The sequence below is a fragment of the Perna viridis genome, chromosome 2, assembly GCF_037379345.1.
Source record: "Perna viridis isolate PV_CMFRI_1.1 ecotype Kerala chromosome 2, ASM3737934v1, whole genome shotgun sequence".
In the NCBI taxonomy this organism is placed as follows: domain Eukaryota; kingdom Metazoa; phylum Mollusca; class Bivalvia; order Mytilida; family Mytilidae; genus Perna; species Perna viridis.
In genome coordinates this window covers 57,302,207-57,512,217 of record NC_142446.1, presented here as the reverse complement: position 1 = coordinate 57,512,217, position 210,011 = coordinate 57,302,207, and the positions used below count along the sequence as shown (strand labels likewise).

Sequence of the window (210,011 nt, the reverse complement as noted above, 5' to 3'; positions counted from 1 at the left end):
GGGCTACGATAAGGTATATTTCAAGTAATCGAATGAGGAGGGAAAGTAATACAATGTAAAAATGATGATAAAAATTTCTATTGGATTTTTTGGTACTATATTTGAGCTCCAAGATAGGCCTTCTTGAGCGGTCTTTTATTTTATTTATTTTATTTTTCGTATTTTACTGGTACGTAAAGTTTTTCATGAGTATATTTTTAATATCACTTGAGTTCAAATACATGTATTGTCATAGTACATTCGCATTTTCAGAGACAGCGTGTTGAAATGTGGTATGAAACGAAGAGATATAATAAAAAAACACGTTTTCATTCTTAAGGGAATACGATACAGAAAAAAAAAGGATTTTTTCCCTGCAAATTCGCGGTGAATGCAATTACAACATGCTCAACAGAAATACCTCCATGACTAAGTTTTCGAGATATTCATGTCCAAATATTGGACAATTTCCGAAAAATGTATGACAAAACAGTAGCATTAACTGGAAAGTACCATTATTTCAAAACGGCGAATGGTTTAATATGGATTATTTGAGTGGTTTTTTTTATGCGATTTAATAGACATATATAAAAAAAAATCTCTAAATACATAGTCAATATATTCTTACCATCCTTTCATTGAAATTTCAACATAATATAAGGGGCTTCATGTGTTTGCTTCATGGCTACAGATAAAAAAACAATTCTTGACATAGTCGATTCTTGCGCCAAATTACCACACAAAGTATTTTAAGTCTTTGCCGCCGTTTTCCACGAAACAAAAATAATGGAAATAATCGAATAAATAATTTTTATATTGTCCCAAAATATTTTATTAGAAAGTGCTAAGGGAGAGACCATCTGATTTTTAATGTGGAATGAAGGGATTAACATTCTGCCTGATCTATCCCGCCTCTTTATTTCAAGAAAAAAAATATTTGTGCCTTTTTTGTTGAATGCAAAGGGCTGCTTTTGTTATACAAATATAACCTCCTGCTATTTCTTAAAAGTTAAAAAAGACATTTCCGAAATGTACTACACATGAATTAATAGACAATTAATAACTGAACATGAACAGTACACAACAGTACTAGCTAACAAGTTAGAAAACTCATACGTATAATGCAAAAACTTTTCAGTGTCGGAATAGTTAAGCGGTTGGTATGTATATTTGGTTCTTTGTGTGGCGCGATACATATCGGGTTATGTCAATGAAACAACCTAGTTCTAAATGTTTAACGCGATTATATAAAACAAATATTATTGGAATTTCTTTCATAAAAAAATATGTCCCATAGTTCTGTTTGATCAATAATAATGACTTGTCGACGAAATATTGCTTAACTGTTAATAAGTCCCGGGTCTAGTCTCAGTCCTCTTCAGAAAATCAACGGTCCATTACCGGATTTTGTACTAAATAATGCTAAGTCAAATATCAAAGATAAACGACATGTCTGTTTAAGCAAGAGAAGAAAAATCAAGAGAAAAATTGCCTAGACCATCTGTGTCAGTCATGACTGTGTCAGACATGACTGTGTCAGACATGACTGTGTTAAGTTAATCGTTTAATTGACCGTTCATATTTATCATTTTCTTATATTCAATCTGTACATTTTGACTTTCATAAAACAGATATCCAAACAAGGATATTAAATAACCTAAATGAAATCAGATTTAGTTATGATCAGTTCTGATCTCTCCACTTCTACTGCATCCCTGGTGGCTATGGACATGTTAAGGGTTAGAATTGTCATGGTCAGAAATAAGTTTGACGCATAATTATCATTTAAAAGCTTCATTAGAAACTTCGTCGCGTTGAATTCTATTATCAATACCGATCAGCCAATAAAGTGTTACGCATATCATCAAATGCCTATCAATAACAGGTTAAATGTTACCAAACATTCTTAACACTCGAAAAACATAGAAATTCCCGGGTACATGTGTCAGAAGAAATTGTTTTGATCTAGACTTTACCCATTATTTTCAGAAATCTTTTTTTTCTGACCAAGAATTCGTACAATAATCATTTTCTTATAGAACACTCAGGCATCTTTCTGGGTAATAACATAAGTTGTCATATATTGGGGTAGCAAGATAATTCTAGATTTGTCAAATTAAATATTTTCCAAAATATTTAAAGACTTTTTAGAAGAGTTCTTTGTTGTACGTTTTAATTACTTCATGACTTTCTTACGTTTAGTATGAAGACACCATACAGATAACATTTGATGTGAACAAATTAGTTTTTGTTTATCAAACGACTAAATTTGCACATGCAGTGAAAGAATTACACTAATCCCAAATCAAGAAATTATTGAACACGATTCCCCTTTGATTAAAAATGTAAGATGTCACTTACCAATGACTGTTGAAGCGCTATTTAAGGGGAAGGCAGATATTAACCATCAAGAGGAACAACTGTACACACCATTACATGTATGGTGTGAGAATACAAGACAATCTCATTGTTGTAAGCATATTGTCATTTAAGTAATGAAGTTCTTAAGACTTTGTTTCAACGAACATTAGGAATATTTTTTTTTTACTTTCAGTATAGAGACTAGTCCTCTGAAAGGCAAGAAATCAGATCAAATCATAGTTTTAACTTGAAAAATCGTTAACGAAAGTTTTTTTTTATCATATAATTTTCTCTTGTCTGATCTCTAGACATTTTACTTCGTTTGGAATATTGCGCTGACACTTGAAATGTCTGTCAAATAATGTTTTGTATTGTTTAAAATTCCCTAATAGCATATTAAACTCAATTGGAAAGAACGAAGATCCTGTCATAGTTTTTGGAATATTGAACCTCAGCCAAGATGAGATCAGTCTGTTGAAGATGTTTAAATTGCTTTTGAAATACTTTAATCATTATGTGAAAGTCAAGTGCCTTGTAAATATTTTCTTATGGATAAAGGAATTAGTTCTAAGTATGATAGTGCTGTCAAAGGTATGTAAAAGGGAACAAATTTCTGTTTAAGTTTTTTTCGTCAATCAAGGTCCCACATTATAAACAATATCGGAAAAATCGCTGTTACAAAATTTTACTACGAGTAATGTTTCTTATATATTTTTCCCAAGTTAATCTTTATTGAATGTTTTCTCTTTACATAACAATACGCCAGTTTAGGGGGATATAAAATCATACCATTATATGTCAAAGAATGTAATCCAGGGACAGACACCAAACAGGAAAAGCAGACACACACAACAAAGCACCTAATATAACCAAAACTATACGTACAAAGCAAAACAAAATAAATGAATAACTAGAACTCCACTAAAAACTGGGAGCGTTGACCAGTTGCACCGGTAGGGTAAGCGTCATCTGCCCTTGTAGAAACACTAAATGAGTTGCAAAAGAAGTCAAATCCGGGGTAGACTAACGATGAAAGGAAAACTATGATACGTTGAATGGTGCAGATGGATACACCGTACCGATCCACGAGTTCATTATGACAACATAAAAAACTTCTGTAGTGATAATTTCAATTGTAGCAACATAGCCCTGTTCCAGAAGCCTAATTATTTGACGTTTTGCTTGGTACAAAAAGTCTGTGTAGTTACGGCAAGCTCTGAAATAACGTATGACTTGTGATTCCCGAAACTAGCATTGATAAACGATACTACCTCATCTTTATAGCAGAAACTGAAACCAAAGTATCTGGTTAAACGAAAATCCTTCCTTTGGATCAGATCAGCTATGAAGTAATCCTCATAAGAATGAGGGAATAGCCCGACAAGAAGAGGAGCACAATTTGTTCTTATTGGAATGCCGACCGTTTGTTGAAATACTGGTCCACCACACTGGTCATATTTGATATCGATTACAAAAATCCCAGCATTTTGAAAACGTTTTCTTTGGTATATTTGGATGATGATTTAGAAGTTTTTTTTCAAGTATGGGGAATCCTTACAAAGAACTACATATCAGTATAGGGCTTGTAAGTCTCGTTCTAGTTTCATTTTTCTTCCCGGAATTTCCAATGTAGAACGTTTGGAAATCCGACGACCGATCTGCATCTTATCTTACTTCCGGGTTCTCAAAACGCTGCATTACAATGCAAAATCTTCTATTTTATGATTTTCTTAACATTGTAATAATGTAAAACTGGATATTGTGTAGTTTTTTATCTGTATTTTTACACAAAAGGATTTTTTTATTATAAGTCAACGCTCTATGGATGGCCAATCTCCATGTATTTGAATGACTACGACCCAATCTCGTAAAACAACGGAGTCACATGACGAGACTTGTATACCCTATTAAGGTGTACTGTGTTTTTCGGAGAAACAACGATGTATAATGTTTTTTGAGTTGAGATTTTAGCTCAGTATGGGACATTCAAGTATAATGAGTTAAAGACTAATATATTTTAATGCTATGGTATTCTGATAACAATCTTGAATTAAGGGTTTCTTGACAATCAATCAAATATTTCAGGATCCACGTTGAATTAATAATACTACGGGGGGAGTAATAAATGTCGTGGTGGGACTAGAGACTTTCTTTGACAGCTGTGAGTATAGAAGTTAAAAGTTGTGAAATAGGTTTGGTGGTACATTTTGAAGATCCAGCTATGTAGCGTTGTTTCTACGGATTCTGGTCGAGTTATGAAATCCAGTACATAGAAGGTAGATCATAATTTATCATAATTATCGTTTTAGATAGAGAGACCAAAAGAGAATAAGATTTATGGTTTTCCACTATATCTTCTTTGGAAAGTGTGGTACAGTCTTCTTAATGTTATTATTTCATACGTCTAAAATCTAATAATAAACATGTAATGCGTTTTGCTGACAAAAACAACAACCCTTCGGCTTTGTCTGCTTGTACGACGACATTTTTGCCATAAATAGTAGACAATGATTTTGCTACATTGGGTCTTTGAAAACTAAAGTAGCATTGACATTCACTTACGTCATATTTTTGTAGCTGGACTTTGCGACATGGACAACGAAATACTTCTTAAAACGTGCCATTTTGAGGAAAACTATGCCTTACGGTTAGACATGAATTTTAATTTTTAAAAAAAAACGAACATCTGATCAAATCTACTGTGCAGATAGTGTTATTTGTACATCTGCGTAAAAAAGGGGGTCATTTAAGGAAAGATGCTTCCATTTACGGTTAAAGAAACCACTCGGGATATTCGATAAAAGACTAAAATCAACGTTTTGAACAGATCTTACACTGTTTACTCCTAAATATTAAAAAGGAAAATATTAAATGCATTTACATCGGACAAAACCCAAGTGACGAAACAAAAGAGATAAATGTTTTAATAGTTTGATCTAACAAAATAATATATTTTTACTGTAATTATTAAAGAGAGATTTTAAGTTGAAATAACTCTTGTCCACTTCCTTTGTTATTTATGCAATAAAATATGTTCATTTAAAAAAAAAACAACTTGAGCAATGAGTTTAAGCAAACTTGATTAATAGGTTAACCGTGAGAACCGATTTGTTCAATGTGTCATAATTTTTTCTTTCCTCCTAGAGTCTTCCCGTGACATTACATATAATGATAAACTCAGCAAGTGTTTCTAGAAAGCTGAAAACGCTTATTTTACCGATGCACTGGTTCATTCTCCCAGTTGTCACTATAATCCAATCCATTATCAAGAAAAGTCAAAAGTAACTTTGGCAAAATAGATATTACATCACTAGAGTAGCTGGTCCTGACTTGGTATAGCATTTCAGACGCAAATGGTACAAGTTTATGCTTCTAATTTAAGACTTTTCAAACTAATACTGGACAGTTTTGTACATGTTAGAGAATATTAATTTTTCAACCAGTGTTAATACAAGCATGTTTATTTTTTTTCGTTTCCTGTCTTAACAGAATGTTGCTTCCATTGGTGTATAACTTTTTGGAACGAAATGGTGTTTTATACAAAGTAACTAAAATCATACATACAAAGTAACAAAAGCAAATGAGCAACTCGGGCTCCACTTAAAACTGGGAGCATGGACCAGGTGCACCGGTAGTGTAAGCGTCCTCTGCCTTTCTAGAAACACCTGCCGAGTTGCTCATAAAAAGTCAAGTCCGGGGTAGACAAACGAGGAAAGGAAAACTATGACCCGTTGAATAAATCAGTTTTCATGGTGCAGATGGATACAGCGTAACGATCCACGAGTTCATGATGACGACCATAAAACTTCTATAGTGATGACTTCAATCTTGTAGCAACATAACCCTGTTCCAGAAGCCTATGTGTTAGAGTTCTAACGCGATACAAAAAGTCTGCGTAGGTTCGGCAAGCTCTGGCATAACGTATGAGTTATGATATGAACACTCCATACACAGGTGAAGGGAAGTTGCCAGAGATGAAAGGAAAGTTGGCAATTCTGAATAAAAAGTCATCACTTTTGTCGTAAAGTTTGGTCAATAGTTTTCCTTTACCACCGATTTCTAAGTGTAGGTCAAGATATGAGGCTGGCTTCACAGTGTCTGTAGTATCTTTTATCTCAAGATCTTTTGGGTAGATGCGATGTATCAAATCCCCAAAATTAGGATTGTTTAAAGATAATACGTCATCTACATAGCGGAAACTGAGATTGAAGGATCTAACCAAACTCAGGTTGACTTGAACAGTTCTGAAAATTATCAGCAAAGTCTTCATGTAAATGTCATAATTAAAAAAGACTCATTTTAGAATAAATACTTATTTACACTTGTTAATATGTCAAAATCTTACAAGAGAATACTATTCTCAAGGAGATAATAGTCGCAGATAGATTTACCTCACTTTGCACACTAGTAACTTAAAAAAAAAATTAAAAAAAGAATTCCTTTTACAATATTTTGTTTATTTGATTTTTTGCGTTCCTTCTTTCTTTGCAAAATAACAACTTTAATATTGCGCTATGCGTTTAAGGTAGTAATGTTCGATCTGTATTTAAAAGATCGAACTACATTGTTTACAATGAGAATAAAGTAAGTACATGCTCAAAGTCAGTGCAAATTATTGATTAGATAATTGCTCATGTGCCCTGTTGTTAACCTGCATTGTCGCTATGAATGTGACATTTTCTGATCCATAGTTATCTATTAGGCAGTTGACAGTATTATTTCGTTTAGAATAAAGAATTCCTAAAAAGAAAAATTTTAATAAGTTATAAGTCAGCTCAGAATTTGAATACAGTTGTCAAATATGATTAATTTTACGGCCATACAAAATATGACATGCACTGGAATGCTGCTTGACCGCTGTAAAAATTAGCTTAACTTTTTTTCCACATGACAATTTAAACGAACTTTGAAGCTTTCTCCTGAATACTAGGTTGTACGCCATTTCATGCAGTCCATGCCAATACTCGTTCAAGAAGTTGATATTATAGAGCAACCAAATTTGTTTACAACATAAACCCTATCATTATGAAGCCACATACCGAATTTGAAATCAAGCCACCCGATGCGAGCCGAGATAATTGGTTGTACAAATGGACGGTGTGATTCCAATATACCAACCACTCGTTGAGTAGGGGTACTATAACATAATAAGGTTACTTAGCAATAGCAAATGCCATTCTGTTTATAACTCATCATCATTTTCAAGAATGTTTAAATATGCACTGGCTGGATGAAAATTAGATTCGATTTGTCTCCGAAATGTACTATAGACGTCATGCCCTTCAACTGTCATTGTAAACAAATTTATTTAGAAATGTTTTATTTCCTTTAGGATTATATCAACCTGTTAAAAAGAAGTAAGAAGTAATGAATTATTGATAATAACTGACATTACATTCAAAAATCTTTCAATGCCAGAGTTAAATATTACTGTCCGTCTACTTCCTCAATACTGGAGCGCTAACAAGAATGTTGTTTTATTACTGTTTATATATTATTTCTATAACTGAAAGTGTAAATATCCGTGAAGCACAATATTTTTGCAAATACACCACAACAAATCTAAGGTTTTTTTTATGTAGCAAACAATGCATAATATATGAAAGGGAACGTCTTACACAATCAATGCAACCACCTACAAAAATAATTCGGCCTCGGACATCCTATAAGTTTTTTATAATGCAGGAAAACATTAACTTGTATATCTTAGGCACAGTCATCCCTTTTATCTGTACCCAGGTTTTGATTGACAATATACAATATAAATCTAATAAACTTATGCATTTAGAAAAAATTGTGTTTGTGTTCATGTGTCATGTTTCTGCTTTTAAACTTTTAAAATCATATTGAAAACAAATTCATATTTCTTGCTTGTCCCATTTTTCTTCAGACACGCAATAAAAAAAACAAGATATCAAATTGGTGCGACCAAAAGTATTGTTTTGTTATGCTCTTCTTGACATAGCTTGCACATATATATATATATATATAACTATTCATAAAGTTCATGATTACATTCATTCCACTTAACCTGAAGTGATAGCTTAACAGATTTATTTGACGAATAAACTTTGAAAAGAACAAAGACTGCAATTTTGAAAATACTATAACTACTTTATGTGGCACTGTCACTTTCGAAACAGCAATTACAACATCCGTCTCATCGTAAACGGCTACTGGGGCCTTGGTCAGTTCCATGTAATAATATAATCCAACGTAGCAGTCTCTTTCAGCTCAAACACTGTTGCCGAAATGGTAATGTTGCAATCTAAATGAAATAACAATATATATCAGTTAATAATTCAGGATTTATCCTTGCCAACGGTTTATATGTATCAAATCCCCGAAATTAGGATTGTTTAAAAATAATACGTCATCTGTATAGCGGAAACTGAGACCGAAGGATCTAGCCAAACGATATTCTTTCTTTCTTATCAGATCAGCAATAAAGTCAGCCTCATAAGAGTGAAGGAATAGGTCAGCAAGTAAAGGAGCACAATTTGTTCCCATTGGAATGCCGACCGTTTGTTGAAAAACACGTCCACCACACTGAACAAATATGTTGTCAATTAAAAATTCCAGCATTTTGTAAACATCTTCCTCTGTATATTTGAAAGATGATTTGGAATTATTTCTTACAAAGTATGAGGAATCTCTACCAAGAACTATATATTTGTATCTATGTGTACCATCTTTTTTGGAAAAACAACGATGTATAATGTTTTTAAGTCGGGATTTTAACTGAGTATGGGGAATAGAAGTATACAGTGTTGAAAAATCATAGGTTTTAATGCTATTATATTCAGATAATAGTCTTGAACTGATTGTCTCCAAAAGATCTTTCGAATTTTTCAGGATCCACATTGAATTAATACCACTACGAGTATCGTTGAGTTCTTTTTTTTTTGAAACGTTGTTGAGAGAAGATAAGAAATATAGGGTTCAAGTCCATAATCACCTTAACTACAAGATTTTCTCAAAAGGTTCAACTTAATAGAATATTACTTACTGTCTGGATGATGTAGTTGTATCTGATTTTTAGAAATTCCTTTTATTTCAATAACAAAGACATCAACATAATTTTTTACAGGGATATTGTTTGTTTGTTTGTTTGTTGGGGTTTAACCTCCGAGCAGCAATATTTCAGCTATATTCAGACGATGAACATGAAATTGATGATAAAATGAACATGAAATGATGATGAAATGAAAAAGGGATGGGACACAAGAACAAAGGGGTCGACAAATTTTGATTGCCACTGCAAATAGGGAGAGGTGGGTAGAGCGCTCTAGCCCCCGGCTAGGGTTCTGAGCACTATTTAGTCGCCTTTTACGACAAGCTTAGCGCTGCTGCAGGCCTATTCTTTTAACACCCGGACCTGCACGGGGCCACCACAAAGATTTTGTTTCAAAGATACTGGTTAATTTTGACTTGTATTTATCAGTCATGATGACCGTCTATTTTTATTATTCAATGGATATATTCATAAATAATGAATTCTCCAGAACAATTGTTTACTTTTGTCTACAAATAGCTGGGCAGACACCGAAATACCAACACCTCTACATTGGTTGTTTAAGTGAAAGTGAGGGGATAATGTAAACTCCGTAGCCTCTTTATTGATTCCACCAACAGCTGGGATGCCACGAGATTTGTCTAGTCGACCGCCATGACTACATTTCCTTATTCCTGTCATCAACCATTCATTCCCTGAAATAGGTGCATAAATGTTTCAAGCCAAAATTCAAAACAAACTTTAATATAAAAGAACCTGAAAACGGTGAATGTGTCAAAGAAACGACGACCCTATTAGAATATGTAAAACAAAAACGGTTATATGAATTAAGTAATGCATTCATTCACATTTGTTTAAGCTTTACAACAGCATTTGTAACCAAAGTGGCAAAATGTCAATTTTGAGTAATGTTTTCAGTCTATAATCAACTATCATGTTAGAGATCGGCAAAAACGACAAATTTTATAGAAATGTTACATTGATAGCATACAGAAACAGGAAGAGACAGCTATGTGCATGTATACTAATTAATGATTTACATATTTTACACCATACATTGCAAAAGTGACTTTTGTGTTTTTGTGTGGCATTGTTCATAGTCAAAGAGGACTTTCTGGAAAATTGCCGAATTTAGATACATGTAACGCCCATAAACACAGATTTAAAAAGTTTTAAATATCCTTATGTGAATTATGAATACAATAACAGTTTACGGGCATTTGTCACAAAAAGTGGATTAGTATATATTTTATATTACGAGTGTTTCACAATCTGCCCACTGACTAATCAACCCAAGTCTGCTAGGAATAGGACAATATCGGACTTATGGTAAGTAACATATCGAAAAGGTCTCTCTAGCTCATAAATTCGTATTACTACAGATTAAACCTGTCTCATAATTAAGATATACCTTGAGGTTTGATTGCGCCTGTTCCCTCAAAATTTAAAAGCCACTCGTCAATCTATTAGTGATTAAATTGTCAAAACAATCTCCTTTCCTAAAAAAGAAAGGGTACATAAATTCATCTTATATATGGCTATTGTGAATAAGATTTTTTTTGTAATTTTGCCAAAAACGGTAAAAAAAAACTTCAAACAACGTACCATAACCATATGATGGAATCCAAACAAACTTAACTTTATAGTGAATTGTTTTTTAATATGTATGAATCAGGCAATGGGTGGCACATCATCAGTTTTGTCTTTGTTGCTTTAAATATATTCAATGCATGTAGAAAACAACTGAAAAAAATATTTAAATTTATCCTGAAGCATCTTTGACGTAGAGATTTATTGACTGCTTTTTCCTGCCATTTTTCCAAAGTGCATTTTAACTAAATTTGACCTATCAATATCTTACAAAGCCAAATTTAACAAACACTTGATGGTTATTTCTGGAGGTTATGAGGTATAAATACTTGGATGAGCAATAAAATATGTGTTTTTATCTTCATGTGCCACACCTCACACACGTTTTGCCAGATTTTTTCTTTTCATCTGTTGCTACAAAATTGAAGTCATCACTACAGAAGTTTTATGGTCGTCATCATGAACCCGTGGATCGCTACAGTGTATCCATATGCGCCATGATAACCGATTTGTTCAATGTGTCATAGTTTTCCTTTCTTCTTTTGTCTACCCCGAACTTAACTTTTTTATGCAGCACGGCGAGTGTTTCTAGAAAGGCAGAGGAAGCACGTGGTCCATGCTCCCAGTTTTTAGTGGAGTTGCTTATTTGCTTTTGTTACTTTGTATGTATGATATTAGTTACTTTATGTTCTTTGCTGTGTATGTCTATTTTCATGTCTGGTCTTTGTCCCTGTATTACATTCTTTGATTACCGCTATAACATTGGTTCCTTTGATTACTCTAGCACAGAGAAATACTTAATTGCAAGTCCATATAAAATTCAGACACTGCCAATGGTAAAGTGATTCATGATGTAGAAAAACCTACCAAACAAACAATGATTTTTAGTGTACATATGCTATATTTTCTCATAACAATAGCCCTTTCTGTATTCAGATCTGAATTTTGAAAAAATCGAAAAAATCATACATTCATCCACCACTTAGAAAATATACCACCAAACCTCTTTCAAAACTTTTACCTTCTATACTCACAACTGTCAAAGAGGGTCTACAGTCCTACCACAATACTTGTTACTCCCGTAAAGGTATTAATTCAATGTGGATCCTGGAAAAACTTGAAAGATCTTTTGGAAACAATCAGCTCAAGACTATTATCTGAATATAATAGCATTAAAACCTATGATTTTTCAACACTGTACACGTCTATTCCCCATACTCATTTATCGTTGTTTTTCCAAAAAACGATGGTACACCTAGATACAAATATATAGTTCTTGGTAGAGATTCCTCATACTTTGTAAGAAATAATTCTAAATCATCTTCCAAATATACAGAAGAAGATGTTTATAAAATGCTGGAATTTTTCATCGACAACATATTTGTCCAGTGTGGTGGACGTGATTTTCAACAAACGGTCGGTATTCCAATGGGAACAAATTGTGCTCCTTTACTTGCTGACCTTTTCCTTCACTCTTATGAGGCTGACTTTACTGCTGATCTGATCCGAAAGAAAAATTATCTTTTAGCTAGATCTTTAAATCTCAGATTCCGCTATATAGATGACGTATTATCTTTAAACAGTTCTAATTTCGAGGATTCATACATTGCATTTACCCTAAAGAACTTGAGATAAAGGATACTACAGACACTGTGAAGTCAGCCTCATATCTTGACCTACACTTAGAAATCGATGATAAAGTAAAATTATTGACCAAACTTTACGACAAACGTGATGACGTTTCATTCAGAATTGTCAACTTTCCTTTCATCTGTGGCAACATCCCTTCAGCACCTGCGTATGGAGTGTTCATATAACAACTCATACATTATGAAAGAGCTTGCCGAACCTACGCAGACTTTTTGTATCGCGCTAGAACTCTAACAAATAGGCTTCTATTCGCTACACTGCTCCACGCTATACGAAAGATATATAAACGTATAGAAAGGTCTGAAAAATTCCCAACGATGTTAAACTGTCAAATTTGCGATGCAAATTTTTGGTCGTTCTCTCCGCGGGACTCGAACTCGTACTGCTGTGACATCTATGGCAACACCGCCTGCACAAAGTCCAGCGCCCTAGACCACTTGGCCAGCTAGGCTATATAAAAAAAATTTGTCAGTTTAACATCGTTGGGAATTTTTCAGACCTTTCTATACGTTTATATATCTTTCCTGTATCAATTTGATCCGATGGAGCAGTGTAGCAAATAGAGTCGTCACATTGTGAGACATGTGTGTGTGTGTGTTTTGTAGAAATACAGGGGTTTTAATAATATGCAAGGGTTTGTTGCATACACACTAAACATCTTCATAGCCCTTTTTCGGATGAATACCCTTTATTGCGGCCGTTTATTTCATAGATAAACCTTTACTTCCTTTTGTGAAAGTCTTATTTTAGTGGCAGGATTTATAGCACATTTTTTAAAAGTAAAAGGTAAATGACAAGGTAAAGAGTAATCAAGGGAAACAAGATTCTAGCGGAAAGTCCAGGGACAAAGACCAGACATGGAAAGGATACACAGCTAAGAACATAAAATACTAAAATAATACATACAAAGTAACAAAAGTTAATGAGCAACTCGGACTACACTAAAACTTGGAGCATGGACCAGGTGCACCGGTAGTGTAAGTGTCCTCTGCTATTATAGAAACACCCGCCGAGTTGCTCATAAAAGTTCATGTCTGGGGTAGACGAAAGAGGAAAGGAAAACTATAACACTTTGAACAAATCAGTTTTCATGGTACAGATGGATACACCGTAACGATCGATTCACGAGTTCATGATGATGACCATAAAACTTCTGTAGTGTTGTTTTCAATCTTGTGGCAACATAGGTCTGTTCCAGAAGCCTAAGTGTAAAAAGTCTAGCACTATACAAAAAGTCTGCGTAATTTCGGCAAGCGCTTGCATAACGTATGAGCTGTGATATGAAAACTCTGTACGCAGGTGCTGAAAGGGTGTTGCCATAGGCAAGTTTACAATTCTGAATGAAAAGTCATCAGGTTTGTCGTAAAGTTTGGTCAATAGTTTTCCTGTAGCATCGATCTCTAAGTGTAGGTCAAGATGTGAGGTTGACATTACAGTGTCCGAAGTATCTTTTATCTCAATATCTTAGGGGTAGATGCGATGTATCAAATCCCCAAAACTAGGATTGCTTTGGGAATTCCGCTATATAGATGACGATAATACGGAAACTGAGATTAAAGGATCTAGCTAAACGATGTTCTTTCTTTTGGATCAGATCAGCTATAAAGCTAAAGATCTCCATTACATGACACAGCACCAACGATCAATATCTCTTGGTGAAGCAAGTTGTACAGATTTCGGAATTTTTTCTCTATTTTATACAAAATAATGAAACAGATATAATACTGCTAAATCAGTATCCCTCTTACCTAACAGAGAACATGACTGATTATATCCTACAACTAGTTTGTATTGCAATAAAACATTTGTAATTTCAGCAGATATTGATCAACCAGTTGTTTTATATACTTTGCATCTGGTTTTTCCTTTGATGAAAAATTTATTATATTTCTTCTTAAATTTATTCAATATGAGTTCCCTGTGATAGAATAGAAATTCATTATATTTTTTATCTCTTAATTGCTCTTGCGATTCATTTAAAAATTTCCAATATTTTAAAAAGGATAAAATTATTTGTCATCACTTGTGTACAACTACAGACAACATATTTGAATTTAAACAAAATGTGCTAAAACGTATGCCTTAGGTGTAAACAAGAAAACACATATTAATGCCAATGAATGAAACCGATTTCCATTTTTTTTTTTGTGGATAAGTTTTCAAAATTTTGGGAAAAAGAATAGATGTTTCATTTTGCTACTTGTTATTGCGTCAGCGTCAAAGAGGGAAAAGTTTTTCAATTGGTTCTTACAGTGTGTACAATAGTTGTTTACCTTCTGGAATATATTCATTAGTCATTGTTTTCGTCGGATTCTTGTAAATAGTTCGGTAATGGTTGATCATACTTGACATGATGTCATTTAAGGCTTTGTTGTAGACTTCCTTTTCTTCTTTATCTTGAAAAAAGATTTCAAACATTTGAATAAAAACCGAAAGTGGTCTTTATTCTACAGTTATCAATTAATCAACAGTTATGATATTGGTTACTAGGAATTATTTTACCGATAACGGTGATTACTCGAATAATCTTCTGGTTCAAATTCTGATAACTAACTTTTGATTTTTCACTCTCGCAAATTGTCGCAAAAAGTAACAATGCTTGCCCCGGTGACATATGTTATTATTCACTGATGATTGTTGGGATTCTTATAGGCCATCAAAATTTTGGTTGATGAGTACGGAAACACACCCAGGGAAAAAGAAAATTTGGAATATGAAGAATAAGTCAATTAAGGGATAAATAGTATTTGAGGGAAATATCCAAAAACCGTAGAAAAATCTTACTCGGGCGGGCAATATCCGTTTTCTACGACACTTGTTATCATAGTTTGGTCATTCACTTTTCAATAGTATGATCCCATCTTTATTGCTACAGCTTGTGCTATGTGATTTGTGTCATTTGCTCTGACTAGTTCGATCTTCTGCGTCACATCAAAGGTAAAATAGTGATTATTGGAAAGTTTGCACTTCCCTTGATCATTGGAATTTTTTGAATTTTCACTTTATCTAAATAAAGACAATTCATCATTCATTTACGGAGGTAGACCTAGGGAAAGGACACAACATATTTGAATTTAAGCAAAATGTGATAAAACGTATGCCTTAGATGTAAACAAGAACACAAATATAAATGCCAATGAATGAAATCGATTTTCATTTTTTTGGTGGATAAGTTTTCAGAATTTGGGAAAAAAGAGTAGATGTTTTATTTTGCTACTTTTATTGCGTCAGCTTCAAACAGGAAAAAGTTTTACAAATCATTAGAATGATTGTAGTCAACATTTTACATCAACCTCATGTAAGCAACAAAGTAACTTGGATTTATTTAATTATGTCAAAAATGAAAGCTTGAAAGGCTTTGGTGAAATCGAATTTGATACAAGCACATTACTGATTTTTAGAGTTATATCCCTATCCTTGGCCTGCCTCCTTATTTGTTTCTACTTTTAAAGATTGAACTTTAAAAGAAATCTGTATTTACTATTATAACTTGATCGTAACTGTATTACTCAAGTAAACGTATGCCACTTTCTAACGATTAAGCTCAAGACTTTCTATTTTTAGTTGATGATTATACCAAAACAAGGTATAAAACAAAAATTGGTTTTAAGTGTATTTAAATCAATTCTACGAAAACTGCATTGAGTCAATAAAATCGGTGATTGTCAACACTTAAAACTTGAATGATCTAAATCTGCCTTCTCCAAATATTTCATCTAGTGCACGGACAGCATTCACGTTAGAAGATGGACCATCTCCAGTAATAAATATCATCACCGCTTGTGCGACTGCCTCCTTTGTTATGGTGAAATGGATATGATATTATGGAAATGCATACTCTATGAATAAAAACGCTATCGTTAAAAGAATAAATCCGAATACTGAGAAACAGACTTGATGTTTGAAAAACATCATTATCAAATGTTTAAAAAAAAAACACTTTGTGTTAGAAATATATCGAATTTTATCTTTTCTGTTTCTGTTGTATTTTTATTATGAAAGTACGTGTACATAAATCAAATTCTTGGTAATCCTTTATCTTATCGTTTCTCATTACATAATATTAGCATTTTACAAAAGCATCCATTCGTTCAAATACGTATATAACTTTAAATTGATCATTCTAAGTCCCTTTAAAATGTTTTATGTTTTAGCAGGTCAATCGTAAATGATAATAAAAATTTAATAATTGATATCAATGCTGCATTATCTCAATCTAAAACTATATTCAGAATGTATATGTTCGAACTTTATTCAAAATTATTGAATTGTAAAAATCATGTTAACACTATATCGTAAAAGCATGGGGTTCCTGAATTATTATTTTTTTTTTTTTTTTGTATAAAATACCTGCAAGTTTCTTTTACATTGAAGTCATATCAGGCTGTTCGATTGGCTGACACATTATTTGTGTACATGTTTATTGTCTGGTTGTGAACGTCGGGGATTTCGTAGGGACTTTCGGGCATTTCATATTGTCGTGACAAGAGACTTCCTGGTTCTTTTTTTTTTGTTATCTATTGTGATTTATCTTATAGAAGTCCTATTAAATAAAAACAAAGATAAAGAAATTTCAAAACTGATATCCGTTTGATACATGATTACAGTATCAATTAGCCATAATATTTTGTGATGGAATAGAATATTTTAATATGATTTTCACTCACATTTTTCATCTAGGAATTATTTGGACTGCATTTGTTTTGGCACATTTAAATGCATTCATTTTCAGGGAGTACGCCTACCCATCGTATCATACACATTATACTATAACCCGGGAGGCGATTGCACACTCTGTTTTGAGTTACATCTTAGCAGAAGGTCTGCCTGATAATAAGACAGCTGTTGAAACTTTAGAAGAAAAGTTCAGTGAAGGTATGTAAAAAATATTGAACCTGAAATATACATGATATTCAGATACAAAATATTTTTAAATAAGATAAATATATGAAATCTACAAATGGTCAGATTTATATAGCGTACGAAAACATCTTTTATTTAAATACACATTGCAGCAAATTACTTAAATGTTATAATGAAACTTCGTTGTTAATTACTTTAGTTATTTCAGAAGACGATTCTTTCTATTCATTTAAAACATTCAATATATTCAAGGTTCATTTGTACATTTCTACTTTCAGACAAAGAAGGGAAAGCACGTTATGAGCAGGCATTGAATGAAATAATACATAGTATGAGTATGAAATACAGAACGATATACACTAATCCAATACACTTAATGGCAAACGAGCTAATTGAAGAAGGTAAGTATGAATTCCAAGTAAATGAGACCGATGTCCGAATTGAATTTTCTTGGCGTAGCAAGATGCAAACCCTTATTGGAAAACCTCCCTTTTTGTAGAATAAGTAAAAAAAAATCCGATAAGCAATAGGCGATTGTTTTCTTTTTAATTGCCCCGTGCAGGTCCGGGTGTTAAAAGAATAGGCCTGCAGCAGCGCTAAGCTTGTCGTATAAGGCGACTAAATAGTGCTCAGAAACCTAGCCGGGGCTAGGCGCTTTTCCCACAGAGCAACTGGGATGTGTGCCCAAGGTGGTGGAATGGGGTACCCCTGGCGTGTTACATGCTGGGGTTGTCAGGCTATAATACGAAAAACCTGACCGCAAACCATAGTGCAACGTGTTGGGAAAGATGCCACGTTTCTCGCACGTTAAAGAACCCTGCTGTGGTATTCGATAGGAGTAGGAACCTTTGCGCTCCGCCACATGAGGCTAAAGTGCCCGATCTTACCCATCCCCCCTTTTTCCAGTGGCAATCAAAATTTGTCGACCCTATTATCCTAGTGACCCATACTTTTTTTTCATTTCATGTTCATTTTATCATCCATTTCATGTTCATTGTCTGAATATAGCTGAAATATTGCTGCTCGGACGTTAAACCAAACTCGTTTTAATTAATTATGATGTAAAAAACGGTTTGTGCACATTTGCAATCGTGCTGAATGGGTTGTCTCAATTAAATTACATTCGTTCTGTCATGTACAATTTTCTAATGAACATTCTGTTTTTTTAAAGCTAATAATGTATAATTGTTTGAAAAGCTACACTTTTGAATCCGGAAATCTAGTTAGATTTTTGTTATGGCAGGTTTAAATTTATAGAATAAATACAGAATATGAAATGAAATCGCATGTTAAGCAAAGATACGAAGCAAACGATTCTTTAACATTTTAATATATAGCCTTTTGCAAACGCCTATCTCAAGAAATGTCTGCATTAATGTTTGACAAAATGCCACATTTAATCCAATTTATCTCATTTTGCTTTTGTAAACAGTGAGATCTTTAAATTTCCAAGGAAAAAAGTCTTTTTTTTTTATTTTCATATTTTTATTTGATTGTTGGGTTTTTTTTTTTTTTTTTTTTTTTTTTTTTGGTTTTTTTTTATCTTGGCCTTTTCGTCTATCAATCTATCAATGTAAGAGTAATCAAGGGAACCAAGGTTACGGCGGTAATCAAAAGAATGTAATCCAGGGACAAAGACCAGACATGGAAAACAGACATACATAACAAAGAACATAAAGTAACTAAAATCATACATACAAAGTAACAAAAGCAAATGAGCAATTCGGACTCCACTAAAAACTGGGAGCATGGACCAGATGCACTGGTATGGTAAGCGTCCTCTGTTTTTTTAGAAACACCCCGCCGAGTTGCTCATAAAAAGTCAAGTCCGGGGAGGACAAACGAGGAAAGGAAAACTATGACCCGTTGAATAAATCAATTTTCATGGTGCAGATGGATACACCATAATGATCCACGAGTTCATGATGACGACCATAAAACATGATAATGTGACATGATAACGGTGATACAGGAGTACCAATCTCTTATCTGTCATTCACAATATGAATGGAATTTTATGACGCTATCACAGAATATCTATTAAATATGTCTATTTTTACGAATTCCCGTTGTGCCCCTCCTACCTTAGATTGTATAATAAATCGATTTGGTGGTCAAAAAAGGCGATGTAGATTAATCAAGTGCGGATTGTTCATATAATGTATTTTTTAATTGTTTTATAAGTTTTTATATCCATGCGTTATTTGTGTTTCTAATACATATTTTTTTGGTTGTTCTTATATTGAGGAAACGTTGATTTTAAACTAACCCATTATCATGTGTTTTCTTTTCTTATTTTGGTATGATATAATGAAATGAAAAATTCTTCATAACGTTGCCATTTTGTAGTTCACTAGTTTTTCATCTAACAATATAAAATTCAACATATTTCATAATCTTCGGGACAAGAATTTTTCTTAGTATAAATAAAGATAAAACTTCTAGATAAGTATACGTCACTTTTTTCATTAAATACACTGAATCACACTGTAGTTATTCATTATAAAAGAGACAAGGTCCTCATACCTGCAATCTATGACTTTGAAATTTAACCTTGAGTCTGACTTAGGTCTGTCAGAACGTAGACAAAGTAAAGTCTCCTTTGCATGAGCAGAAAATTAGCTATTTTGTTATCTTGGCAATGAGACTAAAAGTAGTATTTATGTTTGGCAGTGATCCCATCACCCTATCGAAAATTACCTAACACAAACAATGAAAAAATATTAAAGGATTGATGAAAAACACAATTTACGTCTTAGATGACATTTACAGCTATTTTCGAAAATTCTTTGATAAGAGGTTTAAACTTTGAGTCATTCAAGTTTTCTCCCACAAAGAAATAAAAATATAAACTTTGATCTTCCTAATTATATTGACTGAATTATTCAGCAAGTGTTCATGTATGTTTGCTGAACCTTTAAAACATGATTAAGCAGAAAATCCTTCGTCCTAGTTTCATGATCAAACTTAAAGCTAGATAAGTACGTAATCTATCCTCACATAAAATGCGGTATGTAATGTTTCAAAACAAACGAAAGACACTTTTTTTTCATCATTGTAATGATGTTCTCTTTTTTTTAACGTTATTATTGTTTTCACGCGCGCGCGCGCATGTGTGTGTGAGAAGTTTGTTCGTATTAACTGTATTTAATTCATCATCTTATCAGTAAAAAAACAATATATCATATTGACTTATGCCCAGACAAGTGATAATAATACAGATTAATAATAGAATAATCTAAGGACTCGTTACAATGAAACAATATATATTAAAAAAGAACTATCATGTGTAAGATCAAACGAAACTCTATCATTAACGGCCCTTCAGGCCAGGAAAAACAAACCAACCACTACTACCAAGTTGTGAAAAGAAAATGTTGAAAGCCTGTGTCCAAAACCCAATGCTCGGAAGACTGTATCAAGAGAAATACTTTGGACAGTATTTTCTAAAATTACAAAAAGGAAAATAAATGTAAAAATATAGAACATAAAACATATTGACACTTGACACTACGACTGTCAGGGAGAATGTAACTAAATCAGTCACATGACAAATCAGATGTACCTTAAATACAAGTATTTCCCGCTATTCGATGAAACGCAGGAAAATTTCTTTTCATCAATTACGTTGCTTAAAAAATAAAAGATTCTACCAAAATGTCAAATCAAAATGTGCATGTAACCCCAAAAGAAAAATATGCTTACATAGGAATTTAAGAATTTCACTCTCGTCATAGTTTAAACAATTTTCAAAATACTTTGTACTAAGTGCAAATAATACCGACATGGTGATAGAAGGTGATATCAGACAAAGACAATAGTTGATAGGAATGACTGTGAAAACTCGCGAGGTACTAATAAAATAATTTTTAAAAAATCGATCTCTTTTTTTTCTGCTGTACGTTATTGTCTTAATTTTCAGGTTTTAATATTAAAATTTCAGGGAATGCATTTCTAATAAAAACGAGGAAAGATATTATAGAACTCTCATCCAAGACTAAACCAAACACAAATTATATTCGGCAACTGATTGGGGAATTTCTGTTGACACAGCAAATGTTTTATAGCAATACAAACTGGCTTGAACTAAAGAATAACCAGCTATGTACTACATTAGGTAAGGTAAGACTATATGCTGCATCAGTTAGCCGATGATCTAGGTTTTTATATATAATGACTTCATATCACATAATAACTACCTGTTCTTATTAGTTAAGTGTAGATCTGCCTATAAACCAGGCAATGACTTATAATGGTTGATTCGTGCATTCTTAATACCAAATATTTTTATTGCAAATCCCTCGATAGCCCCATAGAAACTGTAATAGGGAGAATAAGTGCAGATAAAAATAGCCTACAGAATATTTTATCACTTAAAATTATGTTATGTTTTACTACAAAAAAAAGTACTAGAGCACTTCCAGCCAGACTTTTTACACAATAACCAGTGAAAACTATTTCCCGATCAGTAGCAGAACATAAGAAAAGTTGTTTGTACGACTTTACAAATATATTTATACAGTTTCATTGATTATCTTAAGATATGATGATGCACCCCTACCTGGTTTTTAGACAGACGCATACTTTGAAAAGCTTTGTCCCGTGGTATTCATTATTGGGATGAAAGGTCATCATGACACGATAATACCGTCGTCAGATACTTTAATGAAATAAATAAGAGTTTGCTTATCAATAATCAGTAATCCAATCGACGGCAATTGAGTTTAATGTACGTTAATTCAGAAATGGGGTTCCGTAATACGCCGGAAGAGGGGGCCAAAAGTGCCAACCTTTTCTATTCTTTTTCAACGTGTGTAGCTCGTTAATTTGCTTTTTTTCCTTCGTTTGTTTGTTTGTTGGTTTTTTTATTTTTTCTTGTTGTTTCTGAACGTACTTTATTCGTATTTTTATTTATTTTGAATGTAAGCGCCTTAATTGATAAGTTACGATAGTTGATCTCTCACTTGTTGTAAACGCAGGCGTGCATGATAAATTTGATGTTCCTTTGGCGGAAGCTGATCAGCAGACGTGTAAAAACTGCAACGATCAAGTGTAAGTCAAAAATAACTTATTGCTATATTCCTAAGAATAAAAAAAATTTACACGAATTAATGTTGCTAAACCATTTGAGATTTGGTTTTGCCAAGTGTTTATGAAACTCACGATCGGATGTAAAATTACTAGACCATCAAAGCAAACAAAGCATTATAACTAACTATAAGAAATTACACAGAAACTAAAGAACAAATGAAAAATTCAGACATCGCTTGAAATTTTGACTGAGTAAATGAAGAAAAATGTCTTTCACAATAGTTTGGTATGTCAAGGAAAATTTCCTTGAAGTGAATGATCAATTTTTGATACGGACTTGAGCAGGATCACTGTTGGCCGTTTTTCTACACATGTATTTATGTATTTGTACTTTTGTTTAGTACTTTTGTGTTGCAAAATTTTGATTTTATTTAGTTGTCCTTATGGAAATTCCAGTGTTTTGTCAAAGGAGTTATCTTCGGTTTCTTTAAGCATTTCTTCTTTTAAGAATTATTGAAAACAATGATGTTTTAGGGAAGGAGACTGTATTAATAATCTTATCGGAGATGTTTTGACAAGTGGATACATTGACCTTGATGGATCCGGCGGTGTAAAGCCACTAAGTAAGCATTTCTAATTTACTGTAATTTGGAATAACATTTACACTTCTAGTTTTCCTACCTGTAAATATTCTAAATAATTTTGTGTATTGACGTTATTCTCATTACACAATCTTGGATATCCAATAATACTAAATGATTATTTAAATACTAAATCGAGCACATGTCTCTACCTGTACAACAATCCTAAATGTGTTTAATTTATCAAATATGTTGTCATTCTCTTATCAGACAGAGTGATAGTACCGAAGCGTATCGATGTGTCAGTATTAACTAGTCGGGATTTTGCCTTTGTTTCGTTTCATTTATTTGTTTTGTTTTGTTTTATAATTTTTATTATTTTAGTTAATAATTTTTGGATAGAATAAAAAAATAACAGTCTTATACTTACGTCTATAAACGAGAGCAGAGTTTCTCGGTTTCTGCATTACATCAAGGCAATCGAGTTAATGGAGAAAAACAACTATGACACGTTGTAACATGAATTGAGATTTTGCCTTTGTTCTTTTCCCAAGTGATATGAAAAAAAAAGATGAAGTATGTTCTACCCAGAAATCTTGTATGAGATTGCATGAAAAGTCACATGTTCTCATATAACTGGAAAACAGTCAGGCAATATCCAACCTCATTACCATAAAAATGCGAATTGACAACCCCACCTTTGACGAAAATGACTCCGCCTTTAAAGTATAATTATTTCCAATTTGAAAGAAAAAAATAAAATATCTCAATCCATGGTACAGTTATAAATTAAAGTTTGTTTTATTTCCCAAAAATAAACTACGGTCTTCCTCCTGTAACCTAATATCTCATGAAAAATAATTATTTTAACAACCATAACTCCATCCAAAGTCAACAGATTAACAATATCCGGGAAAATGCAAAACTACATAAAATGTTCTTGCTGTTGTATACAAAAATTTCATGAAAACAATTTGATCAGTAGTATCATAGTGAAGAATCAAGAGGGGGATACAGAGGTAGGCACCCCCTCTTTTCATAGACAAAAATTGTCATTTTCATTTGTAAAATTGAAAAAAAATGGCAAATAATGTCCTAGCACCCCTTTTTTCTGAAACACCTCGACTGGCACCCCTCCTTTTAAAGTGTCTGGATCCGGTCCTGGTTTCAGGGAATTGCGGTCACTAAATAAGTGACTGACAAATGGGAACATAACAATCTCATTTGGGTCACGAGCGGTATTATCTTGTAAAGACATCTCTATATTTCCATACTTCCATATTTTTCATACTTCAACTAACGATTAATGGGTCTGGTCGATTTATGTCAAAAATCATTTATGGCACCGCCTTCTTCATGATCCAAATAGACTTCCCGCCCTAACTTACCCTGCTCCTCTTTTGATATTAAGAATGATATTAATACATTTTTAACGTAAATAAACTGCAATTTTATATTGAGTATTAGAAGCTGCGATGACATTTTTGTTAACTGCAAAATCCAAGCAATCTTCAATGGAATCAGCACATTTTCTCAACCATTCTTTTTTTATACATAAAGACTCGACTTTTTCTCTTCAACTTAATTTAATAAATGATATTTTTAAAGAAGCTGGATGGCAAGAAAATGGGGTTGGAAAGTGTAGTCATGGTGGCCGACTTGATCACTCGCGTAATATTCCTGCACTTGGTGGCATAAATAAGGAGACAACTGAATACCTGTTGTCACCACATAACAGCATACACGATCAAAGTGGGACGGTTTCTACACAAGCTGCCTCTCAGTTTCTTGTTGATAAAGGTGTGTTACTTGTTGAGATAGAACCAATTTTCTGATTCAAAACAAATATACATAATATACTCTTTAGTTTTTAAACAATCATCATAAGAATATTGTTCGTATCTACATTTATACTACACTATGCAATCGGAAGCTTCAAAACTAAATTCCTTACTGAAAATGTACGAAAATACATCTTGTATATATTCTGTGTCCTGTCTGCAGAATTTGTAAACTATCATCTCCGTTGTAGGAACATTCAAGCGACTCTACCGTAGGGAGTGTGTTTACCTCCGCTCAGTGCTAAACAACTTATGCAAAAACTACATCTACGGTCGTTGCGCTGGATGTTTGACCAATATGGTGTGCACATCTCCAATATGTCTATGATATATAACATATTACCCTCATCTCTCAAAATAATTCTTCCTCTTTCGTTTGATTTGGCCTTTACTGACTGGCACGGTTGGTGTTTTCCATCTTCTCAAAACATCGGAATTGTACCCTTATATTGTAATGGAATCTGTTTTTCTTTTATCTTTGTGATTGTTTTTTTATTTCCTTTGTGTTATGATATCTTGATGTTGTCCTTATTGTATTAACGGCATTGTCTGGTTTAAGGATTTCACCTCTCTATCCCTTTTTTTTAGACTTTATAAGTATACTCAACACCTACGTAATTAAAATGCATCTTGTGTAGATTTACCTGTTCAGATTAAATCTCCATCTCCATTAAAAATGCCTATACCAAATCAATACCATTGTGATGGTTTTCAAGTTCCTGGTTTGGTTTGGTCATTTGTTATACTGACTTTTAATTTTGATTATTTCTTTTGACGTTTACATAGGGTTTATCGATTATTATCCTTCACTGATTTTTTAACTTAATTGGTTAGGTCTGGTCCATACTAAATCAAAACAATATTTAAAGAAGGTAGATACTAGGTAAATCATACTCTACACGTGACGAAAGTTTCAGTCGAGCGTTATTTAATCTCAATCAAGACATGTTTGTTAATAATGTTTAGTTTTTTTAAGTCATGTTGTTATAATTCTACAGTATAGCGATACAAGGGATCTTTTTTGACGTTACTGGAAATTGTTAATTTTTCAAAAAGTCGTAATTTGCAAATTTATTTCTTAAAGGTATTATTTAAAAACTAGACGTTTGTTACCAAAGAAAAAAAAGGTTTGAAATAATATTTTTTACTTTATAGGATGACATATTTACAGGTATATATTGTCAATTATTATTTTAATTGTTTCGTAACAAGAAAATGGAATATTACATCTTATGGGAGGAAATGCTCTGCAAGCCATATTCAACGTAGAATACACGAAACCTGTATCAACGACCTTCAGCAGTACGACTAATACTTTAGGAGTAAACGGTTCTGCAACTCCACCAGGAATAAAAGGAGCGTTTCCCAATCCAACTACTCCAAGTATTAAGAAACCGACTATGCCAATAATGTCAATTGCTGAACCTTACTGCTACAACTGCTATCAGGCTTCTTTCTCCCTTGTTTTTGTAATTGATGACACGGGTTCAATGGGAGATGACATTCGACAAGTTCTCACTCAAGCAGTTGATATTGTCAACAAAGGAGACTTTTCCAATCCATTAGCAAACTACATTCTTGTTACGTTTAATGATCCAGGTAATAAGATTTAAAACTGTAAATAAATCATTGGTTAAGTTCAGTATGTAAATTTTTAAATGTAGCTCTGCACAACTTCGTCATTATCTGTAAGCGTTCGATCTGAAAGTTGTCAAAAATTATTTAATCTCGGTTTTCCTTAGCTTATAGTTTTACACAATGTCGTAATAGAACATTTCCAATCATGTTTTTCAAAATGCATTTGGTCAGTTATAAAGAGCATATTGTAAAATTCCTAATACGAATGTATGAGGTTTAATAGTGGATTTATTTACATGATGATGATCACTTAGGTTTCGTAATATACATATACATCAAAGAATCCGGAAGCTTCACTATCCTTAACGTAATCGTGCTATTGGTTTTAGTTAATGGAATATTTAATTTCAAAAAGAAAAACATAAAAATTCAATCACAAAATGATCAATCATGTGTTATGTCGCCTTTTCATTAAAACATGATTTTCTTCTTTTTTGGGTTAAGCAACTACATACTTTGAAACAAAGAATTCTACCAAAATGATATCGCAGCTTAGAAAGATAAATGTGCATGGTGGTGATGATTGTCCTGAGTATGCTTTTTCTGGACTCCTAAGGGGTTTGTGATTCTTTTTTCTTTTAAAACTATTTGTGCTAGAAAATTATCTGTAGTTTCATGACTTCGAAACATATTTTAAGAACCTGCTTTTCAATACTATCCTGAATGTTTAGACATTCTGTGCTCTATAATGGTTTTTTTGTCTTCTTTTGAAAAAAAAAGAGTAAGATTTGCTATAAATTTTGCCTTGTCTATTATGAAGTGTGAACGTAAGGTTTTTTTTTTTAATTGATGTCTGTTGTCCGTAAACATAATTTTTCACCAAAAGATTTTTTACTGATACACAGAAACTTCTATATGAATGCATTATTTCTTATTTTAGCTATCGAACATGCCGAAAAAGGTTCGTGTGTCTTTTTGTTCACCGATGCCGATCCAAAAGATGAAAATTTATGTCAAAATGTTTCTGACCTGGTAAATAAGAAGGATATTCATCTGGTCTCTTTTTTAACCGGACGTTGTTCAGGTACACTTGAAGAGGGCATGACAAGTAGTTGCATTACAACCAAACAGAAACCTTTTCAATGCAATGGTACCTATTTATAATTATACGTCTTACAGTTAGGGTTATTGTAAATAATAAATATTTGTATATATGATTTGGTTGATCTTAATTAAACAAGGCATTTCGAAATAATTATAGAGACGAACATTAGTGGCGTCCTATATACTTAGACGCTTTGAAACAATATCGTTTGTCGAACATTATTTTATCGTACAATGACGTATGTATTTAGAAAGTGTTTGTTGAAACTTTTCACGCAGACTCATGGCATTTGTTCTAGCAGCAGTCTCGCATATTCCCGTTGGTCGAGACCTGCCATACCAAAGTAGGTATTTGAATATAAATATCTCTGCCTCTTACGGACAAAGCGTTAAATCATATTAATATATTGCGTGATTACAGAAATAAGTTTTTCCTCAACAGCAAATGTATGGTTATTATCAAGGTAAAAGGATTTGGCATTAAGGAATGAACAATAACTATTCAGAGAACCACAGCGCCTCAATTTGGAAATATAGTTTCAAAACCATAATGGATGCTGTTGAAGTTTATGCCAGATCAAAGAGAGAAAAGGACCAAGAATAAGAAGGCGAGTCATTGTCACATTGGATACGTACCATTCGATTGTTAGTAAGGAATCGTATTGAAAATCTCAAGAAGTGTGTCAGTAAACGACCCACGTGTGTAATCAACGATCATTAGGAACATGGATGGTTTTCCTCACTGCATGACTAATATTTTAACGTCCCTGTGGACAAGGCTTCGAACAACATTGCATTTGTTTTTTAAAGCCCATTACCTAAATTGCCTTACCAAGGAATTAGGCACTGATAGTACATTTGTAACACACCAGATAATGCCACATACAAATTTGCTACTTTTGATATAGATGAAATCCCAAACAACAGAGTCATTGATAAATGAGTCCTTAATGTCCTCTCCCAACTTAGAAGCAACATGTGAGGACGCCTTACTTGTAGTGGATTTCCAAACTTCATAAGAATACATACAAGGGAAGATATATACCTGGTTCTTCGTCTTGCTACACGAAAGAGATATCAATTCACCTAACAAAGATATTGTCCGCAGGGAAGATGAACAATAAGCTAGTTGCAATATCACTTACTCTCGTAGTGGCATCAATCATGTGTCGATATTTAAAAATTTTAAAGATTTACTTGAAAACCTAAAATCCTGCAATTTTTTTCGAAAATTAGTTGTCTTTTGACTTTCCAACACTTTAAACTACGTTGCCTCATGATAAATTGCAATCTCATTTAAAGGAAATTATCAGTTAATCTTTTGCTGATTCGAGAATTATGTTGTTCTATGTAACAAATTCACATTTGTTTTTTTTTTTAAACATTTCATAAGGGTAAAGTGTGCTACACAGAAAAGTAGGTTTGTAGCATGCTTGATCGTCTCATTGATAACATTTTTGTAACAATTTGAGGAGCTATTTCAGCAACAAGTTGGCATTCTAATGGACACTAGTTGTGCTCCGCTCCTAGCAGACTTGTTTTTGTATTCATACGAGTTACTTCAGAATCTCGTAAAGAATACAAATATAAAAGAAGCGAAATCTTTTAATTTCACATACAGATATATTGATGATGTATTGTCCATTAACAACCCCTCTTTTGGTAAATGGTTACCTTCAATATATCCACCAGAGGTTGAGATAAAAAAAAAAATGTTACAGTAACATCTTGTTCAGGTTCAGCATCTTTTTTGGACAAACATCTCGAGTTCGACAACAGTGGTCATATCAGTACAAAGATTTATGAAAAAAGAGACGACTTTAGTTTAAAAAATATAAATTTTCCTTTCGTTATAGACTCCTGAATCGGAGGTATGAGGAAACGCGTCTCAAAAGGTCTCTTACCAAATTTTTTTAGATATCAGTCCTTGGTTGACCAATAACAGTGTATTTTTTTCTAAAAAAAATGAGTAATGATTTCTTTTTTATAAATTATTCTTTGTCTGATATTACCACTGATTTACCGATGTATTGCATGCAAATACTATTTAATCATTACCAGTATATTCATGCCGCGATGAAATAAAAATTTTATAACTAATTTATTTTTTACGTCATTTCAAAAAACAGCAAGAAAAAGGAGGTCAACTAGAGGTGGATTTTCCAGTTTTGGAGGCACAGTTGTTTCAGCACCTAACAGGGAGATTACTGCTCAACTGAAGAAAATTTTCGAGAAAAACTTAAATATCAAATACGTAGCTGTAGCAACAATTTCAAGTATGAAAGCGAATATGACATTCCCTGTCGATAGCTACATTGATACATTAATTGTGGAAATAAGGCACGAACACTCAAAGTCAAATATACAACTTTATCGGCCTGACAGTAAGTATACTGGGTATCAAATTATAATCACGATTGCCGTTGTTGCAAGGAAAAGATTTACAAAAAAAACAAAACACACGAATAGGTTCTTGTGTGAGACTTAATTGATGATATTCTATTTCTTCTATGAATGTAAAGAACAGAAATCTTATTTAGTCATTTATGAACTGTTGCAAAACTGAAAAAAAGAGAATATTAATAGGCAAGCAGTAATAGAAATCTTATTTAAAACTAGTGAATTAAATTTGATGTCTTTGGTAAGCCATTTTGATTTTATATTTCCCATGTATTACACTTGCCCTTTACCCTGTCAACACATGGTTTCATCTACAAAAATATTTTCTTAGGCAAAAATCTTACATTACACAGGAAAAATTGCAACATAAATATATGTTTTGGACTGAAATCAAAATATATTGTTTTAACGTGAGGAAAAAACGTTTGTAGCACTTTTTCCTGTGTATACAAGTTAAAACACGTGTACATGTTTGTAAAAGAAAACATTATATAATGACTGTTATAACAAAGGTTAACGTTATTTAATTGCATGTCCCTTTTTACCTGTTAAGTCTGGCAATTACTGTATTGCAACTAAAACAACAATGTGTGACTAGATAAAGTACTTTATACCAAAAGAGATCATTCTCATTTCACGAGAATGGGCAAAAATGACCACATTCCCAGAAATTTAAGTGCGAGGAAAATCTTATGGCAAAAGAGTAATCAAGGGAACCAAGGTTATAGCAGTAATCAAAGAGTAATCAAGGGAACCAAGGTTATAGCAGTAATCAAAGAGTAATCATGGGAACCAAGGTTATAGCGGTAATCAAAAGAATGTAATCCAGGGAAAAAGATCAGAAAAGGAAAACAGACATACATAACAAAGAACATAAAGTAACTAAAATCATACATACAAAGTAACAAAAGAAAATGAGCAACTCGGACTAAAAACTGGGAGCATGGATCAGGTGCACCAGTAGGGTAAGAGTCCTAATATACAAAAAGCAGCAACAAAAATATTTTGTCAAGAATTCTAATGAAGCATCTTTGCAACATTTACAATGTAATTTCTTTTACATTTGCCTATTTAAGGCAAATAAACATCGTCTAAAACTGCAAGATGGTTGGTAAAGAACTTTTAGGTAAAAATGAAGCTTTCAGGTTAAGAAAAGAAACAAAGAAAGAGTAAACATTATTAAGACAACAATCACATGTGTTCGTAGCCAAACTGATTTGATAATCGTGCCCTGCATCATTGATAAAGAAAAAGTTCGAGTCTTGTCACAGCGATTTTTTACCGTTTGTGTTTTTGGTTAAATTATTTTTATTATACTGTCATTTCTTTAGTTGTCAGTATGATTAACTTTCAAGGTAGATTATACTTAACATTTCTAGTAGATATATTTTATGCTTATTCTCAAAAATACTTTGAATGAACCTAGTCCACAATTTTAATGTAAAATACAGGTCATCGAACTTGATTTGGAGAAAATTAAGCCTGAATAAAGGAAATCTAGAATTTTGGTTCCATTCATTACTTTTTACAACATTTTTTAATGGATCCTGTAGGAATTTTTCACTATTCCGCGTACTATTAGAAAACCAGTAGAAAAGGTTTTCTATAAATTTATATAAGACACCGAACTCTTTTCCTCGTAATATTAGTACAATTAAAAATAAATACAACTCCTGTTACATTTTTATAGAACTTTTTCCCGCCTATTGTCTCACATTTGAAAGAACTTCCCCGCCAATTTTCTTCCTTTGAAAATGACTTTTTTACAGTTCATACTTGTAATTTTACCATACAAATTTTATTAGAAGAAATCTTTAAAAAAAAATTTAAATTATTTTTAGATCATTAAACATTGTGTAGCTAGTAGTTTATTGAAAATATATACGCCCGTTTGATTTTGCAAGATGACCGACAAAAGAATGATCTGTATAATATGAATTATCTACCTTAAAACGGAAATGAAGCAAGTTCATATAATTTATCATATCTTATCAGAAGGTTCTTTACTATGACTAGATTAAAGATAGAAGGTGTAGTTGTGTGTATCTTGCATCACCTTCTACAAAAAGTTAACTTTATCAGCAAATCTTGAATACCAAACCGACGCAGTCAGAAAATGTCAACGATACACAATTCACTGACTAAAACAAGGAACTTTCTTTGTAAGAGATCGTGCTAGGATTAAGTTTGAAATAAATAGTAGTTTCCCTTTAAAAGCAGCCATATGTTACATTAAGCTCACAACATAGAACTTATGATGCAGAATATGGGAAATGGAAATTAATCCTATCTTTTCTGCCATTCAATTGTTATTTTTTTCCTTGCAGATAAAATTCAATTATTTTCGGGTAGTGATACTATAGAATGTGTCTCAGGTGGTATCCAGAAGTGTGTACTAAGCATAAAGGTAAATAATGAAATGATTGGATCTTAAATTGGTTTTATATAATCTTCTCTATTTAACTATGGTTTTGCCTAAAAACAGGCATTGGTGATTCATCATATATCAAGATAATCAACGAAACTGTATAAATACATTTGTTAGGTCCTCAAAACTACTTTTCCTATATTCATGTCCTTAGATCTGCTACTTATCGTTAAATATATCTATTAACTGATTATACTGGAGGGAAGTTTTCCTGTACTGTTTTGTAGTAGAACATAGCCAAAATCTACGTGTTAGTATCTCCAGTGGGCAACTTTTATTTGCACTTTCATATTTGAATACAGATTTTATGAGGCATACTGAAGGATTTCCAATGAAAAAATATTTGAGATCTCCTTTATATCTTAAAAAAAATTTCGACTGCTTATAGTGTAAACATTGTGGCAGGAAGAAAAATTTCCCGTACTTTTTCTGTAATAGAACCGAACAAAATTTCTTAGTTCGAATATCTCCAGAAGGACTACTTTTATTTGCGATTATATATCCCAATACAGTTTCTATTGGGCCTGCTGAAGAATCTGCAATAAAAACACATTTATTTGGGATTAAGAAATGCATAAATCACTCGTTATAAGTCTCTGTCTGGTTTTAGGCATTTCTGTACTTAATTACTTTGATTTTTTTTTAAAGTTTAAGGTCTTCCTTATTTTTTACAAGGGACATTAAGAAACTGATAAAAGAAATTCTCTTCTTTTTTTAACTTAAAGTATAGTCTAACATGATATATTTATATATATTCTGATATTAAAAGCCATAGATGTGTCTACTCAACTTAATTACAGCCTGATAATTGCATCAACTGCAAATGAGACGAAATAGTATTTTTTTTTTTATTTAGCGTCCAATCGCGGGTATGTGGACACTATCTAACCATGGAAATCACAACTGGAGTGTTGATATCAAAGGTCAGGGAGGTATAGAAGTAAAAGCTAATTTGATGGAACGGAAATTTGGATCATTGCTCGACATTGTTGGTAGACCTATATCAGGTAATAAGAACTTTTGTATTGTAAATAAATCAACATATCTACCCGTCCATATGCATGTAACTTGAAAGTGCAGTCTCGGACTTTTTGTACTGTGTTTAACTTCTTACATACAGGTTTCAGAAACATGGTTATGTTTCTAAGAGACTCAAGTCATCTCTAACAAAACGTTTTGTGATCGTCATCATGACCTTTTGGATCGTTATGGATATTCGCTTGCTTCATGTTAATCTATGATTTTTCCTTTCCTCTTTCGTCTACCAAGGTCGTGGCGTTTCGGTAGATGTATCCAGACAAGCAGAGGTGGCTTACCGTACCGGTGCACCTGGTCCACGTTCACAGTTTTATAGCGGAGCCTGGATTGCTCATTTACTTTCGTTTCTTTGTATGTGCTATGTTTTTTTATTGTTTGTTATATTTGATTATTTCCCCTGTCTAGTCGATATCCTTCTTATTATATTATTTTATTTTGATAACCGTACGTGCACAAATCCTGGTTTCCTTGATTTGTCTATAGAGCCAAATGTGCCAAATATTATAAGCATATGATTCTTGATTAATATTATAATGATATAGTGCTGGATTCATGTTATAATCTATGTTGCAACCTATATTATTCTAATGTGATGCAAGTTTAGGTGAGTATACTACCGTTCAATGAATTTTCATGGGGATTCAATAGTTTGAAACGTAATGTGCGCATAAAGCAAAATGATGCGTTCATGTTTTACAAATATAAACATGTCCCTAGTCTGGAGTTTAATCCGTGGCTATCCATTGAATTAATTTGCTATTATGTGTCCTCTGTTTGTATTGCCATTTGCTAATTGGTTTTGTACAATTTTGGAAACTGGTTTTGTTGTGGTCGGTATTTCACTGTTTGATTTAATGCAACATATGTGCAGTGCTATTCTATTTGATATTTATAGGTCACAATATCAGTGTAGTTGCAGCTGTAGCCGGGCTAAACAAAACAGCAAAACTTGAGTACATTGTTTTGTACAGTGATAACTACATCGAGCTGACAAGGGCTCCTGTAGCTGTTTTTCCTGATTCCAGTGTTTTCATTGCTGTTGCTGAAGTAATTGTTCCACAACAGGTACCAATTATGTTATTATATCCATGCATTACTAGTTACAGTTCAACATGCTAAAATACTAGAAAATCTTATATTTCAAATCAACTGATGATAAACCTAATGAACAAAGATTTTACTACTATTTTTAACATGTTAAGGTTCCGGTAAAGGAAAATAGACCAAAAATTGAAAGTTCAATATTTAATTATGGTATGCCATAATAACATCATGTCATATATCAAATTTTCCCTCTCGTTTAGCACCAGCTTTCTAAGCCATTTTAAAACATTTTCAAGTAACTGTAATCCTTGAATCTGGCATGTAAAGGTGCCAGACTGCCATTAAATACACATCTTTTGTAAGTCCATATTTACCTATAACAGTAAACAAAATTATTTAATAAACATGTATCTAGTGCAAGTTACTCTTTGTTATAGATTCTAAATCTTAAAATTATACTTAATTGTAACAATTTAAATGCTCAAAATGAATTTAAATGAAAGCCATTTATACTGGGACTACTTTCAATTATATTTATAGCTACTTTCACTTTCTCTTTATTGAGAAATATATGGAAGGTGTGAAGATTAAATACTAGAAATTAAATTAACCCAATAAGGCAACAACTATAATGTTTCAAAAAATATGATAGAGCTTTGCAATTTAAAAAACTGCTTGCCGAAATGATATATACATGTAGATGTACATGTATATTTGAAAAAACAAACACATTACCATAAATAAATTTCGTTTTGCAACACATAAGATAAGAACAATGTTGTTGATTTGATGTGCAGATTTCCAGGGTAAATAAGGATTTGAGGCTTAAGGTTAATATTGTAAGATTTTTTATTCAATATGGCAGAATAAATAAGTTAAGTTCAAAATTTTGAAACAAACTGCTAAATTATACACAATTGGCCCCTGAGAGATGGTTGGATCAAACAACCATGGTGAGCATGCTAACATTACCACATAAGCACACATTTTCACGCTTTAGAAAAATTCAATTCCAATACCCAAAACAAAATTAACCGTCCTTTTAGGCTCAACTGGAGAATCAATTTTATTCAAGTTGTATTGCTACTAGCTATTTAACAAATTTGAAAGTAAACTCAAATGAAATGCTTTGCAGATTACAGCTTGTTATGACTGCAGAGGTTGAACCTTGAACATATAGGGCAAGTAAGGACACACTATTAAAACTTGACACAGCTATAAAATTTTATTATGATTACATATTTGACACAGGATAAAAAAAAAGTTCTAGGAAACTTTATTATACTATCTAAGATAATTGATACTTACCTGTCATTAAAGTTTTAAAACAATTAGTCAGAAATGGAGGTGCTACCACAGTAATTTTTGACACCGCCAGATTTTCTAAGCTGATTGCTGTAATGATGCAGTTCTCCAGATAAATATTGAGTCCCTACAAAATTAATAATTAACATAAACACCCCCAAAGAACCGCACAAAAGTAAAATAAAATAAATAAGGTATAATTCAAAATAACTATCACACCTTGAAAAAAGTCTATATAAAATTAGTAAAAATCAATGAGGTAAGGGACTTACTTCCATCTATAAAATGTCACCTGATTATCATCAATTAATTATGTAATGAGTATTATCGGACACTTCCATTTTATTTACTCAAAAAGTAATTCCCATATACATAACATGTCATTTTAACTTACACTCAGTAACTATAAGATCTATAATATCTTAAATAAGGTCTACATCTTAATCTCTCTTCATCTACGTGTCTTGGTTCTATATTATGGACCTTAATTTTTTTTATTTTTCCATAAAACAACCTGAAAAATAAAAGTAAACATTTTTTTTTTTTTTTCAAAACTGACTATGTACATATACTTGTCTAAAAGGTCTTTTAACGCAGGGACAGCTGGACAAACATTACATTTGTCAAATGTTGCAGGCCCAGAGAGTTTGAAAAGAGAGGATTACCGCGGCATTAAAAAGGGGAATTTCTAGACTGTTATTTACTAATTTTAGGAATTTATGATTTTCTATTTAAAGTGGGAATATTAATTTTATTTGAAGTATATTTTTTGAAGGAAGTATACTTTTTATCTTCATATTTAAAAAGTTGTGAGCCTTCAAATATTGAATTTTACTTGGGTCTGTAACTTATAAAAGGATGTAAAAGTGACAACTCGCACAGTTAAATAAGACAACAAGCATATTGGGACAATCAAAAAAACACATCCGGAAGGATGCAGAATGTATTTCAAATGCAAATAAAGAGCTTCACAAAGCACAGCATGATATGACCCTGAACAGTTTAGGCAAGTATGGACACACTAAAAGTTTTTGACACACTTACAAATGTAAGAATTGTTGAGACTTACAATTCATTATGGACACAAGATAGAACAAAATTTGAAATTTAATTGAAAATGTTCAAAATGGGATGAAAAAATAATAGTTGATTGTTTGGGGTGTCGCCATTTTGAACCCTTAATTATACATGTAACAGGAAAACTGAAAGAGATATCTGAAATCTGACTGGAAAACGCAGGCATGGATTTTCATAAGGAATCCAGTAACAATTTCTTAGAAATCATATCTGACCAAAATTAAAAAAAAAATAACTTTTTTGGACGTAGTCAAATTTTGAAACAGAATTGCAAAAGGAACAGATTGACATCTGAATCATAAAAACCAACAATAAGCTTTTCCTATCAATTCTAATTATCACACCCATTTTCCCACTATAAGAGCCTTATTTCTCAAAGGTGTGGGGCTATAACCTTTAAAAATTAGAGCCCTTCACCATTTTCCCACGAAAAATGTGTGGAAATATCAAAAAGATCAGACAAGGTTTAGTCATGTTATCGTAAATAAACTAAAGTTATTGGACATTGTGTGACAACAACAGGATGAGACCAAAAATATTTCTTTTTATTTTTTATTAAAAGGCATCAATGTTTGTTAGGCCTGAAAATAATGGGTTTTATATATGTTTAGGATAATCTTATCTATCTAAAATTTTACGCCTACCCTAACAGTTTATATCATTTCAAAAGTATATTGTACATGTATAGAAGTCAAAGATGACATCCCATTAACTTATTGTAAAAATATAAATTTATAAAAAAAAAATCTACCTACCCTACCTTATTTTTTTCGAATGTTACCCTCAAGACACATTTTGTACACAGAACGAAAAGCAATAGAATGATTCAGTGTAAGTGGGTAATGACCAACAACTACAAGTACCACGGTATATTCATTATACTTTAAAATTTTATATCATGGTTTGCACTGACAAGAATTTAGTTTCAAATATCACTTATTTATTCATAACATTTACTCCATTATCAATGTGTTTGAGTCGCTATTACCGTTTTTTATGGATGGGCCTAGTTGGCCTTTTGAAAATTCTTTTAACTACAATGTATAATTCTTTTATATCATATTTCTTCTAAAAATAAAAGGAAAATAAATATATACTTCCTTCCTTTGCAAAAGTTAAAATTAGTGAGCGACCATTTGATTTCTACTGTTTTTGTTTTCAGAAAATTTAGGTTTACATGTAGGTCCTGTCTTTTTTTCTTGGGCGCTGCACCAAAACATTTTTTTAGAAATATTTTAGCAACAACAGATCCTGCCCTTTTATCTTTTTTTCAAAGCCTGTCCTGGCTTGACATTTTTAATTTGATCCGAGCACTCCCCCCCCCCCCCCCAAATAAAAAAATCAGATTGTAGTTCTCTGACTGGCCTTAGAACTTATATTTCATATTTTGAAATTTTTGATATTTTATAATGGATAAAAAACACTATTTGAGGGATCCCCAAAACAGGAGTTTAAGCGTACATGTAATTTGTGGTGTTTTGTATATAATATATGACAACATGTAAGAAAATGCCCTCCGTACATTTTGTGTCATCGGACAAATATCACAGAGAATCATAAACATACTTTTTATTCGTTTATTAGTAAAATGATATATATATTTACGACTGAAACCTTAACAAATCAGTTTTGAAAATTGTTTAAATGAAGAAAATTGGTTGCCCCAAACAGCGCGGTAAATATGGCCGATGATGGGGCATGAAACTATTTGAACATTTAAATGGTCGAGAATTGTTGACTTTTCACAACTGGTTGCGTTGACAACCTGACGAAAACTATATATAGAAGTCAATTGTAAATAAAAACTAGATGAATACCCGCATATACTCACCGATTTTAAATAATCAAACATTTCGTCTCTGTGTTGACATCCTTGGCTTCACCGAATAACAGCTCACACGTAACTGGATGTTATACGTCGTTAAATAAATCAACAGCGAAACGTTGAACAATATAGTACAAATACACGTAGCAATTAGTAAGATAATTATATTTTTCATATAAGAGCATATTCAAATTTTAGAAGGAAAGTCTTAACTTCAATGCCAAAAATCTGTAACTGGAAAAAAAGACATTAAATCTTGTTCCTGAATTATACCATACATTTATCATGTTTTTCAACTGAAGTTTTTTTTTTATTACAAGAGAAGGTTGAAATCTTTTTTTAAAAAACGAATTTCGGTGTACTTTCTCCAATTATCAAAGCATGATGTATTTTTGTAGATGTTTACAGTCTCGATTGAAGGACGCAACGTACATAACGAGCTCGATATATTCCAGAGAAAAAATCAAGATACCATTATTCCATCCATTGCTAGTTTGGACATCCTTGAAAATGAAGGTACGAAAACGTTTAACTTAGGATGGTTGTGGTATTATCATTCTGAGATTCAAAATATGTAAATATGCACTGAAGATTGCAATGTACGATTCCAGTTCCGGCGATTTCGCTGTGTGTGTAATTATAATAAAATAGACAAACACAATAAAACTGAAAAAAACGAACAATGTCCCAACTGTTTATAAAAAACAAACTTTTCTGGAAGGACTAGACTTTACAAATATAGGATGCACATTAGAAAGATCAACAGGTAGAACCTCAACAGGGATTTGCCAATCTAAATCGAACTCCAGCACAACTGAACCTAAGGGCCTATGAGCTTATACAAAGACCTTCTAGGTTCATGTGACAAAAATGAGGTAAGGAACCCATAAATGGTTTATTTTTTTATCATAATGATCAAATGATACAGTTCTCTGATTCCTTTTTTCAATGCGAGCGAATTACGCTCTTTGTAGCCTCTAGTTTATTACTTTAATCTCCAACTTAAATGTTTGCTGCAGGTGAACTTTATCGGAACAGAAAAAAAGATCTCAAGTATCTAATTACAAATTATGGTGCAGAAGATACTAATTTTACCATAAGAGCTTCAAAGGATGGCAAAGTTCTTGAAAAGCGATCAGTTTCCGTTGATGGAGATGACTACATAGAAGGAAATTTTTCAATTTTAGCAGACAGCAAAGAACAAATGATGTAATATTACCAACGTGTTCTTTACCTATTAACTTAAGCTAATAATTAAGAGAAACATTCAAGTGGTCAGTTCTTTTGTGGTTTTAAAATTATCCTCCCTTGCTTTTAACAATATTTAACAGCTGTTCGTTTGAAGGTTCAACATCAATTAAAGACGAAAGAAATTTTCAATATATTTATGTAAACTATCATTTATGCCAGTTAATATATCTGCATTTAATTATTAATAATATGGATGTAGCATCTTTTACACGTCGATGGATACGATTTTGTATTTATGTATTAATTTAATAATAATTTGTAAATTATTGGCTATGTATAAATGTATTTGGCTTTTCCAGGAGAAACTCTCACACACATTCTCCTAACCGAATGCGACTTCGCTCATAGCAACATTGCAATGCATCGTAAACAAGATTTGATGGCCGTCCATATCGTCCGTTTTAACGAAAAGTTGAGGGCGCATATTGAGCTCCGTCCATCATAAGCATAGCCTAAAATCATATTATAACCAACACCATGCTAGATATACATTAAATATATAATTTATGTACATAGATGGCAGGTTTAAATAGTAATTTGTTTAACAGTTTGGTTGTTTATGCTAACAAGATATGTCTTATTGTTATATAGGACTATAAACATTGCTGTCCATTCATCATCATCAGGAGAAATGATTCAAAACGAAGACGTTACATGGACGGTAAATATGCATTCATTCTGGAAAGGAAACGTTTTCTCGATGGCTCGCTTTTACTGTGTAAATGAATAATTATCAAAGTTGTAAGATTTAGTTTTATAATGAGTATCAAACTGATACATATTAAATTATTCACTCTCTTGTTTTAATAGATCATAAACTGATCAATCAGATATAATATAAAATGAAACAATTCAATGATTACTTGCATATTTCCTTTAACAAATGCTTATTCATAAAAAGCCTGAAGGAATCGCGAAAGGTTAAAGGTGAACACTATATTGCAGATAGAAGATACAACTCCACCTATTATAACAAAGGAAGAAACTACCATGAGTTGCTTGCCAGAATCTCTTAACTTTATCAACTGTTCCTATCAATTTATTGAAGCCAACATTACGATTGAAACAAATTCTGAGATAGAAATTGCATATACAAAACCCAAAGTTTCGGATACATTTCTACAGAGAATCACAAATGAAACATACAAATTCCGTGTTTGGTAAGTTTCGAATTGTCCGTAAGGTAATCTTAGGTTATAAAAATAATATTAAAAAGCGATCAGTGGCACATGACCAACAATATTTTACTAAGTTAGCATTTTACTTTATAAGTGAAACGCTCTGTCAGCAATATTTTAGACAATTTTTTGGGAAATAAATGGATGAATTTTTGTTTGCTAACGTACTTAGTTATTTCTTCATTCTCAATTATAAGTAATTTTTATTGCTTTTTTTCAGGAGTGACTGTTGTGTTCCAAAGTTTCGAGTATTCGTGAAGGACACGAACAGTAATTTGATACAAAAACCTTTCGATTTCGTTGCTGCGAACACGTTTTCTAACAACTTGCCTCTAATTAAAAAGGAAGGTCCAACCATAGCTAATGAAAAGGTAACTACTCCAGTAATTTTGATTACCAATGCCTTCAATACTTAGTACATTTAAAAGCGAAAATAGCATTAACATTACTTAAGAAAAAACCTCAACTAATACCTATTTGAGTAAATAGTAAGTTTTTTTGTAAAATAGAAATTTCGATGGTTATTTAATTTGTAATGACACCGACCGCCTGACATGAGTACCTTATGTCAAGTATACTAAGTATGGAGGTTACAAAAACAAACCTATTAAGTACATCCATAGGGATAGAACGTTAATGTTAGAAATTATAAACAGATTTAATACAAAGTAATCAAATCTGCCCACAAAAGCGCATTGGTTTGCAACCGTTTCTGAAATACAAAAAATACCAGTTTTTCATATTATAAATTTCGATATGCTGTACACGTGTTTCAAGGAGTAACCTCTCCTCAACATCATTAAAATCAAATATGTTGGAATATCATAATCAAAATATTAGTTGTATACAAAAACAAAAACCCAAAATTAACGAAGAAGGAATCAAAATCACTAATCGAGAGGTTCTACCATATGCAGTTCAAGGAATGAAGCCTCAGTGTTTTATGTAGTTTTTAAATTTGGAATACTGCAAGATTTAATAAATAGAGTAGATAAAATATGATAAAATTCGGGGTCAGACAAGTCTGACTACTGGGTTGGTGAGTACCCTCGTGGACCTCAGGTTCACCAGTATTGAAATAGAAATAAGTGTGAATTTAATGTTATTTGTCGACATGCATGAATTAACTCCAGTGTGATTTTCATAAAGACTGATACTTGAACATTTAGTATAAGTTTCAAAAACATGATTTACTACGTTGATGAATTTTTTTTTCAAATTCATTTGCAGCCAACTTCGACAGTGATGAGAAAAATAGTTGTATACAGCTCAATCGGAATTTGTATCACATTCTTAATCGTTATCATTGGAGTAATATTCAATGTTCTGTATCGAAGGGAAACCAGACGACATGCATAAAAATACATTTTTATTTCAAAGAATATTCTCATTTTTTTTTCGATATATATTTATGATACAGTGAAACCTGTCTATTCGGTCAACACAGGTTTAAGATACATTCAAATTGATAAAATGGTTTTTTCCAGCTAGATTTTGAGAGATTTCATTGTTAAAGTTCTATGCGTACAGATGTAGTTATTAATTACCTTGGGAAATCAAATATAATTGTTAGTATATTTAAATATCAATTAGTGTCAAATGTGGTAGACCTGCAGTCATAAATTGAAAACTTTATACATGGATTTTCTAGTACCAAAGTTATCAAAAATAACAAAGTTTGAAAAACTTTCTCCATTCTACGCGAAATCAACCTATTGTCAAACCAAAGGAAAATTTAAAGTCCTGTTTGCTATCATTTGAAGAAAAGATAACGAACGACTTTGCTTTGTGGAGTTTTTTTAGCCAAGAGGCCCTGGTTTTGAATTTATGATACGTACATCATGCGATACAGATTTTGTTTTTTTTTTCTCTGTAAAAACATTACATGTCAATCTTTTTTATCACATTTTAAGTACCAGCGAAGAAATTCAAACTTTTATCGCTCCCTGTGGCTTGTTTGTTTATATAATCTGATTTAGACGCATGCGACAGATGTCATGTAACGCTCTCTCTCTCTCTCTCTCTCTCTCTCTCTCTCTCTCTCTCTCTCTCTCTCTCTCTCTCTCTAGATGTGTGTGTGTGTGTGTGTGTGTGTGTGTGTGTGTGTGTGTTTATTGTTGTCTTCTACTTTTGCATTTGTTTAATTAAATGTGCACTAAAAGATAGATAAAAGTAAATTGGAAAACTTCGATTTCAATATCTTATTCATTGTTACCAATGCAATTCTATATTATCTGAAACTAAAACAGATCTTCGGTATAAACCATACAAACAATAATGCAGTTATACACAGTAAGCTACGATGTAATGTATATAAACAGAAATCATAAAGGCGTAAACGCCGTATTTTTTTGGTATGGAGCTTTGCTACTGCTTTATATTTAACGTGTATTGCACAGAGCGGTGCGTTCCTGTTCCCTGTTCTCACACAGGATGGGTTCGTCGTATCGTGTTTTATCGAGTTTGTCAAAGCCGTTTATAATTAACCAATCTGAGTTTCTGCACCATGAAAACTGATTTATTCAACGGGTCATAATTTTCCTTTCCTCGTTTGTCTACCCCGGACTTGACTTTTTATGAGTAACTCGGCGGGTGTTTCTAGAAAAGCAGAGGACGCTTACCCTACCGCTGCACCTGGTCCATGCTCCCAGCTTTTAGTGGAGTCCGAGTTGCTCATTTTCTTTTGTTACTTTGTATGTATGATTTTAGTTACTTTATGTTCTTTGTTGTGTATGTCTGTTTTCCATGTCTGGTCTTTGTCCCTGGATTACATTCTTTTGATTACCGCTATAACCTTGGTTCCCTTGATTACTCTTTCGTAGACCTATTTTAACTATTTGACACAAGTATGGTTTACCAGCAATACACATTTTATGTGTGATATGTGGTGCCAATAGTATGTCTCTTGACAGGATAACGACCACGTTGCGTATTCGTACACCATCGAACCACCTATCAGCGTGTCAAACTATTGTCAACCGGCTATTAACCAACTGTCAGCCTTTTAACCGGTTATTAAACGGCAATCGAGCTGTTTTAAGATACAAGTGAAATGCTTATCATCACAGTATGCCATCTATAGTAAGTAGGGGTTCCTATCATAATTAAAACATGTCTAGTTATATTATTTAGATATATTTCAAACAACAGATTGTCAACACAATTATCAAATACATTTATGTACGCAATACTATAATTTTAATTGTCTTGAAATTACAGGGCAGATAACTCTGTCAAATCTGATCTGTGATTGCAATGAAATCATAGCTATATAATCGCTGAGTGTAGAAATAAACATGAAAAAGATAAATCATAGTTTTCTTTGTTTGTTCCAATGCATACATCCATTTTCGTTAAAAAAAAAAGAGCTTTTTTATTTTCTAATATTGAGGTCTGCTTTTCAAACTTTGATTAAGGGTCACTTGTGTCTTAAACAAAATATTGGTCAATGTTTGTTTAAGTCACAGAATGTGTCCGGAAGATGTTTCATGTATATTTTGTTACTGTTTCTTACTGAGTTATAAATATGACTTAATCGGTTACAACATTTGATTAATTGAATGATTGATTATTTTTATTCTCCATCAACATAAGGCGTATATACTTGTCACATCCAGATGTATACAAACTCAACTTATTTCAAAAACTTCAAAGCGTTTATTTTTATGTTCTTATTGAGTTTCAAATAAATTTGATATCAAAATCACGCTGTATGTTTTGCTTTAAATAATCCATACATAAGTTCGAAATGTACATGCATTTGAGCCAGTGCTCACTATTTTTACCCTACAATATACTTAAATATGATGACAATATCATAATTATAGTACTATGTATCGTAATTTCATCTGTGGCAACATTTCTTAAGCACCTGTGTATGGAGTTTTCATATCACAACTCTGCCAAAGCTTGCCGTAACTACATGGACTTTGTGTATCGCACTAGACTTCTTACAATTTGGCTTCTGGAGCAGGGTTATGTTCTTACAAGGTTGAACTCATCCCTACAAAAAATATGGTCGTTATCATGAACTCGTGGATGGTTACGGTGTATCCATCTACACCAGGAAAAACTTATACTTGTTCAACGTGTCATAGTTTCCTTTCCTCTTTCGTCTGCATGGACTTGACTTTTTATGAGCAACTCGGTGGGAAATAATAAGACTCCGTAAAATAATGACGATAAAAACCTCACACCACTTCGAGGCTGCAGTTGGCCCCAAAGCAACATTATTCACAGTTACAGCAAAACTGTTGACCCATTATACTCCAGCAACATGAAAGTAAACTGAATGTAAAAACAATACAGTACATACAGAGGCCAGAAGTTCCTGACTTGGGGCAGACGGAAACAATGCGGGGTTAAAGTACCTTGGCATGATCACAAACCTCCCCTTTTAAAATCTGGCAAGTGTGAAAAAATATTACGCAATTACACAATTAATATTACACATACCTAAGATTAAGTTCAAAAAGGTCTTAGTCCTTTGTTAACTAAGAAACTGATTATACATTACCCAAATACACAAATAAAGGACTACTAGTAGTTAACTAAAATGCCAGCTCAAGACCAGAAACAAATTTATATCCTCACCGTATTTAAAATAAATCCCAATTTTTCTCGTGCGGGGTTAAGTACTACGATTCATCATAAGTTATAGAAAAAAAAACACAACTTATATCATGCCGAAAACTGCATTTAAATATAGTGTTAGTTTAAACTTATCAAAACTAATAAGAAAAAATATTATATTTAACGAATAATTGTATACAACGATTTGGTCAATTTATTAAATGAGTTTTCAACTTTCTGTGTTTTATGAAGATTATTGCCACACAATATTGGAAGTTAAATCGATTAGGTGTCAAAGACTAACAGAATGATAAAATGATTGGCGGGGAGCAGCTTTATACGACGCAGAGTTTGTTCCATTGATCTGTTGGGACAAATATACACAATATTCAAATTTGAGATAGCTCTTAATCCATATTATGATGCTTGGCAATTTTTTTTCCACAACTAAAGAAGTTACAGAACTTTAAAATTGCAGTAAGATATTTAAAATAAATTATATTATATTCTTATTCAAAACCACATTTTGGTCCTTATTTTTTATACTTTACAGGACATAACTCTTTTAACACATCAAAATATTGCTTATGTGGTGTGGAACCTTTTAATAAAATTTCACATTAAATCATATTGAAATGAAGATATTGCCTAGAAACCATGTATTAGTTACAGCTTATTCCTTCATGGATGTCGTACCAACCTTCAAAATGTAACCTAGCCTGACTCTGGTGGTATGTAATCTTGTGATACAAATTCAAGATCCGTTAGCATATATAGCTACATAGTTGAGTTTTAAAATATATATATTTGTTCATTCTATCTAGATAGGATTAACACCTCAATAATCAACCTACTTTTTGTGGTATGGACACGTTTTGTATAATATCGTTTAGAATCATACACTTTAATGCTAAATAGTTTGGAAAAAAGTAAAATTCTCTTTATTCTTACGGCTGCTAAAAGGGTTTGTCATAACCCCCAACATCAATCCAAGTCTTAATATTTGTGGTACCAAATTATTTTTTCTACAATAACAGAGTTCAGCATGCTTATACTTGAGTTATGAAGTTAATTTCCTTTTGACCTCTTTTGCCATTTTCGGCCCATATATTGAAATGGTTAAGGCAATAACCCAAAAAATCTTCCAATTTTTGTTTGAAACCTTGCTGTGATTTTTTTTCTTCCAACTAATATTCAAATTATAGCACGACAACTATGTGCCAAAGAATTATGCGGTCCTGTAAAAAAGAATACAAATAAGGCGTTTAACTTTGCAGGTAACCAATTTCCGCTTTTAAGCATCACATCCACTAAAGTTGGTAGTAAGCTAAACTTCTATTCACACATCGTAATGAATAATCTGAACTTGTTACAATCAACTCTAAATAACTACATACGCCAAAAAATAGAGAAATCTGAAGTCAAATAGTAATTAAAGGAACCAAAATTCTAACGACAAACAAACGAATGTAATCTAGACAATCACAACAAGGAACATAAAGTTACTAAGATAATGCAGACAAAGTAACAAAAGTAAATGAGCATCTTGAACCACTAAAAAATGAGAATGTACCAGATGCACCGTTTCTAGGAACGCCACGTTGGGTCCGTTGTCAAAGGTAAGACCCGCAGCAGCGCTAGGCTTGTCGTAAGAGGCAACTAAATAGTGCTCAGAACCCTGGCCACGGGCTAGGGCGCTAGCAATTGGGTAATGTGCCCCTGGAGGTCGTCAGCCTATAATATGGAAAACCTTTCCTCGCACGTAAAAGAATCCTGCTGTGGTATTCGATAGAGTAGGAACCTTTGCGCTCCGCCACAGTAGGCTAAATTGCCCGACCCTACCCATCCCTTCCCATTTCTAGTGGCATTCAAAATTTGTTGACTCTATTATCCTTGTTTCTCATCCCAGTTTTCCTTTCATCACCATTTCATGTCTACATTATCATCCATTTCACCAACAAAAAAGTTTATGATGACGACCATAAAACTTCTGTAGTGATGACTTCAATCTTGTAGCAACATACCCCTGTTCCAGAAGTCTAATTGTAAGAAGTCTAGCGCGATAAAAAAAGTCTGCTTAGTTACGGGAAGCTCTGGCATAACGTATGATATGAAAACTCCATACGCAGTTGCTGAAGTGATGTTGCCACAAAAGAAAGGAAGGTTGACAATTTTGAATGAAAAGTCATCACGTTTTGCGTAAAGTTTGAATAAAGTTTTCCTTTACCATAGATCTCCAAGTATAGATAAAGATGACTGACTTTACAGTGTCTATAGTATCATTTATCTATGTTCTTTGCGTAAGATGCGATGTATCAAATCCCGAAATTAAGTTTGCTTGAAGATAATACAGAATTTATGTAGCGGAAACTGAGATTTAAGGATCTAGCTAAACGATATTCTTTTTTTTTATCGGATCAGCTATAAAGTCAGCCTCATAGGAATGAAAGAGTAGGTCAGCAAGTAGAGGAGCACAATTTGTTCGACCGTTTGCTGCAAAACGCGCGCGCCACACTGCCAAAATGCCAGCATTTTGAAAACATCTGTATTTTTGGAAGAAGATTTGGAATTTTTTTTAACAATGTGGAATCTCTACCAAGAACTATATATTTGTATCAAGGTGTTCCATCATTTTTGAGAAACAACGATGTAAAATCTTTTTAAGCCGGGAGTATGGGGAATAAAAAGTATACAACGTTAAAAAAATCATACGTTTTAATGCTATTATATTCTGATAGTATTCTTGAATTGAAGGTCTTCAGAAGATCTTTCGATTTGTTTCAGGATCCTCATTGAATTAATATCACTTCGAGAGTAACAAGTGTTGTGGCAGGACTGTAGACCCTGTTTGACAGCTGTGAGTATAGACGTTAAAAGATTTCAAAAAGGTCTGTTGGTACACCGGTCTGTTGATCCAGCTATGTATCCAGCTATGTAACTTTATTTGTATGGATTCTTGTAGACTTTAGGAAGTCAGTCTATAAACGGTTAATCACAATCATCCTCTTTTAGTAAAGAGGCCAAATAGGATAGCATAAGTTAATGGTTTTCCACTATCTCTTCTTTGGAGAGTGTAGTGGCAGTATAGGTCTTATCACTGCTATTATTTTCTACGTCTACATCTGATAATAAATATTGGATGTGATACGTTTGCAGACAAAACAATGTTGTTCTGGGCTTTGTCTGCTGGTACGACAACATATTTGTTATCTATATTAGACAACGTTTTTGCTATATCGGGGTCTTTGAAAACGTCATCGATTGACTCACTCGTTAGTCTTATTTGGAATAAAACGGAACATAAACTTTCAATCGGTTTTTACTTCCCACGATTGCAAAATTAATATCATAGAAAAAGACATTCATCTCGTTAGTCTAAGGTGAAAAATAATACCACTTATATGAGAATTACTACTTTTATTGATCATTTTGCATTGCCCATTTTCTATGTATATCTAAATTATTATAAAAATAAAAAAGAGACATATATTAAATGTAAATATTAGAATTGAATGTTTCATTTTTTTATGTTTCACAGGCGTGTTAAACATCGACCGGTCGCACATTTTAGACATAATGCATTCAATCCTTAAAAGAAATCCAACATTTGCTGACCAAATTGTAAAACTGAGACTAAAAGGTATTAAAAAATCTTAATAAATTTACCCTTTGCTTAAACAATTAAAAGAAAAATAAACTAAAACATTGATAATTAAAAGAAAATAAATACTGAAAGAAGTGTATAAATCAGAACCCTTCTTTCGATCTGATTTTTACAATGTAACTTGTGCAACTAAAGCAGTTACATTATTTTAAGATATTTATTTCGAAGTTTAAATCACCATTTAAGTCATAATGTATTTTGTTCGTATACAACCTTGCCCAACATAAATGAAACAAAAATATGAAAGCACTATCTTAAAAAGGTAATATTCAGCTTCCATACAACACATCAATATCATAAATTAGATTTGAAACATTTATACCATATGTTAAGACATTTTTGATAAACACAGCATCCAAGTGAAGCATTTAATAGTAAATCATTGTTTAGTAATATTCATTCGCGTAGTTAATTTTTTTTTAAATGACAAAATCTAATTTGACATTTTTCAAACTGGAATATTTTTGCTAATTATGTTGACACATCCGTGCTTAATTCACATTTAACATTAGGTATTAAATAATTTTAATATTACTAGAGATGTTTTTGAATACTAAGCTTTCTTTTAAATGAAAATATCATTGTGACAACGGTTACCTTAAATACTTAATTTGAGAACATAACAATCAGAATGTCATTTAATTACTAGAACAATAAGGATGAACGTCAACTTGTTCGTGTTGCTCTGAGTCGTCTCTTGGGGGAAGAACTGTGAGTGTCCCTTTCTTGGATGATTTCAAGTCTACAAAAGCAAACCAAACATATTTTAAATATGATTTATACCACTCTTACATGTAATCGTTTCGAATTTAACGAAAGTGTAAGTAATTTTGGGACCTTTTTGTAAATCACTAGTATATTAGAACCTCTCTCTCTCTCTCTCTCTCTCTCTCTCTCTCTCTCTCTCTGTGTGTGTGTGTGTATGTGAAAATATCAAAGTTTACGTACTGATAACATCTAGGCAGTAGTCAAAAGAAAAGTCCGTATCACAAACAGCAATATCAGGGTAAAAACCAGAGAATTATAGACCATCGTAATATAAAAGCATTTCAAAATAAAGAATGAGTTATAGCAGGTGCCATAGTACTAACCCTTCCTCTTTATTTACGGTTAACTTTTCACTTACTTGCGGAAGCAGATTTAATATTCTTTCACATTGAAAACATATATAGACTTAGTCCTGACTTATTGGCTGTGATTGTGGTGTTATTTGTGAACATACCTGACATATCATTAAATTGTTTGCGTTCATCATCACGATTGATAAAAATTACAGAATTTCCTTTGCCGTTTTTGGCATCTGCATCAACTGCAAGATAGAGTAGTAAAATTTAATAATAGTGTATCACCGCTGTAATCATTGATAACAACATTGTGTTGCCTTACCATACCGGTGCACCTGGTCCATGTTCCCAGTTTCTAGTGGAGTCCGAGTTGCTCATTTACATTTGTTACTTTGTGTGTATTATTTAAGCTACTTTATGTTTCTTTGTTGTGTATGTCTGTTTTCCATGTCTGACCTTTGTCCCTGGATAACATTCTTTTGATTTTTGCTAGAATCTTAGTTCTCTAGGTCACTTTTTGCAATTCAGTTATCAGTGCGTAAAGTTACGTGCCATAGCGTTTAAGTATCATTTCATATCAAAATCCTAGTAACATTATTAAAAAAAGACAAAAGGTGTTCCAATTAACATATTTTCAAGTTTAAGTATACAAGTAATGTCAGTATACTTTTTCAGTCGTAAATGTACTATAAATAAGGTATTCTACTTATTTTAGGGGTACCTGCAATTTTCTTTTCAGGAGCATTTGAAAATTCTTGCTCTTTACTTGGAACTATAATATATCAAATAAACACATACAAAAAAAATAAAACAAAGAACAAAACGATATAATATATTTTTAATACGTTACTATATTACTAATTTTGAAACATGTTTTGTTAATGAGAGTGCCATAGTAAGAAAACCCCTGATACTAAATAGATAGATTGTAATGAGAGTGTTTTAATTGGTGTAACTCATCGACCTAAGTAAGATACACAAAAGATACTTAGATATGACTTTACAGACGAATCATAACAAATCGTTCCTCGATTAACCGATTTTCGTATTTCTACCTGACAGAGACACCATCTGCCACGTGTAAACTTCCTTTTTCTTCTATTATAATTTGATTTTGTTTCCAAAGTTTCAATCAAGTCAACAGGAACGATCTTTTTTTTCGTATTTCTCTGTTAACGTAAAACATACCTCTCCTATACTTTCTGTAAAGATCTACAAAAAGATACATTGTTCATTTTGTAAATGCCTCATTTCCATGTGTTCGAAAACTAAGTTGTATTTATAGTAGTGCACCACCGGTGCACCTGGTCCATGCTCCCAGTTTTTGTAGTGGAGTCCGAGCTACTTATTTGCATTTGTTACTTTGTATGTATGATTTTAGTTACTTCATGTTCTTTGTTGTATATGTATGTTTTTCATGTCTGGTCTTTGTCCCTGGATTACATTCTTTGAATTTCCGCTATAACCTTGGTTGCCTTGATTATTCATTCATAAAATTGATAATATCAAGTCAAGATCGTCGAATTAAATCGTTTGTTCTACATTACTGATTAGTTCTTGAAGAACCTTTTGACATAATTTGACAAAAAATAGGGGTTATACTTATACTAAATGACATTTTAATTGTAATCAAATTTACCTCTAAATAATGTCCAAAACTGTTTCCTTTCCAAAATAGTTCCTGTTCCTAAATTGAACAAGTTGATATTTCTATGAAACGATTCATAGACACAATATAAAGGAAATAAAACTGGTTGTAGTATCGGCTTTGTCTATTTCCATTTTATTTTTCATTCGATAAACGGTATTTACTTCAATTAATCAAAAGTTGAAAATCAATGCATTATTTACACTGATCTTGATTTTAATCTAGTTATTCATATTTAGTTTTAAATTTAATTGTTTCAGTCCGAAAACGCAAAGGTAAAACAAAATAGGCGATTTAAAGTAAAAATGTAAAGTGTAACGGCCTTCAAAAGGAAAATAAATTATTAAAACAAATGTAGCACATATGTAAACGTGCAATTTAATATAGGTTTGCAAATCATTTTCATGAAGTAAAGGTATTTAAGCGATAAATAAAAATTAAAATCATATTTGATTCATTCCTTAATGTTTACCTAATCCTAAGCAAAATACAGCAACGACCACAACGACAAATACCACAACATCAACGGTGTCTTTGTTATCTCCTAAAAAATCTAAAAACATTGTAAATGAGTTCGCTTATAATACGACAATTTTATTACAGAATCATGAAAGAAATACTCAAAAAACACATTATAATTCTATTTTTATGATAAAAAGAGATACGTAGAGGCATGATAAGTTCATGGTCCGAGGTTTACCTAAATGAAATGTTTTGCGCGGCGCAGCTTGATTTGACAGCAAATTTTGAACCTTGGACAGTTGCAACAAAATCTGGACAGCTTTGAATTCGGATTGAGGTTACAGTGTTTGAAATAGTGTAAGATTCTGACCAAAATGAAAGGGTAATAAAAAGTCCGAGTTGCTCATTTGCTTTTGTTACTTTGTGTGTATGATTTTAGTTACTTTTTGTTCTTTATTGTGTATGTCTGTTTCCCGTGTCTGGATTACATTTTGATTACCGCAATAGCCTTGGTTCCCTTGACTATTCTTTGAATGTACAAATTTGATATCTTGCTAAAATCTTACATTTGAATCAGTCTTATGAAGAAGGAACATTTAAAGTTTTAATAGATTTACCCTAGAGAAATTGTATCTTTTATCCGCCAAATCGATTCAAAAACAGAGAAAAATGATGTCAGAAATTTATTGATAAAAAGTAAAATGTCGCTTAAATTTGTTTTGGTGTAAAAAGATTTATTTATCGAAAAACATATAAAACTTAATTCAAGACTCATTGATTTCTCCCCATATATTTTTACATGTTAACCACATGATATGTCTGAAATACAAACTAAAAGTAATCTTAAATCTGTCGAGTTGCGTAACAACAATAAGTATCTCTATATTTGTCAATATTTGAGAAACAGACAAAATGCAGGTTCTAAATAGTGTTGGTGGTGTCACAATAAGACTGTTTCTATCATTCCAGATGAAGTTTTGCGCTTCAACCAAATTTTTTTCTTTGCAATATTGTTAACTTTTTTTGTGGTGAATTGAGTCGGCTGCTGAATCTCTACTGCACTGTTTAAAATATTATATATTAAGAAATTAATTATAATAAGTCTAAAAACAATGTAACTGTTGATGTCAAGATGTCAAGATGTCAAATTGAGCAAAAATGCTGATTTACTCCATGAAGTTAAATGATCAGAAGTAAAACATTTTGTGCAAATATTTATTAATAACTTCGTCTGCCATTTTACTCTTATTACTTTTATGGTTTTTTTATTATTATTATTTAAATTAGATAAAGTTGGAAATTATATTTTGAGAAGGTAATGCAATTAGCATGACATATAGTGTATACGTACGCTTTTTGGTTGATGTAATAACGAATAAATATGATCTAATAAATAGATTGTATTAAGGATTAAGATAGACATTGACACATATTCTATTAACTATATTTCAAGCCTAATATTGGCGGAAAAATATTCTAATAAAAATGTATTGAGAATTTTGGGGTTTTTTTTAATATTACAAGAAAAAAGTTCGGCCACCTCTTAAAATATGAAATAATTTCAGATAAGTAATCAAATTTTTCAGAAGGTTTTTTAATAGTAAGCAAAACTACGGAAATTCCCAGTAAAATCTGTATTAAATGTGATATGAAATTGCCTATATTTAGACTGAATTCACAATTTACAGTATTTTTGTTCAAGGCCATGTTTGAGAAACAATAGGAAAACATATCGACCAAAAGAATAAGGGTGATATGTCGGATCACAAGATATACATAGAACGAACCAAATTAAACCAAAAAAATTATTTGCAAGAATGGTTCATAAAGTAATGCTACAACTAAAATTTCTCACAATGTATTTTGCTCTGTGCAATTATATTTTATTCGTATAACTAAAGAAATATTTATAACTTATGATTTTTATGCAAACCAGTTAAGTTTGACTTTCCATTTTCTCCCTTTTGATTTTCTGCCGTGTCAATATTGCTGGTTGTCATTTCCCTGTTGAAAAAATTAAAGGTGAAAATGTTAGCTGTCTCGTTTATTTTTCTATTTGTATGATAATTTTTGAACAAAAAAGCATATTATACACTGTAAGAATAATCAAGTGAACCAAATTTCTAGCAAAACTCAAATGAATATCATCCAGGGACAAAGACCAGACATGGAAAACAGACAAACACATGATGGAATATGTTTCCACTCATATTACGTAATAGATTTAATGTAAATATATATATAGAAAAATCATATTTACCTTGGGAGAGTAAACTTTAATGTCCATCATTTATCCAATTTTATTTTATACAAATTAATACAATTTATTATTTAAAAAGGTGCATGAGATATTTAATAGGAATTCATACAAAAATATCATTTCAAATGGACAGAAAAATTGGGATGCATGTTAGAGTTAAACTTCAAAAACTTTTAAAAATTTCAACTTTAAAATATGAAAGGAAAAAGGCCATCTATGGAGACATCATTCATCTTATGTGATGTAAAATTGTGATGGTCATGACTCCTTATCCGTCTTGGATTTTTTAAAATAAATTCATTACATATATGTTATTGTCATATTGGCTTGAAAGGTTTCCTATACTTTTGATGGTGTCATTGCACCCGTAAAATATTGCAATACCTAATCTGCGTGTCCATAATTCCTCTCGTTCCCTACGATAGCTTTTCCTTAGGACAGGATCGTTTGTTGGTTGTTATTTTTTTCGAGGAAAGAACTTTCATTTAAAGGACTGAATGATCCTATTGATTAAATTCCTTATAAAAAAAACTTTCGGGAATTTAATAGTATTTATTCCCAAACGATGACCATTCATTCGTTTCTTGTGTTTCAACGACATATACTAGACTGCATAAGTTGCATTATTATCCGTAGATTAAGTTCGCCGATTTGCAACTTAAGTAATCATGACTTCTTGTGTGAAAGGTTTTGTGTGTGTAATTGTATAGGCATGTAATCTAAGTGTAATTGAAAAGTAATTGAAAAGTAATTTAGTATTACATGCTTAATTAAAGTAATTAATTCAACTACCATTACATTTAATTTTTTTTAAAAATGCTCAGTTACAAATTACATTCAATTAGTGCATTACACTCAATTACAACTATGTCTTCAATTATCGCATCCCTGCACGCAATTCACGACGATTATCATTGGAAATTTGTTCAAAAGCATGATCCCCCGCATGATCGTAAAATTTCCAATGATTCAATTCTAGAAGTACACTGACAATATAAAATTATTTTATTCCAGAAAATTACCGCGCCGATGATTTTGATTTTAGATGTGCTTACTTTATTTTGTCCACAATGGAGTCACACTTATAAGTACTTTTGCTCAAATCCATAACATCTACACACTTGTATTCTACAATTAATAAAGGTAACCAAATATTTATTTGTTTTATCTATTAATTTATTTATTTTTATTGTATTTTTTTTTAATTTATTTGTAAGAAAGAGTAATCAAGGGAACCAATGTTTAATCGGTAATTAAAAGAATATCATCCAGGAACAAAGACCAGGCATAGATATATACAACAAAGAACATAAAATATTTAAATTATACATACAAAGTAACAAAAGCAAATGAGCAACCCGGACTCCACTAAAAACTGGAAGCATGGACCAGGTGCATCGGTAGGGTAAGAGTCCTCTGCTTTCCTAGAAACACCCGCCGAGTTGCTTATAAAAAGTCAAGTCCGGGATAGGCGAAAGAGCCTTAATTAAAAATAATGCTATGTAAAATTGTTTTGAAAAAGAAGGACAACAAGTGAAAGAGTAATCAAGGGAACCAAGGTTATAGTGGTAATCAAAAGAATGTAATCCAGGGACAAAGACCAGACATAGAAAACAGACATACACAACAAAGAACATAAAGTAACTAAAATCATACATACAAAGTAACAAAAGAAATGAGCAACTCGGACTCCATTAAAAGCTGGGAGCATGGACCAGGTGCACCGGTAGGGTAAGCGTCCTATAAAAATAATATGTTTTTTCTCTAAGTTGATTCTTTATACTTGATTTGTTTACTGGTATTATAACAAGTATGTGGGTTAACTTAAGAGAATAGAGTTAGTCTTCCTTTGATTATATAACCATTACCTAATGAATATCACTGACTGGAAAATTGACAAGAAGATGAAAGCATTCTCTCATTCCAAGGGTATTAAGAACTGCGTCTGATAGAATAAATTTAAGATTTTCTGGTCAATTGTCCAGTTGCCGTAAGTACGCAACGCCGACTTTTTGTACCGCGCCAGATTTCGTACCATTAGGCTTCTGGAACAGGGTTATGTTGCAACAAGACGTGAACTCGTGGATCGTTACGGTGTATCCATCTACACCATTTGATTTGTTCACCATGTCATGATTTTCATTTCCACTTTCTTTACCCTGAACTTGACTTTTTATGAGTAACACGGTGGGAGTTTCTTGAAAAGCAGAGGACGCTACCCTACCGGTGCACCTTGTTCATGATCCCAGTCCGATTTGCCCATTTACTTTTGTTACTTTGTATGTATTATTTCGGTTTTTTAAGTTCTTTGTTGTGTGTCTCTTTACCTGGCGAAAGTTGTTGACCAGTTCGACACTGCACCAATACGCAATGGCAGTTTTCTTCACTCGGCAAACATTTGCATATATCATTTGGAGGCTCTTCATATATATATCCCTCTTTATAGTTACATCGACATGTTCGATCCTGTAAATCCGATCCATTGTGTACAACAATTTGACCTGTTCCATTACACTGTGATTTTGTACGACACCAACATTTGGTCCCAGGTGGCTCATTAGTTGGTTGAAAGCTTTCAACGGGACACGGCTCGGCGTTCAGGTTGCCGGAATTTCCGTCATTTGTTGTAAAATAACCTATTGAAAGAAATGCAGGTCATTAAGTATTTTGATGCGTGATGGTTAATGGTTTCGTACACAAAGAGAGTGATGCGTACTTTATATGTGGTCTACTTCTTTTACAGATTTTACAATAGGAATTCGTGCTACATTTCACAAACTACTGACTTATTTGTCATTTGTTTCACTAAAATATGATATGGGGAAAAGGTTCTGGGTATTGTTAAGTGACAACTAATTTTTGCATTGATTAAAATGTACATCTATGACATTGTCTGATTTTATTTATGCGCTAAATTTGTAAACATGCACAATTGAGTTACCATTATTAATACATTTCGTTGCATAACAGAAGCCTGTTTAACGAAGCTACCTTTGTACTTAGACGCAACGCCTAATGCGTGTCTTTGACTTAAGTATTTATGTGGAAATCATATTAGTTTATCCCCTAATTTTCATCGGTTTCGAATGGACATGGTAGCTAATATCACAATACCATCTCATACTCCGTTCCATATTTTGGACAGCGTTTCTGACTCCCTTTAGGATTTTGCGTATATAATTAGACATGCAACTAAGTTATCCATCTTAAACACCGATTGACCAACCTGAAATCATTCATTTAAGGATTTTTCTTAATATATAACCCGTTTGACAGTCAAACAAAGTGAATCATGATGTAAAAATGGCTAATACGTAAGGTTATCATCTGTTGTTTAATGCCATATATTCATTTCGAATATTTAATCAATTAAACATGTGAGGATAGTCTTAAGACCACCTGAACAAAATAAATACCAAACTCATGATCAACAATCGTAGAGGGATATATTTAACATAAACTGGAAAAAAACCAGAGTTATTAAGGAAAATGAAACTATCAAATATGTTCCTGACTTCGTAGAAGAGCTTTAAGGTGAAACTGGGGGTTAAACTAGTTCTTTATGGCAAGCAAAACCTACTGCTTCCATAGTGGTCGATAAAAAATAGCTTTGTTGTGTTGTCACTGACATGTTCTAAGTTGGTCATGGTTTTTTATCCTAAGAAATTACTTCAGACATTTCATTAAACAGGCCCCTGTGGTGATTAAATTATGTTTTCCTTGTAACATTGGTAAAATTATCTCACAGACCTCTTGGTATTCTTTGGCGATCAAAACAGGATCCTGTGCATATACGTGAAGACGCATTTACCACACAGTAACTGACCGTGCCCTCTGGACACTTAGGTTTTACACAGTCCTTGGAACCATTGCATGTTAAGGTGAAAAACAATAAGCTCCACTAAAATCAAAAATTTTCGTGACGTAACTCTATGTTTTCTGTTATCCCCCTTTCCAGAAAAATGAAATACAAAGATAAATCAAAGATTACACAAAATAAAACACTGTAAACCATGTACACGTCTTAATTTTCATGTAATTTTAAATTTTCGTTGATGTTGTTGTTGCTGTTGTTTAACGGGTAATATATTTATAGAACTTATAAAAACAGTATTTTTGTTCTATTATACATGTCTATATTGTGTACATGGAACGCCTCCATTTCCTTTTTTTCTTTTTTTTTTTTTTTTTCTTTTTTTTTTTTGGGGGGGGGTGTTTGTTATGTTATGTTTGGTCTTTTCACTTTATTCAATTTAATGATGAATGCTCCTATGGTTTCATTCTCTTGTACATGTAGTACCGCTTTCTTACCGAGGCAATCATTATTTTTGTCATTTCTGCCTGGACAGTCATTGGTAGTAATTCAACAGCACATTTCATCATCTGAAAACATTGTGAGGCAAAATGTATGATAAAAAAATGCACTTGCACTATAGTTTATTGATATGGTGTTGTAAAGAACTTACTATTCGATTTTGTTATTTTTATGCTGCATTAAATCTATTTTATAATTTCAGTTATATAACTTATTGGCAGTTTTGCAAAGATATGATTAATTATAAATAAATATCAATAGATTTTATCGTGTTTTCTAAATAAGTTTTGTCATTGGAAACAGGGAATACTAACGGAAACGTTAGTATTCCCTGTTTCCAATGACAAAACGGTTAAGTCTTCGTATGTTTTATAACTTCTGTGCTACGAAAGCTTTAAGCGCATAATAAGATGTACTACTGAAACATTTAAATTTGATAAATATAAGCTTACTAATTTCCAAAGAAAGAGTAATCAAGGGGAGCAAGATTCTAGAGGAAATCAAAAGATAAAGGGACAAAGACCATACATAAAAAAACAGACAAACACAACAAAGAACATGAAGTAATTAAAATAATACATACAAAGTAACAAAAGTAAATGAGCAACTCGTACTCCATTAAAAACTGGGATCATGGACCAGGTGCAAAAGCTCATGAATGCAACCGGGGCACAATATTCACACAATAGTTAAATACGAACTGCCTAAGGGTCAAGATTTGGACTGAGAAAACTTATATTGCCCGAAATGTAGTCGAGGCACAATATCAGCTTTCAGGTCCACATCGCAAGTCAAAGGCTGTAAACATGTTCACAAAAAATGACTAAAACTTGATATGAATGTCATGTAGAGTTAAACAGCTGTGTAATACTTAATACTTAATATTTATTTTATTTTGTTTTATTTGTTTCGGAGATCTAAAATTATCACGCACTCCCGAGTATGGAGCCAAAGTTCACTGTTGATAATGGGGCCCTAAATACTATAATTTGTTACCTGGATTTTGACCTGTTCGATTGTTTTTTTTTTTTTTTTTTTTTTTTTATTTGCATTCTTAATTGCATTAATCTACATTTGTTGTTGAAACTCTCGTGGAAATTTCAAATAGGTAAGATTAATGTCAATTGACAGATATTTCAAAATCAATGATTTTGGAAAAATCGGAATCGAGAATCGAGAATTTTATCTATTTGTGTGAAAAACGTATGTATATATTCACTCGCCTGTTTACTTCATATTTCTTTAATACGACAGAATTATCTAGTTCATCTTTGTTCCACACGGATTCTAACTCTTAACTTGTATTTGGGTCATCAAAAGGTTCGAAATATATCTTGCCTCCTGAATGACATTTTACTAAATTTGAATGTGTTAGCAGAAATACATCTTAACAAAAAGACAGGAAACATGGGAACAGTAGATATGTCAAAGAGACAACAATCTTATGAAATCGTGAAAACATGAAGCCATTAAAGAATTGTGAGTGTTTTCTTTCCACTGGCCTCTCAAACGACGAGTACATTACACTATAAAAAACAAAGCAAAAGTTCATAGTTACACAATATTAAAAAATAAGGCAAGTTGCAAACTAAAAACAAAGAATACACCATTTTGCAGACAATGTAGCTCAAGACCTCAATAGAAATTATCAAAGATGCACCATAAAGCATTTCAAAAAATCTCAAGTCTAATCAAAGGGTTTCGTATAATAATATCATTATTATTAAGAAAAGCCTAACCTGTGCAATGCCAGTGATTGGGTTTCAAATATTGTACAAATCAGTGTTTCAGTATTCGAGTTTTTTTTTGTTTTTTTTTTTTGGTTTTTTTTTTTTACTCTTGTAAGGTCGTATTATAGAATTACAAATAGATAATGATTATCTTTTGATAAGGTGTTAAAGACATAAATATCTTATATATGACTTTTATGGAGACCTCGTGGGCAACTGTTAATATAATGACAATAACGTTACAAGTTTATTTTTTTTTTTTTCAATTTTTAAAATCTTGGGAATGCTGGAGTCTGCCTTATTCAAAAACAAGCAGTTAGATATAATTGTATTCGAAATTATAGTTTACTACAATAGATACAAATACATAATTAAGAAAAGTAAATCATTTCGGCTAAATTCAATTAAGAGACTGTAAGTAAATATACTAGTTTTAAAGTGATTAAAAACCAAAGCGCTGCACAATATCTTTCTATTTACACCAATTATCAAAATATGAAGATCTTGGTAGAAAGACTGCTTAATTGTATTTATTCGTTTGATAAAAAAAAACCTGTTGTACATTCACGTTATCAATGTAGTGTTCTCCTTTTTATCGCGTATAGAGAAATTAATTTAGCAATGCATTTTTGAAAGTATTTGTTCTGGAAATATTCATAGTTGACAACGCTGTGTGGACAGCTTAGAAATATTATCGGTAGTCTATGTTGTATCAACCTTGATTAAAGTATAATATAGTGACAACGTTGTGTCAACGCCGGTTTAATTGCTGGGGACGGTTGTCGGGTTTTATCTGTAAATAAAATTGAAAGTCCTCTTTGACCACAAACTTTCAACTTTTTGTAATGGAAATTGTACAAACTTGAAACATGACGGAACTTATTTTACTTCATACGATAGCAGAAACAAATGTTTATGCTATTGCTATTTCACTTCCTTGTATATTTTATTTACAAATTATATAAAGTACATTGAGTAGCCCAAAAACAAAAGTAACTCTAAACTCATACAAACATCTAGACATGGTTTTCGATATTGTCAGAGACAGATCAATATTATCAATTTTCTAATATTCATAATAACGATATCAATTATAAATAACGATTTAACTTATACTTGCCAATATTAGGGTTTCCACCAGCAAGTGAAAATAGACTCAACGCAATCAATACGGGGCGCCGAATGGGACTTGATCTTTTTGTGATCGAAATCAATTTTGTGTACACAAAATTGAATTCCGTCATAAAAAAATCATTTTTGTCATACAAAATTATGCTGTACTGACTAGTTTTATGATCACTTTAATTTTGTGTCACAAAATTTAATTTCGTATGCAAATTGGGTTACAGATTCGTTTGGATATGCAAATGAATTCTATCTCATTACGATTTCTGTAAGACAGCCTCTCATTGGATGTAGTAACCGCGGGTATCGAAGATTTTCGATTACTTCGAGCAAGTTAATATCATATGGTTTGATGCGCTATTCTGCAAAAGTAAGGTGTTACTTACTTTTTGCAGAAGCCCATATGATATGTTCTTGCCCGAAGTAATTGGAAATCAGCGTCTGCTAGACCAGTGGTTAATATATCCAATGAGAAACCTTACAAAATCGTGATGAGAGAATTCATGAGCATATCCAAAGGATAATGTAAACTAATTTGCATACAAAATTGACATTTGTGACACAAAATTGTATTTAGTTTGATTTGGTCCCATGTATTTCTAAAAAGAATTTGGAGCATGTATATGTTTAAAAAAACGTTTTCCAAATATACTTTCAGGTTTTTTTCATATTTCACAGTAACGTTTCATTTTCCGATCTGGGTAAATTCGAATGAAGCTGATAATTCCCATAAAAATTTACCTAACATTGGCTTGTTCTTTGCTATCAGAAACAGGAAAAAGAGTATACTAGAAAAGTTAAACTTTTGATATATATCTGACAATGCCATAAATGTTGTTTTACATATTGAACCTTATCAAGATTAATCATATGTTTTTAGTCTCTGAGGAGACATATTTCAAAATAAATCTGCTTCGGAAATGATCGATTAGCTCAGTAAAAATAACATAACAGTAGACGGTGGGGGAGATTGTCCTGAGTACACATTTTCTGGACTTGTAACAGATGTGTAAACCATCATGATAAGAGTACCTATATACATTATCTTTAAAAAGAAAAACCGGGATTCGAACGGTATTTTTTTAGTATTAGAAAATAGCATTAACCAGGATTAACGACTCGACAAAGAAAACAGACGCTCATATAAAAAAAAATATGAGTAACCAAAATATTACACATAATGCAACAAAAGTAATTGAGCAACTCGGACTCGGCTTAAAATGAGAGCATGGATCAGATAGGTTCAGCGTCCACTGCTTTTTCTAGAAACACCGCCGAGCTGGTCTTAAAATGTCACGAGGGCCATGCACATTGGTTTTTGTGAATCTATAATGATGGTGTTTAAGAAAGTCATTATGAGCCTGTCCAAAAAGCCATAACAAGTTATAATAGAACAGTGACCCATATATTAGACTTCTTTTTTAAACGCAGCGGTTGTAATATAAATCAGCTTCATATTTTGAATATATTTGATACTATAATAAGTGATAACAATGTTGTTATATTATAGCATTAGATAGATATTTACCATTAATCGTTTCAAAGTTAATCAAATGGAACTCTAACTCAAGAAATGTGCATACTACCCTATTACAAAGAGTGTTTGCCATTATTTGTACGCTACGTGATTTGAATACAACTTTGAAAATAAGTCAATACAATAAGAAACCAAAAATATGTATTGCAACACTATTGATATTGATATTACTATAGTTATAATAAATATGTTTTTTTTTCCATAATGGACCAGTTATATGTCCAAGGTCTGTAACAATGGTCAAAGGGAGGGTGTAATTGTTTAAGGCAACGCCGAGGACTATTACAGTCTTCCAAGGGCCATTACTAATGATCGAGGACATATGAATGGTCTATAATGAAGACAAACACATTTGTTAATACATTTATCAACCAGTTTTGAAAATTCTGATTGCATATACATGGAATTTTAGTAACAATACATTTTCTAAATACATGACTCAGTTCAAAATTAAAATGACAAAATGATTTTATTCAGTTTATTTCTGTATCATGTGAACAGGAAAATTATATCTATAAACTGAAATTGACATCCCTACATAAGTACACTTGTACTATTTTATTTACCTAATGATGTAATATTGCCTATCTTTAGAAAGGTATACTGAACCGGCCCGAAAAGCAATTTTAAGTCATAATGACCTGTCCGAGAAGCCATAATAATTTATAATAACCAGTTAAATTTATACTGGACTGGCAACGAAAATAAAGCACAGTATGTTGTTGTAATAACCAGGCAAATATATCCAAAATACAATCAACTGGTTAATAAAAGTTTGAAATGAACTCCCAGGAATGGTAGAGCGCGAAATAGCAAAGCTTTATAGATATTAATATTACCATTGATAAATATATTTATGTTATACTGCTATGTTGTAGGCATACAAAGTGCGGAGTATGGATCATGTGTGTTTATTTACTGACGCCAACCCAACAGATGACTACTTGTGTAAAAATATCTTAAGTCTTGTGGAATAGAAAAATATACATCTGGTTACATTTTTGACGGGTACTTGTACGGGTGTTCTTGATAAGGACATGTAAAGTAGCTGCATAAGAACGAGACAGGAACCTTTTATATGCAATGGTATTAAAGAACTCTGATAAATGGCATGTTATATTTGGTATAAGTTATAAAAAGGCGGAACTAGAAAATTTGAATGAAAATCAAGGGAACCAGGATTGAAAGATAATTAAAAATAATATAATCCAAAAATAAAACAGAACAGATTTTTTTATTTATAGTCGGATGCAAAATACAAAAAAAACATAAGCTCTGTAAAGCTTTAATACCGACTCAGGAATAAATAGTAGACAAAACAAATAGAGAAACACAACAGAGAATATGAAATAACCGGAATAATACGCACATTTAAACAAAAGTAAATGATTAACTCGGAATCCACTAAAGTGTGAGTATGGTCCAGATACCCCGTTAGAGTAAGCGTCCTCTGCTTTTCTGGACACCCGCTGAATTTTAGTAATTTCATGATTTTATCAATGAGTTAATAATTATACAATAATAATTTAAGTGTAAAAAATCAATAAAATTATTGAAAATGATTATGTCAAAAAACACTTTTATGATTATATAAGATAGAAAAGTGATACATTCAGTAGATATATATAAACTATATACACCGTATCAAATTTCCTGTTTGTTCAGAATATTTATGTGTTCTTCAGAAAACACAATTTATATAGGCTACCAATTATGAACAAAACAAAACAAACAAATTGATATGCGCTTAAAAATTCCACGAATTTTATAGACCTTTTTTTCATATTTTACAGAAAGAACAAAACGATCTACAGACGATGGAAACAAATATGACGCCTTTTCTAGGTTCGGGGGTACAATAATTGCAGTACCAGATAAAGAAATAACTGCTCCACTAAAAACTATTTCAGAAAAAAAGTCTGGATATAAATTATGTGTACATAGCAGACGCATATAATTTAGTCGTGGAAGAAATAAGATTTCCTGTTGATGGTTATATTGATGTTCTCGTCGTAGAAATAAGGTGTTCAGAGTCTACTTGAACTTATTAGACCTGATAGTAAGTAACGTAATAGGATAGATTGGTTGGCTTGTTTCGGTCAAATGTTCTATTATTGATTGTTTTCTTTCGTTTTTTTTTTTTTTTTTTTTTTTTTTTGTTTCGACGGTTGTTGCGTATGATCGTATGACGCGATAAAAGAGTCCTTTTATTGTAATGGAATGACCCACTTCAAAGTTAAAAATGTTGTTCATATTGTTAAATTGTAGGGAATAAAAAAGGTGGGGGGTTTGCGGAATTCTTAGGCGAATTGCAACCGAACCGCCAACTTGCTTCAACAACTTAGCATGACGGTCAATGATCAATGATGAACTCTTCTAAAGAAGTTTACAAACGACCCCATATGACTGTAATTCTTGGTATTCATTTTTTTTCAGATGCAACGCAAATATTTTCTGGACATGATACCTTTGAGTGTGTTGGAAGTGGAACATGCATTACTAACGTTGTAGTACGTAATCTTAAATTGTTCTAACAAATCATACAGATTGAATATACAAAAATTGTTTTATATTTGAATTTATTTTATGGCAAAAAAAATTGACAGCAGACAGAAAAAGTATAACAAAACATTTCCTTTCTACTGTATTAGAAGTATAAGTGGATTAACAAAAAGTCATTACGAGTTAAAAAAAAAAGCTCTTATTTCTTTAAATTATATTGTAAAACTTGTCTATTCTGATACCCTTTTGGATCTGGTACGGTATAGACAGGTGATCAGTTTGCTCAGATACAAAATACATTTAAAGTGATATGACAAAATTTGAAATTAGTCTGGTTTAGAAGGTTACCGGTTAATGCAGGATTCGGTTAAGGTTGGTTTCACTTTATTTACTAATTAAGATAGTCATAATTATTCAGCATCCACTGTTAGGTCCTTAAAAACTCTTAAACTTTAACAAAAAACAATGTCATCTGACTATAAAAGGACAAGGAACTGTAGAGATCAAAGTTCAGTTGATGGAGCGACAATACAGGTCATTACTGAATGTCGTCGGAAGACCTATTAAAGTAAAACAGAACAATATCAAAATTAAAGAAGTACAATGTATTAATTTAATTATGGTAACAAACGGATATGATGAAACGAAACACATGCGTCAGCGGCGTTTAATTTATTTCCAAAGCAATTAATTTCTTCTGAGGTCACCATAAGGTCCTCAACAACTCTGCACACATCTTTAAGCAAGCTCCTAAAGGCCGGACAACAAGAGTTATAAATCCACGTTGAAAGAATTATTACAATTCATCATAATCAAACTCAAAGGAAGTAATAAGCACACATTTATGGTTACATTACCCGACTGTGAACATGTGCATGAAACCTGTGTTAAACTATTTTTATAAGGCCTTATAACAAAATTCCCTCAATAATACATTCAATTCTCTCTCTACGGAGTATCTCAACATACAACACATAGAACGAACTATACAGTTAAAGAATTCTCACAGTTACCAAAAGCTAGCTAAAAAATTAGAGAGTGACGAAACCATCAAAACTACAGGTATTACAAATGATCGGTCACTACGATTCTAAAAGAATGGGTTTAGTGGAGCAATGTCAAGCATTAAATAGGCAATAAATGTTGTAGTATTATGCCACAATAACAAAAGTTATACAACTATATAGTATTACAAAGATTTTTTTACAAAAATGTTAATAAAGTGTTGTAATACTCTTAGTTTCGTTGCATTGGTTAGAAGTGTTTCATATGCACTATATCCAGCCATTTACTACGACATGTCATACTAAGATTATTTCTATCAATGTTACATACAATTAGTATTTATCAAAAGACAAAATCAAGAAAAATACCAGAGCAACTCATAGAAAGCATAAGAAAACACATAGAACACTAGTTCACTTCAAAGTGCTTGCCTATCAAGGGAAAAAGACCGGAATTGCCATATGATTTTGGTAAATTGGGTTATAATTTCATTGAAATAGACGCAAAATGAGCATTTCGGGGGTAGATAACTCTTCAAAATATCTCACTTTCTGACATTCTTTTAAAACATGTTTAAGCAAATCCAGTGATGCAGAGATCAAATAATGGCCTTTTCATAAGAGAAATCATCCTTGAGTGAAATTATATTGTCAGATCGGTGGGTTTTCCACATGTATGTTTCTGATATTTCCTAGTTTGCCTGATCTTACAAAACCTTACTCTTAATCTAAATGTCTCGTTTATTTAGGACACAACATCACATTAGTAGCGAAATTGAAGGGGCTTAACGATACAGCTCTAGCGGATAGTTTTGTTCTGCATAGTGATAATTACACACAACTAGCAAGAGGTCCTGTGTCTGTTTACTTTGAATCAGATGTTTTTATTGTTGTATCTGAAATCATAGTCCCTGAACAGGTAATCTCCGTCAATGACCTTTTTACCGCTTTCTGATATAAAAAACGTATCACTCCGCTAGTTTATTAGCTCTGTTATTCAGGTGATAAAAAAAACTATTAAGGGAACCAGTCGCCTCCACATACGAAGAAATACTAGTAGTCCGTGAAAACGAAAGTAGTTCTTACTGCATGATACACTTTTTTATCATTCGACCCGTAAATGCAAACTTGGTAACATTTTTATACTCACCATACAAGACAAACACTGAACACCAAAGATTTTAAGTAAGATGTAGAGACTGAAATTACTAAAACTTAAGCCCCTTGAAATTTCTAATTATCAAAACAAAAGTAGAATCATGTCTAATACCTATCTACATTCACTTCTCCGTTCTGTCTCAGAAACCATTAAATGCATGCTGATATTTTGTAAAAAGTGTCTCTTCTATAAGAAAACTTGTGAAAGTTAACATTTTTTAACTTTCTGGAAAAATTATTGAACTTTAAATGTGCAGAATACAACAGAAACCAATGGGGTTTTTGGTATTATACCAGGATGTGGAAATTTTTACCAGGCAATCGACACAGGTTTCATTCAAATAATGTATCTTATTGGCTTTATTTTTTAGAATTTTGCAATAGCCATTAAGCGACACGACGGTGTGGGAAGATTTCAAAGAAAATATCAACACACTGCTAAACCAACAATTGCTGAAATGAATATTCTTGCAAACGATGGTAAGCGAAGCTGTTCCATTAAGTTTTACATTTGTAGCAAGAGAAAATTTTAAAACCCTTACATGCTACTTCTTAAGTCAATATCAATAGTTTATAACCAATAATATTGTCCTTGATCAAACACATGATCCGTATGTATTTACTTTATAACAAAATGTCCCGGAAACATAATACAAAGCTGAGTAGGTTTTCAAATAATGTCTTGGAACTTTTCAACTTCCGACAAATACGATTGGGCCAAGGCGAAATATGCTACCTTCAAACATCTTTACTAACAATATACGTACTAGTACTTGCTTCCTTTTGCATTAAGGAACATTATATCCTGGTAGAAATACAAGTATCAGGTGCTTGATAAACAATTTTGGGCCTGAAAATACAACTTTTACAACTTTTTCTGTAACTGCCAGAGTGAAAGGAAAGTTTCCATTGGTTCAAAATGTTAACAGCAAATACTCTGCTGAAGCACACTTTCCTATTATGGGAGACGACAAGGACAATATAACGTAAGTTTTATGTATCAAAGTTTAAGATATAATCCATTTGTATTCTTTTCGACGTTAAATTGTCAGCAATAAATAAAATGCTTGAAAACGGTAATGTTTGTGAAAAAAGAGCTTTCCGTTGTTTATATACAGTTATTTACTGGAACACCCTTAAAAATTCGTTCCTAATTTATTGTCTGTCTGTTTCTATTCAGTATTATCCGTAACATAACCTAAAATAGCAATTTTAGAACACCTATTTTATCGGGTAAACTTTCCGCTCTTTCCACTTTTGCCGAATGGCCACATGATTCAAAATAAGGGAAGTAAAATTGATGGTGAGATCATAGTCTTGCAAATGTTCTTGCTTTGTTTTGAGTTTGGAAAACAAACTAATGTCTAAGTGTATTTTCCATTATCAATATTCAAAGCATATCTAAGTATCTGAGATTTAGCATTGCGTTTAATACATAAAGCAAATGATTGCGTTTGAATCGTTTTAAATACAAAGTCAACCATTCAAACAATACTAAGCTTCAGATTTTCTTCGTAACTGTCGACTTTTGAACTTACATCTGTGATACATATGTTTATTATATATATTTGCTGTTACATTAACCTTCAAAGATACATTTCTGTACCTTCCCTGTATCAAGTTGATCCGATGGAGCAGTGTAGCGAATAGAGTCGTCACATTCTGAGACGTTTGTGTAATATTGATTTGTTGTGACATGCATCATTAATTTGATCCTCTATCCTACATAATAACACCTAGATGATCTGTCCCGTACTACCATACATCGTGTACCAAGTTAGAGCTCTAGATTAAACCTACTAGGAGGAATGACCCGGCCAGCGAAAGCTATATTTTATATAACCTAGCTGGCCTAGTGATCTAGGGCGCTGGACTTTGTTACATATATACAGGAAGAAGTGTTTGTTGGGGTTTAACGTCCGGGCAGCAACATTTCAGCTATATTCAGACGATGAACATGAAATTGATGATAAAATGAACATGAAATGATGATGAAATGAAAAATGGGATGGGACACAAGGACAATGGGGTCGACAAATTTTGATTGCCACTGGAAATAGGGAGAGATGGGTAGGGTCGGGCAATTTAGCCTCCTGTGGCGGAGCCCTATGGTTCCTACTCCGAGAATACCATAGTAGGGTTCTTTAACGTGCGAGGAACGTGGTATCCTTCCCAACACGGTGCACCACTATGGTTTGCGGTCAGGTTTTCCGTATTATAGCCTGACAACCCCAGCATGTAACACGCCAGGGGTACCCCATTCCACCACCTGGGGCACACATCCCAGTTGCTCTGTGGGCAGAGCGCCCTAGCCCCCAGCTAGGGTTCTGAGCACTACTTAGTCGCCTTTTACGACAAGCTTAGCGCTGCTGCAGGCCTATTCTTTTAACACCCGGACCTGCACGGGGCGGAAGAAGTGTTGTTGACAAATTATTTTATAATCACACAATTCATTTATTCATCGCTTTTAGGAGTAACTGTTGCGTTCCAAAGTTTCGAGTATTTCTAAAAGAAATGAACAAGAATTTGATTTTGTTCCTGGCATTTGTTCTCCCGCATATTACCACGAATGGATGAAAACAATGTAAAGGTAATTCGGTAGTAGATATCGAGCATTTGCTTCGCATTTTCTTGATTGCATGTTATATTTATAGCACGGTCTTACGAGTTATTCAAATAGACTTGGAGCCCGCACGGCGAGAAGTCTATTTGGATAAATAGCAAAGGATGTGCTTTAAATGATTTGTGACATGAATTGACCACACCCGTAAATTGATAATTGACCAAAGAGAGATATACAGGCACGGATAAATTGTGCTCTTGTTCTGAGCGGAGTCATTTTCGTTAGAGGTGGAGATGTCCAAGTGCTGTATTTATTCTAATGAGATTGGATATTGCATGGATGTTTCCAATTGAGTTCTATGGTAACAGGTGACCTTTCATGCAATATCATACAAGATTTCTTGATAGAGCACCTTGTCTGATTCTCATATTGATTTTGGGAAAAAGAACAATGGAAAAATCTCAATTCATGTTACAAGATTTGATAAAAAAGCAATACGACAATAAATAACACTCAAGTCTAATTCATTTTTACATTCGAGAATGAACGATCTAGTGCTCTACATTTTAAAAGATCAATAATAAAATACAGTATTAAAAATTAAATGATTTGAAACTCAAGAATTACAACTCTATAATATTTCACTTTTTATAATGCAACAAGCGAAATATTACAGAGTCGTAATTCTCGAGTTTCAAATGTATCGCCTCAATATAGCTGAAATATTGCTGCTCGGGCGTTAAACCACAATAATCAATCAATATGTTATAATATAAAAAGTAAAAGGGATAATTATTAATAATCTATAATAACTTAACACCAGGAAGCTTCTTTCTACAAAAAAACGATTCTTGTAAAATGTTTTTAAATACAAAAATACCAGTTTTATATATTGTAAATTTCGATATGCTGTACACGTGTTTCAAGGAGTAACCTCTCATCAGCAGCATTAAAATCAAATATGTAGGAAGATCATAATCAAAATATTAGTTGTATACAAAAGGTACTCATAACCAAATCTATCGAAAGAGGGAGCCAAATCCATCACCAAGAGGTTCCACCATATACAATGCAAGGAATGAAGCATCGGTGTTTTAAAAACATAAAGTACACTCAAAACTGTTACACTATGTCATTGAAACGTGTCATATGTCGATGTATTGATAATGTTCGCAGTCACATGTGTTAGTTGCATATGTTTTGGTTCTTTTTCTTTTCAAGCCTACCAATACCGGTGTGAGTAAAATAATTATATATGGTTCAATTGGTGTGGGCACTGCATTTCTTATCATCATCATCGGAGTAATACTGAAATTTGCATATCAAAGGAAAAAGCCAACTGACATAAAAAGATGACAGTAAAAGATATTTCATTTTATATTATTTTGTTTTAGTACAATTTATGAACACATTGTAATGGTCATGAAATGGTGAATTTATGAGCATAATGAATTTCCTATGTAGAAGAGATTGTTAAGCTGTGTTTTGGTTGAAATCGTAAGATGTTGTTCTTTTACACGATGCTCCAGTACGCCTTTATAAAAGATTACCAGTCCCTGGAACAAAACACATAAATCATAGTTTAGTAGGGTTACTAATACCAGGTGCGAAATTACATGTACAATTATGGGACAATTATACATTCTGAATAATCTGCACGGTATGTTTCGTAAAGTTAAGACAGGTAAACAACCTTCACGCTATGGTATAGCGCTGAATGGTGTAGTTATTCCTTCTGTTTATTTCTACTTGGTCATATTTATTCTCACTGATGTTGTGTTTAAGGAGGTAGACATAGCGGAAGGTACATAACTCTTGAAATCAGTGATATGTTTGTATCATTTTCAATTTCACCAAAAGTTTATCAAGCTTTTATTTGAAACAGAATGATATCAATCCAAGTTACTTTGATGCTTGATGTGAAATGCTGAAAATAAACTTTCCATTGATTTGTAAGAGTTGTGTTCCTTACTCTAGGTCTACCTCCTTAAATCATTGATTGTAAAGATAGATATACATTTATTTTTGAACGGTTTGTTTTGCATTGCTTCGTTTGTTATTGTTTTATGGAATAAAACTATGATATTGGCGTTTGTGTAACTTTCTCTTTCTCGGGTTTGCTTGTCCCGACAAGTTTAATGATGTTTTTGTATTTAGTAGAACCTTTCGTGTAACTAGTACCCTGGATATTCCGTGACTTTGTTTTGCTGCCCTATCAAATGCATGTTTCAAATTGTAAATTGTACTATAGATATCTTGTGAGAAATGAGAATATATATATACAAATGTAGTATATATCTTACTCACCATAAACTCAAATACGACGTTGATATCGTCAACATTGTGAATGAAAATATCGTACAGCATAGAATTATCGAAATTTGAAGGCACAAATTTTTGCTTGGTTTTTCAGCTGAAATCAATTAGACAAATTACAATGATGCAATCATTTAATTTGTCTAACAAAACATGACAACATCAAAACTAAGTTCAGTTTTTATTTTATACGATATAGCAGAATGAAGACCAAGTTCATCGATATGAAACGAAGTTAATTTTTACATTAGTACGCGTTTATCTCTCCTTAATTTTCTACATTGTACCACTGAACATGTGTGAACAACTCGGTTGGTGCTTCTATCTCCTTATGATCTTTTCGATATGTACATTATTTCTGGTTTCATAGCTGGTTGCTCATATGCTTCATTAAACGCTTTGCAACATATGTCCATGTTTCATTCATGGTCTTTTCCCTGGAACATGTATGCTTCATATTGCATGATACTATTGAATGAGCATGCTTTCGATTTCACTGTTTTCACTGTTGGTGGATAAATGTCTACACATTAACTGTTGACATTTACTTACATGTTGTGTTACGAGCGATGTAATCGGACTCGTTGAAATGTTCTGTGGTTCCAATTGGCTGTGTACCTGTATGAAAAATAAGTGATTGATTGATTGATTGATTGATTGATTGATTGATTGATTGATGGGGTTTAACGCCTGAGCAGCAGTATTTCAGCTACATTATTATATATGAACATGAAATAGATGATAAAATGAACATGAAATGATGATAAAATGAAAAATAGGATGAGACACAAGGATAATGCGGTGGATGATTTTTTTATTGCCACTGGAAAAAGGGAGACTTGGGTAGGGTCGGGCAATTTAGCCTTCTGTGGCGGAGCCCTATGGTTCCTACTCCGAGAGAATAACACAGGAGGGTTCTTTAACGTGCGAGGAACGTGACATCTTTCCCAACACGTTGCACCACTATGGTTTGCGGTCAGGTTTTCCGTATTATGGCCTGACGTCCCCAGCATGTAACATGCTAGGGTTACCCCATTCCACCACCTGGGGCACACAATCCAGTTGCTCTGCGGGCAGAGCGCCCTAGCCCCCGGCCAGGGTTCTGAGCACTATTTAGTTGCCTTTTACGATAAGATTAGCACTGCTGTGGGCCTATTTTTTTTTTACACCCGGATAAGCACGGAGCAAAAAATAAGTGAATATATGCTTCTCCGTGGTAAAATCTAGGGAACAGAAACAATTGAAATGATGCAGAAATACAAATAAAAACTTTTTTAAACCTTAAAATAAATGAGTAGAATAGTTGCCACAAAAACCATAAAGCAAAGTGCAAGTGCATTGGAGGAGTCAGTGTCTACTGAAATACTGAAAGACTTATGCCCAGTGGTGTACATAAAATCATTATCGATAGACACATCATAGTGGCTGAAAGATCGTCGATATTTGCATGATGCGATGACTGTCAGTTTAAGGTTATATGACCAAAGGATAACAGTGGCGGATCCAGAGGGGTGTGCAAGGAGTTGGCACCTCCTTTTTATTGAAAAATTTGTCATTTCCATAATATGTAAAATTGAATGGGAAAAATGGTAATGTTCTAGCACCACCACCCGAATGGCACCCCTCCTTTTCAAAGTGTCTGGATCTAACGAATTGCCGAACTGATCAAATCTATGCAGTTCATAAAGCAAATGGCAATATCGCAGTGAAAACCGGAAAATTGGAAACCAACGCAATGACTTCAAAAAGGGAACCTTTTTAAAAGAATGTATTTCAAATATATTTTATGAGATACCATTGTTGATATCGATTCAACATGTAGATTTTCAACAAGTTTGAATGGGAAATCAAGGGAACCAGGATTCGAAGGTAAATTAAAAAGAACAAAATCCAGGGCAAGAAAATAGACACACACATCAAAGAATATGTAATAACAATATAACACGCATATAGAAACAAAATTTAGTGACATAAAAAAACGATTCTATCACGACATACAAAGTCTTTCAAGAGTACATGCTTAGTAAATAAGTGATTCACCTGTTGGTTGCCCGGATTTCAACCGTTATCAACTGACGTAATTCCAATGAAAATTGAGCCATTGTATCATTTCATTCCGGTGCCGTAATGAAACTTGATATTTCATGGAAAGACACAGTTTAATGTTGTTTTACTCGTCTTTTTATGTGGATTAATGAAATTTAATTTTTAACAAATTTGCATTACACAATGAAAATGCAACATGTGTGGTATCGATTGTAGTTAATATGGCCTATATTTAAGCCAAACCTATAATTGCAGTATGTACTGAGCAAGCGGTGGTCTGGATTTCCAATATGTAACCTTAATAAATTTCAACCTCCCTCAAAAGAGGGAGCAAAGGTGGACTCGAAAACTTAACTTAGAGGGGTGGATACCTTTATGTTTTAACAATGTTAAGTTTTAATCTATTATTACTCCGCCGGATGACTTCCAGCACTTGAGGCAACAATAATTGACAGCCCCTGGAAAAACAAAGAAACTAGACCATTTTTTAGTGACACTGAACAAGACAGAGCAACAAAAGATCACAGTGGGGATTCTCCTACAAGAGACTACGATTTTTTGTGCATTTGATGTCCCCATATTTAGCTGTAGAAAACTATCATTTATCAATGTTGTCTGTTTACTGTTTACTGTTTATTAGAAAAAAACTCAGCCGCAGAGTACTGCGTAACAGGAGTATATAAATGTATATATAAATATAAAGTACATACATATAAACACAAAATATCACACATAAAGTTATCAAGACAATATTTTCACAATATTATTGCATACAAATAACATATCTAATTAAACATCTTTTGCAGTTTTTGCATGAATATCGACACATTTATTAATACCTTTATATTGCAAAATTTTATCATGCCATACATTTTTCTCTACTTGGATACCTCGTATAATATGATGGTATAAATTTTCTTCTTAAGTCTAAAACTACATTATTATTACACTCACAAAAATAATGATATTCGTCCCCAAGACCAGATCCACAAGTTCTACATATTCTATCTTCCCTTAGGATATTCCTCCACCTTCCCGTTTCAATGGGAAACTTTATATTACATACCCTTGATCTACAAACATTTATCCGGTAACTCAACTTTAATTTTAAAAGATAAGGCTCCAATTGAAATTCATGTTTAAAATTAGAATAATATTCACCTCTAGACGAGTCGTTCATATCAGTAAACCATTTTTGAATAAACTGGTCTTGAAGACGCTGCTTAACGTTAATTTTCATAAGATTACCATCAACATTCTCTTGGATATTCCATATTTCACTGAGTCCACAGTTATCAAATATAGATTTTAAATAGTTAATCCACTTAAAATTATATTCACCATGTTCACACATGTAGAATAATAATTTGTATAATTTGCCAGACAGTTTATTATCACTAGAAGCTACTTTATGCCAAAATCCAACCATTTTCAGTTTGATCTGCAGTTCAAGTGGAAATCTCCCAAGTTCCCCATAAACCATAAAGTTTGGTGTAGATGATCTAACACCCAGTATACGTTTGCAGAACTGAAGATGTAATTTTTCAACATTAGCCTTATTTTCAAACCCCCAAATTTCCGAAGAGTATGTCAAAATAGGAACAACCAATACATCAAACAATTTTAATTGCAGATCAATCGGAATGGAAATATTTTGAATCTTTTTATATAGTGCATAAAGAGCTTTCTGAGCTTGATCAACCAATTTTTCCGTGCTTGGACAAAATTTCCATTGTAATTAAATAAAAGACCCAAGTAAACATAGGAGTCTTTTATTTCTATATTTTGATTAAACAATTTAAAAAAAACATGTTGTTGTGATTTCCTTTTAGAGAAGATAACAACCTTAGTATTTGCTACATTTACACTCAATTTCCAATCAGTACAATATTTTTCAAAGACAGAAAGTGCCTTTTGTAACTCTGGTGCCGACATTTTTAAACCATCCACAGAGTTTTCTGACAAATATTCTTCCAAGTCATTAAGGTATAAGACAAAGAGAAAGGGAGATAACTTTTCTCCCTGCCTTACACCAATTTCACAAGGAAAGAATTCAGTTATTAATTCCCCACTCTTAACACAAGACTTAATATCAGTGTACATATTCAATATGACATTAAACATTTTCCCACCAATATTATTTTTTACAAGTTTTCGCAAAAGTCCCACCCTCCACACAGTGTCAAATGCCTTTCTAAAATCTACGAAGGCACAAAATAATTTTTTACCCGAATTCAAATATAATGAAATTAAAGCATGCATGAAGAACATACTATCCTAAACAGAATAACCCTTTCGAAATCCACCCTGGGCATCAATAATAATCCCAATCTCATCTGACAATTTATTAAGTCTCGAATTAAGAATAGAGGTAAACACGTTATGTCCGAGTGATTTGTAGAATAGTAATTGCGAGTTTAATAAATTTCTAAAATAGAATACACACTAAGCATAAAAAATGATGGAAACTAACAATCAGAATCGAATAAGAAAATGCACAATAAATAAACCTCCGAAAAATGTGGAGATCTTCTGAATCAATCAACAGTAGTTTTAAATTTTACTCACAATTCTGAAAACACGTGCATCCTACGGCTTTGTCACATCTGTGAAAAAATGGATATTGCAAGATCGTTGTTATAATATCCTTATAATTAAGGATCGTATCGTAGGCTTTTGAATGCTATATTTACCCCCCCCCTTTTCCATACAGTGGCAGGGGTGTCCGTCCGTCCGTCCCCGCTTCATTCCGTCTGTACTTCCTTAAAGAGAACGGTAACCTTCTCTGTCTACCACTCTTCCTACACCATTAATAGAATTTGATGAAACTGTTATCACTTTTTGTTGACTATAGGGTCCGTAAGTCTCGTCTGATGCATTTTGGGTATGTACCCAGAAACGAATATTCTCGTTAAATCCCGCGTGTCACGTGACGCGACTTACGGACCCTATTTTGATACAAATGTTTCGCATTGATATAAACTAAACTGAGTTGCACACGTATCCAGTCTCGATTCTAATAGTTATCTATAAAGAATTATTTATTCGAACTTTGTGCAACTGATAATGGGTCAAGGGGACAAGATGTTTTAGTATACATATACGTGCGTTGCATCTATAAAATGGTATTTTAATATTTGTAATCACAAAATGAGTCTAATCACAATTTGGTTGAACTAGGAGAAATCATGTGCAGCCTGTCGAATTGTTTTAAATCAAGTGGATTATATTTTGTATCAATACTATGGTCTCCTATATAATAAGGACAAATCCATATAAAAATCAGACACTGCCAATGGTAGTGGTGATGCACGGAGCAGAAAAAAAATATCGAACAAATAATGCTTTTTCGATCCACATACGGCCGGCCCTGTGTAAGCAACAATATTCCTTACTACGTTCAGATTTGTATTTTGGAGGGGAAAAATGTATTCATCTTCCATTGCAAACAACTCAATCAAGAACCATAACTCTTCGTGGTACATTTTAAAAGGGCAACAACTGAATGACAAACAAAAACTGGTCATGTAGTCTATTATTATTATAACTGTTTTTTGCATTAGAAAATAAAGTGAATTTATTTTGTTGCCTTTTTTTTTTGGTATATGCAAATTACCTAATGTCAGATATTTATAAAGACTGATACTTTATAAATATCCTATTTAAGTACATGTACATACCGGATTTAAACACAAATTTCAATTCCGCACTATTTTAACAACAGGAAATATTGTGTAACATACCAGTATATCAATGCCATAGAAATAACGTGTTCGTGCAATGTGATTTTATAGCACTTATTAGAAACTCATTCTGAGTAATAAAAGACATTTTTAGAAATTATTTTACACAAAGGTAATGTCATGTAAACTATAGCTACAAAAACAAAAAAAAATGTTTTGTTTTGTTTCGTTTTGTTTCGATTATGTTTTTTGTTCTTGTTTTTTATTGTTTTAGGAGGTGTTTGTTATTTCTTAGAGTGATAATTTCTTATCTTATGCATATTCATTCTGACTTATTACTCAAAGTGGTACACTTTGATCAATCTTAGTCGTGGCTTTCACTGTTACCGAATAGTTGTGGGTAAATCCCATTTCTACTGTCGACAGTTGTTTATTTCTACTGTTCTCAGACGTTAATTTTAGAAAACTTAGTATTTTAATGGAAATAAAAAATCGAGATCAAAATACATACATCTTTAACTTGAAATGTAAACGGAAAGAAAATCAGTAATAAATTTTTTACCCAAAGTCGTAAAAGGAAAATTGTTAGATTTCTCGGAAAAAAAACAGTCAGTATGGCGAGCAGTAACTTACATTTTTTTTTTATACACGACATTGGAACAAAGATCGATTCTTGACTTGGCACAACACTGTGTCATTCATTCTGTGTAATTTTTTTTTTTTTGGGGGGGGGGGAATATGAATATGATACTAAAGTTTGACAAGTTGTAACCTTTTTACATAAATATTTGTTTTCTTTTTTTTTATTACATTTGCTAAATGTAAAAATTAACAACTGTAGACAGTATAAATTTAAACAATATCTCCCTATAAAATTTGTCCGCTACTACATACCTCTCATTTTTCATACATTCACAGGTTTTTGCACAAAATCGCCCATAATGCCCGTCCGGGCAATACTGGTCGCACTTTCCTCCAGATCCAAATGTACCCAAAGGGCATTCTAAAAGACAGATACTCATGCCTTTGGGGAAATGACAATGGTAAAATAACGTAGGGTAGGGTATCCCCACCCTACTTTCATGTTTAAAATTCAAAGACAAATGCATTCCAAAAGTCCTTTAATCAAGACATGTATTCCGCCCAATTTTCATAGAATTTCTTAAATTATAGATTTTTCGATTACCGTAAGGCATATGCCCCCTGTATGTCAATCGAATGACGGAAGTATGAAAAATTAAAATGATTTAACTTTTCTGCAAGCCTTTATTTTTCCCCTTCTAGAATACGGTTATTTAGCATGTTTTGCATTTATTTATTTGTGTGTTTATTTTCTGTTGTTTCCGTATTGGCATATTTTAGGGTATATATGTATTCATGTGTTAAAGTTAAGTTGTAGTTTTGTTTTACAATGCCTTTGCAGTCGCACGTGTAACGCTATAACGTAGCGTACGGTGTTGGTGTCATATTTGGTAACGTCGAAAACGGCAAAATTTCGACGTCTTTTTTGTATTGCCACCTACATGGTACTATAGTTGTAACGTGTAAAAAGAAGTGTGCATATTTAATTTTTTACATAAAATAAAACACATTTTTTTTTAATAATTATAGGATTCGATATTATTTTTTCCTACGTTTTCGTCAATTGAAATGATCAGATTACATCCTGATATGGTAAATGATTTAAAGGAAATTTTATCCTATGAGAAAAATGTTAGGAATTATAAAAACATATTTCGTGATGCGCTAAAAAAAAGTAAAACACCCTCACTAAATCAGAAAGCCAACAAACCTACAAGCAAAAAAAGTCAGAACCTCCCCCCCCCCCCGGAAATCAAATTGTGGAAGCGTATAAAGTGAGTTTATCTCTTTCCTGTTTGGTTTTATATCTCTTATGTAGATGTATGTTAATATTTCCGGATACATGTACTCGTTTCGGAATTTTAGGGTCTGTTGCTAAACATAAAACATTGCTAAACATTTCGAGAAAACAAAACCTTGGCAAAGCTCCCTCTTTGAGAAAATTTGAGAGCGAAATCTCCCGTTTTAATTATACGACGAAAAAAACTTGCGGTCGTATAATGTTATGGCGCAGTCGTCGTGGTCGGCGGCGACGTCGTCTTCCGCGTCGTCGTCGTCGTCGTCTGGGGACACTTCGTTTTCGTGCGATAACTTAAGTTGTGGTTGACGAATTGTTCTGAAATGTTGATTTGATTTAAGATTCCTATTTAATTTGGACTTTGTTGCCCTTGCCGCTTTAGAAAAAGGGGCCAAAAAGGGTAAAAATACGTGTTTTATTAAAACGTAGATTTTTTTTTCGATGTTAATTATTCTATTTTAAATGTGTTCTTTATTTAATTCGGGTAAACAAATGTACAGCAGATTTTATGTTATTTAGACCGTTTTCAAGTTATAGGGGGTCAAAGTTGGGCAACATTTTCATATTTCTTTTTCCTGTTTTCTTTTCAACATTTCTTTCATTATTTTATTAGATTCGCTAAAATCGTTCATTACATCCACAGTCGTATTAATTCAATCTAGTATCGTAACTTTTCAATTCTTTTAATTGTTTTCAAAATTGACGTTAACAGAGTTTTTACGTCGCAAAACAGAACATTACTTTGGAAACGTCAAAAATGCGCTTTGTGACATTTTTTGTTAGACACGGTTTTACATTATATATATATATAACCCATTTGTTAAGCCAAAGAAAAAATGAAATCATAAAATCATAGAGGAGGATGAATACATTATTAAGTATATGAAGAAATCGACTCAACACCATTTGCCTTTTTGAACAATTCGTTCGAATTTCGCATGGTGTACGCGTGAATAAATAAAATATACAATTTTTAGATGTTGTGACATTTTGGTTAGACACAGACAAAATGCTGCGCTAAGATACATAATCAACCAAGTACCACTCTTTTTAGAATATACTATCTACAGCATATATAAATGTAAAACTCAAAATTTCATAGTTGTTAGTTCACTCAAAGCTAACGAAAAAAGCTTTTGATAAAGACCGGGTAGCACGCAACGTGTAGAAAACGTCGGGAAAAGGCAGCGTGACATCACAACAAACGTGCGTATTTATCTACTAATAGACAATAAAACTCATTATTTTTTTAGAATAAACATGATATTCTGAATATTTATACAGTCCTTCAAGCGTGAATATACTTTGGTAAAAATACTATTCGTTGTTATTTTTTACAACGGTAAGCAAGAAAGTAGCCAATGACCAACGTCGAAAAAATAAGATTTGTGACATAATTGAAATACGGACAAAAAGGCTTTCAACAAAAAGACTGATTGAACATTTTATATATATTTTCATTGGGGTTATGTAATATATTGTCAATATAGTTGAAAAAAGTCCCGATTAAAAAAAGCTGTTCGCATAACTTTAAAAAAAAATGTCAAACATTTTGTCTTCAAATCGATTTCTTTCCATTTTTACAATGTCCACATCAAAAGGGACGGATATTTGTGATATTGTAATACGCTTTGATCTTATCATTACGTCATGAAAAATATGACATCGTCTGCAGCACAAACTGCTCTTCCCAAAAAAGTTTGTTTTATCAAAATACGCCAAGAAACAACTTAGATATATTGATGAAATGGGAAGCAAGCATTTTATAATGTTACCCGTCCACATATGAAAATGGACGTTCTTGTGATCGAATAGTGCATTCCCGGCTCCTTAATTGATGGCATCTTTCAAAGATTTATGGTTATAATCCTAAAACAACAACCATTTTCGAACATTTTAATATCTATATTGCCTTTGATAACTCCACATTCTAATAGCAATATTTAAGTTTTCGTAACCAGCCCCGGTTCAGTCGAATGTGACACCAACAACGTACGCAACGTCTATAGATAAGATGGTTTGTAAGTGCTCAAATGAAGATGATTTATAAGATACTGTTTCGACATGTTTCATATTCATAAAAATCAACAATTAACTAAGAAAAATTAAAATATCAATAAAGAAAATACCTTCACAAATTCCATTTACAAACTGATAATTCAAACAGCATTTATAAACAAGCTTGTATTTGGTTGTGCCATCTTTTTCACTGAAAAAAAATCAGTTCATTTAAAATTCAGACACTGCCTATGGAAAAGAGGTGATTCATGGCGTAAAAACACAGATTAAATTATGCCTTTTCGGTCCACAAATGCAACGATATTGGAAAATTTGTCATTTTCATGCGTAAAATAGATTTAATAGATGGTAAATAGTGTCCTAGCACCCCCTCCCCCGCCTTTTTTCTAAGGAACCCCGGCTGGCATCCCTCCTTTTCAAACTGTCCGCCCCTGATTATGTGCTAAATTCGGAGTAATATGGACTAATGATGGGGTGAACAGGGGATACGGATACGGATGTTAAGGGGGCAAGGAACGGAGGTTGAAGGGATGGGAAACGGGGAATGATAAATACGGAAACCGGTGATTATGGTTGGAAACAATAAACGGGAGTAAAATGAAAGGGTCCAGAAGTGCTGATAGTAGGTAGAGAGGCAGTGGTACGGGGGAATGTAGTGGGAATGAAGTATCCCCTGTACACCCTCTCAATCATAGCTTGGAATCCCAATTTAAAAATATATAGATCGGACCCCATCGCTTTTTTATAAATACTTTATTGGAAACACCCATACTCAGACTGAGAATACTTACATTGTTATAGATTTGGACGTACAAGCATTCTCTGTAAAGTTCCTCACAATGTTTTCTCCTCTGAAGTGTTGAATAGTTAAAATTAATATGATAAGTACAGTGAACGCTAAGTTTTTAAAACAACCCATTATATATTTCACAAGTACAATGAAGTATAAGGAAAGTAAAAGTTTTGATAAATGAGGAAGAAAAAAACTTATATATAAAAATACCAAGTTCACCAATTCAATTCAACAATAAATAAGTGCATATGCATCGATTAGTAAGTGTTTTTTTTTTCTCGATTTTTTATTAAAATTATTAGATAAAACAATTAAAATAGATCAATGGTCTTCCAATAAAGTCAATATTCCGTTTAGAAAAAAAAGATGACTTCTATATGAACTGTTTCGTTAAATGGAGAAATGTGTAAGCGTTGTATATGCATATTTATTAAGTCTTCACTTCTTTTCCACAAGACAGATTCTCAAATAGCTTTCAGAGGAAAAACTGACAGCACAGTTTATCCGTGTGTAGTCAGCTACCAACTATAACAACAGCGCAACGATTTAAGCAATTTAAAATATTGCTAATTAATAATAAAGAATCAAATTGGACAACTACAATTTAATTTCTTCATCAAAACCTCATCTCTAACTATCAAATTCATCAATGCATGTTGGAATCGTAAGTCAATTTAATTTAACAAAAATTATATTAATATATAACATCAAAGTTTTAACTATAGATTAATCTATTTTGATCAGATTACACCAATGTCAAACCACGGTCATAAATTTAGTTTATATGTAATGTATATTCCATTGTACTGTTTTTGTTCATGCCATAACCATTTACTGTAAATGTGTTTGTGCAAAATAAATAATTTAAATTGTCTATGTGAGAATTGCAGGGGTGGGTCCAGAGATTTTGAAAAAAAAGAGGTGTCTAAAGGGTTTTCCACACTATAATTTCTCATTTATGCTCAAATTTTGCACGAATTTAACTTTTTAAAAGGAGTTCCAGTCCCCGGATCTTAACCCCTCCCCCATTTCTGACACTATTAATCACTGCTCTTAATAAAATTATGAATGGTATCGATAAAACATACTTCTTAGAACCATTCTGTCAAAAGAGCAAGTAATAATCGGACGGGACCCTGGCGGTTTTGTAAATTATCCATGTGTGGTCTGGGAGTAGGCCGAAGCGTCAACAGAGCAGCCCAGCCGCTAGTAGGACATACTCTGAGTTCTTCGGTCAGGTATCCCGAAGGCTGGGCTTCGCTACCTCCAATTACGAACAGACATCTACTAACACAATCGATATTTCCGCAAAGGGCGGTCGTGCGAGATCTGCAAGGATAGTCAAGACCGTACAAACCACCAATCGGAATGGTTTATCGCATCTTCTATATATAGCCATTCAGGTGCGTAGCACACCGCCTCTACGCTGTAAGACTGTTACAGTCTGCACGTTCTTTGCTTCAATTCATCTACGGTTATCTACGGTTATGCCGTTTTTTTTTCACGCAGACTTTTTGTATCGCTGTAGAACTCTAACAGATAAGCTTCTGGAACAGGATTATATTGCTACAAGATTGAAGTCATCACTACAGAAGTTTTATAGTCATAATCATGAACTCGTGGATCGTTATGGTGTACCCATCTGCAACCATGAAAACTGATTTATTCAACGGGTCATAGTTTTCCTTTCCTCGTTTGTCTACCCCGGACTTTTTATGAGCAACTCGGCAGGTGTTTCTAGAAAAGCAGAGGACGCTTACCCTACCGGTGCACCTGGTCCATGCTCCCAGTTTTTAGTGGAGTCCGAGTTGCTCATTTGCTTTTGTTACTTTGTATGTATGAATTTAGTTACTTTATGTTCTTTGTTGTGTATGTCTGTTTTTCTTGTCTGGTCTTTGTCCCTGGATTACATTCTTTTGATTACTGCTATAACCTTGGTTCCCTTGATTACTCTTTCACAGGAATATAACATTCCGAGAGAATGCTTTTGTTTAGATTTATTCTGACCTTTCGACTTCATTATACGCCAAATCATTACGAAATTATTTATATTTCTGGTTTTCTATCGAGCTATAAATATGGCACGGTAACAAACGTTTAGGGGGTTAGGTTAATAAAAGCCAGTCACTTCCAGTTGCATTGCCATACCGGTGAAATTTGAAGTTATTAAGCGTTATGCATTTATAAGCGATATGCACTATCAAACTTTAAGGCTATGTACTCTAAGAGTTTTCATTTATACAGTGTTAAAGTTAAAAAGCGCAGTGCACGAACGAACTAAACAACAGGGTGTCTTAATAAGGTTATTTAGTCTGATAATAAGTAGTTGATATAGACACGTAAAATCTATAAAAGTGAATACATCAGTGAATTTTCGAACATTTTCCATCATTTATTAAAAGAATAACACACTACTTATATGGTTAGATTGATATCGCTGTTTTATTAGTCTGATTTCAAATGTTAACTGGCCATTATCACTGAGAAATTTCAACTTACAGAATACTCCCGTTACACATGATTAATTTTGCGCTCCCTATTATTCTGACTATACCCACCTCTACAGTCCTTTCATTGTAACTTTTCACCCGTAATTAATTCATCGGTGACACTTGTGACAAATGTAATGTAAATTTGACACTTCTTTTCGTTTTCCTATTAACTTATAGTCTTGTGTCGTCTGTTATTCTTTCCACCTGTGCACAAGGTGGCGCTTCCTTATATCAATAATGTACAAGTTCATTGTCACATTTTCACCGTGGTTTTGACTATTGTTTTGGCTGGGATGTGACGTTCACGATCAACGCGATCCTACTCAAAGGTACAGTTTATTTTTTATAACGTTTACATTACCATACGATGTACAGGTAAAGATCAAGGTGAGATCGAAAAATTAATAAATTTAAACCACGTGAGTCACACGAATAACAACATGGCCCACAGCCATGTGTATATTGTATTGATTGGTTTCAGTCATTTTGCTCGTCACGTAAAATTAATTCTTAAATACATGCATATAAATTTCGATTAAATAAACCTTGATATCAGAAAGACCGATATTCGTACCACATGTATGAACAGAATAGAATATTTTATTTTTCCAAGTTATAGGGCCCATAAAGAGCATTTTTAAAAATGTATTCATTAAATTAATTTAAAGCGACCTTGCGCGGGACCCGGGTATTGTAAAGAATTGGCGCGATGCAGTGCTCAGATATGGCCCAAAGCCATATATGTTTAAACTTTTAAAATGTAATGATGTTTTGTTATGCTCTTTTTCAAGCTATTCCATGAATTTGAATATTTTATTGGGACGAAACTAATTTATAAATTTCGACTAAACTTACTATTTACAAGACCTGGTATTGGAAATACAAATTTGACTGAGGACAAAATCGTAGATGTTCATTGAATTATGACTTTGGTTCGGAAATATATGAGACACGCATGAAGTGATTTTCAAGCGTACTTGTAAATGCGTTTAAAATTAAAACTAGCTTTCAACTCTGCTTATGGGTATGCAGAAGTATGTAGTGTCGTAATGAAAAAAGTACACCAAGATCAAAGGATAGCTTTCTGTTTAAATCTTATATTCTATCTAAATATATTGATTTATACATGTAAATTTATCTTATGTGTTGTGAAAAATATGGCATGTGCAGTGGTGGATTCAGGGCGAGGGCAACGTGGCCCATGGTGGGTTGGAACCCCTTTTTGTAATGAGATGTAAAAAGCCTGAAGCCTACCCTTTCCCCTTTTCCAAATTCTCTGGATCCATGCCTGAGTAAGTGCATGTTGTTACCTTTGGGGAAAAAATACATCTACAAAGCGTCAAAGTCGGTTAAATGCAAATATGTGTGGCCTGTTATGGGAAATGGTGATAATTGCATGAATGCATTTCGACGAGCTTACATCTTTCAAGTGTCTGTCTAGCTCTGTAAGAATCAGGCAGTGGGTGGAACATGGTATGATAAAACCCACCATTTTGAAAGAGGAAAAATGTCAAGATTTTCCATATTATTTTGGTAAATTGGGTAATAGTTTCATTGAAATGCATTGAAACTTTTCAAGAACGGCTAACTGCAAAAAAAAATCTCATTTTTCAAACATTCTATTGAAAAATTCCTGAGCAAATCTAGTGATGCAGAGATCAAATAATGGTCTTTTCAAATAGAAAAAGCATCGTTATGTGAAATTACAGTGTTTTTGACATGAATGTTTCTGATTTTTCCCATTTTGCCTGATTCTTACAAAACTTACACTTAACAGCTGCTGTCTAATTGTGGAGGATATTAAAGAGACTGTCATATTTGTATTACATAATATACATTCGGAATTCGTTGTGGTATTTATGGTTTTAAATGCTTGTGATAAAAATATTATATAACATACATTAAATTTAGCTGTCTATATTTATTAGGGGACAGATAAAGAACAAAAGTTAAGCTTTACCTACGCTTAATTTAGTAAAAATGAATCAGGCCCAGTATCTAATACATGTATGAAAAATGTACTAAATACCAGCAGCAACTTACCGTAGGCAGAGCATTGCACATATAACTTGACTATATACTTGTATGCTATAATAATTAAGAATTATAAATTAATTTGAAAAAATATGTTTATTTTTAATTATGAGAAAAGTAACTCTGAATGTAACTGAATAAGGGCATGTTAATATGTTTTTTATCCATTGAGATATAACAAAATTATTTTAACCAATCAGATTACAGTATTTATCTCAAACTGATTTATTTATAACTGTTCAGTTTTGCCACGTCCAAGACCCGTTCAGATCCGGGTGTCAAAAGATTAGAGCTGCAGCAGCTCTAAGCTTGTCCTAAAAGGCGACTAAATAGTGCTCAGAACTCTAGCCGGGGGCTAGGGCGCTCTGCCCACAGAGCAACTGGGATGTGTGCCCCAGGTGGTGGAATGGGGTACCCCTGGCGTGTTACATGCTGGGGTTGTCAGGCTATAATACGGAAAACCTGACCGCAAACCATAGTGGTGCACCGTGTTGGGAAAGATGCCACGTTCCTCGCACGCTAAAGAACCCTACTGTGGTATTCTCCCGGAGTAGGAACCATAGGGCTCCGCCACAGGAGGCTAAATTACCCGACCCTACCCCCCTCTCCCTATTTCCAGTGACAATCAAAATTAGTCGACCCCATTGTCTTTGTGTCCCATCCCTTATTCATTTCATCATCATTTCATGTTCATTTTATCATCAATTTTATGTTCATCGTCTGAATATAGCTGAAATATTGCTGCTCGGACGTTAAACCCCAACAAACAAACAAACAAACAAAGCCACGTCCAAGTGGAAAAAAGTTTCAGTAGACTTAGTAATCATTTCTATTGGCAAAATTATGCACCACTACCGATCGTTTCCTCCTCTCAAATGAGACTGACCATCAGAAACGTAATGCAGAAAAGTAAATCAAGTTGACAGAGCCTTATGATTTTTGTTTCGGCAATTAAGATGGCAATTGCATTGACATTATAGAAAAATACCAAAGTCCGACTTTTTACCTTGCCAGAGAAGGTACTAGTGAAAAGTTCGACGTGTATAAACAATTTTGGTATTTTGGTAGTTAAAACAACTTTACAATTCCTCAAGCGTCTGGTTTTTTTTTTCACCTTGCAGCATATACTTGCAAGGAAAAAACGACAAAAGCAACCTGGACACGGGGCTATGTTGCCCATTAGTTGAACTCGGCAGGTGTTTCTAGAAAAGCTGAGGACGCTTACCCTACCAGTGCACATGGTCCATGTTCTCAGTTTTAGTGGAGTCCGGGTTGTTAATTTGCTTTTGTTGCTTGGTATGTATTATTTTGGTTATTTTATGTTCTTTGTTGTGTATGTCTGTTTTTCATGTCTGGTCTTGGTCCCTGGATTACATTCTTTTGGTTTCCGTTAGAATCTTGGTTCCCTTAATTACCCTTGCATTCGTTCCTTTGAAAAGTCTGCGGTCGCCAATATGACCTGATTGAGAGATGCTTAAAAATGAACGACATCCATCTGTCCTAGATCTCCTTCTTTCACAGGACATAACCTTGGAAGTAGCAGGTGTTGCACACCCTCAGCACCTGCTGCATGTGTTCACCTGCAGAGTGGTCCTTTCCCTACTTTTCTGTTCGTACTTTTATGTGCTACTTATTTTTCGTAAATTGTCGTTTTTTTATGTTCCCGAATGTCTCCTCATTCATAGCTGTACCATATTTGAGATTTCGATATGCACAAACATGTGTGTGTGTGTGTGTGTGTGTGTAACTACTGAACAATATTTAATATCCACGCTTGTTGCATAACTACCCCTGATAATATTTATATGTTATATTAAATATATGTTAGCGTCTTGCAAATATTTGCGTTATGTATGCATTATATATGAAAGTTGAAATAATGTGTTTTGTCACTGTAAATACATGTTGAATTCTAAATTATATAAAGTAAATTTTCTTTTAAAATTTCTATAAATGTTTGGTAAAAAATGTGTTACAGCAATAGTCAACATAAGGTCACATATTTGGCTATTCATAGGCCTTTATTTCACACTACTGTTGCGTGCTACATCACCGTCATGCGTACAAAACAAAACTACTGTCATAAATTAAAGATTAATATAAACATTATTCTACTTGTACACGTAGTCTACAATATAAAAAATTCAGGAGTATAGTCAAACCGCGGTTGGTTATTTATTGATTGCCGATTATGTATCCGCATTACTTGACATACAACTTTTATTTGGACTCTTGAGTGCGACTTCATAGAGGTATGACCTAGCGTAGCCCCCTCCCCTTGAAATTGGGCAAAATGCATTAAAAATTCTCCTACCTCGCTAAAACAAAAATCTTGCCTCGCTTAATTTGGCTTTTGATGTTATTTACGCATCCGCAACCTGAAACTCCTGGGACTTCCCAAAACGTTTGATAATGGTCGTCGGAGGGTGGAAAATTACGAAACAGATTTACCTAACCGTAAGACTATTTGAACGTTTCGCGCAAAGTGACTACAATATCCCCTGTTTATTTCATTTTTCTTAAGCACATCCAGAGCCACATCCAGATATTTTGAAAAAGAGGGAGTTCCGTACGGTAACTGTCCAGAAAAAAAAGTTCCAGGCTGTACCATTTGCTTAAATTTTGCACGAATTCAACAAATTAACAACTTTTTGATACAAAAGGGAGGATCTAACTCTCGAACTACCGGTTTTACACTTCACGTACAGGATTGAATATTTTGCTGTTTTAAACGAGGCCCGTGCCATTAGTCAATGTTGGCCAATTCAGTTGCCTCTAACAATCGATTTTGTATTATTTTTGTTGTTTTTGATTTGTTTTAATTTATACAAAAGTGGTTTAGTGACATAAATAATTCTTCAAGAGGACAAATTTATGGTTCATTTAAATTAGATTTTTCACTTGAAAAATATCTTATAAGACTTCCAGAAACTAGTAGAACTTGGATAACTAAATTACGTACGTCAAATCTACAACCCCCCCCTCCCCGACAGAAACTGAAAGATGGTTTAATGTGCTAGGACAAGAAAGGTTGTGTTCTTCGTGTAAAGATGGAATAGGGGACGAATATCATGTTTTATTTATATGCAATAATAGTGTAGTAACAGAATTCATGAGCAAACTTATGCAGTATCTAAGAATGGATAAATTTACCAAATTACTTACCTACGGTCATATTGATGTCTACAAAAAACTAGCTCTTTTTATAAGAAAAATCAATTCATTTAATATGTGTATTGGCATTGTTTGTCTGTTCTTTCTGTATGATTTGTATATATGTTTGACCTCATGTTACACATGTTATGTGCCTGAGCGTTACCAATGAAGTTTACAAGTTCACAAGTTTTTTTGTTTTATTATTCTTGTTTTTTGTTGTGAAATGTTTTTGTGTTTATTATTTATTGTTAATGCCCTAGTATACTTAAACTATAATTACTCTCTGTATTGCAGATAAATCAGTGCTTTGAATTAGGTGGTGGAAGTAAAGCTTACGTTCAAAAGATTCTAGTATATGTAGTTTTCATTCAACGTGAGTACTGTCTTTTATACATATAATGCGTGTAAGTTCTTATAAATGGAAATCATTAGTTTCGAAAGAACACACAGGATTTACTCAGTCAGCCAAGTCCAATCCCTAACAAGAACAAATGTTCTATGACATTTTGAATAGTTACTTGGCATTTTAGCCACTCCCCCAAAGTACGGAACTACTTCAATTAGTACTACATACATGCTGTTAATTGATGACGTTGACAGGAATGATAAAAATGATGGTTTTATGTTAGAATTTTTTTATTGTTTTCTGCAGATTTTGATTTAAAATATAAAAATAGTTTTCACTGTTGGTTAGAACATAGGGTATAAACGATTTTGGGTCGGTTTATGCTGCAACATAAACTGTTTTACGGTTATTTGGCGTAAATCGACCGAAAACGTTCAAATAACATTTCTACAGTACCTTGCTCCAACTATCACATATGCAACCCGACTAGTACATTCGTCTTGTATACTATTCGGGCTGAATATTTGATAGTGGGGCAGGTCTGTGACCTACATTAATTAATCGGAAATTCGGTCAAAACAAGAACATAATTTCGATAAATAGAATTTCGAACAGAACAATACTGAATCTTTCTCCTGACTTCCAAAAATACATGTATGTGTTATCAGACTTGATATTTCTTAACGACTGTGTGTGAATTTTGGTAATTTTAAATATATATTTGTCGACTATGATGACGTTTCCATTTCAGGTTGACCATATGGCACGGACTTGCAGCCAAGGTACTGCTGTCGCCTGTACAGTTGCGGTCTCAATCATGGTTTTCGTTACCGCCGTTGCCAGTAATGTTGATAACTGCGGAAAATGCAAATGCGTTATGAAAAATGGAATGATGTCAGTAAACTGTTCTAATTTAAATCTGAGTGAAATTCCTGATTTTGAATCATCGAATCAATTAGTAGAGAATCTTTACTTTTCCAGAAACAACATCATAGTCATTAAAAAGGATAGCCTTTCTCATTTAACAAACTTAAGTTTGTTGCAATTAGATTTTAACAAAATCTCAACTATAGAGCCAGCTGCATTTCTTTCTTTGAAAAAACTTGCCGATCTTGAATTAAATGAAAATTTGCTGACAGTTATAAAGTCTGAAATATTTCAGGATCTTCCGTCTTTGTCGACATTGCGATTAGGATATAACAGAATTGCCACACTTGAGAAGAATGCGTTCTTAAATCTTCCAAAGCTTACTATGATAGATTTTACGAATAACTCGCTTACATTTATGCACGGGGAATCGTTGAATAACTTACCAGCTCTGACCACACTTTTTCTGCGAGGAAACCAGTTCTCTTTGGTGCCAAAAGAGGTATGTGAAAAGCTGCCTGCATTGAAGCGATTGTATCTAAAGACTAACAACATATCTGCTATACACAAACTCGACTTTGCACAGTGTTTTAATTTGACATATCTCCAGCTGGCTGAAAACCAGATTGAGGCTATGCATGAGTATGGATTTATCTCCAAAATGTCTGATGTAGTAATCAAACCGTTGCCATTAGAAACCATAGATCTGACTCAAAATAAACTAAGCTCATTCCCTACGCCACCTTTGCGACATGTTCCTACATTGAAGCATCTTGGCTTAGGTAAAAATATGTTTCGAATAATTCCAGCGGGAGCTTTCGAACGTCTTCCTTATCTCACGATCGTTCATTTATCCAACAGCGTAAATTTAGAAACCATAGAGCCGGGAGCTTTCCGAGGCCTTTTTAATCTTGCACAGTTATATATGAAAAATAACAAAAAACTACGCAATATTCCTGATTATGCATTCCAGGATTCAAAGCGTCTAGGAAGTGTACTTATAGAAAATAATTCATTAGAAACATTACATAAAAATATGCTCCACGATTGGACGAGGTTACAATTATTGAATATTCAGTCAAATAAATTCAAATGTTCTTGTGATTTGGTATGGATGAAAAAGAGTAAAATGCTTCAAAATGCAGTAATTTTTGACATGGTGCGAGATATTAAATGTACAACAAATGGAACAACCAAAAAAGTCCTTGATCTCGATCCAGTAAAACTGGAATGTACCAAACATGGCACCAAGTCTCGTGTTGTCACGGGACTTATCGCTGCCGGCGTAACTGCGTGTATCATGCTCGCATTTCTTGCTGCTGTATCCTTCCGTCGTAGAATATACAGTAAATATATTCATCTGAAGTATCATCGTCAAAAAGACGATCTTTTGTTCACAGTAGAAGATACCAAAGCAAAACGTAAAATATTTTCCAAACTGGAATTCAGAGATCAAGCTCGGGATGAGACTTTGATGTAATCATTTCTCAAAGTGTGCATACGAAAAATATTTCCACCATCCGTGGAGAACTGTAATAGTTCCGGTATCTGCACAGATTGAAACTGAAATAGATGTTGCTAGAGATGCCCTTAGGGGATAAAAAATGTTAAGTTAATGACCATTTTGAAAGCGAGGGGAAAAGGGGGTATGGGGTTGGATTTTTTTTTTTGGGGAGGGGATGTTCAAGTTACTCATTTATTGAAAAAAAACTCCCCCATTAGTTAACAAGACAGATTTTCAAATAGAAATATTGATTTTGCTTGATGCTTAAATATGAATAAAAATATTGCATTTGCGAAGCAAAAATTTTCATCGGGGTCGACACCCCTCTTTGTTATGTCATATATTATTTTTACGAGTCTCGCACAGACGGTACATGTATGGTAAAGCTCGCGGTGCTCGCTGATTTAGGCAATGCCTACACCATATTAATGCTTTTCATGTACTTATACATTTCTTTATTTCATACTTACGTTATAAGTGATATATTTTGAAATATTGTACTTTCTATGGATTGCTATCATACATGTACTGTCTGTTAATGTTTTTATTATTATTATTATTATTATTATTATTATTATAAGCTTTAATTTTCTGTGTTCTGATTTAGCTAAGAATCCTATTTTATCTTTGTTGTCAGTCGAATAATCTTATGATGTATTTTTATGGTTTTAGCTCAGCTGTGACGATTTTTATATAGATTTACTCTAATGAACTGTAAGCTAAGTGCAATTAGAGTTATACCCCTTTCTCCACTAAGTTCTTTTGATAATCCTGTCGCGGATCGGGGATTATGAGGGCTTGGTATCCCCTTTTGTTAGAAAAGTTCGTTCATTTGGTTTTTTGCAATGATCAAACGATAACTGGAAATACCTATTATATAAATTTCTTAGTCCGCCCCCTGAAACGGTCAGAGTTTACATGTAATGTTTAGATTTTTTAATTTCATTTTTATACCAGACGTTTTTTTTTAAGATGCAAGGGACATGGGTCAGAGGAGACGACTGTAAAATATATGCTTGTCATAAATTGTAAAGATGATACCTAAGTCAATTGTCAAAACGTTTATCATACAAACTGAAGCGTTGGCGGATTCATATATTTACAAAAGGAAGGGGGCTATTCGGTGCCTAACTTTTGAGAAAAAATATTAACCGTATTCATTTGTTTCGATTATACAGTGCTAAAACAGACTTGCTTGATCATGTTACGAACTGTATTGCTTTCCGAATGTTTTGCAATGTTGTAACATTGAAGTAATAACATTTTAAAATCGAATTAAAAATAGGTATCCGGGCCACGCTAGCCCCCCTTTGATCCACCCATGTAGAGTGACGCATTTCATACTGGATATGTAAGCCATATGTAGTTTGTATCATATTATTAAATATGCCAGTCTTCTTGAATTTAACCGTTATCAATACGTAGTATCCGAACTTACTTCCTTTTAAGGACATTTTGTACAATTTCTAATTTCTAAATCTTAATCGGCGGTAGGGTCCAACCCAATCTAATTAAAAGCCGATCTCGCATCGCTTCCTGTTTTCTATTTAATTAGATTGACAAATCCTGTGGTTAACCCAAGCTAATTAGATTGACAAATCCTGTGGTTAACGCAAGCTGCTGTTGCGTCAGAGGTGAGTTTTGAACGTCTTCAATGAAATACTACCCTGCAACTGTTTCTTTTTTTTTCTAACTCGAATAATTTGTTTATATCGGTCAGCTTTTAGTATGCATGCTTGATGTGTTTTGTTATTTTGCAAGTATTACTGTTCAAACTGATCTTCCAATAAAATATTTTGTAAATATTTATCTTTTTTTTTTCACAACAATTACGCAATATCGAGTACTGTATTATGTATTTGGAATGTCGGCATAACATCATAACAGCTTTTATTTAAGTTCTTAATTCTCGACTATGTACTTTTCTTGACTGGTAGACAGATTTATTGATTCTTTTATAGGATACCATTTCGTCAACAGTTTTGTCTTCAATCATTTATCAATTTATTTGTTGAAGGTTGAGTAGGTAGGTAGATTTTTATATTGCTCACACTAAGAGCTGATAGTAATGCCGCATTTCGTGAGAAAAAAAAATAAAATGTGCCAGGGTAGGTAGAGTAACCATAAACGGGCATTTTTTTCTCTAGCCATGAGAAAATTCCAGCATTGTAGCCTGATTTAAAAAAAAAATAAAGTAAAAATTCAGGTATATTTTGAATTTATTGCAATTACTTTATGTCCGTCGTCGTCGTCGTTAACAATTTTTTAATACCTTCTCTTCTGACACTACTTTACTGATTAGAACCAAACGTGATATGAGTGTTCCTTATGGTGTTTTGCATAGAATTAATGTGGGAATTTATGATCGGTTGAAAAAAACATGGCCCCCATGACAAAAAAAGAACATTGAGATCAATCTGAAGTTTCCCGCATGTATCTCCAAAACTGCTAGTAATAGGTTTTCGCTAGAACCTTCGTTCCCTTGAACTCTTAGCCAATTAAAAATGTTCAGCATGGTTAGACATCCCTGCGGTCAAGTTTTCGAGTGAATCTGTGAAGCCATGTTGGAGTACTTTTACTTTTACTTTTTTTTTTTTTGACAAATAGCCAAAACAAAAAACAATTTTCTATTTTTTTTATGACAAATAGCCAAAACAAAAAACAATTTTCTATTTTTTTTTATGACAAATAGCCAAAACAAAAAACAATTTTCTATTTTTTTTCAGTTTCCAGGAAAACATATCTATCATATATGAACCTACTTCTTCAGTAGGAACCTTAAAACCTAACAGAACCACTAAATCATCGCATGGTTTACTTAATATCAAAACTGAAACATATTTTAATGTGTCATACATGTAATATTTTGAGCAAAAGTATTAGGTAAAGTTAGAGAAGGCAATGCTTGGCTACTACTATATATTACATAATTAAATGAGACCACATAAAAACAACTGCCAATTTTCTTCAATCTGGTCTTGTGGTTTAAGGTCAGCTTTAGCTACAATAATATATCTTCTTTATACTCTGTACTAGCATAGCTACAAAGAGGGCCCCATTAAAAGCAAAGGTTCAATTCCAGTTGTGCTTCATACCTGGGTGATTTAAGATAATTTACCCTGTAATAATTCTTCATGATATGATTAATTTTTAAATGGGGGGATATCATTTGAAATAGACAATTTTGATTTTGAAGATCAGAAATCACTTTGAAAACAAAATATATGCATATGTTTATCATCGATTGCTTAATTTATGATTTTGAACTTGACGACACATTTTTCATTTATTTAAAAATAAATACCTTTTTATGAATTTTGAAGTTATTCTAGTATATCTTAGTCTTGTTTTACAGTATGATGTGATGAGTTTATGTTTGCTCAGTATTAAGTCAAAGAACCTTCCTGCAAATAAACTAAGTACTCAGTAAACAGGAAGTTGTCAAATTTTTCTGAAAATTATCCCACCATAACTACAGGAAGAATGTGTTAAAATTACAAGCTGGTGTAATGAGTAGTTGTCGACAGAAAAGGATGGTAAAACACGACAGGGTGCAATATCTTGTATTTCTATTCTATGGTAAAAAAAATAGTTTAGGTGTAGCCAAATGACCCTTGAATGAAGGGAAGTAAGTGTATAGCTTAGCTTTCCGCTTATACTTGCTTCATTCACAGACCAACAAAACATGTTCTCCTTCAATATATGTTTGCTTCATTTTGGTATGATCTAAAACATACATGTATAGGCCCTTCACAGGTCATATGCCTTTGAATGTTTTATGGAAAATAGTTTATTTTAACTGGATTACAATTTTGAGATATACATATCAGACCGAAACACTACTTGGTGCTTTTTATTGAAAACTAATCTTTTTTTCAAACAAATAAACTAAACGATATTTCCAAATGCATGACTAAAACAGCCGTCGGGTATTTGAATATAATTGTGGTCGGAACGCAACAGTACGAAACTTACACAACGATTGTTCAGAATAAGTATAGTTCCTTTTAATTATCTTGAAAAGTGGCCAGAACTGACACATCGGATTTTAAAATAAATACAGCCCCGTTTAATTTTTATGAACACTTGCCAGAACACAACAGAATATATATTAAACCGACACGATTGCTCAGAATAAACACAGCTTCATTTGGTCATGAACAGTGTCCCAGAACGGAACAGTACGAAACTAGACATAACGAATGTTCAAATTAAGAATCGCGCCGTTTAATTTTCATGCACATTTGGAATTTGTTATTCACTAAATTTGGAGAGATTGGAACAGGTCTAAACCGACAAACGCGACCCAGAAAAATATTTTGTTTTAGACACGTTTATCAAATATAAATGAATGAAAGGAAAATGGCTTCAAATATGATATTCTTTTAGAAACAAATGAGATGGCTCAATTTTCAAGATGTAGACCTCCAGCAGTTTTGCCATTTGTAACTTAGAATGAATACTATTTATAGAATGTTCTATTTGGGTACAAAGAGTTATGTTTCTTTGTACTCCCCCAAAAGTGGACTCGAAACCCTGAATTGAAATGATGACGATTATCACACGTGTCCATTTTGGTTGTGTAGCGTCCTCTGCTTTTTCTACAAACACCTGCACTAAAGTTGATATTGATGTTTTTAGGGAACCCATGATTATAACGATACATGTGTCCTTTTTAAACTCAAGCGTCCTTGGAGACGTCAGTGGTTTAAATACAGTCATATCAAAAACAGGAAAAGGAGTAATCAAGGGAACCAAGGTTCTAGCGGTAATCAAAAGAATGCAATCCAGGGACAAAGACCAGACATGGAAAACAGACATACACAACAAAGAACATAAAGTAATTAAAATAATACATACAAAGTAACAAAAGCAAATGAGCAACCCGGACTCCACTAAAAACTGGGAGCATGGACCAGGTACACCGGTAGGGTAAGCGTCCTCTGCTTTTCTAGAAACACCCGCCGAGTTACTTTTAAAAAGTCAAGTCTGGGGTAGACGACAGAGGAAAGGAAAACTATAACCCGTTGAACGAATCAATTTTCATGGCGCAGATGGATACACCGTAACAATCCACGAGTTCATGATGACGAGCATAAAACTTCTGTAGTGATGACTGCAATCTTGTAATAACATAACCATGTCCCAGAAGCTTACTTGTTAGAAATTTAGCGCGATACAAAATATCTGCGTGGTTCCCCCACCCCTGGCATAAAAAATTAACAATTTGATTGTCTTATTATCCTTTAGGTATAAGTTGTACATTATGTTCTTTTTTTTTCTTTTTTCTTTTTAATGATAAATTTATTGACCATATTTTCGTCCAGACACGTTTTATGACACCAACGATTTGCAGCACACAAATACGTTGAAATAAGGATAATTATTTTAAAAAAATGGAATGGTTTTTGATCAGCCAAGTATCTCTCACTGTAAAAATAATTGCGTGTGTGTGGATGTGTGTGTGTTTTGTTTATTTTTAATATTCGAATGTATGGTGAAGACGAAAGCTCAGCAGCAGTAAGTCCCAGAACCAAAAGCGAAGTAGCTACTCTCGTCTTGAGCATAAGGCCAAATAAAGAAGTTAAGATGTGAGTTGCCTTTTACCCTACCCATCCTATTTTCAGCTAAAATTACAAACCTTAAGTTTTTTGTTACGATTTTTCAATCAACTCTGTTCTATAAGTCCCATAGACTCGATGTAAAAAAGTAAAATAAAAAAAAACAATCCCTATCTACCTACTCTATTTTTCAAAGATGTAATAGGAAACACAATATTATTATGGAGGCTTTATTGTCTTTATATACTTGTCCTAATGCGGCAGTTCCATGGACCAAACGAAAAAATGTTTGACCTGTGCATTTTAATAAATATGTTTGAGAGTTTATTTTGACATATGAGTCCTTACCGCCTATAAGGCCGAAAAATGAAGCTTACTGTCCGTTGATATACAGGCTTTGATTGAATAAAATCTGTGTATCGTAAATCTAACTAAATGAAAGAAAATGCCATTTCCCGAATAGTGTTTTGGAAATTTGACTTTATCATTAGGAAGCGACCATTTGATTTTTAGAGGGGGCTAGGATCAAATTTGAAATAAAAGGCAGGGCGATGATTTAAAAATCCAAGATAAATAACTGAGAAATAAAAAGGCAGGATACAAGTGGTAGACAAAAATCAGGATCTGCTTTGGAAAACATCCAGAACAGGCTAGAGAAAAAAAAAAAACAAAAAGTTAGGTCAGATATAATATTGAAAAAAAATCATAACCCCTTCCCTTATAGAAATCAACTGGTTGCTCCCTGAAACCTCCTAAAAGCAGTCGCACTGTTTGAAATAACCAATTCAATTCTCACCACTTATTGTCCAACAACAACAAAAAATAACGACCTTACAAATCTCAACATAAAATCGCAAAAGGAAATGCATGTACATGTATCATATATAACTGACATATTTAACTTCAAAATACGAAGTGTCGTAATGCATTACATTGTTATCAAGTCTTTTCTTCGCCAAGATTCCCATACAAATTTATACTGATATGTTAATTTGTGCGTCCTAGATAACAACTGTTGCATTTTGCAGTAACGTTTTATTGGGTCTTTGAGATACTGCAGGGTGGAATGTGTCGCAAACTGCAAGTTTTTAACAAAGGACAGTAAATTTGTTTTCAGTAATGTTTCAATTACTTCAAACTCACACCCTTCACAATTTATCGTTAAGAGATCTAACTGTTTTGTACAACTTAACCTAAACTCTTGAAAAATTTCCGCTACACTACGGATTTGGATTTCCGTCAAATTGGTCTTGTTATTAGATTTCTTAAAAACTGACGTAGCGTCACCATTCGTGCCTGCTATAGAGACGTTTAGTTTCATTTTTTTCTCTCCTGCTCCATATTTGAAAACTAAAACACTACTCTCGTTAATAAACATTTTAACTAAATGATCGTAAAATTTGTTCACTGGCTCCAGGATAAGATATTGTTTTGGATGAAATCGTGAAATAATGTTCTTTGCATCTATCCCCGTATTGCCGCCAATATCCATTACGAGACTATTCATGTTTAGATAAGTGTGGTGAAGCCATCGTATTGCCGCTCTACCGTTTCTCCAAATGCTGTTTCCTTGACTATAGCCAGATGAATAGTTACTAGAGCAATTTAAAGCATCTCTTTCCTCTGATTTGCTTAATATTAATCCAGTAGGATTTCGCCACGATTTTTCGCAACTTTCTCTGACAATTTTGGTGTCTACAGTTGACATATGTTGCGTGACAGTCTTTTGATAAGTTGATAATGTACCAACAGATTTCAGTTCAGGCATATGGGGTGCTGTCATAGGACTGTTCGCTATCCTTAACATGTGTACGGTTGAAGAAATTGTTCTTGAAACACTTACACGTGAATTTGTTTGGATATATTTATCTCGAACATTGTTCTGTAGAGGTTTGTTTTCCTCATTCAAAATATGTGAGTTTCTGCTTGTAGCATTAAATTGAAATTTGTTAGAAGCTCCTATCCATGTTATAGAGTCTTTGTTAACGGGTGAAAGAAACGCAAAAAGCAAAATAAATAGTGTAAAAGAAACAATAACAAATGCTTTAACACACTTCATAATTCATTGTTTTAGTTTACCTTTAGGCACAAACGTAATCCTTGGAGATTTCCGTCGCCTGCAGAAACCCCGGCGGCAGTAATCCAAACAGAATGTTCATATTACGAAATGACGATGTCAATATTGCCTGAATTTTAAACCGTTACTTCCAGAAAAAGCCTTCAAAAGGAAGTTCCTGTTGACTCCTTTACTAAATAGTTTTTCGGCCACAGATTTCAATTTGAAGTAAATGTACGTGTTTTCCGCTCCTATATGTTATCACAAACATGTCACACATTCATATGACAAATACTGGAGCAGTTGATTGGCTAGAGGCTAAATGTTACAGTACACACAAAATGAATAATAGATGTAAACAGCTTAAGTAGAAGCGTTTCTACGAATCATGCGGAAAAAATGCAGTGATTACATTTTAAGTATATCAAAGGTTTCAGGTGCGTTTTGTGATCAGTTAACTTCTTTTCGAGTTCTTGACGTTATTTAAAAAAAAAATGATACATACCAGTAGTAGGCTTATTCAATGTAATAAAATTGACTCATTTAGGTTTATCTATTTCATAGCATTAATATTTTTTGCCCAGTGACCACCACTTTTCTTTTATAATTTCATTAGAATGTTTTTTTTTTTGTTTTTTTTGGGGGGGGATGGGAGGGGTTGTGAAATCCTTGTTATTTGTCGAGGGTTTTAATAGATAGAATCTACTAAGACAAAACATAATATGGACAACAACACCCTGCAAAATTTCAATTTTTATATCTCAAGAAGTAGCTTACTGACCCATCAATTATTTCTTCTTCTATTATTCTGGCATGACAGATCTTATAAGATATCACACAACCTATGAAATCCTTGTTATTCTTAAAGTGAGTATCATGTGTGTGTGTTTTTTTTTTTTTTTTTTTTTGTTTCAGCTCAAAACTCACCAAAGGCGCTAATGGTTTGAAGTGGGAAAACCAAATTTTTGAGAAAAAAATATGTTACCAGCTTTTAGACTATACTTTTCAAAGTTTACAGACCAAGTAAGTATAAAAAATCGACCCATTTCCATGAATATGTTGTTCATTCTCTCGAATTACATCAAACTGAAAAAAAAATTGAAAGTGTTTAGCATATTCTTAAATCCACACTCAGCTTTAAAATGCCTCGCTGTATTGCACATTTCTAATTTTTCGTCTGATTTTTTACATATAGAATCAATTTGTTTTATTATGATTTATCTCAAGCGCGCCCCAACGAATAGGGATAGGGATGAACAAATGCATTTTCTTTGCGGAAATGTATATTCTGCATGCCCCACTCATGCTTATCGACTATCCCAGTTAGCACAATAGGGTCTATTAGCATTTAAAATAATAATTGATTGAATTGATAAACTCTGAGGTGTCAAAATGACAGAACAGGGATCAGTGTGCTTATATATTGTATCTGGTTTTAATTGTCAAAGCCTAACATATGGAAGCTATTGACCAAATCCCCGACCACTAGACAAGAACGTTTAGCTCAGTTACTAAGAAATGTAAACATCATATTGAAGCAATTGACCAGTTCCATGACCACTAGGCAAAAATGTTTAGTTCAGTTACTAAGAAATATAAACATCATACGAAGCACTATAACAGTGCTGCACATGATGTTTATATTTATAATTATTATAAATGTCCTTTTTATGTACGGTAATATACCAGCATATCAGATTTATTCAGCGATTTTTTAAATAAAAATCAGTCAGGAGGTTATTCATGCATGTCAAAAACCCTCCAAATTCAATTTTATTTCTTGTTCAGAAACAGCTATAGACCACATAACCAGTATTAGTTTTTCATTTGGGTGTTGCGCTTTTGAGATAAAATTTGTATAAATTGTACATGATGAAATTAGCATTTTGCAAGAGTTATTGTTCTTGAATTAATATGATTTGGTTGATTTAAGTGGGAGATTGAAATGTAGTTTCTCAAAAATACAGATCTGAATACAGAACTATGTGACTATTGTCACATAAAAATATAACAAATGTAGCCCAAAAAGCATCGTTTGATCCGTGGGTTTTTCTAGGCCATAAATCACTTTACCATAGGCAGTGTCTGAATTTTGTATGGACTGGTACTTAATTATAATTTATCCGAAGTGTGCCCCAACGAATTACATCGGTATACACGGGGAATCAAGGCTTCATTTTAGACATTTTTATGGGTGTGACCTGAAAATACAAGCAAAAGTGTTCGTGTACAAATATACAACACAGCTGAATTCTACACCTTGCATGTGTATGATAATTAATATTAGCACTGAAGAAAGAGAACGTCACTTACAATTACTACAAGTTGTCCCTGTATAACTTTATTTGTTATAAACAATTTATCTTGATAACTTAAGGAGGTAGACCTAGGGTAAGGGGCATAACTCTAGAAATCAGTGATATGTTTGAATCATATTCAATTACACAGAAACCTATAAAGCTTTCATCTGAAACAGAATGAAGTCAGTCCAAGTTACTTTGATGTTTACAGGAGATTGATGTAAAATGGTGAATACAAATATTCACTTGATTTATAAGACTTGTGTCCCTTACCCTAGGTTTACCTCCTTAAGAATCATGCAAATTCTGTAATATGTGATACACCCTAAAATTAAAGGCTACACATTTTTATGTATATATTTATTTATTTATTGTTAATAAGTTGTTTTATGGGTATATTTAATTATATGAATCAATCTGATAAAAATCAGCTGTCATGATACGCTACATTGCCTTACGAGGGAGCGTAAGGAAATGTAGCGTATCATAACATCTGATTTAAGTCAGCTTGGATATAAATAATCATTCATTCCCTTCCATTTGTAGTTTTACAGTACATTCTATATACTTTTTTCATCTTCTCAGAACAAGGTTTATATGGAAAGTACATGTTACCTTCTATTTAGTTAATCATTTTGAACAAAATATCAAAAATAAAGATATGTAGGTTTTCCAACCATAAATCGCATTTTGCATGATTCGTATCTGGAGTACTACTTAAATATGTAGTTTTATATGCTACATCTAGATTTGTATAACTCCTAAAACAAAGAGTGGAGAAATATAATGGATAACACTCTTTGTCCATGGGCCTTCCGTCTGTTAGTTTGTTAAGTAGCACTCCAGCTAAGAATCATGCAAAATATAAAGCATTGTTGGGAAGGCTACATATTTTTTTTATATTTTTGATATATTTTGTTTACCAGTAAACAAAATCAACATATGGATTTTCATATATACCACGGTCATATGAGATATTAGTATATAGTATGTATTGTAGAATTCAAAATTAAGAGAGAATATTCTGTAAATATGACACTGAAATGCAGTAGAAACTATTGGATTTTGAATATGAATTTTCTCCTTATACTAGACAGATTGAAATAAAATCATAGACCCATAAACAACTAAATTACGAAAAATAAATGTGTAGCTTTTTTGGGATGTATCACGTAATACAGAATTTACACGATTCTTACAGAGTATTACTTAAAACCTTGTAAATTCACAATAGATGTCAATAAAATGTCATAGGAACAATACTCGGTATATATGTGCATGAATGGGGATACTAGTACTTAATGTCAGGTAACTGCAAGCGGTCAGTAGCGGATACAGGGATCCAGGGGTTGGAACACCCCTTTTTGGAAATATCATTGCATAGGGAGATTATCAAAATTAAGGGTTTAATTAAGTAATGATTGTTATATTTTTTTCGGTCTATTTGAAATAACCTCAATCACGTGATGTGCAACGGGCATTGAGGTTATTTCAATTAGACCGAAAAAATATAACAGTCATTCCTTATAATTTAATCTAAGTACCAAAATTCAAAGAGTAAATCATTTAAAAAGTTTGTTTTTAAGACACATTCATTATAAATATTTGATCTACGAAATGATAAACGAAATTTTGTATCCAATCAGAAACAGTATTACTTCTGAAATTAAATTATCATGATTTAAGTCCACTTAATTCTTTTAATGAGCTTGTTTGTGATGTTTCTAGTATTAATATGACTGGGGTGTATATTGGGAGTTCACCCCATTTTGTTATATAAATTTGAAACATTAGTTACTTGTTTTATTTCATTCATTTGATTATAAACATAATTTTTTATACAAGATGAACTCGTAGGTCCAAAGGGCCGGGTGTCTAAACACACATATTTTATGTAACATAAGTATCGCATATATGTTAACACAGGTCACTATAATAATACTTTATCACTTTTTATACAAGGGAGGATCAAGATACTTTGAAAAGGGGGTGCCAGCCGGGGTTCCCCAGAATAGGGGTGGTTGCTAGGACATAATTTGCCATTTTTTTTCATTTTTACACAAATTTTTCAATAAAATGTGGGGTGCCAAACCCCTACACCCCTCTGGATCCGCCACAATGTGGTTGTTGAGGGAAAAAAATGTGAAACGACAAAGAACGACAACGACAAGGCATTGTATATATCACCATACAGAACTAAGACCATACAGAACTAAGACCATACAGAACTAAGATCTGCGTCAACTAAAACCATACTTTGTTAAGCATGTAGATCTGAAATTTCGAATTATTCCAAGATACCTCAGAGCAAAAAAGATCGCTGTCCTGCATCTGTGCAACTGGACATGATTACTAGTTCAAAATCGTTACATATACATCTTAATTCGAGTGTATCAATGATGTAGAAATCAAATACGCAAGCGGATACTTGAGAAATACGAAAGCGGTTATAGGCATGAGGAAGAAAAACAATTACTTCCAGATAATTTCTAACTTCATGCCAGATACAATTCTTATTCAAGATGAACATGTTTTTAATTTGAATGTATATTGTCCCAACGCACCATGTCTGCTTCTTACGTTGAATAGAAGTTAATCTTCGAATAAGCGATTGCAGCTGTTACATTAAGTTTAAGGTTTCATGAAAAGGTTCAAACGTTCAAATATTTATTTGCCAATTACTCTTTAAGGAAGTCATCTAGTCATACTCTTATAAACGACCTTCAAACATACATGTGATAGGCCACTCTAAAGTAATTTTCTGCTTTAATGAAAATGCTATATTTTATGATATTGACATATTTTATGGTATTTTTTTTTCTAGTAACATGATAACAAAACTGATTTTTTTATGTGCAGTAAACATGGATACGAAGTGGGATAGCCGTTTCATACATGCATTTTTCATTATTTTACCGGATTCATAATTCCTTGTAAAGATTAGTTTTGATTGTGTTTTATGGGCCCAGAATACGTGGTTCATTTAGTGTGTTATAATATACATTTTTACGGTGTACTACAAATTTAGAACATGAAAATACATCTTGTTTACAATGTAGTTAAAATTAGGGACTTCAATGATGTCTCGTTGATAGAAAATTAATCAAGCTCTAACTGGTAATGACATTTTTAATTAATCATACAGAACTTCATCTTGTAATATTTAGAATTGCGTATGCCTCTAGTAAAAACGAAATGTGGATTCGATTCCAGGCAAGTACTGGAACAAGGATTCGATCCCACAGTCATTAAGGAGGTAGACCTAGGGTAAGGGACACAACTCTTAAAAATGGACTGTTTGTATTCAACATTTTAGATCAATGTCATGTAAGCATCAAAGTAACTTGGACTGATTTTATTCCGTTTTAATTGAAAGCTTGATAGACTGGTGATATTGAATATGATACAAGCCTATCACTGATTTCAAGAGTTATGTCCCTTACCATAGGTCTACCTCCTTGAACACTACTATAAGAACTTTGAAAGTAGAAATTATTCTGTAAGTTGAAGTCTCATTTCTCCTATTTTACCAAACATGCAAACATTCAATTGTTTCTTAAGGAGGTAAACCTATGGTAAGGGATACAAATAAATCATTTGAATGTTTGTATTCACCATTATAAATAAATCTCATGTAAACATCGAAGTAACTTGGACTGACTTCATTCTGTTTCAGATGAAAGCTTGATAGGCTTCGGTGTAATTGAATACGATACAAACATATCATGATTTCCAGAGTTATGTCCCTTAACCTAGGTCTACCTCCTTAAACAATGTATGAACTTGACAAATATTCATACAACTTTTCCAGACGAGAACAAGTCAGTCGAAGTTCATCTATGTAACACCTCTTAAATTCAACGTCAACTAAAGTTTTGTTTATCTTGAAAACACAGCACTTCACTGCATGGTAATCATATTTTGTACGGACAATAGTTTTGAAGGATGCCATGTTATGTAACATTATCTTGAACTTGATAATCTGCATTACTAGTAACATACAAATGCCAACTGGCAAGACATACGTTCTAATACTGTCACGATTTTACGGAAGCCCATTAGCGCCAGGTGTTCACTTATTTTTAAGTCGTTATAGCAACTTAGTATCTCGTTATAACGACTTAGTATCTCGTTTAAACGACTTAGCTAACTCGTTTAAACGAGCGGAGCGAAGCGAAAAATTGTTTAGGTTAAATTTTTGAAATATACTCCTAAGAGTGGTTGCAATGTAGATATCTTTTGTGGTAAAATTAGCGAGAAATTAAAGTTTCAACCTAAAACCGCCTAAATCTACCCCTGACAACCCATGCTTTGCAAATTCTAGGGGGGGGCGCACGCTCGCCACGCCCCCGCCTGAATCCGCCCCTGATGTCGGGGGACTATGTAAAAGCTTTGATGCTTTACACCGTCCGTGAGGGACCATAAATGATAGCCAATGACTTAAAAAACCCATTACTATATATGCCTAAATGATAGTCAATGACTTAAAAAAACCATTACTGTATATGTATAATATATATATAGTTTAGACTTGATTATACATATGTATGCATCCTTGTATCAACATACTGTGTTGATCCTCGCCGTGCATGCTATGTGTCTACAAAGTAATGTACTAGCAAGTAAAATGATAGAGCTGCCTCTCCCCATTAGACTTCTTAGATGTTAGAACTGTCAAATTTGCGATGCAAATTTTTGTCGTTCCCTCCGCGGGACTCGAACATGAGACTTAAGGATACTTAACAAGAAAGCAAAGCAATCCCTCATAATATACAGTAACGATCCCTAGACATACGTTAGGAAAACAGGTCTGATTCAGATTAGAAACAAACAGTGCTACTTTTAAAAGAATAATTAAGTGGCAATCCGGCTATGAATCATACAAAATATGATCATGGTTGGAAAGCCTACATATTTTTATTTTTCATATGTTGTTTAACATGTTATAGTAAACAGAAATTAACATGTGGCTTTTCGTGTAACTCTTGTTCTTGGGAGATAAAAAAAATAGTATACAGAATGTACTGTAAAATTTAAAATTAAGGGGAATAACTCTGTTAACAACAATAAAATACAATAGAAACTGTTGAATTTTCAAAGTGGATTATCACATAAGAGAAGACAGATTGAAATGAACAATTTTACATTTCATCATATAGTCCTAAAAAGCAAATTAATGACAAAAATTAAAATGTATAGCATTTTTTGGGATGTATCACATATTAAAAAATTTGCGTGATTCTTACAAAGACTGCTCCTTAAACACAACTTGAAAGGGGATTGAGAGACAAATAAAATCTGCTTGAATGTTACTTTAACTAGAAATAGAGAAGTAGACCATGGGTGAGTCAAGGTTGTGGCGATTGTTACAGAAAAAAATAGTTGAAATATTCCCTCTGGTGTAGGGTATATTACATGTAACACCTAATGGTCCAAATGTTACATTCTTGGTGTTTCAATATCTATGACACATATTAAAACTTGTTAATGTTCAAGAAGAAAAAACACGAAATATCAAACGAATTAAACCCAAAGTATAACAAAAATAGTATATACCACTCAGCTGAAAAACCCAAGTTCCTGGAGGACCTAGCTCCTGGGACAACTCGTCGACCCCTACCCCTGAACCTCAACACCTGTTTCAATAATTAAACTACGATTTTTTTTTTTTAATTTTATTTTCGTCAAGATTGAGCATTCTGTTTTAGTAAAAAACGATATTTGTTTTATTTTTTTTTTATTTTTTGGTCACACCAAAATCAGTCTGATATTGTAAAAATGTAAAAATGATTGATAATTGGATCTAAGTAGTGCTAGGACACAGCAAATTGTACAGGTACGTAACAGAATTTTATAACGGCAATCTAAAACTTATGTAAACATGCAAATCAAAAAAGTGCAGGCATTTCAGTTCGTCAAGATTCTGTTGCATCTAAAGACGAACCGATAGGTGTTCCTTATAAATTTTATTTATATTGTGGTAATCAATTAAGACAAATGTACTTTGTCCCGGTGTATTATAAAATTTCCAAGGGTGTAATGTTATGAAGTACTTCTTTTGGTACATGCTTTGTGATATTAATGTTACGTAACGCAAAGTTAGGCCAAATCATATTAATTAGTTAACTCCCATCCCATCACACCCCTTAAAATGGACATCGTCCTTTTGTGCCAATTGGATAAAAAATCGTAGTTAAATTGCACCAAAAAAATTCCTTGTAGAGTCTTGGCCTTCCTAAAGAGTACAGGAATTACGGTGGTGAAATCAATAAATGGCTTATATTTTTTTTTATAACTATACTTGCCAAAGAGATGAACAACCACCTATATACAAACTTTTTTTAGTCGACAAAAAAAATAGTACATAATCTAATGAATATTTTGTCAAAAACAAAGGTTACTGTTTTTAGAAATAGAGGTGTGGAAAAGCTGGCGAAATGTAGTTTGTAAATAATCCAGTTGAAACGTGGGATGAGTTTATTTACCTTGGTATATTGTTTATAATACTCGTCAATTTGTTATTAATTCGTCATTTCACTGAGGATTTATATACTTGTGTAAATTCTGTAAAACTGTATTGTATATGAGCTACATTTGCTTACGAAAAAAGTCATATACCTAGGATATTTCTAACATTTTTCCAAGTGGGCGTCTGCCAAGGCGTAAGTCTTGTATTTTATTTTCTCTCTAACGCAGGACTCATTAAAGAGTCATAAATTTTTAAAATTCCATATTTTGCATTTTGTTTTGTCTGTAATTTAAGGAGGTAGACCAAGAGTAAGTAACACAACTCTTATAATTCATACGAACGTTTGTATTCAGCGTTTTACATCAATCTCATGTAAGCATCAAAGTAACTTGGACTGATTTCATTCTGTTTCTAATGCAGGCTTGATAGGCTTTGATGAAATTGAAAATGATATCACCGATTTCAAGGGTTGTGTCCCTTACCCTAGGTCTACCTCCTTAATTCACTTGATCATATTTTTTTCTTCGATGTGATTTACGTTCACCGACGGTGTGAATGTCCTTTCATGTTACTTGTATTTGTTTCACTACTAAAAGCCAGAATGATTTTGTTCGTTTTGATTGTTACACAAGACATACAGCAATTTGTTCGTGCATCACTGTCATTTATTTATCAGCGCATACATATCTTTAAACGAGAATAGGTATGGTGAATATGTCAAAAAGACAACAACTCCACCTAGATGAAAATGTCGGCCCAAGGCCACTCATTGATTATCAATGAACGACGAGGAAAGTATTTAACCGATGGCAAGAACTTGTAAAGTGTTCGCAAGAACTAACTAAGGGGGTTTTTAACGTCCTTGACTACCCTGTCGGGTCTCGCACGGACGAATTCGCAAGAACCGTTTGGTTTTCATTTTATATGATTGTTTTTACGATTCATTTACGAATGATTGCGAATAGTTTACGGCAGTTTTTCGATGACTTTACGAATTCAAGCGAGCACTTTGAGAATAGGACAAAGAATATTAGGTTGTCGTGTCAGTGGGTGATGAAGTCGAAAGAATTTTTGTTACGATACTGACTTATCTCTCTCGTAAAAATGTCAAATTTTCATTTGAAGAATTTTTATATGAGGTTGTATGGCTTAAATTTATATGATTATATATGAGTAAATGCAACCCCATTGAAAAACTATTGCCATTCGTAAAACAGTCCTAACTATAAACGCCAAATATTTGTAAAAACCGGTTAAGTTATTGTAAACCATAATAGTTAATCGCCCGTAAAAATTTGGACCAAATCGTAACATTACGCACTGTACTCGCAACTAGTCTTAACCATAATGACATATGCATTCGTAAATCGCTCGTATTTAACCGCAAGGAATCGTGAACTGTTATCGTAAATGCCTCGCATTCATTGATTCTTAGTATATCCTCAAGTGATCTTTCATACTCGTGATCAATCAATCGTAAAGCACTCGCAAATACTCGTTTAAGTGGCTTATTCGCAAAGATTCGTGTTAGTTTTACGAATCTTGTAAATTTGGGAGATTCTAAGCGATTTGTAAGAAAGATCCGTGTATGTGAAGAGGGTATTAGGGTTATTTCTGTGTAAAAAGTAGGTCTTGGTTTTTGGGTTTTTTTTTTTTCTTGGGGGTAGGGGTAAAAACAGTTCACTAAAGTGATGTAATATGATTCGTATAGTTTTTGTTGTTACATGTTTCCAGGATATTTTAACATATCAATTAGTATCCATAATATTTTTAGATATATATTAGTATTCAGGCCATTTTTTGAATTAGGAATCAGGATGCTATTACTGGTTGCTTTACAAGTTATTTTTTTTATGCAAGATATTATTTATTATTCATAAAATATGGTCAAATGTTATCCTAGAACAAATACACCTACACGTACATGTTTGATGTTAATTTTGTACTTCCGGTGCATCTTGTCCATGCTCCCAGTTTTTAGTGGAGTCGGAGTTGCTCATTCATGCTTTTGTTACTTTGTATGTATGATTTTGGTTACTTCATTTCTTCGTTGTGTATGTCTGTTTTCCATGTCTGGTCTTTGTCCCTGGATTACATTACTTTGATTGCCTTGGTTCCCTTGATTATTTTCAAACATGATAAAAACGCACAATGCTACCTGTGGCGTCTTGTTAGTCGGAAAGAAGGTTACTTTTGTGTGGCTTTTACTGTTAATCTAGTGTCATTAACAAAGTGATAGTACGTTATTAATACATTTCACAAAATCACAGTGTGAATATGGAGTTGAACTATTTAAAGTAAAACAAATTGAAACCGTGTTTCAACGTGGCTTAATTTGTTCAAAGTCGTTCAAATTGTTTTCAGTGAATAGTGGTAAAGATTTGCTTGCATTAATGTTGAAGACATTTCTTAGAACATAAATAAGAATACGTGGATTTTATTTATCCATATCATTTTACTTTATTACATTTTATAAACGGTAAAACTACAATAAAACAATTTTAAGATATCCTCAGTCCATTTGGTATCCTATGGTATTTGTCTGTTGATAACTATTCGGACTATCATCAGCATGGAACAAAATATCCAACTGCTTCGGATAACTGAAAGTAAAAACACTAAGATGTAATTTACATCTCGCGAGCAAGAATGCTTAATTTTTTTTCTTATGTTTTTTTTGTTTCGATTTCTTCTTTGTTTTTTTTTGTTGTTTTTTTTTTGTTTTGTTTTTGTTTTTGTTGTTTTTGTTAATCTTTGTGTCTGAATACGGTTGTATTCCTGTTGATAAATAATAATAATGACATCATAGACTCATCAGAAGCGACCGGCTCATGAGAAAATATACGATGCTAGATGAGGAAGTTGTTTTCCTTCGATCCAGTATAGTTACTGTATATCTGAAATCATTCAACACCACAAGTTGATATATTCACGTTCAATGAAGACAAAGCACCTAAAAAGAAGAATGCTAGGAAGACGAAACACATACTTAGAAAAGAAAAAAAAATACAGATGCAAAACACACGGAAAGAAGGAAAGATGAAGTACATATAAACATTTAAGATAGCCAACGCATTATTTTTTTCTTTCTTTTACTTATGATTTTCTACATTTCATTCAGGAAATATAACACCTGGCACGCAATTTTCGAAACAATTTTTTTTTCGAACGCCTTTTATTATCAGTATTTAGCCAGTCGGGAAACAGAATTGCAATCAGATGACTTGCGTTTCCATGGAAGAGCGCCTTTAAGGTCAAAGGGTGAAAAGCAAAACTATAACGACAGAGTCGGAAAAATAGAGGTGACAGGGCCCAACAAAAGAAGAAAGTCACAAACTATCAAAAGACAGTGCAAAATCTGTTTCTGAACAGCGCTAGGCAAAGAATATACTCACTTTCTGCTGAAGCGCAGGTCATTGTAGGACAAGATGCATAAGCTGTTGTCTCGTCTGAACCATCTGAACAATGGCTTGTACAGTCGCATTTCATCGTCTCGTTAATGCATCCTACTGATCCAGATTCACAGGTGAAGAATCCTGTTGGACACAACTGTAGTACAAAGAATTTGCAGATTACATATTATTGGCTTGGGCCGGTATCAAAAGTTTAGGTAAATCACTTGAAATAATTCGAGCGGAATTTACGTGAGCAAAACCTTTAACAGGGCTCTAAAATGAAAGTGCTTATATGAGGATCGATATGGAAAGTGGTGACGTGTTTTTAGATGTAATTAAGATAGACCTTGACCTTTAAGTCACCAATTGCAACCCTCCAAATACGTATTTAACAAGATTTCAAAGTTTCTTTTTTCAATTTAAATTATGACTTTTTACAAAATAATGAAACGGAAAATGTGACGTGCACGGATAACGATCAGTATAGGGGTGCCTTCGCTCTGAGACTTTATATGTTCGTTTTGTATCGCCCCGCCTAGCTATTGTCCAGCTGGTGCAACAAGCGAAATTTATACTGACTTGTTTACAGTTGGGATGAGAGGCTCTTAACTAAAATATGTATTTCGGACTGGACGCCCTTACGCTCAACAACATATTTTCTAATTTCTATGGCCAATATATGAAAATTTTCGTAGCGCGTCTAAATGTTATAAAAAATGGAAGATATAAACTCTTATGGTAGCATGATCTAAAACCTGTAACCATTGATATACAAGTAATACCTGATAATAGGTTCCTGCTGAATTTGGTGTACATGGAGTAGTATTGCAATCTCCGATGTCATAGACGTCACCAGCACAAGTATCACCACCGTTAGATGGCGCTGGGTTATCACAACTTCGTCGTCGTGCCCTCTTACCACCGCCGCAGGTATGGGTACAGTCACCATATGACCCCCAACTGCCCCATACACCATTTACTGCAACATAAATTATACTAGTTTGTTTAAATATTTGTATCAGTCTGATAAGGTTTTTACGTGCACCATGGTGTTTTTTTTTTATGAATTTCCATATTAAAAATTATGTGATGCTCAAATCTTAATTTCATATATTATTTTTTTTTCTCGAAAAACCGATAACCGTAACATTTGACATGTATTTACTATCCAGTTATATGCTAGGAATCTGTCAGATCAAAATTGTCATGTTTGTTTGTTTGGTTGGATGGTTGATTGGTTGGTTGGTTGGTTGGTTTTCAATCTGTTACCAAGTGAGAAATTGAAGGATATAATCATTTAGTGCAAAAAAAACATTATCATTTTAGCACAATACGAATTTCGTTTTGATTCACTTAATAGTTTAAAGATGTTGTTTTGTTTGTTTGTTTGTGTTTTCTTTTTTTGGGGAGGGGGGGAGTGGTTGTTCGATGAAAAAATACTACTGGATATATATTTCTCAAATGTGGAAAAGTTTTAAATACTAGGCAAGAAGATTGTACTTTTGAAAGAGAAATGTGCATTGGATCTTTTACTTGTATGTCAGTGACTTAGACTTCGACACATAGTAAAAGCAACAACAAAGTAATGAATTCAGTGGATTCAAAATTTGCTAAAAATATTGCTAACTGGTTAAAACAACAATGCATTGTTTTTGACATTTGGTAAGAAATTTGTTTTCACAACAATATTTTCTTGCTTCTTTGACTAGGAATCGAATTATACATGGGAAAATAATACAGTTAAACACTGGAAGCATTCCTTCTATTGGAAATTTCAGTTTATTGCATAATTTTCTATGACAAAGTCTAATTTGCTTTGTTTTTAAACGACTTTTACCTGCACAAGGTCCTACACAGTTGTCAGTTGTAGTTTGCAGATTTGAACTTGAACACTGACTCCCTCCGTATGCTGGTGCAGGGTTGGTACAGTCTCGTGTCCTTTGTTTAGTCCCTGATCCACAAGGGTTGCTACAATCTCCCCAGTCTCCCCAGTCAGACCATCCCCCGTTTACTGAAAGAATAAAAATTAATGGAAGCGGGAGGTATACCGCGCTATAAAACTCGGTTTAACTCACCATTTCCACCCGTGGACTCGTTGACGTACTCCCAAATAGGTAGAGTGGGGAAACGCTCTCGGACCCACGTGGGGTCTGGGAGTAGGCCAGAGGGTCAACACAACAGACCAGCCGCTACTAGGACATACTCGGAGTTCTTCGGTCAGGTATCCCGAAGGCTGGGCTCCGCTACCGTTTACTACTAATTGGCATTACTAACAGAATCCCGTAAGGGGCGGTCGTGCGAGATTCATAAGGATAGTCAAGACCGTAAAACCCCAAATCATCATCACCATTTCCACCGGAAATGCCTATACCATTACGGTGGTTTCCAACCTTTTCGGTTTTCCCTTGAAATTGCCATTTGTTATACAGACTTTTTTTGTATACTTTTTCTTCCAACTTTTACCTAAAGTTTATCAGTCCGGTAATTTTGTTATTACCTTCAGACATACATTTTTGTACGTCTTGTAATGTATTGTCATATTATACATATTTTGACATGTGTTGGCATAGTAGTAGTTTTAAGAAAACTTACCTGGGGGACAAGTGTTTGTGTTGCACACCTGGTTTTCTTGTGACGAACCCACACAATCTGCTCCATTAAATGAAGGGAAAGGATTGGAACATGATCTTGACCTGTATCTTGTACCTGACCCGCAAGTCTGTGAACATCCTCCCCATGATCCCCAACTTGACCAATTACCATCAACTAAAAAAACACACGTGTATATGTAAACTATGTGACTTAGTACGTATGCCTATGTGGCCCAGATTTGAGAAAACGATTTGGTCCATTGAAATGCATTCACATGAGTCTTCAGAAATAAATGTCGCGGGTACAAGTTAATTCGCCAGTAACCATGGCAAAGCTCAAGAAAGACGAAGGCTCCATAAATCAAAATTAATGAAAAGTTTTTTGATTGAAAAAAAATACAATCAGAAAGAGCAACATGAACTCACAACAAAACATTAAAAGAATGGACCAAATGCACTGGTATGGAAGGCATCGTCTTCTTTACTAAAACACATTCCTATCGAATTGTTCTATGTCCGGATAACCATAAATACACACCATTTGATTTTTATGGGGCTAGAATGAAATTGGAAAAAGGTGGGATAGAATTTTCGATGAATAAAAAGGTAGGACATGTTATAAGAAGAAATGAAAAAAGCAGGAATTAATATTGTCCTTATATATTTTTTCCTTATATTTGAAAATAATTTTGGCTCTCTGCACCAAAGAAAAGTGGCAGGCCTATATTTTCTCAAAGTATAGGAAGTTTCATTCTAGACCTCATGAAATGCAAATGGTTGCTCCTTTATGGGCTCAGGAAAATATTCAACTGGGGGCCTGATTTTAGTCTGACAGAAAGTTAATCTGTAATACTGAATAGGGATCTCTACTATTTACTACTTGAACAAAAACAAAATGTTAATCACATCTTAAAGTTTTATAAATTTATGAAGAAAAATACATCTTAGTTGATGCAAGAATGTAGGAACATCAATATAGTCAACTTCGTCCTCTTACAGGTTACACCTGCCTCATACGAAAGTTCTTGAACCAAAAAAATGTCTTTCTCTTGACTCGCCGTCCGTACATTTTTAGGTATTATAGTATACCTGCTAATGTTCCAGTGAACAGACACAGAAAGACTGTCAGCTTCAGGAATAAGCTGTTCATTTTAAACGGTTAGTCGTCACCCTATGGAAAATGAAATTATGATTTTTAGGAAGAAAACAAAACAAAAACAAAAAATGGTGACCGTCGAACATTTTATCATTTAGTTTTTATTTTTAGCTCACCTGGCCGAAGGCCATGTGAGCTATTGCCATCACTTGTCGTCCGTGGAAAAAAAAAGTTTCAAAACTCTTCTCCTCTGACACTACTTGACCAATATGAACAAAATCTGGTATGAATATTCTTTAGGGTATCCTGCATAGAACTTATGTGGGAAATTTTGATCCGTCGAAAAACATAGTCGTTACTGAAAATAGAACATATGGGTCAGACAGTAGTTTTTCGCATATATCGCCAAAACCGTTAGGTTTAGTCAAATTCTGATATGGGTAAAAGTGTTCAGCATGACGAGATCTATCTGCGATCAGATTTTCGTTTTAATCCTTTAAGCCATGTTTGAGTTTTTGACCTTTTTGGTTAGGTTGAGCCAAATTCTTTCAATAGCTGAAATGATTCTGATTATTAGGTTTACAAAAGTTTTCAGGAATAAAAGTTGTCAGAAGACTCCTTGTAAGAGTTATTGACCGCGAAAGGGGAAAAATGAGGTTTTTTTTTTTACAATTTTCAGCCAATATCTTGAAAACTATTATAGATAGAAAGAAAATTTCAATTGCTGAAATGATCCTTATGATAAGTCCTACCAAAGTCTTCTGGAGTCAAAATTGTTGAACAACTTCCTGTTAAATTTATTGCCTTTAAAAAGCAAAATTTAACCAGGTGGCGATTCAGGCTCCTTGGAGCCTCTTGTGTATTTTCTTTCGACTTTTCTTTCACTGTTCTTTTTTTTTTTCACTGTTATTTTTGTTCCGCATAGGAAGTGTCGAATTGTACCAGTTGTTTTTGTTTTTGTTTGTATGTTTTAACATATGGCTCGGTTTTATTGAGATACGTTAAAATTGCAGTCAATGCAGCATAAGTATAAATCTCTAATTGAACCTTTTCCAGTAACGCAATTCAAGCTTTTGTAAGTATAAAAGCATTTAGATGTTTACGTGTACTTGTTCTTTAACTTATATGTTAGTCAACATTTCAGAAATGTACACTCTTTTAAGTTCGAAGTTTAATTTCAAACGTGCTTAGGTTAAAGTGGCATTGCAAGGGCGAATTCAGGCGGGGGCGTGGTTGGCGTGCGCCTCCCCCTAAAGTTTGCAAAGTATGGATTGTCAGGGGTAGATTTAGGCGGTTTTCGAAACTTTCTAGCTAATTTTACCACAAAAAATATCTACATTGCACCCACTCTAGAGGAATATTTCAAAAATTTAACCTAAACAAATTTTAACTGTGCGCCCCCCCCCCCCAATCTAAAATCCTGGTACTATCCTATTTTCATCCTGTTTTCAACTCTCATACATTGATTGAGGTGCTTTGGGTAAGTGTATAGAGTCGGCATGACGAGAATAAGTCCTACAACAAAACTACATGTATTTTAAATATGCCTACTTAAAACAAGTTCATTGTTCCATGCATTGTCAAGTGAAATTTCCTCTCTTATTTCAAGGGTCTTTGTATGTCATCTTATATGGAAAAGAGACACTAGAAATTATATGGCATCGTGCCATCATAGATACGTACATGCAGAGAATTTTTTTTTTATTCAACCGGATGAATTTGCGGTCGTAAAATATGGTATGACGCCGTCGTCGCCCACGTCGTCGTCCGTAGACATGTAGGTTACTTTCCGAAATACAGTTCGTTCCATTTGAACCACAGGTTCATGTCCCATTATTGTTCATACCCAGTGCTTCATTTCAGACGACGAACCAGACGGAGATAGGGGCCAGAAACATACAATATTCCGCATGTTCGATAGATAAGCTCTGCTGCAAGTACAAGTATTTTAAGTCTTCAGTATGTAGCGAATACAATGGGAACCCTTTGCAGCCTGCACTCGGGTTGATTCTCATGTCTCTACCATTAAACCACCATAAAGGTTGGGAAGAGTTCGGTATAGAAGAAGAAACCTATTCAATTATTTTGGAATTTTAAGTATACTGTCTGTATAGGGATTGAGATAAATATGTATAATTGGTTTTAAGGACTCGGTACTTTATGTATTTTTAAAATTAATTGTCCTAATTCTAAAGCACGTAGTTCTTGTGTTCAGTGTTCATCCGACTGAGATATAAATAAGTCTAGAAAAGATACACGTACAATGTACATTTGAACAGGTAGGTTCCAAAATGTAAAATGAGAGAAAAAGGAAATTTGAAAAAACTAACTTACGACACAATTGTAATACTAGTATTCCGGTCAAAATATAATTCAGTTTTGTTATTATTTAATATTAATCTGCAAATATAGTTATATACCGCATTAAGAACTTTAAATGTTTAACTCTTTCTTTGTATTAATGGTTAAATTATTTAATCCCGATCGAAATAAGAAGTAATTGTGTCAAATCAAAAATCGAGAAATTTAGAACACCCGTCATGCTGCACACTATAAGTGGAACGCTTAAAATAACACACCACTGAAGCTATTGGAACAATAAAAAAAAAGTTTAATGGTGAATTTGAAACAAACAAATCGATATAAAAACATTTATTAGCACTGTTCAGAGCAGATATTTACAGTTCAAATGAAATGATAAAGAATTATATTGTGAGTGTATCTCGACCTCGAATCCTTCCGTAATATTATAGCATGGATAGGCGCGGATAAAAGGAACGGTGTGCCGGGCATGCGCCTCTAAAAATCGGAAACATATCTTTTTTTGCATGAAACCTTGATTCTTCGCAAATTCTACATCTAAAAATTGTATCGCCTCGGTTCGCTCGGTGTTTTATTCTATTAACGCCCTTCACCTCAAATCTGGTTCCGCCCATGATTGCTAGGTAGTGGCTGACCAATCTACGGATGTTCCAGGAGGGTTGGAACTCGAAATTCCCTTTTGTTAAATAAATGTCTATTTAGTAAGTTTTGGGACAAACTTGTACAAATAAAAGCCTGGAGACCGTATTTCCGGACCCCCTCCATCAGTCCATTCAAAATCACTGAATCCGTCCTTGCAATTAATTTACTAATTTAATCCTTTTCTTTATACATTTGATCAATCGATTCAGACCTCAGGCACTTGAGGTCATAAGTTAGATCCATGGGAAACAGTGTACTTGAAATCATTTTGTGACTGAAATGCTGCTCGAACGATTTTTTTTACCATTCTACTATGCATGGCCATACACTAAAACCACGGACAGTAAAATGTAACAAATCGATAAAACAGCATATTATTATATTTTTCCACTCAAGACCTGAAGTCCTGTGTTTTAGATGGATTCCAAGTAACGTTGGGATTTTTTCGGGGTTTTTTTCCGGAATTTTTACCGACAATAGTGTCGAAGTTTAGTTTTGAAGTTTCCAGTTTGCTGTACAAAATCATCCCCTGACAAAAGATGGATAGAAGAGAACAGACTTTATATTCAGGCAAAAAACAATTATTAGAATCTTCCATTCGTTGTAATAATTGAAGCATACTGCGAGCTTTTCCTTATTTCTGAAACTGTCCCACAACTATGTCGTGTTTTGATTGTTTTTTTTTGTTTGTTTTCAAACGAGGGCATTCTGCACTGGCTTCAGATGCTGAGCACCAGATGAAATATATTAACGTAGCTCCTTGAACACGAGGGGCAGATCCAGAATTTCAGGTTGATAGGGGTGGTGGTGTTAATAGAGTTGTAAGATGTAGTTTGGAGGTAGAATTTGTAAAACATTCAAGATTCTGTTGAAAAAAACCTGTATGTCCAAATTTTAGGGTGGGAAGAAGTCTCAAAGTGACTTTGAAGGGTCTTTGTTTTCTTTCAAATATTAAATTCAATTATAAGGTTATTGAAATGCTCTTAGGAACAAATTATGTTTACTCTGTTATTAATTATAAGTCATGGGATCTCTTTATACATGTATATTATGTATACCAAAGAAATAGCTCTGCTTGAGCAGAATATATCACTTGGGCATTATTATTGAACATTGTAGCTATGGACTACAAAGACTGTAGAGAAAAAAATTGCCAAATGGAGCAGAGTTGTAAAACTCTGTAACTAATGAAATTACACAAAAAAAGTTTTCAGTATTCAGTACTCTTCAACACTTGCCAGTGATTGCAGGAATAGCCAAAGGCTAAAAAATGGAAGTCTAGTAGACATTGACAATCTGTTTATTTACATGTATACAATGTCTCTTTGTACATTTCACCACAGTAAACTTTTATATAAACAATATAAGTGTGTATATGCTAAAACTACACTTTTTCATTATATTTGAAAAAAGGTCTGTAAACTTAAAACTATTGTGATATGACAAGGGACAACTATTTGGTTCATAAGGAGACAACTGGCATTTGGTTAAGTCTTTGCTGTTTAAATTTCATACAAGAAGCCCCTACCCTTAATCTGCAAAGAATTTTATTTAGGATACAGATTTAGAAGACAAGAAAGTGAATAAATGATCTGACCTATATGTACAACTATATTGTTTGTATAAAGTGATAAGTCAAACTTTCAAATAAATTACATATATTTTGTGTAACAATTTACTGAAAATAGACCTATTTAAAAAAAAAAACAAACTACATAATCATTTATAAATAGACCTATTTAAAAAAAAAAAAACAAACTACATAATCATTTATAGACAATTTATATACTGAATTGGTAAATGCAGTTCAAATGATTTACATTTATCCAGGGTTCAAAATTGTCTTTAAGAGTGGAAGGTCCTAGACTTTTCTAGGTCAAAGTTCTACCTCAGGAAACCAAAGGTGTCAATGAAAAGGGTACATTGAAGTCCCTGGACCTAGGTAAATGAAATTTTAATGATCCTAAGTCAAAAATTAAGGGCTCAGACCTCATACAACCACTAATATGATGAATTTTAAAATGTTGTTCGTATATTTTTCACACATTAGAAGCTGCAGTTTGGTAAGAATATGTTCATACTTCAGTTATTTGTTTAAATTATTACAAAAGTTTTATATAATTTTTTTTGTTGCAACTGTTTAAATTGCTGTTGACGTACATGTACATGTAGCTATGTATATCATTACCTTGTTCTGCATGCATTGACATGTACATGTACATTGTACTTTGATATATTTGAAACAATGATTTAAGTACGAATCCGTATAACATTCAGACATGACTAATCGGAGATAGGGATACCACAACATTTAAGGATAAGAGGCTGAATCAGAAAAGTAGGAGGCTTCATACAAAGTTGACAGTACAGATACAGGGACCCAGTTTGCTTTAAGGAGGTAGACCTAGGGTAAGGGGCACAACTCTTGCAAATCATTGCAAACGTTTCTTTTCAGCATTTTACATCAATTTCATGTAAGCATCAAAGTAACTTTTACTAATTTCATTCTGTTTCAATGAAAGCTTGATAGACTTTGATGAAATTGAATGTGATAAAAACATCTTATTTCAAGACTTCTGTCCCTTACCCTAGGTCTACCTTCTTAAATAACCGCAGAAAGAAGGCTTTATCCCCAGATGAAAAAATAATCTCGAATAAGATTTAACTACATAATGTATTTTCCAATGGGTAGTTCAATTGTAAAAATATGACACATATTTTCACAATAAAAAGGGTAGTTTTGAAAAAGGCTGACTATCACAGAGCCCTCTGCCATGTCATGCTCATTTTGCAGAAAAAACTGTCTAATATTTATAAAGACTTATTCTTAAAAGAAACCACTTAACTATTATGTAATACAAAGTGCCATCAAATTGTAAAAAGAAACTGAGACACACCTTAGGGTTAAAGTTATTTATATCAACTTTTTTTTCAATTACATGTACGTGTACGAGAAATACAAATAAATTACACTTGCCTCCTCCATGTATGACTAAGATGTCTACAAAAGCTTTTATTTGGATCAATGTTGTTAGTTAAAGTTGGTATGGCCCTTCATGCCTTTGGAGACATAATTTTACATTTGTTTGCTGTTTTTGACTATTATTTGATAACAGTAGAAGATGCAAATGTTTAAAAGGGGGGTTTATTCCCTTTAAAGGTCAAACAAAGTACATTTTGTACTTTGAAATCAGTAAATACAATAAAAATATTGTCTGTGCCATTAGCTACTAGCCCAGAGGACCTGTACCCTAACGGTGCACCTGGTCCATGCTCCCAGTTTTTAGTGGAGTCCAAGTTGCTCATTTACTTTTGTTGCTTTGTATGTAATAGTTTGGTTATTTTATGTTCTTTGTTGTGTATGTCTGTTTTCCATGTTAGGTCTTGTCCCTGGATTCCCACTCAAAATTCATTTGATTTCGGCTGGAATCTTGGTTCCATTGATTACTTTAGACTTGTAAAAGTTGATGAGGGCTGCTGGAAATTGGGAAGAAGTTTGTTCGATTTTATATATAGTAAATCATTGAAATTGAGGGTCTTGGTTAGTACCTAAAACAGCTTTGAGAATTAACTGCGAGATAGGTTATTTGTGATCAGGTTTTGGGCATGCACTGGATAATGCCACCAATGGTGTCCCATCATCTTGGTAACATGACCTGTTTGAAATCTTTCTTTTACTTTATTTTCTACATTTAAGACGAAAGTCATTACGTTACCCAAAATGTTGCAAACAGACAATTACAGGAGGATAAAATTAACTTAATTGATCATATGATCCAGGATGGTAGTTTTACAAAGTGCATTTGTGAAGGAACTTGTGAATCATAAAAGTAATTGACCTTCAAAAACCAAATTTGACACTGCTACATTTGTTATTTGGCTTTAGTAACTGTATATCAAATCCTCTTCAATGTATTTTAAAGGCTGGGTTAACATGAAGTTGTGGTAGCATGCACCCTCCCTAAAATGAACAAAGTATTGGTTGAACCAGTACAAGAAACTGGAAAAGCAATACACAGATTAATTTTAGTAATATGTTACCTTCTAGGTTTGCCAAACATGAATAAACATTTGTACTTTCATTTATTAGGGTAAATTATGCCATACAGATTTGTTCTCAGAACAGTTTATTCTTTGCGTAGCAATCAGAACATCATGTAAATTCAAAGCCTATTCTTCCTTGCTTAGCCATCTGCACTATTCAAACTTGAAAGCCTGCTCTTATTTGCGTGGCAACCTGGACCCATTCTATAAGTAATGTAGATATAATGTAGGGAGATGTCAACAAAACAGACATTCTACATGGAGCCTCTTGTTAGTCTTTATCATTGTTAGGACATTTGACATTGACCCCTTTGACATAAGTTAGGATGTTACATGGTTACACAATGTAAAGTGTCATTGATTGTTCAATTGATGTATAGTCTTTTATCTTTTATTTACACAAAAAATGCTATTTACCTTTTAAAAATTACTAATTTTTGTAAGAACCAGACAAAGTGGGAAGAATTTTTAAACATGCATGTCAAAAAGCCAGCAATCTGACAATAAATTTTCACTCAAGGAAGTCTTCTCTATTTGATTTGACCTCTACATGTATTTGATCCCTGCATCCCTGAAGACATTTGAATTTATTCATTAGAATGTTAGAAATGGACCCTTTAGTGTTAACTGCAGGACAGTCAATAAGCATGTGGGAGATGTAGCTTGGGGTAGAACAAAAGAATTTTCATTGCTGATGTATGTTGGGCATGCTCACTAACTTCTAGGAGAGTAGCAGGGTACTGTAAACCATGAAATTTCAGAGTAATTTTATTTTTAAGATTTCCAATGTAAGAACTGCACTGCAAAAATGAAATAATTGTGAATATTTTTTAGAAAAACATTTTTATACAATTTGAGGAATGATTGTGTATTTAAAACTGTGCGAAAGTAGATTGACTACAGAAATTGTGAAAGAAAAAAAGATGGCACAAAAATGTTCTGGTTTACAGTATTGGTTTTTGTCAGACTTCCTTAATAGTCTGGCAAACAACTTTATTATAATATTGTTGGATTGAACAAATGAAACCTCATCAGATCATCAATGTTGCCATTATCCATTGTGGTCTAAGAGGGGGAGGAGGCAATGAAAATCAAGTCAAGGGCCAAACATTCAAATTTCTTTAAAAAAATTATTGCTTTATTGCATTTATTTTTTGTAAAAAAATTCAAGCTTTTATATCAAAGTTTACTTACATGTAATATGTTTAAAAATGATTTGATTTCTATATAAGGAAATGATCAAGTAGAGTTTAAAAAGTTTGACTTTTTATTCATATTAAATGTTTATGTAGTCTTGTCATTTTTTCAAGTTGAATTTTACTTCCTCTCTCCTAAAATCATTAACACTATATATTTTAAAGTCCTTCTTGAATCTACAAGGTACAATCTTATATTTATGGAATAAAACATCACATTTTAAAGCTGGACTTAGTGACTTACTGAATAACAATAGTGAATTCTTAGTTGTACAAAATGTACCTATAAATACATCATGTTTAACAATTAGGAAAACAAATGGTAAATATAATTGACAATTGAGAAATATAACTAATGGCGGAAAATAAATTGGGTTTTCCCAAAATATTTATCATTTTCTTGTTTTGTTTGTTATATGTTTTGAAAATTTTAATCGTTTCTCTGCAAAAAATGATTTACTTCAATTTTTGTGTGTGTGAAAGACGTAATGTTCTTTGGCATCAATTTCCTCCCTAAAGGATCGCCCAACATCAAAATCTGGGATGCACACATATTGTCATGACAATCTTGGTGTCATTGGGTAAAATATTTAAAGTGTTTGTGCAGGGATTACATGTCCTTGACTGAGAATAACATAGAAGTATCAAAATATTATCTATTTATGCAATATTATTATCAATCCATCATTGGGAGGATCTCAACATGAATTGTCTAGAGAGTTTACATGTTTATTACCATGAAACATGCAATTGCCTTGTCTATGCATTTTTTGGAAAAAAATTTCAAATTACTTGAAGGAATGCACTCCATGTAATGTTTTCAGATGAAAAGAAATATACTGAAAAAGAATTTATACAAGTGTTTATAGAAGGCATCAGTCCATTAAATTCATTAAAAGAATGAACATAGTGACAATTTTATTTGTACAAGCATCTCTTAGATTTTGACTTGGGAAGAACCTTAACCTAATTACATCTTAATGGGGTCTGTTCAGGCGCGTAGCTGCCATTAGGCAAAAAAGCTTTTGCCTGCACTTAATTTTGCCAATTTTTTTTTTTTCTTTTGAGATAAAATACATCCCGGAGATCCTTTTATGATGCTCTAAAACGCTATCTCCGTGGAGCTTCAGGGGGGGGGGGTTGGCCCCCTGGACCCCCTACCAGGGCTCTGCCAGACCCCCTGCCGTAATTTTGCCTACACTTCAATTTGGCCTCAGCTACGCGCCTGCTGTTTTTCTTTACTTCCTGGGTTTGACCAAATTAGAGACTGAATTCATATGTCAATTTAATATTTCTACATATATTTGATTTATATGGATTGTCAAAGCCTTACAAATGAACAAAATTGATATTTTAAGAACAGTAAGTCTTGTACAGAATTTTATTTGCTAAAATGTTCTCTACAGTTTTATATTTTTAAAAGCTATTAAATAACTTAACCTGCAATCTTTAAAATACATTTTACTTGAATATTTACTTTTATTGTGTGTCAGTTATACAGTTGTAGATCCAGGTAGCTATGGTTCTGGGGATTCGAACCTCCCCCTTTTTTTTTATAGAAAATTTCAATTTTAATGTAAGTGCAAAATTTTGGTAAAATAGAGCAAATGATAGCCAGGAACTGAACCCCCTCCCCTTATTTAAATTTGAGGATCTTCCACTGGTCTAGTGAAATGTTGTATTTGTTTATAACGTGTGGTCAAAAGAGTACATTTCTCCGCTTTGCAAAGAAAAAAAATGACTAAAGCCTTACAGTGATTAGTATGTTTCCTAAATAATTTCATAACAAGTTGTGTCCAGCTTGCTACTTTTATGGTCGTCGTCAAGAACTTGAGGATTGTTACGGTGTATCCATCTGCACCATTAAAACTGATTTATTCAACATGTCATAGTTTTCCTTTCCTCTTTTGTCTACCTTGGACTTGACTTTTTATGAGCAACTCGGCAGGTGTTTCTAGAAAAGTACAGGATACTTACCCTACCGGTGCACCTGTTCCATGCTCCCAGTTTTTAGTGGAGTCTGAGTTGCTCATTTACTTTTGTTACTTTGTATGTACAGTTGTATTATTTTAGTTACTTTATGTTCTTTGTTGTGTTTGTCTGTTTTTTGTCTGGTCTTTGTCCCTTGATTACATTCTTTTGATTTCCACTAGAATCTTGGTTCCCCTGATTACTCTTTGTAAACCACCTGATGTGTCATATATTGATAAATTGTTTTTGTTATATTCAGTTTGTACATGTAAATGTATATTTCATTCTGTTCGTTACATTATATATGTAAAATGTCTAGTTTCTCTTTTCACATTCAGGCCATGAGTTCGGATTTTGATGTCTCAGAATTGTCCCATTTTTAATGCGCTTAATTAATGATCTTGAACTTTGACACTCAGGGTGAAATTAGTATGCTGCTTTTTTCCAGTAATTGATCTTATATGTTTTACAATGAAACCTGTCAAAACCCCTTTCTGAAGTCCCTTTATATTAATTTAAAGGTATTTTGAATCTAGGTAAACCAAACACTTGTCTAAACTGATTCAATTTTAAAGTTCAGATGTTTTTTAAACCTTGGTAAACCCCTTGTCTAAACTGATCCAAATTTAAAGTTCAGATGTATTTTGAACCTTGGTAAGCCACTTGTCTAAACTGATAAAATTTTATAGTTCAGACATATTTTGAACCTTGTTAAACCACTTGATTTCAAAGTTCAGATTTGGTTTCATTCAAACACTGTAGTAATGTGTCATGTGGCTTAGAACTGTAGGAAGAGACAGATCATTTTTACAGGTTCACACTAAATTTCCTCTGCTCAAAAATGAATTTTTAAGGTAAAAATCATATCTTTGTTAAATTTAACATTTGATACATCTGAAATCTTTAAACTTTAATATTCATTAGCATACATGTTACGCTGTGGAACAGCTCATGTTAGGGATTGTCACTGTCTAATGTGGGAGATTTTTACCTCTCAACTTTATTTTGACTACTTTTGATCAGAATACACACAAATAATGCACTTACAATGCATAGATCTAGGTTAAATGTGTTTTAGTACTACTTAAGAGGGTAGCCATTTGACCTGGAAATGAGACCATATTGAGAAAATATTTATCTTTATTTTTAGCCTAGAGGCAGTATTGTCAGAAGGGCACAAGGCATCAAATGTTGATATATATTTGATGTGGTCAAACATTGAAAGGTGTCGTCAGATAATACAACAGTTACGTGGTACAGAAAAAGATACATTTTATTCTGTGAGTATCTATATTTATCTTAGATGATTTTTTATCACATGTATTTTTATGGTTTTATGCTAATAAAGTGCTGCATGTGGATGAATTATTTTTCATTGGGTACTGATTTTCACGGTTTTTGTGGTTTGGTCCATCAGCAAATTCAAATCACCAACATAATATGAAATTTCCATTGAAAACTAAATACTGGAAATGTATTAATTTTCGCAGTGTACTAGTTTTCACTATTTTCGTGGTTGCTTCAAGAACGCGTAAATTAATACCCACGAAAATATATTTACATTTCCAAGACTTTTGACTGTTTTAATCATGGTTTCCACAATTTTGAATTGAAACTTTGTTTTTTGTAAGGGTCGTATCATTAAATGCAATGAAGTATGAATTTATACTATGTCTATTATAAAAACGTATATATTTATGGTAAAAGGGTGTTGGTTATATTTCTAAATTCATGATTTTGTTTACATAATGATTTGTATCAATGGCAACAAAGTACCTGTCACATCAAAGAATATATATCAATACTTTACAAACATTCTATTCACAAAAAGGATCAAATGTACGTGTCAAACATACACTAGAGGCCATCACTGATAAAAGATTACTGTTATATACAGTCACTGAGAACTGTCGATAAAAAGTTAAACATGTTAAGCCCATAAACCCATAAACATGTAATTGTCCCCATCCGTCAGTCCTCTTTTTCTCATTGCAAGTACTTTTTGCAGTTCTTAGCCTGACATATTTCATATGACATTTAATGAAGTAAAATTGAAATCTTACATTTAGTCTTTTATAATTATAATAAAAATATATTTCATAGGTGAAAACAACAAATGTAAAATTTAAAAAATATAGCCATATTATCATCATTAAATTTTAATCTTTGATGATAATATTTGTATATTTTATATTTGTATATTTTATATTTTTATATTTTATATTTTTTTTGTTGTCATCTATGAGATATAGATGTGTAGAATTTGACATAAATTCACAAAAAATACAGGTAACTTTAATTGTATGCCCCTTTTTCTCATTGCAAGTACTTTTTGCAGTTCTTAGCCTGACATACCTATTATTTACTGAAATAACCTTTCTGAATCTGCAAATCATGTCTTCATACTAAAATAAACACATTCTTAATTGCAAATCTAGTGAGCGGGGCATCATTAGTGTCTTACAGACACATTTGATTTACTAAAAAAAAATCACTACTTACAAATGACGTTTGTGCTTCTGTGACAAACAGGGCTTCTAGTTTTGTAAAGCTTTTACCAACTGATTTTATGATTTAACATTTTGTATGTAGTCTGACTATGAAAAGTTACAGATTAAGCTCGACTATAGTTGTGGTTGAATGATTTTTACAGAAGTTACGGCCCTTGGACTTAGAAAATTTCAGTGAATTTAAAGTTTTCCACAATTCTTTTTTTCGCAGGGGAAAGTGGAACACTGTTCTTTATTAAAGTGTAAAAAGTTAATCCCTACAATTAACTATGGCTTGGGCAATTAAGTGAGTTCTTTTTAGTTGTAAATAATAATACACTGTTAGATTAAAATGACCAGAGGAAACTATGTATGTGGACCTGTCATTTTGTTAATGTCGTATCAATGGTTGGCATTAATATATTGTAATGTTAATGGTAAAATAACTGATCCAAAGAGGAATTACACACTGCTGAGACTATTGAAAAAATTTATTTCTTCAACCTTGGAAACCGCAAAAATTAATACCTGCAAACATGTTGACTTTTCAGAAATTAGCTGCCACAAAAATTAATACGTTTACAGTAGATTCTCTTTTAAAACCCTTAAATTCCCCAAAAAATTGGTAACTTTTGCAATTTTGAAAAGTTGACCACAGAAATAGATTATAAAAATAGGTGGTGTTTGTACTCTGACTGGCAAATAGTGTTATCGAGTTTCACATTAAATATTTGTTTATCTCCTGCTTCATAGGGTTAGGGATACTGTTTCGACTTTGTAGTTCTAAGCTCTGTCTGTAACAAAGTTTCCTATCTTCCTTATTTTTGCTACAATGTGTCACTTATCACTGCAGTTTGGTAATGTATAAAAGTAGAAGTAAGAAATCATGGTCAGCCAAAACTGAACTGAAGTCGATTTGCCCTTATGACATATTGAATAGAGAAAAAAACATCCAAAATTAGGTTACCAAGCGGGCAAACTTTATTTGACTTGAATTACCCATCATGAAATTTACTTGCTGTGGCCAGTGAGAGAGTGCTTATTTTGCCTCCTGCTTTCAATAGAGCTTTCTATAAATCATGAAGTACATTTTTAGACCCAAGCAACATCAATTTCTGGTTTTGCAAAAGGGGCATATTGTTTATCATGCCTTTATTATTGTCTTGTATGGAAAGAAAGTTAAGTAATGAATACGAATTAAAGCCTCTATTGCAGGTGTACATGTAAGTTGTTGTACATGTAGATACAATATGAAAAAAATATAAATCTTGATTATAATGACAATTGAATGCAAGTATAAGATTGGAATAATAGTACTCTGAAATAGGAACATTTGCATGCTGAAGGAAGTTTAAGAGTAATCAAGGGAACCAAGGTTATAGCAGTAATCAAAAGAATGTAATCCAGGGACAAAGACCAGACATGGAAAACAGACATACACAACAAAGAACATAAAGTAACTAAAATCATACATACAAAGTAACAAAAGCAAATGAGCAACTCAGACTCCACTAAAAACTGGGAGCATGGACCAGGTGCACCGGTAGGGTAAGCGTCCTCTGCTTTTCTAGAAACACCTGCCGAGTTGCTCATAAAAAGTCAAGTCCAGGGTAGACAAACGGGGAAAGGAAAACTATGACATGTTAAATAAATCAGTTTTCATGGTGCAGATGGATATATCATTAAAAAAATGATTGAAAGTTATTACAGAACATTGGTTGAATTGTAATATCAAAACTTACAACAGTGAAACCTGTCTAAACCAAACCCTGTGTCACCTAAAACCATGTCTAAATTAGATACTATTAAGTGTAAGTGTTCGTAAGAGTCAGGCAAAATTTCAGAAAATCAGAAACGTGCATGTCAAAACCTGACTGCTCTGGCAATATGATTTCATTTAAGGATGCTTTCTCTATTTGAATAGACTATTATTTCATCTCTGCATCACTGGATTCACTCAGAAATTTTTCAACAGAATGTTAGAAAAATGAGGTTTTTGACAGAATTATCTGTCCTTGAAATGTTCATTTTCTGTTCATTTCAATAAAATTGTAACTCAATAGTCCAGCATGATATGGAAAATCTTGTCTGTTTTCCTTGATTCTGATGGTGCAAATAGTCAAATTACACTATCAAAATGATGGGTTTTTTCATACCATGTTTCACTGACTACCTGATTCTTACAAGAACTGACACTTAAATATATAAAATCAGAATATAAATATTTAAATGTATTTTGAACCTTGGTAAACCAAACACCTGTCGGAACAGACTAAATTGAATCTTCAAAAGAGGCTCGTTTTTATTAGGTTCACTGTATAGATTTTACGCTTAAGGCGGTAAACCTAGGGTAAGGGACACAACTCTTACAAACTATTGAGACATTTGTATTTAACATTTTACATCAAACTCATGTAAATATCAAAGTAACTTGAATTGATTTCATGCTGTTTCAAATGAAGGCTTGGTAGAGACTTTGGTAAAATTAAATATGATAAAAACATATCACTGATTTCAAGAGTTATGTACTTTAACTTAGGTCTACCACCTTAAGCAATTGTGAAACTGACTACAGTAACAACTTAGTAAAGGGAAATAACTCAGTAAACTCATGATTTTATTGTTTCAATTTCCAGGGCATTTTAGATACCATTGAGGAGAGTTTGAACAGCCATACTGATATTTTGCAAGCTAAAATAAAACAGCTTAATGGCAATGACACATGCTTAGGAGCTACTGCATCAGGGGATGGAGCTAAGAAGAGAAAGAAGTCTACATGCAATGAACAGGGTATATACTCAATACTATTACAGTAATACATATTTGTATAAGTTAATTTTGTTTTGTTTTGTTTTTTTTTTTTTTTGTTTGTTTGTTTGTTTGTTTTTTTTTTTGTATATTTTGTCATTGTAAACAGACTTATGTGTATTTATTTCTGTCTCCATGTGTATTTCATGAGGGCCTCAGTGAAGGTTAGTCCTTGTAAGCTAACAGTGTAACCATCTCAAAATAAAGTCTATTATTTCATATGCAGAAACTAAAGTGATTTCTTGTTAATATATATGCAATTAACAGAAAAAAATGTATAGATAATGTTTGGACTTGACCTAGATAAACAAAATGTCAATGGTCCTGCATCAGAAATTGAGGTTCATGTTTGTCCTACTGTCTGTTCATCTGTCTGTGTGTTTGTCACAATGTTGATATTCAAAGGAATGCTCATTCAAATCTTATCCAGTTTAAACACAGCAATGTGCACCATAAAATACAGGTTGGGTTTTGAGTATTCAAAAGTGATGGCTCTTTAAAAAAGAATAACACACCTTGTTATCTGTGATCACTTAATGAAAGAATTCTGCAATCATTGAAAACTGGGTTTTTCAGATACAGAAAAGTCAAAGAGGAGAAGTGCCATTGAAGAGACCATTGTTGGAAAAGGTGGACTGAAGTTTGATGATATTGCTGGACTAAAGGATGCCAAGCAAGCCCTTAGGGAGGCTATCATTATGCCAGTTCACTATCCTCATCTCTTTACAGGTAAGGGACTGTGATTTAAGATGTTTTTTAGAGTTCAAGTGAATTAGGCTTTTATGTCCTGAATATGTCTCTTCTTTGAAAGGACCTTATTGTTCACAGTGCCCTGGGTCTCTGTCCTTTGGTTAGTATACAGCTGTTTTAAAGTGGGTTTAGTTTTAAAGGTGGACCTTTACCTTTTAATATGAAGTTACGTCTTCTGTTTGTCATTGATACATGCAATTTTGTTTCATAAAGAGAATCAGTTGTACGATTGTATAAATGCTAATTGTCCAGTTTTAGAACTATAAATCATGTTGGTTTGTGTGCTACATTTAAATTCAGTTCTAGTTTCCATTTGGGTTTCTTATATTTTACCCCAAAAGTTTTATTATTGCCTTGTTAAGAAAGTTGCAAATAGAATGCTACTGTCTTAGTGTCTTTCTGTGAAATCCATGTCAGCACTCCACAATCAACAGCCATCAAACTTTTTACGTAATTACTGTACAGAAAGAGACATACCATGACTGATCATCGACATATTGGTACACCACTTTGAGAGTGGTACCCAATAACATGTTTATTTCTTAAGATTCCTTACCATTCTTTTTGTAACCTATCATTCAAAATTAAAAAAAGTGATTGGCCATGGCATGTCTCTTTCTGTACTGTAGACTTTTAAAAAATTTTTAAAAGTCAATTGATATTCATGGTGATATTTTGTAGGCCAAGTTTACAATGGGACTAATGGTTGTGAACTCTGGAATTTACATTCTTCAATGACTTTTGTCCTAATTTGATGCATATTTTGTCCTAAGGAAAATTTTGGATCCCATCAATTTTTTTAGGTCATAGGTTAAAAAGTCAAGGTCTGAAGAGTCAAACATTTTAATGGGAAGTGGTGGCATGTGTAGCTTTGTATTTGAACCAACTTTACAATCTGTAGTAAAATTTTAATGTAATGCTGAAAATAATATTGTAACTTATCTTTTTGGTGCCTTTGAAGCTATCACTTCTTGTTGAATGTAGGAGGAATAAAACCATGGAAGAGGATTTTGCTCTATGGGCCACCAGGTACTGGTAAATCAAGACTGGCTCAGGCTATTTCTTCAGAAATAAATTCCACCTTTTATTGTGTGTCAAGTTCTGATCTTGTCTCAAGCTGGGTTGGAGAAAGTGAAAAGTGAGTATAAAAAAGACTTTTCAAAATGCAAATATTTTTAATAAATGAAATTGAAAATACTTTTTGGGGAAGTTATAATGGTATCCAGCTGTCTGTCTCAGTCCATATGCATTAACATTTAGTGTAAACTTGAGTACTTATGTGAGGATTTTCTTCAAATTTTTCAAAAGACACAGATCAAAAGTTCAATTTGAAAAAGATAAGTGGTTTTTTTTTTTCTGTTTAGATTTTATACATGTACGAACTTTGATCACCAAAAATATGAAAAAAAATATCATTTAAGGTATTCATTATGAATTGACATATTAAAATCTACCATTAAGCTTTAATTTTGACAAGATATAGATCTAATGGGAATTTTTTGTGAGTTTTTAGATTTTTAACAGAAAGTGGGAAGGTCACATTTATGAGGTGTGTAAGCTTGTTTGCTATTATGATATTTTTATTAGGGCTCCGCCTTAGGCGGGTTGCCCTATAGTAATCAATCTGTCCGTCCATAACAAGATCGTGTCTGCTCTATATCTGGAGAACCGTTATGATTTCATACTTTATACATAATGTGTATATTAAACAACACCAGAGGGTGTGTCATAATGTATGTACAACTTCCTAGGTCAAAAGTGAAGGTAAAAATACTTTGGTTTCAGTTGACAAACCTGTGTCCTTTGGTAAAGATTGTATCTGCTCTATATCTTGAGAACCGTTATGATTTCTTAGTTTATACTTGACCTGTGTATCAACCAACACCAGAGGGTGTGTCATAATGTATGTACAACTTCCTAGGTCAAAGGTCAAGGTAAAAAATTGACAACCCCATGTCCTGTGATAAAGATCGTGTCCGCTCTATATGTTGAGAACCATTATGATTTCAGAGTTTATACTTGACATGTAAATTAACCAACACCAGAGGGTATGTAATAATGTTTGTTATTGACAGTGGGGCCCACAGAGATGGCTTCCATCTCAATGATATCTTGTTTTGGTTTTTTTAAATTACACAGTAGGGGTATAGATTTAGTGAGCATTGCTCACAGTTTTCTAGTTTATAATTACACTGTTTATGCTCATGTTTTTAAATACAAACTATATTTGTATAGTTGGACCTCATATCACATCCTTCAAAAAGAAGGGGGAGGGTGAATAGTTTGATACTCTGTTCATCTGTTCACCATCCATTCTTCTGTTCCCACTTCTTACATGTAATTCCACTTAATGAACTTTGAAAAGACTTTCATTAAATCTATATTACATGATGCCATCTTAAATTGTTTTTTTTTATTTCCTGATGCAAAACTTGCACATTGTCATTGGTTGATCTAAGGAGAACATCTGTAATTTTGTTTTTTCTGTTTTTCAATCTGACTGACTTTTGAGGTTCCATGATGCAAAACGTGGACTTTGTCATTTATTGACCAGGTGGGACTTTCTTTTAATTGGCAACTCCTTTAAATTTTTTGAATTAAATTCCATGAAACTTTCATAAATTTGTTATCACTTGATGCAATTGTGCACCGCTTATTTTTTCATCTAAACAACTTTTGGGATTTCCCAATGCAAAATATTGACTTTGTCATTTGTCATCTAATGGGGAACATCCTTTAATCCACAACTCTTCTAAGACTGCTGAATGTAATTCAATGAAGTTATCAGACATTCTTTATTACTTAATGCTTTTGTGTAACTCTTATTTTATTTTTCCATCTGAATGACTTTTTGGATTTTCTATGTGGTTTCTGGACAAAAAGGAGAGGGGTTGTAGCTCTTTTTTTTTAGGATATGAAGCTTGATATATATATAATTTTGATTACAAAACTGTATGAATGCTGAATAATTAACTACTTTTACCATATTTTACTAGGTTAATTAAAGAGCTTTTTCATCATGCTACAAGTCAAGATGGAAGATCTGTAAGTAGGAATTAAGATCCAGGTTTTGTATAGGGTATGTAAGTCTTGACACATGACTCCATGGTTTCATGAGAATTGGTCCTCTTCTCTCATTCAAATGCATGGAGATTTGTCATTAACTTCGCTTTGAGTTCAGTGTTAAAAGCAAAACATCTTTATAAAAATGACAAATGTCTAGTTCTACATACGGTAATAAAAATATTAAGAAAAGCATAAAATAGAAGACTTTGCATTGTAATTCAGCATTTCAAGTTCCTGGAAGTAAACAGTGAAATGTAGATTGGTCTTCTGATTTCAATCATTATACATTGGTAACCATGGAAAGGAATATGAGAACGAGACTTACAAATCCAATAGGAGCAGTGTCAGAATTCTGCATTTTGAAATAACATATGTTTTTGTACAAGGCCTCTGAGACTGCTTCACATTAAAAATAGGCCAAAAAAAATTAACTGTGTGTTTCCTATTTCCCCTCCAAGAATATTAGGTAAGGTAGGTAGGTAAACATTTTTATTTTACAAAAAACATTTTTTTTATTGCTTTGAAAGGAAGAAATCATAATTGGAATGACTGAAATATCCAGATTTGTTTTTTAATCAGCAATAATGGTGTTGGAAATTGAGGTACAGTCAGGAAACTTGAACAAAATTAATTTATTTTAGCCTTAAAGGAAAAAAATAAACACAAGTTATCTTAATTTACTGGAAAGTACTATGTTAAGCTTCCAAAATTCTATTACCTCTGTCTAGCAGAAAGACAACACAAAAAAATCCAAACAAAAATAATTGTTGGTGTTACATGGTGTTAGTTGAAGTCAACTATGGTGAAGATCTGATTTTTTTTTTTCAAACTTAGCATAAATGTTTAGAACGTAAAATACAGCTTAAGTTCAATTTTCAGCAAAATCCAAAATGCAGTTTTCAAGTAAGGCCATTTTGAAAATTTGGCCATCGCCTTTTTTCACCATTAAGTGGCTGGATGTCACTTAAAGTGCCATTAAGGCCCTATTTTTAAATGATGCAATAGTGCACTAAAACCTGTCATAAGTGACCTTTCAAGGGAGAGCAAAATCATGGTCACATAGGACAGATGGTCTTTATAAACAGGTTAATTTTACATGGAAAGCTATACATAGAGATACTTGTATATAGAATAATAATTACTTTTGATTTGGTACTGACAATATCAAGTGGAATATCTTGAAAAGTAAGTGTTAGAACAGAAGTTAAGATATTCTACATAACATTGTCAGTATTAGAATTGAAAGTAACAATAATTCAGTTTATGGATAATCCAATTATGGCATTTTTTTTATCATTTTAATGTATATTTATTTTTTTTACGTACTCTTGTCATGCAAAAATTAGATAAATATCTGTGGACATTATCAAAGGAAAAAAGTACAGATTACTGATTTTTTGTAATCATAGTTTTATAAGATGGGTTATTGATGAATACAGTGTTACTGAATGCAGGTTGTCGCTAAGACAGGTCAGCTATGTATACTTGTAAAAATAATTTTTCTCTGTTACATGTATGTTATTTTAGGTGATATTTATTGATGAAATAGATAGTATTTGTCGTCAGAGGAATTCTAGGGAGGAGGAACATACAAGGCGTGTTAAAACAGAACTCCTGAAACAAATGGAAGGGGCAGACAACTCTGAATCAGCAGATCAGATTTTTCTGTTGTGTGCCACCAACTGTCCTTGGGAATTAGATACTGCCTTCCTTAGAAGATTCCAGAAGAGGATTTATATTCCCCTACCAGGAATGTATGTTTACTTCTTTTATCATACTTTGGTATTTATTTTCTATAGAATGAAGTGATTACTTCAAACAGCCTTGATTGCTCTATCATCAGTTTTTACTATTGACAGGTTCAATAATTCTGTAATAATATTTCACATCAAACTTATTATATATATCACAAGTATGAGACCCTGGTGTGGATTAAAACTTTTGCTAAATTCATTTCTTACCTTGGTTTCATAAATAAATTTCAAATTGAGATTCTCCTCAAATCCTCAAACCTTCAATTTCAAGTGATTTGATTTGGTTTAAATATCAGTTAAGGACGGATTTAAGCAAAATCTTAAATTTGAAATTGTTTATTAAATTTGGTCCTGATAGCATATGTCATATGTAATATTTGGTTGCAACCATGAAAAGATTAAAGAAAAAATTGTTTCAAGTAAGAAATGAAGCCATAACTCAGTTGTATTGAAAGGAAATGCTGTAAATGCAAATTTTAAAATTTGTAAAAACTGAGGCTTCATTCCTTGCATTGCACTTGGAACCTTTCAGTGATGGATTTGGCTTCCTCTTTCGATAGTTTTGGTTATGAGTACTTGTATACAACTAATATTTTGATTATGAACTTCCTACATATTTGATTTTAATGCTGCTGATTAGAGGTTACTCCTTGAAATACGTGTACAGCATATCGAAATTTACAATACATAATATTGGTATTTTTTTGTATTGTAGAGTTACTGCTAGTCACATAAAATTGTAACAAATCTTGACAAGGATGATTAAGTAGCAGTCTTTTTAAAAATCAGACAGGTGATTCATGCATGTCAAAAACCCACCAAATTAACTTTTATTTCTTGTTCAGAAACAGCTTCAGACCACATAACAAGTCTTAATTTTTCATTTGGTTGTTGTGCATTATATAGATTGTGTATGAAATTGGCACTCTGCAAGAGTTATCATTATTGATTTTGTTTTGATTTGGTTGATTTTAGTTGGGGAAGAATTTATGGTCTGCTCAAAAAAGCAGAACAAAATACAAAAAGGACTATCGTTATGTAAGAATATAGCATATGTAGACGGAAGAAACATTATTTGTCTGATGGGTTTTCTACACCATGATTCACCTCTACTAAAGACAGTGTCTGAATTTTATATGGACTGGTACTTAAATGAAATCATTTTTTAGGGAAGCTAGGAAGGAGTTAATGAAGATCCATACAAGACAAAACAATGTGGAGTTAAGTGAGAATGACTGGAATCTTCTAGGGGACAAAACAGATGGTTATTCTGGAAGTGATATAGCTAATATGATGCTAGAGGCTCTGTTTGGTCCTATCAGAGACTTACAAACAGCCACTCACTGGAAACAGAAAGAAGGTGATTATAATACTGTTCCTTTTGGACAGAATGCAGGTTTCAGAAATTCATGAATTGATTTCCGTTTTGACTGAAAAAGTATTTACAATTGTGTTGTGAAAAGAAATTCCATTTCAGTAATGTCGAAAATTATGTAATATAAGCCTTAAATGAATTTGCATAGGATTTTTACAATTTTTCCTACCTATAAATCCATGGAGTATGAAGTAGCACTCCAGCTAAGAATCATGCAAAATGTGATTCATGGATAAAAAGCCTACACATTTTTATTTTTGATATTTTGTTTGAATTTTGGCAGTAAACAGAAATTCACATTCAGTTTTTCATATATCCAGTCTTCTTAGGGGATAAAAATTATAAAGAATGCACAGTAGATTTCAAAATTAGGGGAGATAACTCTGTAAATGCCGTTCAAATACAGTAGAATCTATTGTATTTTCAATGTTGATTATCTCCGAAGAGCAGGCTGATTTGAATGAATAATTACACATTTCATAGTATAGACCCATAAAACAAGTTAATTACAAAAATAAAAATATGTAGCCTTTTTTGGGGTGTTTCACATTTTTAAGATTTTGCATGATTCTTACCAAGACTGCTGCTTAAAATTTTAGTGTTGTATTCTAATAACTAAGCTGTGCTAAAGCATAAATAGAATAAATAAATATTAGTACTTTTATTAGCTTCAACACAAATACATTGATTGGTTAAGGCTCATACATGCTTAATAAACGGTAATATCAATTGCAGTATTGAAAATTGAAGTACTTTATAACATCATAACAAGCCTATCTTCTCTTATTTGAAGTCCTATAATTGAAAAAAAAACAATGAATAAATGAATAAGAGCTTCTTTCCTTGAAAACAAATTACCATGGAGGCCTTCCAAAGTTAATTACTTGCCATATTAATAAAATAAGAAAAAAATGAAAAATTGCAGAGGAACCAAATATTTACTTTGAATGGCCTTTCATACATGTTTAATCAAATGAATAAATTAACATGTAACTTACGTGCATTATCAAAGGAAAAACAACATATGCATTATCAGATGAAAAATGAACATGTAACTTACATGCATTATATATGTAGCTTATGTGTATTTTCAAATTTTCCTTAAAGTGTATAATTTTGATCTTGTTATTGTTCAATATGGATGAACTGACTGTGGCTTACTGTAATCTGTCAGTTGACAGTCTAGATAAGAATAAATAAATAAGTAATAAGGAAAAAGATAAATGTTTTATCAATTTGAATTTCTGCACTCTATTTTATACGACTGCCAACAATTTATGGAAGTAAAATGTTATCACCATGTCTTTGTTGGTGTTAATTTACTTTATTAACTTATCCAGTATTTTTTTTATATTTTAACACTTCATTCCTAGGGGCATGACAAAGGGCCCTATAGTTTTTGGAGATTTTTGTCCCACCCATTTTTAAAAATAAGGGGCTAAAAGGGGGGAATGGGTGTTATTAGTAGATTTGAAAGAATAGATTATTTTTAACCAATTTGTATGATTAAGATATCATCGTGTCCCTTTTGAAATTTTGTTTGAAAAAGTTTTTTTTCGAGGTAAACTTATCTTTAACAGTTTTGGAGTTAAAGGGATACTAAATTGTGCTACACAATTTGTTTACACCCTTATTTTAAAATTTTGTGCTATATTGTGTCCAAAACTGTTTTCGTGTCAATAATGAACTATGAGTCCCTATGCTTTGCCCCAAGTATACACAGTTTGACATACTATGGTTGTATCATGCTGCTTTCCATGAAGTTCTTTATTTCTTTATCTGTAGATGGAAAGTTTGTACCTTGTAGTGCTGATGAAGATTTATCAATTGAAGGTTCAATTACATCATTTCCACCTGAAAAGGTAAGTGTGCACTAAAACTTGTGTGAGACATGGGTCTGAAATATTTCAGTTGTCAAATTCATAAAATGTGTAAATACATGTAATCAATAGTGACACAGTATTGAATCTGATTCTCCCGTCACTGGTCTGACTGCCTCGGTTGTCTGTCACTGGTCTAACTGCCTCGGTGGTCTTTGGGAAGCAGGCTCAATTCAGTATTGGTGGTCATGGGTTTGATCCCCAGCAGAGTCACACTAAACATTTTAGAATTGGAAGTCACTGCTTTAAATGAGTTTTCTGCTGAGCACACAATATTCTAGGGGATAGAGTAACAACTAGTTAGCTTGGAGTTGGAATAAAGTGTCTTTGAGTTGGGAGTCATGCCTACCTGCAAGATGTTGCTCCTGTGAGCTCAGGCTCAGTGTATTGGACTATTACAAAGCAGGGTCTTCCTTATCTTGAAATGCTTGAAATATCTAACAATAATAATCATGATAATCATCAGAAAACTCATTCTTTATCAAAACTATGAATAGGTGGCACTGAAGTGAGAAACTGTTATACTTAAAGTTTGTAAGTATGAGTACTCTTAGGCACAGGACGAATAGAAAAAGCAGGCTACTTCTGTGGAAGTTAAATTAGTAGAATCCAAACTTGTAAGTCAAAGGATAAAGACAAAGAAAACAAGAAATGAGCAATCCAGACTGGATTCGAAAATGAATAAAAGTTTGTGACAATTTTTTTACCTTTTCATTATAGTCCATACTGATTAGGGTTGGTCAGAACCAGCTGTGTACATGGGGAACATAGATCATTCATTTACAAATCCAAATGTGACTTTTATAGAGTAGTATCATGACATCAATTATCTTTCATGATGGTTTTAAGTATTCGTAAGAGGTGCTTTCTTAGCAATTAGATGTAAGTAAAGTATGGAAATTTTCACTCTATCACCAGTGGTCCTTTTGTTTTTTCAGGTGATTCCACGAAGTGTAAGTTTGACTGACTTCCTGAAGTCTGTACAGAGCCATGGAAGAACAGTCACAGACATAGAACTCAAACGTTTTGATGATTTTACTGCCTCATTTGGCGAAAGTGGTTGACAATAATATGTTAAATTTTCTGCATTTTAATGTATATTACATGTCTATTTGTTATTAAAAAACCAACTTTGATAGGAATAAATAAAGATTATATATTTGGGAATTTCTAATCATGGCTATAGTTCTAGGTTGTTATCTTCTCACCATGAGGAAGGAGTGTCCCTTGCAAGGATTTAAGAAAGAATAAACTACTATAGTATCCCTACCCAAGATTATTTCAGCCTGGTCAAATCCATCTCCGTTTTCCTGGTCTCAAGACCAATGTCATGATGTCATGTTTTGTGTGTTAGTTCTACACATTTGTAATAAAAGATAAGAGGTTTATTTCACTCTGATTCTATTTGAAATTCTATTAACTGGTATACATACATAATGACTCAATATCAGACAATATTAATCAGTAGCAGCACTAAAAAAGATGTTAATTTATAATGCAATACTCACAACATAGGGTGTACAAGAAGAAATCAATTGTCTGAATTGTGGATCCATTGGTGTGCCTCAGAAGAGCAAGACTCAGCATTTTACATTTAGAATGAAAGAACTTAAGTAAGAATGCTCACACACCACATGCCCCCTCCCCAATAATTGGGTAAAGATCTTGTGTCTTACAGTATAGTATCCACATCTTCACTCTATTACAATACATCCTACCAAATATGAAAGGAATCTGTCAAGTGCTTTTAGAGCAGTATCGCTCGCAAGGTAGTGATGATGGACTGACCCGTCAAAAACATACCCTCCCCGACTTTGTTACTTGGGGAATAATAAAAATTAAAACAACAATATACAAGAACTTTTCTGCCAATTTAAGTCTCTGTTTTAATTTTTGAGTTTTTCAGAACATCCAAACAGTTTTATGAAAAAAATCTCATCAACACTTCATAAAAATGATTTAATATGCGTTATCTTCTTGATGAGTTGTAGCATGTGTAAGCTTTTTGGCTTGATTGCACATTGACTTATTTTCTGGGACAAGTATATTTACTTTTTTAAGGTTTTTATATATATTTTCATCACAAATAACTCGGAACCCTTCTTGTAAATGATCTGATATACCAGTGAGAGAGAAGATGTGAATACCGTGAAAGTACTTTAATTTGTGGATAATTTTCCAATATTATTAAATACCAATTTTCATGGATAAGGGAAGAGACACAAATTCTTGGATTCTTGAATTCGTGATTTTGAGTTGGAAATGGTTGGGAACCAAATTTCGTAGTTTAGCCTATCCCAAAAACCATGAAAATTGGTACCCCACGAACAATAGTACTTTCACAGTATTATACTGTAATACACAAGATCTGTGCTTGATATGTGGTATGTGAGCATGCTCACTAAAGTTCTTTTATTCTGTATGTAAATTTGGTATACCAGTACAACTTCATCATGATGAGCTGCAGCATGTGTAAGCCTTTTTTGCTGAGTCACATATGATGGGTTGTAGCACATGCAAGCTTTTCAGCTTGATCACACAATTTTCTTTTTGTTGGAGCTATTTTGTTGTTTATTTCTGGAGGTTTTGTCAATTTTTTGTCACATACTGGTTTAACTCAGTGCCCTTTTGGTGTTTGTTTGCGGCTTCAGTTTGATGGGTTGTAGCATGAGTAAGCTTTTTTGCTTGTCATACACCAACTAGCTGTTAGCAATAGCAATTTATTGCTTTTTAGGGCGACTGTCGCACAATTTTTGGTCAAAGGTCATGGACTATCTCATTGGTCTAGTGGTAGTGTGCTAGCCTCAAGCGTGGAATGTCATGGGTTTGATCCTCTACTGTGTTATACAGAAAACTTTTTAAAGTTGGAAGTTACTGCTTCTTCACCTTGCATGATGCATTGGAACTAGAGTGATGACTGGTTGGTTCAAAGCCAGGATAATATGCCTGCGTGAGTTACTATTTCTCCATCTAGCACAATGCATTGAAACTAGAGTGATGACTGGTTGGCGCAAAGCCAGGACAATATGTCTTAGGGAGTGATATGCCTACAAGCAGGCAGTTACTTCTGTGAGCTAGCACAATTTAAACTCCACCTTAGTGTGTTAGTCAAAGCACACAGCAGGTTCTATTTGACTGATAAAATATTCTTTGTACTGTAATACATGAAATAAATGCCATAGGATCATAAACCATGATCAATCAATCAACCATCCAAAGGTCAGGGTTACAGTACTCTTAATAATGTCTCCATCCTTGGAGACTGGTTAGGCCAAAATTAATTATGTGATTCTGGTTTCCTGAGCCTACATAATTTATTGCTGATTCTAATATGACCTGCTTCAAAACTCTTTAGACTGCAGCCATGGTAAAAAAGCTGACCAACATTTCATGCAACACTTAGGCTGCATCTATTCAAAAATATGAAGAAACCAGTCCTATTAGAATCAAAATAAATCACAGAAACTTGCTATTGCTCAGAGTAAAACCATGTGACATAAATGGCCAGCCCATGGTAAAATAATAATAAAATGGAGTTTCTGTGATTTATTTCATAATTGAAAAAAAAATCCAGATTTCTTCATTTAAAAACCAAAAAAATAATAAAATGTTTTACCTACCTACTTTACCTAATTTTTTTAGGTTAAATGGGAAACACATAATTAATTAAGTTTGGCCTTAGGATTAATTTTCAAATTTCGTTCCCTTCATCGATGTTTGTGTAAAGATATTCTGGCTCATTTGAACAGTACCTCCAGTAGGCCTGTTATATATAAAATGACAGATTCTCAACATGTTTAATGTCAAAACTAACAAATGTAAAAATGAGTATACAATAGCCCTGAAATTGAATTAAAGGTACAAAATTGTTAATCAATACTACTGCACTTAAAAGTACATAAACTAATCTTAAATAAATTACCAATAATATAAATGTTGTGTACTCTTATAAGCCTTTGAAATGAAAAATCATACATCTTTGATGTAAAAATAAATGCTATGAAAAACTACTAAATCATAATTCAAAATTGATTTTAAATATTTTCTTCCTCAAATTGAGGATTTCTCTGATATTTCCTCAACTGAAATTTCAATCAATCAGATTGTTTGAAATTGGATATTTGAGGAAAATCTCAACTCAAATCTCAACATAATGGAAAAAGATTTCTTGAAATAATAAAAACTTGTATGGAATGATTTTCTTTGGGTTAATCCTGTGACAGATTTCTCTGAAAAATATCACATTAAAATAGGATATAGGAATGACCCATGCGTGTAATTCATTCATTTATTTGGAAATACATGTATTTGTGTATCATATATACATGCAGTAAAGCTTGTTTCATACAATTTGCGTATTTTAATAACTTTTCTGTAATTCGAGTCAAATAACTTATCCCTATTATCAGATGGAGAACAACACCAAGATAAAATGTGATCTGGTATCACACGTGTATATATACCACTACATTCAAAATTTTTGAACACAAAAAATGCAACCATGATTCCTGAACACTTTGCCCTTAAATGGGGAATAAAAAAGGTGAATGCTTACCTCAGCACGTCACAAGTTATAGGTATAGTGCTAGGTAAATACCAAAAGTCCTATGGAACAGAAAGTTGATATCAGAGAGCATGCAAAACTGCTTACAGCATATAACCATGTATATAAAGCCTCATACCACATTTGGAATCAATCCATCCGATGGGAGTCAACATAATTGCAACGAAGTTTCAACAAACAGACAGATGGAGAAGATAATTCCAATATACCAACCACTCATTAAATTGGGGTGTACTGGTAATGTACTGCTACTTCAAAAGTTGTTGCATTCCTTTTTTACTGTATATAAATTTGGCATGTAAGATAATGAAAATATCTGTGAAGTTGAGCATTGTACCTAATGGTCCCTTATGCGTTATAATATAGTTAAACAAATTGCCTATTCTAGTCAATAAGCCAATATGGACTTACAATGTTACTCTATAAAATCTTTTTTTCCAAATTGATATAAACCAAGAAATTATTTTGTTGACCTTGAAAAAAAAAAATTATAACCACAAATATTGAAATACCAACAGCTTGATCTTGTATCTTTTGTTTGATAAAAAAATATAGATAAACCCTAAATAGCAGAAAAAGATAATTATTTCTAATGTAATAGACAGGAACAACATATGTTCAGAAATAAAATGGCCCTTTGAAAATACTTTTCTCATCATTGTACATGCTTCAAAGATTAAACTGATTTAACATTGACATGTGGCAACCAAAATACATTGAACTATTTTCTTACATTGCCATAAATGTAAACAGTTCATGCGAAATAAAACTAGTTTATCGATACCATATTTCAACTAGAAAGGATAAGGTATGACCAAGCTTCAAATTTGGCCCCTTGAAATTTAAAAACCAAATTAAGATTTGTTAAGAATTATGACAATCAAAATTACCTGTATTCTGCTACTTCCACAGGAAGAACTTCAATTAAACTTTTCAAAAGTCAAGATTTATTTTAATTAACCTTACAGTAATTATTGAAATATCCAATAACAAAAATGAGGTTGGGTCATGCATATGCAAGCCTTACAGTTTTTTCATGATGGTTACATTTCAAAATGGTTTACTCTAAAACAAGCCTGGGAATGTATTAAGACATTGCGCAGACATGATAAAATTGAAGAATATTTGGGGAGGGGCATTTGAATCACCTAAATACTCCTCATACTTTAAACTTTTTATTCATACTGCAGAGTCTGCAACAAACAGATGTTGCACTACTAAAACTGTTAAAGGTTTTATATGCAACACTATTAAACAATATTAATCTTAAATCATTAATTATTTTTCAATCTAAGAGGTCAATGTAGTTTTTTTATTATTTTTTTATTTTTTATTATCAACTTGAACAATGCAAGGACATAAAACCCTGTATTAGACCAATATCCTTTATTCTATTTCATGAGGGAAAATATAGCCAATTACAAACACACTCCTCTTACATAAAAAAAAATATCTTTAGGAAAAACAAATTATCTCCTTCATCTGCTCTTTAAACACATTTTAGCTTAAACAGGGCAAAATATTCCACAAAACATGCCCTTGGCTAACTCCAGCAATGCAAGAGATTTTCTGGCAAGCTACTTTCTGACTTGGTGCCATCCTGAAGGATAAAGAGGAACATAATTCGAACCTCAAGCAATGAAGGAGTAATCCTCCATTCTTAAAATGTCTTTTTGTCAGAAGAAGGCAAAAATACCATCCTAAAATATAACAGAGGAATAGAATACAACCTCAAGCAATGCAGGAGTAATCCTCCGCTCATAAAATGTCTTTTTGCCTGAAGAAGGCAAAATACCATCCTAAAATATAATAGAGGAATAGAATACAACCTCAAGCAATGCAGGAGTAATCCTCCGCTCTTAAAATGTCTTTTTGCCTGAATAAGGCAAAAATACCATCCTAAAGTATAACAGAGGAATAGAATACAACTTCAAGCAATGCGGGAGTTATCCTCCGCTCTTAAATTGTCTTTTTGTCTGAATAAGGCAAAAATACCATCCTAAAGTATAACAGAGGAATAGAATACAACCTCAAGCAATGAAGAAGTAATCCTCCGCTCTTAAAATGTCTTTTTGCCTGAAGAAGGCAAAAATACCATCCTAAAGTATAACAGAGGAATAGAATACAACTTCAAGCAATGTGGGAGTAATCTTCTGCTCTTAAATTGTCTTTTTGCCTGAATAAGGCAAAAATACCATCCTAAAGTATAACAGAGGAATAGAATAAAACCTAAGCAATATAGGAGTAATCCTTGGCTCTTCTGTTAACATGTCTTTTTGCTTGAAAAGGGAAAAAATACTCTCCTATCATAAAACACAATAAATCTTTCTGATATAACTAGATACTAATCTTTCTCATGATGAATGAAGGATGTAACTGATGGCATATTATTAAAAATCAGTAACAATAGCATCCCACATTGACTGTGAACTGAAACATAAAAACAATTCAATTCAATAAAAACGGTACAAATTGCATATTATTACCAAGTGAGTGGACCTCAATAGATTAGTTTTCCTGTATAAAATTCCCAGTGTGAATAACAAAGGAATGACAATGGAATTATATTTATAATAGGAAGTACTTTTACCATCATAACTCTAAAATAGCAACAGCTAGAAACTTATGTCACAAATGCTTGGATTTAATTATTTTATAATCTATCACATAACTTCAACACAGAAGTACGTAACCCAGCTTTTAAAAGTACATGACATCCCTCTCCCTAATTAATATTATTATTATTATTATTATTATTTTGGCGGGGAGGGGGGGGTACAGTAACTTCAATAACTGGATCACTACAAATAATAACACAATTTAAAAATGATGTTTGCTGCTAATGTTTAATCTTTTTTTCCAGATTTTCAGACTCCTCTAGGTTTATCCATTTTATAGCATAAAGTTTTTGCCCAGTGACCCCCACTTTTCTTTTTATAGCTTCCTTAAACACATCTTTAACTGTTATTTGAGATATTTTTAAAAGAAATCCTTGTTATTTCTCTACTGAGACAAAACCTATGTAAAATCCAAGGAAATCCTTACACCTCAAAAATTTCTAATGCTTATAAGGCGTGTCAGCGGCCTCTTATATAGAATGTAAGACCAGATCTATGAATGGCTAAAAATATTCTGATGAAGTGACAAAATTTGTTGACATGGAAATAGACAACTGAGCAAGAGTGGAGACAACTGTTTTGTCTTTTAATATGTCGATGGATATAATTTTCTATTTATTTATTATTTTGGATATTATTGGCTGTGTAGAAATGTATTAAGCTTTCCCAGAAGAAAGTGTTACACATTCTACTCACCGAATGATACTTCCCCCATAGCAACATAATGTTGCACTATAAACAACTAATGAGCTCCACCCATCAAAGGAATGGCCTAAAATCATTTCATCTCAAAAACAAGCACACTGACCCATCATTTTTTCCTACTGGCAATGTTTTAGCTTGAACAATTTTAAAGTATTTCCCATCCCTTTGAAATCCTTGTTATTCTAAGAGCAGTGAACATCCTTATTACAGACCAAGATTCTATTATGGTACAGTGTATACAGTCCTATAGTCCTTTCTGTATATAGATCTGTGTTTAAGAGAAAATCATACATTCATCTACACAACTTAAACTAACCATATCAAGACTGTAAACTATTGCAAAGTACCAGTTATATATATTTATATGTATAAAATCCAGGGGCGGATCTAGGATTTGAGTTTAGGGGGGCGTTGATTGAATTAAATGCCGTGCAAAGTAAGGCAAAAAATATTATGGGGTGAATCTTATGGGGAAACAACTGAACGACAAACAAAGACTGGTCATGTGGTCTGTAAACTGTTTCTGAATTAGAAATAAAAGTGATTTTTTGTGTGTTTTTTTTATATGCATGTATCCCCTCCTGTGTGATAATTATATAGACTGCTATTTGATACGAAATTCAAATTTGATTTTAATGAATGAATAATTCACTAGAGAACATCTCAAAAACATCGCATTTCTAATGATAGAAAATGAAAAATATGGACATATACCTACTGAAAAAAAAATAATCTTCATGATTTCCAATCATATATATAATTTTTGTTCAAAACCTTGTTCATAATATATATATAAACACTTTCACAATGTCATGTGCACATTGCTGGTAACAACATGTAATGTAATTTTTACACACATAAATGATTCTTATAACACATCAAAACAATCAAAACCGCTTTAGCATTCTGCAGTTGGCAGAGTTTATCTGAAGTCTTCATTTCAGATTTTTATAATGGTAATGAGATAATGAATAAATACTGTGAGCAGGGCTCTAGAAATTCTCCATCCCTGTTTCCAGTGGCAAATGAATAAAATAACAGGGAAGTTCTAAAGTAATTACTGCTGAAGGCCAATTAATTTTCTTGTCCATCTTTTCTGTTAAAATCAGAAAAAATTAAGTCTACAGCACTGAGATGCTGGGAAAATTTCAGAAATCTGGTTTAAAAAAAAAACAGATATTAATGCAAATTATGCATTATCTCTCCTTGAGAGAATATTAGAATAAACTGCAAAATCTTCCTCATTCAATCACTTCAGAGTCAATCTTCTCCTAAAAGCTCCACACAAGGAAGTCTTGTCTAGCTTTTCCCATTATTGCTCAAATGATCTTTTACTCTTTCCAAGAATTATCTCCACTTAGCTACCATAGTTATCTCCCTTACATCAGAACCAATAGTTGATTGGTCCTATAACACTGGTTTGGAAGAGTATTAGAAGCACTATACAGGATATCACTATAATACTGATCAAGTATGATGGCATGATTGGTATGTGGAATAATTTTGCCTGAAAAATAACAAATGAAGTTTTTTTTTCTTTTTTATCCAAGATCTTCCAAATAGCTCTTCTCAATACTAGAGTATACAAAAATAATAGAAATTAATAAAATGAAAATAACATTTAGCCTAAAAGTAAAGTTCTTTGTTTGTTGTGATAAAATTCTGAAATATGTTTTCTGCGTTGGTAAGTACTTTAGAAAAGGATGTGCAGTAGAAAAATTAAAATATTTTGAATAATGAATTTTTAAGAATTTTTTCTAAGATTTAAAAAACTCAATTGTACTATAGTAAGTTTTAAATGATCAATTATTGGCAAATTTTCTGGTAAAATATGCAATTATCTTTAACTGCTGACAAAAACAGGACGGACATTAAAAACCAAAGACTGAAGTCTTCAAAGTCACTAATTGTCAAATATTGTATGCCACTGGCTTACTTTCAACATCCAAAATGGCACAAATGCAAAATGAAGCTAGAACTACAAAGTTATGATGGTAAACATGGCACAGATCAGCAGCTCAATGTGGAGAAGTAATATATAATTATGCAAATCATATGCAAATTTAAAGTACTGAAATTGTGAGCGCAAGAAGTTGTTAACAATATTATCAACTTAAAAAATACCTAATGCAAATTTATTATGAGAGGTATTGATAACAAAGACCTTGATGAAATCCTCTAAGACTACTGGGATTGATTTAATCTAATCCAACTCCAAATTTCCAAGACAAAGGGAGATAACTCAATTTACAATACGCTCAAAAAACTTTCTAGTTCTATTACATTTGTACATAATTGCTAAAATCAACCACTTGCATATCCGGTAATTATTTGTACTTCATACTTCTGACTTACCCTTAATTTAGTATTAGAGACAAAGTTCAGAAAAGAATCAAGATCTAATTGAGAACAGCCTTTATATCCAAACACCCTCATCTCTAATGCTATCTTAATTATTCTACTACATACTGAGTTGACTCTTGCAGCCTGAAAAAAGTTAAAAAAAAACACATCATGGAAGAAAATTTTAAATACTAGATTTTCATTAATATTCAACTTTAAAGGCTTCCCTTATCTATGTTTTAGATTAATTCTAAATTTTACATTTTATTTAAGATTTCAAGTTGACAGACAATATTTTTAAGCACCCTATACTGAACCTTGCATTTTTGAATTGCTAACTTCGTTTAGAAATCAATTATTCTTATAGAATTTTTGCTCTTTCAAAAAAGTCATTCACACAAAATTCAAGACAGATCTTGCAAAATGAACATCTGCTGAAAAAAATATTGCATTCTGGATGTCCATCTTACCTGAAATAATGGAAAACACAACATCACAAAGAAAACTAATGGAAAAAATGTTCTGTAAACCCAGATCTTTGTTTGGTCATTCTTGTTCAGCACAAGAATACTTATACCTATAAAACAGAAATATAAGATTATAAGGATAAAAGCAAAATATTTTCACATGTTTTTCAGTTGAAATTTATGTAAATCTTGCCTTCATGTGAAATTTTCACCTCAAAATTAAATGATGAAAACCACACACATTTCATGTGTACTTTTTTAGCCTGCGTACATTTTATTTACAGTGAGGGTACAAGTTCAAACAGACAACTTTTTTTTCAAATTTAAATTAATTTTGTAATGGAACTTATTTAAAACTTGATACATGTATTTTAAAAATTCTTGAGTACCTATATATCAGAGAAATGAGTAAGCTTTGAAAATAAAAACATAAAGCCGTTGAGTTTAAGATTTTGTTGTTAAAAAAAATGAAAAAACTGCTAGTTTTCATTTAAAATTGTTGAAAATGTGTATTTCAATATGTAATTTTTTTTTTAATTCTATAAATTGAGTAAGTTAAAAAGAACATCACAATTTTCAGGACGATGGAAAATCATACAATTGAAGCAAATCATATTCTATTAAACATGGAAAGATTTTACTGAAGCATATACTAAAATTTGATGTGTTGGAACCCCACATATACTTATAATAGGAATCCACTGTGGTACAATAAAATACAAAAATCGCCTCAATATCTTCAAGACAGATTGTGACAGGTGATTGATATAAGCAAAAAAATACTGAAGCATCAGCTGTGGGATGATACAAATATGTAAAAATATTTAAAACATGGCCTAAACCTGAACACATAAAACAAAAACAACCTACATACGCAATGTAGTGAACCGAATAAAATAGATTGCACATTAAAAAAAGAAGAGAAGACAAACAAGATGTCATACAAAAAAAACTAAAGCACTAGCGATATAAACTCCCACAAAGAACCTGAAGTGACATCAGGTGTTCTGGAAGATTAATTATGCAGCACCCTTCATATTCCATGTGAGTAAAATCCAGTTATAATCTAGCAATAATAATGCAGCCCCGCATAAGTGTCTAACACTATTCACACCAAGGCAAAATCATTCATTTCAGATTTCATCTCATAATATAAATAACTTGTAAATTGTAGAGAAATATCAAAAATTCGAAAAAAAAACATACATCATGATCAATTACTTCTTTTTGAAACTGCTGGAATTTGATCTTGAACTTGATATAACAAATTAATCTTTGAAAAAAAAATTTATTTGAAGATTCAAAAGAAATGAAATGTAGGATGAATTGGATACATTAAGTATTGTAATTCACACGTTTCATTTTATAGAACTCTCATTTCTGTGTCAATTGAAATATATTTTAACATGGAAAATGCACACTTACCTATTATTGTAAGTTCACAGAATATAACACATATTAGTGATGTCATCCTGGCCATAGGACCATTTAGTATACTCAGATTCTGTCTAACTGATAATATATCCTATAAAGCAATATTCTCTGCATTCATCAAAGACTCCGTGTAAGTCAATATTTAAGTGTCAGTCCCTGTAAGAGCCAGGCAGCAGGGGAAATATGGAATGAAAAAAATACCATCATTTTGATGGTGTAATTTGACTATTTCCACCATCAGAATCAAGGTTTTCCATACCATGCTGGACCATTACAGTCGACAGAAAATGAACATTTCAAGGGCAGATAACTCTGTCAAAAACCTCATTTTTCTAAGACTCTATTCAAAAATTTCTAAGCAAATCCAATGATGCAGAGATCAATTTTCAAAAAGAGAAAGCATCCTTGAGTGATATTTTATTGTCAGATTGGTGGGGTTTTGACATGCATGTTTCTGATTTTTTCCCATTTTGCCTGACTCTTACAAACACGTACACTTCAAAATTTGTTTTAGTGAGGTAGAATAAAATTGTTTAGCCCTACCACATGATATGCACTGAGCTTGTCTGAACAAGTCAGAAGAAGAAAAACTGATAGCATTCAAAGGTGAAGGACAAAGAATTATAAACAAAAAATCTCCCTTGCAGGTATCCAGCAAAAATTTCCTTCTTCAATAGTTAAATGGTTAAGAGGCAAAAGGGAGATAACAAAAATTGCAATCAATACAATACAATAAAATTCATTTAAAACTGATTCAATATAAGTCTTTTTCCATCCATTGAAATTCAAAACTTTGAAATAATCTTTCTGTGGTTCCTTGCTAAATCTGTTTCACTTAAAAGAATTCTTAGTATTTTAAAGAAATTTATCAAAAAGATTAACATGAAACTTCAAAAAGCACTATACCTGAAATAAAAAAAAATAATAAAAAAAAAAAACAAATCAGTCTAATGTACCTTCATAGCATTCCTAAGTTCAGATGACTTTTCCTGTAACCTCAGTGCTAAACCTCGTATATAGAAGAGTATAACCTCACACTGTGTAACATAATTAGTTACTATCGCCAAGGAAACAGAATGTAGGACAACTATCCCTAACAACTCTATACTGAATAATATCCAGTGAATTGTGTGCCTGGAAAAAAATTATAAAGAATATTTTATTATAATAGTAGTAAATACAGAGATTTAAAAACATCCCCCTTGAACTTGTGGACTGACAGAAGGTTTCCATATCCACCATCATCTATTCCATTCATAAATAAATTCCGGATTTATCCCATGTAGCAGGATTTATCCCATGTAGCAGGATTTATCCCATGTAGCAGTAATATGTCATTCAACTTGAAAAGTCAATTTTTAACTATAGCAATTTCAAGAAAAATCCTGATTTAGTTATGTTTTAAAATAAAAAATTGGAAGTATTGCAATTTAAAGACAGTTGCACATTTCACAGTAATTTCTAAATTTACAGTACCAAGAATTTTCTTTTCTGATTTATACCAGCTATAACATAAGAAACTCAACAGTGATTACTGAAACAGCATAGGATGCTTACAAAAGCACCTAATTCATACTACAAGAGTTTTGTTGTAGTACAGTGGAAACTGTTCTAATGGTGTCCAATTTGGATTTTTAAATCGATTTGGCTCAGGCAGGTCTATGGTTTATTAAGGTTAAAATGCATTTAATTTTTTTTTTTTCAGAAAAAAACGCCGACATTGATTTCCATCTAATTGATATTTTGTTTTAACATTTCATTTTTGAGAAACTATCTTACCCTGTAAACTTGAAGAATATCAGTTTGGGAAAATCAAATGCCCACTCATACATTCCCTGTAAGATCAATGTACTGAGAACCCATAAGGCCCCTAATATTTGAAATAATCTGGAAAAAACATAAAACAGATAATTAAAATAAAAATATATGAATCAAGAATACAAGTACTCCATTAACTAAAGGAAGTCAATAAAAGTAGAGAAACACCTCCTTCTCATTAATATCATATCTGCCAACTTTTGAAAGTGTCCATGGGTGTTTTATGAGTGAAATAGTTCTCAGCAACCAAGAAAACCATTTCAGGGGCCTTTAAATTCATGAAAGAGTTCTTTTCTGTTTTTTTTTTTCATGACAAAACAAATCTAATGCACCACTTAATTAAATCTTTGACATTGGTGGTTAATATTGCTCTTCTAATATTTAATTTTTTGGAACTCTCATAGGAGGAAACCCCCTTAAAAATGAAAGTTGGCAGGTATGATTGTTAACCAAGGAAAATGAGCTGATAAATGAGAAATTAACTATGAATGGCCTTAAAACTTTTTTTTTTAATTGACCAAGAATTCACATCATTATTTCCCTGATTGATACAATTACAATCAAATGTAATTTCATGTTTTCTTATTTTCAGTCGTAAAACTCACCGAAGTTTCCTAATCATTCTATGTTGTGATGAAGCTCTATTTGACAATGGTGTGGCTTGTAAAAATACCTAAAATTGAGGAATCTTATTTAGGGTTGTTCCATTTAAAATATAAGAGACTGGGGGAAGGCGTTTTTTTTGCCAGGGAACTCACCAATAAAAGCAATCTTAAGAAAACAACAATACATATGGTGTATATGTCAACGGGACAACAACCACACAGGGATTAAAAAATGTCGGCTCAAGGCCACCCCTGGGTCTTGAATGAATGACGAGGTAACAGGGCAGGCAGCAGCTGGCACATAACTCTTACAATCATTGATACGCTTGTGTAAACCATTTCACTTAAATCTCAAGTGAGCATCTAAGTAACATGGACTGATTTCATTCTCTTTCAAATGAGTGCTTGACATGCTTTGGTGAAATTGAATATGATACAAACATATCACTGATTTCATGAGCTATGTCCCTCAAACTAGGTCTACCTTCTTAAACAAAAAGCATCACCCCCCAAACATTTTTTCAAAGGGTTGAAGATTGTTATCTTTTTTTAATTAAAAGTAAATATTATATTAGTGTTTTATATATTCATGTATTGTTAAAAGCAGTTTTTAGGATGTTTTTTTTCCCAACAAAATTACTGAAAAAAACTTAATGTTACTTCAAAAATACAATTCAAAATGCTGTTACAACAAAAAATCAATAATACTACTATAATATGGTCATACCTTTTCCATAATAGCGTAAAGATGTTCATTTTCCTGAATTCTATAATGAACAAATCCCACTATATATGCAATGAAATGTAAAATATTTGGTATTACATAAGTGGTAATCACATGTTCACACGCTTGCGGTCGGAAGTTTTGATTAGAGTTTGAGAGATTCTGTGCCATTATTTCGGCAGAACTGAGTGTCATTAATGGGCGATAACTCTGTGTCGTAGTGTTGTGAGTAGCAGTGGTGATAACCATGGCTGTAGTAGGTAAATTCTGAAGCAGAAAATATGAAAAAGGTACAAATTATGGGATTATACATATTACATTAGTGAAACATCTAATTTTCCAAGGGTCAAAACTTTACGTTAAATAACTTTTCATTTGTCACTCTCTTTTGCAGGGCCTATTTTTCTAGGTAGGTAAGGCAAGTCCCAACAAACATAAATTTTAATCTTGGCCCTTTTAAATCATAGAAAGAGCTAAAGTACAACATTGCTGAGGTTTGTAGGAAAAATAAAAGCAACGTAACACATGAAGCACATGTTGTTGTGCTTAGTATAGTATAACATCACTTATTCAATAAGTCAAAACGGGCAAAGTCCTACAAAGCTGGAAGTTGATATACAAGAACAAAAATCGCTTACAACATATGCCCATACCACGTTTGAAATCAAACTGTCCAGTGGCAGCTGAGTATTTAGTGATGAAAGTTTTCACTATTATTCTATACAGTAAAAGAAATGGCTAAGTCCCACAAAACAGGAAGTTAATACTGGACAACATCCAAAATCACTTATAGCATATGACCTGTCTATATAAAGCCAGATACAAAATTTGAAATAAATTTATCCACAGTGAGTTAAGATACTTGTGATGAAATTCAGATAGACAGAATGACAGACAGACAGACAAAATATACCACCCACTCAATCAGTGGGAGCAAAATAACACTTACACTTTCAGTATCTTTCTTAACATTGAGTTTCCACTGACAGGCGACAATCTCATAGACATACACATACCACAATAACATAACAATAAATACTGGGTAGACCGTGTTTAACATGTACCATCCCTTTCCACCAGAGTTTACAGATTCTTTACCAAACCCTCGCCAACCTATCTATTAAATAAATTGACAAATATATTTATTGAAGTTTTATTAGGAAATATGGTAAAAAAGTTCAATCTTTTTCTTGCTCTTGCCATTAAATATTTCTATATCAGTTACCTAAATAATGTCAAGATGAAACTTCCTTGTGAAACAAGAAATAATATAAGCAGGTGTAGAAAAAGAACACACACACACAATCATGCATTGCCCTAGCTTCTTCCAACACCCAAAACTGGATTATCTCCCTCTATAAGCAATAAACAATGTCCATCTTTGGACACTTCATCTTATACAGGTAAAGAGTTGTCCATACAAGGAGTGTGGATGGAAACAAATGGTTTCTATTTCTCATTTTTTATCATTAATATTCCAATTTTCATACATGTGAGATTTCCCTGACCAACTGCAGGTGAGATAAAATATATAAAATAAAACATATGCTGTAAATAATCGAAAAAATTAATTCAAGTCTGATTAAGATTCAAATACTGCCAGAAAATGCAACACACAAAAATCTCAGATACCCATGGGTTGGAGAGCTTGAAATCTTACACTACAGTGTCTGAGATTTCTCTGTCTAGTACTTGCATGAGTGTTAAATTCTTAATACATATCTACAATGTGTTCTTCTAAATTTTGTCTGAAAAAGGGGGGGGAAATAACAACAGTAACACTTACAAACATGAGTAGTTTCCAGTAGGGTCTAAGTATCTGTTGCTTACATCTTCTAAGTGTTGTTGTTGTTAAGTTCAGACTGTCATCTCCATCAAAATCAGAAATCTGTTCCAGATAAAAAGATGCCGGTATTGCATTTTATTTTTAAAACCAAATACTATTTTTCAAGCTTATCCCCTAAACCTTGCCCAGAAAATATAGTTAAGAATGGTTACCTCCAAAGGTTCTATATGTACTACAAATCATTTTAAACATTAACAAATATGCTGTTTATCTCCATAATGATGACAAAATATTCCATCCATGAATTAAGTAGCTGTCTTTGTAAGAATTATGCAAAATCTGAAATATGTGATATACTCCAAAAAAGGCTACAAATTTTTATTTTTATAATTAAGTTGTTTTATGGGTCTACACTATGAAATGTGTAATTATTCATTCATATCTGCCTGCTCTTAGGAGATAATCAACATTTAAAATCCAATAGATTCTATTGTATTTGAGTATTATTTACAGAGTTATCTCCCTTAATTTTGAAATCTACAGTACTTTCTATATATTTTTTTATCTCCTAAGAGCACGGGTTATATGAAATACTGAATGTTAATTTCTGTTTACTATGGAAATTCAAACAAAATATCAAATATCAAAATATGTAGGCTTTTTACCCTGAATCACATTTTGCATGATTCTTAGCTGGAGTGCTACTTAAGTTCTCTTCCCTTGTATTTACCTAATATGACATGAGCATCACGGCAGATGTTCACGGAAAAGCAGAGAACAGCTTCCCTGCAAGTGCACTTAGTCCATTCTTTGTCTGAGGTGTTCATTTACTCTTTAGAGAGTTTTCTTTGCTTTGCTAATTTTTTTGATCTTTGTTTTTCTTAGCCTCTTCATAGTCCCTTGAATTCTGATATTTGAATTTCATTTTATGGGATACCCATCCATATGTTAATAATATAACATTTTGAAGTAATCAAATCTTAAACATTGCATCAGTGGTTAAAAATAAATTATGGATTTAATAGACACTATCTTCTTTAGTTAAATTCACCTATGAATCCTTCTGTCTTAACTGCAGGGTAAATGATAAGCATGTGTGTTACACAGACTTCTGTATTATAGGGTAGAACTTGGGGTAAAACATATGATTTTTCCTTGCAAAAGTATATTTTGGGTTTGTAAAAAGACTACTCAGCAGTTTAGCTAAAAGCATCTCAGTCATTTTACATAAAAGAGAAAATTGAAAGGCATACATATATATATTGTAATTAATGGAATTCTTTTACTCACATCAACCCTGATGGCACTATTGGAGGTTCCTGTAGACATATCACTAGCATGCTGTAATTCCTGGTTCTCACCTGAACTATTCATACTTGTACTCATCTTTTTTGGTATATCATCGGTTTCTCCAGCGAGTTGGTCTTCCTAGAAAAAAACAAGGATTTTGTTTTAATTTTCAATAATGTTGTACTGCTTGAAACTTTTAAGAAGAAAATCTTCAGCTATGCTTGGGTTAAAACCATAAAATGCAAATACTATATCTCCATAGATATTAATGTGAATCATATGACAGTGTTTATAAACAATTAAGTCACATGACTGTTAAGGTACATGGATTATTCAGTAATATTTAGATAAGTCTCAAATGTCAATCTGACAGAAGTTTTAAGTATATTATTTACCAGTAGAGATAGAGGTAAAATTTACTAAATTATATTAGGTTCAAAAGCACCCTCTTTTCATAATGTATTTTTTTTTCAATTTTAGGGAGTCTACAAAAGAAAATTGCATGCATACATTTCTTTAATTTGATACTGTTAATTCTTCATAACTCCAACTCAAAAAATCCATGGTTTCCATTTTATCAGTGTTACTTTAACACAAGAAGTAACATAATTATTATATTCAAAGAGTTACCCAACAAACTCAATGAAAATGCATGCCACTCAATGATCAAATTTAAGGGGAAAATACTCGATAAATGCAAATTGAAATTCAATTTTGTAGAAATTATTTCCACTAAAATACGTTAGTTGAATTTCATATGTCATATAGATTAGATCCAGAAATAACCAAACAATCTTACAATTTAGTGAGTGTAAATTTTCAGTACTTGCTATATTCAGCTAGTGGAAAATATTAAACTGAATTAATATTATTTCAAATATTACCCTTGAACAATGTAAGAACATGAACATATTTAGTATATACATTTGTATATATGTGACATGGCAAAAAAATAAAATAGAAAATTGAATCCCCTACAAAATGAAAATGCATGAAGTGTTCTCTGCAGCTTTGAAAAGGGAAGATTATCTAAGCCATTGCTAAAAGGGGCACTCTAACACATCAGGGGCTAATTGATAGAAAAGGGCAGGACATTTACAAAACCCACTTAAAAAAGACAGGGACCTACAGCTTCCCAAAACTATCTGTGGGGAACACTAGCGAGCTATAAAACTCACAAAAACATTAAACTCAACAAGTTTCTGTGACAGGCTTATATATAAATTACTACAATTGCGGATGTATCAAATTTAAAGTGCATGTACATGTACTTCATGTAGTGATCAATAAAGTTTTATTAACCATAGACATTTAAAGAAAGCATTTCTTCCAAGAAGAGATATTGTATTGTACAAAACTTACCTCAAAGGTGAAATAAGTAACCATACTTTTACAGAAAGTCACAAACAGCATGTATGATACATGCACTTGTACAGATAAGTATCGCAACTGTCTTTAATTTCAAATTATAACACTTATCACATATTAACCACAAACCACTTAAATGAAGTAGTAAATCACATTAAGTCCTCTTTCATGCTTTAAGGTTTTGATACAAAATTATCTGTCAATTGATTAACTTGATGCTTTCGAAAAGCTATGTATCCACTATAAGACAAAAAGCAAAAAAATCACTCTGTTTATAAATGTCAAGTTCATAAAATCACAATCTAATTTTTTTCGTTAGTTTTTGCAGCTTTAGTTATAATTATATCCATTCGGCTTCCAACATTCAGATGTGTCTAAGGGTTAAGCTATAAGCGGAAAATGGTCCAACGTGGGCTCAGAGTGTGTAATATAGTGAATGTAAAAGTCCATTGATTTCGTAATTGACATGGGAAGTACGAGTGACAGACACTCTAAGTTCATACTGTTTTTTAATCCTGACCTGATAGACAGTCCAGATTACAACCGCATCAGACCAGCATTTTACACATTCAGTCAGTAATTCTTGGACAAAGTACAATTTAACAAAGTAATCAAGATTATTATCAAAATTGACCCAGATATAGGACACAAGAGAAATAAGTTATCCTAAGGTTATATGATAGAGAGGTTACTATTAAATTGTACTATGATATTCGTAACTTTGGTGAATTGCTCAAAAGTCAGGGGTCCAATTTACATTCAAGAATGGAAGGTCCTTGACTTTTCATAGTTTTAAATCAATCGCCCACATGAAGAAAATCAAAAGTCCTCAATAAGTGTCAATAAAATAGTTGATGTCCAGGACCAAAGCACCTAAATGAAATTTCAAAGGTCATACAGTTCTGAAACTAAGAGTCTGGAACCTCCATCCACCAATAATTTGCACCCTTAAAAGCAGGGTATGTTTCTGTGATTTCATATTCACCAATGCTCACTAAAGAGCAATTATATGATTTTCATAGGATGACAAGAATCAAAATTTAAAACAAAGGACCAGACTTAAGAAGAAAAAAATACAGAACCAACACAATTGGTGCTGTAATAAAAAGATAATGGGGAAATATAGCAAGTTAGAACAGAATTAAAAGACAAAAGCAATAAAAAAAATTAAGATCAATGTTTAGCAAATTTGACACCAGAGGCCCCATCCGACCACCCCTGAAAAAACAATGAATGGGTGCTCCCATGGGTTATCTTGTGACAATCTTGGGTCCCAAACTCTGTTAACTTTTATTCTGGTACAAATGTATATAAATTCAAAACTACTTCATGCTTAAGTCTGTCAATAAGATTTTTGTATTATATACCCTGTATCAATAAAAAAAAAAAAACATTTCACTCCACTTGGCTTTGTCTTTTTCACCCCAAGCCTACCCTGAAAACTTCAATCCAAACCTAAAATTACAATTGTCAAAGACAGAAATGGCCAAATTTCTTTAAACATGAAGCAGATGTCCAACAGGCCTGAAATTGGATCCCATGATATGGGACCTCTACCTGACGTTGGATACCAAATTTCAAAATGCGTCACTTAGTAGTGGCTGAGAAAAGTGTTACAGAAATAATTTCCCTACAAGCCTGCCCAACCACAGCCAGACCAAAATTCACCATACACTCATGTACCAAATATAGTATTCCTATGTTGAAGAACAAAGAAGTTATGTCACGAAACATATCTACACAAACCGACAAGACAGATAGATTCTTATATACCCCAAGAACTTTGTTCACAAGGGGAATAAAATAGGGCATCTAATGGGACATCAAATGATACCCTCTTTTGGGGAGTAAATTCAACTTAAAATGGCCATAACTTGCGTGTTCATAATCCGATCAAACTGAAAATCAAATTTGATATGCATTTCATGACACTCAATATCAATAAAAAGTTTGAATAATGACGGAGCTGTCAATAGTCTTTAGACCCTTGGAGTGAAACAGGAGTCTATAACAGCTAATCAAAATTTCTAGCTCTTTTTTTAACCAGAATGTGACCTTCACTTGAATCATCCTGCTCCACTCTAGTTTTTGAAGCTGGTTTTGTTATTAAGTACTAGTCCACATAAAATTCAGACACTGCCAATGGTAAAGTGATTCATGGTGTAGAAAAATCCACCAAAGAAACGATGCCTTTTCAGTCTGCATATGCTATACTTTCACATAACAACAATCTTCTCTGCATTCAGATCTGCACTTTTTAGAAAATCATATATTCTTCTCCCACTAAAATCAACCAAATGAAGCTAAATCAAGAACGATAACTCTTACAAAGTGCCAATTTCATGTACAATCTATATGATTTTTATATCAAAAGTGCAACAACGTAATGAAAAACTAAGAATGGTTATGTGACCAGTAAGTGTTTCTGAACAAGAAATAAGACTGAATTGAGTGGGTTTTTAACATGCATGAATCACCTTCTGTCTGATTTTTTAAAAGACTGATACTTAAATAGTAGGTACCAGTTGTGAAAAAACATCACATAAGACCTCAGATTCTCGTTTCAAACAGGAAAAACATCAACTTTTTTTATTTTTGGGAGAAAAAAAATCTACAAATTGAATTAGCATGACATTTACAAAATAGTGAGAGTGAGAGCATGATCTTGTATTTGAAAGTGTGACTCTCACACTAAATGTATGAGACTTGACAGGTATGAAAAGCTCTTTCAATATTTTCTAAAAGTTAACCATCTGGAAACTCTCAGGAGACAGACACACAACTTTTCTGAGGGTATCACATTATACTTCCCCATTAGTCTGGCAGGCTATTTTTAAAAAATCAAAAATAATTACTGGTATACCACAAAAATCAGAGCCTATGAGTTACAGTACATCACCATAGTATTTAGCTGATCAGAATGAAAAAAGGTACACTGAACCTTTAACACCAAGATCAAACACCACAAATGCATGCACAGGTCACCTATAATTAGTGACCTTTAGTGCATTGATTTTGTTATCTTTGTACAGTGATACCTGTCTCAACCCAACTCCTTTTTAGCTTAAAAATGTGTCTGGTTTAATGAGGTGTTTGGTTTACCAAAGTTCAAAGTGCATTAACATTTATATAAAGGGATATTTAACATTTATATAAAGGGACATTTAACATTTATATAAAGGGACATTTAAAAGTATCTGGTTTAGACAGGATTTCCAATAATTCAGGTTTTGGTTTAGGCAGCTTCCACTGTAATAGTGTATCTTGTACATATATAGACAAATCTATTATCACCATTGTAGACATTTATCAAAAAATTAACAAGTAAATGTCGGTACATTGATAAAGCTGATATCCGAAGTAAATGACCATTAATTCTTAACATTATCATTTGCTAGAACACTGCTCTCTCTGTATCTTACATCTTCATGTCCATAAGGTATTTGAACTAATTTTTAAAGACAGTAACAAAATAAGGGACATTTAAAATAAGTCCAGCAGAACAAAACCAATATGTCTAAACCAGTTATGTACTCGAGACCTTATATTTTAGTTGCTTCATAGACCACAGCCTGATACAACCACAAAGGTAGGACCCTTAACAGTTGGGGCAAGTATGAACACACCATTCAAACTTGATACAGGTGTGAATTTTTATTGCAATAAGACATTAGACACAGGATAAATCCAAGTGGCCACTTTATGGCCCACTGTTCATAAATGGTTCATGGCAAAACCTCCAAAATCAATCCTGACATTCCTTAGGGGTATGGCACCTTGTAGTACAATTAAAGCTGTCCATTCACTTTCACCTGTTATCATCAAGAAAATAAGAAAAAAATACTTGTTACTGGCCCCTTTGTGGCCCCTTGTTGTTCCATGGTTTAAGGATACAATCCCCCTCCAAAAAGCAATCCCAATCTTTCTTTTGTGGTACCATCACCAGTTGTAGTTAAATTCAAAAGAGATCCATTAGCATTTAATGAAGTTATTGTCCAGGCACAAGGAAAATGTTTGTTTCTTGTCCCTTTGGTTCTTAATTCTTAAACAGTTCATGCCTTAACCTCCAAAATCAACCTCAGCCTTCCATTTGTAGTATGGTACCTTGTAATACAATTCCAAAGAGATCCAATCAATAATAGTCATTATTGTCTGGACATCAGGAAAATGCTTCTTTCGGGTTCCCCTTTTTGACCCCTAATTTACTATGTGAATACTTGCTCTTATAATAATTACCAAAGATGTTATTTAAAATGATTTTTCAAGGTCCTCCATTACATAAAATGATATCTCCAGAAAAATATTATGACCTTGAATTTTATGATGGTTAGATGGTCTCAAAGTTTACCTTGAACTTGACCTAGCTATAAGCCTTATTGCAAGTTGGCAATAAGAGTTTTATTACTGGGGAGAGTCTATGATTTTCATCCTTGACAGAATATTTTAGCTGGGCATCCAATAAAAAAAAAATAGGAGATTTTTTTCTGAGAACATTTTTTTTTAGTACTAATACTTTTAACTATTTTTATACCTTCCATTAGAAAATTAAATTTTATTTTTTGGAATAATTACCCAGGATATAATATCCCAGCACCCCCTTCCCCACCCATTTACTGTTAAATGGTTGGCCAGTACCCATGATGATGATTGTTTGCCTTAAATAACCTCAGAAATATGGCTTATTTCCCAATTCATCAAAAAAATGGCTAAAAAATCATCCCAAATAAGATAACTATTCCCCAATTGGTAAACAAAGTAGGATATTGTGTTTCTACTTAAATTACACTGATTAACTCTTTATAACTTGCCATTTTCTTAACATCCTCTTTAGATTTACTTGTTTTAACTATAAATTGAAGGTTTCATATGGTTATTCAAAATTTCACAATTCAAAATAAATGGTACATCCATGTATTTTCTCAATAAAAAAAGGATTAGGTAACTTTGAAAAAAGCCAACAATATCACTGACTGCACTAGTTGACAAAAGATTGTTAGAAGTTATGAATCCTTACTACTGGTGTGTGTTTTGACATCAAAATGGCAATTGTAATAGGGCTTGTTAGTCTCAATCTTGATTCATTTTCCGATCTGGAATTTTTACTGTTGAAATCATTCTAAATCAGTCTGCACTGTATTTAGTTAGTTTACCTCTGGATACATCAACGTGGTGCATATTTTTTAATGAAATACACTGTAGATCAATATTTTTTTCTTGTAAAACCCTTACAATAAGTCAAAATGGATCATAAGTGGAGGCTGACAACTTGCAGAAAAATTATCACTTATAGTTGGAAAAATATGATAGTTATCAGTATTTTTTACTATGTGTTAGGATACTACAGAAACAGATTGTTCTGTTTTTTGGACCTACATCTTGAATTTGACAACAGTGGTCATCTCAGCACTAAGATTTGTGATAAAAGAGACAACTTTAATTTTTATACTTCAAATTTTCCTTTCCTGTGCAGCAATACACTGCTACCTTCATCTCCTGCATGTGGTGTTTATGTTTCACAATTGATTCACATGCTAGAGCAAGTACTAACTACTCTGACTTCCTTGAAGGCCATAAATATCTGCTTAACACTCCTGAATCAGGGTATGAGGAAATTCGTCTCTTACCAAATTCTTTTTAAAATATTAGTCCTTGGTTAAAAAATACTCAGTGTCTTCTAAAATAATGAGTAATGATTGTTTTTTGTATATTGTTCTTAGTGTCAATGTCACTGCTGATTTGCCGATTATGACGCAATAGCATGCAAATGCTATATAATCACTACCAGTATATTCAGGCCTCAATGGAAAAGGGAGGTTTGTGTGCTGTAAAACCAAGATTTAACCCATCGCTTCACTTAAAATGCCTGTACCAAGTCAGGACCATTGAGGTACATGCACTGTAATATATCTATTTTGCCAGATTTGTTTTGGACTTGACTTGATTGAGGATCGATCAGCTTAGTGTTAGGTAATTTTGCTGTCACCCTTATTTACATGTATTCCAAACCTATTATGGTGTACAAATCAAGAATGTCAATAGAAGCCCTCAACCAGCAAAATTGATGGCTACTACCTCATCTTTCGAAGGCTACTCTATTTTCAAAAATGGATGAACTCTTGAAAAATTTTCATCAGAATACCTGCTACTTAAAATACTACTGACATCCCTGCAAATATCTTTATTATCATGTAAATGCATTACAGACTTTCTTTGCTAAGATTGTGGTCTTTACTTCATAAACAACTACTCCTCTGCTTTCTTTAGAAGAAGTTAGGGATTCATATCTTTTGAATAGAAGTTAGGGATTCATATCTTTTGAATAGGAGTTATGGATTCATTGCTTTTGAATAGGAGTTAGAGATTCATTGCTTTTGAATAGGAGTTAGGAATTCATTGCTAATCTGAATAGGAGTTAGGGATTCATTGCTAATTTGAATAGGAGTTTGGGATTCATTGCTAATCTGAATAGGAGTTTGGAATTCATTGCTAATTTGAATAGAAGTTACAGATTCATTAATTGATTTTGAATAGGAATCATGTATCCATTCTCATGAATTTATAGGGTCACATGATGAGACTTTAATGTTGTATATATGGGTTGTTATCCATTTTAACCTCAGCCAGACAAAAAAACAAGTTTTACATGCTACCCAGTTGCTCTCTACAATACATTGCAGAGCTCTAGAAATCTAATTTCCCTAAGCTGCTACCTGCTGCAAGAGAAACATAGTCTGGGGAAAGTGACATTTTAATATGTTTTATAATTTCAGTCGGTGGAAAGTTTATTTTTGCAACTCACTTTCCATTAGCCACTGCAGTAAGGATGCATGGATAATAGGCAAAACATTAATAAATAAGTTGATTGATTGTTTGATGGTAGTTTAATATACTAACATAGTAAAATATCATATTTTTCATGACCAGCACATACCATGTATTGGAGTATACTTACAAATATGTCTAACATTTAGTAACAGTCTAACTTGAGCATATCTGTTTTTATTACTCCTACAGTGTAAGAGGTTGAAATTCTTTTCTCCACACTTAAACAATGGCATCAAGTCAGAAAATTGCTTGTGTGGCAACCTCTAGCATTGCTGGAATAGGGTTAATGTCTGTGTGAACATTTCTGAGTAAAATGTTTTGAATACAAGAATGCCACTTTATTAGCTAATTATGGACCCCCAATCGGCATAAACAAAACAAACACATATGATTATGATTGATTGATTGATTGATTGTTGGGATAATGAACATGAAATAGACGATAAAATGAACATAAAATGATGACGAAAAGAAAAATGAGATGGAACACAAGGATAATGGGGTCAACAAATTTTGATTGCCATTGGAAATAGGGAGAGGTGGGTAGGGTCGGCTATTTTGCCTCCTGTGGTAGAACCAAAAGTTTCCTACTCCAAGAGAATGCAACAGTATGGTTCTTTAACGTGCGAGGAACGTGGCATCTTTCTTAGGATTTCTATTTCCCATTACCTGGGGCAAGTGAAATTTGGGTCAGGGAAAGTTATGTACTTAGTTACACTTTTCCGTGGCAAGTTGAAAACTTCATATGCTGTAAGGATTTGTTTTGTTAGGAACGCATTCATTGACAGTGGAAAAGTTGATTTTATATGGATTTTTCCCAAGGAAACCTCAATTCCTGAAAAATCCTTGAACACTGCGACATGGTCCACCATTATGGTTTGCGATCAGGTCTTCCGTATTATTTCCCTAACGACCCCAGCATGAAGCATGCCAGGGAAACCCCATTCCACCACCTGGGGCAAACAACCCAGTTGCTCTGTGAGCAGAGCGCCTAGCCCCAGGCCTGGGTTCTGAGCACCATTTAGTCGCCACTTACGACATCTGGACCCACACAGGGCCATATGATTATAAGAAGGCTATTAATATTCAGTATGAAATTAAATAAAGTACAATGAGAGTATTATGTTTTTAATAAATTACAGCATATATCAAACTCTAAATCACAGACTCTTGTTTCTGTCTATGTGGGGAAAATACTATCAAACAGGGGTCGACTATCAATGTGCAACTTGGGCATTGATAGTCGACCCCTGTTTAATAGTATTTCCCCACACATAGACAGAAACAAGCGCCTGTGCTCTAAATATATAACTAAGCAAAGTTGTTTAACTTAAGAAAAGCTATGTTGAGTATGTTGTTGTCAATGTGAAGTGGAAGAAATTAATATAATGGTAAAATACATTCATATAATACACATTCTTATAGTAATTCTTACTAGTCTTTGGTAAGTTAAAGAAGTTCTTGACATGGTTTTCAGCTTCGAACCTCCTTCGAACAACCCGCGGGGAAATTGAGTTATCTGCCCTTGTGATATAAGACCAAGCAACTGATGGAGCTTGGTACCATCAAACACCGCCTACATCATTGTTTTATTCCACTTTAGGTCAACCTCTTAAGAAATAGTAACATCCCATTGGCTGCGTTTTGTCCTTTAGAACTTTTGGGATATCGTACTAGAATGTATGTATAGCCCTATGGGTTTCTAGCGAATGGATTATCCAGGAATTACGACTACGTAAACAAAGAAAATATAGGCATCAACTACAAAAAAAACATGAAATAACCATTTAAATCACGTAATACACTCACTTCATGATCCTCAATGGTAATCCTGTCAAACATTTTCCCCCCCCCCTTACCTAAAATTCTGGATCCGCCACTGTCCATATATACGCACATTAGGTGCTAAATAAAAATTGTAGCCTTTTTTTTGGGGGGGGGGGGTGAATCACATATTACAGAATTTGCATGATTCTTACCAAGACTGCTACTTAATTGCTACATAGACAATAGACAATATTTATTAGCACAAACACATTTACATTGAATGGTTATGGCATAATGCAATACAAAACAAAGTGCAAATAAAAGTAATATGACATATTAATATGAACAATAATTTGATCAAGGTGCAACAGTGGTATATAGTTTAATAAATTTATGTATTTATTCTGATTTCAAAACATTCTTTCATAAATTTTGTAATTAGTTTGATTACATTGAATAGGCGACTGTTTAATAGGGAAACTAATTCTGTCATTGTAAAAAATGAATTAGAGACAAGATTATCAATTTTATTTAGTTTTTCTATTAATTTGTTTCTTTGTATGTTATAGTGGGAACATATTAAAAAAAGTGGTGTTCATCTTCAATATCACCATTTTTACATGAATTACAAGTTCTATTATTTCTATCTTTTTTGCAATATCTCCCCTTTTCTATTGCTAAAGAATGGGCACTAATACGGAATTTACAAAGAATGGATCTATCAGATTTATTTTTACAAATGTCTACATATGCAGGTAGCTTAAATGGTAAATGGGTTTTTCGGAAAAATGTTAGTTTTTCACTTGCTGATATGACATTAATAATATTTTGTTTAGTTTGGTCAAGCCTTCTTTGCTCAATTCTGTTAAAATGAGATTCAATGATGTTTATCTTTAGATTTAGGTAGCTGAATCCTAAATTATTCAGCATATTTTTGATGCGAGACATCCATACACTACTTTCTATAACTTTGTTAAAAATATTATGAATCAGGGAATTGGGAGAGTTAAGTATGTGTACTAAAAACTTCAGAATATTTAATTTAACTCTGATGTGTAAAGGTATCCTGTTTAGTTCAGATAAACAGGCGATATGTGTTGCCTTGCTGTGAACTCCGAGAATTTCTTTTACAAATTGTAGGTGTAAATGTTCTTATGGGTCTGAGTCGCTGTAATTTTTAGCAGCTCCCCAGACCTCACTTCCATATAAAATAACAGGAACTATTAAAGTATCAAATAATTTCTCCATTAAATTACAGGGGTTGTCTATAGCTAATGACAAAAACTTTTTTATTTTAAACATATGGAAGGAAAGTTGACGACGCTAGTAGTCATCGCGTTTTTTGTTTTTGTTTTTGTTTTCTAGGATAGTTTATAAACAAAACGTTATCAATGTAGTGGAAACCGATATCAATTGACCGAGCTAAACGATGTTTCTTCTTTTGAAAAAAAATCAGCTGCAGTGTCAGTTTTAATAGAATGAAGGAATTAGTCAGCGAACAATTTGCTCCCATTGGAATGCCTATCGTCTGTTGAACACACGTCTACCACATGCACATGCGGGTAGATGGAAAATGAAAGGAAAACTATGACATGACGAACCAATCGGTTGATTCTCATTGTGCAGATGGATACCATGTATAACGAGTTCATGATGACGACTATATAAACTTCTGTAATGCATAAATCTTAAGTTAAAATAAAGGTCTATGGTAGTGATGACTTCAATCTGCTATTTCTTTTCAAATGCACAAATCTGAAGAGGTTATTCAATGGAATATTTGATCAAAATAAAATTCCTATCTAAAATTTAAGTTGCCTTAAAGTATTTGCTAGTCATTCATAATTTTATTTCAATGTTCCTTTCGAAAAGAAAACACGTACCACTGCAAGTCTTACCGGCGATCAAAGTCCTACAAGGGGAGGTATGTCAAAGCTTGCCGTAAAGTTCTATGTGGACGTTTTGTACTTTTTTATACACCTGGGCTTCTGGATCCGGGTTCCAAATATGTTGTAACAAGATTGAAGTAGTCTCTTCTTAGCGGTACACCAGGTCCATGCTTCCAGTTTTTAGTGGATTCTGTTAGCTCATTTGCTTTGTTTCCTATTACGAGTAAACTTTTTGTTATTTTATGTTCATTGTTGTGTATATTTGTTTTTATACTTGTAATATATTGTTTTGATTTCCTGGAAGCCCTGGCAATATTTTTGCTCCACAAGCTTCTATCAAATATAACTGATTTTATTTTAAAATTAGCGTAGAATCGAAGAAAATGAAAATAAAACGCGGGAACACGAGTTATCTGTCTACCGTTGGTGATCGGTTACTTCCGTGAATCACCGTAATAAACCGAACGAAGTAACGATGACCAACCAAGCATGACAAATAATATCATTGGCTATCGCAATTTGATATCGACCAATCAAACGAATTTAAACAATATACAAATTTTGAAGCTTGATGTCGGATTGTTTACAACGAAAGGAAGGAACAGAATTTTACTGAAAATCGCTTCCGAATGAGATAATTCTTAATTTGTGAACTGCAAAATCGGTTGTGATAAACTAAACAGTGATATTTGTTGATTAATTGTTCAACAAAAACAAGAATGAACACCAGAAAACAAAAATCGCACGCTGGTTTCGATGGAAAGAGGACGAAAGGCAGCACAGCTGTTTCACAGGTAACACAAATCAGTATCAATTCACTAAGCCCGTCGTTTAGCTTTACTTTATCTGTATTCAGCCCATGCTCAAAATGGGTTGAATTTTACTTGTACAGTATCTGTTTGTATACCATACGTCAAAGAATACGAATCGGGCTTTTACTCGATGGTGAAGTGTAACATTTTGAAGCATCTACAGTAATTGAATGCGGCGTGGTTAGTAACTATAATGAAATGTTTTGAAGCTTTTGCTAATGTGAATAATTCAAACAAAGATAGGTAGTCATTAGTCACCCTTGACTCCTGCCCTGAAAGGGATTGACCGTTTGGCAGGGACATGTACATTTGTACCTTTATTTCATAACGAGAACCTAGAAATTCTGACATTATTAAGTGAATTCCACTATTTTCAATAATTTCAAATGAATAAAAAACTATACTCATGGATTTGAAGTGAAATCTAAGCCAGGTCTCTTTTCTTTTCAAATGAAAAGTGCTCCGATACTGAACGATAAATTAATCTAAACTAGGTCCTTAGCTATTTTGTAAACACCATAAAACTGCAGTTGTATTTCATTCAGTCTGTTCATTTTTCAGACTGGAATGATTTTGCCTGAATAAAACTATTATAGACAACGGCTTTATTAAAAAATATTGGTGCTTATGAGATGAAATGATGGGAAGAATGCTTCACTCTCCGCTTGATTTCGTTTTTTTTTTTTTTTCACGAAACATTTGAAACGATGTTCTATTGAGATTAAAGGCATTTTCGTCTGTATATGAGTATTGTTAATAAAATACAATATCATTGCTGCTTGTGCGTTACAATTTTAAGCAGTTACAAGTATGCATGAAGATGTACCAGAAAGATATAAAAGACAAGTACCTTTCGTCAAAGTTCCCGTCTGCCATCTTGGGTTATTGAAACCAGGTCCAAAAAAAATCTAAACTGGACTCATTCAGGACAGTGGTTTTACACCAAGACCTTAATATAGAAGAGCAAATTTAAGCCCTTCACCACAATGTTAATTTGCACAAATGTAATATCTTATGTGGCATTTATTTTGAATTCATAATGTTGAAAAGGAAATTATTGAAAATTTAGCTCACGGACATTTCTGCATGATTTTTCAGGGAAACAAAAATCACTGACCTTAAAAAAAGCCATTTAATGTCAACAGACATATCATGAAGTCATCACTACAGACGTTTTATGATCATCATGGACTCAAGGATTGTTATGGTGTATCCATCTGCATCATGAGATACACCAATGTGTTCACCATTTCATTGTTTTCCTTTCCTCTTTCGTCTACCCCAGACATGATTTTATGAGCAACTTGACTAGTGTTTCTAAAACAGCAAAGGACACTCAGTGATTTTCCTTCAGTTTTTGGAAAGGGGCCCAAGGCCCATGCAATTGGGAAAAAAGCGTGTAAAATCACTAATTTGGGAAATGATATATTAATTAGAAATACTACAGTTCCCTCAGTATTGAAGAGTGCAGATCTCCTTTTGAAGACAATTTGGATACAACAGAGACTGGAGAAAAGTTTGTACATGTACATGTACATCTCTCTTCAAAAATTCATCTTAATAATGCATATTGTTTTCCTTTCTCATTAGTTTCAAGCATTAATAAAACATTTGTCATTTGAATCATTTAATAGTATATTAAGATTTAAGTTTTCTTTCATGTTGATTTTTTAAGCCAAATGAATCTAATTTCCGACATTTAGCACTATCAGCTGAGCTGAAGTTTTTTTAATAGAACTTGGAATTATGAGACATCGTCACACCAGCAATTGAATTGCGCAGTCAGAAATATTCTATTGATGTATTGTATGGGTAATTTTTCGGCTTGTCTGTTTTACTTTTTTAGTTCCTTTCAAGCGCAACAATGACATAGAATCGAATAGATCGCAATGCAATCATAATGGCATTGATAGTTTAAGGAAAACTCCCAAGACCAACCAAATGTAAATAAACATAGTATGATAAAGAAGAAAAAAAAACTGGATTGCGATCTGGAAGCGACCAGACACCTATTGACAATTGGGAATTTACAACCAACAATTGGGATTTTTAGAGCCATTTTCTCATTGGGAATGGGGCCGAAATTCGGACCTAAAATAAGGGTTGGAATATCACTGACACTTATCCTATCACCTGGTCCTTCATGAATTCATGATGCACAATTTTCATCCAGGTGGGCTTGTTGTCTCTTTTGACATACACGTACATGTATAAGTCACTTACTATTGTACATACACATGTACATGCATGTGTTTATCTCTAGATCATGGTACTGAAGTGACTTAATGATGCTCAGAATCATGGGAAATTACATGAAGAATTTCATGGGCTATAGCAAATGTTGAACATGTTAAAACGTTTTAAGTTGCATGAATTTATGGCTTGTTCCCAAATCCCATTTTTTACTCTCTTTCATTGATAATAAGTGGTCTTTTTCTATTACAGAAAAATATTTTCTCGATTTGAATTTAATCATTTTTCTATTCTTATTTGAGTGGTTTTGTATTTTATTTCTCAGATTCATCATGATGCACAAATCTCTGGTTTTAAAAGACTTGGAGATAACATGGCTGATCCTACTCAGAAAAGAAGACCTGCTTTTGGTGATATAACTAATGTATGAATATTTTTTTTTACTTCCTTCCTTTGTTAAAGCATTAAATGATATGTAATATGTGAAGAATAAATTGCATGTGGTTGCACGTCATGTATTATATTAAAGGAAGATGGATCTTTTAGTCTCTCAATGAACTCCATATTTGAAAAAATGTAGAAAAATAAAATTTGCTACACTTGATATTAAAATAGAACAAACATAGAAAAGAACAGGTGTTGAAAGAAGGAGATAAATGATATTTCATTTTCAGCAGTACTTTGATCATCAACTACATGTAACTCTCTTCATCTTTAATGTTACAGAGAACTGTGAAATAAAATTACATGGTAGCAACACAAATGTTATTCATGAAAGTCATTCAAAATAAACAGTTTGTGTTAATTTTCACTTCCATGTAATTCCCTTTGCTTCTCATAGTCAATCATAGACAACAAAGGAATTGCAAAGAAAGAAGGAAAACAGAGAATTCCTGTGAAAGCAGTGGTTGTGAACAAACAGACAAAGACAACAAAAACTAAGAAACATACTTCCAAAAAAGAGAACTTGGATGATGAAGTTATACAATTGTCTCAAGGGTCAGTGGTGTCAAGCTCTCAAGAAAGGTATATAATATTACTGTTTATCAAACCCTACTCAAATTGCCATGTTTATCCAAAATACTGACGTACATGTTGTATCTCACAATACTACACAATCAGTGTTTTAGCTAGGATTTGAATATAGAGGGGCGCAGGGAAGAGGGCACTTTAACACGTGCATGTTTTTTTTTCTACGAAAAAGGGACATTGCTTTATGTTCGAGTAGAGAGGCAACATTTTTACTCCCGTTGGTGATAAGTGCAACAGATTCTTTACATTTACCACATACTATGAGGTAATATGTTGCATGAAATGTTACAAATATTCAATATTGTTGTAATTAAATATCAAAACCATAAGTAAGTAGAAGGAATATTATTTCCTATAACTATTACAATTACAAACTTATGGAAAATGTCCTTTACTGTTGAAGATATAGAAAATTTTTAAAATATTGAAACTATAAGGGAGGTAACTGATATTTTGAATAAACAAACATGTGCAACATGCAATTGTGTACACCGCTTTTTCTACATAATTTAGACCTGTTAACTTGAAAATATTTGTAAAATTAATTGTGCAGTAGAAATTAATTATTAAATAATGATTGAATGTCCAAAAAGTAACCTTGGTCAGCTGATTGGTCACCAATAATTACCTGAGGTTTACCTGAGGGTTAATTACTACAGGATGTAGTTAATGAAGGTGACACTTCTTAATTGGCTTGGGGTAATTTATTAACAAGAGTGGAAATCTTAAAGGGCCATTCAGATAATTGTAAATGGGCACTTAGGGGTACTCAATAGGGTCAGGGCGCAGCGCCCTCCATTTTGCCCTAGGTAGGATACTGACAATATATATAAGGATCAAGAATGGACACACAAGCGGCCACATTTGTTTTTCACAAAACCGTCAAAAATATGCTGAAATATTGAGACTTTGTGGATTTTTCATTTAGGCAATTTTGTTGGTGCTATAATGATGAGGTTCATTTCTGTTTTGGCCTAAATTTTATCAAACTAGCTGATGTAAACACTTATGTGTGCAGAAACAATAAAAATCTTTTATTTTCAACAATTTAAAATTTTGAGGCCAAATTGGCAATAACCGAACCTTCTCCTGTGGTATGAATGTAGCTTTACATGTAGATGGGGCATATGTTGTAAGCCATTTTCATGACTGTCCAATATCAATTTTCTGTATTGTAGATTTTTATATGAGTGTAGTATATCTATAAACAATATATATTCAGTGTCCTATCATATCGAAAATATGGGTATTAGGCTAAAAACGGAGGTTTCGCAAGGCTTTGCCAGGCAATTTATCCCTGTTTCGCGCCGAGTAACCCATATTTCCGATATGCTAGGACTCTGGTTTTGTATTGTGTGTATCCTGCAAATGAAAAAAAATAATGGTTGAAGTCAATTCTATGTAAAATCGCTTTTTTACATGGTTTACAAAAAGTACCCCTATTGCGCCTCTAATGACATAGCACGAAGTAATATCTTAGCGGCAGTATGGGTATGCAAATCCGTACAAGTCTGCCAATTCATTTTGAAATAATACATTCGTGAGAAAATGCTTTGTGTATTTGTAACCTAAATATTTTTTTTAAATGTAAATGACTTTAAAGGTATTTTGAAAAATATTTTCTTTGCCAAAAAATGATTCTTATACAACACTACAGTTGCCGGGCTGAGTTATTTCTTTTTTGCGTAACCAGCAACACACTTTTCTGAAGCACTTGTTGACAATGGGTGCTAACATGAGTTCATAAATTTATGATTTATTTTGAACTTTATATCGTGAAAACCACACATCACAATAATATAAATGAAAAAGGTAACTGTTTACACCTGGATAAAAATGTCATCAAGTCTTGTCAAACGTTTTTACTGTATCATGACGTCACGAAACGAGTCATTCATGCATGGAATTCGGTGGTTGATGCATTTAAACATTAAGATTATGGAAATTCAATGTCGGCAACCAGTCCATCTTAAATTGCGATGCAGGCTCCGTTCCATTTTCGGAAGACATTTGTGGACAACTACCGGTCGTCTGCGGTGGAATGGAGAACGAGAAGGATAGACCAGCATAGGGTTATACAAAATAACACAAAAAATACTCAGACATCATTTATTTATACATCACATAAAAACAAGTCACGATTTCAATATTCAAACTCTTTATTTCCAATGAGGAGAAATATTACTTGCAGAAAACGTACAAAATGTATGACTGATTTTCTAAGCGACATCAACATGGAGGCCGCCATATTGCTTATAGTTTCCAAGGCAAAAAGTAGTTCCCACATTCTAAAAATAACTGCCCAATATCGATTTACAATATTGGCAGAAAATGCATCCTTTGCAGGATAAAATAGGGTTAAGTGTGTCACTTCATGTTCTGAAAATACTGCTCTGTCTTGCATCAATTTTGCAATTTTGAAAGAGAGATCAGTGGCTTACTTGGTGCACTATTATCAACCAAAATTTTAATTTCTCCTATCTTCACAGTTGAGTCACTTGAATCCTCCACTGTGACTCCACCAAATTAAAAATGTGATAAACTGCTCAATTTTAATAGTTTTCAATATTTTTTCTGTCCTTTACTGAAATATTGTTTAACTGCTAGTACCATTAGATATACTTTGGTATAAAAACAGGAAAAGTGAATTACAGAAAATGTTTGAAATGGTAACTCCGCTGTAGAGAGTGGAATTAAAATTAAAATTTGTGTTGACAGTAGTGTATTTGCACTTAATCCCTGAGGCAGACCTGCCAACCATTACAATTTTTCACCCCAAATTACCCTGGTATGCTTTTGGTATCCAAATTACGATTTTTACCTAAATTCCGGACTTTTTTTTAAATTTCCGGCCCGACTTTGATCGGAGAATTAGTTTTTGAAAATCTGAGTCATTTGAGAGCTCCTAAAATCAATGTGTTAAAACGTTTTAAAGATAGTGAATTTTCAAAAGCATGGCAGAATAACGTGTTGTTGAAACTATTTTGCATCTTGAGTAGGTCTTACTCTTTTATATCAAATAAAGTTGGCAGGTCTGCCGAAGTAAATCTTTGTCTCAGAAGCATCCCAGCGAACATATCAAAATCTTGAAAGTGCTCTGGAAAATTAAAGCTATGGCTTATCTTTTGTTCAATTTTTCAGCACAACATCAAACTCATCAGTAGATGACTCAGAGGCAGAGGTTGTAGAGGATGTTAACCTCACATTCACTGTTGACACTGATGAGGCAGAAGTTAGCACACCAGAGGTAATTTAGAATAGCTACATGTACATTAAACATTGATGTGGGATAATTAAAACTTATTAAACAAAAGTCATAGATGTCCAGGGCTGAAGGCTGTGATCATGAAAAGTCCTATTTGTAAAATTGCTGACAAGTCAAGAGTGTTACTATTAAAATTCAAGACCATTAACAATAAGTTATTTTCATGGAATTAACTTCTATAGCTCTTTATATAAATATTAATATAGGAAAACATGTCATAAGTCAGGATTCAGACAGAAAAATCAAAAGACAAATAAAGCCAGACTTATTTTAAAGATAACAGATGAAGAACTAAATCTCACAATACAAAGGAGCTATCAGTGATATAGCTAGCACTCTTCATTTTTGCCATTTACGAAAGGATTTCATACGTGACGAAAATGTTTTAGATCGTTTTCGTCACTTAAAATTTGAAAAGTGTATTAAAAAATCCATTCAAATAGTATTTCAGATAAATTTTTGTCACCTTAAATAAAAATGTTGTTAAAAACTGCCGATCGAAAGTTGCATAATTTCACCTGGCCTTACGCTCTGACAAGTTTATGACCCCAAGCTTGGTAATTACCTGGTCAACCAGGTGTGAAATACATTCTATTGTTGTTAACCTGGCATCCCTGATATGTGCATTGTTAATAATCCTTTAAAATAACAACGATTTATCAATCGTTTGATCATTAGGACCACAAAAGATATCCCATGGTTCTCACTCAACTTCAGCCAGTCGTTTTCGACCGCTGAAAAAAAGCTTCGAGTTGACTCGAGACATTTCTGCTTTTAAGTACGTTTAAAATATAACTTATATATATCCTTATTTTAAAAACAGACCCTTCACGAACCTTGCAACATATATATAGCTATCTATTTTTAGAAATTTAAATGCACAATGTCTCCAGTGTGTGACTGGTCATCTCAAGGATTTCAATTAATTTTAACGCAATGGCGGACAGTTAGGAAGTATTAATCAATGATAAATATTTATTTCACAATTCTCTTTTCTTCTTGCAACGAAATCACAATGATTACGAATGTCTTCAATTCTACTCATGATCAGGGGTCAAAGGTCACTAAAAAATTACCACCCAGCAGTAAGATATCACGCAGCAACCGCTTACAGAGTGCAGCATTCTACAGTTGGCTATGCCAATGTGGCCAACCTCCTTTTTATCTGTCTAGTTTCTGTGTTATCTTCTGGTGACTGAGAGGGGATTTAGTAGGTACTATCTGATCAAAACCTATCGTAGGAACAGGCTCAAGTTTCATCAATCAGTTCTCTTCTAAAAATCTGTCTCCATCCTTCTGATTTGAGGAGTTTTTGGGTGAAGAGAGCTTTTGAGGTGTGGTGTTTGGCAAAGGACAGGAGGATTTTCTCTTATTAGTTGAGTGTCAGGGCATACTATAATAGTAGCTTTTGTCAAATAGTAGCTATTTTCAGACTGAATGCATCAAAACTTTGTCATGATGTAAAAAAGTTTTCTATTTTACTATTTTTCTAATAGTAACTATTTTATTTCATTAAGTAACACATGTTTTCTTACAGAAAGTAATAGTTATTTTGTTGTAACATTTATTGTATTTATTGTTATGCCTGTATCTGTAAACTTAAAATGAATATATTAAGAGTGTTTTTGTCTTTAGTTTATGATACTATTGGCTATTTACAAAATTCTGCTGCCCATAATAAGTCGCTTGTGCTCTTTGCAAAAGTGACTAAAGCCCTCAAAATCCTAGCTAAAACCCTGAGCAATGATAAAGTATACACAGTAAAATGATTAGCACATAAACCCACTGATAGTGTGGGATAGCAGTCATTTTTACAAAAGCTGTCAACTGTGTAAATTGAGCCACAGATAAAAATGTTCTATGTCACAATGCCATTTTATATTGTGATGTTATTTACTGATGACCTGTTTAACACTTCTGATTTTTTATGAAGCAACACCTACATTATTTATTATATAGCTGCAGTGATTTACCAAATGTTCCCTGTATAAAAATTTTCGGTAATGCACACTCTTAAATAAATTAGGTAATTTCACTCTCTGACTTTCTCCTGCCACAACGTGTATCAATCCTCTGTTCACAAAATTTAAGTTTTATATTGAAAACAGCAAAGAATAATGGAGAAAACCTACATGATACATAGTATAATTAATTGGCTATCGTGAATAACCAAAATATAATCAATTATGCAAAGAACACATTGAGATTTAACTCACTCTTGTTAAATCTAGGCATTCTTCATCACATGTGACCATATTTAGCTTATTCACTCATTCCAATTGATTATCTTTTTTCAGTGAAAGAGGAGAATTATCTATGACAGATAAAGGTCATTTGTCATATTGGACACTAATGTTCCACATCAATCAATCCGATCATGGTGACAACCCTTGAACTAAGGAAAATATTGGATGTAATTTTTTTTTTTTTTCAGGATGTTGACAATATTGATAAAGAGAACTTGAAGGACATTGCCCAAGTAGCTTTGTATGCTCCATTTATCTTTAGATACTACAAAGAAAGAGAGGTACATGTATTAAGTTTTTCTTCTTAGATGAGTTTGATTTGTGCTTGTTCTATGATTTGATCGAACAAATAATGCAAATTTGAAAAGTTGAATTTTCCTTTATACATGTACAAAATGTATCTGAAATTTCATGGAATTCAACCATGTTTTAACTGAGAAATTCATGATTTGCCAAACCGTTGAATATGTCAAAATATGATGGAATTAGAAAGAAAACCCAATGTTGTTCATTTTTTTTCCAGTAAAATACAGAATTCTGAAACTTTTTAAGTCACCACAAGCTAGATAGGGAAAGAAGTGATGCTCTTCAAGATGTTGTTAAATTGACAATGTTAAAGTTTTAGTAGTTTGATATAATTTTGTCGTTAGTCAGTTAGAAATTGCAGATTTTTTGCATTTGTGTCACTGGTAAAAGTAGATCTAGTCTTAGTAGTAGCTCCATTTTGTCTGAGCTGCAACTTAAAAAGTACTTCACCATTGGTATTCAGTCTTTACATTTGTTTATTCACATTCTCATTATTCTGAAGATGTGCACCTCCTGTTTTGTTATATCTGTCAAAAACAAAAATAAATTACCAGCTCTTGAACGCAAGACAACCAAATATTTTAACACTGGTTTAGTATTCAAATGTCTGTTAACAAGGACAGTCATTCAAAAACACAGATCAGACTTGTATTCTTTTTCAGCTGAAGTTTGTTGTGCCCATGTATATGGATAACCAGCCTTCATTGACTACAAACATGAGAGCTATTCTGGTTGATTGGTTGGTGGAAGTCCAAGAGAACTTTGAACTGAACCACGAAACCCTGTACTTAGCTGTTAAGTTGGTTGATACCTACCTCTCCAAACAGATTGTCACCAAGGAAATGTTACAGTTGGTTGGAGCTGCCTCACTGTTTCTTGCTTGTAAATTTGATGTAAGATTCTGCACTTCAATTTAAAATAGAATGAGGCTTAACGTTGTCTTTTGACTTACCAGATTTTATGAAATAGCTTTTGAAGTCTCTTGTGCATATATAAAAGGAGTCTTAGTTATTGAAAAGTTCTTTGGAGTAATTCTTTTTACCCCAAGCTCAGATCTAAACCAGATTTTGGGAAATCTTTCTGTGCAGTGTAGATATTACTGAGCTAGAAATCATATTGGTTGGCTTGCCTGCAATTTATGAGCCTTTGGCTTCAAACTACTGGTTATTCTGTAAATCTGCAAAAACACCTCCTTTCAAATAACTTGGCAAACTACCTTTTTGTCTTTCCTGCAACAAATGTCTCAAAAGGCTAGACTAAGGTACATATTTTACTTTTCAAACATCAAAGTTTATATTTTCATGTTATGTTTTCTGATAAAGTCAGTTTGATATGATCCACTTATGCTAGGTGTCAAATGGTTGATTTGTTATTATATATTTTTTATGATTTATAAAAGAATAATCAAGGGAACCAAGATTCTAGTAGAAATCAAAAGAATGTAATCCAGATACAGAGACCAAATATGGAAAACAGACATACACAACAAAGAACATAAAGCCACTAATATAATACATACAAAGTAACAAAAGCAAATGAGCAACTCAGACTCCACTAAAACTAAACACTGGTCATCATCAATCAAGATTTGAATAACAGCCGCCGGATGTGACAGGTAAGACAAATCTGTGATGTGATAGTTTATTATTTAAAAGAGAGTGATGTCTAAAAAGTACATGTATGTTTGTATTTTACAGGAAAGGTGTCCACCATTGATAGAAGATTTCCTTTATATCTGTGATGATGCATACAACAGAAGAGAATTCATTCTGATGGAAATGTCTGTATTTAGAACTATAAATTATGACATTGGAATGCCCTTATCCTACAGATTCTTGAGGAGATATTCAAAGGTTTGATCTTCCAAACAATCAAGTACAAAATAATAAAAACCCTATATTTTAATGTAAAAATAGTCCTTTCTGTACTCAGATCTGTATTTTTCATATAGTCATCTCCCACTTAAATCAACCAAATTAAGAAAAAAAACTCTTGCAGGGTGCCAAATATCTTAGATTCTCGTTCCTTCCCGACCAAATTTTTCACCCTCCCCAGAAAATTTTATTTTAATTTTTTTTCCCCCAATTTAGGTCAATTTCTTTCAAATTATCAGCATTTTTCACTGAAATTGATAAAAAAAAATAAATTAGAATTTATCTGCCTGCCTCTACTTTTGAAAATGTTGGATGAGAATCTAGGAATTTTTTTTTTTTTTTTTTTATGATGGCCCAATCTAACCAATTTTATCTCAAATAGTGCAACAACCAAATGACAAACTAAGACTGGATGCTGTTTCTGATTTTGAAAAAGAAGTAAATTTGGTGATTTTTTGACATGCATATCATGCATTTTTGACATCAAATCCTGTCTGATTTGTATAAAGACTGCTACTTAAATGGTTCTGCTTTAATTTTGTCTTGCCTGTGACATACGATGTCCACATCCACATTAAGATTTCAATTAAGATTCAATTTTAAGTTTTCTCATCATGTCGGTTTTATGTGAACCATTAGTTTAAGGTCATACATATTTGAAATTTCTTTTTTGAAGATTTTAATGTTAAATTTTCTGATAAGGTAAGTTAAACATGTGCATGGTATTTAGTGTACAGTTTCATTAACATCACTGCATTACACTGATTAATGAATGTAATAACAGAAAATCAAAATTTTGTAACAACTTTATAAAATCTTAGATTATAATTACAAGTTAGGGCAAACATGATCTGGATGGTTAGTTATTATAATGAACAATATGAAACTTCCAATACTGCAAACATATAAATTTAGGGGGTTGCTAATTTTCACCGATTCTGTCAAGTGAGGATATTCACAGGCTTCAAAAATGATCAGTTTTGTATAGTGTTAAAACTCCATTTCTCAAGTACTCTTGTTTTTTACGCTTTTCTGCCCACTGCAAAAATTAACATGCCAGCAGTATGCAAGGTCAATTATTTCATGTAATATTGACATTTTAGTGTGGTAGATCTTCAATGGAGACACTGACTTTAGCCAGGTATATACTGGAGATGTCACTGATGGAGTATGACTTTATCAAGTACAGAGAATCAAAAATGGCTTGTGCCTGTCTACATTTAGCACAGAAGATGAAGAAAACAGGAGAATGGGTAAATTGAAGTATTATTTACCAACAGATAAATACAGGATAATGACCAAGTGATTTCCAACCTTTATATTGGGCCCCATTCCTCAAAAGAGCAATATGCTCTAAATTTCAGCAGTGAAATTCCCTTTTGTGACTTGAAACATCGTCTCAAACTCTGCACATAATCAAAATGGAGATTTGTGAAATTTACAAAATCCCCTCTGCACTTTAATGTATCAAAATTGTCACCCCGTTGTCATCTCATGGACTTCAATACAATCAAAACTGTAATGATCTTAATCAAGGAATCAATTAGAAATTAATTTCAAAATTATGTGTAAAAATCCTTGTCCTGTTTTCAAAATTGCATTAGCCCAGGACATCCCAAACTAAAGAAAGACTTAAATGCAAGTAAATCTCATTGGTTTGTTAAGGATTTACATATACATAAGTCTTACAAGTGCTTTGTGAAAAAATGCCCAGGCCCCTTCCCCACAACAGTAGAAAAATCACTGATGGCACTAAGTATCACAGTCAACCTGATACAATAGGTTGAGATATTATGTTCTGTCAAGATGTTCAATACTGGGGTTATCCTGTTTATCTGCAATGTCACAATCAATTTGACATGACTTAGTCATTAAAATTGATGATCTTTTAGTATCAAAATAATACCCAAAATAAAAAACAACAAGCTGTAAGAACAGTGAAATAATGATAAATTTGCCCATAAACCTGTCTAGGCCCAGTCTAGACATCATGGTACTAAACAATATTTTTGAGTATTGGAATGATCTTCCTTGGTGAATCAAATAAGATTTGCAGACTTCAGTTTGATTGGGGGGGGGTCACCTGTGACACAGAGGTATTAACTGATATGGATTCTCCTTATTCTTTATGTATTTTGACAGCACATTTAGCTTTACAGATTGTGAATATCTCCTTTCTACCTCTGTTGAAATTTCACAAAGTTCAGGATTTTACGAATCATTTCTATAGCATACTGGGAAAAATCTGGATTGTCATCAGGTCTGGTAACATTTTCGGCTTTACTGGTTGGTTTCGTTTTGAAGCTGACTTGGGCATTTCAATATTACATTTAACTTAGTAAAGAGAAATGTTGTTTTTCTTTTTCAGTCAAAGACCTTAGAATTTTATACTGGCTATTCAAAAGAAGACATCCTACCTCTGATGAAAGAACTAAACCACATGTTAGCAAATCCAGCAAAACATCTCAACACAATACGTTCTAAATACTCTCATCAGTAAGTACTTATTTTAAGTTAAGAAATCTATATTTTGGTGTACAACAGACCTTATTTTCTTCTACTTTAAAACAGAATTCTGCTGATTTAAATTAGGGTTTTTTGTTTGTTTGTTTGTGGTTTTTTTTTTCACTGTATATTTACTTTGTTTTGATTGTTGATTTTGTGAAATCAGGTGTAGTTAAGGTCCAATGAATCCAATCCATTTTATTATACCTGCCCACTCACAAAGTTGGGGTATGTAGTGATAGGAATGTCTGTCCTTCTGTTACTCCTCTTATACCACTGAATGGATTTGAATGAAACTTTCACAGAATCTTTACAACATGTTTCCATTGTGTACCTCTTATTTTAGATTTTGATCCAAATCAAAATGGAGGTTAAAAGGTGCATGTTATCAAATTCGAAACTGGGGGGGGGGGTGGGGTGGGGGGGGTATCAAGTTAGTGAGCATTGCTCATCGTTTTTCTGGTTGGAAGTCTACAACTGCACGAAAATTGTAATGGAACTTATTTAAGCTGAACAACTTATATGTGAATATGTATATACAGTAAGTGCTTATGAAGAGGACATTGACTATCCAAGGGACAGTGATATTGCCCAAATGCTGTAGAACAGGAGTGGGTATTATCAATTATCATTTCCCAAGAACAGTCTATTTATAGATTATGTCCTCTATGTATGCAACTTTTGTGTTTATTTCATTGAATCTAATGTGGTATGCCCTTGACATTCGAATGCACATTAATGAATACAACATGACCATATTTTGACCAAAAGAAATAACTCATTCTCCTCTGATATGAAATTAATATTTATACAGTAGTTGCACTTTTGTATCATTATAATTTCTTTCACATAAAGAAGAAGTTATCATGGTACAGGTAAATTGACTCCTCAAAGGACAGTATGATAATGCTTGAAACATTGATTATGCCTGGAGCCGTAGGTAAGGGCTTTTATCATTGCTGAAGGCAATGTCACTTCCCGAGGGCAGTCAGTTTATATCGATAATGCATTCTACATAAGAAACAATTGTTTATTGCATTGAAGATTCTTAAGCAGGCATTACCATATGATAATGCCCCCTTGACATTTTTACACACATTAATGAGTGCTACATGAACGTATTTTAGCCGGAAAAAAAACAGCCCATTCTTCTCCAATGTGAAATAAATATACCTGTATTATTAATGGTATAGTTACAGTAACTTTTATTTGTGCCATCTTTAAATACATGTATTAAAGAAAAACAAGATTTATTTACTCAAAGTAATTAAGTTGCAATAATATCAATGAATATTGTATACATATTTTTGTTTTAACAGTGTGTTCTATGAAGTAGCAAAGACCAAAGCACTTAGTCCTGAAGAAATTAGTTGAAAGTAAATATAACAGAATCATCATAATAATGACTGCTATTAAAGAAAGAAGGAGGTCCTCCGAGCCTTTCCAGATTATTAAAGATGAATGATGGATTCTATGAATTGTCAATTTAAGTTCATATGGTGCTATCAGCTGCTTCATTTTATACCTTTTTTGTTTATTTGGTCCATATTTTTTTTAATGATGAAATAGTAACAATGAATAGAGAAGCAATTATGAGGAGATGTTGCGTTGAAGAAGATAATTAGGGGAATAAAGCTTTTAATATTCAAGTAAAAGTAATCATGTTATGTTAATAAATCAGTATTTGATAATTCAAAGAAAATTTATATTTTTTAATGATGCATTCAGAAATAAATTAGGTTTACTTAGATTACATTTAAGCATTTGTATAAGCAGTTTAGGCCATTGTAAAAAGTTCTAGATTATCATAAACTGTACACTCATATTCTATTTACAGCTAGTTGAAGTAGACCAGTTCTAATTTCAATACAAATCTGGCTAGGCTATTGAGTTATTTTACTTGCTTTCTAGGTAGAAATCTGCGCTACATTTTAACAATGAGTTCTATAAACTACCACAGAACACCTGTGTGATCATTTTGACACTGTCTTTTAAGTTTAAATAGCTGTCAATTATGGTGGTGGATGGCAAATTTAAAGGTTAAGGTCATCATTATTGACAGCTATTCAAAATTAAAGGACAGCATCCAAAAGATCAGTGTTCTGTGGTAGTTAAGTAGGACACATTGGTATAATGTTGGGTAGATTTCTACCGAGAGGGCTATTTAAATTACTCATATGCCTACCTAAATTTGTATTGAAATTGGAACTGGTCAATTTCAACTAGCTGTAATTCTTTCATTCTCAAGTCTTCATCTGTTGTTTGCTTTAATCCACCAAACAAAAAAAGAGCAAGACGTTTCAGTGTGCCCCATCCACCTTAAAATCTCTCAAAGAGTTGGTGATAATCTACAATTTTTTGTAATGGTCAGAATGAGAGTATAATCAACTAATCAAAGGCTAGTCTAGATTTCTGTACAGAGACCATGTTTTTATATATGTTTTACTATTTATTGACACTTTTAGATTTTTTAAAGATATTTTATCATACATATCTACATGTATATGATAAGTGTTTTGTAAATAGGTAGAAGAGTGGACTTTTCCAAGTTAAAATCAGTGATCAACTTGAAGAAAATGGAAAGTCCTAAGTAGAGTTACCAGAGAAAGGATAAAAGGTTCAGGCGTTGATTTCACAAGAAGTTGTAAGTGTGAAAATTATCGTAAATTATGACGCCACAATGCTATTTTAGGTTGTGACGTCATTACTTACAATCAATTTTACACTTGCGACTTTTTGTGAAATCGACGCCAGGACCTATGTAAAAATAATTCAAAGACAAAGGTCCTAGGTCAAAATCTGATGGTCTCAGGCCTTGGACCATCACGTTCTTTCGTCTGAATATAGCTGAAATATTGCTGCTCAGACGTTAAACCCCAACAAACAAACAAAACCATCACGTTCATAAACACATAATTGGTACTTTACGTAATATGTATGAATATCAGTTTTGTGACTATATTTCCCCAATTTTGATGTATTTGAATAATAAATATCTCTAGAAATTAGTAGGGTAGGGGGTTACATTAAAGTTTTATTGGCATATAGGATACGGGTGCAAATATAATAAGAATGTTAAATAAGATATGTTATAAAAAATGTTCCTTTGTAAGGTTATATATCAGCAATGAAACTAAATTTAATTGTCATACAAATTTCCCTTTTACAGCGCTAACACTTAAATAAGGTAGAAGTTTAGATTTTTAATTTGTGTAAAAGTAAACTCCAGCATGCATATATGGTTGAAAGCTTTGTGACTTCTCATTGTGTAAAATGTACTCCAGGATTAGGCAATTCAAATAAACATAATTGAACCTCAATAGATTTTAAGGGACTGGTAAAGAATTAAAGTTATCAAGGTTGAAGTCTTTCAATAATTTTTGTCATTTGTAAATATACCTTTTTCTGTCACACTCCCAGTATTTATGTATGTATAGTAGACCTCCAAAAAATATCTTCATAAACTTAAGTTAATTTGCAATTTTCAGATATTTAAAGATGAATCAACTTCTTAGCCTACTTGGAAGACTATTTTAAAATTAGGCACTCCTTAAAGATTAATTTCTTGAATATTTAAATTTTTAATTTTAATTTGTATTTGCCTGATTCTTTAGTAGACTAATATTATTGTTAGGATTCTGATCCCTTTGTTGTATTTTTTTTTTATTTTTGATATTTATTGGGATTTATGTTTTCTGGGTTTGTTTTGTTTTTAAATTTATGTTATTTCATTTAGCTTTTTTCTTTATAATTATAGTTTTACATGATTTTATTATTTTTTGCCAACTATATAATTAGTGGTTGACTTAACTGACACATACTGGACATTTAGTATTTATATTTTATTTGGATTGACTATTGTGAATACTAATATTAACTTTAAAAGTTAAAAAAAAAAATGACAGAAAATTAACTTTATGTTAATGAGATCTTTTGAATTGAAACATTTTAATTTTCAAAATAAAAAAAAAATGTTTATTTGTATCAAAAGGAACAATTTGATGTTCTAAATTTAAATTTTGAAATTTGGTTTTGGCTTTTAGGGGGGTAGCTATTATGGTTAATGTATCAATAAAAAAATTTCCTTTATATGATAAGAACCCAGTTACATAAATGTTTACTAGTACAAGTGCAAGTTAAGTTTAAGCTGAATTACACCATTTAACTAAGAGATAACAAGCATTTATAACTTTGATATTAACATTCTTGTAGATTTGGTTTAGTACATGGTATATCAATTTTACTGTATCATTTTATTTCTTCATTTATCTCAATTTACTTGTTGACATTTTTTTTAAAATTGGATTTATTTTATTTTATTTGATTAAAATATTCAATGAATGAATGATTTTGGAAATCTTTATCTGAAGATACTGAACACTGCTCCACACCAGAATTAGACCGAGTGTCACACATCTTTTTTTTTTTTCAATATTTAAAATAATTTTAATGCATTGTATAATTGAAAACGTTTGATTATCTCATATAAAAGGAATTTAATCTCTTGTTTCTGTTTATATGAAACAAGCAATCAAAATCTGTTTTATTTATTATTCTGTGCCTTTCTGGTAGTACATTGTTTTTGTTTGTCTAAAAAAAATGATTAAAATGTTTGTGTGACCCTTGATATTGATTTTGCCATATGTTTATGTGGAGTAGTATTTGAAAGGAATAAGAAGTTTATCTTACCAGGACATTTGAACCAACTAATTGTGTTCTAGTGAATTAATACACATGTTAGTTTAGGTTGTTAGGTTTTGAGCATAATGCTGCTCATGAAATTCATATGAATTGATTTGGACTCTTGAAATAGATCATAAAAAACTTAATTTCTCAGCAAAGTTTATCTACAAAACTTTTTGAATTTAAACTTTCAGGTTCAGAGACATGTAGGGTCTTTATATAGCATCGTTTTTGCTTAACTCTTTGTGTTACTTTCTTTAAGTCCCTTCTCACACATCTTTTTCAACAAAATAATACATATGATCACGCTGTGTGTGTAAATACACCTTTTCTCATCTCTCATCTTCATTCTCTACTAATAGTATTCACCTTCTTGTTTCTCTTTAATTTTCTGTACAAATTGTTAATAAATGTTGTTTTGTATTTTTGTTGTGATTTTCTATGCCCTGCAATACAAAGTGGCGAGGCATTATGTGATACTACTGTTTGTCCTCTGACGGTATCCAAATGATAACTTGAGAATGGATCAATGAATTATATGAAACTTTGCACAAGCTTCTGGAACAGGGTTATATTGCTACAAGATTTAAGTTATCACTAACAGAAGTTTTATGGTCGCCATCATGAACTCGTGGATCGTTACAGTGTATCTATTGGTGCCATGAAAACTGATTTGTTTAATGTGTCATAGTTTTCCTTTCCTCTTTAGTCTACCCCAAACGACTTTTTATGAGCAACTTGGCAGAATGCATACCCTCCCGGTGCACCTGGTCCATGCTCCCAGTTATTAGTGGAGTCAGAGTAACTCATTTGCTTTTGCTACTTTATATTATTTTAATTACTTTGTGTTCTTTGATGTGTATGCTTATTTCCCATGTCTGGTCTTTGTTCTTGGATTACATTCTTTTGATCGTCGTTAGAGCCTTTGTTCCCTTTATTACTATGTACCATAACAAACAAGTCAAGTTCAGTTTTTTCTGGATTTAAGCTATTTTTAACATTTTTCTGATGACCATTTTGAATAGTAAGCTGCATGTGGAAAATTAGTAAGTCTTAGAGATTTGGGTGAACAGATTTAATTGTATATGAAATATATTTGACAGACATCCAGAAAGGTATCCTGTCAATCCTGACCACCAAAAACTTATTAGGTCTTACAAGTTGTCACGTCTTGTCGCACTGATTGTCAGAAGCCAAAGGGAAATATTGTTTAGCATAAAAAGCTAACAAGGTCTAGTAAAAAAAGTTTTACTTAAGTGTTTGTAAGAATCAGGCAAAATGGGAAAAATCGGAAAGATGCATGTCATAACTCCACTGATCTGACTATTAAATATCACTCGAGGATGTTTTCTCTATTTAAAAAGGTCATTATTTGATCTCCGTATCATTGGATTTGCTCAGAAATTTTTCAATAGAAAAATGAGGTTTTTGACAGAGTTATCTGCTCTTGAAGTGTTCATTTTCGGTGCATTTCACTGAAATTGTAACAATGGTCCAGCATGATAGTGAAAATCTTGTCTGTTTACCTTGATTCTGATGGTGCAAATAGTCAAATTACATTATCAAAATGATGGGTTTTTTTATACCATGTTTCACCTACTGCCAGATTCTTACAGGTACTGACACTAGAGTCTTATTCTACCTTCATTTTTGAATATGAAACAACATAATAAAGACATTCAGGTTGATTAGATGATACAAATAAAACATGATGGCACTTTTTTAAGTGTTCGGCATGGAAAAGAATAAATTCTAAAAATTTTAGGCTAAATTAATCTCTGGAGCCATATGGATAAAGCATTCAGGGCTAACTGATAAACCTCATTAATTACATAGTAATTCTGCAAAGTTATGTGTGGAATAGTGGCTATATGCAAAAATATGTTCTCTTGAAACTGAAAGCAACAGTTGCCATTTAAGGGGTCACTTGAAAGAAAAGGGTACTTTGTAGATGTTACAAAACATTGGTATATCTATTTTTTAGTTTTAGAAGTATTTAATTTTGATAATTGCCTTATTCCTTGGGCAGCTGTTTCATTCACAACAAATACATGTAGATCAAAATTGGTTGTAAACAATGCCCTACCAGAACTTATTACTACCAAGATTTAGTTGGTTATACATTGTCAAGATGTTTCAAAGTACATGAATTTGAGCAAAATCATTACTAATGATTACATATCCTCATTTGTAACTCTTTCCCAAATTTACCAACAATAACAAAAGAACTGGCAGAGAACATTTTTGCAGTATACCCTACCCCCTTTTTGAGTGTCTAATTTTTCATAATAATCTGTCAGAAATTTGATAAAAGGATTTTTACAATCTTACAAAGAAAAGATTTGCAATTCAAGTTCGTGTTTGGATGCAACCATACTTCCAATCAACTTTCAGTTACAGCTTTGCAGGTCACAGCATGATATGACTGCATTGGTCAAGCCCTGAATATTTGGGGCAAGTGTGGACATAATATTAGTTTTTGACACACTTAAGCGTAGGGACTTACAATTCATTATGAACACAATATAGCACAAAACTTGAAATCCAATTAAAAATTTTCAAAATTAGACCAAAAATTAAAAAGTCAAATTTTTTGGTCTGTGACCCCTAATAATTTGAAAAGCCTAAGAGAAATCTAATGAAAAATGCAGTCTAAGATTTTCAAAAGGAATCCAATCAAATTTTTTAATCAAAATTAGACCAAAACTAATAAAAGTTTTCTTGGGTTGTTGCCCCTTTGTCCCTTTATAACTTGAAAACCATAAGAGATATCTGAAATCTGATTTAAAAAAATACAAGCAATGCAATACAAAATTAATTCAAAATCAGACCAACAATTTTTTAAAAATGATTTTTTGGAATGTGGCCCCTTTGACCACTCAAAAAATGTAAGAGGTATCTGAAATCTGATTGGGAAATGCAGGCACAGATTTTCATAAGGTATACAATAAAAAAATTCATAATCAGACAAATAAAATAAAAGTCAAGATATTGTCTGAACATCAGGAAAATGCATATTTCCAGCCCCCTTTTGGCCATTAATTTCTGAAAAATTCAATTCTTTACCACCAAAATCAATCCAAGTCTGACTATTGCAGTGTAAAATATTATGGAACAATATCAAAGACATTTCTACCCTTTTACTGAAATTATATAGTGGATTTCTGTAAAATGCTTGTTTATGCCCTTTTTTGGCCCCTAATTCTAAAAAGTTTGGGCTATAATCCCTAAAAATCAATACCAACCTTCCTTATGTGTTTTATAACCTTGTTACCAAATTTTATACAGATCATCTAATACTCGAGTTATCACACGAAAACTAAGTGTCTACAGACAACACAGACAGTGCCATACCAATATACTACTGCAAATTTTTAGCAGTCTAAAATAAAAATCTTGAAATACATTGGATTCCTGTTAATTCCATAACCTATTGCCTATTGGTCTAAAAAAATATATGATTAGAAGAAATTACAATTATTATTTTGCAATATTTTTTGTTTTATTCTTTTTCTCATTTTAAAAATGAATGTTGTGATAGTAAGCCAGTTCATAACACCCTCTCCTGAAATTTCTTTATATTTACAAGACATCATTAAATGTTTTATTGTGTTGTCAAAAACATTTCATGCTTTATCTCATCCACTTAGGAATATCACATGGCTAAAAATAGAAATATCCTTCTCTATTCAGTGAGAAAAGTATTCTCCCATGAGAAATTAGATGCCTGTCTTCATGTACAGTTAAAAAAATATTGTTCTGAAAGTAATTTCTTATCTTAAGTTACATATCGTCACAAACAATGTATTATTATTTCACCTTATTCAGTAAATTTTGAAATATAAGTTTTTTCTAAGTTTTGTCTTTTTCTTCAGCAAATAAGAGGAATTATTATTATGGACCAGACATAAAATTATTTTGTGCTTGGAGTTCCTATGCAATAAAGAAGAATCCATTGTACTAAAAATGAACCTTCCATGATCATAAAAATTAGATGAGAACAAACTGCTCCAAGCCATAGCTCCATAACAATATAATAATATATTTCAGAAGTAACACTGTTTCTGGTTGGATCAAAAATTTCATTTACCATCTCATAGACCAAATTTTGTAATGACTGTGATGTCATCAAATTTTTGTAATGATTAACACGTTGACTTGTGGTACTTAAATTAAATTATAAGGAATGTCTATTTGAAACATCCTAAATGCCCGTGGTGCACACTACAAAATAACCTGCAATCCAGGTTATTTAGTGTGCCCCACGTGATTGAGGTTATTTCTTCAAAGACCAAAAAAATATAACAGTAATTCCTAAATTACACCAAGTTAAAAGTTTTTTCCACTAGCAGGGAATGGGTTTTTGAATCATTGCAATCTTCGCTAGACTTTTTCCAGTCTTCCAATAAAAACAAAAAAAACATGATTTTTATTAATAAATTCATCATGCCACATTTATTTTACTGTACATGAAAAATGCAGAAGTAGCAAACATTGAAATAATAAGAAATGGATGTAAAAATGTATATGTATACATGTAAAGGGTACAAGGATAGAATACCATTCCATCTAACTGAAATAACAGTGGTGGATCCAAAATACCCAAAAAGGAGGGATGGGGGCACTCAGTGATTTCATCTTTTTTTTTTCTGTATAATCATCCCAAACTTTACAAGTATAAGAAGATTTGTCAAAAAATTTAATTAATTTTGAGCAAAAATCAGGTACACAGGCATTATAGCCTGGAACTGCCCCATATTTTAACTTCTGGGTCAGAACCACCATCAACCTATCCCTCCAACTCCCCTTTTCATAAATTTCAGGATCTGCCCCTGATTTATGCATGACAACATACCAATTACACAAATTTAATACATGCACTCTACTCTACATTACCAAGAATTAAAACAGGAAAAAGACAACATAGCTATTCTAGTCCCAATATTTAAAGTTAGTAGGACCATATATTTTGCCATTTGCTGTGTTGTTGTTGATAAGGTTTATTATGTATAGAACTTAATTGAAAGAACATCACATTTTCACCTTTTAATTATATTTTATTTTAAAAAAAGACAATAATTCATAATAAAAAAAATGAACAACAAGCTATCAAAACCCACTCTTTGATGAATAGAAAATGCTTCGATTTTATTTTAAAATGTGTAAATGGACCACTTGAAAAGGTTTGTCAAGGGCAAATTTGTCCAGTGTGACCAGACAATGCCAGGTCACATAAGATACTATATATGGTATGAATATGAGTATTCCAATGCTATAATATAGTGCATAACAAATACAGCATTTTTCATTATCATATACTGTGAAAGTACATTAATTCGTGGATAAGGGAAGAAACACAAGTTCATGGATTCTTGAATCCGTGGTTTTGAAGTTTTCAGTATACACATCAATGGGAATCTACTTTTCATTGGGAACCAAATTTCGTGGTTTGGCCTACCCACAAAAACCACAAAAATTGATACCCAATGAACAATAGTACTCTCACAGTAAGATAAATCATAGTTTTTTTTCACAAAGTTCAACTTTATTAATTTAAAATTCAAGACTTATAGAAAATGATAAGTAACTGAAAGTGAAGTAGAGTTTTTTATATGATATGTTTTATGTTTCATAATTAATGATTTATTTCAGTAGCAGACTTCATAAATATCAGAATTAAGAAAATCATGTATGTCTAAAACTAACACATTTCTTGTTCAGAAACGGTTACAATCGAAAAAAAGATTAGATATGGCATATAACCTAAATACAAAACAGCAAATACTTAACTGACCACATAATTAGTCTTATTTTGTCATTCTTGTTGCACTTTTGAGATTTTGTATATAAAATTGGTACTTTTCAAGAACTTAAATCGGTTGATTTTAGTGGATGAAGATTGTACTTTTCTCCAAAAATACAGATCTGCATGCTAAAAGGACTACGGTTATGACAAAAAAATATGGCAGATGTAGATAAAAAAAAGCACTGTTCTTATAGATTGATTTTCAAACGATACAAATTTTGAAAGCAAAAATATGCTGCATTAGAACATGCATATATATATACTTTTTACTACAATATATTTCCCACACTCAAGCTAATGAACTTGTGTTACTACATGTATGTACACAGTAAAGCCATTCATGAATATAATGATACAAATATTTATGTCAAAATGATACTAAATTGCTATACAAAATTATATTCATGATTACAAATATTGGATTCATCCTAAATAAAATTAATATCAGTTTTGGATGGAACACATATATCAACACGTTGTAATACGTTTTAATCTTAAATATTTTTCAACTTTAATTTTTTACTACCAGTACTTTTCTCTAAAACGCTCAAATACAGTAACTTTCCCACTAAAACAATACCATAAAAAATTTTTTTTAGAAAAAATATAGTCATCAGTAAGTTCATGATGTTTCATTGTTCACAAGAATTGATTCAAGCTTCAATTGACAAAAGAAAATGAAGTGCTGAAAGATATAACTAAAAAGACATATCTCAACAGACAACTCAAAAGACATATCTCATACAATCACAAGCTATCTACAATGATATGAAACAAAATACATACAAAACTTAACAAAAATTAGAGGTAAATTCAGTGAAAAAATAACTTGGTAAAACTTAGTACATGGCTAACATCTAGATGCACCAAATTACAATAATGGCATATCAATCTAAAAACGTAACATTTTTCTTTTAAAAAAACTTCCAAGGATGTATTTACCAAAACAAGGGTGATATATACAGCATTTACATACAATGATACAAAAAGAAAACATGTTATTATAAGGAAAAATGTGTACTGCTACAAGAAGTTAATATTTTATTTCGAAGAAATTAGAATTCAAATATTATTGATCTTTGACCAAATAATCTATATAACTTCAATAGTAAAATACTTAATATTTTTTTAGAATCTTAAATAAATAAGGAACAAAACCATTTAACTACATTGAGGGTGGGGCACACATTTATTTCATTGAAAATATAATAAAATCATATTTTTTCTTTCAACTTAAATTTTTTTTTAAAATTTGAACTACGAACACCAAATTAATTATTTTCTAAATCATGGAAATCAGAGCATTTTTTTTTTAACATATTCACCAATGGAGTTAAATGGTTCATTCCTAAAGAATTTCCAGGAGAACTTTTATTTCAGTTGATCTGCCAACAATTATGTTACATTCAATATTACTACATTTATAATTGTAAAAAATGTTCTCGATAATGGACAATCACAAGTTCAATACTGTTATCTTCTCATGGTCCCCTATTATATAGCATTAGAAAGGGGAGGTAATAGGTAACTTCACCAATTCTCCTTGCATCAATTATTCAAGGCATCAACAAAGCATCACTTCTGTTCGGCTTGCATGTGGCTGCTTATACTGAAAGAAAATGATAGAAAGACTTTAAAAGTCTCTACAACAAACTAGAACCATTTTTGTTATGTTTAACTCAATAGAATACCAATGTCGGAGAAATTTTTCAAGTCTAATCATGAGTTAAAAGTTTAATGATGCGTTATTTACAGCAAGGTACGTATAATACAAATGTAAGTTATGCTATGATTAATCATGGTACATGGAAAAGAATCTTCGAGGTGAATACCACTTATTTATACCTTAAGGCACCAAAACTGAGGTATTTGAATTTTTCTGATTTAAGAAATATTTCTTTTTAGCTCTTCAATTGAAATGCTAATCATAAACCACACTTTTTGGTGCCTAAAGGTATAAAAACTGTGGTATGTGAAAATAAGGATAAGACATGAGACAAAAGAGGAATAGGCTAAATTAAATGTAAACTCACATCAGCATATTCTTTAACATACTAAGAATTTATTCTAATTAAACTAAGGTGCATTACTTCAATTCCAACCAATAATAAGGTTTCCATAAGGCCATTACAAAAAAATTCCTAGATTTGTGGTGGGCGGTTGAATTTTATTTTCAATTTTTATCATTTTACCAGGAAGTGAAAGATGCTGTCAATCTGAAATTTACCTAAATTGGGAAAAACACAAAATGAAATATTTTGGAGAGGGTCGAGATGGGATGAGAATCTAGGATATTTTTTTTTGGCCTAATGTACATTTAAATTTGCACCATATTACACATGAATTCATGAAAATGCAGCATAATTTTAAATAGTAATACTTAATCAAGTGCAGTTTTTGTTAACATGAATTAGACATCATTTGTGTAAACACTTGTCAAAGCTGAAACCTAGATATTTCCAAAAACTGTCTAAACAAGGCACTTTTTGAGTCTCCTTATATGAACTCAAACGATAAACTGACCCAATTTTAAAGTCCAAAAAAGATTTATTTAGACTGGTTTCAGTGTACAATAAATAAAAAAAGAAACTTCAAATTGATAAATAGTACAGAAAAAAAAATCACTGTACATTAAGACACCATGATACTCCACTATGACACTCAAAGTATTTCCTAATGTGGCAGAGATAGATTTTACCAAAGTTGGTTTAATACTGATTAAGTAACTTCCATTTGTTTTCTTACCTTGAGCCAATGTTATGGTGTCCATCTGATCGTTCTAACTTCTCAAAATGTTTTCTGGCATTTTTTATATTAATAAGAGTTGCTGCAGATGCTGAAATTAAAGTTATACTTGTATTGAAGTCTATTGAAAATACATGTAGAATGAGTTTGAAATTGAGAATTGGAATTGAAGTAGGGCACATTAATGAACTACAGAACAGAATCCTATCTAGAAGAGTATTTAGGTAACAGTCTTTGTGAGAATCATGCAAATTTTGTTATATGTGAATCATCCCAAAGAAAGGCTACACATTATATTGAACTCTATTGAAAATACATGTAGAATGAGTTTGAAATTGAGAATGAATTATCTTTAGATTAACAAAGAATAACTAATATGAATTTCATATTATGGCAATATCAATGACATGATACCACTTACAATACATATTTAGGAGGGATACTGCAAAAATATTTTGAAGATAACATTTTGCCAAACATAAATGTACTAATGTCTCCTACTTTATCAACACAGCTAATATAAAAACTTGCAGGGCAATATAAAAATAACCACACTGATATTCGGTGGAATTGAAGTAGGGCACATTAATGAACTATAGAACAGAATCCTATCTAGAAGAGTATTTAGGTAACAGTCTTTGTGAGAATCATGCAAATTTTGTTATATGTGAATCATCCCAAAGAAAGGCTACACATTATTTTTTCTACTATGTTGCTTTAAAGGTCTATATGATGAAATGTATAATTATTCATTCCAAGCTGCCTGCTCTCAGGAGAAAATTCACAATTAAAATCCAATAGTTTCTTTTGTATTTTAGTGTCATTTAAACCCCAACAAACAAACAAACAAAAGTGTCATTTACAGAGTTATCCCCCTTAATTTTGAATTATGCAGTACTGGTACATTTTCCTTTATATCTCTTATGAACAAAGGTTCTACGAAAAGCCACATATTATTTGGGGTTACCTAAGCATTTTAAACAAAATATCAAAAATAAAAATAAGAAGGCTTTCCAACCATGTATCAAATTTTGCATTATTCTTAGCAGGAGTGTTACTTAATATATAGATTTGCAGTGAATGTGGTACCAGATTAATTCAAATTGCCATTAAATACTGTCAAGTTTCATTCCACCTTAAGCAATTTCAATGACACACATTCAACATATCATTAAATCAAAAAATTGTAAAATACTGATAAAAAAAAATAATCTACCATTTGATTTTGAATAATTTCGAATTTGCATTCAATCATGTTATTCCAGTGAAAGGTTGTCCATTCACTAGTGCAAAAATGTTTAACTTTAGAATACATCAATTCAGAGTTTCTTGTTCACTTCTTTATTATTTAAGGAGGTAGACTTGGGTAAGGGACACAACTCATACAAGTCATTGGAATGCTTGCATTCATCATTTTACATCTATCTCATGTACGCATCAAAGTAACTTGTTTTGAATGAAAGCTTGAAAGGCTTTGGTAAAATTAAATATGATACAAACACTTCACTGATTTCAAGAGTTATGTTCCTTATCCTAGATCTACCTCCTGAATACAATAATGAGCAAAACTTACGTATAGTTGTGTCAGACATGACAACCATAATGTATGTGTTTGATGTAAACAGATCTATATAAGCAGAGAAGCAGGAATTCCTAACTTCCATACTCTGGAAAGTCGCTGCTAGCTTACTACAACTCAATTTGAACTGTTTTATAATATTACTGATCTTCTCAAACCTATGTACATCACCATGAGGCTTCCTTTCACAATGTGATATCACCTGAAGAAAAACAAATACGATTAGTAAATTATTGAATGAAATGAAATCCATGGACTAAAGACAAAGCTTGGAAGAACAAAACCAAAACAGATAAAGAACAAACAAGAAATCAGTGTGCAATGACTCACTAGTGATACCCCTGCTTCCAATCACTATATAAGGAAAATAAACAAAGTCCTCAGTAAACATGAAGTTGTTGTTAATTTTTTTCAAAAATTGACCCCAACTTATGGCATACCTACAGAAAGAATGTTTTAGAATTTCAAGCCACTTTGAAGAGTAATTGCAGACAAAAAATAAGTAATGGACACTTGGAACACAGACAAGGGTAAAACAGTATACCCCCAACTTATGGCATACCTACAGAAAGAATGTTTTAGAATTTCAAGCCACTTTGAAGAGTAATTGCCGACAAAAAATAAATAATGGACACTTGGAACACAGACAAGGGTAAAACAGTATACCCCCTTTTCAATCGGAGCAGGGGTATAATTATGTAAAACGACGTAGAAAAAAGGCATGATATTCCAAGTCAATACTTGGATGGACTCATGTGCTCTGGAAGTCGGAGTAATTCCTGCTTTTGCAAGATATTGACCATCAATAAAGGTCATGTCTGGTGAGGAAGAAAATGAACATTCATGATACGGCATACAATGCTGACACGAAACACTTGCTGGCTTCATTGAAATGCGCTACATGTACAGTCAACACTATTACATGGTGATATAATTTAAAAAATATTACATTAAAAATAAATATAAACAAGTATATCAATTAAACATTAAAGTTTGTTTCCTGTAAATTTTCACAAATACCAGAGTGCAAAATTATGTTTAAACTTTTCATATAATTAAAGACCCTTAATGAGCATGCTCACAATACCAAACATGCCCCCCTGACTAATTTGTGTGAAAGTCAATCCAATTCAAGCTTTTATAGCTACTAACATACACAAAACTATGAAGATTTCAAAATTTCAAGGTGCTATCAAAGCACAAAGTCTAAATCACTTATTTGTAACTAAGTCCCCTCCACAAAAAATGTGCCCCATGACTCATAAGTGTGAAAATCAATCCCATCCAACCTTTTATAGTAAATAAAAATTCACCAAAAATTGGAAACAAACAGCTATAGGCAACAACAGGCTTTGGCATAATAACAGACTAACGGATGGGTCAAAAACATTACACCTCTGTAACTTGTAGTGGGTCAAAAACATTACACCCTTGTAACTTGTAGTGGGACAAAAACATTACACCCGTGTAATTTCTTGTGTGGAATATAATAAAAACCTTACCAAAAATGTTGCTCTTTCAAATAGCAGTACTTCATCAGCGTCAATTATATTAGAAAAGTTAGCTAACATACTCTCTAACTGCACAACATTAGGTATCAACTGGTAAACTATATTAGACCATGCCTGAAATACAACACACTAAATATAGGCTTGCTACATGTACATATTGATGTATTTTCCCACCACATACTGCTGCTGGTTAAATTTGAAACAAAATATATAGATGTATTTTCCCACCACACACCCCTCCTGGTTAAATTTGAAACAAAATATATAGATGTATTTTCCCACCACACACCCCTGCTGGTTAAATTTGAAAACCAAAATATCTAAGTCCCATAACTCCTGTAGAATTTGTCAAACCAAAATGGTGGTGTAAGAGGTCACATATAAGTGTCAATCTTATTCTACAAAATTTCATCAAAATAAGATCAAGAGCATAAAGTTAACCTCACAAGGTATATGTTGCTGATGGGAAGACGCCAGTACAAAGAGCTGAATGCAGACTATATTTTAGTATATCTATCTTGTTATAGAGGAGAACAATAAGCATGTTTGTAAAACTGTGAAATTTTCACTGTGATTTATTTTTGCTATTATCACAGTAAGACATTAACACAAAAATAAAAAAAAACACAAAAAACAGTTATGAATACTTTCTTTGTAATATATTATAATTAGGTCTGAGGAACAATCACAAATTTAAAAGTATAAGAAAGTGGATTGACTGCTAAAACTAAAATAGTGACAGTGTGAAAAATTCCCAGTTTACTGTACTTAAATTTCAATGAACTTTGTGTTGATACGCCTTTAGATGTCCATTTTTAAAAGCTTATTATGACTTAGAAATTTGTTCTATAGGTAACTCCACAATGAAATATGCACATAAATATATCCTATCACTGCCTTATCATAAGTTTAACACATGATGATATCACATCATTACTTTATACACATAATTATATCATATCACTGCCTTATACACATAATGCTATCAAATAATTACCTTATACATATAATTTGATCATATCATTTAAATCTACATAATTTTATCTTATTGTTGCCTTATACACATAATTATATCATATCATTACCTTGTACACATAGTTTTATCATATCATCACCTTACACACATAATGATATCATATTATTACTTTATACTAAGTTTTATTATATCATTACCTTACATGCATAATGATACTATATCATTACCTTATATAAAGTTTCATCCCATATAGATGTAGCAAAACATGTACAGTTCAGTGGTTTTGATAATCTCTTCAGGTCTTCCTCTCTTTCCGTAAACACCTATAAGAGACAAGTCATTACCTATTACAGTAAAACAAACAAAATTGAAGCTTTAGTTATAATTCAGTAATCTATATTTATACTGATTAAGAAATACATACTGGCACTTCTACATTCATTCATTTTTTTTCTCTAAAATAGATGTTAGACTAGAGTAAGGCACTAACCAGTTTATTAGCAAAAGGGGGGGGGTTGTTGGCTGGGATCTTTTCAAAAAAAGTTCCAATCACAAGTAGCACAACTATTAAAACTTGTATAAGGAATTTTTTAATATTACACAAGGGAATATTTTTGATACTACAAAAATAGGACTTGAAATTACATTAATTCATATCTATTTCATATACATTTCTGCATCAAAATTACCGAAGTAAACATTTACGGGTATTTCTGAAATTACTACATAAATACATGTACTTTAAACATTTAGTGCTTTAACATTGTTATGGAAAATAAATATTTACCAGGTCTCTTTGGTCATCTTGGACCAGGTCCATTTTATGGACTAGACAGAAAACTTTGGCCTCTGGGGAATTCTGTAGTATTGCTTCTAAACAAGACTGATAGTAGTGCATATCTTTTTCTAACTCATGACTTTCCACATCAAATACATATATCAATACTTCAACATTTCTAAATATATTGTCTCTTTGACTAGCAAAGTAATTTTCCATGAAAGCTTCTTGCCTAAAATATATATAAAAGATGTTCTATCATTTAAAATTACCATTGGATTTTCAAGAGAGTTTCTCATATGTCATATCATAATGTAGTGGTACAACAAAACATTTTTTTGATTGGCCTTGTTGATTTTTTAATATTTTTATCTTTACCCTATGATTTTACCAAACTGTGCTGGACCAAGTTCGCTTGGTATTAATCTGGTTCCCTGGTCAATATCTTAAGCAACCCAAGGATCACAAAAATATAGACTCAGGTTACCAGTGACAGATATGCAAAGTATATGAGACAATTGCTGCTTATGAAATAAAATAAAAACAAAGATGAAATTATCTAAATTAACTTAATTTTTGTGCATTTATATCAGAAGATGATATAAGTAATTAGATAAAAATATTTAACCATATTCTTTTTTAAAATTTAAATATTAGAATGTATAAAAAAAAAATAACGCAATATTCACTCAGCCAATCAAAAGACAGAAGACGTCACTGGTGACCCGGAGTTATATTTGAGAGAAACTTGTGAAATGTAAATATTACCCAGGCTTCCAGGTTAACTTGGTATCGTCTTTGTTCAGACATATTTTTCCTTTACTGGTTACGTACAAAATGTACTTCTTTTGGTTGGCGCAGAGTATAATTAATGAGGTTTGTAGATCATACTTTTGGTTTTGACATGTTGAATTGATGCGTAAATTGGAATAAGAATTGTAGTTTCCCATAAAATTGTATCATATGTACACAAATTCAAACAGAAATTCTCTTCATGAAGAGAGATATACAATATATACACAAAGCTGCAAAAGTCCTGCCTTAGCTAAATATTTTGCAGAACTGTGTAATATTGTGTATTTCTGTAAAGTTGTGCCTTCATCATATTTTGCAGATTTGTGTAAATAATATGTGCAAATAATATTTTTTGTGAAATTAGGATTTTATATGTGATATTTATAACAATCAAAACAAAATATGAATTTTTGAACTCTTGAAAGCACCTTTAGTCCCTATGATTTAGGCTGCAATTCTTTTTTTTCTTAAATAATACAGAACAAAGTGACACAAGAAAAAATTCAACATATGTTTTTTAAACGTTTTGAAAAGCACTAAAAACATACATACATACATACATATATGATGTATACTTCTCAAATGTTTTTCATATGATTCATATGTTCATAAATTTCCCTATGGAGGCACATTAATAAGTCAATTTAAATTCATTTATATACATGTAAAAGTAAATTGATACTTTACCCTCCACAATCCCACAGGTTCAATACTAAGTTTCCTAAAAATCTGACATGTGAATGTTCAACATCAACTGAAATGGTGAAAAACTATATTAATAAATGTTATAAAACATATTTTTTTAAAGAATTAATTTAATTTTATTTTGTGGGTATGAATTATCAAAGAAAATTGAACCCAAATGAAAATTTAACCATCAATTCTAATAACATTATCTCATTTGCTACAACCATGAAATCTCAACCCAAAGAAAATTACATTGTGGTGTTTCTATAGTAGTCATGGCTTTTTATGGTTAGGGTATTTTCCTTCTAGATACAAAGCATGTACACTGTATATTACAATTTCAGAGAATTAATTTACACACTATCAAATGATAACTCAAAAAACTGAATAACCATAGCAATAATACTGAAACAAGAAATGGAAATGAAAACACTTAATATTTGACTATGTTTAAAATAATTTTTTTGTTGTAAAGTTTAAACTTACAAAAACAACTGAAAAAAAAACAAAAACTAAACAAATAAAAGAAATAAGTAGATATTGTTCTGTTACTTAAATGATGTAATTTCCGCTTCTCAGTTCTGTTTACTTACTTGTGGCCCCAAGTCTCCTTGTATCTCTAGCAATATAGTTGGCAAAGATGATGGATCTCATACTGGTTTTACCAGATCCACTCTTGCCCATCAATAATACCTTGAAAGATTTTTAATTATAATAATATAACAAAATCATTGTAAATATTAGATAATGTATTCATGTACATATAAGAGAAATTTCATTTCAATACTCATGCATATGCACATTGTACATGTATGCAGGGTTTTAGCTAGGATTTTGAGGGCTTTAGTCACTTTTGCGTAGGGCACGAAAGACATATTATGGGCAGCAGTTTTGTAAATAGTCAGTAGTATCATAAACTAAAGACATAAACACTCTTAATATATTCATTTTAAGTTTACAGATACAGGCATAACAATAAATACAATAAATATATAAGCTTTTTTTTTCTTTTTTAGATGCTTGACAGTTCAACAAATTGACTTACCATTAAAGCCTCTATAAAATTTGATACCAATTTTCAATATAGAACATTGTATTCAAATGATTTATAATAATTTATGTGTGATTTTTGTAATATAAACCAAAATTTAGCTAGTTACAAATCATCCCAATGTTAGATCAGAGTTTTCCACTGATGTGCTTAAAATTCCCTCTTGGAAAAACACCAATTGCTAACAATTATTCTGAATGGAGTTTTCAATTATCATACAAGTTATTGTTTACAAATTCAAATTCTTAACACTAGTGTAACTACATAAATCAGCCAGTAATAGTACATATATCTTACTTCCCAAAAATAATTATTCATAAAGTTTTTGTATTGATAGGAGACCACAAGTATTAAACAAAGACAAGATAACACTCTTGGCCTGTTTCCTTCTCTGATATGTCAAAATGTATAAAATGTTTCTCTATAGCAAAATTACTCAAAATGTTGCTTGCAAGGGAAAAAATTACATTACATTGAAATCTTCCATAAACACAAGATGCACATGAAAGATTCCACACAAAATTACTCCAAGGTGCTAACAGGTATGGAAGTATATCACATAAAGATTTCACATTTAGATTACATGTAGGTAACCTTTTAGTTAACTGCTGTTCATTCATCCTTGGTTTGTGTGACTACATTTTTGTACAATACAGAAAAAAGTATACTGTAACTAATCTCTGACATGGTGGTGTATAATTTTACTACTTTCAGAGTGGCATTCAATATATTTATATTCTTTGTAGATATTTTTTTAATAATTTTTCTGCTTTTAAAGTGGTAGAGCCAACTACTCACAATACAAAAGAAAGTAACAAATATCATTTCAAGAAAAAAAATATTTAGAACAACCATAAGTGGTATACCACTATGTCAGTGTTCAGTCATGGTATTTCTGTACTGTAGTCTGTACATGTCATATGCTATATTTTGGATGTTATTGTTTAATGAATGCACTATGAAGCTATTTCAGGATTCTAATATCATAACTCAGTTTTCTTAACAGTAATTAACATTTCATATTAAAACAGTGTAGGTTATGATATGAAAATGAATTTTACATACCATCTAAGACTACGTGTTGATCATCATGTTTCTGAAATATACTGACCACAGTCTGTAATCGCAGTCAGTGAATTTAAAATATGTTCGGAAAAGTAATCTAATGCACCTTTATTTCACTCAATTACATCTGTTTTCATAAAATTACCTTTTTCTTCATTTTTATTCCACTTTTGAGCAAACAAACGTAAATTCTGTCACTTCAGATCATCCACCATTTTGTTGTCACATGACCAGTCACATTTCTAGGGTGAAAGGATGATTCGGATCAAAACAAAAACGGACTATGCCAATAATTATGCGTGAATTACGTACTCGTCGATACAACGACAAAAGACAACAAATTCAGTTAAGGTTTTAATTTAAATTACAGAATTACTGACTTAAAGAAAAACAAATCAGTGCACAGTAAGGCATAGATCATCTTCCCGAGGGGAGGGGTGCTGGATTTGTTCAGTGCAAAAATGAACTGCATTCATTTTTTATTTTCCAAGGCTGAGGGGGGAAAGATGTGCAAATTTTGATTTTCTGTATTTCGAGGCGCAACGCCTCGCTAAAAATAGTTTTAACTGATCAAATACGTGATCCAGCATGTTTAAGTGGAAGTGATTTTCAGTTTGTAGCAGATGGTCCTAGCTGGCAGTGAATAGTTGGTATGGAATTGAGTTGTGTTGCACATATTTTGAGAAGGTTGGAAAGTGACGTACAATAGTAATGTGAATATCCGGGGATCCACTGAAAATAAACTGTGTGTTATTTTCTGTATGTATACATATTTCTTCTTTGTTTTGTAGTGATAGCAATCGAAGATGGTTAATTAAAACATGTTCGTTACACTGCTGAGATTGTAGTACAATTGGTAAGTGACTTATCTTGCGTCTATGCGTTAAACTTGCTCTAATTTGCTGGTAGTTTCTCTTGAGATGACAAGAAACTTTCAAGAGCAGTATTCTAGATTACCATGGATGTATAGGCCTAACTTTTTGTTTCAGTATTAATTTGAATCTGTAAGATTCTTCTCAAGAAGCTTACATGATCTCATTTGCTGTAGATGTCATGCTGTTGACATGCATTTCCAAAATCGTGTTTTATTTTTTTAAATTGTTATGCCGAGGTTCTTTAATTTGTAGTTGTCACTGATTCTAAAATGTGGTCTTTTGGGATGTAATGGTTGTGATTGAATTCTTATAACGCCAGGTGAATACCACTTTTCTGTCGTTAAATTGCATACCCCACTTATCTTTCCAAGCTGCTGAAGTCTTTCTAAAATTAAAGCATCTTCTTAACTACATATCTGTACATACAGGATACACTCAGCAGAAAATAATCTCTTTTTATGGGTCGTTATCGAAAATTAAAAAGATCAAAGGGTCCAGTACAGAACCTTATGGTATTCCACTTATGACTATTACATACTTCATCATCCAAATCAACTTATTGCATTCTATTACTCAAAATATGATTATACTCATTTCTTGGTGTTTTTTCTTATCCCGTATAATTACTTAGATATTCCAGAAGTAGCTTGTCAAAGGCTTTCTATGGAGAAATCTAAAACAACGAAATATGTGGATACCAGAGTGTCAGTGTAAGCAGTTGCGTTTCACAGCTTTTTGGCATGAAAACAATGTTGACAATCATGTAGTGTATACTTACACCTATTTGTCAAAGTAATTTACAACATATACATATTAGAGAGTATACAAGTTTATGGTTGCTTGTAAGGTATTTTTCTCCTTTTCTGAAAATTGGAATTACATTTACCTGTCTTCAATCTGACGGAACAAAATTATCCTTTTGAGAGGTAATGTAAAATATGGTGTTTAGGTGTGGTGCAAAGACTGCTGCAAACTGCTTTTAGTATTCTAGCTGGTATTTGGCCTAGGCCAATTGTTTTTGGTGGTATTTAAGTAATGTGTCGGTGCTTCCTGTGGTAACTATTACAGGCGCGGATTCGTAGCGGGGCGGACCCAGCATGCGCGCATCCTAAAATTGGAATTATTTTGCATGAAATCTACATTTTTTTTTCACAAATTGTACCGCCAAGAAGTTTTTTCCTTTCTTCACTCAGTTCCAAATTCTATTGAATTTTTTTCATATCTGAAATCCTGAAAACACTCCGTGTACTTTACCATGGACAGGTCATTGTTATTAGGATGTGCTAGTGTTTTCTGATGTAAATACTAAAAAAAAGTTTATTAAGTATTTCTGGTGTCATCTACTAGTAGCCCATCTGCTACGAGGGGTGCTACTTTTGAA

General features: G+C 32.6%; 10 protein-coding genes and 1 long non-coding RNA gene across 25 annotated transcripts; 4 read left to right on the top strand and 7 right to left on the bottom strand.

Moving 5' to 3' along the window:
- The first annotated feature begins 17,135 nt into the window (after positions 1-17,135).
- On the top strand, positions 17,136-72,118 carry LOC148626204 (uncharacterized). Of its 4 annotated transcripts, XM_088570004.1 has the most exons (25): positions 17,136-17,470; positions 17,737-17,859; positions 21,381-21,575; positions 22,438-22,510; positions 23,024-23,112; positions 24,679-24,870; positions 26,124-26,510; positions 26,994-27,107; positions 27,430-27,639; positions 29,723-29,977; positions 32,321-32,400; positions 33,278-33,428; positions 34,355-34,524; positions 39,109-39,226; positions 39,730-39,919; positions 40,553-40,622; positions 40,907-41,121; positions 41,360-41,510; positions 64,395-64,602; positions 65,310-65,575; positions 65,953-66,026; positions 68,552-68,660; positions 69,110-69,166; positions 70,652-70,770; positions 71,965-72,118. In XM_088570004.1, exons 1-19 carry the CDS (start codon positions 17,248-17,250, stop codon positions 64,491-64,493), a joined length of 3,105 nt encoding a protein of 1,034 aa, XP_088426130.1. In that variant the 5' UTR covers positions 17,136-17,247; the 3' UTR covers positions 64,494-64,602; positions 65,310-65,575; positions 65,953-66,026; positions 68,552-68,660; positions 69,110-69,166; positions 70,652-70,770; positions 71,965-72,118. The 4 variants fall into 4 exon arrangements, with proteins under 4 accessions (XP_088426130.1, XP_088426127.1, XP_088426129.1 ...); XM_088570001.1 differs by lacking the exons at positions 64,395-64,602; positions 65,310-65,575; positions 65,953-66,026; ... (2 more) ...; positions 70,652-70,770; positions 71,965-72,118 and adding an exon at positions 42,370-44,845 and having other exon boundaries at positions 17,140-17,470; XM_088570003.1 differs by lacking the exons at positions 64,395-64,602; positions 65,310-65,575; positions 65,953-66,026; ... (2 more) ...; positions 70,652-70,770; positions 71,965-72,118 and adding an exon at positions 42,370-44,845 and having other exon boundaries at positions 17,142-17,470; positions 21,402-21,575.
- On the bottom strand, positions 20,708-23,295 carry LOC148626206 (uncharacterized). The gene is made up of 4 exons (XR_015920001.1): positions 23,171-23,295; positions 22,423-22,495; positions 22,020-22,118; positions 20,708-20,904 (listed from the first exon to the last, which is right to left on the bottom strand). It is a non-coding gene; the product is annotated as an uncharacterized LOC148626206 (long non-coding RNA).
- On the bottom strand, positions 49,109-62,053 carry LOC148626205 (uncharacterized). 3 transcript variants are annotated; one of them, XM_088570028.1, is made up of 13 exons: positions 61,975-62,029; positions 60,348-60,465; positions 59,121-59,192; positions 58,560-58,710; positions 57,137-57,445; positions 55,865-55,937; positions 54,483-54,553; positions 52,560-52,640; positions 52,079-52,126; positions 51,628-51,651; positions 51,161-51,211; positions 50,598-50,684; positions 49,109-50,117 (listed from the first exon to the last, which is right to left on the bottom strand). In XM_088570028.1, the coding sequence occupies exons 3-13, from the start codon at positions 59,190-59,192 to the stop codon at positions 50,014-50,016; spliced, it is 1,071 nt and encodes a 356-aa protein (XP_088426154.1). In that variant the 5' UTR covers positions 60,348-60,465; positions 61,975-62,029; the 3' UTR covers positions 49,109-50,013. The 3 variants fall into 3 exon arrangements, with proteins under 3 accessions (XP_088426154.1, XP_088426153.1, XP_088426155.1); XM_088570027.1 differs by lacking the exon at positions 60,348-60,465 and having other exon boundaries at positions 61,975-62,053; XM_088570029.1 differs by lacking the exon at positions 60,348-60,465 and having other exon boundaries at positions 52,560-52,631; positions 61,975-62,053.
- LOC148626203 (uncharacterized) lies at positions 72,108-83,635 on the bottom strand. Of its 2 annotated transcripts, XM_088570033.1 has the most exons (7): positions 83,478-83,635; positions 82,797-82,876; positions 79,683-79,791; positions 77,674-77,711; positions 73,612-73,677; positions 73,051-73,156; positions 72,108-72,299 (listed from the first exon to the last, which is right to left on the bottom strand). In XM_088570033.1, exons 1-7 carry the CDS (start codon positions 83,603-83,605, stop codon positions 72,290-72,292), a joined length of 537 nt encoding a protein of 178 aa, XP_088426159.1. In that variant the 5' UTR covers positions 83,606-83,635; the 3' UTR covers positions 72,108-72,289. The 2 variants fall into 2 exon arrangements, with proteins under 2 accessions (XP_088426159.1, XP_088426160.1); XM_088570034.1 differs by lacking the exon at positions 73,051-73,156.
- Positions 83,636-86,164: 2,529 nt separating this feature from the next.
- LOC148626202 (uncharacterized) lies at positions 86,165-95,681 on the top strand. Of its 2 annotated transcripts, XM_088570010.1 has the most exons (4): positions 86,174-86,300; positions 89,127-89,301; positions 91,456-91,534; positions 92,259-95,681. In XM_088570010.1, the coding sequence occupies exon 4, from the start codon at positions 92,268-92,270 to the stop codon at positions 93,852-93,854; it is 1,587 nt and encodes a 528-aa protein (XP_088426136.1). In that variant the 5' UTR covers positions 86,174-86,300; positions 89,127-89,301; positions 91,456-91,534; positions 92,259-92,267; the 3' UTR covers positions 93,855-95,681. The 2 variants fall into 2 exon arrangements, with proteins under 2 accessions (XP_088426135.1, XP_088426136.1); XM_088570009.1 differs by lacking the exon at positions 89,127-89,301 and having other exon boundaries at positions 86,165-86,300.
- Positions 95,682-99,653: 3,972 nt separating this feature from the next.
- Positions 99,654-101,805, bottom strand: LOC148626201 (uncharacterized). The gene has a single exon (XM_088570017.1). The coding sequence runs from the start codon at positions 101,496-101,498 to the stop codon at positions 100,368-100,370; it is 1,131 nt and encodes a 376-aa protein (XP_088426143.1). The 5' UTR covers positions 101,499-101,805; the 3' UTR covers positions 99,654-100,367.
- Positions 101,806-102,164: 359 nt separating this feature from the next.
- On the top strand, positions 102,165-142,817 carry LOC148626199 (vacuolar protein sorting-associated protein 4-like). Of its 5 annotated transcripts, none has more exons than XM_088570012.1 (10): positions 102,165-102,518; positions 128,672-128,801; positions 132,647-132,800; positions 133,395-133,547; positions 134,553-134,706; positions 136,565-136,613; positions 138,162-138,388; positions 139,558-139,748; positions 141,549-141,625; positions 142,582-142,817. In XM_088570012.1, exons 2-10 carry the CDS (start codon positions 128,727-128,729, stop codon positions 142,705-142,707), a joined length of 1,206 nt encoding a protein of 401 aa, XP_088426138.1. In that variant the 5' UTR covers positions 102,165-102,518; positions 128,672-128,726; the 3' UTR covers positions 142,708-142,817. The 5 variants fall into 5 exon arrangements, with proteins under 5 accessions (XP_088426138.1, XP_088426140.1, XP_088426139.1 ...); XM_088570014.1 differs by lacking the exon at positions 102,165-102,518 and adding an exon at positions 110,335-110,457; XM_088570013.1 differs by lacking the exon at positions 102,165-102,518 and adding an exon at positions 120,798-120,880.
- LOC148626200 (coadhesin-like) lies at positions 112,732-119,739 on the bottom strand. The gene is made up of 7 exons (XM_088570032.1): positions 119,681-119,739; positions 117,340-117,421; positions 116,252-116,425; positions 115,497-115,670; positions 114,442-114,638; positions 113,660-113,813; positions 112,732-112,867 (listed from the first exon to the last, which is right to left on the bottom strand). Exons 2-7 carry the CDS (start codon positions 117,398-117,400, stop codon positions 112,794-112,796), a joined length of 834 nt encoding a protein of 277 aa, XP_088426158.1. The 5' UTR covers positions 117,401-117,421; positions 119,681-119,739; the 3' UTR covers positions 112,732-112,793.
- A 7,327-nt stretch (positions 142,818-150,144) lies between the features above and the next one.
- On the bottom strand, positions 150,145-169,673 carry LOC148626198 (uncharacterized). Of its 3 annotated transcripts, none has more exons than XM_088569983.1 (12): positions 169,626-169,673; positions 159,998-160,135; positions 158,708-158,809; positions 157,871-158,038; positions 156,925-157,188; positions 156,198-156,265; positions 155,554-155,661; positions 154,731-154,908; positions 153,766-153,865; positions 152,344-152,450; positions 151,886-152,017; positions 150,145-151,037 (listed from the first exon to the last, which is right to left on the bottom strand). In XM_088569983.1, the coding sequence occupies exons 1-12, from the start codon at positions 169,656-169,658 to the stop codon at positions 150,915-150,917; spliced, it is 1,521 nt and encodes a 506-aa protein (XP_088426109.1). In that variant the 5' UTR covers positions 169,659-169,673; the 3' UTR covers positions 150,145-150,914. The 3 variants fall into 3 exon arrangements, with proteins under 3 accessions (XP_088426109.1, XP_088426108.1, XP_088426110.1); XM_088569982.1 differs by lacking the exon at positions 169,626-169,673 and adding an exon at positions 161,360-161,865; XM_088569984.1 differs by lacking the exons at positions 157,871-158,038; positions 169,626-169,673 and adding an exon at positions 161,360-161,868.
- Positions 169,674-172,395: 2,722 nt separating this feature from the next.
- LOC148626197 (G2/mitotic-specific cyclin-B3-like) lies at positions 172,396-191,185 on the top strand. Its single transcript, XM_088569981.1, has 10 exons — positions 172,396-172,640; positions 175,177-175,275; positions 175,693-175,877; positions 179,025-179,130; positions 181,583-181,675; positions 182,363-182,593; positions 183,398-183,553; positions 184,678-184,827; positions 185,943-186,070; positions 187,399-191,185. Exons 1-10 carry the CDS (start codon positions 172,566-172,568, stop codon positions 187,451-187,453), a joined length of 1,278 nt encoding a protein of 425 aa, XP_088426107.1. The 5' UTR covers positions 172,396-172,565; the 3' UTR covers positions 187,454-191,185.
- A 3,993-nt stretch (positions 191,186-195,178) lies between these two features.
- LOC148626196 (ras-related GTP-binding protein A-like) lies at positions 195,179-207,979 on the bottom strand. 2 transcript variants are annotated; one of them, XM_088569979.1, is made up of 9 exons: positions 207,901-207,979; positions 206,233-206,332; positions 205,640-205,706; positions 204,167-204,389; positions 203,607-203,702; positions 202,395-202,517; positions 200,887-201,094; positions 199,314-199,404; positions 195,179-198,177 (listed from the first exon to the last, which is right to left on the bottom strand). In XM_088569979.1, the coding sequence occupies exons 1-9, from the start codon at positions 207,910-207,912 to the stop codon at positions 198,144-198,146; spliced, it is 954 nt and encodes a 317-aa protein (XP_088426105.1). In that variant the 5' UTR covers positions 207,913-207,979; the 3' UTR covers positions 195,179-198,143. The 2 variants fall into 2 exon arrangements, with proteins under 2 accessions (XP_088426105.1, XP_088426106.1); XM_088569980.1 differs by lacking the exon at positions 195,179-198,177 and having other exon boundaries at positions 199,310-199,404.
- Positions 207,980-210,011: the final 2,032 nt, after the last annotated feature.

Excerpts from the sequence above, each read along its gene's own strand:
- LOC148626196 (XM_088569979.1), bottom strand. Across the intron at positions 202,518-203,606 it reads GGGATGAAACTTTATATAAG|GCATGGTCTAATATAGTTTA; the intron begins GTAATGATATAG and ends GTTGTATTTCAG. Across the intron at positions 199,405-200,886 it reads CATGTCTGACACAACTATAC|CATCTGCAGCAACTCTTATT; the intron begins GTAAGTTTTGCT and ends CTTTAATTTCAG.
- LOC148626204 (XM_088570001.1), top strand. The coding sequence starts at position 17,248 with ATGATTTTCACTCACATTTTTCATCTAGGAATTATTTGGACTGCATTT. Across the intron at positions 17,471-17,736 it reads AGAAGAAAAGTTCAGTGAAG|ACAAAGAAGGGAAAGCACGT; the intron begins GTATGTAAAAAA and ends TTCTACTTTCAG. Across the intron at positions 21,576-22,437 it reads CCAGCTATGTACTACATTAG|GCGTGCATGATAAATTTGAT; the intron begins GTAAGGTAAGAC and ends TTGTAAACGCAG.
- LOC148626198 (XM_088569982.1), bottom strand. The coding sequence starts at position 161,410 with ATGCTGTTTGTGACTTTCTGTAAAAGTATGGTTACTTATTTCACCTTT. Across the intron at positions 160,136-161,359 it reads TTACTTATTTCACCTTTGAG|GAAGACCAACTCGCTGGAGA; the intron begins GTAAGTTTTGTA and ends GTTTTTTTCTAG. Across the intron at positions 152,451-153,765 it reads CTGTGAACTTACAATAATAG|GTATAAGTATTCTTGTGCTG; the intron begins GTAAGTGTGCAT and ends TCTGTTTTATAG.
- LOC148626201 (XM_088570017.1), bottom strand. The coding sequence starts at position 101,498 with ATGAAGTGTGTTAAAGCATTTGTTATTGTTTCTTTTACACTATTTATT.
- LOC148626205 (XM_088570027.1), bottom strand. The coding sequence starts at position 59,192 with ATGATGAAATGTGCTGTTGAATTACTACCAATGACTGTCCAGGCAGAA. Across the intron at positions 57,446-58,559 it reads TCGCCAAAGAATACCAAGAG|GTTATTTTACAACAAATGAC; the intron begins GTCTGTGAGATA and ends TTCTTTCAATAG. Across the intron at positions 55,938-57,136 it reads TGGTCAACAACTTTCGCCAG|AATACAAGTGTGTAGATGTT; the intron begins GTAAAGAGACAC and ends TATTAATTGTAG.
- LOC148626202 (XM_088570009.1), top strand. The coding sequence starts at position 92,268 with ATGGCACGGACTTGCAGCCAAGGTACTGCTGTCGCCTGTACAGTTGCG.
- LOC148626200 (XM_088570032.1), bottom strand. The coding sequence starts at position 117,400 with ATGAACAGCTTATTCCTGAAGCTGACAGTCTTTCTGTGTCTGTTCACT. Across the intron at positions 114,639-115,496 it reads CTGTGTAGGACCTTGTGCAG|TAAATGGTGTATGGGGCAGT; the intron begins GTAAAAGTCGTT and ends TTTATGTTGCAG. Across the intron at positions 113,814-114,441 it reads CAGCAGGAACCTATTATCAG|TTGTGTCCAACAGGATTCTT; the intron begins GTATTACTTGTA and ends TTTGTACTACAG.
- LOC148626199 (XM_088570011.1), top strand. The coding sequence starts at position 128,293 with ATGTGGCTTAGAACTGTAGGAAGAGACAGATCATTTTTACAGGTTCAC. Across the intron at positions 138,389-139,557 it reads TATATTCCCCTACCAGGAAT|GGAAGCTAGGAAGGAGTTAA; the intron begins GTATGTTTACTT and ends ATCATTTTTTAG. Across the intron at positions 141,626-142,581 it reads CATCATTTCCACCTGAAAAG|GTGATTCCACGAAGTGTAAG; the intron begins GTAAGTGTGCAC and ends TTGTTTTTTCAG.
- LOC148626197 (XM_088569981.1), top strand. The coding sequence starts at position 172,566 with ATGAACACCAGAAAACAAAAATCGCACGCTGGTTTCGATGGAAAGAGG. Across the intron at positions 172,641-175,176 it reads GCAGCACAGCTGTTTCACAG|ATTCATCATGATGCACAAAT; the intron begins GTAACACAAATC and ends TTTATTTCTCAG. Across the intron at positions 184,828-185,942 it reads TGAAGAAAACAGGAGAATGG|TCAAAGACCTTAGAATTTTA; the intron begins GTAAATTGAAGT and ends TTTCTTTTTCAG.
- LOC148626203 (XM_088570033.1), bottom strand. The coding sequence starts at position 83,605 with ATGGGTTGTTTTAAAAACTTAGCGTTCACTGTACTTATCATATTAATT. Across the intron at positions 77,712-79,682 it reads GAATGTATGAAAAATGAGAG|ATGTGACAAAGCCGTAGGAT; the intron begins GTATGTAGTAGC and ends ATTTTTTCACAG. Across the intron at positions 73,678-77,673 it reads ATGCACGTGTTTTCAGAATT|GTACACAGCCAATTGGAACC; the intron begins GTGAGTAAAATT and ends TTTTTCATACAG.